The sequence below is a fragment of the Hevea brasiliensis genome, chromosome 5 (assembly GCF_030052815.1).
Source record: "Hevea brasiliensis isolate MT/VB/25A 57/8 chromosome 5, ASM3005281v1, whole genome shotgun sequence".
NCBI classification, from domain to species: Eukaryota; Viridiplantae; Streptophyta; class Magnoliopsida; order Malpighiales; family Euphorbiaceae; genus Hevea; species Hevea brasiliensis.
Genome location: NC_079497.1, coordinates 3,352,747 through 3,628,987, shown reverse-complemented (window position 1 = coordinate 3,628,987; position 276,241 = coordinate 3,352,747). Strand labels below are relative to the sequence as shown.

The following is a 276,241-nucleotide window of genomic DNA, read 5'->3' as shown; positions in this document are numbered from 1 at the left end:
GAGACTGGAAATCGGGCCCCATGATTTCTGTGTTTTTTCACCTAGAATTGGGAGTTTTAACTGTTACAAAAAGTGAGTTCGGCTGTGAAAGTAAAAGCAGTGGGCAGTGGCCAAACTGAAAAGCGATAAACAAACAAAAAAAGATTGAAATTTGCTTAACAATGGCTCTGCCCTGCAAAGTGGCAAATAGGCAATGGTCCGTTAAAAAAAAAAAAAACAATTTTTACTCCTAGCCATCTTCACTGGATCATTCAATAATTCCACCAACCTTATCCGTGAGTCAATTTATTTACCAAACCTTGACTTTCTTTTCCTTTTGTGTTAATAAAAATATTGGGAGACTTATAATATATTATACCAAGTCAGATTAAGCTTCCTTCCCTTTCCTTACTCCAGGAAAACATTTAAAAAAAAAAAATCATAATTTCTCATTCTAATACATAAGGAATTTTAATTTAATTTTTTTATTAATTTAATATTTTATGTTTTTTTAATAATAAATATAAATTAATTTATTAATTATCATTAAATAATATTAACATGACAAATATATGATGTTAATATGATGATAAGTTAATGATACGCATACATCGTATAAATATTATATTTACCATGTGTCATTATATATTTTTATATTAATATTATTTAATAATAATTAAGAATTTGAATCACAATTATAATAAAAAATATTAAATTAATAAAAATTAAATCACATGCTCTCATTTATTAAAAGGCAAAAAGGAAAAAATATAAGGCAAAGACTTTGAAGTAGAAAGTTGAAGCCCTGAATAGAGACGTTAGTCATGAGTAGTAATAATATTCTTATAGAAATTAAATTGATGTTTTAATTAAAACATTAAGTGAAATTTCTCAGAATAAAAGTTCTATGAGTCAATGCATACAATGAATATCTTCTTATCGCATTTAATGCTTGTTCTAATACAATATTTTTATGAATTTAAATCGATTAAAAGGAATTAAATTTAGAAAAAAAGGAAAGAGAAAATTGGTGAAGATCATGTTTTCCAAGTCAAAGAAGCTATGATTTGAGAAGTGTAGAAGCTAGAAACGAGCTGCACGCTTGGTGGAGGAATGACAATTGCCACACGCAATGGAAACAAAGGTTTTGACCAATCAATTTCACACTAATGGACGGTTACACATGTGCATAGAAACGGCCACCGCCTGTTCAGGCCCTGAATTTGGACCGAGATCAGTTCAAGTTAGACTCAACCTGTGAGCCGCCCACCGCCTATGTCAAATATAAAATTCAATCTTCACAGCTCGTCATTATAATAAATCAAATCACAGAAACATTCTGATGCTGCATGTGTGAGACATAAGTGAGCACTTCTACGGCATTTTGGTTGGAGAATGCTTTCCAAATATTATTATGAGGAGCGTAGTGTACGCCTTGGATTCCCTTTCCCCATGGCCATGGGTTAAATGTGAACAAGTAAGGAAAGCTTCATTTAGTAAGAACGTACATTACACTGAGCAGTAGATCTAGCAGCAGACAGCAGGAAGATACATTAGAATTGTTCCAATGTATAAAGAAAACCTGAGAAAAAGACTTCCCAGAAGCAGAAAGCAAAAGGTCCTACCAATGAATTCCCATTTGGATTCTAGGGTTTTGCCTCGTAGAGTGATGTGTGCCGATCCATTTTTTGACTTGTAGTGCCAACTTCTTTTGGGGTGTGTGCAAATGCTTTGAGAGCTCGCCATCCCTGAAGCTTGAAATAAACAATAAGCAAGAAAACAAAGTGAGACTTTGACAACAGGAGCAAAGGAAGTCAAGAGTGCTGCTGTGGCTGTGACTTATCTCTGCTGCATTGCAAACATGGCAGTGCCGACCATATCAGAGAAGGTGGATTAATCCTTTTATATAAATATTAAATATTAATATAGCAAGGAGACGATTTCTTCACGTCATCATCATGTTCCCACAATCCCAAACTTGAAAGTGGAAACGAAAATACTATATAATAATAATAATAATAATTTGACAGTTGGACTAAGAACTTTGAAGTCTTAATTCGCAATAATTTAATGCTTACTAGTAAAAATTTCAACCCAATGAATATAAAAATAATAACTATTTTCAATTTTTGGTTTTAGAAATTAAAAAAAAAAGAAGAAGTCATGTTTTCATTTTTCTTTTTTACCATTTAATGCTTTTTTTCCCCTCATTAATTCACCCACTTATAGACAATGTTGTTTTCACCAAACAATATTTTCTCTTACCTCTGATGCATCTCCATCTTCACATATTACAGAAGATTGTAGTTTGAGAGTGAGAGGACGTGAATTGAAATCATATATTAAAGGGCATCATAAATTATTAATAGCAAATAAAATTGAAATTCTAAGAAGAAAATACCAAAAAGAAATTAAAAAAAAATGAGAAAGAAATTGAAATTGAAAGATAGTGAAGGATGCCAACAAATTTTTTTAATATTCTCTTTTGAGCAGATAAGCGGTAGAGGTTGAAGATGGCGGCTGAAAGAGCTTGAGGCCCATCAAGGTAAGAGTTAGGCCTAGAGGTTATTTTCCCCATTTGGGCTTTCATTATGAATACCTCAATCTCACTTCCCGACTTGGTTTTTCGGCTTTAGTTGTGGCTTTGCTGCTGATAGTGACAGTCCACATCAAAGCGTCCAAGGAGTTGTATTTTTTTTTTTTTTTTAATGGGTTGTATGGGTTAGAAACTGAAAGAAAGTTTATTTTTGCCTGAATTTTTGTAGAATAATTAACTCATATTTTTTATTAATTAATATTAAAAAATATTTAAAAAATAATTTTGAAGACATGAAAGGATTAATGTAATACAAGTCTCAATTCTTTTCGGGCTTTGAATTCAGTAACTTCAAGGAATTCAATTCCCTTTCCCAGACCCTCAAATCCACTCTCTAATTGCTTCCTTTCCGTAATACATCACTCTTCCAAACCTTCTCGTTTCCTTCCTATTTGCATCTCATATCCCACCAAACAATCCAATTCCATCTACCAACTATCCTTACTTTCCACCACGGAATTGGGTGGGAATTCAAACGGAAGTGTTGGTGAAGATGAATTAGAGAGGATGGCTGTGCAAGCTGGAAATCCCATTGTTCCCTCGTTTACTCAGCCGTCTATCAAGCTCAGTTTTAATGACCAAGCTTTTTCTCTTGTCATTTATGGCTTGCACGGTATAAACTTTTCCTATTTTCTCTTTTGGGTTTAAGATACAAATGGTGCTGTTGGTATGAGGCATTTCGTTTCAAGTTAAGGAAAGTTCTTTGATCAAGCTCTTATTATCATTTTTTAATCTTCCTGTGAGCAATGAATGCTATGGGTCTGGTTGTAACTAGTAGCTGAAAAGCTTTGAATTCTTTCTATTACAGTATGGTTTCGTGGATTCTTTTTAGGATTAGACTATTAATGTTCTTGAATTTTTTGTGTGCATCATTTACTTGGTCTTGTAATCATCAGAAAATAAGCTGCTTCTTAGATATGCTGATTTGGGTTATAAGTAAATTTGAAGTTTATGTTTGTAGTATGGATTGCCTTGAATTAGCAGTCGGATTAGGCTTTTGGCCATTGTAAGCAGCAGTTTCTCTTGGCACTAAGCGAATGCATAGTTTTTTTTTGGTCTTACTGTAGAGATGCATTTTATCCGAACACAATCCGATCCATCTTGATCCAAATCTTCCCACAGCCCTAAAAGTTTAAGTTCAATTAGTTCGAGCTGAACAATATTATCCATGGCAGCAACTCTACACTACCAAATCATTTATCGCCTTCAAGATCATGTTGTTATTTGTCGTCCCGACCAAGAGTCTCTTCATATGCTCTGTATATCCTTGCAACTATATTGATGACATCCTATTATTCTCAAAAGATGTCTCAACCCATAAGAAACTTTTGGCTCAGTTCTAAGCTTTAGTCCAGAAGTATGGGATCATGTTATCTCAAAAAAAGAGTCAATTGGCTCGGACTAATATTGAATTTCTAGGAATGCAATTTGAAAGTGAAAAATACCATCCTGGACTCCACGCTTAGGAGTTATTAAAGTTTCCAGATAAGAATTTGACTACAAAACAAATCTAACAGTTTCTTGGAATTATCTTTATTTCACATGTGTCCAGATAAACTTCCCTCCTGTCAAAAATACTGAAAAAATAAGCCCCTCTTTGGAGCACTGCACAAATGACAGTTGTCCAAAAATTGAATACCATCGCATAGGATTTACCCCTCTTAAAGATCCCTAGCACAGTAAAAAGGATCTTACAGACTGATGCTAGTGATAAATATTGGGGAGCTATTCTTCTCGAAGAAATAGAAGGAAAACGATATATATGTGGTCATGCAAGCGGATATTTCAAAGACTCTGAAAAACACTACCATACAATCTACAAAAAAATACTAACAATAAAAAATGGAATGAAAAAATTTGAATTTTATCTCATAGGGCGCTGCTGCCTGATCATCATGGACAAATCATCATTTCCCAAGGTAGTAGACTTTAAAAATAAGAGTATTCCTGAATCACGTCTTTTGAGATTAAAAAATTGGTTTTCAAATATGAGTTTACTGTCCAGTATATAAAAGAAGACCTCAACTTGATTCCTGATCTCTTTACTAAACCACCTTGTATTCAACTTTTTATTTCTCTTCACTCAATTCCTCTTATCTTCATGGCCAACTCTTTCAAGCCATTCGACTCTAAAACTCCTTCATTCTTAATTCCTGCATTAGAAAGTTTTCCACCAGGATGTAATGCATCAATGACACTCAGCCAGATCACTGAATTTGTAAAGAACTATTTCTTCCATTTTCAAAATCTTGTCAATGTTCTCAGAAAAAAGTAAGAAGCGCACTCTATGTTCTGTTAAGATGTTCCATTTCTGACTACATTTTGTCTTAACCTTCAAGAAGATTTGCTCTATGAGAAAATTTGGTTTTTATGGTGTATGGTCACTCTGTATTTCTTCAGAGACATAAAAAATCAATGGAGCCTAATATGACACTTCCTTGAATGGTTTGCCCCTGCTTCATTGTAGCGTAAAAACTTAAGGACAACTAGTAAAAACCATAATCTTCGCCTCAAGCGTCCATCAAAAGCCAAAGTTGCCTGCTCTCTGTTCATTCTACACAAGGCCTTTTTCAGAAATTCAAAGAGACTATTATGGACTCAAAACCAATTCTATAAATGGAAGACCTATTCTAAAACTGTCAAGACAGGACAAAGGCTTGCATTGCGAAAAGAAATTACTGCTCATCTCTGTGAAATTAACAACTACAAATCCAAGGCCCAGATAGTGACTTCCACCTTAATCGGTCCAAAGGTCTAATTAGAAAAAGTTTTAAATCTTCTTCTTGATTATACTAATCCAATCTGGTAAGATTTTCAAGACCCCACCGAGGCAGAAAAAGAAGAAGCTGTCAAAAGTGCATCTGTTCCTGAATAGGAAAACAGTCCATGTCCCTGGTACAAGAGTCTATATAACAAGAAATATTATTCTGATGGCTCGGACTATTATAATTATAATATGAGTTTAAGTCAGAACTCCTTGTGAATTGGCAGCAGACTGTTCCCTTGAAGCTGAAAAAAATATACATTTGTATAATTAATTTTTGTCAGATAAGTTATTTGTCTTCATGTATGACTTAATTAGGTATGAGTCATGTGCCTTCTTAACTATTTCTTATTTTATTATATGTACTTACCTAACTATTAGGTAAGACATATGTCTATATAAAAAAGTGGTTGTAATAGTTTCAGCTCTCTTTCCATATAAAGTGAGCTTCGGTATTATTTGTAACAAAACTTACCAAGAAATAACATTCCAGCTTCTTTATCCTATGACTTTCTAAATTTCTCTTCCTCTCTTGAAAATAACAAATTCTATCTTATTCATATAATTCTCTATGAAGGCATGAGTATGCTCTATATTTGCCACTCTTAGTGGATTCTGTGTATTAGAAAGTGTTAGTTCATTGATCCATTACCATGGTTCTCCGGTGCTCAAGTGGAATAATCTATTCTTCTCCTTTTAAGCCTTTATAATATATATAGAAGATCTGGTTCCCTTACTAGAAATATCCGCTCTCTTATCTTTTCAAGAAGATATGTTACTAAAGAATATGTACAGATTTCTCGCCTTGACTATTTTGCTCTCAGATCCACTACTGCTGAATAATTTGTCATTCTGGAGATTTCTTCTCTGTCCCTCAGTGAAAAAGACAAGGTTACTAGTATCTTCAAGACCCACCTTCTCTGATGACCATCCAAATACCACAATCTGAGACATAAGAATCTTCTGAATCATCAAAGGAAGAATATTCTGATTTTTACCTTGAAGCAAACCTAACAGACATTACCAATCTTCTCATGGTTATTTCCACTGGGTCTAATGCAAATGAAATCCTTGAAGAAACTATGGAGGAAGAAATACATCCTGGCCAAACTTCACGGGCAGGATCTTATACTCGTCCAACTAGTGGACTCTGGTTCACACTTGATAATGTTCCTCTATCAAAATGAAGAGAAAGGATGCTTGAATTTGGAGCCTGAATTGATCTACAGATGACCAAGCCTGATGCCCATTTATCGACTATTATTTGAGAATTTATTGCTAGAATGACTGGATCACTTTAAGATTGGTTCTTTTTCTTAGGACATTACAGGCAGCTTCAATTTTACCAAATGCCAGACACTTGAATTTTCCTAAGAACTGTCCATTCAGAGTTCTTTGGTAACATAGACCTGGCAAAACAATAAAAGAGGCAAGACTTTTTTGAAATGAAGTGTTGCTCATTGAAAAGGAAAGATCTTGAGTTCTACTATCAGCGCATGTCCCGGCTCTTTTATAGGCTTGGTGGATTGTATGATGTTAATCTCAAAAGTACATATATTGCCTCTCTCCTTGAGCAGATACAACATGATTTGTGTAGAATAATTCAAGCAACTGGCAGGGATCTAACACGAATCTCTATTGGAGAAATTCACCAGATAATTCGGTCCACTCTTGACAAACTATGTGAGTATAGAAAGTTGTTTAAAGAAGTCATAAACAAGAACAAGTCTTTACAGAAAGCCTGTAACAAGTCCTATTTTCAGATCAAATGTAAGGAGAAAGCTTGTGTATGTAAAAAAATAAGAAATTTCATCAGAAGAAGTATGTGCACAAGTCAGAGAAAGGCCAACATCGTGCAAGGAGAAATTAAAGGAAGTGCAGGAGGTAGAGCAATTTCTTGCTTATTATCTTTTTCTCTTTCTTTTTTCAAAATTTTCAAAGCCATTTCATAAATTGGCAAAGGATTATGCCATTCTGTTTCTTTGCTGATGCCAGTTCATGGGCCAGAATATGAAGAAGAATCTCTTCATGGTTGGTAGGTTTTGTATAGAACAATTCAAGCAGCTAGCAGGGATCTAACACGAATTTCTATTGGAGAAATTCACCAGATGACCTTGTCCACTCTTGACAAACTATGTAAGCATAAAAGTTGCCCAAATCTTAGTTAAACATAATAATGCTCGAGCGATGCCGAGATACAACAAGCTACCATCACCAAACAAATCTTAAGACTTTGCCCTTTTGTATTATAATATAGAACTAGATTAGGAGGACCGTGGTAATGGATTAATGAATTAACTCTTTTTGATACACAGGATCCAGTAAGAGCGACAAGCGTAGAGCATACTCTTGTCTTAGTAGAGGATTATATGAATAAAATAGAATTTTTTATTTTCAAGAGAGGGAGAAATTTAGAAAATCATAAGATAAAGAAGTTGGAATGTTATTTCTCGATAAGTCTTATTACAAATAACACCAAAGCTCCCTTTATATGGGAAGAGAGCTAGAACTATTACAATCACTTTTTCATACAGACACATTTTTACCTAATAGTTAGGTAAGTATATCTAACAAGATAAGAACTAGTTAGGTAGGCACATGATTTATACCTAATTAAGTCATACATGAAGACAAATAATTTATTTTATTAAAATTGATTATACAAATATATATTTTTTCCAGTTTCAAGTGGACAGCCTGCAATCAATTCACAAGGAGTTCTGACTTGGTCTCAGATTATAATTATAACAATCTGAGTCATCAGAATCATGTTTCTTATCATACAGACTCTTGTACTAGGGACATGGACTGTTTTTCTGTTCAGAAACAGATGTACTCTTGATGGTTTCCTTTGTTTTTGTCTCGGTGGGGTCTTGAGAATCTCGCCAGATTGGATTAGTATAATTAGGAAGAAGATTTGAAACTTTTTCTGGTTAGGCCTTTGAACCGATTGAGGTAGAACTCACTGTCTGAGCCTTGGGCTTGTAGTTGTTAATTTCACAGAAATTAGTAATAATTTCTTTTTGCAATGCAAGGCTTTATCTTGTCTTGACAGTTTTAGATTTGGTCTTCCATTCATAGATTGATTTTGAGTCCATAATAGTCCCTCCGAATTTCTGAAAAAGGGCCTATGTAGAATGAACAGAGAGCAGGCTACTTTGGCTTTTAATGAAGGCTTGAGGCAAAAATTATGGTTTTCACTGGCTGTTATTAAGTTTTTACGCCACATTGAAGTAGGGGCAAACCATTCAAGGAAGCATTATATTAGGCTCTGTTGATTTTTTATGTTTCCGAGGAAATCGTAGAGCCTTAAAGTAAGAACTTCAAAGGCGATGGCATACAGAGTGATCATGCACTGTAAAAATCAACTTTTCTCATAGAGCAAATCTTCTTGGAGGTCTAGACAAAAGGTAGTAAGAAATGGAGCATCTAGATAGAACATAGAGTGTGCTTCTTGCTTTTGTTTGAGAACATTGGTAAGGTTTTGAAAATGAAAGAGATGGTTCTTTGCAAATTCAGTGATCTGGCTGAGTGTCATTGATGCATTGCATTCTAGTAGAAAACTTTTTAGTGCAGAAATTAAAAATGAAGGAGTTTTAGAGTCAGAGGGCTTGAAAGAGCTGGCCTTAAAGATGAGAAGAATTTAGTAAAGAAAAGTAAGAAGTTGGATACAAGGTAGTATGTTAAGGAAATCAGGAATCAAGTTGAGGTCTCTTTTTATATGTTAGATGGTAAACTCATATTTGAAAAACTAATTTTTTAATCTTAAAAGATGTGGTTCAGGAAGACTCTTATTTTTAAAACCAACTTTTTGTGCTCACGTAGTTTTTCAAGAGTGGATAGGGTCATCTGGTGAATTTATCCAATAAAGATTCGTGTTAGATCCCTGCCAATTGCTTGAATTATTCCATACAAATCAAACTGTATCTGCTCAGTGAGAGAGGTAATATATGTACTTTTGAGATTAACATCATCCAATCCACCAAGTCTATAAAAGAGCTGGGACATGTGCTAATAGTGGAACTTAAGATTTTTTCTTTTTCAGGAACAACACTTCATTTCAAAATAGTCTTGCCTCTTTTGTTGTTCTGCCAGGTTTATGTTACTAAGAAACTTTGAATGGATAGTTCTTAGGAAAATTCGAGTATTTGACCTTTGAAAATTGAAGCTGCCTGTAATGTCCCAAGAAAGAGAACCAATCTTGGAGTGATCCAGTCATTTTAGCAACAAATTCTCGAAGAATTGTCGATAAATGGGCATCAGGCCTGGTCATCTGTAGATTAATTCAGGCTCCAAATTCAAGCATCCTTTCTCTCTATTTTGATGGAGGAACATCATCAAGTGTGAACCAGGGTCCACCAGTTGGATGAGTATAAGATCCCGCCTGTGAGTTTGGCTAGGATATATTTCTTATTTCATAGTTTCTTCAGGGATTTCATTTGTATTAGACCCAGTGGAAATAGACTTGAAAAGATTGGTTATGTCTGTCAGATTTGTTTCATGGTCAGAATTAGAATATTCTTTCTTTGAAGATTATTCTGTCTCATATTGTGGTATTTAGATGGTCATCTAAGGAGGTAAGTCTTGAGGATACATAGGCTTTTTATTTTTATGGTCTTTTGGAAAAGACTTTTCTTCCTCTATTGATTCAGAAAAAGAATTGTTTTTTGATGGTCAGGATTGTGACTGAAAAGGATGAAAAGATGAATGTTTAGGTATAGAAGTTTTCTGGAACAGTTTAAGAGATGTATTAAAAATAGAAGATCCAAAAGACACGGATGGTTTAGGCTAATAAGAAAATAGTTTGTAAGATGAAAACAGATTATGAATAGGTATATGGGTTTGTTTGTAGTAGAATAAGTCTATTTCTACTTGAGCAATCTGAGATTTTAGTCTTTTGATTTCTAACTCCTTTTGCATGAAGTCTTGTCCGAATCTTTTTTAATGAATCATAGCTTTGAGTTCTTTGTCAAGCTGACTGATCTGGGATTGAAGGTTCGCATATAATTGATGAATCTGGGTTGACAGAGTATCAACCTTGGTTTCTATCAATTGAGTTTGATTAACCACCAAGTTAATCTTTAAATCAATCTTCTTAAGGAAATTATTTTGGGCCTTGACATTTAAAGTCTGCCAATTCAGCACTTCTTCTACTTGGGATAAAGGCTTTGACTGGCCTTCCGGATTAATAGTGGATAACTGGACAAAAGGACGAGAAGCCAACTTCTGGATGGGATCAATGTTGTAGCGTAAAGGAGAAAAATTTTCTTCAAAGTCTTCTTGAGAGAACATCATGCAAGGAGAAACTAAGGAAGTGCAGGAGGTAGAGCATTTTCCTGCTCATTCTCCATTTTTCTTTCTTTTCTCAAAATTTCCAAAGTCATTTAATAAATTGGCAAAGGATTACGCCATTGGCTTTCTTTGCTAATGCCGATCCAGGAGGCAGAATTTGGAGAATAATCTCTTCGTGATTTATAGGTTTTGCATGAAGAGAATTTTTTTGGCACTATTCATCTTTTTGTGGCGGCACTCATTATATTCTTCAATTTCATGGATGCAATTGTAATCTTCATCACACATTCTCGATCCAAGGACATCCTAAATGAAATGGGCATTGATTTTATCAGTATAAACAGGTATTCCATTTTTCATGAATGCATGCACAAGAATCTTGTCTCTCTTTTTTTGTGATAAAAGAGATCATCATAGTGTGGAAGACTGCTGATGAAGACTTAGAAGAGCTTCTTGGAGGTTTGAACACCGTTTTAATAGTTCCATTAGATTTTCTATGGAATGAAGGTTCTATGGAATGAAGGTTCTATGGCTTGTATAGGATGGGAATTGTTATGGAGTATCTCATAGTTAGTCAACCATTTCGTGGAGATTAGCTTTACCAACTCATCTCTGGATAACTGTCGCAGAATTTGAACAATTGTGAGAGTGGACTCTGTATCTAAAAGGATATATAGAGCATTTGAAGAGACTTTTAGTTGGGACAAATTAACATCATGATCTTGGAGGCGATAAATGATTTGGTGGTGCAGAGTTACTGCCATAGAGGATATCGTCTGTTCAGCTCCAACTAGTTGAACTTGAACTTTTGGTGCTATGGGAAGATTTGGATCTTGCAGAGACATGTTGTAATTGGGAAAAAGGTAAGTACCGCACTCCCATCATGAATAGTGGATGCAAGTACTAATCACAGCATGTTCATACTTCAGGAATTTGGTATTCAGTAAAGAAAGTCCGGCAATAACTGGTAGTTCTATTCGTCCATGTAGGGTAAAGACTATTCTGGCTGCTCCAAAGTGAAGATGAGAGTACTATTGTCTTTTCCACTGAGGGATAAAAGGAGAAGGAATCTCCAAAGTGACATACAGTTCAATAGTAGTGGATCTAAGAGCACAATGGTCAAGGCGAGAAGTCTGTACATATTCTTTGGTAATCGATCTTCTTGAGGAGGTAAGAGAGCGGATATTTCTGGTAAAGGAACCAAATCTTTTGTATACATTATAAGGGCTTAAAAGGGGTAGAAGAGATTCTCTCACTTGAGCACCTTCAGGGATGTGAGAGATATCAATAAGATTATTCATTTTGGAGAACAAAGTTCTTCTACAAGAAAGGGATAAAGAAAGAGAAGAAGTAAAATTAACTAAGCTAGCAGAAGGTGAAGGCTTAGATACTAAAGTTGAAGCTAGTTGAGTTGTGACAGAAGATTCTCCCTATTAATCTCAAATTAAACCTTATTCATAGGGTACACAGAGCATTTGAAGAGACTCTGGTTGGGACGAATCAATGATCAAGCCATTCTCTAACAAATGTCCTCAAAATCGGAAGAAAGCAGCAAAAATGATTCAACAAATCTATCAGAGCACTCATTTAGATCTGGAAGACAGAGACATTGAATCTTTATTCTCAGAACAAGATAAAGCCGACAAAGAGACTATCTTTGCTCTTGAAATTGCCGAACCAAAATCCACATCATCCAATGATACTGATAAGAATGTCTCTGATATAGAATTTCTAAATATTCATACTGCTTCTTTATGCTCTTCAGCTCAGCCAGCTATTCCAATTCCTTTAGTCCAGATTCATGTTCTTTCATCAAAATATGAGCGACCTATTGCTGTCATTGGATTCATTAATACTGGCCCTCATAAAAGCATGATGAACCCTACAGTTCTTCCTGAAGAAGTCTGGGTTCCTCATTCTGAATATTTTCGTGCAGTAGATGCGAAGGTATTCAGGACTGATCTTATTACAAAAAAATCAATTAGGATACAGTTTTTCCCTGACTGTATTACCTGGACAAAGGTAATCGGCACAGATTTCCTTGACAAAGACTTGCTGATTGGTTTTGATGAATATCAACAAGCTTAAAAGTTTCAAATTCTACCCACTAGGATAAAATATAAAAGGTTTTTTAAACTTTTTACTATAATTCAGAAGAGGTTCTCACTCTCTGAAACTCATCCAGACTTTCAAAAATATAGGGATCTTCTAATGCTTTCTTGTGCGGACTCTCATACAAATTTTTTTCATCCTACACCATTGTAGAAAAATAAAAAGTTCTTTATTAAGCTTCCCTTTAAATTTAATGAAGACATTATTTTTTACTAAAAAATAATTCATTTATATATATTTATGTATTTAAATATTATAATTTTAATAAAAATATTAGTATATTGTTAAGATTATGTTTAAAATTAATATTTTTAACTCATAATTTATTTTTTAATAAATAAATTTATATTATATAATAATAAAAAAATTAAAAAGAAAAAGAAATATTTCCTGGCAAATTGCCCCGCCCCACGCTTCGCAGTAAAGTTCTGCCCTGACCCTGATCTCCTATGAGGTGGGAATGAAGGGAGCGATCTTGCCCCTGACCTGCTCCGGTGCTTTTTTAACTTTTTTTTTTTTTGGACAGCCCTATCTTACTGTAACTTAGTGCCTAGAAGCTGTGAATTACATGGTGGCATTGTGAACTAACTTGAAAATTTTCCAATCAAAATCGACTCATATGTCATAGCATTATATTTGTCTTTCAGCTGGACTAATGATATACTTGTGATTCTTTTGTAGAAAAATCATAACTTTTTCTTTACCCTATGGCTTACGAATTTGTTGACAGTGAGATTTATAAAGTCGGACCATTGCTGATAAAAATGAGTTACTTTGACTGCATGCAGACTTCTATAGCTTTTATAAGCCTTGTCGTCGCAGCTGTCCCAACACTCTGTGCGAATCATATATATGACATTACAAACTCCATTGAAGATATCTGATATTTTTAACATCCAGTCTAGCATTATTTCATAGATTTCACTCTAGTTCTTTGTAATTGCTTGTTCTATCATGGGCCATGGCTTGTATGCAATATAATTGCTAAAGGCAACTAGGTTCTATAGAATTGTGTAGAATCCATTTATTTTTGGTAGTATGACTGCCATCTCATGGTTATATCAATTTGTGTTTTATTTCTTACTGCCATACTTGTAGAAAACGTGGCATCTATGGCATCAAAAAATGCTATCAGTTTGATGTTTAGATCATAGATTTTGATCATTATCTGTTTGGCTATGTCTCTTATCATCCAATTATCTTTATCATCTTTAAGTTGGGGAACCACCATACACAAGCTTAGAGCATAGTCAAGTACTTCCAAACTTGGAAATTCCTGATCACAGTTTCTTCTTCTATCCAATGAGATTTCTCCTCTTTTCTTATGAATGCTTTCTGCTTTGATCATTTGACTGTCCATTTGTGTGGTTAACTTCTATTCATTGATGTCTAGTTTTGCCCCTAACACCTGTCATTCACTCTTTTTTTGGCAGAAGGAGAAGGTTCACCATTTTTACTGCACAAAATAGAAATTATTACTTTGTATACTTTTTTTTTTTCTAATTGTGATTTCTCATTCAAATTTCTTCTAACCCAATCAGCCGTTTTACTATTTCTTTTTTGCAATAAGTTTCCTATGTATTATATCCTTTAGGTGTTGCAGTTGTGGATATTCCTATTTTTGGAAGAAATATTACATAAATCATCTTGTACATTGAATGATGAGGAATGCATTTCTCTTTTGTAAATGTGGATTCTTGTTTATATATTGTTAGGCAATGGGGAGAGCTGCAACGTCTCTTTCAAAGATAGCAGATATAGCTCGTGAGGAACTCCCTAGTACAATGGCTGCAATTAGGCTTTCAGGCATGGAGATCAGTGATCTGACATTGGAATTAAGCGATTACAATAATATCTGTATTATTCACTTTGCTTGATATTAATTTATTACCTCTCTACTTCTCCCTTATGGCTTCCTTTTTCCTCTCTCTGTTATCTCATATGATAAAACTTGTGTCTTGCAAGAAAAGATGGTTTTCCTTGATCCAATAAAAGGACGCCACTCTGAGATTGTCACATATCAAACAGGAGAGGGAGGGGGAAAGTTGGAAAGGTTATTCAAATTAGGCAAGATTAATTTTCTATTTGTCTATTATGCACTAAAAATTGATGAGTTCCATTTTTGTTGCCGCTGAAAGGGAAGAAAGAAAAAAAGAAAAGAAATAAAAGATAATATTACCTTATTGCACCACTAGCTGTTGTGATTGATGCATTATGGCAACTATTATTTATTTCCAGAGAAATCACATCTAATTGCACAGCTTTAAGGATCCAAGTGCATTAATCTTTCAATATTTATTGCATACAATAGTATTGTTTATCTAAGTTGACACTCAGCCATGAGATAGCTGATGGGGTCAACAAATCAGCTCAAGCTGTTCAAGCAGCAGAATCTGGGATTCGACAGATTGGTATACTTGCTCATCAGCATACTATCTGTAAGTTGTGCTTTCTATTGACGTTCCTACTGTCCATTTGTAGCTCTTTACCAAGACTAGTTTTTATGGCTGTTTTATTTCACGTAGCAATGATTCAAGAGAAGGACAGCCTGCCTATCAGCTCACTGCAACCTGTTGTTGCTGGGGCTGCAAAGAAGACTTCCCATGCAGTTGGCCAAACCACCAAGACCTTCATGAATATTATCTCACGAGGTGAGTTCAGCTCAGAAAATGAGGAAAATGATGAAATTGAAAGGGTGGATATTTAAGAGTTATACTACTTCTGATTTAAATGATTACTTGTGCACATATTTTGGGTAGCTTCCATGATAGCTACTGTATACGGATATTGTAAATGCCTTTTCTTTTATATACGATTGATTTTTCTTTTTTTTCTTTTCATTTGCTCAACCCATGCAGGTAGCCAATAAACATTTTCTGTTGACGAAGTGTGAGATTTATTAACTTGGCTCATTGGGTCATATGATTTGTAGGATTCATATGGAATTTCTCTTATACTCTTTCCATTGTTCCATCAATAATTAATACTGTTAATCATGTTTGGTATTATCGATGAAAAAAGAATAATAGTTAAGTTTGTATAGTAATTTGTTTATATGCATATATCTACATATTAACAAAATTATTCAACAAGGCAAGAGTAACACTCTTTAAGGAACTTCACATTACAAGCCATTACCTTACTCTATAAGTTAACAAACTTATGGGTAAGCGGGGTAAATGGTTAACGGAGTTAAATGTTAATTTTGGCATAATAAATAAGGTTAATGAAGAATAATACAGAGTAACTTTTGTTACCCTCAAAATAAATGCATCAATAAGTTAGTCAAACTAATTTTTAGTCAAATTTAAGTTATTAGATTAATATAAATAAATCACCTTTAAATCAAATTTAGGGCCTGTTTGGATTAACTGTTGAATACAACTGATAGCTGTTAGCTGATAGCTGTTACTGTTAGTTGATAGCTGATAACTGATAGCTGATGATAGCTGTTTTATATTAAGTGTTTGATAAAATTATATTTAATTGTTGCTGTTAATATATAAAATGACTAATAAGGGTATATATCATGTAATTTATTTTATTATTTAAATAAATATAAAATTATAAATTTATTACATTATATTATTTATTTTATTATTAAATTAAATATATAATTATTAAATTAATATATTATATTATTTAAATAAATATATAATTATTAATCTTTTATATTATATCATTTATTTTATTATTAAACTAAGAAAATAATTATTTTTTTAAGATAATTAAATAATTTTAAAAATATAGATAAGATAATAAAATAATTATTATTGTTAATAGAAAAATTTATAATTAATTTTAAGTTTTTGAATATAAATAAATATTTTATATTTTATGTTATTAATAAAAAATATTTTAACAATGTTGAAATACATTAATTAAAATATTAAAATTATAAATAAAAAAATAAAAATATTAATAATATTAATTTTTAAGTTAAATAAAAAAGGATAATATGGTCAAAATAAAAAATAAAATCAGATCAGTTATCACCGATGATGAAGCATTTCTAAAAATAGAAATGATACAACCGCAATGATGGTATCATATCAGTTGCCCATCAGCTATCGGCTCTATTTTTTTAAGCTTGTTAAACACCACAATTTACCTGTTTAGATGTCTATCAATTATCAGCTGAATTCAACAAGTAAATCAAATACCCCCTTAATCTTTTGAACGGCTGACAATGTAATTTTTAGTTAGATGATGAAATTCAAAAACTATTAAGATTAAAAAATTATCATATTTTAATAAATTTTACGTGTACGTGGCAAGAGATGCCGCTTGAGGTATAAATTAACCATGTGGCACTCATATTTAAGGAAATATTATATTTATACCCGTAATTTTATGCAAAATAGCCTATAATTTATATGGAATAGCAAATATTTATTGTTTATTGACTTATTATTTCTCGTGAACTTTTTACATAAAATAACAAATTCGGTCGACTTATATGGCTTGTTTTGTATTTACTGTTAGAGCTAACATTGAAAAAATTTTATTCTAAAATTATTAATTAAAAAATTAAAAATTACTGAAAAATTAAATTGATATATTTTAATTATAAAAAAATACAAAATAATTTTGGTTAATAGTATTTAAAGTAACAATTTAAAAAAAAAATTGTTAACACTGTTTTTTTCTCGTGAGATTGATTTTATTTTATTTACACATGTTAAAAATACGTATAGCCTTTTCTCATTTATGAATTGGATGCAGGTACGTCAGGAATGATCCTAATGTTGCTTGATATTATAAATGAAAATGGTTTTGGATTTGGTCTAAAACTCATCTATTTTTTGAAAAATTAAAAATTTAAAATAATTACTTTTATGTTATTATTTTAAATCCATCTCACTGTAATATAATGTATCAGCTCTATACCACATTACAATTTTTAAACACTTTCATAAAAATTATTTTTATTAGCAAAATAAAAAATTTTTAAATTTATGATTTTTAAATTTTAAATTTTATAAATAAACATTTGAAATTTAATCGAGATTAAATTAAGATTTAACCAGTATATTATTAAATAAATATTATAAAATTAATAATAATACTTTATTATAATTAATATTTTTATTTTTAAATTATAATTAATACTTTTATATACTTTATAAATAACTATTAAAATACATTTATATAAATTTTAATATGTAAATATTATTTAAAAATAATGAAAAACTTTAAAAAATAATATTTAATTATTTTTAACAAATAAATACTTAAATTTAAAATTTTATAGTAATAAATTTATTTTTATCATTGAAAATAAATGCTAATATATTAAAGTCACATAACATAATAAGTAAAAAATTTTATTAAAATAATTAAATAGAAAATAATTTAATAATTTAAATTAATAAAATAAATTATAGACATTATTAATTATTAAATTGCAAGTAAGTAAGTGAGTAAAGTTAAAAATTTTTAATAATGATAGGTTTAATGGTAGTTAATTATTTTATATTAGTATAATATAATTTGAGTTAATAAAGAAGAATAATTTTATATATAAATTTAGCTTATATATATATATATATATATATATATATATATATATATATATATATATATATAAAATTAATGATTTTGATTTAGTGATCCGAATTGCAATTGAAACTAAATTAAAAAATAAAAAAGTGCTGCATGTATTGTATTCAAATGATCAAAGACATTCCAAGAATTTTACGAATTTTTGAAGAAATATAATTGATAATACCCTACCTGCATATTAAACTTTCTAATGTGCATAATGATTATATAAAATGAGAGATTTTCATAAAATTATCATAATTTTACTAAAATGACATCTTATCCATATATTCTATTTTCATAATAATAATAATAATAATAGGTTGAAAGTCAAAATGGGCTTTGGCAATAATTTTGCCGGTGCACTTAATAAAGTGATTATTTTATATACAAATAAATAATATTTATATAAGTATATAAACATAATTATATTTTTTTTAAATTAAATATTATAGAGTGGTTATAAATTTATGAGAATATATGTATATATATTGATTGGTATCCATTCATGTCATTGTCATTTCGTTCAAAACATCTTGCGTGGCTTTATTATATAACCCTCCTTGCTCAAATGATGGAAGCAACAAAAATCTATTGAGCAACACTTCTCATAGCAATCTTCTTCCCGCGCATCTTTCTAAAATGGGTAGTCACTCTACAAACACCTTCTCCCCTTTAGACTCTAATACCTTCACAGACGAGTCAAAAATTGTGATTGATTTCATTGCTGACTATTACAAGAACATAGAAAAATACCCAGTTCGAAGCCAAGTTCAGCCTGGATACCTCTCAGCGGAATTGCCTCAATCAGCACCATATTTTCCTGAGTCATTGAAAGATATCCTAAAAGACGTTTCTAATAGCATTATGCCAGGCCTCACTCACTGGCAAAGTCCCAACTTCTTTGCATACTTCCAAGCAAATGCAAGCAATGCTGGCTTTCTTGGAGAGATGCTTTGTTCAGGCCTGAATATTGTTGGCTTCAACTGGATTTCATCTCCAGCCGCAACTGAGCTAGAATCCCTTGTCATAGATTGGATGGGAAAACTGTTGAAGCTTCCGCCCTCATTTCTCTTCTCTGGTAATGGAGGCGGTGTCTTGCATGGCAGCACATGTGAGGCTGTAGTGTGCACTTTGGCTGCAGCAAGAGATAAGGCCTTGAAAAGGATGGGATGGGATAAAATTACAAAGTTGGTGGTTTATGCCTCTGATCAAACTCATGCCACTCTCTTCAAGGGTACCAAATTAGTTGGTATCCCATCTTCTAATATCCGTTCCCTCCCTACTTCATTTTTATCTGGGTTTTCCCTGCCACCTCAAACACTTCAAGAAGCAATCGAAAATGATATAAAATCTGGGTTTTATCCATTGTTTCTTTGTGCCACTGTGGGAACAACTGCCTGCGGAGCAGTTGATCCTATACGAGAAGTAGGGGAAATTGCTACGAAATGCAACTTATGGTTCCACATTGACGCAGCTTATGCTGGGAGTGCCTGCATATGCCCCGAGTTCAGGCATTATTTAGATGGTGTAGAACTTGCAGATTCAATTAGTATGAACCCACATAAATGGTTACTCACCAACATGGACTGTTGTTGTTTGTGGGTTAAGCAACCCCATTCATTAATCAATTCATTAGCCAGTGATGCAGAATACTTAAGGAATTCCGCTAGTGAATCAAACAATGTAGTGGACTATAAAGATTGGCAAATTGCATTGAGCAGGCGATTCAAGGCCTTAAAGCTTTGGGTTGTTCTACGTAGACATGGATTAAGCAATATTATGTGCCACATCCGCAGCGATGTGAATTTGGCAAAGAGGTTTGAGTCGCTGGTGGGTACTGACAAGAGGTTCGAGATAGTAGTGCCAAGGAGATTCGCCTTGGTTTGCTTCAGGCTTAAACCCTATAATGGAATCAATGGCCCCGAATTGAACAGGCGACTACTGTCTGCTGTGAACGAAAGCGGACGTGCCTTCATGACTCATGGGGTGGCAGGGGGAGAGTATTTATCCGCTGTGCGATTGGATCCACATTGACTGAAGAAAGGCATGTGAATGAGTTGTGGAAGCTGATTCAAGATAAGGCTCAAACAATTCTTGCTAATGCAGCAACGTAATTCCCATTCAAAAATGCCCATATCACGTTCAAAAGTTCTCAACCTAGGTAAGGTTTCTTTATATACTAAAAAAATATCTTGTACTACAATAATGCCCGCTTTGCCTATTATTTTCATCTTGGTGTTGTGTTCGTCGTGTCATCAAAATTCCAAGAACATTGTATTTTTCAAATGAAAATTCATTGCAACTTGGTTTGATATTAATTGTATTTGTTATGATGATTCCTGTGACATTGTGTCTTTGGATTTGGCATATTGCGTCTTTCTATTGCCAATTTGTTGTAGGTTGGCTTGGTATTATTTTAATAATATATAGTCACCTGTGAAGCATAAATATACAGAGACTCCAGTTTGACAAGTAGAACACATTAGGTTAGATGATAGAAAGAAAAGAAGGGTAGGCCTAAACTGACTTGAAGAAAGTAATACAAAATGACCTAAAAGTATTACATATTTCCGAGGATTTAACCAAAATCGTTTAGAGCGGAGAAAGAGAATCCATATAGTCAACCCCAAATTTTTGAAATAAAAATTTAGTTGAGTTGAGTTAAGTTGTATAGCAAAAATTTTAAATTGTGTGTTTATAATCCATTCTTAATTAGTTGTTACAATTATAATCAAATAAATTAAATTAAATTTAAAAGGTAACTGTAAATTATAATATAATTTCTAAAATTTTATTTAATTGATTAAATTAAAAGGGAAAGACCGAAATAAATATTGGGAAAATGAAATGAGTTGAATAAACAATTCTCTCATCTTTATTCAATAATTAAACAAACAATATAGAAAAAAAAAAAAAAAAAACTTCAATAGACATTTGATTTAAAAAAAAAATCCGTATATTCAAAGTCCAGTTCTTTCGTACAATAAATAAATATGCGATATTGAATAGTGTATAAGTCAAGGAAAATACTACAATACAACACATGATGGAGAGCCACAGTGACTGAGAAGGGTGCCATGCCCCCTAGCTTTGAAAAAAAAAAAAAAAAAAACATATATTTTATGAATAAAAATATTATTATAAGTTAATATATATGAAGTGTTGTTTATGCTCTTGAAAATAAATGCTGACTTCTTAATTGGGAAACCAGCATCATAAAAACTATATGATGCATAAGCATTAGTTTAATAAGTATTTAAATAGTATCTTTTTAAGTCTATGATTTTACCTTAGCAAGAAAAAGACTGTATGATTTTATGTGAATTGAGGGATTTGGTCCAATAAATTAATTATGTTGTTTGGTATATATTGTTTGATATTATAAATGAAAATGGATTTAGATCTCATGTATTCTCAATAAATTTAAAAAATTTAAAATTTAAAATAATTACTTTTATTTATTATTTTAAATCCATCTCACTATAATCTAATGTATAAGCTCTATATGACATTATAATTTCTAAACACTTTCATAAAAAAATTATTTTTATTAATGAAATAAATAATTTTAAAATTTATGAGTTTTAAATTTTAAATTTTAAAATCAAACATTTGAAATTTAATAGAGATTAAATTAAGATATAATCAGTGTATTATTAAATAAATATTATAAAATTAATAATAATACTTTATTATATTTAATATTTCATTTATAAATTATAATTAATACTTTTATATACTTTATAAATAACTATTAAAATACATTTATATAAATTTTAATATGTAACTATTATTTAAAAATAATGAAAAACTTCGAAAAAATAATATTTAATTATTTTTAACAAATAAATACTTAAATTTAAAATTTTATAATAATAAATTTATTTACATCATCGAAAATAAATGCTAATATATTAAAGTCACTTAACATAATAAATAAAAAAATTATTAAAATAATTAAATAATTTAAATTGATAAATTTATAAAATAAATTATGGACATTATTAATTATTAAAATGCAAGTAAGTAAGTGAGTAAAGTTAAAATTTTTTAATAATGCTCCATTAATAGTAGTTAATTATTTTGTATTAGTATAATATAATTTGAGTTAATAAAGAAGAATAATTTTATATATAAATTTAGCTCTTATATATATATATATATATATATATAGTAATTTCTGTACTAAATTAATTAGAGATGTCGGAATGTGGCTTTGTTCCAGCAAGTCGCAGGGGACCAATTTGTGCAGCTCCTTACTGAAATTATACAATGAACCCATGATACCAACTAAAAATCCCAGTTGGCATTGGAGGTTACTAAAATATTTAAAATGTGAAAGTTGGGTGCCAGTTGGCACTGGAGGTTACTAAAATATTTAAAATGTGAAAGTTGGGTGCCAGTTGGCATTGGAGGTTGCTAAAATATTTAAAATGTGAAAGTTGGGTGAATTTCACTGGTAATATATGAATTTTGATATTGATAACAGTACAGTATATAAATTTTAAATTTTAATTTAAAACCTCTTAAATTACAATAAAAGTAATTTTGAATCTCATATAATCTTAAAATAATTATGTCTTAAATTCAAATAGTATTAAAAATTTTCCTTCTCTCTTTTTATTAGAGATGACAACGGTTTGAGTTTTTGCGGGTACTTAATCCGACTGAACCCTAATAGGACAGGTTTGAGTATTATATAATCATATTTGAGACGAGTTCGGGTTTAAAAAATAATACCCATGACTAGTTCGAGTTGGGTTCAGATTTTATATGTTGGTTATCCGTTACCCGAACTCATTTACATAAAATTTTCTCAGTAATAATAATCAGGTTTGGGACGGATTTGGATAGTTAAGAATAAATTTTAAACGGGTTTAGGACGAGTTTGGGTTTTGATAATATTAATCGAGTTCAAGTTCAGATATGATGATTTTCGCAGATACCCTACCCGTTGCCATCCCTACTCTTTATTTCCTCCATGTGTATTCCCCTCACTCTCTCATTTTTATTTACTTCTTAACGCAGAACCTGCTAATCCAATTTTTCTCTCTATTCCCAATTAAAAAAAGGGTGAAATCCTTGTGCTGATTGGAAACCATTGAAGTAAGCTTGGAGTTTTCTAAGTACAATTTGCAAGAACAGATGGCCTCACCTACATCTATCATCAAGATCATCACCAATAACTCTAAAATAATCATTTCTTTGTTTCAAATCTCTAAACACGAAAAATTCAATATTGAAAACCTCTTTCGTTTATCCAATTCCACCAACAATCACACATTCCAATTCATAAATTCACATTGTCCTGTTTGCCTAATAAAGAGGCTATATTTCATAACTCACAAAAAACTAAGCAAGTTACACAGCTACACCAACAGTAAAACCCATCTTCCAGCTAGTTTCATAGTGATGTTATCTCTACAAGTATGCAGACCATATCAAGTAATAAAATGATAAGTATCGTTCCCATTAGAAATTGTATTTAAGTACTTTTTAAGTATTTAGAATAATGACAATTTATAAATTTATAAGAGAATTATATTAACAAAATGCAACAATTTAAATAAAAAATAAAGAAAATAGGCAATGAATAATGTGAATAAAGTCTTAATCTAAGCAAAAATTAATTAAATAAATAATGGGTATACAACAACAAAGACTAATTAATAGTAAAAATAATTTTAGAGTTGGAATTTATGAATTATATCTATTAGGATTTATGTTGATTCATCCAATTTTAAGAGAAAATAGAATTTGAAGGTGATTGATACATTATGGCAACTATTATTTATTTGGACAGAAAATCACATCTAATTGCACAGCTTTAAGGATCCAAGTGCATTAATCTTTCAATATTTATTGCATACAATAATATTGTTTATCTAAATTGACACTCAGCCATGAGATAGCTGATGGGGTCAACAAATCAGCTCAAGCTGTTCAAGCAGAAGATTCCGGGATTCGACAGATTGGTACACTTGCTCGTCAGGATACTATCCGTAAGTGGTGCTTTCTATTAACGTTCCCACTGTCCATTAGTAGCTCTTTACCAAGACTAGTTTTTATGGCTGTTTTATTTAATGTAGCAATGATTCAAGAGAAGGCCAGCCTGCCTATCATCTCACTGCAACCTGTTGTTGCTGGGGCTGCAAAGCAGGCTGCCCATGCAGTTGGCCAAGCCACCAAGACCTTCATGAATATTATCTCACGGGGTGAGTTCAGCTCAGAAAATGAGGAAAATAATGAAATTGAAAGGGTGGATATTTAAGAGTTATACTTCTTCTGATTTAAATGATTACTTGTGTACATATTTTAGAGAGGTTCCATGGTATCTACTGGTATACTGATATTGTAAATGCCTTTTCTATTATCTGCGATTGATTTTTTTTTTTTTCATTTGCTCAACCCATAAAGGTAGGCAATAAACATTTTCTCTTATACTCGTTCCATCAATAATTAATACTGTTAATTATGTTTGGTATTAACCATGAAAAAAAACAATAATTAATTTGTATAGTTAAATTTGTTTATATGCATATATGAGTGAACTGAAGGATATAAATTAAATTTGTAATATTGAATGATGATAAAAATATTATTTATTATAATATATAATTATTTATAATAATAATATTAAAAAATATTTTTAATATTAACAACAATATTTTTTTATTATATATCTACGTATTAACAAAATTATTCTTTATTATAATATAATAATATGTTTATTAAAATAATAATATTTATTTATAATAATTACAAGGCAAGGATAACACTCTTTAAGGAACTTCACATTACAAGATATTACCTTACCCCATAGGTTAATAAACTTATGTGTAAGTGGGGTAAATGGTTAATGGAGTTAAACTGTTAATTTTGGCATACTAAGTAAGGTTATTGAAGAATAATACATAGGAGTAACTTTTAACTCTTTTTACCCCCAAAACAAATGCATCTATAAGTTAATCAATTTTTGAGTCAAATTTAGGTTATTAGATTAATACAAATAAATTACCTTTGAGTCAAATTTAACCTTTTGAATGGCTGACATTGTCAACAAATATTTTAACTATAAAAAAATTAAAAATTACTGAAAAATTAAATTGATATATTTTAACTATTAAAAAACTAAAATTACAAAATAATTTTGGCCAATAGTATTTAAAGTAACCATTTAAAAAAAATTGCTAACGTTGTTTTTTTCTCTGAGATTAATTTTATTTAATTTACACGCATCAAAAATATGTATGATATTTTCTCATGTGTGAACTGGATTGTGAGCGTGTCAGGACGCGTATGATCTTAATGTGAAATAAATATGCACAGGTCTGATTTTTAAACAGGACAATTGATGAAAAAGAAAGGACCTAATCTTCTCTAGGGTTCTCTAACTCCACTAAGATGCGTTTCATTAGGATTTCTACTCATTCAGTTTTTATGAATTTAAAAAAAGACTTGATCTGTCACGACCCAACCTATGGGCCGGACCGGCACTAGGACCTGGGCCAGCTTAAAGCCCCCGAGGCCCGTAGTAAGCCTAACTATTCCTCAAATCCATAACCAGGCCCACAATTTAAGCCCAATATGCACATAAAATAATTTAAATTACATTGTTAAAATTTTATTTCGGGCCAACTTAACCCAGAAATTATCAGAAACAAAAATTAGGGGAGCCCAGCTCAACCCTGTTACCTCATTTATAACCATTTAAAACTCATAAAATTTTTTCTTTTCATTTATTAATACAAAAACTTGAATTCATACAGTCCCTGACAGGCTTAATGCTACTACTAGCACATGCGGAGTCCTAAATTATAAATTTAGAGAATAATAATACAATTAAATAATCGACGTTAAACCTGCGAGGAAGAAAGCAGGTTGCTCTGTAAAATAACTCCTCCTGTGGCCTGGAAAAATATTGAACAGGAGTGAGCGTTCGACTCAGAGAGTAAAATATCAATTTTAACCATAATCTCTATACCTATCTAAAGCTAATGCACCCTGTAGAGTGAAATGCAACATCAACAACAATTGCACATCATAACATCAAAAGGTAATTTGGAGCACTCACGCACCCTGTAGCATCAATCATAACATATGGGAGCTGATCCCCTATACAGCTCTCTTAAATCCAACTCGTGCCGTGAAGAACTCAAGCCGGACTTTCGCTTAATAAACCAAATCGAGGGTCCCAGCGAAGAACTCAAGCCGTGACTACCCCTCGAAGGATCGGGTCCCAGCGAAGAACTCAAGCCGTGACTACCCGTCCTATCCATAGTCCACACCACATCACACGCACGCCAACGCACGCACACTGCTCCAAATTACCACAACAACATCATGGCACTTTAACAGTTATCAATGCATCATAAATCGTGCCTAGAGTTTAACTACATAAATATATGCATATAAGTGATGCTATATGCATGGGCATGCTGAACATATAATAATATCGAAATTACAATTAAAATTAATATTTTACTCACAGACTTGACGATGGTCACTGAGGCGGCTGGGCGGAGGAAGAAGGCTGTCCCGGCTCACCTGACAATTATATTACAATTATTTAATACAATCTGACTCAATACAAACAAAGAAAAAGACCAATTACGTCCTAAGTCGTGCCGAAAATTCGGCAGAGTCTCCCCTATACCTAGGACCTACCCAACCTGCAAAGAGGCTCAAATAACACTTCTAAATTCTCAATTTCCACAATCACATCTCATTAATATCACATGGCCCCTCCTGGGCCCTCCAAATCAGACTATACTCAAAATCTTAAAAATTACGTTTTAGTCCCTATAATTGACATTTTTCAAAAATCCACTCAAACAAGCTCCAAAAATTCTAAAATTTTATCCCGCGGTCCTTAATAATATTATAAGGCTATTGCAAAATGAATTGTAATTTTCTAATCACCCATGAATATTTTATTCAAGAATTTTACTCGATTCCATAATTTTCCAACAGCTAACATATTCTTAATTCAACCCAATTAAATATTCACATATTTAAACCTCCATCCTCAAGCTTCAACCAATTATATAAAATTTAATTATCTTAATTTCAATTAATCTTATATGCCCACATGTTAAAAATATAACTAAAATCCATCCATATTTCTCAAAAATATTCTACGATCACCCAAAAATTCAACTAACACCATAGAATATCTCCAAATAATTTTACTTTCATCATATATTTTTCTTAGAATTTTTCTCCAATTTTTCTTGTTTAAGAAACACTGTATTTATGCTCCACAGACAGAGAAATAATGAAAATTGTCTTACCCGAAGTTTATCTGTCTCAAAAATTTCAAAAATTTATGAGGAAGCCTCTGGAAGTTGAACCATCTCCATAGCTCACCGGAGCCACCGCACCATCACAAGGCTTGTGCCGTCGCCGGCGACATTTGCCGGTCTGATCATACCGCCATGTTCCTCTCCTCTTCCTCACCCATATGTGGTCTCGGATCGCCGATCCAACGGTCGGATCGTCGTAGATCCGAAAAAGCTTGAAAAACCCGAAACTTCTCTCCTCCATAAGTCACTCATCCGACCTCCATTTGCTTCAAAATTGGTGTCAAAAGAAAGCACTCGGAACAAGCTTTCCAACGCCACCGCAATCGCCTCGATCGGACGTCGGACGGCCGAATCGCGTAAAGCCGCCCATCGCGCGCGCGTTTTCTCTCTACTCTTCCTCTCTTGCCGCCGATAATGCTGGTCCTGGACGTCGCCGGAGGGTCGCCGGCCGGTGGGGAGCTGCTTGGGACGTCGCCGGCCGGTCACCGGAGAAAGGAAGAAGAAGAAGAAAGGGAAGGAGAGGGAAAGAAGAGAAATGGGGGGGGGGGGGGTTTCCTCCTCCCGTTTTTGAAATTTTTTTTTTTTTTTATATATATAAAAGGCTGCTGTGACAGTGGGAAACCCACTGTCACACGCCAATCCCATTTTTCAAAATATATATTTTTTTTTTTTGGTTGTTACATTCTTCCCCCCTTAAGAAAAATTCGTCCTCGAATTTTCGAATAAACAAGAGATATGGAAAAGAATATTATCGAAATAAGTGCAATCATTACTCCTCCAGTTATGCAGATATTGGTAAACATTTATTCTTCGAACTCTTCGTATATTATATATGACATTCTACTGTTCTCTGATTCTACTATAATGTCCTATTTGTCATCATCTCTTTCTAGAGATGCTCTTATCTCTTGGCTATTCATTGACCATTCTTCTGACACTTCAGGTATTCATTATAACTCTATTACTCTCGACTTGATATCTGATAACTTTAATTAACCTTAGCGCTTACCTCACTTTTATTACGCCCTAACGTGTCTCTTGGTGACTTCAGTCATCATTCCTTTGTTTTAATAATCTCTGTTTTCCCCAATGACATAACTTATGTTCCTTATTCCATGGTATCCTATGAGTAGCTTTCCTATAGCTCCTAATCTAGGCATCTTGTTCGAGATCTTCACTCTGCTTATGACCTCAGTGGTCAATACTTATAAATCTTCTCCTCCCATGATACTTCAAATTTTTAATCTCTTTTGTGTCATTACTAAGGTACTTAGACCAACCTCTATCGATCTTATATAACTAGTCAGGTAGAGTCTCCTCCAAGGGCCAAGTGTATCATTTATCAATATTGAAAAGTAAACTGGGTCTCTCCTTCTAGGTAACAAAAGTGTTTATATTCTCTGACAACTCAACCCATGCGACTTATCAATTCTCACTCCTTCTCTGGAATATAAATATCTAGACTTCTTCCTATAGCTTCTTAGTATGTGGCCTACTTCTGACACATTAGCACTCAGATCGAGGCTCTACTACTCCTTTAATCTATCATCTCATAATAACTTGTTTTAAACGTCTCTTAGTGTGTTCCTAGCATACCTATTCCTCCTTATCCTCATCATTATAACTGGCTCTATCGAGCTCTTTTTCTGTCCTTTGCATCTTATCCACTTCCCTTTTCCTATTTTTTTGGTATTGTTGATATCTTTTCAACCTGCTGTACTTATTCCTTAATTTTAGTCCTATTTCACCCTTACACCTTTTTCCTTCAAGGATGTGCATCCCATCATCAACTTTAACTTTCATTTTATTTCTTAGTCTTATCTTGATTACTAGTTCTATTACTTCGAGAATTCTAACCTTACAATTTACTCCTACCGGCACATTCTTCACCCTTTGTAACACTTATAATTAACCATAGAAAATTCTTTTTGTATCCCCTTTCCCAACTTAACTATCAGAACATTATCATTCCCCACCAGCCTCAGTAGGAAATTGCTCATCCTGGATGGATAGGAGCCCTTGAAACTATAAGTTCCATCTGAACTACACGGCTGTGGGAAATGTGTGCCATGCCTTAATTCTAAACAAGATACTTTACAAGTTCATTCTCCTTAATATAATCACATATACTGCCCATAGCTTTCCAAACTTCCATAGCTTTCCAAACTTCAGCCTCAACTTCTCCTATTAGCAACAATCTCATTCGCTGTAACTCATTCACTATTAGTATTCTCTCCAGCTCATAGTTTAAAACAGTTGCAAGCCTTAGTAGCTAACTCAATTTAACTCCTGTCATTACTCTGATCATCCTTTCATACTTAACACTAGGTATGTACTTACTGTCATTCTCATATCAAGAAATTGTGTATAAATTGGTGCCTACCAAACTCTCAAATAACTCGGTCTCCTTGACTCAGTCTCCGTTCCTTATATAACCCTCTTATATTCAACTACGCTCGATTGTCCATATAATAATGTTTAACCTATGTTTCTTGGTTTTTCTCTCCAAATTTCATTATCTCCTTGCACAATTGTGCTCTACCTATAAGATATCATCTGCATGAACACTTTACCGTACCATTGTCCTTCCTGACATAAATTTTTTTTTTTTGTTATTAACTTTACTTATACTCGACCTATGATTCATATCTATCATCGTTTTTATTATGCCCTTAACTTTTGTTGATTCCTGAAAGATTTCTCTTACTAATAGATTCTTCCAACACTAATTCCACCCTTATCTTTGGTCATTAATTTGATCCTTGAACTTTCTAGTGATTTATTACCATCCATACTTGTCACTTTTCGTTCTACCCCTACTATTGTCCTGTCGTTATTGCTTCACTACAAAGTGATTCTGTTGATCACACTAAAAATGTTTGCCTGACATTCATAACGAACCTCTAACTACCTTCTCACTATCTCAAAAGTCTAACCTAAAACCTGTGTCATTATCTATCATTCTTTTCCTCTCATCATACCTATTTGATCCCTTAGACTGACTTTTATTCAACTTACTGCTTACTAACTTCTCTTTCTCTACCTATTTAGGTAGTCCGCAATACCATCGCACACCTTCTAACATTTACTCATTATTATTGTATTCCATACCTCCATCACTTTTCTCACTAATGTGGTCCCATTTTGGGTTTTCCATCCTTGTCATTCTCCTTGCTAAGAATAACACTTAGCCTATCCTATATCTTAACTTTGTTCCTTTTATTATGCGCTCTTTAGGTTGTCCTTTCATTTATTTCCTTTGTCTTACCCAAAATAGAACTTGACTATTCTATCCCTGGTTCCATTCTTCTTCCTAACATAATAGCTGTACTTGCTAACTATATCTTTCAGAGTCTCTATCGCGTTATCATATGTCTGTGCTACTCAGATTTGGTCCTTTGACCACTCTAGCTAGTACTTCCACTAGCATTTAGATTATATTGCATCTGCAATCAATTGCCCAAACTTTCATTCTGCACTTTCTTTATCCATTGGCCTTCTATGATTTATCTTCGCTAATTTATTACTCTTAATACTATTATAATTAGATTATATTATTGTTTTGAAAAATATGAAGTTAGAAAGGAACTCAGGAAATTACAGTCATACTTTTATTGTATGATCTCTATTCTTATCCTTTAGCTTACATAATACCCTTACTACCTCGAGAACTAATTCTGCAGTAATTTTATTTATTATTATTTTTATTATTATTATTATTATTATTATTCATGTTTACTCAATTTGCCAAAACTTAAGATTCCGGGCACCCAAACCCGTCATCCAATTCAAAGGATTTACATCCATCGTGATCTGATTATATATGATTCCTATAATGAAACTTGTATCCTCTGCGGGATACCCGAGCCAACTACTCTCTACCACACTCTACAGTCCCATCTGGGGCACTATTTGGTTGGTCACCATTATTAGTAATAACTTTCGATCCCTTCTGAAAAGATAGGACTACACCCTAACTTGCTGCAACAAAGGTACTACATTTACCACCTTGCCCAAACCATGTCAAATTAATGACTCTCCTATCATATCATATCTCTGTGAATCATCAATTCATAGTTTTGACCTTCCCTAGGTAGTAGGGTTGCACTTTACACCTTGCTAATACACACAACGTATCCTATTCTCACTAAGTTCTAAGCAAAACGTCTGTCATTCTGCAAAAATCATCCAAAATTCCATACCGAAGACTAGATGGTCTCACTCTATAGGTGTCACTTTTACTTTGCAACTAGTCCGAAACCTCTGGTCTGATGGCAACTCTTAATGCAACTCTAGCTCATGCTAGGGTAACCGAGTCATTGACTCTAGTTACCACCTAACTGTAACCTTTCGATATTCTAGCTCTAGACTCTTAACCAGGAGTTCCCAACTCCTCTGCAGATATAGAACTGCATTCGTATTCTGTACCAAAGCAGAGGCCATCAAGAAACACCCTCATTATGGAGAACCACGGGGATGCAAGAAGCTCTACAAAATAATGTCATGTCTGCATCAGTCTGCGACTACAGAGCAGACATTGAGAACATTGTATAGTTACTACGATACGTCCTGACAGACTAGGTCTCCTAATCTCTTATCTCTCTTGAATATTCTATTATCACAAACTTATTCTAACTGGGTCATCCACTGATGACTGCCAGCAGTGGTATCCTCATTCTTATCTAGGGCAATTGTACTTTCAAGACTCACTTTTATGTACTCGTGCCTTGCACGAAATGGGCACACCATTTAAACCCATACTGACAAAAATATAGTATTTATTGGAGTACGTATCCTCATGATGGACCTCACATGTCTACTAACTCTATTTCACCTTTCTATGCACTCCACGAAAATCAAGACACTAACTGAGGCACTTTTATAGTTCCTGAGGTATAACGCAGAATCTAGAAACAAGGAATTACAGAAAAAGACGAAACAGAATCCTATACTCCGCATGTAACATCCTAACAAGACTCCTTTTACACTCCCAATTATATTATTTCCCATCAATCTAGAGCCTAAGCTCTGATACCACATTTGTCACGACCCAACCTATGGGCCGGACCCAAGACTAGGACACAGGCGACTTAAAGCCCCCGAGGCCCGTAGTAAGCCTAACTATTCCTCAAATCCATAACCAGGCCCACAATTTAAGCCCAATATGCACATAAAATAATTTAAATTACATTGTTAAAATTTTATTTCGGGCCAACTTAACCCAGAAATTATCAGAAACAAAAATTAGGGGAGCCCAGCTCAACCCTGTTACCTCATTTATAACCATTTAAAACTCATAAAATTTTTTCTTTTCATTTATTAATACAAAAACTTGAATTCATACAGTCCCTGACAGGCTTAATGCTACTACTAGCACATGCGGAGTCCTAAATTACAAATTTAGAGAATAATAATACAATTAAATAATCACGTTAAACCTGCGAGGAAGAAAGCAGGTTGCTCTGTAAAATAACTCCTCCTGTGGCCTGGAAAAATATTGAACAGGAGTGAGCGTTCGACTCAGAGAGTAAAATATCAATTTTAACCATAATCTCTATACCTATCTAAAGCTAATGCACCATGTAGAGTGAAATGCAATATCAACAACAATTGCACATCATAACATCAAAAGGTAATTTGGAGCACTCACGCACCCTGTAGCATCAATCATAACATATGGGAGCTGATCCCCTATACAGCTCTCTTAAATCCAACCTGGTGCCAGCGAAGAACTCAAGCCGGACTTTCGCTTAATAAACCAAATCGAGAGTCCCAGCGAAGAACTCAAGCCGTGACTACCCCTCGAAGGATCGGGTCCCAGCGAAGAACTCAAGCCGTGACTACCCGTCCTATCCATAGTCCACACCACATCACATGCACGCCAACGCACGCACACTGCTCCAAATTACCACAACAACATCATGGCACTTTAACAGTTATCAATGCATCATAAATCGTGCCTAGAGTTTAACTACATAAATATATGCATATAAGTGATGCTATATGCATGGGCATGCTGAACATATAATAATATCGAAATTACAATTAAAATTAATATTTTACTCACAGACTTGACGATGGTCACTGAGGCGGCTGGGCGGAGGAAGAAGGCTGTCCCGGCTCACCTGACAATTATATTACAATTATTTAATACAATATGACTCAATACAAACAAAGAAAAAGACCAATTACGTCCTAAGTCGTGCCGAAAATCCGGCAGAGTCTCCCCTATACCTAGGACCTACCCAACCTGCAAAGAGGCTCAAATAACACTTCTAAATTCTCAATTTCCACAATCACATCTCATTAATATCACATGGCCCCTCCCGGCCCTCCAAATCGAACTATATTCAAAATCTTAAAAATTACGTTTTAGTCCCTATAATTGACATTTTTCAAAAATCCACTCAAACAAGCTCCAAAAATTCTAAAATTTTATCCATGGTCCTTAATAATATTATAAGGCTATTGCAAAATGAATTGTAATTTTCTAATCACCCATGAATATTTTATTCAAGAATTTTACTCGATTCCATAATTTTCCAACAGCTAACATATTCTTAATTCAACCCAATTAAATATTCACATATTTAAACCTCCATCCTCAAGCTTCAACCAATTATATAAAATTTAATTATCTTAATTTCAATTAATCTTATATGCCCACATGTTAAAAATATAACTAAAATCCATCCATATTTCTCAAAAATATTCTACGATCACCCAAAAATTCAACTAACACCATAGAATATCTCCAAATAATTTTACTTTCATCATATATTTTTCTTAGAATTTTTCTCCAATTTTTCTTGTTTAAGAAACACTGTATTTATGCTCCACAGACAGAGAAATAATGAAAATTGTCTTACCCGAAGTTTATCTGTCTCAAAAATTTCAAAAATTTATGAGGAAGCCTCTGGAAGTTGAACCATCTCCATAGCTCACCGGAGCCACCGCCGGCACCACCGCGCACGGTGGCCGGCTGCCGGTCGCCGGCGACATTTGCCGGGTCTGATCATACCACCATGTTCCTCTCCTCTTCCTCAGTCCATATGTGGTCTCGGATCGTCGATCCAACGGTCGGATCGTCGTAGATCTGACGAAAAAGCTTGAAAAACCCGAAACTTCTCTCCTCCATATCTCACTCATCCGACCTCCATTTGCTTCAAAATTGGTGTCAAAAGAAAGATCTCGGAACAAGCTTTCCAACGCCACCGGAATCGCCTCGATCGGACGTCGGACGAAGCCGGAATCGTGCCAGAAAGCCGCTGCCCACTGTGCGCGCGTTTTCTCTCTCCTCTTCCTCTGTTGCCGCCGTTTCTGGTGGTCCTGGACGTCGCCGGAGGGTCGCCGGCCGGTGGGGAGCTGCTTGGGACGTCGCCGGCCGGTCACCGGAGAAAGGAAGAAGAAGAAGAAAGGGAAGGAGAGGGAAAGAAGAGAAATGGGGGGGGGGGGGTTTTCCTCCTCCCGTTTTTGAAATTTTTTTTTTTTTTTTATATAAAAGGCTGCTGTGACAGTGGGAAACCCACTGTCACACGCCAATCCCATTTTTCAAAATATTTTTTTTTTTTTTTTTTTGGGTTGTTACATGATCGCTTGAAAAAGCTTGAATGAGAGCTTGTGCATTGAAAAGTAAAATTGTGCTTGAAAAGTAAATTAGTCATTGTAGAAAAAGTAATGATTATATTGGAAAAGTAAATTTAGCACTTAACTGAAAATTAAATTTGTGAGCTTGAAAAGTAAATTGATCACTTTGCAAGAAAAGTAAATTTGTGCATTGAACACATAAATCGATTGTTTTGCGAAAAAGTAAATTGATTGCTTGGAAAAGCAAATTTGTGCATTTAAAAAAGTAAATGATCACTTGACACAAAATTAAATCATTGCTTGAAAATCAAATTTGACATTGAAAATTAAATGAGCTGATCGCTTGAAAGGAAATATAAACATGAAAACAGTAATTTACATTGAAAATTGAAAACATCGCTTACAGGAATTGAAATATATATAGAAAAAATATAAATTGATTGCTCAAATTGAAAATAAAAAACTGATTATTTAGCTAGAAAAATAAAAGATTGCTTGAAAAAATAAAGATTACTGAACTAGAAATAATTTGAGCCAAGACATTGTGTCTGTCAGGTGTTGATTGATTGTGTGTCCTTTTGTTTTTGCCCAGTACGCCTATTAATAATAAAAATAAATTGCTTAGTGACCAAGTGAGGTGGTTACCATCTTTGCCACTAGTCACCTTTCTTTCCCCACTCGTTTACTTCTCGTAACTTTTATAATTACGAAGTAACTCCCATAACCACTCATTACAACACTTATCCGCTTGCCCACTACTTCACTATCTTCAATAGATATTTTTAGACACTAAGTAAATAATATTTACTTATATAAGTAATTATTTAATCGGTCGAACTCTATGTAATTAATGCCACTAATTATTAATTTTCTATCAACTTGAGTTTTAGTAAAAACAAAAGGATATAAATAATCACACATTTATTTTAACAATATATAATATACTATATAATATAATATAATATAACGAAATAATAATAATATATTTATTTTAATAATAAAATAAATTATATAATATATATCTTTATTTATCACAACAATTAAATAAAACTTTAGTAATTATTTTACATAAATCAATTAATAAAAATAATTATTCATTATTCATTATATTTATCAATTAAATCACACAAGCCTTTAAATATTAATCTCTCAGTTGAAATGCAATTTAAATTTAAATTTAAATTTTATTAAAATTCTTAATGTTAAAACTGAAATTCATTGATTAATAGTTATAATTTAATATTATTAAAACATATATTCTCAATTTTACACTTCAATTAAAACGTTATGGAAAAAAAAAAGGAAAACCTTCTATTATCTTGCGGTTTGGGCGGCTTAGACTTTCTATTACTTTTGCCGCCAGAGGCGTCTACGTGGCAACCTGTTAGCCATTGGTCTCCGATCTCCGTATGTTACATGTGAATCATGCCAGCATGACATTTGTGACACTAACAAACATGCATGCAGTACATCCATGAAAATAATTTTATTTAAATTTAAATTTAATTAATATTTTTAAAATTTAAATTTAATTTAAATTTGATTAAAATTTATTATTAATTATTTAAATTAATCTCAAATTAATTATTATTATTAAAAAATACTAAAATTTATTTAATTTTATATTTTTTAATTAATAATCTATATAAAAATTATTTTTTATTAATAATTAAAATTTTAATAATTTTATAAAATATTTAAATTTTATTTTATTTAAAATAAAATATATAAAAAATTTATAATTATGTAAATGAATTTAAATAAAGAATACCCAATATATAAAATTTAAACTCGATCTATCATAAATATTATTTTTTAAATTTAAATTTATTTCAATTTCAATTATTTACTATTAAAATTTATTCTATTAAAATTCAATTAAATCACGTGTCCATAAAAATCTGAAATTGGTATAGTACAACTAGTAAATGGTACATTATCAACTATGCTCAATTATTGGAGTCCACAAATTATTAAAAAAAATTATTTCTTAAAATAAGGTCATGTTTATATGCATATAATGAAATAAAAAAAAAATAAGATTTTATTTGATAAAATGTAATCAACATTTTTATATATGAAAAGAATAGTCTTACTAAATTAATAACATTGAACTTAGCAATATTAAAGTCAATATATATAGTAATAATGTGATCCGAATTGCAATTGAAACTAAATTGAAAATAAAAAATGCTGCATGTATAGTATTTTAATAGTGATTCAATCCATTTCTAACTCGTGTGTGCACATTTTTTCTTTGACAAAAAAAAAATCTTGGATCGCTTCATTATATAATTTCTAGTAATAGCCCTCCTTGCTCAAATGCTGAAGCAACAAAAATCTATTGAGCAACACTTCTCATAGCAATTTTCTTCTTCCCGCTGATAATGGGCAGTCTCCCCACAGACACCTTCTCCCCTTTAGACTCTAACACTTTCATAGATGAGTCAAAAATGGTGATCGATTTCATTTCTGACTATTACAAGAATATAGAAAAATACCCAGTTCGAAGCCAAGTTCAGCCTGGATACCTTTCAGGCGAATTGCCTCAGTCAGCACCATATAGTCCTGAGTCGTTGGAAGATATCCTAAAAGACGTTTCTCATAAAATTATGCCAGGCCTCACTCACTGGCAAAGTCCCAACTTCTTTGCATACTTCCAAGCAAATGCCAGCAATGCTGGCTTTCTTGGAGAGATGCTTTGTTCAGGCCTGAATATCGTTGGCTTCAATTGGATTTCATCTCCAGCCGCAACCGAACTAGAATCCCTTGTCATAGATTGGCTGGGAAAATTGTTGAACCTTCCGCCTTCATTTCTCTTCTCTGGTAATGGAGGCGGTGTCTTGCACGGCAGCACATGTGAGGCTGTAGTATGCACTTTGGCTGCAGCAAGAGATAAGACCTTGAAAAGGATGGGATGGGATAAAATTACAAAGTTGGTGGTTTATGCCTCTGATCAAACTCATGCCACTCTCTTCAAGGGTACCAAATTAGTTGGTATCCCATCCTCTAATATCCGTTCTCTCCCTACTTCATTTTTATCTGGGTTTTCCTTGCCACCTCAAACACTTCAAGAAGCAATCGAAAATGATATAAAATCTAGGTTTTATCCATTGTTTCTTTGTGCCACTGTGGGAACAACTGCCTGCGGAGCAGTTGATCCTATACGAGATCTGGGGGAAATTGCTACGAAATACAACTTATGGTTCCACATTGACGCAGCTTATGCTGGGAGTGCCTGCATATGTCCCGAGTTCAGGCATTATTTGGATGGTGTAGAACTTGCAGATTCAATTAGTATGAACCCACATAAATGGTTACTCACTAACATGGACAGTTGTTGTTTGTGGGTTAAGCAACCCCATTCATTAATCAACTCATTAGCCAGTGATGCAGAATTCTTGAGGAATTCCGCGAGTGAATCAAACAATGTAGTGGACTACAAAGATTGGCAAATTGCATTGAGCAGGCGATTCAAGGCCTTAAAGCTTTGGGTTGTTCTACGTAGACATGGATTGAGCAATATTATGTACCACATACGCAGCGATGTGAATTTGGCAAAGTGGTTTGAGTCCCTGGTGAGTACGGACAAGAGGTTCGAGATAGTAGTGCCCAGGAGGTTCGCCTTGGTTTGCTTCAGGCTCAAACCCAATAATGGAGTCAATGGTTCCGAATTGAACAGGCGACTACTGTCTTCTGTGAACGAAAGCGGACGTGCCTTCATGACTCATGGGGTGGCAGGAGGAGAGTATTTTATCCGCTGTGCGATTGGATCCACATTGACTGAAGAAAGACATGTAAGTGAGTTGTGGAAGCTGATTCAAGATAAGGCTCAAACAATTCTTGCTAATGCAGCAAGGTAATTCCCAATCAAAAATACCCATATCAGATTCAACACTACAATAAAAGTCATTTCTCAACCTAGGTGGGGTTTCTTTATATACTAAAAAAATCTCTTATACTATAACAATTGCAACTTTGCCTATTATTTTCATCTTGGGATTGTGTTCGTCGTGTCATCAAAATTCCAAGAGCATTGTATTTTTCTAATAAAAATTCACTGCAACTTGGTTTGATATTGTATTTGTTATGATAATTCGTGGCATTGAGTCTTTGGATTTGGAATATTGTGTCTTTCTATTGACAATTTATTGTAGCTAGGCTTGGTATTATTTTCGTAATATATAGTAAAAAATTTAAATTGTGTGTATTATAATCAATTCTTAGCTAGTGGTCATAATTATAATCAAAAGAATTAAATTAAATTTTGAAAATTAATAGTAAATTATAAAATAATCCTTAAAATTTTATTTGGTTCACTAAATTAGAAGAAAAGGAACTCTAAAAATATTGGGAAAATGAAATAAGTTAAAGAAACAATTATCTCTCGTTTTTTTTCAATAATTAAACAAACAATATAGAAAGGGAAAAAAAGTACCTTCATAGTATTTGATTTAATATATAAGTTAATTATACTAATATTTAATTTAATTTATAAACTAAAAAAATTACTTAAAAAAATTTGACTTATAAATAATTATTTATTATCTTATAATTAATTTATTGTTTTATATAAGTAATTTTATATGAAATTACCATTTTATAATATAATTTTTATTAGTTTTGCAGTACAAAATTTTCATACTTCTTTTCACGGTTTTTAAATTTGCATCGGTCATTAAATCAGTGAAAATAGAGAATTTAAGTTTTGAAATTTAATTGGAGTTGAATCAAGGTTATTAAATAAATATTATAAAATTAGTAATAATATTTTATTATAATTAATGCTTTTATTTATAAATTATATTTAATACTTTTATATACTTTATAAATAACTATGAAAATATATTAATATAAATTTATTATTTAAAAATAATTAAAAACTTTAAAAAAGTTTTAAATAATAATATTTAATTATTTTTAACAAATAAATACTTAAATTTAAATGTTTATAATAACAAATTTATTTATATCATCGAAAATAAATATTAATATTTTAAAGTCAATAACATAATAAATAAAAAATTATAAAAATAATTAAATAAAAAATAATTTAATAATTTAAATTAATATATTAACAAAATAAATTATAGACATTATTAATTATTAAATTACAAATATGTAATTTTGTACCTCCACTTGATAATGCTTGAAGAGAAATTCTCTAACATTTATAGTTTATATAATTCGGGCAAGTTGATTTAGTTTGAGTTTAATAATTATTTTTTTTTATATTTCTGTACTAAATTAATGTGAAAACCCATATATAATTGTTATTTATTATTATTTTATTTTAATTAGCTAACAATAATTTAATATATTTATAAAAAATATATATATTTTATTAGATGGTCTGCTTATTTATTTTTAGATATGTATATATATATATATATTATTTTTGTAATTAAATATATATCTGCAATCTGAACAACCCAGTTCAATAATAACTCTTATCCCATTCTACACCTAATAGAACTCTTGAAATATATATATACCCTAATCATCTCTTCTGCTAAACTTTGCTCTCAAAACTTGTTTGTCACCTCTTTTTTCTATCAAATACTCTCAACAGAGAATCCCTAAATTTTTACTTCTTATTCATCACATTCGATTCTGTTTTCAAGGTAAAAATTCTCATTCTTTATTCAATAATGGGTGAATTTGATTTTATTTTCTTTTATTGATTTGTTACAACTACCCTAGAAATTTATTTCCTTGATCATTAGTATTGAATTGAATTGATGATAATTGATGTTGGATAATAATTGATTATTATTATTATTATTATTATTATTATTATATAGCCTCTCGTCCCACGACGTCCCGTTCACCTCGTCCCGTTCACGTTTATTTATATATATATATATATATATATATATATATATATATATATATATATATATATATATATAAGTTATTATATTTTATTATTATTTGATATTTTCTTTAATATTTTGGGTGTGTAGGAGATTTGAATATTCAATCAGTCAGTTGAAATTGTCTCTCTTCTATTAAAATAACTATTGTCTTGGATATTCCAGGTAAGTGGTAATTATAGTACATGGCACCGTTTTTGTCCCTTTTAAAATTTCTTAGCATTAAGTTTGTTATTAAATGAAATTTTAAATTAATATTTTAACAATGATTTTATATGTGATTTTCTAGAGTTTTATTTTATTATTGAATTTTATCTCGATTTTGATTAAATAATTGATTTTGCCAACTATCTCTGCATTAAACCCATTAGGATTCCGGGAACAGGCCTTTAATGTATTTATATTGATTGATATTTGACTATAAAATTTACCGATGTGTTACTGAATTGATTTGAGATTGATTTGATTTTATTGAATTGATTTGAGATTGATTTGATTTTATTGACTCTCTGAAACTATTGAAATACACTATTGGAATTGCACTATCAGTTATTATTGGCTATCTGAAATTTTTTATTAATTTTGATTGATTTGTACAAATTGATTTTCTATTTTGAATTGGTACCTGTGCCCAGTATCTGTTTCTGTTATCTAGCCCCGCCGTGTGGACTATCACGGTATTAGGTTGCATTGTCGAGTCATGCATCATTGCAGTTTATGGTTTGCATTAGTATCATATGCATTGATATCTGTGAAGGAGGAGGAAGGTATCTGATATCTGGTAGCGCACTTACCATCTGGCCTTTGGTGATGTGGGGTATCATCACCCTGGTGCACTATACCATAAAATTTTTATTGAATGAATTTATTTTATATATATGTTTTATGAAATTATTTTATTAATGATTTTGACAGCATGAGCATAATTTTGTTGAATAGAAAATTTATTGTGAAATTAATCAAGCGTCTGCCTGTTCCTATTCCATTGTGTGCTATAATTATCATTCACTGAGCATCTAGCTCAAACCATATTTTCTCTGCATATCTGCTTTGATCGGTAGAATTTCGGTGATTTAAATATTCAGTCCATTTTCTGGAGAGGGACAACTTTGATTCGTTCTCATGGTATGCCCGAATTCATGTTTTCTCGGGCTAATAATTAGTTTAGTTTATTGAACAGTTTAAATTTTTATTTGAAATTTGTAGAGACTCCGCAGTTTACTTATGGGATATTTATGATGTTTATTCAGCATTTTGTCTATTTGGATTTTGTCTATTTTTTTGGATTAGTAAGTGACGATATATTCATTCAAGATACTCTGATAAGGCTTGCATGATTTAAGAATACTTAAATTATGTGCCGGTCACGGTTCAAAATTTTGAGTCGTGACAATTAATCAGAGATGTTGGCACATGGTTTTATACAATGACCAATTTGTACAACTCTTTGCCAAATTTATACAATGACCCCATGATACCAACTAGGAATCTCAGTTAGCAGGAGAGGTTACTAAAACATTTAAAATGTCAACGTTGAATTTCACTCATAATGTATGGACTTTGAGATTGATAATAGTACTATATATAAATTTTAAATTTTAAATTTTAACTTAAAATCTCTCAAATTATAATAAAAATAACTTTAAATTCCAAGAACAATCAATTTAACGGTAAAATGATTATGTGTTAAATCTAAAATAGCATCAAAAATTTTCTTTCCCTCTCTCCATTTTCTCAGAACTTGCTAATCTAATTTTGTGCTGATTGGAAACCATTGGAGTAAGCTTGGAGTTTTCTAAGTACCATTTGCAAGAACAGATGGCCTCACCTACATATCTACCATCAAGATCATCACCAGTGACTCTAAACATAATCATTTCTTTTGTTTCAAACCACTAAAAATGAAAAATTCAATATTAAAAACCTCTTTTGTTTATCCAATTCCACCAACAACCACGCATTCCGGTTCATGATTCACAATGTCCTATTTGCCTAATAAAAGAGGCTATATTTCATAACTCACAAAAATCTAAGCAAGTAACACAGCTACACCAACCGTAAAACCCATTTTCTAGTTTCATAGCTTGTAATAATAATAATAATAAATAACTCATCTCATCCTGAACTTTGGATGAGCCAAAAAAAAATAAATAAATAAATAAATAGATAGCACTCCCCTTTTGCCTGTTAACTAATCTTTAGGCCTGGATGCAGAAAGGATCGAAAATTGAAGAAAGTTAAAGAATCGAAGAAGCCATCATTTCAAATCCATAGTATTTTCGACCAATCTTGAATCTTCTACTACAAATCTTAATCCTCATTGAGATAACACTAGGAAAGCGTTTGGTACAGGGTTAATTAATAAGAGGGTAATTGTTACCCTTATAACTCATAACCCCTCATTATTATTGTTTAGATACTTAAAAAAACTAGATTAACTTTTCACTTTATTAATATTTATATCTTTTAAGTTAATAATGACCTCCTTTAAATATTAAAACTTACAACAATAATATTTAACCATTAATTTTTTAATCCTTTACCAAACATATCCTAAATGCACACAAATTAGCACATCCCAACAACTTCACAACTTCGTTTGAAGGAGGTTTTTAATCTAACTTCACCTACAAATGCAAAGAAAAAATTGATCCAAAAGAAAGAACAAGGGATTTCACCCTTCTTCTTCTACCAATAAGAGAGAGAAACGATAGGGGTTGGGTTTGCATTAGAAAGTAAATGGAGACGAGGAAGCGTGAAGAGGATGGGGAGTACACATGAGTGGAAATGAAGAGAACGAAAAATTTTTAATTCTTTTGCTACATTACTATTTTACTTTTGAACCAGCCGTTATGGATTATATGAGATTTAAAGTTACTTTTATTAAAATTTAGAAAATTTTAAGTTAAAATTTAAAATTTATATACAATATTATTATCAACACTAAAATTTATGTATTATAGGTGAAATTTACTATGCAAAAGTTAGTGAGCAACATCTATGGAGAGAAATAAAAAAAAAAGTAAAAAGAAAAAAAAAACAATGTAAACACGTTATTTTTTTTTTAAATAAATTAACATATTGCTATTTAATTGATTTGTCATACCAACTAATACATCCTCCTTAATATAGCCAAACTGTAGAAAATGCCTTACAAAAAATAAGTTACTTTGCTTTTTCAAAAATTGTCATGTGGCATATTAAAAGAATTAAATTAATATATTTAAAAAATAATAAAAACAATTTATTAATCAAATTATTTCAAATTTTAAAATTAAATGATATAAATCCTTATATCATTTGTTAAATACAAAATTATATCAGTTTTTATTAAAAATATAAAATATTATATAATTATATTTTTATAAAAATTAATTAATAATCATTTAAAAATAAAATTTTAATTTAATTTTATTAAGCATATAGTTATTCAAAGTTTTAATATAAATTTAAATTACATTTAAAAAAAATTAATTAAAAATTTTGTGTACATGTGTGTGTATGAAAGTTGAACTTTCCAAAATGGCCCATAAAAATAAGACACTTTGCTTCTTCAAAAGCACCAACTAGCATATTAGAAGATTTAACTTAATATAATTTAAAAAATCATAAAAATAATTAATTAAATTATTTCAAAATTTAAAATTAATGATATATATCCTTATATTATTTATCAAATATAAAATAATATTATATCCATTCGAACCAGAGAGGAGCAGGATGCACCTGATGTCATAGTTGGTACATTTTCTCTTTTTGACTTCGTAGTGCATGCATTGATAGACCTAGGTTCAACTCATTCTTACATGTGCACTGCCATCCCAGTAGAGAGGGGTTTAAGGGTTGAAACCATTGAGCAGGATATCCTAGTTACTAACCCTTTAGGCCATAGTGTGATAGTGAATAAGGTATATAGGGGTTGTCCCTTGAGGATTCAAGAGTACGAGTTTTTGGCAGACCTTATTGAGCTACCTTTTCACGAGTTTGATATGATCTTGGGAATGGATTGGCTATCACATTACCAAGCTATAGTAAGAGAATCACATTGAGGACTCCTTATAATGAGGAGATCACTGTTGTGGGTGAAAGGACAGATTATCTATCTAATGTTATATCAGCCACTACTGCAAGGAGGTTGATAAGAAAGGGTTGTGAAGCTTACTTGGCACATGTGTTTGATACTAGGAAGGCTAAGCCTGACCTTCATGACATATCCATTGTATGTGATTTTTTAGATGTTTTCCCTAAGGAGTTATCTGGTTTGCCACCAAAGAGGGAAGTGGAATTTGCTATAGAGGTTATGCCTGGTACAACACCAATGTCCATTGCTCCTTATAGGATGGCACCCACAGAATTGAAGGAGTTAAAAATTCAATTGCAGGAGTGTTTATATGCCCTAGTGTGTCGACCTAGAGAGTACCGATATTATTTGTAAAGAAGAAGGATGGGACACTTAGACTGTGTGTGGATTATAGACAGCTGAATAAGGTGACTGTGAAGAATAGATATCCTTTACCTAGGATTGGTGACTTGTTTGATCAGTTGAAGGAAGCAGGTGTTTTCTCCAAGATTAACCTTAGATCGGGGTATCATCAGCTGAGGGTAAAGGAGTCTGATGTGCATAAAAAGGCATTCAAAACCCGGTATGGACATTATGAGTTTTTGGTTATGCCATTTGGGCTAACCAATGCACCAGCAGCATTCATAGACCTGATAAACCGTATCTTTCATCTTTATTTAGATCGGTTCGTGGTAGTCTTTATTAACGATATACTGGTATATTCTAGAGACCGGGAAGAGCATGCAAAGCATTTAAGGATTGTACTGCTGACCTTGAGGGAGAAGCAACTATATGCTAAGTTGTCTAAATGTGAATTTTGACTGCATGAAATTTCTTTTCTGGGTCACATTGTGTTAGTTGATGGGATTAGGGTAGATCTCAAAAAGATACAAGCTATTGTAAATTGGAAACCACCGAAGAATGTGATAGAAATTAGAAGATTCTTGGGGTTGGTTGGCAATTACAGGAGATTTGTGAAGAGATTTGTTTGCTGGTTTTACAACTACAGCAAGTGCACGGATCGCTAACAAGTAATAAAGTGATAAGTATAGTATCGTTCCCACGAGGACTGTATTGAGTACCAAACTATAGTGATTTTAATTATATAGACGATCGAATTGTAGAGAAATAATAAGTAGATCTAAATTAAAAGAAATAAAATGTAAATAATTAACCAAACTAAGATACCAATGGACAAAGGCATTCTAGAGCTAGGAGTTCACACTTCAATCAATTATAGAATTAATCTAATTCATTCAATAAATGGGAGATTATTATTTTAATGGAAATTAATCCTAAGGTATCCTAAATCCTCTCTCAAGGTATCTAAGGTGTATTTCAATTAGAGCCAAACCCTACTTTCGTTAGTGATTAGTCCTAATCAAAATCATTTAAGATCTATGATTAATTTTGGAACTCCACAGAGGATATCAGCCTATCTCTAAGTCAAATTTTCTAGGTTCAAAATCCCGATTTTCTAATATTAATCTTCACCTTTCAGTCCTTCAATTATATATGTAATCAATACTAAGTGGGTACCAACACATAGCATGCATTAAGATCATAAGAGATTGAATCAAAGAATAAAATATCTAATGTATTAAATAAAATCAAACCAAATCCATAATGAAATTAAGTGCTACACCCTAACCCTAGGATAAAGAACCTACTTCCACATGGTGAGTTTTACAATCAAGTTTATAAAAAGATAAAGAGAAGACATGAGAAGAAAATAGAGTGAAAGAACCTAGAAAGAGAGTTGCAGCCTTGGATTTTTGGAACTTCAGCTGAAAATCCCTTGTAGCAATCTTGCATATCTTGTTTCTCCCATGCCTCCATTGAGGTTGATATGCATCATTGAATGTAAATTGGCTCTTGAATGTAAAATTCTCCCCCTGGATGTAAATTCTCCTCCCTTTCAATTATTGACTTGTTATATTTATATCTGGTGTAAAAACCCTAATTTCAGAGTCCTAGAAGCATATGGAGTCCATTCGGGTCGAGTTGGAAGCAAAAAAAGTAGCATCAAAATTGCTGTCAGGGGACTTTACACAAGCTGTGTAGTGATACACGCCCCATGTAAATTTCTGCCACTTTTGTTTTTCAAGTTTTCTTTGTCCAGAAGGTTACACGAGGTCCAAGAAGTTATACAAAGTGGGTTACACGGCCCGTGTATTGCTTTTGGCCCTTTATTCTTCACGTTTTGACCTTTAAATCTCTTTCAAACTCATCTTTGATTCTAAAACCACATAAAAACACCTGCTAAAATATAAAAATCAATGAATTGAGTTGGATTAATATATTTTCTAAAATAATAATGGAAACACATAAAAATAAATATCAAATGAGACTGAATGCTAACAAAATGCAATGAATGTTAACCTTAAATGTCTATATAATTTGATGTAATTAGGATTCTCTCGCATAGCATTGCCATTGACTAAATTATTACACAAGAATGTTAAGTTTGAGTGGGATGATAGATGTCAAGCAAGCTTTGAAAAGTTGAAAGGGATGCTTACAGAGGCACATATTCTTATACAACCATTTTTGGGGAAAAACTTTGTAATTTATAGTGATGTGGATTATGGTGCGTATTGATGCAGGAAAGGAAGGTAGTTGCTTATGCTTCTAGGCAACTTAAACCACATTAGAAGAACTACTCCACACATGATTTTTGCATTGAAGATATGGAGGCGTTACAAAGTTACTTGGCTTTTTCAAAAATTGTCATATGGCATATTAAAAGAATTAAATTAATATAATTTAAAAAATAATAACAAAATTTATTAATCAAATTATTTCAAAATTTAAAATTAAATGATATATATCCTTATATAATTTGTCAAATACAAAATTATATTAATTTTTATTAAACATATAAAAATATTATATAATTATATTTTTATAAAAAATAATTAATAATCATTTAAAAAATAAAATTTTAATTTAATTTTAATAAGCGTATAATTATTCAAAGTTTTAATATAAATTTAAATTACATTTAACAAAATTAATTAAAAATTTTGTGTACATCTGTGTGTATGAAGGCTGAACTTTTGAAAATGGCCCATAAAAATAAGCCACTTTGCTTCTTCAAAAGCGCCAACTAGCATATTAGAAGATTTAACTTAATATAATTTAAAAACTAATAAAAATAATTAATTAAATTATTTCAAAATTTAAAATTAAATTATAAATATCCTTATATTATTTATCAAATATAAGATATTATATTGTTACATTTTTATAAATAAATTTTAGAGGAAAATAATTAGTAATTAATTAAGAAATCAAATTTTTATTTAATTTTGTTAAGCATATAATTTTAAAAAAATAATAAAAATATTCTATTAATTTCAAATTTAAAATTAAATGGGACATATATCATTATAGTCTTTATTAAATACAAAGTTATAATAATTACTACAAAAAATACAATATATTATATTATTATTTTTTAAAACAAATAACTAATAGTAATTTAAAAAATAAAATTTTAATTTATTTTAATCAGTACATAATTGTTTAAAACTTAATATAAATTTAAATTGCATTTAATATAATTAATTAATTTTTTAACATTAATAACAGTTTAATATGATATTAAAATGTAAAACAAATATTAAATTATATTATTAAAATAAATAAAAAATTAATTTACACAATACGCGGATAAAACAATTTAGTGATTATGGAATGTTAATCTCAAGAATGTGTTGTACATTAAAAAATATAATTTAAAAAAAAAAACTGTCAAGAAAGTATTCCATTTATGAGTTTGACCAAATTAGTAATTAATTAGAATCGGCCAGGCCAACTTTTAAAGTGATTATCTCAATAATTTTAACATAGAGGATTTAATATATTGGCGTACTTTATGAAAATAGTAATTTTTATTTGACCAAATTATTTTAAATGGTTTTTTTAAATTAAATATTTCCATAAATATTATATACTGATATTAGTTTGATATATTGAATGACTTTAAATATTTAACTCTCTGTCATCATCAATTTAATAATCAAGCTTAGAGATGACAATGAGTCAAATATTTTCGATTAGCTGACTCTACCCTATTGAGACCTGTTCGGATAAAATATATTCAGGTTTAAGACGACTTTGATTAAAAAAAAATACTAACATAAATTTGGGTTAGATTCAAATTTTATATATTGAATACTCATTATACAAACTCGTTTATATAAATAATTAATTAAATATAAATATATATTTTATTATAATATTTATAAATATTTTTATATATTATATTTTAAATAAATAGAATTTAAATATTTTATAAAATTATTAAATTTTAAAATACAAATAATAAGTAAAAATGTATATTTTATATAAATTATTAATTAAAATATATAAAATTAAACAATTTAGCACTATTTGACTATTAATAATTAATTTTAAAATGAATTTAAGTAATTTATAATAAATTTTGATCGAATTTAAAATGAATTTAAATAATTAAAATAATAATTGAATTTGAAATCTTTTACCATGCATCACTAACCCGTCAAATTTGAAGAAAAAAAATTTTTTTTCACTCGACCAATAACTGCCTGTGAAACAGTTGATCCTACACAAGAACCAGGGAAAATTGTCAAGAAATACAACTTAGAACACATTAAAATTTTATGCAACTTATGGTTCAATATGGTTTTGTAATTTGGTCCAGAACCTAAAGAAATTCTTAATTAGTTGATTTTTTTTTTTTTTAATTAGACGATGTCGTTTTCCTTACAGCTTAAAGTGGGCAAGTAACTTGAACAACTTTTCCATACATTTAATGTTAAGAAAGTTTGTAGGTGTGAATCATGAGTACGCCATTTATGGGTTTAACTTTAACCTAACTAGTCATCCTTCCACCCCAATGTAAGCAATGCTATAGAAAATATTTTTTATTTGATTTTAATTATCATTTAAAAAAATTAAGAAAATATTAATTTTATTTTTATATGTGTAAAGTAAGTATAATTCATATATTTATGTCTTAATTCTATAATTAATCGAGTCTACATAAGTTTTTTTTTCTTTGAATTGCTTCATTAAAATTTTAAAATAGTGTTTTTTTATTTGATAAATTATTTTATATGGTCCAATAATTTAGTGAACAAGTTTTTTTTTCAAAAAGCTAAACGCGTATATATGTATATAAATTTTAATCAAAATTAAATTTTAAAAAAATGTATTTAAAAATTATTATTTAAATCTAATTTATCATAAATTCAATATATAAATATATAAAATTTATATATCTAATAAGTACATTTCACTTTATATATTGTATTTTAAATTTATGATGAATGGATTTAAGCGAGAAAAAACACCTATTCAATTAATGAAAGACATTTCAAAGGATTTTTACCACATGCATGAAACATTGACGAATTTTTTGGGAAAATATAATTGTACTCTGCTTGTATGAAATCGTCGAACTTTCTAATTTAGTCCTTAGTTTATGCATGAAACATACGTGCAATCATAACAATTTAAAAACCGAAAAGAAAATCAGCGGAAAGTTGAAAGTACAAAATTGAGTTTTGACAATGATTTTTCCTGTGCATTTCATTTGGTATAAAGAGAAATTCTCTTGGACCTGATCCATTGTGTATACAAGACACAAATATATAGAACTCACCTATTTAATAGGAAATCCCACTATAGATTCATGATGAATGAAACAAGAAAAATCCTGATATAAATAGTCCTCCTTATTCAAAAGTTGGAAGCAACAAAAAGCCCTTGACCAACACTTTTCATAGCAATCTTCTTCTTCCCGCTGATAATGGTAAACACCTTTTCCCCTTTAGACTTCAATACCTTCATAAATGAGTCAGAAATGGTGATTGATTTCATTTCTGACTATTACAAGAACATAGAAAAATACCCCATTCGATGCCAGGTTCAGCCTGGATACCTCTCAGCCAAATTACCTCAATCAGCACCGTATTGTCCTGATTCATTGGAAGATATCCTAAATGACATTTCTGATTGCATTATGCCAGGCCTCACTCACTGGCAAAGTCCTAACTTCTTTGCGTACTTACAAGCAAATGCCAGCAACGCTGGCTTTCTCGGTGAGATGCTTTGTTCAGGCTTGAATATTGTTGGCTTCAACTGGATTTCATTTCCAGCCGCAACCGAGCTAGAATCCCTTGTCATAGACTGGATGGGAAAATTACTGAAGCTTCCATCCTCATTTCTCTTCTCTGGTAATGGAGGCGGTGTCTTGCATGGCAGCTCATGTGAGGCTGTAGTGTGTACTTTGATTGCAGCAAGAGATAAGGCCTTGAAAAGGATGGGATAAAATTACAAAGTTGGCGGTTTATGTCTGATCAAACTCGTACAACTCTCCATAAGGGTGCCAAATTAGTTGGTATCCCACCTCCAATATCCGCTCCCTTCCTACTTCATTTTTATCCGAGTTTTCCCTGTCACCTCAAACACTCGAGGAAGCAATGCAAAATGATATAAAATCCGGCTATTTTCCATTGTTTGTTTGTGCCACTGTGGGAACAACTGCTTGTGGAGCAGTTGAACCTATACGGGAACTGGGTGAAATTGCCAAGAAATACAGCTTATGTTTCCACATTGACTCAGCTTATGCTGGGAGTGCCTGCATATGCCCCGAGTTCCGGCATTATTTGGATGGTGTAGAACTTGCAGGTTCAATTAGTATGAACCCACATAAATGTTTACTCACTAACATGGACTGTTGTTGTTTGTGGGTTAAGCAACCCCATTCATTAATCAATTCATTAGCCAGTGATGCAGAATTCTTGAGGAATTGCGCTAGTGAATCAAACAACGTGGAGGACTACAACGATTGGCAAATTGCACTGAGCAGGCGATTCAGGGCCTTAAAGCTTTGGGTTGTGCTTCGTAGACATGGACTGAGCAATATTATATACCACATACGCAGCGATGTGAATTTGGCAAAGAGGTTCGAGTCGCTGGTGCTTACTGACAAGAGGTTCGAGAAAGTAGTACAAAGGAGGTTCGCCTTATTAGTTTACTTCAGGCTTAAGCCCAAGAATGGAAGTAATGGTTCCGAATTGAACATGCTGCTACTGTCCGCTGTGAACGAAAGCGGACGTGCCTTCATGACTCATGGTATGGCAGGAGGAGTGTATTTTATCCGCTGTGCAATTGGATCCACATTGACCGAAGAAAGGCATGTAGATGAGTTATGGAAGCTGATTCAAGATAAGGCTCAAACAGTTCTTGTTAACGCAACAACCAACAGCTTCAATATTGAGAAAATGACTAGCTAGACCTTTGCCGTGTCTTATCCTTGGCGATTGAATTACTTACTACCTGCATTGTGATATACTATCTTATCCATGGCCATTGTCTAGCAGAAAATCTTTTTATTTATTAATTCTATAAGTTTATCAAAAGTAGCAATATGCTAGTGCTAAATATTTTCAATCATGGAGTCCTTTTGCTTCATCTCTAAAGTTTGAGTATGCATGCACTTCCAGAAAGAAGAGAGAATAAATAGTGGCCAATTTGTAGATTTGTGAGTACAGTTGAATCCTTGGAGTGGCCTACCAAGAACAGGTACATAATAAGGAGGAAAAATTCAAACCCCAAAATGTAAATAACTACAGCACATCAAATTCAAAGGAATACTGTACATAACATGGGTCTCCCAAGAACAGGAAACTTCTGGTACACTAAGCAACAAAATGAACTCTTTTTAGTCTCAAATCCTGATCAAGTACTGAACCTTTATTTTTTCTCTCATGCCAATGAAAGGACATTCATGCATGTGCTTGATCAATGAAGTGGAGCAGAAAAGGTCTTAATGGTATAAATATGGGATTCTTAGGGGCTTTGCTTAATGGCTGCAAATAGTACAATGAAACAGGGCTTGTTGGTTATATCTTTATTTCCAAATCAACACCACTCTCAATTCAATCATAAACTCAACCTGATCCCTTAGACTGGAATCGCCTCCATGGACCTGGACATGGACATGGATATGCTCGTTTCCTGCCTTGCACTCTGTGCATATCAGTGAGGGAAAAGAAAAGGAAGTTCAATGTTAGCATAACTTGAACACCCATTAATTTGTATACCTGAAAATAGGTAAAATAGAGTGCCAAACCATGTAAATGACTGTATTTTTCCAAGCTTTTTCCATCTCTTCAAAGAGAACATCAATGGTCGGACGCCCTTTGCTTGATTTTGCAACACACAAGACTGCAATCTGCAAGAGAGCCTCAAAATCTGCCCTGTTGACCTTCCCATCTAACCTTGGATCTTCAAAATCTGTTACTGGACGCTTTCCCAAACTGACATCCCTTGCCTGCCAAAAAATAGAAGTAAATGACTTCTCTTTTGCTTTCTCACATGGTGTGGACTTACAAGTTCACACACATACAAGAATACCTTTCTGGTGAGTTGGTCTCTGGCATCAAGATCCAATTCAATGACTTTTTGCCCTGACAAGAGTTGAAGAATGACTATGCCAAAACTATAGATGTCACTGGCACAGGTTAGCTTGGCATTGCTCATGTATTCAGGGTCCATATAACCTATGGTTCCTCTAACATCAGTAAATACCTTGCTCTCTTCCATTCCCAACATCTTCGCCAGCCCAAAATCAGAGAGTTTCGGGTCTAAACTCTCTGTCAAAAGAATGTTTGTAAGCTGTGATACAAGCATGAAGCCTCATTAGATGTCTAAACAAGAACTAATTTTATGATAAAATATCTCGACTAGATTCCTCATACACAGATCAGACAGGCAAGACATGTTTGTTACCTTGATATCTCTATGAACAATACAGCCATCTATATAATGATGGAGGTATCTCAGCCCAAGTGCACAGCCTCTAAGGATCTTAATTCTTGTTTCCCATGTTAAAACAGTGTCCTTTCCTGAATATAGAAAGACACAGGCACATAATTAGCATCCCTGTGGATTTTGGAAAATAACCAAAAAGCTAGATCATTAATCAAGATGCAATGATCAGAGAAAATTACTCAGGAGATGTTGAGCTAAATTCCCAGCTGAACAATATTCATAGACCAGATATCGGTCACCTCCTTCAATGCAGCAACCAAAAAGACAAACAAGATTTGGATGCCTAACTCTGGAAAGACCTTCAACTTCGCGTTGGAAAGAATCGGATGTGCTGCTTTGATGTATGTGCTTGATGGCCACAACTTGTCCACTAGGCAAAACACCCTTGTAAACTTGGCCAGCACTTCCTCTTCCCAGGCTTTTTTTCTCATTCCCGTAGTTTATGGCATTCTCAATCTCAGCCTTGGAGAATCTGTAGAGACCGGACCATGCCTTCATCTCTTTAGATTGAGCATAAGGTTTACGACACTTACTCTTTCTCCTGCTCTTGGTCACATACAATGTAAGAAGAACCACCAGCGTCAATGCCCCAATCGCCATAAAGATTGCAAATATTGCCTTCACCGTACCATCTGATAAGCTAAAGGTTTTCTGTCAGTGTTCAACTCAGGGCATTAAAAGAACAAAAAAAGAAGAAAAAATCTATGATAAAAAGGAGTAGTTCAACTTACGCTTGATTTTGTGATAACCCACATCTGTTCAGAGAAATAAAAATTTGTGAGGAAAGAAAAATGGAAAGCTGAAGGAAATTCCAGATTGGGGTCATGGATTCCATTTGCAGACCCTTTTCCAGGTGGACAAGGATAAAGAATTAATGAGAATAGAAGAACAAGAGCAAGGGTTATGGCTCCTACCGTATGCATCTAAGGCCGGTAAACACCTGTAGAAATCATCAATGAAAGATGATTGATTAATGTTTGCAGCAGCAATATAAATCACAGTTGCCACCACACATACTGCCCCTTCATCGTTGTCTGCAGTTAATTTTCCCATTAGACCTCCCGTTGCAGCCAGTATTTCTGCGGTGCAATTAAAGCAGACATCATCAAAAGAAGAGCTAAAATCGGAGCACTTTGCCACGGCTTTCTTGTAATATGATTCCTCCTTAATCGATGACAAGGAAAAACTTGAGCATTTGCTACTTCCATTGTAGAGATTATCAAAGCCACATAAAGATGGCGAAACCGAATGTTGTTTATTAAAGGGTCCACTGCAGTTCATCCATTCATCCTGTGGAATGAAAACAAAATCACTGTTGTTGGTGACTACATGCGATGCTAAAGTTTTGGTCAGGACATTGAGCACGTTTCTACAGCAAAGTGTCGTGCCGACGCTACCCAAAACCTGAACCTTCTCCTGATATCCCAGGCACTCGCCGGTAGGCTGGTAGGGGAATTTCTTGAAGTCTAACGAGCAGGAACCTACAAACATTGAAGCATGTTAGAGCTAACTTATCGAAATCTGGAGTTTGAATTCCTGGTAGAGCCAAATCAACCAAAACACATAAATAAAACCCTCTATGTACCGAGAAAAGAAAATATATATGAAGAAAGGAACCTGAATCATCATGTGAAGAATAACCAACCGACAAGCAATGAATCAATGAGGTTGCAAAGAGGAAGAAGGCAAGCTTCAGCGAAGGGTATCCTGCCTTGATGATCATGTCCCTTGCTGCCTTGGAACTTTCAGTCCATATATATGTAAGCTATATAAATTTTTATGCCTGAGACAGCTATGCGACTGATGAAAGTTTTCTCTGGCCATAATTCAAACCATCTACTTATAGATCTATTTCTCCCTTGCAACCATCGCTGGTTCAAGAAGATGATATTTTTCTTGGTGATTACAGCTAGCATTCCTGCTCTTGTAGACACCGTAGAATATGCTTAAGCTTCTGTCTCTAATGGAAATCAAGATCAAACCTTATCTTGTTAAGCTTTGAAGATTTAACGCCACAAAGCATTATTAGTTAATTCCACTTTGATTGTATCAACAAAATTTTGCAATGTTTTAGTTATATTAATTAAATAATTAATCAGTATCATGTTATGCATATCTTTAATCACGTGGCGGCATCCATGGATATGTCTTCCTGACAGGAAGACAAGAACATTTCAGCAACAAGGGGGTGAATCACCTCAAATACGAGAATGTATAATTTATTGTGAGTTTTTTCACAAATATAATAAATTTCATAGAATGTATTCAATAATTTTTTCCTTTTTCTAATATCTTTCAATCAATTATTTTTTTTTACATTTAATATAAACTCAAACTCATATGAAAATAAATTTAATGATTATTAAATTAGATATTTCTATCAAAATATGCGTAAAATTAATTAAAATATATATAAAATATATGAATTTATATGTAAAAATTTAATATAACGGCTCATTCTCATATAAACACGAGCACTCCATAACTACATTCATTTTCTTTTAAAAAAAATATTGATGTAGAAAATAATAATGCATGAAAATTCTAATATGTTTAGATAAATTCGGTTAAAAAATAAATAATAAATGACTTATATGTAGATGTCTTATTTAAGGATGTATATAATTTACTTTAAAATTAAATGCGTAATTTGATGGAATAAATTTCATACACAAATTAAAAAAATTAAACTCTCAAAAGTATCTAAAAAAAACTCTTAAAGTATTATTGTCCCCTAAATAGATTAGAGTTGGTCCTGTCCAAGCCCAATACAAAATTAAGATGAAACCTTGAAAATCAGGATGGTGGCCATGGGCCTAGAAACCTTAACCTTCCCTAATGGAGATTTTACTTGAATGTACGTTACAGTTCTAGATTCCACAGGATCTTTTTTCGTTTTTTTTTGGGTTCAATGATCGTTATCCAAGTTCAGTCCCTTCAAAACCCGGCGCTCTTTTCGCTCTCTAGCTTTGTTTGCTTCTTGTCTGTGCATCAACTACTTTACCTGTCATGAAAACCACCATCTCCTCCTTTAGGTCAGGACTCTCTCTCTCTCTCTCTCTTTCTCTCTCTGTGTCAGTTTTATGACATTTTAGAACCTTTTATGGTTGTTGTAACTTTACTGATAATACTTCTATTCTTCTTCTAATTATTTGTTTCTTACTAATTTTACTGCGAGCTTCTCTTTCTTGGAAATGGGTTTTAGTTTGCAATCAATTATTTCTTGATAGTGCTCTTTAAATAGACTCAAACCTTGGTGAACAGCAAAAGATGTTAAATGAAAAGTTTATTGCTTTTCTGAAAAATGTTCACACTTTCAATGTCAAGAACAATTAAGATTGCCCAATTTAGGTTATGTTGGTATAGTATTTAATATTTTATGCATGTATCTACTTATATAATCGTAATTCTAGTTATAATTTGCATGATTTGTAGAACAATCATGAATTTTCTTGTGGGTCATATATTAAATTCCGATTGGAGGAAATAAGGAAATGCTATTGCTACTTTTAATTGGGTGGGTTGGTTGGTTTAGAGGACTACACAAGAATGGAAACCAACTAATTTGATCATTCTTAGATTGTAATTGGAAGTTTAAGGAAGAAGTATGGCGTTGGCCGCAAACTCAGTCTGTTTATCTCATGAAGAAAGTTTCAGTAATTCATCATACATCGGATTAGGAATTGCAAGTGATGAAAGATTTCACGGGATAAAGGGACTTCATTTTCACAGTATAGTTGTGTTGAAATTTTGACCCAATAGCAGAAAATCAAGATATGTTCAATTGGTAAGAACTCCTAGGAATTATCATGGACTTGAAGTTTGATGCTCACATCGATTCCTAGGCTGGACAAAGAAGTTCTCCTCATTGTGTGCCACTGGTGCAAGTTTAACTAAGGTAGCTCCTGAATAATAATACTTTTTTGTTTAGTTTTGAGATCATTGTTGCCCTACTCCTTTTTTACTGATTTTTTTTCTTCTATTTTTTTTTTAAAAATTCTTTTTTAAGGCAAAAGAAGTGCCTATTTTTCTAATGGTGAGTGTAGCCAACGACCTAAGAGAAAGAAGCTACTTTCAGTTCTTGAAAGTTGCCAGCATACTAGCATGCGCATTATTGGTCATTCCATCAGCTGATGCTGTTGATGCCCTGAAAACGTATACCTGCTTATTGAAGGAGTGCAGGTAACTCAAATTTCTTTACAGCGTAAATTAAGAATCAATCCTCTCTCTCTCCTTCTGTATATTTTTTATGGACTAAATTTTACCCTGTTTAATGCTATTTATATCTGTTATGATGAAAGTGAACCTTAATGCAACTTTAGGTTTGCTTAATTGTGACCTACAGGTCACAAGTTAGGCTTAACCCTTTAAATTAAGTCCATTACAATATGGCTATCACAAGTCAAAACTTTATCATTTATTCTGTCTCAGAGCTTTTTATTGTTAGGTTAGAATTGGCTAAGTGCATTGCAAACCCAGCATGTGCCGCCAATATCGCTTGCCTTCAGACATGCAATAACTGGCCTGATGAGACTGAATGCCAGGTCAGTTCTGTTCTTTCAAGACATTTGCAGATATACATGTGAAAGAATTGTTGGTGCACCAAAGATATATAAATGAATGTATCACTTTCTGCTTGCTTAAGCTTGTAGACTACAAATGGCCTACACATGGGGTCCATATGTAAAAGGAAATTGTCATTCTCTCTCAGCTTCAGCTTTCAGTAAATTTGTCAGCTTAACAGCTTGCTTGCCTCTTGTTATGAATGGAAACAAATTATGGTTATCATAATAAGTAACTTCTTGCAGATCGAATGTGGGGACCTGTTCGAAAATAGTGTTGTTGACGAACTCAATGAGTGTGCAGTCTCAAGAAAGAAGTGCGTACCTCGGAAATCTGATGTCGGGGAATTTCCTGTCCCTGATCCAGCTGTTCTGGTCAAGAGCTTTAATATCGCAGTCGCAGATTTTAATGGGAAGTGGTATATTACCAGTGGCTTAAATCCTACCTTTGATACTTTTGACTGCCAATTGCATGAATTCCATACAGAATCTAATAAACTTGTGGGGAATTTATCATGGAGAATACGGACTCCAGATAGTGGCTTCTTCACTTGATCAACTGTGCAGAGGTTTGTTCAAGATCCCATGCAGCCTGGAATACTCTACAATCACGATAATGAGTACCTTCACTATCAAGACAATTGGTATATGCGTTCTTCCTCTTCTGCCACTGTTTTGATATCTCTTTAATTTCACTGTAGCTGCTAACTAAACTAGTTCTAAGTTCTGCCTGTACAAAGAACTTCCAAATAAATCCAAATAGAGTGGGTCTAATGGGACAAAAGATGTGTTCTGAAGCAAACATTTGTGATGACAGATAAAATCTTTTTGCTCTTTTCTTTGACATGCTGATGCTCTTTATTATTAGTTGATTGTACTCATCATAAGTTGCTCTCAGCATCAAGAGCCTTGGGGCCGGTTAATTCTCTTAGCTAGTTGGACAGAAGAAAATTGTCTCCTGTAGTTCTCTTTTAATTCTATGTGAATGGTGAAAATTTTTCAAATAAGTTATCTTTTTCCCCCCTTTTTGTCGTAAATCATTACTAGATTGGAGCCCGTAAGCTCCCCCCCCCCCCCCAACATCCACTTGCCAGTCTCACCACTGAGGCAAGGACAATAGTTGCCAAGCACTGATGTACTGGGGCATTATATTCACATGCATTTGCACTACTTACACATTGTAGCTTAGTCCTAATTTTTCAAAAATCAAAAACTGCATTGATACAGGTATGACATCTGATAAAATGCACGGACCTTCATGACTCATGACATGCAACCCCAGCAACACCTTGTCAACAAAGAATAACGAAGCTACTTGACTATCTTAATCCAGGCAGCCTTGTCGATAGTCTTTAACTAGTTATAAAATAATCAACCGAGTGATTTTTCTCCTGCAGCTTTGAGTACCATGATTGTTCAATTTGCTGAACTAGGCCGGAACAATTAACCAGTATCATATATGGATCCAGGTATATTCTTTCATCCAATGTAGAAAATAAGAACAATGATTACATATTTGTCTACTACCAGGACAGGAATGATGCTTGGGAGGTACCTGAACTGGAAAGAGCAGCTAAAAGCATAGGACGAGATTTCAACAAGTTTATTAGAACAGATAATACTTGTGGGCCTGAACCTCCACTTGTTGAGAGACTGGAGAAGACAATAGAGGAAGGAGGGGAAGGTAGAGAAGGTGGGGAAGACTGAAATGACATTGTTTCAGAGATTAGCCGAAGGGTTTAAAGTGCTCCAGCAAGATGAGGAAATTTTCCTGAGAGGTTTAAGTAGAGAAGAGGTGGAATATTAAAGGGTCTAAAAATGAAAACTAGTGAGGTGGAAGAACTCTTTGGACGAGCACTGCCATTAAGGGAATTAAGATAGAATTCATCTTTGGAAATTATTTTGCATTTTTGCTTTTCAGTCTCCCATAAAAAGAAATCCATAATTCAGTTGTTTTTTTCACTCCAACTCTATTTGCTGGTTGTTTTTAGTTTCCTTTCTCCATTTTATGCTTCCTTCAGTCTCTCCCCATAAAACTATCTCAAGTCAAGTTCAGATTATTGATACTATTATGATACAACTTGAGGTTTATCATAAACAACTGTTTAATAATAAATAATTTTTCTTATTAAGGAAGAGAGCAAAGAGCAAGCAACACTGGCTGAGGAAAGCAATGTGCATACATCACAACATTTCTTAAAAGAATAAACCAATAACAATGTGCAGAACCCTCAACGCTTAACCAGTCCCAGAACAAGGACTTGGATCTTACAACTCCATGGTAAAAAGCAAGAAAACCAGAAGGAATAACAGGGCATTAAATCCTCCATGAGAACCTCCAATTTAAGAGTGACTGAAGCTAGTGGCAATAGGAATGACAATCACAAGAATAATCAACAACAAAAGTATAACACCAATGCACATCCACTTCCTGCTGCTTCTCTGATAGTCTTTAGCACTCTTAAGCTCTTTGGCACCATCCTTCACATAGTGGTTAGCATTCAACACATGGTGCTCAATATCATCCAACTGCTCCCCTTGCGCCTCCACCATTACTGCCATGTCCAAGAACACCTGGTGCAGCTCCAACAAGCTCTTCTCAATCTCTTTCGCTGAATCATGCCTATCCTGTATCTCCACTACTGTCTCCAATACCTTCCCTTTCCCATGCTCCTGTATTGCACGTTTCAAAAACTCCTCACCTCCATTGTCATCAGATATAATCTTTTCAATGATCTCCTCATCTGGGTACTCCCCAGTCACTGTAAAATATCTCCTCTCAACAATTTCTTTGTACTCGGTCATCATTTTCTGCCTTAACCCTTGAAAATCCATCATAAGCTCCTTCAACTTCTTGCGCAAACCATTGGTGACTGCAAGTCTAGTTCTATAAATTGGGGTTCCTTCTTTATACCCAGAGAGGCGCCTGTTAGTTGCATTGGCACGGTCCATTTCTTCGAGCTGAGATCTGATGGCTCCAGCCTTTTTGAGGACAGTAACAATGTCTGTATTGATCTTGTTGCGCAGCGATTTTAAGGCCTCAGGTTTGTGTAAGGATTTGCTTTCTTCGTTGGATTCTTGGAGACGGACTAGAATCTCACGGATTGATCCCATTTCTTTCTTGGCATTCTCAGCTTCTTCAAGGAATAGGCCAAGGTTACGATCCATGGTGTTTGATGCGTTTGCCATCTCTATATCAGGACCAGCTTCCAGGTCTTTCATGGCCTCTTTCTTCAGGTCCACATAGCTGGTGAAGGATTTGGTCATTAGATCGTTCATCTTTACTTATCAGACCTGAAAATAATACCCAGAAAAATTGAATTAGACATGAAATCAACGGCTAAATTGTCCTGAATTTGGTGCTAATTGAACAGTGAACACTGATAGAACAAAATTCAAAATGATAACCAAGCATATGCTCTATTGTGCCACTTGGATTATTTTTCTTCAATTTCATTGGGAAGTGTAACATATAAACCTCAAAACTAAAAATAAAGAAATGGGTATTGGACAATATTTGTTTCAAATTCAGAGACAAACTCACCTTTTTCAACTAGTGAATAACAGCAGCAGTTGCTTAGATATGGAAATGGAAAGTGGGTTTATGAACAGAGATTTGAAGATGGAAAACAAGGAGATGATCTTGGATTTTGATTTTCTGATATGGAAACACAAGCTCAGCTTGTGAACTAGAATTTTTCTGAATTTGAAATGAGTTAAAAGCGATACTTAAAAAGGAACCAAAAATAAAAGCACCGGTAGGATCTGAAAAAAAAAAAAAAAAAAGTAGCCGTTGGAAGCTCCCAACGGCTACATTTATCATTCCCATTGTTTTACTTATGCTTTTGGGCCTCTATATTCGAAGTTGCGGCCCATTCAGTTCCACCGGATGAATTACAGGAACTTAGCTGCTATAGTTTCCTTTAATGTGAGTTCCATGTTATTTTTTTTTTATTGACTTTCATATAATATAATATTATTATAAAATTAATATCAATAGCCAATTAATTGTTTATTATTGTGATAATTTAAATTATTATAATTCTAATTAAAGTTGAATAAAAAGTTGTAGAGAAATAAAATTAATAAGATATATTATTTTAGTTTTATAAATAAAATATTCTAAATATGATATTAGAATATAAATATTTTAATTTTATAAATTAAAATTTATTATTTAATAAAAAAATTGTTAAAATAACTTAATTTTTTATTTTTTTAACAAAAGTTATAATAGATTTAAAAAATATATGTTTTATTGCTTAGTGTTATCCAAACGCAATAAAAATTTTAAAATTAATAATTTTTTATTTTTATTTACTTAAAATATAATAATTTTTAATAACCAATTAAATATAATTATTCATTATTGTAATACAAAATAACCATATCTTTTTTCTTCATTCTATTATTTTTGCTTTCCACTTTTTTATATATTAGTTTAATGCTTGTGGGCTGCACAATTTATTTTTAATTTTTATAATATAATTTTGATTTTTAAATAATTTTATAATATATTAAGTATAAATTTTTGTAATAAAATAAATATTAGAATATAGTAAAATTAATAGAAAACTTAGAGAAATTTAAAAAATAAAATAAAACTTAATAAAATATCAAATATTTTCATTAAAAAAATTAAATTTTAAATAATAAATAATTAAATATGATGTCAACATTTTGACAACTCCGATTTAAATAATATTTACTTGAAAAAATGCTAATTAAAAAAGTATTTTTAAATTTTAAAAAGTAAATACAAAATCACTAGTTAAAGAAGCACTTTCAATTATAATTCATTGATATGTCCTGTAAGAGTGTAAGTAAATGTCAACGCGTCAGTATGTGTCGGTGCTTAAAAAACCGTCAGTCAAACTTAATAGCATAATACTAAAATCAAAATATTTCACATCATATAAATAGATTAATTTAATTTTTAACTAAATTTATGATAAGATTTGACATGCATGATTAAAAAATTATCAAAATTAAAATGTTAAATAAACATATTACAACATTAATCAAAATAAATAATTTATATTAAAATTTAAAATTGACCTTAATTATAATATTTTTACTTCTTAATGTCAAAATTCATATAGCAATTCAACTTGCAATTTCTGTATATAATATGAGGAAAACAAAAATCAGGTTGCATACAAAGAAAAAAAAAATATACATGTTAAATACAAAGGTGACAAAATAAAAAAAAAAATTGAGAAAAAAAGGGAAAGAAGACAGAACCTTATTAAAGCGAAGGAAACTCTTTAACTTTCAAGAGAGTTGTTTAGTGTATTTTTTTCCAGTGTTGCGTTGCGGCTTTATATGTTGCTCTATAAGCTGCCAATTCAAATGGCGTTGTTATATTATATTTATTAATTATTTATTTTAAAATTATTCTTTAAAATGAAAATTAATGAATAGTTTTAAATAAATTAAAACTACTGTAACTATTTTTTATTTACATTTTATTATGAGTGTAATTTTTTTTTGTAATTTTAATTGTGCTTTAAATTAATTTATAATATTATCACTCTAATTTCATTAAATATAACAATTTTATCTAAATTCTTACTCCACTTTAAATTAATAGGAATTCTCACTTACTAAAAAAATCCATCTATCTTACTATGATTTCTTTTTCAATACATTATAATAATTTGCTCTTGAAACCACCAAATGAAATGACAGTTTTAGTATCAAAAATTAAAAGTTTTAGTTGATGTGATAATATATAAAATTGTCAATTTAATTGACAGTTTTGTAAGCAATATTACTCTGCTACATTGACATAAAAGACACAAAAACTACATTTTAATTGGCAATTTCTTATTTAAGTGCCTAAATATGAAATCACTTATTCAATTGGTAATTTTTATGACGCTATATTATTTTAGTAAATAGTTTAAATTTTACATTATTCTGATCAAATATTTTTAAAATAATATTATTTAAATAATTAATCCCAATATATACAACATTAAACTTTAATCAAATCCTTTCTCATTAGACTTTAAATCACATGTTCTCTAAATTATTGAGATGAAATTTATAACGCCCTCACTTTAGGTAGCCCGTACATTTTACTGCTCCGACGACTAATGTCTGTCCAGACAGTCAGGATGACTGGAACTATACTCCAACTAGAGTGAGGAGGCATAAATTGATTGAATAAAGACTAAGTAAAATTAAGAAAAAATAAAAGAAGTGAATTGCAAATGAGTTAAATGAGCCGGTGCCCCGGTGATGGGTGACCTAACGAGAAGTTGCTGTAAAGACAGCTAGTAGCCCTAAACTCAAGGAAAATTTCGTGAAATAATTTTTGGGACTCCAGAGAAGAGTTATTGAGATTTTGATGGCAGTAGAATGCCAAGAAAATGCTTAGAAAATTTTATCAATCAGTACAGGCAATTTTAGTTTATTAAGCTAAACGAATGGCATTTTGGTCATTTCGCCTTCAGAGACGATTTTTGACCAATTTGTCCATTTAAGTGAATAAGTTATATGACATAAAATATGAATTAATATTGGTGAGAAAATAATTAAAAATGAGTAAAAGAAAAGGAGAAAAGAAATGAAATTAAATTAGATTATTTACCTAAGCATGATATCATAAATGATATCTTAAAAATTGCCAACAAATTATAATTCCAACCAATGGGAAATTACCAAATATTTTAAAGGGATAAAAATGAAAGTTAATGGGATAAAAACAATATGACAACAACCATCTTCTTTCTCAAATTCTGCTAGTCGAACCAGCTTTCCCTTCAGTCTTCCATTTTTTTTTTTTTCTTTTCTTTGCTTTCAAGCTCATATCTCCTTGATCCTTGCCCAAAACCTTAAGGCCCCAATACTAAAAATACTCCTTAGCTCCTCTTTAAGAGTGTGGCAGCCAAAAATTAAAAGAATCCTTCAAGTTTCACAAGAGTAAGTTGGGTTCCAATTGAGGTTAGTGCACTAATTCATCACTCTCTCTTCATTAAACATGAAAAGCATGTTTAGCTAAGTATAAATTTCATGAAATTAAAAAAAAAAAAAAAACTTTGAGAAAAGAAACCCTTGAATTTTGGCAGCCCTAGATGAAGTATGAAATTGATGTTGTTGAGACTATTGTTGCCTAATTGAAGTGCTATGAATGATAAATTGTTGTATGGGAGTAAGGAGGAATGAATATTGGGAGTGTTTCTCTTATGAAAGAAATTCGGACTTATAAGTCCAGTGTGTTGTTTGAGTTATAACTGAAGTTGTGTGACTCCAATTGGTGTGAGGCTAATTGGAGGTGAAACTAAACTCAAAATACCCATTTTTTATGAAGAAATCCTGCCCAAATTCTATCAAAATCTTGGTCAATTTACTGTCCCAATCCGGATATCCAAACACTGAACCCAGAAAAATGACCAAATAAACTGTTCATTTGGCCATAACTCCCTCTAGATAGGTCCAAATGACCTGAATTTTATACTATTAGAAAGATTAGACATAGGACTACAACTTTCGTTGAGAACACCAAGCCCAAAAATGCCTCTAACCAAAAGAAATTACTGACCCAAGTTAGGTCATCAAACTGACCATAATCAATTCTGCCCAGAATTTCCTGAACATAGACCAACCGATCAGTTTTGGCAAAATGGCCATAACTTGGCCTATAAAAATCCAAATGCAATGAAACCAATGGCAAAATTTTTATAAGACATAGGTCTACAATGTTGGTCTTTTGACCAAAACCCAGAACCTAAAGGAATTAGGTCAAATGATTAGAAAAATTTAGCACACCAAAACCTGGAGTTTGACCAAATTACACTTGACCCCAGAACATATTTTAAGTCATATCTCCTACTAGGAAACTCTAATTGGGATGAGCAATACTGATCTGGAACCCTAAGAAACAGGGCTCCAACTTTGTTTTAGACATGGTCTTCAAATTATGAACATAAGAATCCTAAAATGGAGGTCAAATTTACTGACCTGAACTTGGACCCTGAGGACACATGGTACCTGAGTCCAAGCCAGTGATTTAGCCATAACTAATTCTATAAAATTTGAAAAATTGTAATTAAAATTTTTGAGGGACCATAAGACATAGGGTAATAACTTTTATGAAGAATATAAGACCTAAAAATGATTGTAATATATCCAATTAATTAAACAAAGCTAAACTCCAAAATCTGCCTAATTCTAAACCCAGAAAGAGATAGTGAGCCAATTATGATTTTAACCATAACTTGAGTTCTAAAACTCTAATTAATATGATTCAAAAAGGAAAATAAATACAAGACATAGAGCAAAAACAAATACAAGGCATAGAGGAACAAATTCTATGAATGGAGTGTGGCCAAAAAGTGGCCACATCCTGGTCAATTTGCCATGTAAAGACAGTGCATCAAATCTAGACCTAAAGAAAGTCCATAAAATAACTAGGTATATGAGATGAAATAAATTAGAATAAATTGTTAAGCATAAAAATAACATGAATTAATGAAATTATAAATATTTAATAATACTATTCTGCCCAAAGTATACCTAGACTCATTTATATAGCGTGGATCGATTGGTGTACCAATTAGGTACTACATATTGCAGTACTGTCTACAGGGATAGTCATTGACAGACAACATATGTCTATGTAGACCCTTATTTTGTGATGAGTATGTGCATTGAAGCCGTGGAAAACCCGATGATGAAAAATTGTATGACTGTAAGATATAATTGAAGGCATGAAACTGAATTATTAATTTCATTGCATGATCTTAAAAAATAAAATAATAATATGCTTTTTGGGAAATTAATTCACTTTAAATAAAATTTTGTTTTATTTAAATTTAATATGGGTAATTCTTAAATGGATCTAATTGAGTTTAATCGGGCGCCATGGGCCTAAGAAAGCCTAGTTATGAATTTTAAATAGAACCCATTTAATTTTTTTTTTGAAAATTAAAATAAGAAAATATTTTTTTCTCTCTCTCCCCCATTGGCCCCACTCTCTTCCTCACTCCCTATTGGTGTCACCCCCTTTCCCTCTCTTCCTATTGGTTGGAACACCTCACCCATATCCCAGTCTCACCCAAATTCCTCAATCCTAATTGTTTAAGTTATCTGAATCTTATCACACTAGGACTTTAAACCTTACCGCACCTCTTCCTCACTTTCTATTGGTGCCTTCCCCTTCCCCTCTCTTTCTATTGGTTGAAACACCTCATCCATATCTCAGTCTCACCAAAATTCTGCAATTCTAGTTGTCTAAGTTATTTGAACTTTATCACCTTAGGACTCCAAACTCTATTACACCTCTCTCCTAAAACCCTATAAATACCCCATTGATAAAAAATAAAAAAAAAATAGAGGGAGGAAAAAGAAAAAAAAAAGGAGGTGGAGGAGAAGAAAAAAAAAAGAAAAAAAATTAAAGAAAGGAATAGCCAAAATTTTTTTAGTTCATCTTTCTTTCTAGCGATATTTCTTAAAAGTTAGTTCTTTTTTTTTTCTTATCAAGATCTATGCCATGTAATGTTTAATTCTATGTTCCTTGTTTTCCATTTATCTTGTATGTTCATATAGATCATGTAATCATGTTTAATTTGAGGGGATAAACAACTCTGCACATATTCAGTTTTTAGTCTCTTATGTTTTTATTATTTTTTGTTATTTTGTTAATATGTAAAAATTTTAGGAAAATTATATTCCTATTTTTCACGAAATTTTATTAATTTTAGACTCAAGAATCACTGAAAAAGTTTTTGTATTTTGTAAGTTATGGCTATTTGAAATTAGGGTTCCTGTAAAATCCGATTTGTAGGATACCCGACTTTTGGAGCCCATATCTACCTTATTTCTTAATATTTTTGTGTAAATCTAAAGTCTAAAATTAATTTCAGAATCTTATGAATCTTTTTCAATTTGTTTTGCATTCATATCTGTTGTGGTTAATGAGTTATGAATTTTACAAAAAAGTAGTATGATTCTGTCACTTAGAAAAATTAAGATTTATGTAAACTATTCAGCTAGGGTTTTGTTTGATTTATAAATTTTATGATCTTGTATGGTATGTAGGCTGTCTTTTGTAATTTTTTTTATGATTTTTAGGCATGTCTAACTATTTTTAAAAAATCAGATTTCTTGCTACCATCAATCTGCCAGAATTTAAAAATTATATATTTATGCATATTCTTGTATTTTCTTAGGTTTTAATTGATATTTGATCTATTTTTCTATGTTCTTTTAATTCAATAATTGTTATGAAGTGTTTGGATCATGTTAGAAGACTTAGACTATTAGATAGTTATAACTAATTAGGAATCTTAACCCTTTAGGAGACTAGAGTTAAAGTCCAATGTAAATTGTTATTAATATTTTATTTATTTATTTTCTTTTCTTTTTTTTTTATTACAAACAAAATTGATAAGTAGCCCTGAAGTAAGTGCCAAAGAGGGCATTTGCGTGGAGCTTACATGGAGCTAAACGGGAGTAAGCCAGAGATATCATTGCCATACTAGAAGAGAATACCCTTTTTTAAGGGTAGCTTGCCCCAATGGCAACTGCATTTACTAACAGGTAAGTAGCTCTAAACTCCTCGAATAGTAATTGGCATGAAATTGTAGTAATAATAGAATTTTTATTTGATAAATTAAAATTAACTTTTTTTTAATTTAACTGACTTTTGCATGTAATTAATTTAAATAAATACTTTGTAAATTAAAATTAATCTTTTTTGTAAATTAAACTAACATTGGCATGTAAAATAAATTTAATTTAATACTTGATAATTGTAAAATAAATTTGCATGTTAGAAATCTTTATTAGGCTGTAATTGTTTGGGTCTTATGTGATATTAGAATAAATTACACATGTACATAATTAACTTAGTTCAATTATCCTTAGGGTAACTTGGTGAAAATTAATTAATTAGGTTAAACAGAAACGTATGGTTATTTGAAATTGAATTTTTTTGTAAATTAAATTCTCAATAATAAATTAATTTTAGTCATTTGGTAAATATCATTTAAATAATTAGCAACCTCATAGATATAAATTACTTATGCATAAAAATTGTGTATAAATAACAACCCTTTTGTGAATTACTTGCGTGTGTAGGATTAGAATTGCATTTTTTAGGATAAAATTTAATAAAGGAATAATAAATAAGACTTCTAGAAACATTAATAGAGGACTGGCACTCGAATCAACGAGGTTAGACCAGGAGTAAGGGGTGCCTAATACCTTCCCCTTATGCACCCACTATCCCGAACCTAAACATTGGGCTATGGTAATGACGGTTGTGGAAACTCTGCAAGGAGTAAGTTGCCATCCATGACCCTTGGAAGAAACATTGAATATGTCCCGGTTATTATCCGGGTGGTGACTCCTGTCTATCTATGCCTTCGTGGCATAAATCCTTAGTACCGTGGTAGTGTTATAGAAAAATGGTACTTACCAGTGGTTTGATTCTATTAGAATTGTATGAAGTGCATGTCTAGGAAATACTGTCTAAGGAAATGGCACTTAAGTGAGACCATTGCGACTCCACCATCTTTTCTAGGCATTACCTGATGTATTTTATATAATTCTAATGAATGATATTTCGCCTTACGCCCCCCCTTCCACAGTCTAAGATAATTATTCTACTGGCTTTATGCCTGTTCGATGGCCATAGTGTCAATTTTCATTATTACTGGCTTATGCCTGCCTGCTAGCCTTGTGCCTGATATGATCGTTGGGTACAGATAAAAGCAATAAGCCTTAAATATAAATAAATATATGAGAAAATCATTAATATGAATTTTATAAGACTGAATATAAGGTATATACATAGAAAAGATTTCTATTAGCTTATTTACTTCCAAAGTTCTAGAAAACATGCAAAAGATTTTAAATACATGAAAATTGATATTTATTTATAAGGTTATACGTGAAATAATTATTTTAAATTGTTTAGTTATTTTTCTTTATTTATGCACCACTAAGCGTTATACTTAGCACGTTGGTTCTTACCACGCGTACGTACTGGAAAGCAGCAGCAGCAGCAGGGCCTAGACCGGACTTGGACTAGATCTGCTACAGTGTGGATTGTCACCTCATCGGTCATTTTGGTAGGGCTCATATACATATTAGATTTTGCATTTTGGTATTGTATGTAATTAAATGATGGAAATAATTTTGAATTGCATATAAATTGTAAATTATTGTATATGTAAACTTTATATGAATGAAATATAATTTATTTTCTTGAAATTGATATGAGCATGAGAAGTGATAAAATGAATGAATAAATAAAATGAATATAAATTGTTTTAACAGGTAACATGAAACCCACCATACACTAATAGAACAGAGGGGACTATGTCTAGGTTTCCATAAAAAAAGAAATAGGAAAAAAAATAAAAATAAAAATTTCTACAATTGAGATAATAAAATTAAATGGATATTAAATTAATATTGTAAATGATAAGACAGGATAGGGTGTTCTGACACCGAATGTAGCACACTTTACTCGGCTACACTATAAATGGGCGAAGAGTGTTACAAAATTTACATATGGAAGGAATTGTAGGGTGTGCTAAACTATTAATTAGAATTTAGAGTTTGAAAGTATTATTACTTGCTTAAAATGAAGTATTGAACACCAAATAGAAGTGTGGAATAATCATTAAAGAATGTAAATTAATATAATAATACTACTAATAATCTTTACTCGAAAAAAATTACATTTTAATAAGAAATAATTATTAATTAACTGTCAATTTTTTCATGAAAAGTCATGTGGCAACACTTTTAATAAAAGATAATTATTAATTAACAAGTTAATTTCTCTTTAAAAATGTCACTACTACCACCAAAGGAAGACATGATTGTTATATATATATATATATATATATATATATATACACATTGGCAAAGCCCTGTGCTTTGCACATGTTTATTATTAATGCTTTGTATTATATTTAATTTTTTATTTACATTTTTTATATTTTATATATTTTTTAATATTTATACTTAAATATATTTTAGAATTAATTTTCTCATATCAATTAAATTTATTCTATAAATAATTTTAAAGAATAAAATTTAAATTTTTGTATTGAATAAAACTAACAATAATAAAACGGTATTCGTAAATTATAAAATTAAAAAATATTTGAGAATTTTATTTTCTCAAATTATATTTTTTTAATAGATTTAAATTTTTATGCTTTGTATGATAATTAATAATTTATTTTATATATTTAATTTTTAATTATTCTATTATTTAAATATATATTAACATATCTAATAAATATTATTTTATTTTTAATTAATTACTCCACATCTTATTTTTATGACCTATTTTATTTATATTAAAAATATATTAATTAAAAATAGTATGCTCTAAATTTATAAAAAAAGAAAAAAAAATAAATGATAAGTGAAATGTAAAAAAGATAATAAAATATGATTAATTTTTAATTTTTTTTAGAAGAAATGGTTAAATTTTAAATTAATTTCGAGTTAATTATGACATATGATAATCCTTATTCACAAGGAAATCGATTTTTTCTATTAATACAGATAAAAAATAATTAAAAATTAAATAAGATATTTTTTTATATAATACATCTACATATAAAAATAATTAATGAAAATACTTTCTAGAGTGAAAAATAATTTATTAATTAAGGAAAGAAATGAAATATGCTAAGAATAGTTGAGGAGTTTTCTATTAAAATTGGTAGAAATTAATTAAACAATTAAGAAAGAAAAGGAAATCCGTTAAGAATGGATGAAGAATTTCCTATTAAAATTGATGAAATTTAATTTAAAAATTAAAAAAGAAAGGAAACTAAGAATTTCCTATTAAAACAGGTAAAAATCAATTTATTAATTGAGAAACAAAAATCCGAAATCAATTAAAAAGTATTTGATTAATTTTCTGCAAATGTGGGTTGAGATTTTTCATTAATTATTGAGTAAAATATAACAAAAATGAAATTTTTTTTATTTTAATAAATTAATTTTTTTTATAACTTGACTTTTATATATATATATATATATATATATATATATATATATATATATATATATATATATGAGAATGTTTAATCGATAAGTTAGACAAACAATGAGTAGAGTATCCATGAAAATTATTATATTTGAATTCGAGTAATATACTCAAAACTCGAATTCATTTCAACCTGATTCAACTACTTAAATAAGTCATAAATTCGATTGTTATTATTTAAAAAAATACTCTAACTCTTTTAATTTTAAATATTTTAATTAATAATTTAAATAAAGTTTATTAATAATTTATATTTTAAAAATTTAATAATTTTATAAAATATTTAAATTATATTTAATTTAAAATAAAATATATAAAAATTTATAAATATTATTATAAAAATTATATATTTTTTAATTAAATATTTATATAAATAAATTTAAATAACGCATACTTAACATATAAAATCTAAACTTGATTCAAATCAACTATAGATTCTGAACTTGACTCAAACCTATCAAAAATATTATTTATCAAATTCAAATGATTATATACTTTCTAAACTCATTCTATTGTTAACGTTTGATCGAATTGAGTACTTGTGAAAATTCAATTCATTAGGATCCCTATGGACAATGTTTTTTTTTTCTTTGTCTAAGCCCTATGGACAAGTTTACAGTTACTAAGAGAAATCCTGCAAGGATACAATTGTCATTTGATTGTATGCTCCTTTCTATCCCACTTCTGAAATCTACTGCTCAACCAGAACCAGTCAAACCAAATCACATCTCTGAAAAAAAAAATAAATGTCTTTTAGCCCAAAAAATGTATAATTTTTCAAGGACAATAGTTTTATATTACACTGAAATAATAATCAAAACCCATTTATCATATGATCAGTAGCATGTTCCATAAAAGCAAGAAATTAAATATTTAAATATTAATAGTCCTTAATAATTTAAAATAATCAAAATCCTAATAGTCTTAGTAATTCAAAGTTTTCAAAATATGAAAAAAAAAAATCTCAATCCATTCAATATGGAAAATCTAAAATCTTTATTTTAGAATATTTATTATAAATAAAATTATTTTCTGAAATTGGTTTATTTATAAATAAATCAAGACAGTTATGTTGATTTTTTAATTATTATAATAAGACATTAGAATTTAAATATCTTATATTACAATATAAGATTTGGTTTGTTTCACAAAAAATATTTTTTTAGAAAATATTTTCTATATTTTTAGTATTTAGAGTACTTAGAAAAATTAATTAACGAAAAATATATTTTTTTATAAAAAAAATTAAGTTATTTTTAAGAAAATAATTTATATTTTCAAAAGAGGAAGTTATTTTTTATTTTTTAAATTTTGATAATTTTATTAAATTTTAAATATACTTTTATATACATGAAATAAATATATTATTAATTTAATATTATAATTAAACAATATTTATATACACATTATTTTTCGTAAAATAAATGGAGCCTAAATAAAAAATTACTTTTTTGTTTGTTATTTATATAAAGAAAGGGAGATATGTTTTGACGTTGTTTGATTCAAATGCCCTGCTTTATAAGAAATTCACTTTTCATTAATTAGCTTAACTAGATTAAATAAGTAAATTATTTCTTATAAAATGAATAAATTAAGAATTTTAACTTTTTAAAAAGTCAAAAATAATAACTAATTAAATAAATTAAATTTTAATACTTTCCTGAAAATTAAAAATTTCTAAATTGAGTTATCCCAACTAAATCTATAAATAGGAAATTATTAAATTACTAAGCCTATGGAGGTATCCTTATATTTTAAATAATGGATATTATTCTATTTATTTATTTTTTAATTAAAACCAAAGAGAGAAACAGGGTCCAAATAGAAGACAAACTCCACAGGAAATTTGGAAACAGAAGAAGCTTATCCCTTCTCTGATTGGGTAAATCACAAACACTACATTTCCATCTTTCCCTGTAATTTTTTAGAGCTTTAATCCAAACAAAATTCAAAAGGAAAAGACGTCCACTTTCCCAGTTACTGCCAAAACTCGCGCAAAATTCCAGGCCAACTAAACGCCACCATTCTCTCTTCACTAGATACCCAGCTGTAGCTTCATTTACTTGAACATACCTTGCATCGCTATCAAACCCAAAGAGGAAAACTTTAGGAATTTGCGATGGGGGCTATAAAGGCGGCTATTGGTGATGCAGTGCTGACTTTTATGTGGGTCTTCTGCTCGTCAATGTTTGGTTTGTTTACCAGCCTCATAGCCACCGCTCTCGGCGTTCAGCACCTGTTCTGGGCATCTATGTTTATCACTACCGTTCTATTTTTTATCTTTTTTTTCTTGTTTGGTTTGATCGCTGAGTTCTTTGGTGGAGCTAGTTTTAATCCCACTGGTACTGCTTCTTTCTATGCTGCTGGCTTTGGTGGGGATAATCTCTTTTCCATGGCTCTCAGATTCCCTGCTCAGGTAATATATATGCGTCTCTGTGTTTGAGAATCCATTTTTTTATCTGTCTGCATGCATGTTTAGTAGATACAGGAACAAAAGAATTGAATTACCCCCCGGTTATTGTTTATTGCATGGATTTATTGATCGTTTCATTCGTTTGTTGCCAATTCAGTGGTATTTTGTTCGTTCTGTATATTTATGGATTTAGGTTTTTATCATTTGTGTTATTTCTGAAAGAGAGAAGAAAAATCGACTGGATTACTTTCTTTTAGTCTTTTTTTTTTGGTTTTCAGCTTTAGCATTTTTGTGGACTTTTTGAATTCTTCCTAGAAATATCTTGTAATTATTGTCTATGAACCTTTATTTTCTAGAGAAAATGAATCTAGAAATAGAATAATGCCCATATGCCAAAAAAGGAGTAATATAGTTTTGATAGAAAGAAAGTAGCTTTATAATGAGCCATCTTCCAGAAAAGAGAAAAATGGATTCCAAAAGAATAATTCATACGTGCAATAACCTGTATCTGGAAATCTCTGGAAAAAAGAGAAGAATTTTAAAGGGACAACAAAGATTTATAATGTTACATTAATGCATTTACCTTACTTCTTCAGAAATAGTATTCATTAACATGCTTAAGCTGTTAGTGAATAATATTAAGCGTGGAATGTGATTGGCTTCTTGGTAGGCAGCAGGTGCCGTGGGTGGTGCATTGGCGATTTTGGAGGTGATGCCACCACAGTATAAGCACATGCTTGGAGGCCCTACTTTGAAAGTTGACTTGCATACAGGAGCCATTGCCGAGGGGTTGTTGACATTTTTAATTAGCTTTGCTGTTCTTATAATTTTCCTTAGGGGCCCTTGTAACTCGATAGTGCAAAATTGGTTGCTTGCTGTTGTGACTGTAACATTGGTTGTTACAGGTTCCAAATACACTGGGCCTTCCATGAATCCTGCTAATGTGAGTAGCCCAGCTTCTTTACATTTTCAGAGTAATTTATTGCTTTTATTTTTTGTCTTAATAATGTGGAGTGCTTTTGAATCTTTCTAAATTATTAGCGATATCTAAATGACGCAATGACCATTGATTTTTTGCACTTATCGCTTGTATTACTAAGTAGAAACTACTTTAAATTGCATGGTTGTCAAATGATTTTAATTGTGCAACTATGCCTAAAGGTACTATTTTATTTCGTGTCGCATCTTATTTTATTTTGTGTTTAGTGTTGCTCCCACTTGCTCCAATCTTTTCTTGATCATTTTTTGTCATTATTCTATTTGAAATTTAGCCAACTCAAGTTTTGAACATTTTAAATGCATATTGTAGTTACTTGCTTGAAGATGTGCCATACAATGCTATAAAATTTATATGAAACTATGTGTTTACAGAATACAAACTGGTAGTGTGTTTTGCCTTGTCTTATTTCATGTGTTTAATGTTACTTCTGCCTGCTTCAATCTTCTTGCGATTGCTTTTGGTTTTCATTCTATCCAAGATTTTGGCTTACATGAGTTTTACACATTTAGATTTTCATTATTTGTTTGAAGATGTGTCATACATTGCTTTAACATTTATATGAAACTATATGTTAAATAGAAAATAAATGTGGTTTTTGCATTGCATCTTGTTTTATTTTGTGTTTATGGTATTGGTACTTCCAATCGCCTGAATCTTCTTGCAATCACTTTTTTGTCATTATTCTATCTGAAAGTATTTTGCCATCACTTGTTCGAAGATGTGCCATTCATTGCTATAGTATTTATATAACACTAAAATTTAACAGAACACAACTGTGGAATATTAACCTGTGCTATCTCTTCAATTTGATTTCCTTTTGTGCTCATACCTATCCCCCATTTTACTTGAGCATTTTATTTTAAGATTGTTTTGGATATATGATTGGCACTGCCTTGCTGATTAAACTGTGTTGGAGACATTTTAGCACAAGGTTGGAACTTACTCGGTTAGTCTATTCTTTTTCCAATTTTATGGGCATGTAGCCAGGTTGCTTTCTTCATACTATGTCAATATTTTACTGACTTGCCTATTTTAAATTCATTGAAATCCAAAAAAGATAAAAAGATAAATCAAGAAATATATTGGGTATAAGAAGGAAAAAGGCAAGTTATCTGGGAGCTTAATTTCAAGAAGAGGCAAATTTGTGGTATTTATGAGATCTCTATCTTACCGGACAGAGGGGTATGACTTTGGTTTTTATGCTTTATATTATAATAGCTATATTTTTAACTAAGAATTGCCACTATTTTTTTGTATACCTTATTGAATGACAAGCTCAAATTCTCCCTTCCTTGCACACCTAGGATTATAATAATATAGATACGAAATGACAGAAGAATAACTTTATGTGATAAAGAATGTGGTCAAGGAACCTTTTGTGAAATTGAGATGGACTTCTATATTTTTTTGCTAGAACTGGAAGTAGTGGAAGAAGAGATAGACAAAAAGATGATATTTAAGTGGGAAGGGAGGCCAGATCCTGCTAATACTCTAGTTTTCTACCATACTTTAGAGTATTCTGATAAACTTATGTCCTTTTTCCTTCTTCTGCCTTGTTTAGTATAAATTAATTCAGTTACACTGAAAATTTTTAATGGGTCTAGGGAAATATTCTGACTTATCCTTCCCTCTTGAATTACCTAGGCTAAATCATTCATTCCCTCATTTAAAGGATGAACTGGATCAATAAATAAATGATGAGGAGGAAAGGAAAGGAATGATCATTTAATCTTCTTTTCCTTACAGTCTAGGCATTCTATGTCTGTCATATTTACTCAGTTTGCCAAGAGTGGGAAGAAATGTAGAGCAATTGTGGACATTTTTTGTCCTAATTAAGATCTGTTTGATATATATGCAAAGCAGATATGATGGTTTAGGACGTTTGGTTCTGTTGTCATAATGGTGGTGCTAATGAGTATAATGGTGAGCCCTGGTGTTGATCTTGGTGGCTGCCCATGCTGGTATGTCATGTTTTTTGAAAGTTTTGAGGCTAGTATTCTTCCCCTGAGATGTTTGGTTGTGTGGTCATAATGGTGGTGCTAATGAGTATAATGGTGAGACCTGCTGTTGATCTTGGTGGTTGCCCATGCTGGTATGTCATGTTTTTTGAAAGTTTTGAGGCTAGTACTCTTCCCCTGAGATGACAATTCTGGATCATGGCAAACATGTTTCTGTATGAAGATAAGTGCAGAAAAGAAATGAAAGCACAGGGATTTAGTTTACAAAGTTGCCTTTGACAAATCTTTGAAGGGTAAACTGGTAACTATATGTTTTCATCTCCAACAGCTTTTTTTGGTTGATTTCAAAGGTTTTTGTGACTTGTTCTTTGATGGTATAATATAGGATCTGTTGCTGCCATTTTGCTCCAGAATTTCTTCTGTGGAATAGAAAAGAATTGTGCACATGGAAACTGAGTTTTGCAAATTGATCTTGCATCCATCATTTTGCAATTTGTAGAACTTTCTACTTCTCTCTCATATTGACATTATCTATTCTAATATTAGGCTAACTTATGTTTAGGCCGATTGTGCAGCTCAGGCTCTGAACTCTGATGTACTAAAGAAATTATGAGGTGTCTCGTAGTATGGATTTCATGTTTACACTATGGTTGACAATGTTGGTTGTCCTGTTTCTGTCTATCCATCATGTGGCGATAGAGTAATGAATCAAAATGCGTCTTTTCACATTATCTTGAGGCACAATCCTTGTTCGGGTGCAAGTTGAGTCATAGGCAATAAAAGTTAGATTCTTCTCTTGTACAGGGATATTATTGGTCTTTCCAGGAAACATTGCCTACATTAGGAAAAGTAATAGCCTTTACAGAACTAATTGCTGTTAAGATTGTTGTTAGCAGGCCTTTTACATAATATATTCTTTGCATGATTCCTGTTTTGGGTCTTAGTTATAGGAATTTAAATATGCCAGTAAATATTGCAACGTAAATATACATGTAGATGTATATGTGTGTCAGTATGTGTGTTCAAGTTATTTGTTCCTTCCTTTAATTTGCATTTTTTGTTCCTTCAGAGGATCATTACCTTTGGTTGCAAATTAGCACATTTAGAAGACTACTATAACAATCATATATAAGTCTAACTAAATGTATATGAGTTATTGTTTCTACAGGCTTTTGGGTGGGCATATGTAAACAAATGGCATGATACATGGGAACAATTCTACGTTTATTGGATTTGCCCCTTCATAGGAGCAATATTGGCTGCTTGGGTCTTTCGCCTGGTCTTCCCCCCACCAGCACCAAAACAGAAGGAAGCCTGAAAATGTACGGTTAGCTCATTTTAATTACATAATAGAGAAGTTAGGTGTCAAGTGTAATGAAATATTTTACTCTTCCCTTTGACTCTTAATGTTTGGATCATCTTCAGTTAAGTTGCTTGTACTGATGGCAATTGGCAAATCTTTCCCATCTTTCTCCCCTCTCATCAGTGCTTTCTTTCATGCCATTATTATTTTCAATATGACATGCTTCTCAAGGAAATAGGCAACTGATTGACTCACGCTTATCATGACACAAGTGAATTGTTGGATTGGATTGTCAGAAAAATCATAAGATTCCTCGCTGGAATGTTATTCATTGCATTATTGGAGAGTAAACACAAGGCAACCATTTTTACACTTGCCAAAACTCGTGCGGTTTGCGTATTTCCTGGTTCGTGTGGCAGAGATTTACTTATGAAGTCGCACCAACTTTGCTTGCATGCTAGAGGGAAAGGCGTTGCATTACGGCCTATTAAACATAATCTTAGTTGAGAATGTGGATTATTCATGAGACAAGGAGAACGAATGGCATATAATTATTCATAGATATATAAAAAATATTTTTCGTTAAATAAATAGAATTTAAATCTACTTAAATTTCTTGAGATTTATTTAATTCAATTTGTAAAATAAAGTTCTCTATTTGTTTAGTATAATATAATTATCTTATTGATTAAAATGTAAGATAATTGAAATTAGGGTCACTTTGCTTAAACTTCACACTAATTTATTTAAAAAAGAATACAATGTAGCCCCGCCCATAACTTCCCCCTTCCATTGTACAAGAAGAAAGAAATAACCGACAATAACCCATGCAAAATTGAAATTCCAACTGCCACTTCACCGCCCAATACGACATTGTCGTTTCAATTCCTTCTTTGTCTCTCTCCCACACACCATCATCAGCGTTTCCTTTAACGTATGTAGCTATAGATCTTTCCCTTGCTTTTCTTCTCATTTGCCAAATTCTTCTCTGAAAATCAATTTAGTAAATAAATAATAATATTAATAAACAAGGAGAGCTGGATCCATCACAGGAGCCAGCGCAGTCCTTGAAGGCAACCGCCGCAGCCAACGGCCAGATCCGTTATCGCACCCCTTCCTCCGCCGAACTACTCGAGACCGGTGCTTCCTCTGGCATCATCACTACTGCCTCTTCCACTTCTCCCACCCATTCTGACCACCTCCACCAATTACCGTCCGAGAAGATGAAGCGCCCGGTGCCGCGGCATGAGTCTTTTTCCGATAAGATCCAAAGGTACCGAGGTGTTCTCTTTGTCATTTCGATCCCGCTCCTCTTGATCGCATTCGTCTTGTTTGTGATGCCAAGTCTTTCCCCGGCGGACGTCTTGGATGAGTACGAGCTTAATAGCCGTAAGATGTCGCCGAATTTGAAGGATGCCAAAAGATATGCGGTTATTTTTGATGCGGGAAGCTCAGGGAGTAGAGTGCATGTCTATTGTTTTGATCGAAATATGGATCTTGTTCCCATTGGGAAGGATCTCGAGCTTTTTGTCCAGGTCACGAACTGTTCTCTTTCATTATAATTGCTTGATTGCTCTTGTAATAGAGAAAATTAAAATAGATATTACATTAATTTTTTTTTATCTTTCTTTTTCCATCTTTAAAATTGGAATTAGTTAATTATGAGCCAAGAATTTTCGCTACACAGAGTATTCTAATTTTCTTATGGTAGCGCTGCAGGCAGTCAGTTTGAGTATGTTTTCTTTATAGTAAACGAACTCAAATATTTTCTCGGGTGGTGTTTAATTATGATATTTTGATGTTCCTCTTATAGATTAAACCAGGTTTGAGTGCATATGCAAGTGACCCACAGGCTGCAGCAAATTCTCTCCATTCCTTGCTTGATAAAGCAGAAAGTGTAGTGCCCAAAGAGCTGCGATCGAAAACACCTGTCAGGGTTGGGGTGAGTTAATTCAAATAGGTTCTTGTGTTATCATTCATCCTTGTATACGTTACTTAATTCGTGGAATTGGCCTTTCCTTGTATACGTTACTTAATTCGTGGAATTGGCCTTTCCTGTCCATGTAGGCTACTGCAGGCTTGAGGGCGTTGGGACGTGAGGCATCTGATAGAATTTTGGATGCGGTAAGCCTTTACATCATGTTAAACTTGTGTTCCCATTCTTAATCATGATCTTGTAACTATAGCCATTTGAATTTCCCGTTTAAAGGTTAGGGATCTTATGAAAGACAGGAGTACCCTGAAATCTGAGGCAGATGGAGTAACTGTTCTGGATGGTTCTCAAGAAGGTTCTTATGAATGGGTATGCTACATTGACTGCTAAACATTTTTCCTTTGGGCCTTTAGTTCTTATGTCAATAGTTGTACTAATACAAATTATTCCCAAGTATTTCTATGAATTTTTGGGTATCTAACAATGGATATATGTAAAAATAATAATAATAATGGTAATAAGTAGGGGGCCTGGCTATCTGAGGTACACCATCACGTTGTGTTCCCATATTGAATTGAGCATTGACAACTTAACTCTAGACTCACTACTGTGGCACTAAAGTGGTCAATAGATTCTCTTATATGATCTGTCTGGCTTTCTCTTTCTTTTGTTGGGTGTGCCTGAGACAACTGGTTCATATTCATTCAAAGTCTCTAGCATATATATCCCTCAAGTTGCCTGAAAGGGTCATTCCCTCACTGGCATCATGGCGGTTTTTGGGCTTCTACCGAGATTGGCATCATTTTAGTAATTCTGGTTAACATCTTACTACGTAGAAAATTGTTACACATTTCGCACCCAATTTTAGTCAACTTCCCAAGTGGCCAGGTCAAAACTTATTTTAGTATTTAAGTTCTCTCTACTAAATAACCACTGTAAGCTTAGCCCTATCATTTATTTGCCTTCACTATGAACAAGCATTGCTTGTCCAAATTATATAATTATCACATTCATGAAACTAAATACCAATGTACAAGTTTGGTGCATATGAATGGTCTTGGCATAACAATAAACTTGATGAATGGAAGTTAAAGCTCTTTGTAATTCTTTCCTACACTCCTTGTTATTTGTAGGTCCTTTGCTCACTTATCTCTTGTTCAGGTGACAATAAATTACCTTTTAGGAAAATTGAGTGGACCGTATTCTGATACAGTTGGAGTGGTTGATCTTGGTGGTGGATCTGTTCAAATGGCATATGCTGTCTCGAAGATGGATGCTGAAAAGGCTCCAAGGGTATCAGATGGAGAGGATTCATATATAAAAGAAATGCGTCTGATGGGTACTGACTACTACCTCTATGTTCACAGGTTCCTCTCTTTCTTTTCAATAAATTGGTTTTACAATTATGTAACTGGAAGTTTCTTGGTTTATCACTTCATGGGGTCTTCTTTAAATGTGGGCCTCATATGTTGTTGGGCTATGTTTTGAAATTTTTTCTTAAACTTGTTTTATGTTCTAAAAGAACTTTGTTCAGCTACTCACAATGCTGTTAAGCTTTAAGAGAATTATTTATGATTTTGTTTAATCTGGTTTTGACATTTTCATATGCAGTTACCTTCACTATGGTTTATTAGCAGCTCGAGCAGAGATTTTGAAGTTTTCTGAAGACTCTGATAATGCATGTATCTTGGCTGGTTATGATGGTAAGCTCAAAAATTTCACTTTCGTGTTCCCTAATCTTCTGCCATCAAGGGAAATAATTTTTTAACTTTTCTTCTGTCACTTAACATGCTTTTGAAGAAGATTGATGTACCTTTTAAAGACAGTTGTTTAGATGAAACTCATTGCCAACCCTTCAGCATCATTGAAATAAGAATTTTGACCATTGTGCAATTTTATTTTGACATGACACAATGACATGCTACATGCTTATTGCTTCCTGATTTCATGCTTTCTTATAGCACTTATCGTTGTACCATTCTGCATTTTTCACATATATTCTGGAAAAGTGGGAGGATAGTTGTAAAATCTTGGGGTGGTAGGATACCGATGTCTGTCCGAACTTAATTTTGTATAGAAATCATTATACCATTTACAGCTACATGCTTTAAATTTACATTTTTGAAACTGTTGTTAATCAAAAGAGCCTGGGATAATGGGGGTCTTTTTTGTGATATAATTTCACTGGTGATAGTTTTATAAATCTCTTTGCATAGCCACATGTAATTGGCTGTTTAAAGTAATCATGAAAAATTCAATGTTTTGCAGTGTTGTTCATGAATCATTAACATATTATCTCTCCTTTGTCTCCGTTTCACACACACACAGGCTAGGAATGACACAGATGCAAAAATGTGGAATTTAATTTGGGAAAATTAAAAACTAATTATGATTTTTCCCGTCCTTAATTTAAAGGGGTTTACAAATATGGAGGAGTGGAGTATAAAACATCAGCTGCTTCTTCTGGTTCAAGCTTTGAAGGATGCAGGAGTCTTGCTTTGAAGGCTCTAAAAGTTAATGAATCAGCATGCACGCACATGAAATGCACATTTGGTGGAGTATGGAATGGTGGAGGTGGGGATGGACAAAAAAATTTGTTTGTTGCTTCATTTTTTTTCGACAGGGCTGCTGAGGTACTACTAATTTGTTAGTTTTGGTTGCTCAAGTGATTATTAAAAATGTAACTCTATTGGACTTTGTATGCTAACCAAACTGTTCATATTTATAGGCTGGTTTTATTGATCCTGCTCTACCTGTTGCCAAAGTTCATCCTGTGGATTTTGAGGACGCAGCTAAGCGTACTTGTGAAACTAAACTTGAGGATGCCAATTCTTTATATCAACGTGTTGAGGAGGGTAACCTGCCGTTCTTATGCATGGATCTTGTCTACCAGTATACATTGCTTGTAGATGGATTTGGTAAGCAATCAGCGTTGAGTTAGTTGTCAAAGCTCACAATCACATCTATTCCTGAAAATCATGCTTAGGATTCTGATCTTTTATTCTGATCTTTGATAGCTCTTGAACCTTGGCAAGAAATTACATTGGTGAAGAAGGTCAAGTACAGGGAATCCCTTGTTGAAGCTGCATGGCCACTGGGCAGTGCTATAGAGGCTCTGTCATAATCACCATGGCTCTAAATTATTACATCTGCTTAATCGGCAAATGGAAATTCGTGGGATTGGCACTTGGGTGCAGTTTGTGGCAGATCTGCAGAGTTTGTTCGATAAGTCGCTGGCACGTGAAATGGAAATTGGATTTTGGCCTATATCACAGAAATAATGAGAAAGGAGTAGCTCCATTTATCATCATTTGTAATTACGTTACAAAATGTTCTGATTTATGATTTTTGAGATAATGATTCAATTCAATTAGTTCATTTTATTTGCCTTGCCAAACAAACAAAAATAACCAGATCTATGCACACGCTAGTATAAGCTATAGCTGCAGGGTCAAAACTAAAAGTAGTGGAGTTAATGCTATGCATTTAAAAAACACTAATAGCTCTAAGTAATTTCTAATTTTCTATAATAATTCTTGAGTGAAGTTAAAACAAATTTCATGGGTAATTATTTATATCAATAAAGATATGACTGGTTTTTAACTCTTATAGTTTGGTTTTGTTTCTTCCCCACTGCTTGATTCTTTTGCACATTGATTCTTTTTCCTTCTTCCTCAGTATTATTAACTCAAATTTTTTGCTTCATTATATTTAAAAATATATATGATTTAAAATTGTAAAAAAATATTAAATAACGTTATTTTCAAAAAATAATAATAATAATAATAACAATGCTAAACAATACTAAAAAACAACAGTCCTAATATTAATTTTATAAATAAGTAACAAAATGTTTGTGTTGTGCATGATTTATTATTAATTTTATAATTTTGTATGTAATTTTAATTTACATTATAGATGATTAAAATAGTATGAATATAAAATTATATAAATAATATAAAAAATAACTATAAACATAATATTATAATAAAAATTTTCATTTGTTGTTTTTGTTTTTATCTTCAATGAGCATAATTTTCGTGCCATATTTTTTTATTATTTAATATTAAATTAGTATTATTAATTATAATATATATTAGAGGGATTTTTTTTAATATATTCTAAAATATTTTCTCTTTTTTATTATATTTTATTATACTCACACATAAACTACTTATTTTTATATTAATTGTTATTCATTTTCTTTATCAATTATCATTGTGAGTTGTGACTGCCTGCGGTGGTGAAGCAATTGATTGAAGATGTGAGAAGTGTTCTGGCTCTTCATGTGGGCAACGACTGGCCTTTTATTGCAGAGTGTTTGTAGATCAACATAACAATCGACATTGTTTAGTTCAAACAAAGGGCTTGGATTGAATCAGTTCATTCTCAATCAAGCCCATTTTGGACTTCCCTTATAACACCTCAAGCCTCCCGCCCGCCCGCAAGCCAGTAACAAACGCAAACAGAAACAGAGACCGGCGAGCAAGTCTTGCAAGCATTAACTGCCTGAGTCTAACAAATGGAGGTATAATTTCTTATTAATTCAATTCTCTGTTTAATAAATAGTTTATTTTCTTCATTCAGTCATTTTTACAAACATTTTGTGCTCCATGCAGTGATCATATATTTATGCTCCGTTTATGTGCTTTAAAAGTTCAACCAAGCATAGAATGCGATCAACCAGAATTATAACTTCAAACTTCAGGAAATTTTCATTTCTGGCTCCTACCCGTTTCAATAAATCACACAAAAGCCAAAGTCACTTCAACCGTTGAAACCACTGTGAAAATGCCTTTTCATTCCAAGTTTTCCGTTGGTTTCTCTTCTTTCTCGTCCTCAGATCTCGAAATTCCATTTGCTGGAAAATCTCTCTGTAACGAAGGAGAATGTTCTAGTGATGGTGATTATGATGATGGTAGCATTACAAAATTAGATTTAAGAGATGATAGTTTTGTTGAAGACGTAACGACCATTGTGAATATATTGAATCAATTGGGTGACAATCGTTCGGAAATGAGAAACAAGATTGAGCAATGTGGCGTCAAGGTTTCACGGGAGTTGGTCATGGAGGTAATGTATAGAGTAAGAAATGAGTGGGAGGCGGCATTTACTTTCTTTCTGTGGGCTAGGTTATGCCCATTCTGTGCGTGAATATCATGCTATGATTTCTATTCTTGGTAAAATGAGAAAGTTTGATACAGCCTGCGCATTGATCGATGAGATGAGAACGGGTACACCGCTGTTTCTCTTGCTGTACTGTAGACTTTGCTCATCATGATTAGGAGATATTGTGCAGTGCATGATGTTGGCCAGGTTATAAATACTTTTTATGCGTATAAGCGGTTTAAATTTGATGTGGGGATTGACGAGTTTCAAAGTCTTCTGCCCTGAGCCACTACCAGAATGTGCAAGATCCTGAGCACTTGATGTTTTCCCAGAAAGATGTCTTCCCATTTAACACAGATGTTTAATAAATTGTGCTTAATGGGTGTTGTAATCGGATTCGTTGTCCTTGTCAGGCTAAAGCAATGTTTGCGAATCCTTCACATATTTATGCTTGTGGGAAGTATAATTATGACAGCAATGCTCATATTAATAATATTTCTGTGATACTGTTTCTCTTTTGGTTTATCTCATCCTTGAGCTGTGCTATCACTTAACAACCACTTGAAAGATATGATTATTTTGAAAACCAAACTAGTGCCAAGGAACTCCTTTTTGGTAAAAGAAAGTTGTGGTTAACTTGTGGAAGAACTCAGATATTTGATGTTTGCTTGGGCTAATTTGCGTTGCAGTTAAAGTGGTAGGCCAATTTGCGTTTTCCTTGTTTATTAATCTTGGAATTCATTTTTCATATGTTAAGATGTTTAAGAATTATTAGCAAACGGTGTTTTACAATTGACCAAAGGTAAGCGCTGTATTTTCCAGTGATACATAGATGGGTGATAGACTAGATGATTCAACTAGCAGTTGTGCCTAGCTTTATGTAACTTCCCAAAAACACAGTTTAGAGTCATGTGCGTACTCTTTTGGATGATGTTTATTTAAAGGCTTTTTCATATTATGGTTTACCTTCAACATGCCCCATGTTGATGTTTTAGGTTAAACATTTCTAATCACATTAGTTGCATGTAATTTTATGAGAAAATGAACAAATGTTTTTTCAGTTTGATAGGGAAACATTGGTAAAATGGAAGTTTCCAACACAGTATGTCAAGCCAAATGAACAAAACTGAGATGTCTTTACCTGGCTTTGAGAATGAATCCTCTGATGGGAATAACAGTATGAGTAATGTTAAGATCCACGCCTGAATTTTGTGAAAAGCATCACTTGAGTCTGTCTCGGGGGAATTCCCAGATTGATAGATCACAGTTTTTCTTCAGCGCTTCAACTAGTTATTGTCATGAACTATGGATCTATTTACCTCATTATTGTTCATGACATCTCCCTCGGACATAGTAGGGTACTGAAATGGTGAAAAATTTAGATTTCCTTTGATGAAATACCCCATACTTGTTAGGGAGGAAGGGAAAATTAGTATATTGGACGTTTATCTTTCATTTTATTCCTTCCTTCTAGTGAAGGGAGACTATACTCAGGCTTCTATGAGAACCAAGTTTATAGGTGACAGCCACTACTTGGTTCATGTTTATGTTACGTTATGAGACTTTCTGAAGTCTAAAAAGGGATAGGTTGATACTGCGGGCGTTGGTGCACCTCTAGATGGAGAGTATTCAGGCATTTGCATGCGGAACTAAGATGTGGCACAATTTACTTGAGGTTGAGTTGATAATTTTGTATGCTTCCGTGAGCTCATTTGGCCTTTTGAATTGTGCTAGACAAACTGAAACATGTGTTGACAGAGTGCTTATGGGTTGATGAAAAATGAAGTCATGTAGCTGCCCTGCCCATAACATTTTTCTTCCTTTTGATAAATGCACAATTTTCAACACAAACAGTGTATTTTTCTACCATGTTTTACTTTTGTTATAATACTCTTGTATGTTAATAATGCAGGCAGGGACCAGCAAAAGAGTCAAATTAATGAAAGTTTAGATCTGGATTCTCATTTTAAAGGTTTTCACATAGAGAACTCCTCACTTCATGGTTATCAAAAAAAAAAAAAAAAGAACTCTTTCATGCTTAGCCCCAAGGTGTCATTTTTAACTTTAGCTTAGTGTTGTGTGTCTAAAAGAGAGTAATCCATAAACTGTAGACTCTAGAGTTCCATGTTAGGCCTAACTCACTATGTAGTGTCTGGCATGAGAAATCTAGTGCATTGCCTTTTGACATGAGAGGCTACCTACTTATTAGATTAGGTGAGCTACACGTGGAAAACAACAGGTGATCACAATCAAGACATTTTCATTGTTGAAAATCTGCCAGCTGTTGCATGTCCATACATGCTTACCATACCTCTTGACTAGTCTAACTCATTTATATTTCTTTCATGATCATGTATTCAGTCAAACCCTTCTAACAGCCTGATGTAACATTAATGGGGTAATCACATGCTTGGTCAGGGTATGAGTCCAAGCTGCAGCGCACTAGGTTTGGATGAAAAGAAGGCAGAATCAAATTCCATGCAATATTATTTGATTAATATTACAGTGTGTGACCTAGACAGAACTAAGCCATAGAAAAGGAAATATTAACGAGGATAAGGATCATGTAAATGGCCGAGCTGGTTACTGATGGAGCTTCATTTTCATATCTACCTTTGTAGGTGGTCATTAATTCATTTTCTGCAGGTAGATTGAAAGTCAAGGGTATCACAACTGAGTGGAGAGATGCTTTTGACCATTGAGGTAATGAATTTACTTATATTGGCTTTAGCAAGTTTCCATTTTTCTTTGTTCTCCTATCCAAAAGTTGAGAAACTGGTTACTTGGACAAAAATTATAGGCTACTTTGTCAAGATCCAGCATAAATTTATTGATTTTTATATGTCATGACGGACAATTTATTGATTATTATATAGCAGATTTAGCATGTGGGTACTTGAATTTCAGCCAAACAAGTTACCTAGTACATGGGAAAGGAGAGAAGAACCTATGGAAATCCCAGGTACTTATGATTTGCATCACACATGACATAATATTCAAAGCATTAAAAAAAAAAATCGTATTCCTTGCATGATAAAAAAAATATGTATATAAAGTGCAGCCTACCAGCCAAACAAAAGCATCTCTAAAGGATAAATACCAAGTCTAAGGACTTGTGGATAATCATAAAACTTTTTGTTTATAGTGTTAGCATATCATATGCTTCCAAAATTTATCTGATACCTCTACACCGTGTTTGTCTTATTATCCATTTGTCCAATTTTTGCACCTCTTTTCTGTTCAACAACGTCCATGGCTTTATTATATGGTGCAAGTCTTCCCATATTTTGGAACTCCAGCTTTCTTTAATTAGTCAGTTTTTCTGACGATTGCCGTGCTCTGTTTGATTGCCAAGAAGTTTCACATCATAGAGGAGAAGTTAAAAGTGACAATCCCATTGTTGTTTGGCAATCCATTTAGCTTTCTGTAAACATTTAATGCACTATTCCACGAATTATACTTTTGAACCATAAATGAAATGCGATAAACAGATTTAAAAAATAAGGATTTTGGGTCACTTTGTGTGTTTTGTATTTTATGCACTTTTAGTTGCTAGAAGCGAAAAGGATTTATATGATTAACCTCAACTAATTTAAAATTAAGATTTAGCAGTTATCATTGTTTGAGATTGCTTAGCCAAATCTGTTGTCATGCTTAGAAAATGTAAGTAGCACACTTGTTCGGGGTGAAGGAGTCATTAAGTAGGCTAGTTTTGCGGTTATGACTTTGAATTTTATGGCTTTGGGAGAGGGAGATTCTTCATTCTTGTTTGGTAATCAATTTACTATGACTAGATCAATTAAAACTCACACCACGTCATCAATTTGCATCACACGTGTGTTTCAAATCTGTTCGAGGATTGACTATTTAAAGCTTTTTTTTTCTAATTATTAGTAATATTCTTCTAATTTCCTTGGCCATTGTCAAATTCAAATTTCTTAATCGTTAATCAACTCTAATGTGAATGCTGATCTTATGAAATTGAAATAACATCATGAGAAATAAAAATTTCTTTGCAATAATATATAGTATATAAAAAGGTAGGCGGGAGCTTATGTCATTGCGTGTATCTCTCTCTTCTTTTTTTTTTTTTTTTTTTTTTATAATTTATGCCACGAGTGGGGCATTGTGTATAAAATTAATTAGGTTGTTTATGCTAAATCACATAGTTAAGGGTGATTAGATTGCGGCTGATGTGGGGATTAGTATTTTTATTTTTAATTATTGTTTTGAATTATTTAATAAATTTTAAGAAATTATTACATAATTAGTACAGTAATGGCAACGGGTTTGCAGGGGTGGGTGCATTGCTCGAATTTTTTTTATTTTAATTTATTATCCTATAATATAAAAATATTTATTAAAAATTAAATTATAATTTGAAAATATAAATTTTAAATATAATCATATATATATTTAAAAAAAAAACTAATATATATATAAATTATCTTTAATAAAAATGATATCAAAAAAGAATGGTGGAATTGATCAGATTGAATTCAAGAACAATTATCATTCTTAAACAAATATGTTATTTAAGTGAAAAAAAAAATTCTATTTTTGTAATAATTCTTTTAAAAATGATTTTTATTCATATATATGGGGGTTGAAGTAAATTTTGAATTATTATTATTATTATTAGTCTTGGATGGTCCATATCTAAAAAACGATAAAAGCTATTACACTTTGAAAGATCGGCATATTGATTTGTCAATTAAAGGTGATGTCATTTGAAGAACCAGTAATTGTGTATTTAGCAAATATTAGACTTTTGAAATTTCAATTTAAAGATTTCAAATTATAGTTTTTCAGGGATTTTGAGGAAAAAAACAAATTTATCTCAATTATATAGAAATGTTAGATATTTTTATAATCAAGGCTTGATGACAAAAGAAATTATAAACTTTTTGACTCTTTATATAATTATATCTAGGTTTTCTAATTTTACCAATTCAAATTATAGATAATAGTAACACTATGATTTATAAGCTCATATGATATTTAATTAAAATTGAAATAGAAAAATATATTTTATAAAAAAATAAAAATAATAATATCTTTCCCCCTTCTCTCTGCCTGTCAGTTCTTATCTACCAACCCTAAACAAACACTCGGAAATTCCTAACGCGACCCACCAAAACCACCTACGTCACTCTCTGCCACTGCTACAGCCCTCTTCTTGCGACTTTAGAGTGATATTTGTAATTGTGACCCTGGTCACTTCACTCAATTCAAGAAATTTCGTATAAATAATCAAAATTAAAAGTATTAAATTAAGGTTTTTTTTTAATTTTATAAAAAATAAATTATATATAGTTAAAATATTTTTTTATTATTTAATTATAATATTAAATTAATAATAAGTACTTATGTAATATATACATAATTATTTTCATATTTTAAGTAAATTGTGAAAATTTAGAAAAATAATTTTTTATTTTGAAAATAAAATATTATTTTTTAAAAAAATTACTTAATTTTCTCTTTAATTAGAAAAATATTTTTAATTGATATTTTTTAGTCCCTCAAATGCTAAAAAATAAAAAAAATTATAAAAAAAATATTTTTTACAAAATAAACGGAGCTTAAAATTTAATTTTATAAAAATATATTTTTTTTATAATTAAGCCTATTGAGAATAAATTGACATAACATGAATTTTATCTATTAGAACATGTATAACTATCAAATTAAATAAATCATGATTAGAATGAATTTTTAGTATTGAATCATGTATGCTTTAATAAATGGAATGCATATCTAATTGATTCATTTAAATAGATATTTCATATTTCTTCTAGTTGGATGTTTAATGAATTGATTTAGTAGTAAGGGATTAAAAATCATTGACAAATAACAAGAATATAAATGTTAATTATATATCCTAATATAAGATATGTAGTATTAAGTGATTTCATATAATGATATATTTAAATTGCAACTAAATATATAGAGTGAATGCACTAAATGGTTCTTTGGGATCTTATATCAGTTGTAAAGTATGTGTGAGTGTAGGTTATATGAAAATAAAAACTTCGTTAAAATTGCTATGGATTTAACGATAGTCTATTTTCATTATTAACTCGTTTGTGCGTGAGTTCTATTTTGACAAAAAGAAGGTAAAAAGCTGAGAGGAGAGCCAGTGTATGTGAGTCTATGGCGAAAAACCAAGGCAGGCTCCAGTGAGCTGGTCCTTCGAGATTCCACATCGATTATAGAGTGTGTGTGAGTGTGAGTTATATAGGAACAAAGACTCCGTTAAAAATTATCATGATTTTAACGGTGATCCATTTTCGTCACTAATCCGTGTGTGCGTGTATTCTATCTTTGTCTAAAAATAAATGCACCAAACAATAAAAATGAAATTATACAATCGACCAATGAGTTTTTTTTTTTTTTTTTGAAGATAGGGAAATTTCATTAAATAGAGGTTAGTACAAGATTAGGGCATTTTAATCCAATCCAAACAAAATAAGCCCAATAGATCACTAGAATGCAAATAAAAAAGGATGCTCAAAGAAAATTAATTCTACATTACAAACAATAGCCCCACAATCACAAATCTTAGGCTCTGTTCGGCAATATTAACAGTTTTAATAGCTGTTAGCTGTTTTTGGTAGCTGTCAGTTGTTTTACTAGCTATTAGATATTTAGCTACTTATATAGTTGTTAGCTTCTCGAGTCCGAAGTATGGAAGCTGTATGTAGAGGCCAATGATATGTGGATACAGATGGCATCAAAGATTAGAGAAGTAGCTAGAAAAATACTTGGAGAGTCTAAAGGACATGGACCACCCTCAAAAGAGAGATGGTGGTAGAATGAGGAAGTACAAAAGGCATTGAAGAGAAAGAGGGAATGGTGCAAGAAATTACCTAAGTGTGATAATAATGAGGCATATGAACAATACAAGATAGCAAAGAAAAAGGTAAAAAAGGCAGTTAGTCAAGCAAAAGCGTAGGCCTTTGAAAAGTTATATGAGAAATTTAGAACTAAAGAAGGGGAGAAAGATATTTATAAATTAGCAAAGAGGAGAAAAAAGAAATGTCAATATCTCAATCAAGTTAGGTGCATTAAGGATAAAAAAGAAAAAGTGTTGGTGAAAGATGAGGACATTAAAGAAAAATGGAAAAATTATTTTGATAATCTCTTTAACAATAGTCAAAGTGGTAATAGCGTGAATATAGACTACAAAGCAATAGAAAAGAATGTGAATTATACTAGAAGAATTAGATCTTTAGAAGTAAAGGAAGTACTTAAGAGAATGAAAGTGGGTAAAGCCCGTGGACTCGATGGAATACCAATTGAAGTGTGGAAGTGTTTGGGAGATATGGGAGTGGCATGGTTAACTAAATTGTTTAATAGGATTTTAAACTAAAAGAAAATGCCTAATGAATAGAAGATGAGTATTTTAGTACCTATTTTTAAAAATAAGGGAGACATACAGAGTTGCTCAAACTATAGGAGAATTAAACTCATGAGTCATACTATGAAGTTATGGGAGAGAGTTGTGGAATATCGACTACGTCATGACACTTTTATCTCTCCCAATCAATTTGGCTTCATACCTAGTCGTTCAACTATAAAAGCAATCTTTCTCATTAGAAGTTTGATGGAGAAATATAGAGATGTGAAGAAAGATCTACACATGGTTTTTATCGATTTGGATAAAGTTTATAATAGTGTTCCAAGAGATGTCTTATGGAGAGTGTTAAAACAAAAGAGGGTATCTATTAGGTACATACAAGTGTTAAAAGATATGTATGAATGAGCAACTACTATTGTGCGCACAGTAGAAGGGGACACAAGAGATTTTCCTATCTCAATTGGATTACACCAAAATTCAGCTGTAAGTCCTTACCTTTTTACATTAATTTTAGATGAATTGACGAAACATATACAAGAAAGTATCCCTTGGTGCATGATGTTTGCAGATGATATAGTTCTGATAGATGAGACGTGAGAGAGAGTCAATAGAAAGTTGGAGCTTTGGATAAGTACTCTAGAGTCAAAGGGTTTTAAGTTAAGTAGAACGAAAACAAAATAATGCATTGCAAATTCAGTGAAAGCCGAACTGGTGATAGGGAAGGAGTTAATTTGGATGGAGTGGTACTACCCCAAAGTTATCACTTTAAATATCTCGGCTCAATCTTTCAAGTAGATGGAAGATGTAAGGAGGATGTTAGTCATAGGATTAAAGCCGGATGGTTGAAGTGGAGAAGTGCCATGGTAGTTTTATGTGATCGCAAAATTCCTAATAAGTTGAAAGGAAAATTTTACCGTACAGCCATATAATCGGCCATGTTATATGGTAGTGAGTATTGGGTACTGAAAGAGTCGTATGTGTCTAAGATAAGAGTTACGGAGATGAGAATGTTAAGGTGGATGAGTAGTCATACTAGACTAGATAAAGTCCTTAATGAGAGTATTAGAGAAAAGGTAGAAGTAGTGACAATTGAGGATAAGTTGAGAGAAGAAAGATTGAGGTGGTTTAGTCATGTGAAGCGTAGACATACGGAGGCTCCAGTTAGACAAGTAGAGCACATTAGGTTAGAGGATAGAAAGAAAAGAAGGGGTAGACCTAAACTGACTTGGAGAAGAGTAGTATAACATGACCTAGAAATATTATACATTTCCGAAGATTTAACCCAAAATTATTTAGAATGGAGAAAGAGAATCCATATAGCCAACCCCGAATTCTTGGGATAAAGGCTTAGTTGAGTTAAATTGAGTATATAATTATTAAAGTAGAAGTGTCTAGTAAAAATAGTAGTTAGATTAGCTGTTAAATATAAAAATAGTAATAAAATCTTGTTAACCTTAGTCAAAATGCTCCCTCAACCTCTAAAAGTTAGGGGGAATAACTTTTTATGAATCATTCTCTCAACCTTTAAAAGTTAGTATAAATACTATGTCACCGAACAGTATCAACAAGAGAAGTAGTATTTTGACTTTGGTCAAAACACTAAATATTATCTTAAAAGCTGTTACCAAAAAGGGCCTTAAAGCTAACAGACAAAGACGAGACAATCAAACCACTGTGCCGCTAGCCTTCCATCATCAACCGGAAGGGAACCATAAGATTCTCAAATGAAAACAACAAATTGACAAAGCTTAAACCCAAGAAGCCACCTTCTAGAAAAAAACAAAGCAAGGCCTTTAGAGAAGAAATCAACTAGATTCGACGATCTACAAGAAGAGTCAATGGGTAGAGCTTATGCTATTTCTACGAATGAAAGGCTATGGGACTCTTGAGATACCCATTCTCATAGCACAAGAGCACCCTCCCCCAGGCTAAGCTAGAAGCATACACTAGGACAATGCATGGTTTCTTTGGACAAACGACAACCTCATCACAGTCTCCATGCAACACTCCTCATGCAAGAAACATAAAAGAAACACCACCAAAACTATATACATGCCTCACTCGAAAGTGAGAAAAGAAAAATCTTGTTTGGGCAGGGGAAGGAGAGCCATCCTTGACAGGGGAAGGAGAGTCATCCTCTACTCGAAGGGATAAAATTTTTTTCTCTCTACAACTAGAGAAAAGTTTCTCTACAAAATTTCAGTCAATGAATAACTTAATAATATTCAAATCATCTCTAAAATTATAAAATTTTAAATTCAAAACTTAATCAAACTAATTATATATATATATATAATCCTCAAAAACTCGACAACTAAATCCTACTAGTTTATCCCTTTGCTTTCACATTCATATTGTCATTGGAGTGTGAGCTGCCCTAATCCCCAAAAAGAAAATAGCACATGCCCAAGCATTCTTATTAAAATGAAAGAGGCGGTGACCAATGATGCAGTTCCCATGACCAATCGTCTCCCTCTCCTATCCTATGAATTTGGCTATATCAGGGGGTACTGGCCCAACTAGTTAGGTCACAATGTTAAACCCTTGAACCCGTATCCTTAACTATTTGTGTTCTTTAAAACCTTTTTTTCCTTCTCATTTCCTGTGTATTTTATCCTTTGGTGTCTGCGTTCACTGCTCGAGGGCCCATCACATTACATGCCAAAGCTTGTGGATGACACACATACATACACACACATTCTTTTTTTTTTATTTATCTTTAATAAATTCTTAAATTCTTTCTTTTTATATATCTTTAATAAATGCTTAAATTGTGAGAGATAAGTGTAAGAGAGGAACAATTTTACGCCAAGAATGATTGGGACCAGCACAACACTTGGGATTATTTGTTTTTAGGTTAGGACAAAAGAAGAGAGTATGGAGAAGAGGAGAGGGAGAAGCACGTGTCAAGTGTTTATCCAAAGAAAAATAATAAAACACACATGATGTCATGAGCTCAAATACATCCTTTGATCAGCCGCCATCTTTCTAATACGTTCATATCAAAGACAAAGTAAGAGATGCTCTTAAAAAAAAAAAGAGAGAGAGAGCTGGCATGCCAATTCGCATCCTTTCCCTTTAGGTGGGTCCAACTCTGCAACTGTTATCTAATCTCTTCTCTTTGGCCTAATCCCATTTTTCCACATGAGGACAAATTCCCTCAACCATAAATTGCCTTCCCATCCTGTCTTCCGAAAAATTTCAATTCTTGTCTCTCTCTCTTTCTCTCTCTCTCTCGCTTGCTTTTCATCTCATAAAGCTGTTAAGAGCCTATTGAACAGTTTCAATAAGCGTTTCACTAATCTTCATTAGGTGGGTTCAGAGTGTCATTTAGATATGGGCATGAAGAACCCACAATCAAGCTTGCCGCCAGGTTTTAGGTTCCACCCAACAGATGAGGAGCTCATCCTCCATTACCTAAAGAAAAAGATTGCATCCACACCCTTCCCTGTTTCCATCATTGCAGATGTTGATATCTACAAGTTTGATCCATGGGACTTACCAGGTTGCTTTGCTTTACACAGATAATAGATATATATGTGTGTGTTTCTCTTTTTAATTTGCTTGTATGTATGAAGAGCACAAACTGATCTTGTTTGTCGTGCGTTTATCAGCTATGGCTGCCTTTGGAGAGAAAGAATGGTACTTTTTCAGTCCTAGAGATCGTAAGTATCCCAATGGAGCTAGGCCTAACAGAGCAGCAGCTTCAGGGTATTGGAAGGCAACTGGCACAGACAAGGTCATAGTGGCATCATCAGCAATACGTGCAGGTGCTGGTGTAGGAGTGCAAGAGAACATTGGTGTTAAGAAGGCTCTTGTCTTCTACAGGGGAAGGCCTCCCAAGGGAATCAAGACTAATTGGATTATGCATGAATATCGCCTAGCTGATGCCCCTGCCCACAACGTCAAGCCAATCAAGCCTAAAGATTCATCCTCCACTGCAATGAGGGTAATAACCCATTTTTCCAAGTCAAAAGTTCTTTGTCATGGTAGCGTATGTGGTTCTGAAGAGGCATCACATAAGAAGAAAGTGCCAGCTAGCTAGCTATCATTACAATGAACAGTGCTTTGCATTTTGATCCAATCTTTAAATGGATCCCACTTCGCAATAATTAACTTATTAACCTTTGCTCGTGTTTAAAGGTTGACTATTTTGGAGCTAATAAAGAAAGTTCCAAATTTTGTTTTGCAGCTTGATGATTGGGTTCTTTGCCGGATCTACAAGAAAACCCATGCTTCAACTCCATCAGCAGCAGCAGCAGCAGCTAGTGATCATGATCAAGAAGAAGAAGAAGAAGAACAGTTTGTTCAAGAAACCCTTTTACCAAGCTTAAAGAACCCACTAAGCAACAAATCTCTCATGCCCCAGAAATCTTCTTCTTTCTCCAACCTGCTGGACGCCACGGACTACTCTATACTGAGGAGTTTCTTATCAGATAACCAGTTCAATCCAACTGGGTATGATTCAACCCCATCATTAGTACTCAATGGTGCAATACCTGACCAAACTTTCGTCAACAACTGCAACCCTATTACCAATAGCAGCAGTAGTAGCAGTTACTTCATTCAAAAATTACCTCAGTTGAGTACTCCAATACCTAACATGGAAAACAAGCTCAAGCGCCCACTTCCTAGCATTGATGAGGATATGCATCCTCACCCATCAAAGAAATTCATCAATTCTTGCAGTTTCAGTAACAGCACCAGCCAAACTGATGTTGCTTATCAATACAATTTCCTAAAGCAGCCATTGTTGAACCAGCAATTACTTTTGAGCCCTCATCTTCAGTTCCAAGGTTAAAATTAACCAATAAAAGGTTCTAAAAAATTCCAGGACCCAAAAAAAAAAAAAAAGATTAGGGAAAGCAAAAGAAGAACCCATTTCTTGTGTATACGAGGGATGCATGTATGTGATTTTTGTGCTGCAAGATGACAAAATTGAACTGCTTGGATTTGGATATATGGTATTGAAAAGAAGATACCATTTTTATAGTCAAAAGATGTTGGAAAAATTGAAAAAGACAAAAAAAAAAGGTTTGATATTTATGGGATTATGTACATGATTTTTGCAGAGAATATGTGCAATACACAATAATTCAATTGGCATATCAAATTTACAGTTTGCGGAATTGATTTGTGGTTTCAATATATTAGATGATGCCATTCTTTTCTTATAATAATAATAATAATAATAATAATTTGGCCTTTCATACGGAATTATATTTGTTCGCATTATTATTCTGTCTCTCAAAATTATTGAATAAAAGATGATACCATTAATTTGTTATCACTGGATGAATTAACAACAATAGCTTACTTGGTTAATAATTAAAGATATATTATTCACTTAATAGGTGTTAAATTTAAATTTATCACAATTTCTTATAAAAAAAAATAAATTCACAATAAATTAGGGTTAATTATAGATAAATTTTATTTAATGGAAGTTTAGTTAATGGATTGAATAATAGTTAGTCAAATATGTAGTCCTCTATCTTTATAGTCAAATATGTAGTCCTCTATCTTTGTCATTATAAAAATGATTGGTTTTATAATAAATTAATGTAAATATTCAAATTTGATACTTGTAAATTTTTTATATTTTAAACATGAAAAAATTTGTTAGACTTTTTTTTTTTGGTCAGGTAGGACTTGGCATCTTGATAAAATCATAGTAATTTTATCAAAACTCACTATACACCTTATATGGGATCCCGAATGATCTCAATCATGGCGTCGCACGTCGATGACTCAATTGCTACTCAATTGCACACAGTGTTCAGGGATAGAACTTGACTTTTTAATAAAATTATGGTAATTTTACTAGGATCTCTTATCCCATATAAAAATTACGCACACACACTGCATACCCGATGTGGGATCTAAAGAATCAAGCAAGACTCTAAAAGAATACAAAATTAGTACTCATGATTTTTTTTTTTAAATGGGACTATCAGAAAAAAAATTATCTTATTATTTTAAAAAAATTAAAAATTATATAAGAAAGATAATAGAGTTTGAAGTTTTTTTTTTAATTTTATTTAATTGATGAGAATGAAATTTAATTATAAAAAACATAAATAAAATAAATTTTTTATATATTAATACATTAATAATTAATTTAAAAGAAAAAAAGAAAGTAATCATAATCTCATAACTAGTCAAAACTTTTAATATAAAAAAATAAATATTAATTACTCTTACAAAAAGTATTCTTGATAAGAAACTACAATCACTTAATCTTATGAAACTAACTCTGAAATATCTAAAATTATTAATAAATAAATAAATAAAAACTTGGTCAATCCAAGTTTAATTAACTCCAACATAATTGCTCATGATTAAATAGTAAAAAATAAATGATCTAGCAACTGCTTGAATTTATTCAGAAACACTACAGCACTGGTTGTAATCAGAATTTTAAATTAATAAAAAATATATAATATTATTGAATAATTTTGATAATGAGAACATTAATGCTATAATTTTAAAATTACATTATAATTATAATTATTAACTATATGAGTGAATAATTATATTATAATAATTAGTTATATTGTAAATATCGCTGACTATTTATTATTATTATTACTTATACAATTTAAATATATAAAATTTTTATTATTGAAAGTGAAATATTTAATTATAAAAAATTTCAGGGTTATATTAATTATGTTAGGTATAATTAATTTTTTTTCAATTTTTTTCTATTATTAGATAGATAAGTGTTAAAAATTTAAGTCCCACGTCATTAATAAATAAAAATTAAATCGTAAATATAAATGATTGAATTCAATTATAACACCAACTTGATTAATCATTTTGAAGTGTAAAATAACTTAATTATTTATATAATTTCATATTAAAATGAATTAATGTATAATTTACTTAGTATTCTCTCTGAGTTTAACAATAGAGAGGTGTTTGAGTAATACCATAAGAAAAGTACTAAAAATAAATATGAAAGATAGAAATATGATATAGTACATGTGTTCACATATTGGCTTAAGGTTTTAAAGCAATGAAAGAAGAAGACAAGAAGAAGAACACATGTGTAGGGGGGCGAGGCATGAGGCGAAATATAATCTATTAGAATTATATAAAATACACCAGGTAATGTCCAGGAAAGATGGTGGAGTCATAATGGTCTCACTTAAGTACCAACTCTTTAGACAGTATTTCCTAGACATGCACTTCATAGAATCCTAATAGAATCAAATCACTAGTAATTACCGTCTTCCCATAACACTACCACGTTACTAAGGATTTATGCCACGAAGGCATAAATAGACAGGAGTTGCCACCCGGGTAATAACCGGGACATATTCAGTGTTTCTTTCGAGGGTCATGGATGGCAACTTACTCCTTGCAGAGTTTCCACAACCGTCATTACCATAGCCCAATGTCTAGGTTTGGGATAGTGGGTACATAAGGGGAAGGGATTAGGCACCCCTTATACCTGGTTTAACCTCGTTAATTTGAGTGTCAGTCATCTACTAATGTTTCTAAAAGTCTTGTTTATTATTTCTTTATTAAACTTCATCATAAAAAATGCAATTCTAATCCTATACACGTAAGTAATTCACAAAATGATTATTGTTTACACACAATTTTCATGCACAAATAGTTCCTATCTATTGGGTTGCTAATTATTTAAATGATATTTACCAGATCACTAAAATTAATTTATTATTGAGAATTTAATTTATAAACAAATTCAATTTTAAATAATCCTACGTTTCTATTTAGCCTAATTAATTAATTTTCACCGAGTTACCCTAAGGATAATTGAACTAAGTTAATTATGTACATGTATAATTTATTATAATATCACATAAGGCCCAAACAATCACAACCTAATAAAAATTTCTAACATGCAAATTTATTTAACAATTATCAAGTGTTAAATTAAATTTATTTTACATGCCAATGTTAGTTTAATTTACAAATAAGATTAATTTTAATTTACAAAGTATTTATTTAAATTAATTACATACAAAAGTTAGTTAAATTAAAAACAAAGTTAATTTTAATTTACCAAATAAAAATTATATTATTACTATAATTTCATGTCAATGGTTATTCGAGGAGTTTAGAGCTGCTTATCTATTGGTAAATGCAGTTGTTATTGGGGCAAGCTACCCTTAAAAAAAGGTCTTCTCTTCTAGTATGGCAATGATATCCCTGGGTTACTCCCGTTTAGCTCCACATAAGCTCCACACAAATGCCCTCTTTGGTATTTACCTTAGGGCTACTTACCAATTTTGTTTGTAATAAAAAAATAAAGAAACTAAAGAAAATAAAAGAAATAAAGAAAATATTAAAAACAATTTACATTAGATTCTAACTCTAGTCTCATAAAGGGTTAAGATTTCTAATTAGTTATAACTACTTAATGGTTTAAGTCTTTTAACATGATCCAAACACTTCATAACACTTCTTGAATTAAAAGAACACAGAAAAATAGATCAAATATCAATTAAAATCCAAGAAAATACAAGAACATACATAAATATACAATTTCTAAATTATGGCAGATTAACGGTAGCAAGAAATCTAATTTTTTAAAAATAATTAGACATGCCTAAAAATCATAAAAAAAATTACAGAAGACAACCTACATATCATACAAAATCATAAAATTTATAAATCAAACAAAACCCTAGCCGAATGATCTACATAAATTGTAACTTTTCTAAGTGATAGAATTACATTACTTTTTTGTAAAATTCATAACTCATTAACCACAACAGATATGAATGCAAAACCAACTGGAAAATATTCATAAGATTCTAAAATTAATTTTAGACACTAGATTTACACAAAAATATTAAGAAACAAGGGAGATATGGGCTCCAAAAATCGGATATCCTGCAAATCGAATTTTACAGGAACCCTAACTTCAAACAGCCATAACTTACAAAATATTAAAGCTTTTTTAGTGATTCTTGAGCCTAAAATTAATAGAATTTCGTGTAAAATATGAATATAATTTTTACAAATTTTTTACAAATTCAGAAAATAATAAAAAATAATAAAAATATAAGAGACATAAACTAAATTTGTGCAGAGTTATGTATCCCCTCAAATTAAACATGATTACATGATCTATATGAATATATAAAATAAATTAAAAACAAGAAACATAGAATTAAACATTACATGGCATAGATCTTGAAAAGAAAATAAAAAACTAACCTTTAAGAAATATCGCTAGAAAGAAAAAAGAACTAAATGAATTTTGGCTATTCCTCTCTTTAATTTTTTTTCTTTTTTTATTTTTTTATTTTTTGTCTTCTCCTCCCCTCTTTTTTTTTTTTTTGTCAGTGGGGTATTTATAGGAGTTTGGGAAAGAGTTTTGATAAGATTTGGAGTCCTAGGTGATAAAGTTCAGATAACTTAAACAACTAGGATTGCAGAATTTGGGTGAGACTGAGATATGAATGAGGTGTTTCAACCAATAGGAAGAGAGGGGAAGGGGAAGACACCAATAGGGAGTGAGGAAGAGGTGTGGTAGGATTCGAAGTCCTAGTGTGATAAGGTTCAGATATCTTAAACAACTGGAATTGAGGAATTTGGGTGAGACTGGGATATGGGTGAGGTGTTCCAACCAATAAGAAGAGAGGGAAAGAGGGTGACACCAATAGGGAGTGAGAAAGAGAGTGGCACCAATAGGGAGTGAGAAAGAGAGTGGGGCCAAAGGGGAAGAGAGAGTTTGTATAAGAGAGGGATAGAGAAAAAAATATTTTCTTATTTTAATTTTCAAAAAAATAAATTAAATGGGTGCTATTTAAAATTACTAACTAGACTTTTTTAGGACCATAATGCTCAATTAAATTCAATTAGATACATTTAAAAACTACTCATATTAAATTTAAACAAAATAAAATTTTATTTAAATTAAATTAATTTCCTAAAAAACATTTTTTTTTCAAGATTATACCACGTAATTAATAATTTAGTTCTATGCCTTCAATTATATCTTACAGTCATACAATTTTTCATCATCGGGTTTCTCACGGCCTCAATGCACATACTCATCACAAAATAAGGGTCTATAGTATGCATCAATTGGTCCATACATAATCCTAATCTTAAAGAATTTTTTTAAAAAAAAAAAAAGAAAAAAACAAGCAACCTAATGCATTGCACCACATATATCTAAGCTTGATGGTGATGCACAATTACATATTCCATAGAAAGTAATACACCTTTCATTCACACACAATTTCTTTTAATTTTTTTTTATTACAATTTAAATGTTTTCAAGATTTTAAAGGAAATAAAAGCCATAGGAGTTTTGAATTTCTTATTTTTTTAATGTTAAATATTTATTTTTTATATTGTAAGACAAATATTTAAATATTAAATTATTAGCTAAATAATATATATACCACTAATTTTAAATTAAAAAAAAATTAAAAAATAATATATTCATGATGATGGTTAGATTCAATCGAGGATTAGTTTGAAATTGAATTGATTTAATTTAAAATAAAAATTAAACCGAAATTTATCAAAATAAAATTATTAAAATTATCATCTTTAAATTAAACTAAAGTCAATCGATTCAGTTACGAATTAAATTAGCATTCAATTTCAATCCCTAGAATCTTAAACTTCAACCCCTAGTTTCAATTGGAATGGACCCTTTAGCCAAGTCTATGATAAGTTGATTAGATTTGGTGAATTGTTTTATGAAAGGAATGGGAAAAGAAAATGTTTCACCCAAAAGAGAAAAATAGAAGGAAAATTTGGAAAGGACAACTTAGAAACATATATTTACCAAGAGTCTATTATATTTTCCATTTAGTTAGCAGTATATTAAGATTATTTATTCTAATATTTACATAACCACGACTCATTGTTCTTTTTTTCTTTTTTTTTTTTTTAAGAGGCATTGTCTTCTTCTAATCATATATTTACCTAATATTTCAGTGATTTGTTATAACAAATTAATTAGGTCTTGAGTTTTTTTTTTAATGTTATAAATTATTAGAATTGGAGAATTTATTTTTCACTTTATTTATATGTGATGCTTTTATCTTTGATATTTTTATAATGAAAGTCTTTTTTTTTAGTTCAAAAAATTAAGGATGATTATTTCTTACTAATTATAATAATTTATTTTAATATAAAAATTAATATTAGATTATGAATTTGAAATCATATTTTAACTTAAAACTCAAAGAAAAGCCTATAAAAACGACACCGTTTTACCCTGTGAGAAACAGTAGGGTGAAAGGGGCCCAACTGCTCTGTTCGCACTACACAAACACCAAGTGCCGGATTCAGTGACCGATCAAAACACCGTTATCTACTCCCTCCCACTATTCCACACCACCGGTTAATCGCCATGGAATTCCCGTTCGGCCACCACCACCACGACCACGGGAGAAATGATGATGAGGAAGAGAGAAGGGAGCACTACCCACCACCTGACACTGCCCCCCCACCGCCATATCTTGGAGGAAATGAATCGGTACCACCACCGCCACACCCACCCTCCTATTATCAAGGAAGTGAATTTCCACCGCCACACCGAAGACCTTATTTTCAAGAAAATGAGTTTGCACCTCCACCACCAGTGCAAGAAAGTCATGTTTACCACTCATCTCACAACCAAGAAGTGTACTCCTCTCTTGATTATCCACCACCGACGCAAGTGATCCATGTTTCTCATGAGAAAACTGAGAGCGAGTCCTCTCATTCTTTTAGGCCCCATTTGCCATCTTTCATTCACCACCACACTCACCAGTCTGGCTCTGGTTCTGGGTTTGACCTATCTAATAAGCCTTCCTATAAGGTTTATTGCAAGGCTGAGCCTAATTTTTTTCTCACGATCAGGGACGGGAAAGTGATTCTAGCACCATCGGATCCATCTGATGAGTTCCAAGTAGGAAATTTTCAATAGTGACCTCAGCTTGACCTTTCTGTTATCTTTTTGTTAGCTTGTGTTGTTGATTTTATTTTCCCTTTTGGGCTTTAGCAACTTATGTTGGTTTATACTATTGGATTTTTTCCCCCGTTATGTTGTTTTCTCATGATTATCTGATCAGATCCCAGCTTTCTGTAATTCAAAGATTTTGTAGTTATATGATCTTTTTTTTTTCCTAATCATTTCTGACTAATTGATTTGATCTGCTTGTTGTATTCTTTTTTTTTCCCCGAGTTTATTGTTTCTTTCTTGTATTTGTAGTTGATTTGGTGTTGGCTGTTTTTGTAGAACTGGTACAAGGATGAGAAGTATAGCACAAGAGTAAAGGACGAGGACGGCTGTCCTTGCTTTGCTTTGGTTAACAAAGCCACTGGTGAGGCCATGAAGCATTCCATTGGAGCCACACAACCTGTAAGATATCTCTGAGATCATTGGCTTGTTGGAATATTAATCTTCTAACATTGCCATTTCATGTCACACTCTATTTTACCCTTTTTTTGTGGATTTTTTTGTAGACTTGTAAATGTGTTTGACTATTAGCATTACTTTTCCCCCCTCATTAGAAGCCCATTCTTCATCATGCTGTTTATTAGTTTGTTAGAATTGGGAGATATGTTACAATATGAATGGGTTGATGTTGAATCCTAAAATAGTGAGTACATTTGGGGGGAAAAAGGATCCCTGTCATACCTTTATTTAAGTGGATTTCCCTGTTGATCAGGAAAGTTTGACACTATAATACAGTAGATGGCAAGAAATGAATGCCAGGGATTTGATGATTTTGTTTGCTTGTGGATGTTCTGAGTATGAATGCTTTGAAAACATGTCCATAGGGAGATTTGAAATCATAAGCTTTCTTTATATTGCTGATCATTGAAGTACATGTATAACGTGAAGATCAGCACAACCTTTAACAAGAGAAGAGAACTCTCTTCACTGGAGTTGCTTCTAGAATTCTCTGCACTACTCTAGAATCTCTGTGATCTTATACCAGATCATCATCATCATTTTAGAGTTCTCCGTGAAAGATAAGGTTGATCCCAACTCTTTGGTGCTGTCATATTACTAGCTTCATGTTTGTTCTAATTTCTAAGCTTAAGTTCATAACCTTTTAGGTACATGTGTGAAGAAAAAAAGATGTGAGACTCTGCATGGAGTAGGTCCCTAGGAGTGGAAGAGGATTTTTATAAGGGTTCATTGAGGAGGTATCTAGGTGTGATAAATGTCTTTGTAGGGTCTGTTGCTTTTTCTACTGCTGCTTTTGTTTTAGAAAGTGTTCCATGCTTCTAGTGTACCATTTGTGTGCCCCTTTTTATTCAACAATCAAAGCAAGTTGTTGAGGCACTGTGTTCTTTGTTGAGTAAAAATTGCAGAACATGTGGTGGACTAACTAGTGATAACTCTCTTCGATATTTGGATGCTAAGGGTGGTATTACTGTTGGATGGAGCTAATGTTGAGAAAAACACGTTAAATATATTAGCTAAAGGACATTAAAAATTGATTTAAAGCTAAATTTAATATGTTTTAGTGATAAGAACTCCAAAATAACTAAACTGTTCTTTTTTTTTTTTTTTCTCAACATACTGCTGCAAAATTTCATGTAACAAGTACAGGTTCACCCCAGATATGATAAAAAGCTAAGCATATCTACCACATGAAGGTCATACCTCTCTTATTTAGTGTCTCATAGGCTTAAAATCCCACGTTTTTTCTTGCCTGGGGCTATCTCTCATCTCTTGGATGGACCAAAACAGATGACTTAAGTTGTATTCATTAGCATAATTGTTGCTGCTAGCAGGCAACCTCTTATCCTACTGCACTTTTATTTCCTTCTGTGCATTATTGCACAGACGGTCTCAGATGTAACACTGAATTTCTTTATCAATGCTTATTCCACTTCTGAATTATTGCAATTTCAAAATTTACTTTTCATTGCACATTCTATAGATTCTGCATGGCAATACAGTTCGCCCGCTGACTTTTGGAACACAAGTTGAAAAATAAAGGGGGGAGCTATTTTTACTACTAGAAGGGAGCTCCCATGATATGCTTTTCCTTATCTTTTTCTGTACAACTTGCTAAGATGTTGACCAATTTAACTTATCCCACATAAATGTGTCTGCAGGTGCAGCTGATACCTTATAATCCAGATGTTCTTGATGAGTCTATTCTGTGGACTGAGAGCAAGGATTTAGGTGATGGTTACAGAACTGTGAGGATGGTTAACAACATTCACCTGAATGTAGATGCTTTCCATGGTGATAAGAAATCTGGTGGTGTCCATAATGGTACCACTATTGTGCTCTGGAAGTGGAACAAAGGAGATAACCAGAGATGGAGGATCACCCCACACTGTAAGTTTCTGAACTGACAAACATTGAATTTTTACATATTTATCTTGGTGCTTTCTGGAGTCGATATAACAACAAAGTTGCGGACACGTGTAATTTAAGAGAGTTAGTCCAACAATTAACTAATTGTTGGTGAAATCCACACTTGAGTGATTGTCAACAATTTTTTTTTTTTTTTTTTAAATTAAAGACTTGAGAGCTGCAGTTCATAGAGCTCAAGCTTCTATAGACTTACCCTTTTGCTAATAACTTTATTTTCTTCAATGGCAATTAATGCAGGAATATACCTGCTAGTGTTGCAATTTATAGCAGCTATATGCCTACATAGCATTTGCTGAAGTATTGCTTGGGAGGAATCAGGAATGCTGTTAATATCTTTTGAGTTTTGAGAGTGGTGTGTGCTCCTGTTCCTTGATATAAAATATGTACTTGTGGCGAAGATGTTACTACTACTATTTCTGCTATATAGATTGTGGATGTGTATGATCTGCTATTATATCTCGTGTGTAAGCTATTGCTATTGAAAACATATGCTACAGAGTTCTTTGAACTTAATATATACCTATTTATCATGTGGTATCACTGGTGCTCTATTTTTCCCTTTGAGTTCCCTCTTCAGCCATTTCCTCATTCTACTCACTCTCAGATACATGACACATATATATATATATATAAAACTGCATAGCTCCCTTGAACTTTTATCATGCACTTCATTTAATATCTTCGGTTAGAAATTAGAGAAGACTTTTATGGGACCCTATCTCCCGGTCCTGGACCTCCTTGTACATGATGTCACTGAGCTTTTGTGGGGGCTAGTGATACACCAACCAGTTCTTTTTGCACCTTTGGAGGGTTCAAGCCCCCCGTTGAGGGACCATGACCAATGAATGTTAGATTTTGAGCCTTGATGCTTGTATCACCCACTAGATCAACTATATTGGCCATGCTACATGTTTTCATTGATTTGAGTTGAAATTATTTCATAAATCAGAGCTATGCGCCCTTTGAAAACTAAAATCACAGAACCTTTAAAGTGATTTCTGTTTTGTGCTAAATTGCAAGGTATGCAACTCGGATCCCATATTGGAATGATGAGATTCTGATGGGTTTATATGGATTTGGACTTCTATTTCAGCGATTAGCTTTTGAGGTGTGATTTTCCTTTCTCTATTGATAAAGTAAACCTTTTTTGAAAAGGAGATTTTTTTTAAGGTATTTAAAAATTTTATGGAGAACACGTTCTAAACTCACAAATTTGATGAATTTAAAAGTAGACGTTTTTAAATATTTAAAAAAAAAAAATTTAAATCTTATTTTAAAACATCAAGAATTCTCTCAAAGCATAAATTCAAGATTTTGAAAACACAGTCAGGCACGACTCTTCTTCCCCACAATCTCATTTCTGCATTCACAAATTATAAAGTACTGGTTTTGAAAAATTAGTTGGATAGTGAAAAATCTCTGACGATTCGATTAATTAATTAATTAAAATAACAAAAAAGTTAACTTATTATTCTAATAAGTCAAGAATCACCATAATCCGTTTTACGCTATCAACTTAAAAACAGACCTAAATAACCAATTTAGTCAAAAAGTAAATTAATTCATAAATGATTTTGGATATAGCTAATGACAATGGAAAACCTTTTAGGAGTTTCTTGATTGGATATCTTTTGAGTATCAAAAGGGTACTTAATCTTTTAATTATCAAATATTATAATCACAATTAGAAGTAATTAAAGGCTTAATTTCTTGTTCCGTGAGCAACAGTCAGAAAGTGATACTTGTGTCACATAAGCCAAATTGGGTGTTGCTTTCTTCTATCTTAGTCCGTTAATGAGATGATAATGGCACTTATGTGTAGCCCTTTCAATGGATATTCTCATTTTCTTTTTTTTAATTAGAAGTTAATTAGGGCAGACTGGGCAAAACACTACCAACCCATAAAGGAAAAGTCAATAGTATCGACTTTTTCATCATTAATATAAAGCTAAAACCCTTTCTTAATCACTAATTAATTAATTTAGGATTGTATTATCTTTAATCCTTGCATGGCATGTGAAAGCCACGCGGCTCTCTTCTTTTTCTCTGTCTCAACCCATGAAACAGTACTCATAAGCTTCTCTTTTTTGTTTTAGAAGAAAAATTATATTTTTATTTTTGTTAACTCTCATTATAAATTAATTAATGGAAAACTTATTATGTTATTTTTATTAATTTTACTTTAATTAAAATTTAAATTTAATTGAAAGTTCAAACTTCACAATTTAAAAAAAAAAGTTGAATATTGTTAAATTAAAATTATTAATAATTTTTCACAATTCTTTTTTTAAAAAATATTTTTTAAATTTTAATAATTTTATTAAAATATCAAAATATTTATACATATATAATATAAATACATATAATTAATTTAATACTATAATCAAATAATAAAAATATTTTTTATATATAAAATTTTTTCAATGAAACAATCAGAGCATGTTTCTATTTGCTAAGTGATTCCTTCCTAACTCAATGAATATTATTATTAAATTACATTGAAAATTAAGATTTGAGATTGGCAATGATGTGATAATATCCAAGTTGTTTATTTTATTATTATTACTATTATTATTTATTCATATTGTTAATAGAATAATGACTTGTTTGATTGGTTAGATGACATCATGGTCACCATTTCCAATGGCTCAGATTAAGTTGAATATACTATTATGGGACCACTTGATAACACCAAATAAACTATTTGTTGGATAAAACTTCAAGTTAAGTCTTTTGGATAAAAAATAATTTATTAGATTTTGCTCTTCAAGAAAATGAACACAGTGATGCTGGATGGAAAGTGGGAAGATGAAAAAGATATATAGCATCAATGATTGAGGATCATATTAATCTTTTATAATTAAAATCATATCACAATATTAATTTATTTAAAGTGCTAAAAAAATATTATATCGAATCAATAAGTTTTAGTTTAGTAACATTAAAGTCATTTTTTAGAATGATGAATCTCTAATTTAAGGAGTTATTAAGGGTCTACGATTTTTATTCGGTTCGAGATTTATATAGGAATCGAAACCAAATTAAAATTTCTGTATGGTTTTGATTCAGTTCGTTATTATTTCGATTTCGATTCAATATGTTTTTTGTTCCAATCCGATATGGTTCTCGATTTTTTTGTTTCAATTCAATTTAATTTCAAGACAATTTCTATTATTAGTTAAGAATCAGAATTGAACTAAAATATCAAAATAATTTTAGTTCGAAATGATTCTTCGATTTGATTTATAAATTTCGAGAATTATGCATAGCCGTCGGAGTTATAGTCATCATTAATTATATAAAAAAAGATTTTGGTGTTCAAAATAAAGTTTTTTTAATATATTTTTATTTAATAAATTATAATTTAATAATATTAAAATAATCATTAAAATTATAAGTTATCATGTTAAAATCATAATCAAAGTTAAATAATTAAAATTTTAAAAATTTAAACTTTATTTTGGAGATTTTTTTAAATATCGAATTTAAATTTTAATCAAAACCAAACAAATATAATAACTTTTTTTTTGCAAAATAAAAAAAATGTAAAAATATAATATAATTACAAAATAAATACACTGAAGAAAAACTATTTCGATCATAACAAAATCATTGTTATCAAAAACTTTCATCGCTTTTTTCCTAACTATTTTAAATTATTAGTTTTTAACACATTTTTTTTTTAATTTTTTAAAGTTAAAAAATATATATATTATTAAATTTTTATTGAATAATATAGAAATTTTTCTATAGTAGATAAAGATAAAACTTTTATTAAATGAAAATAAAATATAATTATAAAATATAAAATTTCATACTATTATAATTTTATATAAAAAATTTAAGATAAATCACTTATTCAAAACAATAGCAATTATTTTTATTTGAATGGTCTCGTTGTGTTGATGGAGTAGTATTTAATTTGTCAATTCGGTAAAAAGAACACTTTCACTCGATGTATTCAACCATTGTTCGACCTATGATTTTTCTATAAGTTTGATATAAAAACCATAGAATTTTGATGTCCCATAAAGAGAAAATCTGTATTTTCTATGAATAAATTTATGTCCAAATAATAAAGTAAAACACCTAATTATATGATAAAAAAAAAACCTTACAGAAGATGAGACACTAAATCCTTTCAAAATAAATAATAAATCTAAAATCTATAAATAAGAATATGCTGGAGACAAATAAAAATTTATTCAAAAAAAATAGAGATTTGAAATTTATTGAGAAAAAAAAGGAAAAAGGGATTGGATAATCACCTATGAAAATATTCATAAGTGGCAACTGCAAAAACTTATAAAAAGAAAAAGGAGAGAGAGGAGAGAAATAGTTTAGAGAAGGAGACAATATTGAAATATTTTTAATCATACGATTATTAGATTTAGAGAATTTATAATATAGTCCTGGTGTATTACCAAAAAGTACATTTTATATTTATAAAATTTTAATTATTTTCTTAAATTAAAAAATTTTCCATATATATATATATAATAAATTTAGGTTATAATCATTCAACTTTCTTGATTGTTTCATTTTAATCATCATACTTTAATTTATTTTAATAAAATCACTTATTTTTTTTATATTTTTAACTAATAGTCATTCAAATTAGAGTATGATAGAATTTACATTAAAACTTTTATATAATGTGTTTTACGTGATTTTAAATCATAAAAAAATTATATTTTTATCAAAATGGTTTGAAATTTTTTTTTAATTTTTTTATTTAAAAATAGATATTAATAAATATAATAAGTAATTTTTTATTTTTTAATTTAATTTAGTAAAAAGATTAATTTTTTATGACATATTATATAACAATTTCATTGAAAATTCTTGTAATGACCCGAACTCGCGGGCCGGACTAGCACTAAGACTTAGGTCAGCATAAGGCTCCTGAATCTCGTAGTAAGCCCAATTATCTTTCAACCCAAACATAAACTCATATTTGGCCCAATTTCAAGAAAACAACCCGACAGAGTCCAACCATAATATGAACCATTAAATGGGGAGTTTTTTGTTCACCTGACCTGTAATGTAACACCTCAAAAATTTTAAATTTTATTATTTTATGAGTAATATTGATATTTTAATTATTTAAATTTTAAGAAAATTATTTGAGATTTTTCGGATTTTAAAAATCGGGTTCGATTTTCCAAAAATATAAACTTTGATGATTTTTAAAAATTAATTTAAAGATCACGTGGAAAAACTAAAAATATATTTGGAGTCTACGAATTTTTCTGAGTTTTTGAAATTTTTTCGAAATTTTTGGACCTCGTTTTCGGTCCCGAGGCCGAGTAAAAATTCAAAATTTTGTATTCCGAATCGAACCGGATTGATCGAATCGAACCGGACCGGATCGGACCGGTCGAATCGGACCGGCCTTCTTCTTCCTTTTTCTTCCTCTACCACGCGCGTTTCTCCTCCTCCCTTTCTCTCTCGTTTTCTCTCTCCTCCCTCCTCCCCTTGCCGCGCCGCCGCCTCCCCTGCCACCCCAGCTCGCCGGCGCCCATCCCCAGCCGTCCCAGTACACCGGTCGCCACCTAGAATGCAAGAAAACGGCGCCCGAAGCGACACGACGCGCAAGCACGCCGCTTCATCTTCCCGGCAGAAATCCGGCCACCAATCGGATCGGGTCTTGTGTCTAAACTCATCTACTCGTCGAGAGCTTTTCATAGACACCAAAAACACTGAAATCCATCGAGCGGTTTGTCCAATTTTTGCCCGGGAAATTTTAGCCCATTTTGACTTTTGGGCTAGATTTCTCACAAACCGTAAACCCCACGAGAAAACCGAGAGTACCAGAGCGCTCCACTCGTCGAGAGCTTCGCGGGGATATAAATTTCAAAATTTTCCGACACCATTTTTCGGTGGGTCCCACGGAACTTCGCAGTGTTTTTCCGAGCATTACATGAGCTTAGAAAATTCCGTAAAAATTTTATACTAACCCCCGTGTTGTGGGCTTCGTGTAGGTATCTTCAATTCACGGAAATTCGACAGTTGTCCGGTTCAGGAATTTCCGCATGCATCGCCATCAAAAAAAGTCTCCGAATTGAATCGAGGTTTTGGCTACCCCACCATTGTCAGACGTCCCGAGCGCGTCCCCGAAGTCGGAATCAGCAAAGGTAAACCCGAACCTTGCTTTTTCGTAATTTTCTAGTGCTTAAATAAGATTAAAAATTCATAAAATATTCGTGGTAGCTCAGAAAATTATGATTCTTTTTGCAATAGCCTAGTAATATTGCTAAGGACGGCGGGGAAAAGTTTTAGAATTTTTAGAGCTTATTTGTGCAGTTTTTGCAAAAATGATCAATTATAAGGACTAAATTGAAATTTTATATATTGTGATGGATGATTGATTTGATGGGCCCAGGAGGGGCTGTGTGATGTGATTGAGTTGTGGATATATGGATTGTGAATATAGAAGTATGTTTTGAGCCATTTTGCAGGTTGGGTAGGTCCTAGGTATAGGGGAGACTCTGCCGGATTTTCGGCACGACTTAGGATGTATTTGGTCTTTTCTTGATTTGTATTGAGTCAAATTTATTAAATAATTATAATGTGATTGTCAGGTGAGCCGGGACAGCCTTCTTCCTTCGTCCAGCCGCCACAGTGACCGTTGTTAAGTCTGTGAGTAAAATATTAATTTTAATTGTAATTTCGATATTATTATATGTTCAAGCATGCCCATGTATCACTTATATGTATATAATTATGTAGTTAAACTCTAGGCACGTTTTATGTTGCATTCACAACTGTTAAAGTGCCATGGATGTTGTTGTGGTAATTTGGAGTAATGTGCGTGCGTTGGCATGCGTGTGATGTGGTGTGGACTATGGATAGGACGGGTAGACACGGCTTGAGATCTTCGCTGGGACCCGGTCCTTCGGGGTAGACACGGCTTGAGTTCTTCGCTCGGACCTCGATTTGGTTATTAAGTGGAAGCCCGAGCTGAGTTCTTCGCTGGTACCAGGTTGGATTTAAGAGAGCTGTATAGGGGATCAGCTCCTATATATTATGATTGATATTACTGGGTGTGTGAGTGCTCCAAATTACCTTTTTGCTGCTATGATGTGACATTATTGCTGTTGTTGCATTTCACTCTACAGGGTGCATTAGTTTTAGATAGTTATAGAGATTATGGTTAAAATTGATATTTTACTCTCTGAGTCGAACGCTCACTCCTGTTCAATATTTTTCCAGGCCACATGAGGATATTTTTGAGGTTAACCTACTTTCTCCCTCGCAGGTCGATTATTAATGTTTGTATAAACTTGTTAAATTTTAGAATTTTCGCATGTGTTAGAAATATTTATTTGATTTGGGTCTGTAAACTAAATTGTTATTTTGGACCTGTAAACTTAATATTCTATGCATGTTTGATGGATTGGATGAGGGAGCTGAGCTCCCATTTATTTTTATGCTGATATGAGTATGTGGAGGGTGAGCTGAGCTCCGCAATTGAGTATTTATTGTGTTTACAGGTCGGGTGAGTCAAAAACTCCCCGTTGAAAGGTCCACTTTATGGCCGGACTCTGTCCGGTTGATTTCTTGAAATTGGGCCCAAATGGGCCTTAGAGTTGAATTAATGAATAGTTAGGTTTACTATGGGCCTCGGGGGCTTTAGGCTGGCTTAGGTCCTAGTGCCAGTCCGGCCCATAGGTTGGGTCGTGACATGTAAACACAAAAATCCAATCCATTGGGGAGCTTAGCTCACCCTCACAATCATCCACAAATCATAATACGATCGAATGGGAGCTTAGCTTCCTCAAACCAAGCCATATACCCAGTCCATTCAACATCCCATGCATCATAAGAAGTTTACAAATTTTCAAAAGAAAAGAGACATAATCTTTTATAGCCCAAATCAAATTAAATAACCCTTACACATGCGAAGTTCTAAAACTTCCCTTGATTATATAAATTATACAAAATGAACATAAGTGGACCTGTGAGGAAGGGAACAAATCATTTACAATAAGGCTCTCCTGTATCCTAGAAAAATAGTGAACATGAATGAGCGTTTGACTCAGAGAGTAAATATTTATTTTACCTACAATTTCTATAACTATCTAATTATAATGCATCCTTAGAAATAAAATACATTATCTTCATACAAGTCATACAAACAAGTCATGTTACATCAAAGATAATCTGGAATTCATACTCACGCATACATATATGAGGAGCTGATCTCCCTACCCAGCTCTCTTAATCCAAGGCCTGCGCTAGCGAGATCAACTTGAGCTTGACTTTCCCTTAATAATCCATATGCGGGGGCCAGCGAGATCAACTCAAAGCCGTGCCTACCCTGACTTATCCATAATAAGAATCGAGTCCCAGCGAATTAAGCTCCAGCTGCGTCTACCCGTCTTACCCATATCCATATACTCCACATACACACCAACTCACACACACAGCTATAGATTATCAAAACATACCAACCAAAATAATATCATCAAGTATAAATGCAAAGTAGGACATGCCTAATATTTAACTACCTAAATATAAGTAATAGTAATGCATGAGTATGCCTGAAATATAATAATATTGAAATTGTAAATAAAATAAATATTTACTCGCAGATTAGTTGACTGGACTGCAGCTAGTTCGGCTAAAAAGAGAAGACGGCCGGTACCGATCACCTAAATATACACATTGACTTCTATCAAAAGGCTGACAAAACTAAATAATTGATTTAAACCATAAAATCAAAATAGTTTATAAGATCTTATCAAAATTTTGACAGAATTTTAACTACAATTAGGACCTACTCAACCTGCATAATGGTTTAAATAACACTTCTAGAATCACACATTTCAACCCATATCTCATCAATATCATATGGCCTCTCCTGGGTCCTCCAAACCAGGCAATAGTCACAAATTTGAAAAAGTACATTTTAGCCCTTTAAATGGATATTTTGCAAAAATCACTCAAATAAGTTCTAAAAATTCTAAAATTTTACCCCGCGGTCCTCAATAATATTATAAAGCTATTGTAAAGAGAATTATAATTTTCTAATTATGGATTTTTATTCTAAACCTAATACTAAATAACTGAAGAAACTTTGGGTTCGGGTTTAACTATGTCAATTCTAACACTTGAAAACGAGTCTGGGGCATCTGTAAATAGTGGAGTAGCCTATAACTTTGATCCGATTCCGAAATGGTTCCAGCAGCTTATCTGCTTGGCTCGAAATTGCATATCTGGACGACGAATCGAATTTTCACGAAACGAAAGTATCTTTGCAAATTCTACAGTACCTATGTTAGAATAAAATATTTACATATAAAATAATTATTTAAAAAATAGAGATGTTATAATTTTATCAAATTTTGATTTAATTTGAGTGGCTATTAATTAAAAAAATAAATTATTTAACTAAAATAAATTAAAATATAATAATTGAAAAAAATAATTAATAAAATTTAGCGGTAAGTGAAAAAATTTATCATTTATATATATATAAAAAAAGGAGACATGAGACATGAGGGGGGGGGGGGGGGGGGGGTTTACAATAATGTACATTGCACACGCCTAGTGATACAATATGTGGACCAACAATATCTGGCCAAGAAAGAGATGGATCTGAGGCATGCTAAAACGTCACCAATCGTAAGCCAATATCGTGGCTTCTTTGCTTTGCAGTTTCGTTTCGGCCTAAAAGTCAACAGTTTCAAGTCACATGGGATTAAGATTAGCACCTTCTCCAGCCTTCCGTCCTATTCTGTTGTAGGGTCCACGCGTTTTTTTTCTTTATCAATTTTAAAAACCTTTTCTTTTTTATTTTTTATTTATTCGAATAAATTTTCAAATCTGATAATTACAAACCAACCATTTTAATCCCATTAAAATAAAACTTATTAATTAAGCACGAAATTAAATTAAATAAGAAAATTAATTTAAAATTTAAGAGGATTTAGGTTAATTTTGATTTTATTTTTATCCATTTTAATTAAATTCATGACAATTTTTATTTGAAATATATATTTTAAAAATAAAATTTTAATTTTGATATGAATTAAATCAATTGATTTTAAATAAATTTAATTTGATTTAAAATTAATTTTAATCGATATAATTTTTATTAATTTTAACTTTAATTTAAATTGATGATTTTTTAATAATATTTATTTATCATTATTTTTTGAAATTAAACTGAAATTGATCTACTTTAATTTGAATTATAGCTCCACTTGTTTGAATTAAAGTTAAATTATTTTATCTTTCTTGAAAATGAATTTGAAATTTAATAAATTTAAATTGATAATTTTTAAAAACCAAATAAAATTCAGAATTATTTAATTATTAACTTAGAATTTGAATTTGTTGCATAAATAGTAATTTTTTTTAAAGTGTTGCATAAATAATAAAATTAAAATTGATAAGTTAATAAGTTAATTTAAATAATTTTTTTATTATAGTAATTTTTATTAAATTAAAATAAAATTTAATGAATTTTATAAAAAATTTAATAATTTTTATGAAAAGTGGAAACTGCGGGTAATATTCACCGGTGAACAGAATGACGAAAAACAAAATGGGTGATGAGATGGCAAAATGTGAACGCAAAGCAAATGACATAACCAGATAGAGAGTGAAAAGTAAGATCCAGCTCAGCTCAAGAATGTCAACACGTGCAATGGATTTGGTTGGCCCCCACACCTAATCATAACTATAATCCTTTTTAACTTTCGCATAAACCCCACTTGATTAATACAATAAATCACTAATCAGACTGATTAATGAATTCAATTATAAGATTTTAAATTTTAAATGAAAATCTAATAACAATTTCAATACGAATAATACACACATCAAACTACATAAAAAATAATAAATTAGCATTTTTTCTCTGAAATAATATTTTTTAATATTTATTATTAATTTTTTTATTTTTTTATTGACTAAGGATATACATAGACTAAGGTATAATAATTTTATTAGAACATGTTATGTCGTATATTTTATACACATCCTCTCTTTATAAAATAATATGACGATAAACTCAATTTAACTATATGAATTCACTTTCTCAAGTCTAAATGATTTTAGGTTAAATTTTCAAAAATATGTAATGTTTTTAAGTCATATTGTATTATTCTCATTCAAGTCAATTTAGATCTATGACGATAATTAAAAAAAAAAAAAAGAGAGAGAAGAAGTAGTATACAATTTTTGTATGAAAATTGAAAAACTGGAGTTAGTTGGTGTCGGTAGAGTATTTTGCATAGAATAAAACCTGATTTTCTCCTCGTCCGCGCCGAAATTTTTAGTTCAACTTTGCTGTTGATTCGGATTTTGGAAGCATATGAAGTCGACCACGGTCTGATTTGAATTCAAAATCAGCTCAATTTAATTTAAAATTAAAATCAAATCGAAATTGTACAAAGTCCAAGTGAAAATGTTTTCACCCTCTTAAATCAAATTAGAATTGAATAATTAAATCGGCATTTTTTTTAAATTGTTGAATTAATTAAAATCAAATTAAATTAATGGAATCAAATCTTATAATTCTTTAATTTTACAACTTAAAATATAACTAATAACAGATTAAATATTTTTAAATAATTAATTAATGTGACAGAATTTTATTAAAACTGATTTAAATAATAATGTACACTTTGCGGTTCGATTGCTGAGTCATTGGCTGCAAATTTTTAGTCAATAATTGCTGCTATTAAAATTATTTTAATACAATATTGTAATTTAGATTTCAAAGATATGGGGTAAGCATGTACGCACAGGAACATTCCTGTGTCCTGTTAATTCTTAATCAAGAACCTCTGACTTGTGGAAATGGTCTAATTAATTAGGGATTTATAATTAATGTAGAGTAGTTTAGAATTAACATATATAATCAAGAACAAATTAGCTTAGATATTTATGATTATGATTAGCTTAGATATATCCATACTTGATGGGTTGGATTCTTAATCTGGTTGGTTTTAATGTGAAAATTTGTTGTTTTCATATAAGCTTCAATTGACTATTTTGTTTATTAATGGTGGAGGGGCCAAGCCATTTCCATAATCATAATTTTTTTTAATATTAAAATATCCTCTATGATCGTTTTACAATTCATATAAAATTAATTCATTTAAAATTTATGATTACCTTTCTCAATTATATTTTCTCTAAAAATTAAATTTAAATTCTCCTTTTAAAATTACAGTAGATTTTATTATACTTATTGATATTTGATTACCCATAATATATATATATATATATATATATATATATATATATATATATATATATATATATATATATATATATATATATAATTTCACATAATAAATTTCTTTGAAGTTAATTTGCAAGATATTTTCCTAAAAAGACAAAAGATGATTAATCCATTATTAAATTTTAGTAGAGAATATTCAAAAGGGAACAAAAAATAATATATTTTCCAAAAATAATATATCAAATAACACATGAAAAATACAAGAATAATTTATCATGATTTTATTTCTCTTTGTTTCATAGAAATATTTTTTTTTTAATTTTTTTTATTTTCTAAATAATTAAAAAATTACTAAAAAATACTTTTTTTATTAATAGAAAATAAATTATTTTTAAAGAAAATAACTTTTTATTTTATAAATTTTGATAATTTTATTAAAATATAAAAATACTTATAAATACATGATATAAATATATATTATTAATTTAATATTATAATCAAATAATAAAAAATATTTTTCATAAAAAATATCATGTAAAATATTTTTTTTATATATAAGTTATTTTTCATAAAATAAATAAAGTCTTTAATTTTTATGCAACATCAATCTTATAAAAAAATAATAAATTTGGAAATGACAAATACATATCACATAAATATGAATTTTTTTATTAAACAAATTAAAAGTAATTGCAAAATTCATTATAAATAGGCAATAAAATAATAATTAATGATAATAAATCTATTCATAGCTAAAACAAGACTTTTAGCCAACTAAAATTTGCAAGAATATTAGTACTTAAGCCAGCTGGCATCTCAGAAACTTCATTATTATTATTAATTTTTTCCCCTTCTATTCATCTCTTGACTTTTGATTTTTAATAGCTCCCTGGATTCCATTCATTTGGAGTCCTTAGCTTAGGGTTTCTGCAGAGAAAAGTTATTCTCTCTGTTTCAATCAATTGGAAGCTGCATATCTGTCGGTCTAAAATTCTTATTTAAATTCAATTTAACATAAATTTTAATGTATAATGAGATTTATTTATTTTATATTTTATATTTATGATTGATAAAATTTAAGTAAAAAAAAAATTTGTCAGTCATGTAAATATGACATGGTTAATTTTTTTAAAATTTTTTTATTCATAATCCCCTTATTTGGATATAGAATTTTATAAGAATTTATTTTAATTGATTTTTTTTATTAATTCTCATATTTAGAATAAAAGAATTTATTTATTTTTTTAATTTAAAAAATATTTCATCTTAGAAAAAATAAAAATTAGATATAATTTCGTGATTGAATTCTCTTCTTACACATAATTTATTTTAAAAAAGCCAATAAAACAGATAATTTATTCCAAAAGAAGCAAATAAAACAGGTGTAAAGAAGAAAAATTCTTTTTATAACTCTTAGTATAAAATTGAGAAAGTGATGCAGAGGAAACTTTTATTTGGGAGCTAATTAAGCTGAGATGATAATTAAGCCATGCCAAATAACAAGAAAAATTGAAAAATTTAGGCAGATACAGTAGTAAAGTTAATAAGATGGCAGCTTTTTGAAACTGTTGAAGAGCATAGTTTGAACTAAGACTTGGTTAAAGAAAGCTAGCTACATATAACTAATGGATTAGAAACGTAGAATACAAATATGGTATACTATTCATAAAAGGTTAGGTATTTTTAAGCAGATAAAAGAGACTTTATAAATTTTATAATATATATATATATATGTGTGTGTGAGAGAGAGAGAGAGAGAGGCTGAAAACATGAACATGGGATCCTGCAGCTATGCCTCATACCAGCATATAGAAAACCATACTTTTACCATTTCTTTTTTCACATTCATTTTCAAACAGGTAGATATGGCTGAGAAAACAACACCCTCTCAAAGACCCACAAATCAAAATCAAATACACACAACATATAATTAATAATAAAGAAATTAAAACCAGAAACAACAACTATTGAACTCCCTCTATAAGAGCCTTCCTTTATACTGCAACAAAAGAGTTCCTTGTTGTCCACGGATCTTTCCTCAGCAAACTCCTCTATTTAAGCTCTATATTCTGCCTTTGCTCTACTTTCTTAACTGTTCTCTCTTTTCATTCTCCTCCTCATAGCTGCTTGCTATTTTTCTTTTCTTTCTTTCTTGAATTTGCTTCTTTTGTGCTTATATTTTTAGGTTCTTGTAGAGGATTTTAAGTTTGGTGTTGTGATATTAATGGAAGTTGCTGTTGTGGTCAACAAAGGAGAAGATCTTATCGATCTGCCTCCTGGTTTTCGGTTCCATCCCACAGATGAAGAGATCATAACTCATTATCTCACAGAGAAGGTGATTAATAGCGGTTTCAGTGCATGTGCTATTGGTGAAGTTGATCTCAATAAGTGCGAACCATGGGATTTGCCCAGTAAGTTCGTTTCTGTGTGTAGTATAGATTTTTTTTTTCATTTATTTGATTTCTTGATCTTTGTTCATGATTGAATTCTGCTGTAACTTGTGTATCTAATAAAAATGGATGGACTTGTTCTTGTTTTTGACAGAGAAAGCAAAGATGGGAGAAAAGGAATGGTACTTCTTTTGCCAGAGAGATAGGAAGTACCCAACTGGTATGAGAACAAACCGAGCCACGGAGGCCGGCTATTGGAAGGCCACCGGAAAAGATAGGGAGATATACAAGGGGAAAAATTGCCTTGTTGGGATGAAGAAGACCCTTGTTTTCTACAGAGGGAGAGCACCTAAAGGGGAGAAAACCAATTGGGTCATGCATGAATATAGACTTGAAGGCAAATTCTCTTACTACAACCTTCCTAAAGCTTCAAAGGTATGTATCGCATATGCACAAAAGCAAGTCAATTCCCTTTCTTGTTTTTCCTTGTTCATTTGTTGTTTCTAAAAGGAAATATCAGTCTCATTACCTGTTTATCTATCATATCTTTTATTAAATAATTAGCTTTTCTTTTGGCAGAGAGTTTCTTTCATGGGTATCCCTTTTCTTTTGCTTTTTGTGTACATGAAGAATCTAGCTAGACTAAATTTATGGCTTTTTGTACAGGATGAATGGGTTGTCTGCAGGGTTTTCCACAAGAGCACAGGGATAAAGAGAACTTCAATTCAGGACCTCTTAAGGGTGAACTCCTTTGGGGATGATTTCTTGGATTATTCATCACTCCCACCTCTCATGGATCCTCCTCAATCTAGCAGGCCTGGCTCCAGCACCTTCAACGATGAAGACGATGAATTCAAAGCAATGACATCAAGATCATTAGATGGAAATTACTTGCCCCACTTGTCCACATCCATGGTTAACAATAATCAAAACTATCTTCATCACCAGCTTCAAAATTCCAGCTACCAAACACCAAATTCCATTTTCTACCCTCAAATTCCAGCCTCAAATCCTCTTTTCAATTTCCAAACAACCCCAAATATGTCTGGATACTTCCCAAACTATAGCTTTGGTACTAATGACCAGACCCTTTTAAGAGCAGTGACTGCCAATATTGAAACATCTGGGCAGGAGAAACACTGCAAGGTTGAACAATTTTCATCTAATCAATCTGTGGCCACCGTCTCACAGGACACTGGACTGAGCACTGACATGAACACCACCACCGAGATATCATCAGTGGTGTCGAAGCAAGACTTCGGAAACAACAAGGTGTACGATGATCTTGAAGGTCCATCATCAGTTGGGCCCATTGCATACTTCGATGGCATGTGGGATTAATAAAGATGGATGGAATATATACTGAGTACTGCCTGTTCTATAAAATTCTTAGGGAATATATGTGATGATTTGAAACAATCTTCTTCTCTCCACTAGGTAATTTGATGATAGTTTTAAAAGTTCTTGGCTTCATAAATGAATATTCTTGTATAGAATATAGGTTAAATTCATGATGTTCAAACCTTTTCAGTTTTCAATTTTAGTGACAAATACAGAAGGAAGGATACCATGAATATATATAATTCATGTACGTTTATTCTTTTATATTAGTGCATTTTATTCTTTTGGGGGTTTTAATTAACTTTGTTATTTTGCTTCTACTCATTCTTGAATTTACAGTTTTAAACCCAATTCATTCAATATTCTTGTCATGTTTAACCTTCCCCATTAGAACACCCAAAAAAGCAAAAAATAAAAAAATAAAAAAAAGCTCACCATATATATCCATTAGTGCAACTGTGCATAATTAAATTTGCATACCAACAGTGTCTTCAAGGCCTTAAATTCTTGGAAAAAGTTGATATATAGCTCTTCCTTTTTTTTTTTTTTTTTAATTATCTGCCTACATATCTATCCAGTTTTTGTTGCTTATACATAAAAATGTGAAATAATATTTCTTTTGCTTCTTTATTATTTTTCTCAAAGGGAGGCCAAATGGCCTTAAGTGGAGCTACACAAGTAGTAACCTTTCCCTTTTTCTCACAATAAAGGCAATAATGGATAGAGGCTCAAACTTAAAATCGGTAACAATAATGAAAGTTAATTATAGATGGAGAAGGGGGATATACGCTGGAATCAGTAACCTCCCAAATTGAGATTAAGAATACTATGAATCACGTGAATCATTCCCTGAATCCACGCAGAAGATGCCATTAACAATTAATCTTAGCTTTCTTCAACAATAACGTTTATCTTCTGTCGAACGCAACTAAATAATTATCTAGTATAACATGTACACACGGCTTGCTTTACATAATTTGTGGTTGTGCACAAAAATTAATTAAACATGTTTAAATTCATTTCCGAGCAAACTGAGCTCTACCCAGATTCCCCTTTTCAGATTCTGAAAGTGGGTAAGATCCCTTAAAGCTCATCCTCTTTTGATGAGTACTGAATTATTTGATCATCTGATCTGAGAGAGAGATAACAGAAAACAGAAAGAAAGAAAAGAGAAAAAAAAAATGAAGTGTTGATGAGAAAGAGTTAAAGGTAAGAGTGGAATCGGTTATTGTAAGAGAAGAAAGGTATTGGTAGATAGCTAGCAATAGTCTCATATGGAAAATGCTAAAGTGTAACGATTATCTTACTTTCTATTCAAAGCAAAGTCTTTTGGGGTTTGGCCACAGAATTGCAGGGAAGTTAACCGCCCTTTTTGGTTACTTGATCCATGTGTTTTTCTAGTAAATAGCAAGTTTTTTATTCTAAGTAATTAGTATGGAAGCAATAAACAGTAAGGATAGAGAGAGACAGATAGAAAGAATATTCTTTCAATCAAGAAAAAGAAAAAGAGAAAAAACCCTTATTTGTTGCATGAAAACATGGAGGCACCAACCAATCAAGATTCTACACCGCCTTCTTTTACATCGCTGTCGACTGCTAAAATCACCATATGCTGCTTCTTCTAGCTAGCTAGCTAAGCTTCCTTCCCCTTCAGCTTAGCTCATCTCAATGTCATCTCTTTTCGCATCCATGTAACTGCGAACCAACTCTACTGTTTATATGCACATATATTTTCTTTTCTTCAATCATTCTTGATTTTTTTTTTTTCAATGATTGTAATTTTATTATAAAATACTTATGATCATAATTTTTTAGTCGTAGAAAAGTTATTTGTAGTAATAATTATTACTATTATATTTTTTTTTATTTATTATTAATAATAATTTTTATATTGCTTTGGTATGTTAACTTCATAACAACAAAATTAGTATCGTTATATTTTTTATTGCTAATTATAACATTTATTATAGTGCCAGAGAAAAAAGTGAATTGATTTTATAAAATTATCATCTATTTAAGAATTGATTTTTTTTTTTTTGTGAGGGCACATTACAGACATGGACAATCCTCCTTTTGAGATAAAATCATGTTCAATCTATTTTATCAACATGGCATCAAAGTCAATCCCACTCTTAATGTTGAGGTAATGTGTGAAAATCCATGGTAGCTTTTATATGTTAAAACAATCCTCTCTTTATTAGGTGCATTTTGAATAAGTTAGGTTCAATTTATTTTATTTATAAAGGAAAATTTTTACCTAAATATGAATATGATCTCACCATATATTTTGTATTTTAAATTCATAATAAAACGTGTCTAATTAATAAAAATATATCAATACATCCACACTCAATTGATACAATTAGAAATTAATTCCTTTTTTTATAGGATAAGAAATTACTAATCCTTGGATGCTAAATTTATAAGAATTGAATCTAATTATTAATAAGGTGGGAAGAAAACTCAATTGCCAACTGAATTAACTTTAAAATTAATGTTTCAAAATGTAAAATGTCAATATTTTTAACTTTAATTTTGCTTTTTAAATATTTCAGAAGAAAAAAAAGTGAACATGGGAAGTATATAAATAGCATTATCAAGTATAGTCAGAATTTCCATTCGTGCATAGAGACCACAATAATCATGTTGTGAAAATTATATATTAAAAAAAAATATAAATATTATTATCAGCTGAATACATAAAATAATGAATGATGCAAATGGAGAATCAAGAGAATTCTTGAGGCAGGTGTGTTTTGGATGATATAAACATATTCATATTCATGGTGAAAATAACTTTGTTGAATCATATAGTGTGAACATAGATATATATAACTTGTCATGTTGTGGATATTATTATCTAGAAGGAGCCATCTAAGGAAATCATGGGAAATTACATATGAGGTTGACTTCTTTTTTTTTTTCTTTTTTTAATTTGATCAATCTTTTAACCTAATCTCCTATCACCTGCCTTGACAAAGAAATTCTAGCATGCAACTATGCAAGGTTAAGTATAGTTTAGGTAAATTTCACATGTCTTTGAAAGCATATATATACTATTGCATTATAATTAATTCCCGTATATTTTTAAAAATTCTTATTTAAACCTAAGTCATGTTTAGTAATATTAAATATTTTAGTAACTGTCAGCTGTATTACTAACTGTTGATTGTTAGATATTAGATATTGGTGGTTAGTTGTTTTTATAATGATTTAAAACAGAAATATTCGGTAAAAGTAACCGTTAGATTAGCTGTTAAATATGAAAATAGTAATATCATTTTATTGACTTTGATCAAAACACTCTCTTAACTTCTAAAAGTTATGAGAGATAACTTTTTATAAACCACTTTTTTAACATCTAAATACTATTATAAATACTATGTTACTAAACAATACAAATAAAAGATGTAAACACTATCTTAAATGCTGTTGCCGAACAGGGCCCTGGTCCATAAGGGCTTAAGACAAAATTATATGTGACCTATACATTTAATAGGTGGATCTCACTATATATCTTGTATTTTGGATATACAGTGAACTGATTTTAGGCAAAAAAAAAAATCATATATTTCTTCTAGATTCTGATCAAAATCCTATGAGCATTACAGTTTAAACAATGTAGTTTAATTTAATTATTAAATAGTTAATTAAGAAATAATTTGGTTGATATATCTTTCTTTATCTTTAAAGATAAAAGGGGGATTATCTGTTGCTTATTCAATGTATATTAAGCTTGAATAATTAGAAAATTAAACCAAATAAATCAAAGATTTTCTTTTTTGTTAAGTCTTAAAGAAGAAAAAAAGGAAAACAGGGGGAAAGAGGAAAAAGAAACATGAAAATTTTCCCTGGTTGGCATGGCATCACAAGGAAATTAATACAAAGTTGAAAAATTAAAGTTTCATGTGAGGTATTGATATGTTTGAACATATGAAACTTGTTAATTAATTAGTATAAAGTGAGCATGCATGTGCTACTCTATATATATATATATCTCTTGTCTTCCTTACATTGACATGACCTAATCACATGGATGATGGACATGGTTTTTACCAAGTCTTATCACTCCCTTGTCTCCTGCCACCAATTGTTCTACAATCATGTTTATCTATATATCATTTTTGTCATATAAATAATTAAAACTAATGAAAAGCTAAAATAATTGGGATGATCATATATAGACCAGCCTTGGGCAGATTTGATAATGGTTAAGATTATATTTGGATTACATAAATTCAGCTCCAGATCATTCATCAATCCATAGTTTTGTTTTGATTTGAAATTGCAGCTCTCCCTTTCCCAAATCTAGAATTAGTCCATAATTGACAATTTAATCTAGTTTTACCTACTAATTTGTTTTTATATAGTCATTGATTGTCTCAATTTAGAAGAAATCAAAATCGAATTAAAACTAAAATCATCAAAATTTTCTTCAAAACAAAATCGAAACCGACTTGAAATCTAAAACCTTTCATATATATGATCTGATTCAAAATCTATGGATCACGGTTTCATGGGCATATATTTATCCAACTTTATTTGTCTTTTCAAAAAAAAAATTAAGGATGTATTAATTATTTATTTAAATTTTTTTCTATTTTAATTAAATAAAAAAATATTTTAATCAATTTTTTTTATATAAAAATGAGGTTATTGAATTATTTCTTTAATTCTCATAAAAAATATTAAAAAAAGCACTGAAAATAGGAATATGAAAAAGAATTTAATAAAAAAAATTAATAAAGAAACTATAAAAATTAAATGGAATAAATTTATTTTTGTGTGTTTGAAATCCTTGGAATTTTAGGTGTAAAAAGATTTTCCTAGTTGTTCATACATAAGCTGGCGTCAACTTTGATGGTTGAAAATGCCACGCGGAAACCAGATCATCCTCGGTGACGGTGACGTTTTAATGCCTGTTTTGGCAATTGTAATTTAAAGTTAAAAATTACATTTTTTTAAAAAAAATATCTATTAAAAATATAATTTTAAAAATTATTTTATTATTAAAATAATTAAAATTTATCAATTGTAAATTTTAAATTATTTTTTAATATTTTCTCACAAATATCAAAATAACTCAAGTGTGATTTCATTCTCATCGTCTCCTTCTTCTTCCTATTCCATAAATAGACATTTTCCTAATACAAATTCTGAAAAGGAATTCTTTTTTGTTTGAACCCTAATTTTCAAGGTTGTAATTAGTGCATTTCTTATGATTGCATCACTCATTTTCTATCACCAAATTAACAATAAAATAAAAAATAAAACTACTGATATATTACATCTTCATGTGAAAAAATGATAATTTAATTTACATGCAGGAAATAATGAATTATATAATTAATTGTTTACTTAATTATTATTTTAATTATTTGACTTCAATTATAAATTTAAAATTTTATAATTTTAAAAGTGATTTTATTATTATATAAAATAAAATTTATTAATATTAATTATTAAATTCATATTACATTTCTTAAATAAAATTTGCATTGTATATATTATGAATATTTGGTGATGAATATAAGATATATGAGACTTATTTATTAAATATACGAACCTCATATATTTATATTTTATATCTATAATAAATCAAGTCTATGCAATAATTTTCTTGCATATAAATTATAAGCATCATTGATGGGAAACTCCATTTTTCCAACTATAAATGGAGCTTTTTGAATGGGTTGGTTACATTTTCTAAGTATTCATTAATTAGGGATTTCAGAGAAAAGGATGTTGAGCCTAAAAATAAACATAACAACTAATCATAACTTACATCTCGCAGGATAAGTTCCTTTCAATTTGGAAATAAAGTAAACATGGAAATAAATTAAAATGCCCTATTTTAAAAAATTAAAATTGAATATAATAGTATTATGAATTAAATTATTCGTATATAAATAAAATTTATAATTATTATATGAATTACTTTCATTTTTTAATTTTTAATACAAATCAAATTTGGAATTAGTATTGCATATATATTACGTCATGGAAATTAAATAGTATAAGGCTCTAAAAAATTATTTATATATAAAAAATATTTTATATTTTTCATAAAAATATTTTTTATTATTTGATTATAATATTAAATTAATAGTGCCATTTATTTGATAAAAAATAAAAAAGATAATTAAAAATTTGAGTAGCTAAGTTGAAGCAGCTATTTTTAAAAGTAACAAAAAGAAAAGCAATGATTTGAGTAGGAGAGTTAGAGTCGAAAAGAGGATTCTGTGCTTCTTTCTCTCATTCAAAGTCGCGTCGTATATGTTTATATCATGCTTTCACATTTTAATAAATTTGTCAAAATTTAGAAAATGATTTAAAAAAAAAAAAAAACAAGTGATTTTCCTTAAAAATAACTTAATATTCTCTTTGATTAATAAAATATTTTCTGTTAACTTATTTTTTAAGTATCCTAAACGCTTAAAAATATAAATATTTTTTATAAAATAAATTAAGTGTAATTTTTTTTTTAAAAAGTCCCTTTTAAAATAATTTTAAAATAAAAAAAATATTACCCTTATCATCTATTAACATATAGGTTAAATCCTATAAATTTAAATGTTAATATTATGTATTTTTTTGCAAAAGTATGATATTAAATGATAATATTGAAACGTCATTATCTCATTTGTGCTAAAAGATAACATATATAATCGATTGCCTTGATTAATGATTGAAAGACGTGCAGAGCGAGCCACCATAGGCTATGATTAAACATGAAGAAGAAAGTGAGCATGAGAACTACTTTTAAAGGCACTTGAAAGTCATTCTTCAAGACTCAATCACCAATTTTATTTCTATACAACGCTCCATTCAAATCAATATCAAGAATTTGTAAATTAAACCTCATCTTCTTTTCTTGACAAGGATTGATGGCCTAATTTTATTTCCTTCAACGATTCCATTCAATGGATATATTTAACTGATTATTAACTCAATCATAAATAATAGAGTTAGGATGGGAGATTAGGAGAGTAGAGTCTCGAATCTGAGTCTTTCAGTCTATATTGAATCGAATTAAGGTAGGTATAAAATAACAGAATTAATTTTATCAATGAAGATTTAAGTCTTACCCTTATTAGTTAGGGCTCGATTTTATTTTAAAAATACTTTAAAATTATTTATTTTCAATGCACACGATCGATATGAAAAAGTGTACCTTTAAAATTATTTAAAGCAAAAAAATATCAGCATATAAAAAATTAACTTCAAAATATTTTTAGCCATAAATATAAAAAAATAAAGCTATATGGAAAAGTTGCTGCTATTTAATCTTATCATTGATATATATCATAAAAAATAAAAATAGCATATAAAATAAAAAAAATCCAATTTAATCCACTTGCACTCTACAAAATCCAAATGAATTTAAGTTTCATATTAAAATAAAACTTTATTATTATTATTAGGAAAAATTATTATTTAAATTTTCTATTTTAATAAAATTAATTATTTTATTATTTTATTTTAAAAAATATATTAGTTAGTGTCTATATTTATTCTTTTTAGTTTCTTTATTCAATTTAAATTAAATTTTCTGTTAATGAATATAATTGAAGGAGAGAGAAATTAAAGGTATATAAATTAATTAGTTTAAGATTTAAAACATAGAGTGATTATATAATTATATTTTTTAAATTATAAGAACTAAATAAAATTCAAATTAATACCTAAGATGGACTAAAGAGTAATTGAAATAAAAATATATGAATTAACTAATATAATTTTTAAAATAAAGGATTAAACAGTTAATTTTGTTAAAATAAATAGATTAAATAGTAATTTATTATTATTATTATTATTATTATTATTATTATTGTCTTTATTACTATTATTATTATTTCCTTGCATCTTTGATTTGGGCTAGCAAGATTGGGCCGAGTTGGATCCTTAAAATGGGTAAGCTACGTATGGCCGTATGGGATCCAAAATTGGACTGGAAAGACAAGGCCGGTTCATAAACCCACATCCCAAACCCAAATCACCGCCGGTCTCCAAGAAATTGTTCCGCGCCGGAATTAAGCATCAGGGTCTCCGAGACTTTCTGCGTCATTCCTGCAGTTCACAGATACATACGTAATTTTATTGAAGTGGGTGCATTGTTTTATGAAATAGCTTTATGGAGGTGAAAACTGAAGGCGGAGAAGCAGAAGCAAGGGTGGTCACCCTTTTGATACGACACCTTCCTGAGGCTATACCCCATGAAACCCTCTCCCGACTCTTCTCCCACTATAGCGCTAGCTCGTTCCGTCCTTGCGCCGGTGGAAGGTCATTCAGTTGTTAATCTTTGTTTCCCATTTACCGTTCTTAGATTCTTTTTTACTTTTGTTGTTATTGTCGGTTTCTATTTGTTATTTTTGGCCATTGCAAGTTGTTGATTCATGAATTTAGCTTTGTAGTAAGACTTCTTTATTCTTTCATTGTTAGTCTTGTAAACTAAAAAGAGGGTTTTTTTTTTTTGATGCAACTGGGAAGGGGAAATCTCCGGTAGGCTGCAATGATTTTTTTTAGCTTAAGCTTGCCCATTTTTGTGGTTTGATATGAATCATACACACTTCTTACCCCAGATATATTTCGAATGTGCCGGAGATGCTCTAACTTGTGCTGCTTTCTAATCTAGCAATATCGTCTTTTATATTGTTTCTTGGAGTTCTTTTTGACTGCAATGGGATCTTATTTTACGTATACAGGCTGAATGATTTCAATGTTTCATTTGCAGACTGAGAAACTGTGCGTTTGTGGATTTCAAAAATGAAACATCGGCTTATCAAGCACAACGGCAGTTAAATGGGTAAATTTCAATCTGATCCTGCAGAATTTTGGTTCCTTGACAAATTGCTTGGTCAAATATTCTTCAACTTAGTTTTGTTTCCCGGAGCACTTTATCACTCTTTTTAATCGCCCTTTGTTTATATGCCTTCAGCAAACATGCATGCAAGCCTATTTCAAGTAAATAAGCTCTAAACTGTTATCTTATTATGGTTCATTAGGTTGAGGTTTCTTGGTAAAGTCTTAGCAGTGGAGAGAGCTAATAAGCCAAATGAGGATAATAAACATAAACAAAGTGAAGCTCAATTGGGGAAGGATTATACAGCACTAACTTCTGTGGAAAAGAAGGCCTCTATGACAGGTGATCTTGGCAATGGTTCTAAGTCCATACCTGCTAGTGAGCCTATTGCTTCAAGGCTTGGTGTAGATTATCCATTTCCTCCCCACCTGGAGTATGTTTCTCCTTTTTGTTCGTTTTAAAGTTTATTTGTTTGTTTGTTTTTCTTTCTTTGCACTTATTGCAAAATGCATAGCAGTGTCACTAATAGCATACCTTTGCAAAAATGTTGGAAACCTTTTTGTGATTATGTTCATTAATGGCTTAGATGATGTATGAATCTTTTTAGTTTATGGGAGCCTACATGCTCAATGGCAAACTCTAGATCCACATTCCAAATCATTTTGTTCATATGAATGAATAGAAGGGAAAATGGTGGGAATTTGTCAGGGAACAAAAATGTTGTACCATTCTTTGCCTATCATGGGGGGAATGTTGGAAGATTTAATGCCTGCTTGATTATGGTATCCAGATTATTGCTCATAGAAGATAGAATTTCTTGTTGGAAAGTTGCAGAGGAGTCAGCCATTAATAGGCAATTGCTCTCCAGTCTAGTTTGTGTGATACTTTTTTGCAACTTCGTCAACTAAATGTTGAATACTTGGAGCAACAAAATTGTCCTGCTTACCTTTTAGACTTTTAGTCTGCTACTAGAACCATATAGATTGGATTAAACATAGTTTTATTCTGCCACAGGTATGCTTATCCTCCTCCAGATGGAAACATTCTGACCAACATTGTAAATGCTCTCATTGCTGTTCCTCGCTTTTATACACAGGTTATATTGAATTTCCTATAAATCCATGTAACAATTTTCTTCTTTCAGCTCCACAAATTTTGTTATTTGTTTTAGTGTAGTCAGCTGCAAGTATCTTGGAGTCATAATTAACCTTTCAATTGTAGGTGTTGCATTTGATGAACAAAATGAACATTCCAGCTCCATTTCGGATGGCCCTCCCCACTCCACCACTACCACCTTCAGTGCCTCCACCCAAATCCCCACCCCCACCTCCCCCTACTGCAACCGCAAATCCTCATTTGGCAGATCTATCCAGTAGTGAGTCGGAAATGGAGTCAGATGAGGTATGTTTATTCTGCTAAAATATCTTCATATGCTAAGTTACAGATCACATATGTTTGCATACATAAAATATGTACTAAATCCATACATGCTTAACTTAACTCAACTCAACTAAACCTTTATCCCAAAAATTTATTGGGGTCGGCTATATGGATTCTCTTTCTCCACTCTAAACGATTTTGGGTTAAATCCTCGGAAATTTGTAAATCGAAGATAAATGCTTAATGGATGGAAATCATGGGCGACCTTATCTGGAAGCATTTGGAATCATTGTTAGCCTCTATTTGATAACTAATAGGTACATGTTTTTATTTATTTATTTTTGCCTTTTGTGTCTCAGAATGTTGGCTTCTTTTTTGGGTGTAGAAGTTTATAGCTTCATAATCTTTACATTCACTGTAATTTAGAAATGAAAGTCCTCATGGTTTTTGACTGTTACGCTTTAGTGATTCCAATAGAATGTGATTGGTTGCTACTAAATGCTTTCAGGAGGTTGATGACAAAGCCTCTCCTGTTGAAACTCCAGGAGCAGTTAAATCTAGACGAAAGCGTGCTAGAAAAGAAGCAATTGTAGGCCCTGCAGTGGATAAAGATGTAGCTCATGAGGCTGTTGGAGTGAAACCTTCTTCCCTTGTCCCAAAAGAAATTCCTGTTATAAAAAAGAAGAACCCTGTGTTACAGGTTTCATATTCTTTCTAATAGAACTTAGATTATCTAATAAATTTTAGAATTACTCATGCTTAGGTTATCTAATGAATTTTAGAATTATTCATGTACTGTTGTTTTGTCACAGATCAAAATTGCCCCCAAAGTAACTCCGAATGAACAAAAAGATGATAGCATTATGAAAGAATCTGAAGAGCCAGAAAATGATGGTTTAGATCATAAACCTTATGCAACTCCAGAAGAAATAGAGAGTAACAAGCTGGCTCCAGAGGAAATTCTGTCACTTCCAAAGTTTAAGGTACAAAAGTTAGAAAGTTTGAGTGAAACCTATGGTCAAATGACTGCATGCAATTTACTAATCTATTGATGATCAAACTGATTTCGACTTATTTTCTAATAAAGTTATATGTTTACACAAAAGGCTTGAGAGAACATGGCTATGAAAACAGTTGTGCAGATGTGTTTGTGTCACATACCAGAGAAGAAGGTGTAAGAAAGGCTTGCATAGGATCAAGAAGAGTTAGGATTGTATGTGGAAAGGGATAGAATAGCTTGTGTGAGGCTGAGAGACAGTTAATAGTTTGTCAGCAGGCTGTTAAGAAGTTAGAGTGAGCTGTTGAATCTGTTAGAATTAGTTTGAAGATGGTGGGAACAGTTATTGGAATTGATCTAAGATGTATCAAGGACTAGCTATTGTACTAGAATCTCATTCTGGAAAAAATAATTTAGTTCTTTCTCTTTCTCTCTGCTCTTTCTTCCTAAATCCTGTTTCTTTTCTATCCTATCTTTCTCTTCTGCTATCTTTCTATCTTCTTTATACTGTTTCATGCTTGTTAGGGTTCCAAAACCTAACAGTTTGGTAACCCTTACATTTGATACGGTTTCAATTTATTTAATATGTATGATTCATTTGAAATTTTTTTATATTTTGTTTTGTTATTAGCATTGAACTAGAAATGCTCCTTTGAATGCTTTTATGTGAATTCTTTTCACTTTTTGATAATGTTTCTGGTTGTGACAAGAGAATAACATAGAGTGGCAATTCATGATTGATGAAATTATAGAACAAGAAATGATAATTTCCTTGCAGCTGCCGGCTAGTTTAGATTATAATAAATTACACATAGACTTTGGTTAATGTCTGAATCTGATTATATGTCAGTTGGAAAACATAATTAATATTTGGGAAAATGTGGTTACAATAATAATGAAAAATAACAAATAAATTGGATTTCATGGTACCTGAATGAAATCTGTAACTGACTAATTGCAGATGCAGTTTAGTACTTCATGGCAATTTATTTTTTATTTTCTATATTTTCCAAGGACGTTTCTTTTTTTTTTTTTATTTTAATTTACAATGTTAGTTGTTCTTATCGCATTATGCAGTTAATACTGTTTATGGATTTGTGTGAATTTGTTAAGGGTTTAAGCTTACCTGTATCATGCAGAATTATACAGTTGGGAATCCTACATCTGTGTTGTACATAAAGAACTTGAGCAAGGATATGGTTCCCGATGACTTCTTCTACATATTTGGTGAGCCAAAAATAAGTTTATCTGTTCTCAATCTCATATCATGTAGATATGGCTGGCGGTCTGGGCTAGGCTGGTTCAAGGGTTAGGGTTAACTGGGACCAACCAAAGGTTTTGGCCCGGTACCAACAGGTTCCTGTCGAGTTCAATGGTGGTTTTTGATCAATCTGGATTTTACCAGTCCAGTTCTAATTCTGGTTCCGAACTGGACCGTGGCCATGAGTAATATCATGTTTCTAGCAACTATGAAATGTTACTAGATGTTCATATTTTAAGAAATGGTTATTTTTCAAGCTCATTGTTGTGCTAGATCCTTAATGCTAATGTTTGCCACTTTTGCTCTTTTTGTATCCAAGTTTACTCAAACACCTATTCTTTTTCTATTACAAAGAAAGTTTTTTTTTACTGTATCTTGCTTCAAATTATGATGTAGGATCATTGTTTGGAAGCAATGATGCAGCTAAAATTGGCCTTAATGTGAAGTTAATGCAGGTAAGGTTACTTCTTATTCTATTTACTTTGGTCAAATCTCCTACTGGACATTAGATAGATTTCTTTATGCTTTGGGTGGAGATGATTTGTTCTCTAAAATGAAAAAAAAAATGATTACATTAATGTTCATGATGAGTGAGAGGGCTGGTCGGTGGAAGATGGGCAATAAAATTCACATAATATAAATTTTCTTGTCCATTCCAGCTTCTAGGAAGGATGGGCCAAACAAGTGTGAGGAAAGAGAGAGAATTTTGGCCTTGAGGATATCTAAAGCAACAGTGTTAGAGTGGAGGCTTGGATGGCTGCCCTGTTATGAAAATGTAGATTTGAGGTTTTGTACAACAGTTGCAAGGGATGCTTTTAAGTTTCAAGGTTTGGGAGATGATTTCCCTTGCAGAGTTTTAGGCAGAATTGTGGATTTGAATATTTATAATCTTAGTTCTCCATTAAACTGAAAAGTAGTGTTAATACTTGAAATGATCCTACATTCTTAAAGCATTTATACATCCAATTGTGAAAGTGGAACATTGTTGTTGAGGAATCTCTTTTGATGAAATCATCCTTGTTGGTATGACATTTTGTGAGTAATTTTGATCTCCTAGGCCTAACCAATCCAAATCTGCATCAAAATGAAAGCGCTATAGTTCCCTGCTTTTTACCCTGGAGCTTTAAATTTTCAGGAGGGAAGAATGAGGGGCCAAGCTTTTGTGACATTTCCATCAGTTGAACTTGCCCACCAAGCTTTGGTATGTATCTTATGGAATCCTTTTTTTTTCTGCACGTGTAAACTTTTGCATGTACTTGGTTTTTGTAATGGTTGTTTGGACCCTTTTTATGTGTTTTTCCCTGAATGTTTTCTTAAGCAAGTACTGTACCCTAGGTACAATTATAAAACTACTGGATTGATTATCTTAACCCTATTTTCCAATCTGGAGTTGCATGAAGATTTACATAACAATTAGATCCATTGCATCTCTCCATTCTTACATGTCTTAATTCTTTTTGTACTGAGGTGGTGATAATGCAGTGATTTTTCTTAATGCAATTGTGGTTCATTGTTGCAGAATCTAGTGAATGGATACGTGTTCAAAGGTAAGCCAATGATCATACAGTTTGGTCGGAATCCTTCTGCTGGCAAGGCGAATTAGGTAAGAGTTGCCTTGATTGGAGGGAGATGCTTATCCCACTTCTTGTGGTTTGTTCCTTAATGGTTTGTTCTGTATTGCATTCTCAAGGAAGCTGAAGAAATTTGACAAAACCAAATCTTTGTTATCTTTTTCTTTTTTTTTTTCTTTTTTTGGTATAGGTACTCAACCATGTGGCAATAGTATTTCTGTTCACGAGGAATACCATGCGGCAATAGTATTTCTGTTCACGAGGAATACACACAACATTAATCTGCTGGCAAAGACGTAAAGATTTGTACCCATGTTCACTTGATGAGGCATGCTACCCGAAAGCATAACATTTCGTTGTTTGTCGCAAATAAGGCGTGAACTGGGAGGTGGAATGATGGAATGTTGTGTTCTAGAAACAGAGAAATATGTTAAAGAAATCTGCTAGGTACAAAATTCATTTCGAATATTGAGAGATTGGATTATAGGTATTCTTGTGCATTTTGGCAGACTTTGGTTGAAGTTCTCAGCTAATGTCATTCACCTAGAGGCTAAAATAGAGCTTGATCTGACGAGTAATATGAGATTGGGCAGTTTCTGTCGTATAAAGGAACGGAATTCTTCTTGTTATCTTTCTCAAAAATTATTGCAATGCATTACCTAGTCCTGGTAAAAGAACTGATAATGCAACAACATTGCCTGGTGAAAGTGAAACATGTTTCCAAGAATTGGGTTTTTATCAAACAAAAATGGCTGGTAATAATACATGAGTTGTAGGAATACTATTAATGAGACTATGTTGAGATTGAGAGGACCTGGCTTTTCTCCACTTGACATCCTCAGCTAACGAAACGTGTGCGCAAAGCGTGTTTAAATCATTCATGAAAACGTGTTTTGTTGCATGGAATGGAATGCTTAAACATCATTCATTTAAGCATTCCATGTTACAAAACGTGTTTTAGCATTTCATAGGTTGAGAGGTCCAATGGCTTAAACACGATTTCAATCTATGTAATTGATGTTCAACTCAAATCATTTATTTTTAAATCATTCTATGTAACAGCACCCCCAGAAGTCTTTTTGAGCTCCCTTCTTGGGTATCTTGAATTTCATCGTTTCTTTTTGTCTAACGTAGGTTTGCAATGGCCCATTGTTGGCCTACTAATGTATACTATTATATTTTATTTATGAATTCTTATCGTCTAAACTCATATTATTATATATGATGAGATTTATTTATTAAATTTATGGATTTCAAAATATTTGTGCCTTGAATTTATACTGATTAGTATTTATTTTTTTTCATTTGGTAAATTTATAATGCTTATTTGGTGTTCAATTTTTATTATATTTATTTATAGTGTCAATGATGTTTTAATAATAGGTTTTTTACAATTAATAACATTACAAATTTCTCAAAAAGAGTAATTCTCTGTCAGAATTTTAACAATGGTTATTTTAATTCTGCTAGATGGATATGCTTACCAAATCAAGAGCCTTTATATTTAGTACTCCTCATAGCATAGCAAAATTCTCTTATTTTTGTTCTTTTTCTTTAATTTTATTCTCTACCCAAAAAATAAAAAATAAAAAAAGAGCAACCACGATCTTCAAATTCTGATTTTGGTTTCTTTCTTTCTGTTTTAATTTCTTGCTCTTATTGCTTTGGCAAGTGCTCTTTGTTTCATCGCAGATGTTAGTAAGTTACCATCAAATGTATTCTACTTTGAAGTTCTTGAGTTTGGTATTTCTAAATTTATACAATTGTTAAAAAGTTGAAACAATTATCAATTTCATTCTTGCGGGTTGGTGGTCTGGTTTAATCCTCAAAGATCATGCATGCCCAACAGATTATTTGCATGCTTTTTCTCAATTTTTTTATTTAATTTTAATTAAATTTTATATTTGATGTCGCACCTTCTTTGTCATCTTTAACATCGAGCTTTAAAGGTTGACTATTTTTTTCTAAGCGTGGGTATTCAATTTAAAAATTAAAATTAAATTAAAATCAATTAAAATTAGATTATCATAATTGATTGATCAATTTAATTCTATTTTATATTAATTTTTTATTTTAATTAATAATTTTAATTAAAATTAAAATTAAATTAAAAAATTTTATATTTTAATTTTAATTGTCTAAACTTTAAATTAAAATTAATTTGAATAGATTAATATACCTTTATTTTTTTAATATAATTAATTATAATTAAAATTCATAATCAGGCTTCATTATTTTAAAAATTATTTAAATATTATTGAATAATTATTTTTATTTTTAAATTTTATTTTATAAATAAATTATAAATTACTTAGAAATAGATATATTATAGAAATAACAACTTAAAAAAAAAAAACACTTTTGAGTTGAGTCGGTAAATACCACAAAAAATTTTCATAAATTAAAAAAAAAAATTTCTTTTTATCCGAAGCTTATCCAATTTCTAACGATCAAGGCAATAATGGTGCCACGTTTCCATATCTCTGACTCACATGCCCCATGTGAACCGAAAAAACCGGCCAACGAGAAAAATAATCTTAAAACGACACAAAAACCTTATCCTCTATTTCCACGCAATTGTCATACAACAAAATACTAACCGTTAGATGAAAACCATTAGTTACCGGTCATTAAATCGAACGGTTCAGGATCTATTGAGCTGTCTATTAGTAACAGTTAACGAGCCCAGACAGAGGAAGACCTGGTATTGTTTTTGTTTTGGTGTTTTGGGCTTACTTATTGCTTTTGCTTTTAAAAATCCCTTTGAGAAAGTTGTTTTCTTTCATTTCTTCTTCTTCAACCAGCAGACGCTAGAGAGAGAGAGAGAGAGAGAGAGAGAAACTCACTTTTTTCAAAGGGAAAAGCAAAAGCAATTCAAAGCCTCAACCTTTAACAAAAACAAACGCCTACTTCTCATCTTTTTCTCATTTCCAAAGCTTTTTTTTTTTTCTCTAAGGTTTTTGCTTCTTCTTCTCCTTTTTCTTGTGGGAAATTATGGCTGATGTTTTGAGCCAGGCTAATCTGTTTTCTTCTTCTTCCTCTTCATCTTTTAATGTTTACAAAAACCATCGGAAAAATAGCTCTTGCAGGCTAAAAGGGTTCCCCGGGAAAGTGAATCATCAGGCTTTGAGATTACAAACGACATCGCTTGGCAGTGATTTTCATGGAAAGAGGGTTGTTCTTCAAGAAAATATAGGGAAACCCAAAAGAGGGATTTATCTTCAAAGGTCAATTAGGGCTCAGGTTGGTCAAGATCTGATTTGGATTTCTTCATATCTTTTTTGAAAGTTCCTTTTTTCCCCAAATTGAACGAAATTTTATTACTTTTTGTTTATTTTATTTTATTTTATTTGGGGTTCGAATTTGTAATTTCCCCCTTATTTATTTATAAGGGATATTGCTAAGAAATCTCAAGATTTAGTTTTAGCAGAAATTTTTTTGTGGTTTCTTTTTCAATTTTTATTTATTTGCAGTGTGGTAGTTTTCTATAGAATTTATGGATTTTTGTTCATAAGGAAAGAATTATTTTCTGATAATTTTTCCCCTTTGATGGTATTAGCTTACTGGCCTTAGACTCAAGAATGCTCCAACATGGTGGGCGAAGGGATTGCAACCCAACATGAGGGAGGTGACCTCTGCTCAAGACCTTGTGGACTCCCTCTTGGACGCTGGCGATAAACTTGTCATTGTTGATTTCTTCTCCCCTGGTTGTGGTGGCTGCAAGGCTCTCCATCCCAAGGTATAATACTCATGCACAGAAACATATATGAATGGATACAAATATTAATGAGGGCATATGCTAATTACATATTATATATGAAACCTAAATGGTTATAGTTCAGTTTTTTTCTGATTGAATGTGGATGGGGTGGTTGTGTTTTGACAGATATGTCAATTGGCAGAGATGAGCCCAGATGTGCAGTTTCTTCAGGTGAATTATGAGGATCACAAATCCATGTGTTATAGCCTCAATGTCCATGTGCTTCCCTTCTTCAGGTTTTACCGAGGGGCTGAAGGCCGGGTATGCAGCTTTAGCTGCACTAATGCCACGGTTAGTTTTGCCTTTCCTTTTTAGTTCTTGCACAGATTCAGTTATTGCTATTACTATATACTGATTGAAATTCCTAGTTTTGTTGCTTGCTTTTGTTGATTGGCAGCTTCTATGATTGTACGACTTTCTTGATTGATTTTCGATTCCCTCAATATGCAGCCTTTTAGACTCTTTCTCTATCAATGTTTCTCTCTTCAGAGTGTTTGCTTTTGTTTGTTTCCAAGATCCAAGAATTATGACCCACCTTAATACCATTGTATTCAATCTTAGCATTCAATAGCATATTAGTCAGAATTGATCTAGTTTGTTGCTTAGAATCTAAAATGTTGCTTATATGTAGTTGCTGCATTAATTTCGTGTATGGATCTGTTATCCCCATATTTTTTTTAGATTGGTTGTTCGTTTCTATAATATTTGACGGTTTATTTCAACTAAATGCTGTTTCTATTCCAGATCAAGAAATTTAAAGATGCACTGGCCAAGCACTCCCCAGACCGATGCAGCCTCGGGCCAACAAAAGGGCTGGAGGAAAAAGAGCTTGTTGCTTTGGCTTCCAACAAAGATCTCAACTTCACACGTACACCGAAACCAGACCAGCCAACAACGCCAGCTCCTGTTGAGGAAGAGATGGTACCAGCACTTCCCCAATCTCATTTGAATCCAACCCTACCTCTACCCCTACCTCTACCTCTTCCACTTGCCGCAACAAGTCTGAAATCTGGTCAAGACTCGGAGGAGAAAACCTTGGTCGGATCCGGGAGATGATGGTTCAGCGTTCACCGACTCCTCTCTACACACCTTGTACAGTTCTTGTTTGTGTCATGTAACATCCATGTTACGAAGTATTCAAAGTAGTAAAGTCTATATGTGTGTTCATACAGAATTGCAGGCGTTTGGATTTAGTTTTTTTGGATCCCAGCCTGCCTGCCTTGCTTGTACGAGGAGTCTATAGGATGTAAAAACCACAACATGAGTTGTTTGTATCGGATCTGTAGCATTAAAATATTATTTGCTACATTAGTAGTATTATGTTTCTCTTTCTTCTTTTCATTGTGATGGCATTTTGCACTCGTATGTGATATTATGCTGTGAGCACTCAAGTAGTAGATATCTTAAATCTAATGCAGTTAATTGTGGAAACTACTCTATTTTCTGATTTAGTGTTGAAAATGAAATTACAATGCCTGCAAGGGTTTTTCTTGAGTGGTGGCTCTATCTGTGGTCACACAAAACCGTTGGCTTTTATCAGAACAAAAGATCTTGCAGAAGAAAGTAGGGTTTCAATGTCCCTTCCTAATGCGCTGGACCACATGACAAGATGCCTGAAAGATTAGATAGAAAGAATCTGTTAAAGAGAAAAGAACGTCACGGATAAGGTTGGGTGCGTTTGAAGATGAATGAACGTGGCCTTGCTTTCTTTACACACTGTGGGGTAATCCATTAACAAAAATTGACACATTCGAAGCCATATTTTTGTTTTTTCTTCCAACAAGTAGCTAAGAAAGATTTCAAAACCTTTGCTCTTTCTTGTCTATCAACATCTGTCTTTCAGTATTTGGAGCACTAATAATGGAGTTCTCTTTGCGTGTCACTGATTGACACAAGTAGGCATACAAAAATCACAAGCTCCTCTCTTCTGTTCCCATGTGTCCATAGCTTTTATGTTCCAGCGGGCAAGATTGACGCCAATTTACGGATTTCAGAATCATAAATCCCCTTTTATCTCTTCCCACGTGTCCTCCTCCATCAAGAATATCCATCTTCTCCTTGTTTGGCTGCCTTGCTACCACGTCCTTATCTTGTCACAAAAGAAATAGTTTGTGGACAGTTGCATACTTATCTTATATATGATAATTATTTTTCAAAGATAATATTTTTGAAAAAGTTATTTGATTGAAGTGCTGAAATTATTTGAAGTATGAAAAAAAAAATATTAATTTTCTTAGCATTTGAATTATAAAATCTTTATTTTTATTTTATTATTAAATATGTTTCACTGAATAATCTAATAAATATGTATTTATAATACATATTTATAATTTTTTTTTATATTTTAACAAATTTATTAAAATTTAAAAAATAAATTTCTTTTAATTAATAGCATATAGTCATATCCATATGGTTATTCTAAATTTTTATCCTAATTTAGATATATTTTAAGATAAAAGTAATGAGATTTGTCTATTTTTCTGTATTAAATAAAAATTAACTCAGTAATAATAATAATAATGTGACATTTTTCATAACATATTTTAGATTTCTTAATTTATTTTTGATAAAGTAATTAAGTTTAAAAAGAATAAAGCAATACCTATCTGTAACTCCAGGCCTATTTAATATTAGTATTAAAATTATCATTCAGGAAGTTATTTTTTTAAATATATTAATTAAAAAAATTTAAAAATTAAAATTAAATTTAATAAATTTAAATTATAAAAATATTAAAATAATTTTTTAAAATTTTTAATAATATTTAAAATTTTATTTTTATTTAAAAAAATAAATTTAATCTTCTAATTCAATACTAAATAGATGCTTTATAGATAAATAATAATAATAATAATAATAATAATAATAATAACAGTCAAGAGCTTTTTTTTAAAAAAAAGAAAAATAAAAAATTTTAATTTTAAATAAAACAATATAAAAAGTAGAGAATCTGAAAATAGGCCAATAATATTTAACAAAATAAGGGCTTAACATGTCAATTTGAAGAAAGGCTTTCACCCAACACAGCTCCAAACTCCAATGATAATGGCAGTCACTGAAAGAGATAAGGCCTTCAACTTAAGCAGAGCATAACCCAATTTCCCTTTATATTTGTCTCATTGAAGAATCAAAAAGGTCATTTCCGCTGCCGGGAGTCGAACCCGGTATTTGAAATTCCAATTTCCATTTGATATTGTGCTACAGCGGATCTCATTTATTGTTGTCTTTTAACATAAAAATATATATAAAACTATCATCTCCCCCTTCCGCGTATTAATACCTAATATATAAAATTTAAATTTTATTTAAATTTAATATAAATATTATTTTTTAAATTTAAATTTATTTTAAATTTTAATTATATAATATTTAAATTTATTTTATTAACATTTAATTAAATTAAATATTTATAAAAATCCAATTTATTACCATCCCATACTTAGTGGTCAGCTCGATCCCGATCCAATTTAAAATGATTTTAATTAAATTCTCAACTGATCCAATTTGGCTTCATCTAAATTCGGACCGCACTCTTGTCCGGTGGACCTGCAAATATTGGAATGAGACGGTTGATTTTTAAGGGAAGCAGGTGAAAACTAGGACAAGGAGGCATCTTTAAGCTGAGCAGAAGATCTCAGAATTATGTAATTTATGGTAAACCTTATCAATCATTACATTTACATCTTCTGAAATCCAAAACTGTAATAACTAACACAGCATGTTGCATGTATGGCTGTATTTTTGTTTTTTAATCTAATTATTTTTATTTATACTTAATCCATATTCCAAAACTTTTATCATGCCCATCCCTTTCAAGCTCCTCCCTTTCGCCTTCCCTTTCTCTTTCTTTTGTCTCATCTTCTCCATAAAAGTGAAAAAGGAATTAGGAATATATATATATACATATATATTTACATATCATTGTTCTATACATCACTTTTCATTCTCAGAGTTCAAAACCTAGGGTATGCTCTCTTCCTTTCTTCCCTTTCCTCTCTTAAACCTTCATTTAATTCTATCCATTTCTATGTTTTGCCATTTCAAGCTACTTCCTCTTTTGAACCATGTCTAGTTCTATATTTATTTGATTGTGTGTTATTATTTTTATTTTCCTTAATTTGCTGCTTGTTGATTCCTGTGTGTGTAATTTTGTTAATTGGGTGTTCAATTTGATGCTTACTTTATTGCTGGTATTTTTCCAATTCAGTATCATTTTTTAGGGTTTAGTAGCTGCTTATTGGTTTCTTAAGGGAGATTTATGTGTTTAGAAGGATTTGATTTTCTGGATCGTTTTTCGTTTTTCATTTCTGTGTTGCAGTGTGTATGCAGAAGATTTGGTTAATTTAGCGGTTTTCTGATGCTAACTCTCTTTGAGGAATTTATTTCATGGTTGTGACAAGAAAGTAATGATTTTGGCTCCGTTTGGTAGTGTATTGATGATGTACTTAGTTTAGTGTCTCTTTTAGGTACAGGGCTATAAAACATAATCTGAGTCTCTAACTTTTGGAACATAATTTTACGTATCTGTTTAGAATTTTCTACACTTTTAAAGGGGCCCTTTTATTATTGTGAAATTTTGGTTTACTATTTATTATGATTTGTTTCTTAACATTTTAGGAGAAGTTTATTGTTCATGAACTTTTCTTATCATCAGTTATCTGTCTGCATTATCTTGAAACATGTGGTTGCTTGGTAATTTTGGTTCTGGCAGAACTCCTATCTCAGTCTCAGTTGTGTTGTTAAATTGGTTTGGTCAGATAAATGCACTGGAGAAGGTCAAACTTCAGATAGATGCAAGCAGGAGCTTGGTTTCAGAAAGCATCTTACTTGGTTGGCAACCATTTAGGCATATTGATATTTGAAGTAGCTTTTGTATAGATATGTTAAATCATTGTGGGATGGGAGCGTAGTAGCCTCCTATATCAGATCCAAAACTTACCTTTAATGCTTTCTTGCTTCATTGTTCATGATGATGCTGAGCTGCAGATCTTGAAACTACTAGTGCCAGTACATCCAGTTGTGTCTAAATTTGCACATGTGGAGCTTCATTTGCTCATAAATATACCTGATTGGACTAGGAGACAACCTTTCTGTTGCCAGAAGAAAATAGCTAACACGGGTGCTCTTTGTTGTGTGGCCACTGGGCCACAGAGAGTGAAGTCACCTACAGGTGGTAGGGACTCTTCAAACAATCATAATGAACCTCATTGGCGCACAAACTCTAGTTTCTCGCCCCCTCCATTGAGGATGTGGGATTGCAGATTACGCTCAGATGTTTTACCCCATGGATCTCATGGAGTTCATGGTTCCTCACTATCCTCAAACAGCAGAGGAAGCAGAAATTGGGTTGGCAGTGACCCATTAACTAATCATCATCATTCTGTTTCTGATGGGGTGCTCTTTTATTCTGATAGCCTGCCTGATAATGTTAAGGAACCTCGGTGGACATCACCAGTTCAAAAGTTTAATTTAGGCGAGGTTGCTGTCTCAAATGTGGGAGGTAAACTTAGTTTAATTATTCTCCAATTAGTTGCTGATTAATTTATGCATGTTCACAGTTTCTGTTTGTTGTTGGACTCGTGCAATATAAAATTTTTGTTCTATTTCCTCTTTGTACATTGGATGTTGTCAGGCTTTTTGGTGCATTTTGACCTTTTCCCCTGTTTTAATGGACTGTTAAAATCATCTTGGTGCTGTCTGGTTTAACTTATTGAGGAATTTAAATGCTTTGCTGCATTAATCAGCTAAAAAGAATCATTTCAATTATAGTATTTTATTAATATTTTTGGTTAATTATATACTAAGTAAATTGATCTAAGAATTTTTTTTTTTAATGATTTCTACATGTCGCTGAGAATACACATAATGTTTAGGGAGAAAGAAAAAGGGGAAGGGGAAGAAGGGGAAAAGAGAGGGGTTGGGGGTGTTGTGGGGTGTGGTGTGTTGGTTGGTTTCAGCCTCTTTAGCTTTGTTCGCCCGTCCCTTTCTTTGAGGTTTCCATTTTCTGATTTGTTTTTGAATTTCTGATTTCCATTCTCAGCTTGCCATGTGTTACCATTTGCGATTTGCTGCATGATGACAAACAGAATATTGTACTTGGTATATAGAAACAAGCAATGCTAAATTGATGGCCTTGTTTTGGGTGCTAGACCAGTAAGCTTCGCATCAGGAGTTGCACTGTACTTGGTGTAAGGGTATTGTGGTTCAGGTAACTTAAGAATGGAGTTGTTGCTTTTAGGTGGCCAGAAGTATTTTCAAGATAGCCTGGTGGTCAGTGGTCATAGAATCACCTGTGACCAAAGATACTTATCAGGCAGCTATCTTTCTATATTATATTCTGCACTGTTGAGAACTTAAATGAGAGTTGGATGTCAGGAATTGCATAAAATGAGATCTTAACATCTTGGGCATGTTGCTGAAAATATTGCATGATTGTTTGAATCTTGGAGTGGCATCTGGCAAGACAACTGCATGATAAAACATTGGCAATATCTTGGGATCTGCCAAAGCAACAGATTCTATTTTTTACAGCTTATCTTCAAGCTAGTTATCAAATAATAATTATATATAATTTTTTACTTGGTACCCTTTCACTATAGTTCATGAAGAAAAAATTGTAGTTATTGGCCATTCAGAAAATCTTACTATTACAAAATATGTCTAACTGCTTTTTTAATCCTTGTCCCTTGTCATGTCATATTTGAAGTGAAACTTCCCTCTGAGAGACAGTGTACGTTGAATATTGTTATACTGGTTTTTAATATGGTCATCATGGTTAGCCAGTTAGCTTTGTCTTATGTTTCACTTTGCTTTGTAAAGATAATAAATATTAGGAAAGTCAGAACATTCTAATTATTGTTGATGATCAGGAACTCAGATTACTCTGCATATGTGCTGGTGCTTTTGTTCGTCTGTATACATTCATGAAAATTTGCAGTACTCTGTTGGTAGACATTACCGAAATCCTGTTATGTTTATGCCTTCCTGGTTTTATGCCAAGTTTCTGATGAACTTATCATTTACATTTTTATGTGTTCTATTATTAACATGTTCTCAATTACCAGGATCAAGATTCCAGACCTCTTGGTTTCCTTCCACTGAGGTAATTTCAGTTTCAATTGCACTGTCAAAAATAATCTTAATGAATAATCAAATCTTATACTCAACATTTTTCTGCTGTGTTTCATGTTTCAGAGGCCATTTCCTGTTAGAGCTAATGCAGCATCCCCGAGTTTTGGGTCCCCATCCTCACAGTCCGAGTCCAGCCATTGGGAATCAACTAGCAAACGGCCTTTTGCTTTCTCCAATTGCAACTTTCCAAGCCGACACTCTTACATGTCAAAAACCGTTTACCCTCTAGTATTCCGTAACCCTGTGTCAGAGTGTGAAACCTTTAGTGATGCTGATATCAGCAGTATTGGTAGGTTGATACCAGGTGAGGATCTGACATCACCATCTTGTTGTCCTGATAACAGTTCTGGTGTTGAGTATAAGTTCTACAAAACCCTGACTGAACTTCAAAAATTGGAGACATCACCAGACCCCAGTGCGAGTTCTAGAAGAGAGGGATTTAGATGGAGTAGTGCCAGTAGCTATGATTTGGGGCTTGATGGTGACAGGTTTGACGTAGCAGAAGATACGGATATAGAGAATCTGAGGTCACCTAACAGTGCTGTGCCAGATCAAAAGTGTGGAATTTGTAAAAAGTTTTTGTGGCAGAAGTCTCCCTGGAGCTCACATCGAATCATGAGAGGTGGTGACATGCCTATTACTGGGGTGCTATCCTGCAGTCATGTGTTTCATGCAGAATGCTTAGAACAAGCGACTCCAAAGGCCCAGATTCGTGACCCTTCTTGCCCCTTGTGCTTGAAGACCATTGGAGCAGTCGAAGAATCCCGATCAATTTCAGAGCCCTTGCAGTTGCAGGTGGCCCTAAGATCCATACGGAGAAACAGAGGGGTAGTGATTTCTGAAGCCCTAGGGAGTCACAACAATAGTGAAGCCTATACTCACATTAAGGGAAGGTTGAGGAAAAACTGGCTTCGAGCAGTGCCAAGGTGGAATTATAATGGTTCTTCATTAACAAACCGCCTTAAAAGGCATTTTACAATTAGGGGGAAGGTTTGTAAAGATATTTCCAGTACTAAGGTATCTCGCAAGATGGGTTCGTCTTCTAGCCGGGAACCAGTTCAACGCCAAATGTCTATGCAGTAGTCTCATGTATGTATCCTTGTGCAATTAGATTCGAAGATTGGATCTTTGGTGGACCATTTCTCTTCAAGATATTTTCTCAACTTACTTGGGTTCACTTTTCCGAGATATCATTGAGAACCCTTGTGTATCCACTTTTTCCATTGTATAAGCTGTGGCACATCTTCATTCTGGCCTATACCTGACGTGCTATGAGAAAAGCTATGGGTGTCTCTTCTATTGCATGTTTTGATTATTATTGTTAAGTGGCACTGCAGGCAGTTTTAGAGAGTTGAAAGTTGAAATGCCTTATGTTCATATGTCCTATTCTTGGAACTCCCAAAGTCTCATAGATTACAGTGTCCACTGATTTGGCCAGTTCAAATTTGCTAATGTCACAGTTTATTTGCCGTTCTTTAGATTTTTTTTTTTAAACCCCGTGCGCTTCCATTTCTACGAATTATTTTATGTCCAGTGCACGTCCATTTTCAATGCATGCAAGTACCATTTTGCAATTTGCATGATACTTCCACATGCCGTTTCCCCTTATAAGCATGCTGCGTTCAACACCTAGAGGCTGATACAACAACTCTATCGGAAAGCCCCAGTGGGTTTTCCATAATTTCAACTAGTGGGTTTCACACGTGTGTTTGGAAAGTACCTTTAATTTATAGCTTTATGTGGCTTAAAGTTGGCATTGGGTGGACAAGTTGGCATTGGGTGGACAATCTTTGTATATCATGAGAAACCCTCTTTTGGTATAATCTGATGGAGCAAATTATGGGGGTCTCAACTACCAAGGCATCTTTAGGTAGACGCACAGGATGATACTACAGCTTGAACGAGTGGCCATGTGATCCCATGTGCACTTTGGAATATAAATACCAACTAGACTCAGCTCTATTTTTATTTTGTTAACATGCTTTGCTATGATATGATTGTTGCCAAAAGACCTGTCATCTCTTGTGGGGTTAGTCATTAGATGTATAAAACCATTCTTATAGCTTTCGCTCCTATTTACCAACTTAAAAGTTTAAACAACTTAAAAATTTAAATTTGTAGATGAGAGCTTTGATATTAGATCAAGAAAAACACTTACAAACTCAAATTTATAAGTGAGGGTCTCAAAAATAATTTTATTATCTCTAATAGATTTCTCTTAGAATCTTGCAAGCCTTCGGATTATAAGTAATGCTTAAATTTGGTTTTATCCCACGTAGACTATGTATTACAATTTTCTTGGACAGTGAGGATGCTGCCAAATAGAAGGGAATATGAATTAGGTGAAAGAAGCAAATAAAATTGTTCGCCTTGACTTGCATTTCTAACTGATGTTTTGTCCTGATTTTAAATGGATAGTTCATGAGATGAGCCGGTTTGTTCTTTACTAGAGCATCATATATTTACTCGTCATATGATGTCCCTTGCATTTGGCTCTGTCCCCTCAAAATGTACAAAAATAAATAAATAAATAATAAGTACAGGAAGCAGTAGGTTGCTTATGAAAACAACAGTTTGTTCTATGCATTTCAAGTTTGAGAACTTCACTTCCCATCATACGTGCTTCTGCTGGATTCTGTTCATTCTTGAAAGTGAACTGCCAAAGATATTCTAATGGCACAATATTTGTTAATTATGGTTTTATTTTTTAGTTTAATTAGTTTTGATTAGGGCTCGAACCTAAAACCTCACGATTTTGAAGATAATTATAATATCATGGGGCTAAAACTCATCACTGGTTTGTTAGTTTATAGTCACTGAATGAGAAATTGCAGAATCCAGATTGATCTCTACAGGGTATCTGCTGTTATGATGGGATGATCTCTATACCCTTGTCTATAATCTTTAAAAATTATTATTTCAAACTTAAATAATATTTCTTTATTTGTTTAAGTACAATTGAGCTGTAAAGATCCATAGTTCTTGATGGAATTGCAGCATGAAACTATGAAGTATGATCAGGTGGACACAGCTAAGATTGCTAGGAAGAGGAAGAAAAAACTAATTAATAGCATGATGAGAAAGATATGGCAGACAAAAACCTATTTTCCACAATGTTTAGTCTGCTATATGCAAAGCAATTTGATTGCTTTCTGCTTGCAATTCTGATTATTTCTGAACATTACCCGATTGCAAGATTTGAATATCACATAAAATCCATTTATCATACGGTGTGTTTGGATAGAGTAAAGGATGATTTTATAAGGTAAGGTAATGCGAGGTACGGTAGTAACCTTCCCAACTCACAAATTTGGTAGGTAAAGTGAGGGTTTTGGATATTTCGAAACCTCCGAAAACCTTACCTCCTTTAAAAAATCTTCCTCTCAAACAAGTATTATACTTTGAAAATCCATCCCTTTGCCTCCAAAAACTTCCTCCCAAACAAGTTGTAAAAAGACATTCAAATATTATAATACAAATTCACCTAATCTGAACACAGCATGATATAATTCATTTTAAATGAAAACTAATCAATAATTTTTTTAATGAAATTAAACATTTTATTGACATAACACAACATCTAATGCAAATTGTGACCAACACCAACAAGCTGTGTGATTTTATCTAATAATTTGGCTTAGGCATTGGCTTCTAGGATAGCATGTTCTGAAGAGGAATTGTAAAGTGTTCTATAGCGAGTAACAAGGGTAAGAGGTTGAACTTTGTGCCCCTCAGATGTGTTAGAAGAATAGCATACCAGAAATTCAAATGGCATCATATGCTTTAACTTCTAATTGTCTTTAGGGGGATTTTTTTCTCTTTTGTTTCTGCAACATCACAGCATTATCTCTTCTTATCCATACAAGTTTACAGATTCAAAGAACTAAGTCGGTGCAATCCCTTTTTTTTCCCTTATCTTTCTAACTTTCACAGACATCCAATCATTTTTATTTGAAATATTTTTTCCTAGTTATCTGAAACTTTCCCACCACATGCAAACTCCATTAGAGATTCCCTGTTGGCATCTTGAACCTGTTGAGAGGGAAATACAGAATTAACAATGCAAAAATAAGACGAGAGTTTTTTTTAATTCCTTCTTCTACTAGCTCCTTGTATCTGATTCTTTTATCTCTTCTGGCTGACGCAGTTCTCCTCAAACTAAAACTGAAACTGATTGGTTCAAATCGGATCATTTGCAAGAATTAGGAAAAGCAGGCTAATAAGAGCACAAACATGAAATTTAATTTTAATAAGACACAGCACATAATGACAAGCAATGGAGCTAAGGCTTTATGTCGTCCGAAAACAGTCATTTTTGCTAATCGAATGCTTTCCCAAGCAGACATGTTCCTTCTTTTTTTAAAAAAAAAAAAAAATCAAGATATTCTTTTCCAGTTTTCTTTCTCAAGCATGCGGCAAAAGTGACAACTCCATAAAATGCTAGGCATAGAAGAGGTGACAACTATGCTTCTCTTTTGTTTTTTTTTTTTTAATTTTTAATTTTTTTATTTTTTAATTCCATAATTTAATCCTGCATACATGGGCTATTAGCTTGGCAGCGTTACTGCTTAATTTCCTCTTTGCACATCTATAAATACAGCTTCTTCCTCCCATACATCCCTTACCTTTCCCTATCCATTGACTCCTGCCATCCAATCTGATTTCTCTAAGTTCTAACTACTTCTGTACGCACAAACCCTTCATTATTTCTCTTCTATGCTGTCATATCATCACAAAAATATAGGGTTACTAAATTCTGAACCTTTTTTTTTCTTTACTCATTCTGCAGGAAATGGATTTTCTTGGAATTTATCTGATAACTCTCCTAGCCATTACCAAAAGAATTCATGGGTATGCAGGTGGATGGTCTAACGCCCATGCTACCTTCTATGGAGGTGGTGATGCTTCTGGTACAATGGGTAAGAACAAAGAAGCCAACACAATCAAAACCTGTGAATAAGCATTTCCTTACTATGTAGTTCTTGGCTCAAGCAATTCTTGGTTTGCTGTAGGTGGAGCTTGTGGTTATGGAAACCTTTACAGCCAAGGCTATGGGACAAACACAGCTGCTTTGAGCACTGCTCTATTCAACAATGGACTAACTTGTGGAGCATGTTTTGAAATCAGGTGTGTAAATGATGCCAGGTGGTGCCTAACAGGTTCCATAATTGTCACAGCAACAAATTTTTGCCCACCCAACAATGCTCTCCCAAGCAATGCAGGAGGCTGGTGCAATCCTCCTTTGCAACACTTTGATCTTTCTCAGCCTGTTTTTCAACACATAGCTCATTTCAAAGCAGGGATAGTCCCTGTTCAATACAGAAGGTAAAACATTAAATTTTCTACAGTTGTTTAAGCTTTCAGTGTAATTGAACGTTTAAGATGGTAGCAGAGCATCTTTCTCCAATAGCAGAGCATCTTTCTCCAATCAATCTACTATAAATTGATTAACTATATAAGCATTAAAAGCAACTGCACTCTCTCTACTTTGGCTGCAGGGTTGCTTGTAGGAAAATTGGAGGAATAAGGTTCACTATAAATGGTCATTCATACTTCAACCTTGTGCTTATAACCAATGTTGGTGGTGCTGGTGATGTTGTATCTGTTTCCATCAAAGGATCTAGAACTGGTTGGCAACCAATGTCTCGCAACTGGGGCCAAAATTGGCAAAGCAACTCTTACCTTAATGGTCAAGCACTCTCTTTCAAGGTCGCAACAAGTGATGGACGCTCTATCATCTCCAGCAATGTTGCTCCTCCCAACTGGGCATTTGGCCAAACCTTCACTGGCAGACAGTTTTAGCTTTTATAACCTGGGCCTAAAACTAACCAAAATCACTTAGAAGAGAAATTTAAACCCTTTACAGCCCCTAATGGTGATTAGTACTGATTAATTATAAAAGATTTGTATAATTTTAAATGTGATATTATTTGTAATATAATGACAATGGTGGTCATAGCAATGGGCCCCTAAATGCTTTTGTTGCTGTTCTTCATACCCTATGAAAAGGTTGGTTTGTATTGGTGTGAAATATGAAAAGGGTCTCTCTCTCTCTCTCTCCCTATACAATTTTCAGGGTTGGGATTAATCCCATAAATCATTTGTGGTATTATAGAGAAGAGGAGGTTATTAGATATTTCTAGTTAATTTCCTTCTCAGGATGTTGATGGTGTGAGAGCTTCTAGTTCAGTGTGTTTTAGGCTTTTAGCTTGGAAGTGTCACCGTGAGATGTCACTTTGTATCATATAGATTCTATCAGTGAGATGAAAGATTGAATACACTCTGTGAACCCATTTAAATATTCCTTCCAATTTCTTCATTGAAGCCTTATAATCAAACGACATGTAGTTCAAGTGTTTTTTTTTTATCATTTTTTATTGTTGAACGAACAATCTTCAATCAAGTAACCACAATTATATTATGTTAAACAGCTATTTTGAAGTTCTTCAACAACAATACCAAAAACAACACTTGTAAGAGCACCAATCTATCATTTGATTTCCTAAGTGCAAGATTGTTATATGCGTCTACGACCTGTCGTTTGAAACTAAACCATTTACAGAGCTCTTGTAGTTGGGTTGCGGCCTGCCTTGTTTGTCATCGCCAAGCCCAAATCTGTCTTTTCTCCATCTAGAAATCGGATTCACGTTCACTGGTCGAATATTGGATCTTGAACAGGGGAGCAGAACGCAGAGCGGGTGTTCTTTCTCTCTGGAAGCTTTCTTCATCATTACTGACCAAAATTAAAGAAAAAAAAAGGGAAAAATCCAGTGTGTGAGCAAGTCAATCAATCCAACAAACAAATAAATCAAACACAATAAAAGGTTTCTTTTTTTGGATTAGCCCGCGAGGCCATCACAGCCCAATCGGTAGAACGAAGTTGGGCTCTGACCGCAGGCAGTCTTCATCGCAGGATTGGACCTCTAATTGGGAGAAAAGCTAACACCTTTATCTTTTCTCAGTGTAGCCGCCAGCGGCCATAGAATATGGGAGGGTGGCTCAACTGAGAGTCGAAAAAGAGATGCTATCCTCAAAGAGAGAGTCCTTTCCTTGCTCAGATAAGATCAAGTAATGAGTTCTTCTGTGTTAGGGTTTTTTCTTCAAATAGTTGCTCTGCTGCCTCATTACATTGTGATTCCTGATATGCCCTCAAGATTGTTCCATATTACTAAATTTTCGTTTCTGTTATAAGGGTATTTATGGGAAGTAGTATTGGCCATAAAAAAAAAAAAAAGAACAAATTTTCCCCATATTTTTGCATGATTCTATGTTTCTTTCTCTTTTTGAAAATGTTTCACATTCTGGAAAATGATAATTGGTGCAAAATGCAAATGGGTGTTGATCGAATAGTAGAGAAATCTTTGGTTTTATAATTGCAACAATATGAGCTCTTGCTCCTCACAAGCCAAAGATATATATCTAATGCAGTATGAATCATGCTTCTGTTATTTGCGCCTGTGCAACATTCACTGAAGACAGGCAAGAACCTGTGTTTTTGTGATGATGATGAGATTGTGATGGTTATAGATAGTAAATCCACAGTAGCATGCTACTAACTCAAATTGAGTGTTTGGATTCTTTTCCCCCTTCATTTAACATCTAGGGCCTAGCTAAATCTGTTTTTGCTAGTTCCTTCCATGGACATTTTGTTAATCTACCACAAGGTGAAGTCATAGTCGGGTTGAGTTGTATTGAAGGCAAAGACAAATTCTTTCTTATCTGGAATGGATTGACTTGGAAAAGATCAATTCCCACGGCCCACTGTCGCAATTCAAACTTCAAATAATAATTGTTTTGTTCTTCCTTCACAAGGTGAAGTCAAAGTTGGGTTGAGTTGTATTCAAGGCAAAGACAAAGTCTTTCTTGCGTGGAATGGATTGGTTTGGAAAGGATCAATTGCTGCTGTTGCAGTTCAAACTTCAAAGAGTAATTATTTTCATCTACCAAAAGCAGCAATCTTGTGTTCTGTGAGCTTCTGTTAAATAATTTCTGGAAATGGCAGATATAGTTCTAACTGCTTGTGTGCAGGTTTTGGTTGATGAGTAAACTTCTCCAAAGCTTGATGAGTATGAGTTGTGGTTGGGTGCTAAGGACTGAGAAGGAGCTAGGAAAGCTGGAGATTACTGTTGAGTAAAATTGCAGCAGTGCTTGAAGATGCAGAGGAGCAGCAAGTTAAGGAGCACTGCAGAACTGGTTAATGAAAACTTAAAAGATGCAGTGGATGATGCTAATGCTATTGGATGAGCTTGCAAGTAAGGTTTTGCAGAGAAAGTTGAAATCTCAAAATCACACAAATCCTTGGGTGTCTATCTTTCTTCTGGTTCCCAACTCTGTTGCTCTTCATGTTAAAAATGGGATCTATGATGAAGGGGATCAAACTAGAAGAGGTATACAAATTGGTCCAATTTTAATCCCATCCAACAATTTTCATTTTCTTTGTTAAAAAAAAATAATAATCTTTATAAGAATTAAACCAAACGAATAAATTTCAATCCGATTTTAAAAGAGAAAGAAAAGGATCAAATTCATATTAATTTCGATATAATTTTAATTTTAAATTGGCCTAAAAGTCAAATTCTCAGATATAAATTAGAGGTGCTGAGCTCTTCTCAACGAGAAAAGGAACACTACCATCCAATGGGGCACACTGGTGCATGAAAAGCCACAAAAAAAAAAAAAAAAAAAACTTCGATGAAAAAAGAACAAGTTGGTACTAATTTAGTCGCAATCAAATCAATTACAACTGTGCAAATGATTGGTAATAAAATCATTAATCTATATTAAAAAGTTGACAAGTTTAGAGAGAAAAAGGAGAGGACACCATCTCTTCTCTTTCTCTACCAACCAACCTCATTATTTACAAGAAAAAGCAGACCCGATAAGATTAACATCAAATCAAACCACATCCTCTATCCATAAGGTGCAAAGATAATGTTCTTTCTTTTATGAATTTTATTTCATAAACTCTTTTTTTTTTTGCTTTTTTTTTTCTGTCTAGTCAAGAGGAACAGAAGATCCTTCTGTTTTTCTGACATGACAGAATTGTAAATTGCTTCATTTCCTATGTATTCTGGAAAGTAGATTTACTCTTGGAAGAGGGTATAAATCATCTTTATTTTTTGATACCTCTGTTATTTTGGGTAATAGAAGTAGAAGATGATCATGATCCTAAGTATATACTTTCTTAAAGAATCATAAAACCAGTGGATCATGGTTAGAATTTTGGATGTTGCTTGCTTCTTGGACATTCAAACAATCTGCTTTTAGTTGGTCTTTCTCTTTCTGTATATATGTGTCTTGGTTTCTTGCTTTTGTTTCTGTTGATTAATTTTTTTTTTTTACAACTGGATCAGGTTGGCTCATAGAGAAAGGGGGATGGGGGATGCAATGGTTGATCGATACTGGTGTCACATGTGCTCCAGGATGGTGACTCCGGTTATGGAAGCTGAGATTAAGTGCCCAGTGTGTGAAAGCGGGTTCGTGGAAGAAGTGGACAGCACAAGAGACCTCAATAACGATGGCATTGATTTTGGATCAGAACGTGCATTCTCTCTGTGGGCTCCGATCTTGCTTGGTTTGATGGGTGGTTTAGGTCCTTCTCGTGCACGAGCTCAAGAACATAATAGCAGCAATGCACAAGAAGAAAATGGTGAACTCGAGAGTGAGTTTCGATCCTTGTTTAGGAGGACGAGGAGGAGGAGAAGCCCGGCTTCAATCCTTGGTATGCTTCAAGATCTTCGTTCGGGTTCAGAGAATTCTGAAAATAATGGGCAGAGTAATAGTAGCAATAACAGTAGTAACAGTGTGATTTTGGTTAATCCTTTCAATGAAGAGGCCTTAGTTCTTCAAGGTCCTTTTGAAATGAACCAATCCGAAAACCCAATTCGCAATATGGCAAGTTCTTTTGGGGACTACCTTATAGGGCCTGGTTTGGATTTATTGCTGCAGCATTTGTCAGAAAATGATCCTAACCGCTATGGGACTCCTCCTGCACAAAAGGAAGCAGTTCAAGCAATGCCAACTGTTGCTGTTGAGCAGAGTTTGCAGTGTTCAATTTGCCTGGAGGAGTTTGATATTGGAGATGAAGCAAAAGAGATGCCATGTAAACATAAATTCCATAGTGGGTGTATTCTTCCCTGGCTGGAGATTCACAGTTCTTGCCCAGTTTGCAGGTTCCAAATGCCCTCTGATGATTCCAAGATTCAAGCAAATAGCTCAAGAAGCAGTGAAGGGAGAATGGAGAACAATGACGCTATGACCGGAGTGGGAGGGGAAGGAATAGGCAGCGGGAGAAGGTATCGGATCCCTGTTCCATGGCCTTTTGAAGGATTGTTTTCTTTGTCAGCATCCCAAAGTGGTGAGAGTTCTACTTCAGCATCTTCCACAGAAGCCATGCCAGGAAATCCATCTCATACAGATGAAACTTGAAGATACTTGTATGCATAAACATGCTGCTTTTAGATATGATTTTTTTGTTTAGCTCTTCATGTGAGGAATTTGCCTACTATGTATACACATATGTCCTGTGAGGAATTCGGTGTTGTTCAAAGAATTAATGCAATTTTGCTGGCTTTCTTTAATTGGTTCCTCTGCTTCACTTAGAAAACTACTATTACAGTTTGAATTGTGTTAGCTAAGAGGATATAATCATCTCTTCTATTTATTGATCACAGGAGTTCTATACCATGAAAAACCAAACCCAGAAATACTATTTTCTCTATTCAGTTGGGAATCTTTTCCAGGAAAATTTTGGCAAATTACTTATCTTGGTTTCCATCTGGGATAAATCTTGACTAATATGAAAAAGAAGACAGATCTCGCTATACAGAAAGACTGAAATTAATGATATTATAAAGATGATGCATTTAAAATTTTTATAACTAGAACGCTTATCACAAATTATTTGCAGTATCATCAATGTATAAGCAGGATTTTGATCACAGAAGCAATAAAAATCTCGTGCAATACGTACAACTGAATCTCCTGGCTTGCAAAGTCCCTTCTTCTTAGCATACTGAAAGGCATGTTAAATTGTTTCTTCTGTTGACTCACTATGAGAAGCTCTCATAGAGCCTGAACCTAAAACAGGCACCAGAGGATGGTAAATAAGGCAGCTGGAATTTCTTCACTGCATGACCACTCAAAGGAATGCATTTCTGTGTCTCCCAGGATGGTAAATGCGAGCCCTTCTTCAGTTCCGCGTTCTCATGGTTGGTTTCACAGGAATTGCCTTCCTGCTGGTTGCTTGAACTTAACACTGATGGGGCTTTAATGGAACTTGGTGGCATTGCACTTGGTGATGGCATGATTAGGGATTAATAAGATGGTTTGGGGGCTTTTGTACTTGAAACTTCTGGTTCGTTTAGTACCCCATTATTACTTAAAAACTTCATTTGATCCCATTGTTGCTGGGAAACGTTTTCTTGGAAGCCAAACAAAGAAACGATAATTACATTGGATTTTTACAATACAATAAAATTTAAGGGTGTAGATTTTATTATCAAGAATCAAAATTAGGATTTTACTGGGCCATAATCTTAAGAATGAATGATCACAACAAAACACTAGTATAAAGTCTTAAATATGGTATAAGCATAGCCAATTGTCAAGAATACCAGTAGGAAAAAGGGGCTGTGAATGCCTCAATGCTTGTAAATCAAGCAGAACAAAAGTTTCAACACCTCAGCCCCATTTGGTGGCATTCACCATGAATCTTAAATATAATTATAGGCCCTCAATAAGAAATTATTTGATTATATGCAAGTATGAAATTTAAACATGATATTGACCAACTTAAAAAAGCCTAGATATCATTAGCTGATAGGAAGTTATTACACTCCCAAAACTGCTACAACTGATTCCATGTCTCTTATTCAAAATCACTCTATAATAACTAATGGTATTAAGTTATGAAAAAGGATTGCAAATGCACTACAAATATATTATACCTCAGTGAAAATTCCCAAACTAGTTTCCCAGCTGCCTATAAGAACAAGTTGAAGTAGGAGACTTGATGAGGGCCTCCTGATAATCAACAAAAGAATATAGGGTAGAAGATTTTTGTGCGGCCTGCTGCAAGACTTTGATAAGTCTTCAAGAAAAAACAATGCAGTTGTATCATGAAATAAACTAAAGAGTACTTCATAGGCCACTTCAGAAAAACATCATGACAGATGGTCAAAAGCACTTGAGCATTTGCATATGGGCAGCCTACAACTCATCATGGCCATCTCGTTGTTGTTCGTATAAACTTTCTAGTTTATGTTCGAGTTCCTGTCACACCCAATATTTTCCATTTCAGTGAGATAATAAAATACTAAAGAACAAGATGTTGCCTGCTGATTAAGTATAACATCTACCTTAAGCTTCCCTTCCAGACAAAGGATAGGTGTTGTCATCAAAGCCACATATCTGCGATGAACAAGAAAGAAGTGAGACAAAATTTTATGCATGTATACATGTGCACAGACTGATGCAAGGGAGAAAGAGTAATACTCGCAGCGGCTTGGTTCATCCACATCAGTCAGCTCTGTTTTCAGTCCACACCTAAGCTTGACCTGTTAAAATTAATGGATTTATTGAAAAATATTTTAAAATCATCAAAAGGGTTCTTTCAAATGGTTCATGTCCCATTGATGACGAGCCATTCTGTCAATCAATGTCAAACAGTAGATGGCTAGATGCCAAAGACATGACCATCAACATCAGATTCCAAAGAGAAACCAACGAAATTTTTTATTAAAGAGGATCTAGACTGCTAAAATAAACCATAAACTTGAAAAAGTTTCAAGCATCCTCTACATCCATTATAGCTTCATTTACATCAAACTGATCAGAGTTTAGGAAAATCTTAAGATCGCCAGTACGGTACCTTTAAACTTCTATTAGGTCCATTCCAGCATCCCTGACCATTAGAAAACAGCATGATGTGGTATGAGTTTTCAAATTTCTCCCACTCCCTACAAATGTAGATCAGAAAAAAGGGGGAAAAATTACATATTTCAGACAAAGACATTAACATAAGCAGAATTTTGGAATTGAACCATCAATTTAAGCCTGAAACTAATCGAGCACACTTTTGCACCAATGTTGCATGCATGCACGCATGCATGTGTTAAGAGTTCTCAGAAAGAGGGTCAAGTTCAGGAGCCTGAAGCTTATTAGCTTACCCTACAGCATGGTGCTGCTATCATCTTACATGGTCCCACACATAGTTACTTGGAATGTTGTACTCCTTGGTACATGGTATGGTTATGAAGACGTGACATGCCACTTAATTAAATATAGGGTACATAAGGGGGTAGACTTGATACACCAATTTGATCACGGCATGCAAATTATAGTTTTTTTTTGGCACATTTCATTTTTTTTAATTTTATTTAGCATAATATATTTATAAAAAATAAAAATATTGGTTTAAAATGAGTAATTAACCAATGTGATAAATTTTTTGACATAACAAACACATTATTCAAATTTTGAAGTCCTATTATTATTATTATTATTGTTATCATTATTATTATTGTTGTTGTTGTTGTTTTTAATGTTGTTATGGAAAGTTAATCACTATATTATTTCTCTGTATATTCTGTATTCTGTATTCCTATTTAGGATTTCTTATTTAGGATTTCTTCCTAATTAGTAGAACACAATTATAGGAATCAATTGTTTATATATACCCATGTACAGATTAATTGAAATTAAGGAGAATTATCTCTTTCTATATGGTATCAGAGCAGGTCATCTATCTAGGGTGACTATTTATTCTCACCACCCAGCTCAGGAGAGACCTTGGCCACCGACTGGCCTTTTCGACTCCGATCAACATTGCCGGCGTCGCCTCAACCCCCTCATTCCACCACTGTGTGCTGTTGCTTGATCCAGTACACCATTAAAGGACTTTTGAGGTTTGACTCTTAGATCCTATTTCGGTATTTGCTTGATTTGTGGTTTTGGGTTATTTTGCTACTGTAAGCACTTTGGATTAGCGTTTTGGTCAGTTTTCTGTGTCTCAATAAATGGCAGACAATAAGAATGTTATTTCCGATGTGATTCCGGTGATGACTAAGATCACGGAACACAAACTTAATAGTTCGAATTACCTGGAGTGGAGTAAGAGTGTTAGGGTCCATTTGCGTAACATTGATAAGGATGATCACCGCACTAAAGATCCACCTATGGATGTTACACGACAAACTTGGCTAAGGGATGATGCTCGGTTGTTTTTGCAGCTTCGGAACTCGATTCACAGTGAGGTAATTAGTTTGATTAATCACTGTGAATTTGTTAAGAAATTGATGGATTACTTAGATTTTTTGTATTCTGGTAAAGAGAATATCTCATGTATTTATGATATTTGTAAGGCATTCTACCGTGCTGAGAAAGAGGATAAGTCACTCACGGCTTATTAATATAGATTTTAAACGGGTATATAAAGAACTTAATGTATTGTTGCCTTTTAGTCCTGATGTGAAAGTTCAGCAGTCCCAACGAGAGCAACCGGCTTTTATGAGTTTTCTTGCAGGCCTTCCTTCAGAGTATGAGACTGCTAAATCATAGATTCTCTCCAGTTCTGAGATTTTCTCTTTGCATGAAACGTTCACACGGGTCCTTCATACAGAGAGTACCCAATTTTCACAGCCTGCCAGTAGTGCTCTTATTAGCTATAATCCAAATGGACAACAGGGTAATAGAAGAGGAAGTAGAGGAGGAATTACAGGCAACAGAAGTAATCAGCATAATGGAGAGGCTAATTCTAATCAGGTGGTCTCTACATTTTAGAAAATCATGTACCGCAGTCGCTTATTTGCTCTAGTACCTTAACACCTCTTGAAGCTCATTGTAGATTGGGCCATCCTTCTTTGTCTACCACGAAGAAGCTGTGTCCTCAGTTTTAGCCTTTATCAGTACTAGAATGTGAGTCGTGTTAGTTTGCAAAACATCATCGTTTGCCTTCTGTGTCTAGAGTCAATAAACGAGCTTCATCCTCTTTTGAGTTAGTTCATTCTGATGTTTGGAGTCCTTGTTCTGTTACTTCTAAAACTGAATTTCGTTATTTTGTTACTTTTGTTGATGATTACTCTCGTGTTACCTGGTTATATTTAATGAAGAATCGTTCTCAGTTGTTTTCTATATTTTGTGCCTTTTGTAATGAAATCAAAACTCAATTTAATATTTCTGTGTGCATATTAAGAAGTGACAATGCCAAAGAATACTTTTCAGCACAATTTCAGTCTTATATGACACAAAATGGTATTCTTCATCAGTCTTCCTGTGTGGATACCCCATCCCAAAATGGCATGGCCGAAAGAAAAAATCGGCATCTTCTTGAGGTAACTTGTGCTTTTCTTTTTCAGATGAAAGTTCCTAAACACTTTTGGGCCGATGCAGTTTCTACGGCATATTTTTTTATCAATCGTATACCATCTTCCGTCCTTAATGGGGATATTCCTTATACTGTTTTGTTTCCTATAAAATCTTTGTTCTCTGTTGAACCCCGTATTTTTAGTTGTACCTGTTTTGTGTGTGATGTTTGTTCACAGGTTACTAAATTGGATCCAAAGTCTTTCAAATGTGTCTTCCTTGGGTACTCCCGACTGCAAAAAGGGTACCGCTGTTTCTCTCCTACTCTTAATCGTTATCTTGTTTTTGCAGATGTCACATTTTTTGAGTCCACTCTATTTTTTCCTCAATCATCTGTGTATGAGAGTCAGGGGGAGGAGGATGATCTCTTAATATATACTGTCCAACCAATGTCTAGTCATCTCTCACAGCCTGTTCCTTTTGTCTCTAGACCTACTCGACCTCCCGTTGTTTATGTTTATTCCAAGAGATTGGAGATTCCTCACTCAGATCCTCCACCAGCTACTTCGTTGGGAGATCCTGTACCTCATATTGATCATGATTCTGATTTAGACTTACTCATTGCTCTTCGTAAAGGTAAACATTCATGCACTTACCCTATCTCTTCTTTTGTTTCTTATAATCAAATGTCTTCTTGTTCTCGGTGTTTTGTTACTTTTTTAGACTCTGTTCCTATCCCTAATACTGTTGGTGAGGCATTGTCTCATCCTGGCTGGTGTGCTACTATGAAAGAGGAAATGGAGGCTTTAAATGCTAATGGTACATGGGAACTGTTACCTTTACCCACTGGTAAGAAAGCTATTGGTTGCAAATGGGTATTTACAATAAAGGTAAATCTTGATGGTTTTGTGGCTAGATTAAAAGCACGCCTTGTAGCAAAAGGATATGCTCAGACATATGGAGTTGATTACTCTGACACTTTTTCTCCTGTAGCTAAACTTACTTCTGTTCGCTTGTTTATCTCTTTAGTAGCTACATATGATTGGCCCCTGCACCAATTGGATATCAAGAATGCTTTCCTTCATGGTGATCTTCAGGAGAAGGTGTATATAGAGCAACCACCTGGGTTTGTTGCTCAAAGGGAGTTAGGTAAAGTTTGAAGGCTTCGGACGTCTCTTTACGGCTTGAAACAAAGTCCTAGGGCCTGGTTTGGGAGATTCAGTGAAGCAGTACAAGAATTTGGTATGCAAAAGAGTAAGTGTAATCACTCAGTATTTTATAAGTAATCTAAGGCTAGTCTAATTCTCCTGGTAGTCTATGTGGATGACATTGTCATCACTGGGAGTGACTCTGCAGGTATTTCATCTCTTAAAACCTTCCTCCAAACCCAGTTTCAGACCAAAGACTTGGGATTGTTAAAGTATTTCTTAGGTATTGAAATTATGAGAAGTAAGAAGGGTATTTTCTTGTCCCAAAGAAAATATGTCCTCGATTTATTGACAGAGACAGGAAAATTAGGTGTTAAGCCTTGTAGTGTACTAATGACTCCAAATTTACAACTGTTAGCAGAGGATAGTGAATTGTTTGAAGATCCAGAGAGATACAGGAGATTGGTAGGAAAATTGAACTACCTTACAGTCACTCGTCCTGACATTGCTTATGCCGTTAGTGTGATAAGTCAGTTTATGTCTTTCCTAACTGTTGCTCATTGGGAAGCCTTGGGACAAATCTTGTGTTATCTGAAGGGCGTTCCAGGAAGAGATTTGTTATGTGGTAATCATGGGCATTTGAATGTTAAATGTTTTTCAGATGCCGACTGGGCTGGATCTAAAGTTGACAGGAGCTCAACTACTGGATATTGCGTTTTTGTTGGAGGAAATTTGACGTCTTGGAGAAGTAAGAAGCGGAGTGTAATTTCTCGATCTAGTGCTGAATCCGAATACAAAGCCATGGCACAATCAGCATGTGAGGTAATGTGAATACTTCAATTACTAGATGAGACAGGTTTTAAAACCTCCCTACCTGCGAAATTGTGGTGTGATAATCAAACTGCTCTCCATATTGCTTCTAATCCGGTGTTTCATGAGCGGACCAAACATATTGAGATTGATTGTTACTTTGTTCGTAAAAAGATTCAATAATAGATCATCTCAACAGGACACATCAAAACTGGAGAGCAGTTAGAAGATATTTTCACAAAAGCTCTGAATGGAGCTAGGATTGACTACATTTGTAACAAGTTGAGCATGATTAACATCTATGCTCCAACTTGAGGGGAAGTGTCATGGAAAGTCAATCACTATATTATTTCTCTGTATATTCTGTATTCTGTATTCCTATTTAGGATTTCTTATTAAGGATTTCTTCCTAATTAATAGAACACAATAATAGAAATCAATTGTATATATATACCCATGTACAGATTAATTGAAATCAAGGAGAATCATCTCTTTCTACAATTAAAAATAACATTAATTGAAGAATATAATTAATAATTATAAGTGTTTGTATTTCCTATAACCTCTCATCCAAGTAGTCAATTAGTGAAATATTACTCTCACGTAACCCCAACAACGATGAAAAAAAGTCCCATTTTATCTTTCTCCTCCTTCGCAGCATTTCTTATTCTTCTTCCTCCTCCTCCTACGCATTGCTGCTGCTGCTTCTTCTCGTTCACTGTTTGTCTTTCATTTTTCCTTCTGCTTCTTTCTTTTTCCTGTTCTTTCTCGAAACCCTATTTTAGTAAATGGGAACGCATACCACAGCATTCTAGAACGCCGAAGTACCATGCTTTGGTACACATGTACGCAGAAAGGTAAGCGAATTAGGTAACCATGGTCCCACTCCAACATCTAGGGAGGCATCTTCCTAGAATAGTCACCAAATAAATAAGCCAGATGCCGTTAATTTGTCCAAAAATAAGTTTATCGCTTAGCTTTTATGTTAAAATTCAACAGTCTTTTCATTTTATTTCCTTATTTGATGTCAAATTAACATTTTTATGAATTGACTAAGTAATAGGAATAGTGTTATGCTTGCATGGGCTTGCCCCTAACATAAAGCTAACCCCATGTAATATTATATCTTCACGTTTATTGAATTGTTTCAAAGTTTCATTCTCTTTTGACATTGTCATTCAATCTTTTTTTTGTTTTTCCTTTTTTCACTGTTTTTTAAAAAATTACACCAACATCTTGTTGATTATCAATGATTTTAAAGTCTCTATATGAATGTTAATGCTGATTTTTTTTTTTTTAAGTTTAAAACTATCAATGAGTCAAACCATGTTAGCTCCTATGTCCAGAAGTTCTCCTACTCAAAATCATTGCCAACAATGAGCAGCTGGGATTTGAAAAGAGGGAAAACAGAGGGGGAAAAAGGATAAAACAGAACTTCTACACACATATATCATAAAGGACCATAAAAATTGCATGAACAAATACCCAAGTTCGGTTTTATGGTAGCCCTCCTCCTGAGTTGCTTCTTTGAATGGGCAAACTTTATACACATACCTGAAATGAAGAACAACCAAGCCAATAGTAAAACACTGAGAATGATAAAATAGTAGCCATCTAAACCAAGGAAAATAAATGGAGGGAGGAAGGAGGTGGGAAGGAAGCATTATTACTTGTCCTGCTTGGTTTCAAAGCACTGATCATACAACAAATAGAATTCCTTGTGTGTACCTGGAATTCAACAAATAGATACGAGCAAACGAAGAAAAGTATCAATTGCATGCTGCTAAAAAATTAACAGTTTAACTCGAAGTCATTGCTGTTGTAAATTACCAAAGTCATGTTTTAACTTTTCTGTCAAACTTGTTATTCTTGCCTCTATATCAGACAACCTTGAAGTGGTGTCATCATGATCCTTCCGAACACGATCTGCATCTGCACAAACAACAAAGTGAGAAAAATGCATTTTCATACACTTATCATAGTTAAGAGCTAGTATAAATAGGAACCAACTCTTACCTAGTTTATCTACAAGAGGTGGAGAAAGATTAACCAATTGAAATATATTCCGTATGGTATCCTTTATCTTTTCCAACCATGATGAACTCCTCAAAGTGTTTATCCCTGAAAACATCATGAAATAGAACAAAACTAAGAAAGGGGAAAAAAGAGCCAAAACTGCGGAGGAGAATGACAACTAATACATAAGATCAAACAATTGCCAACCATATAAATCTTTTGGCTCTTCTAAGCCAGACTTGCACATGGAACAGGGACCATCAAAATCATTTCCTACAGACAATTTCTTGTCATTATTGTTATAAAAAATTTCATTATTAGTGCTCTCTGAAGTCTCACTGCTGCCTCCATCGTTACTTTTAGCAGGAACAATTTCATTTTCCTGGTGTCCAGTTTTTCCTCCTGTCCAGCGTGAAGCAACAAGACGACCCAGCTCTTCTTTTGATAACCTCTCTGTGCTTTCAGATCCATCTTTCAGCAACCCCTCCGTATTTTCATATTCATCTTTGTCACGCTAAAAGCAACAAATACTATTAAGAGTTAAAGTCAAAGTTCCCCACTAGTAACAATACGTAAAGTCATAAGATAAATAAATAAATGAATGAATGAAACAAAATACAACTACATGGAACAGAATTTTAACTCTTCTCAATCCTTGTGTCCTGCACAGAATTCAGCCTGAATCAGAAAATGGCTTGCACAAATGCTGTTCCTTCTCGTGCACAATTTGAAGCCACTATCTTATGGAATCCAATGGAAGCACAAGCCAGGAGAGGATTGTTTAAGAGCTGGTCAAGAAGCATCTGGAAAGAAAAAAGATGTCTGGAAAGAAAAAAGATGCACTTTGTCTAGAGATTCATCTTTAACAATTCTCTAGTCTTTTTGGGAAACAAGAACATATCTGAAGGCATTGTGGTAGTAAACAATTTCATCAACACCATGATTTGTTTCTGGTGATTCTGCTATACTTTCTTTAAAGATATGCACAACTTATATTTCAATCTTGAATTATTGGCTCCTTCTGGAATATGACATCTTTTCTCAATTCCAATAATCCATTTGTTATATGTGCCATAATAGGATGGTTCTGTTTTTCTCCCCTGCATCTCCATTTTCAACTCTTTTTTCTCCTTTTGATAAGGAATCTGAAGTTCATTCAAAATAAAGGAGGGTTTCAAAATCAGCAGGACTAGGGATGCAAATGGACCATCCATTCATAAAAAGCTTCAAAATTGGCTTGGAAAAGGCTTGGTTTTGTTCATTTGTCTATGTTGACTAACGAGTTTGTGCTCAACTTTGAAGCTCCTTTAGTAATGAGCAAGCTTGAATGTGGTTGATTGAGATCATCTTGTGTAAAATCTTTAAGAAGCAGGCATCCCAGCCTCATGAACACCTTCATTTTGAACTCATTGATTGAGATCATTAATTTAAGTTTAAAAATGCAAATTTTGGGCACATCAAGAATGATAATTGTTTAAAATAGACTTGGAATCCTCCACATCAACAAAGAGGGACAAAAGTCTATAAAATGAAGTGCTCTTGTAAGTCATGAGAATTGTGAAGGTGGCTATTCTCTTCTTATTAACAGTCAAAATACAGGCATCATATTAACTAACCTTATTTAGTGAAGATTCATCTGACAGACCAATGTTGCCATCACCTGAGCTTGAGCTTTCCTTTTGGTCACCATCAGATTTATCACCAGACTTGGCTTGATCCTCAGCAAGTTTTTCCATCTTTTCTTCTTTTTCTTTGCTCTCCGTTTCTTCCGCCTTCTCAATTTGCTCCTTGTGTACTATGCGAAAGGTAAAATAAATGAAATAAGATAAGAAAATTCTATCCCTTGCCTATTCAAAAGATCATTTTTCCAGATTTGAATGCAGTTTCAGTTAACAAAAGAGATCAAGAAGGAAAAAAATTTTCGCTTCTTTAACAGAATAATTATGGACTCGTACACAAATAGTGGAATGTTGTGCTTTCCAAACACTCCAAAACATAAAATATATGAAGATATTCAACAAGGAATTTGTTTTGCTTAAGATGATTGCTCATGTTGACACAGAGTATTGTTATATGAGATCCTGTCAATAATATGTAATTCCACCTTTAACCTTAACAATTTTCTTTCTTTCCAAGCCTCCTAATATGATTAAAACAAATCTAAAGTAAGCATCAGTAACTAGTTAATATGCCTTCTGATTATGGTTAAAATTTTCTTTGTCTACACACAAAGATACATGACTGTACCTCTTTTGCACTTTGAAATATATCTTGTATTTATATGTACATAAATATCCATATATGTGATTTTCCAATATCATACCAAAATTTCATTAGATGAAGAGTGTGCATGGTTGGGTTAAGCAACCAACACATAAATACCTTTTAACCGATTTTATCGGTTTTTCAGTTTTTATTGGTCAGATATAAACTTTGTTTCAATTTGGCTAATTATCGATTTTGTTAAATGAAAACCACAACTCAATCAATTGATTTGATAAATGAATTTTTTATTTTTTTTATCAATTTTATATCAATGTTATTTTATTGGTTTTTAGTTTTTACTGTTCATATATATGAAATTTGTTTCAACTTGGTTAGCTATCTATTTTGTAAAATGAAAACCACAACTCAATCAATTGATCTGGATAACTTTTTTTATTTGTATATTGATTTTGTATCTATTTTTTCAGTTTTCTTTTCCCACCCATTTAGTAATGGATTGAAGATATGGGAACAAAGAATATGGAAAAGGCTACTACACTAGGGTGATAGTTACAATAATTGTAAATGATTTGTTATCACCAAGAGGATTCAATCTTGAATGTAAGAAAAGAACTAGGATGTCAAAGCATTACCTTTGAGCTGTTTAACAAGTCCTTCAAGAATATTCTTTTCATTTTTCAGTTTCGACAGTTCCTCTCTTTCATTGGCTAGCACTTGTTTTGCTTGTTCAATTTCCTTTTTCCGTAAGGTGACACCTTCTTTAAACATGTCAATCTTTCTCTGCAACTTATCCCTGGCCACTTTGCCAGCCTCCCAGCATGTATTTGGACAGTTCATTTTACCATCATACTCATCGCTCCCATCACAACAATCTGCTTTTACATTACAGAATGATCATAAAAGTAACTAAAATAGATATGCAGAATTTATCAAAATGAGAAAATAACCAAAAGATGCTTAACCATAAATTCCACAAAGAAAGTTACATATAATGACTCAGAATGAAATACTCACACAGCAATAATGACTATGAATTACATTTATTAGATTTTTAGTATGCAAACAGCATGGCAAAAGACAAGATAGGATTATATTACATTCTTAAGAAAAATGACAGTTAAATAGGAGTCTTTATTAAAATAAAGATATAAAAACAGGGAACAGAAGAAGAGGGACATGCTTCCAATTATGTGAAGGCATTAGCTAAAATTGCTAACTTCAATATTAGTAAAATCTTCCCACGCTTTATTGGTAACTTCTTTCTTAAAAATAATGAAAGAGGGAGAGAGAGAACCAGTGAGAATTTATAAATAGAAATGCATTCAAAGGTATCGATGAAGAGCACAAAAGAGATCAATATCTCGCCAGAAAACATGGTCAATTAATAATTACAGATGCTAATTATGGAAAAGAGATTCAATTGTGTAAACATGAAATCAGATGCTGACCTTGAACTTTGAAGCAAACCACCTATATCTTCAGCTGTCATATCTTTTTTTTTTCTTTTTTCTTTATGAACTGCAGCTTCTTATCTATCTACCATGCCAATGACACCTTAAAGATCTTTTATGAAAAAAAAAAAAAGCCTATCTGTATAATTGAAATCACTTATGATTTATGAAAATCATCGATCATGCATTGGCCTTCTCTAAGATAGTTCACTAATAAGTTAGTTCTTGGCGATCACATTCTCCACTGTATTAAGCTGCATTTTCCTAAATTAAGTTGAAAAAAATCACTTATCCCTGCAGTTATATTCTTAGTTTTCATGTCAGGATGCTTTTAGCAACATGACCAAGTTTAATCACAGAATGAGACAAATGTAGAAAGAAGAGCATAGTTGAGAGAATCAACTGGAGCAACTCAACAAAGTTTAATCACAAAATGAGAACAGATTCACAATTATACGACCAATCATACCACAGATGCCATCATTCACCCTTGAGGAAGGTAATGAAACAGGAAGATGCCCAGCATTCCGACAATAGAACTTTCCCTGCGGACATGCTGATGTTCCTGCACCAAAATTGCAATTATAAACATTAAAAAAGACTGATACACTGCAAAATTCTTCTGATCCACTGAATAGCAACATTGACCATGTAACGGTAAGCAAGCATTATATCATTTCTCCTTTAAATAGCTAACTTGTCTTCCCCATGTTCATAAAATAATATAAACAAATAAATAAAATTCAACTAAACAGATGTATTCAAACGTCTACATTTAAACTCAAAAAACTTACTATTCTAAGTAGTTTCTATATTAATAAATCAAACCAGAAATCATAGCAAGACTGTATAGAAACAAACAAACAAAGCCATTATTATCAACCATCAAGGGAAGGAGAAGACAGACCAGGTTCGTCAGTCCCATCAGGACAATCACAGAAGTCATCATTGAGTTGAGCTCTAGTGAACTTCTTGGATCCGTTCTTGCACTTTAGAGTATCCGTTTTGAAGTAATCCTCATCTGGGTTTTGTTCACCAATCCCAATTCCATTATTATCGACTCAAGACAAAATTTTCAGAAAACAAAAATATTACTTAATACTGACATGCACATGAAGGTACATACAAAACGTACCTTGAGGAGGGATTCCGAGGAGAGAAACAGAAGGAGAAGAAGATGATTGGGTAAGGGAAATCAGAGAGAAAATGCCAATCAGAAGAGAGAAACAAAGGATATTGATTTTCATTTCGGGTAGTGCATATATCTATCTAAGAACATAAACGATTCTGCAAAAGAATTGTTGAAGCAACCAATATCGATTTTTACGATTTTAGAGCATCTTATACTCCAGGAAGGGAAAAGATTTCTGGGTTCCATGGAGACGTGAAAACGACACCGTTGACAGAGGCCAATAATTTATTTCATCTTATTTCACAGTTTGTCATTATTAAAAATTTTCATTTTGTAAAAAATATTTTTCACACTTTTCTTTAAATTTGTAAAAAATTTAATAATTTATTTATCTAATTTATAAATTAATTTGAAACTTAATCAGTTTATAAACTTTAAAAATAAATTTACTTATTTACTTATAACATTTTTTTATTTCACAGCTTATAAGTTAACAAATAAATTGATGAAGGTTAACTTTTAAATTTAGTCCTTATAAATTAATTTAATTAAATAATTTATTATATTTTTTCATTTAAATTTTAAAATTTTACTAAATATCTTATTTAATAATTTTTTAATATTTTAATAATAAATAAATATTTTTATAAATTATTTATTATTAAATATATTAATTACTGATTAGTCATTTATAAATAATTTGACTAAATAATACTGTTTAAAATTATCTTAATATTTATAAATTAATTTTCATAAATTAAATTAAACACCCTTTAAAAAAATTGTATATTTATAAATTAATTTTTATAAATTAAGCGACAACTTTCAAACTCAAAAAAACGCCAATTTTAATATGCAACATTTTTATCAAGGAAGTTCTTTATTAACCAGAATTTAACTCCGTTTTATTTTAAACGAATGAGGTCAAATATTCTGTTTTCATTCTTGTAAGAGATTAATTATTTTTTTTTTAAGTTTACTATAAACCCTTTTATTAGTAGAATGATGAATTTGGCCATTTTTGAGTTGTTTAATAAACTTTTGAGATTATATACTCTTTTGTGGAACTGGTTTTATACGAAAATCTACTTTTTAAGTGGAGGATAAATCATAATATATATTCTCGTTAAAAACCAATTTTTAAAAGTCAATTATCAACTGGGTATTCAAATCCATGTTGGCATAGATAACTTTTGCAATCAAAGATGGAATACACCGAGCATTCCTTAACTAGCATGTTATATTTTCAAATAATCCCAAAGGCCACAACTACCTGTGAGACTTCCCAGCAAATCAACAGAAGAAGAAAAGAAGATCCGTGTAGAGAGTTAAAGCAGTGCAAGCCGATTGCAATTTACATGGATCAAAACTTGGAAATGCAAATTTCATCACATTACAAACTGCAGATAATATAAATAAGTAGATATCAACAGCAAAGAATTACATAATGAACTGATACTAATTTGCCTATAGCCTATAGCATGTCATCAAAGCTTATAAAGCCTCTTGTGCACGGTGAGCACAGTAGCAAGCATATCCATAAGTAGATCTCTGTATCCACACCTCTGCATGTATACGTGTTGTGTGTCTCTCACAAAGTAGAGGAATTTCTGGAGCCATGCATCTTTTGATCCTGTGAATGAGGAGGTAGAGATGGAGATGACACTGCTGCATGGTAAGAAGATGAAGCAAGTTGGGCTAGCGCTGGAACAGCACCACCTGTAGATTTCCAAGAGATGCTACTGTTAGTAGTTTCAAACTAGTTCAAGCGAACATGATTCCATCCAAACAAAATAAAGGTTTTCACAAGGTCCATATAATGACCTAGGTTTTGATCAAAGACTGAATGATATACTGAATTGAAAGCAGAACAACCAACCTACTTACAAAATTCCTACCCACAGCATGGACCATGCGGTAAAACCATATAGGTTTGCATGTGTTTATTCAACCAATGCACCAATGCAGGCTGATAAATCGAATAGTCATCCTTGCTTCTTTTTTTTTTTATCAAGACAGCAACTTTTAAGACTACCTATAGTATGAATTCCACAGGGATCACACAAGATAATGGGATCCTAGGGCCTTCATTATCTCCCCTCGTCTCCCCTCCTCCCCCTCCCCCACCAAACCCACCTAAAAAAAAAAAAAAAAAAAATCCTTTCTTCCATGCAACACATTAGCACTTGTATCCGCTTTATCAAAGTATATGAAAAAGAAGCAAAAGATAGATTTTATGTAGCACATGATAATGGGAAAGGCAGGTTCATGTTTGGCTGCTATTCTAAAGATAGAAGAGATTACCAAGGAAAGTTCAGCCTGCAACCAATATGCAAAGCTCCAGACAAGTGGGTTCCATTTAGGCTGAATCAAACCCCAACAAATGGGTCACCCCGACAAATAGCAAGTAGCACATATTGCTATAGCTCTCTAGTGAGTAGCTAACTAGACTCATTAGTAATCGTCCACACTCACATAATCACCCTTGTTCCCTCACTCACCTCACTTGCCCACCTATTGAGCAATAGAAAATTTTATAGACAATATTACTGAGTACTGACCTGCTAAACCAGCACAGGCTGAAGAGAACACTATTACAGGTGGTGCCTGCATATGCACAAAGAACTTTAGTGATAAAGAATTTCACCAAAAGAAAGATATAGGACAAATTATCCTTACCCTTATGTGGTCGATTAGCATATAAAGCCCCATGAAAGTCAGAACGAATGGATGGAGATAACTGGATGAGTAAGCATACAAGATCACTCAGAGGAGATCTAAAGTTCAAACTTCAAACCACTATAGAGAAGAATAGTTATTTATGCAATAGGAGATGGCCACCTCCCATTGTACAGCCAAATATTTTACTTTTAACAGAAATAATTAAAATTAAAGCACTAACACAACCAAGGACACAATAGTTTATTGTTCATGATGGCTAGCAACCAATGCCAGGTTCATAGCTTAACCTAGAAGAAAGGGTCTGGACAATGGAGATAATGCCAAGGCTTCAGTAAGTCAGCACCATTGCAAGAAACACAAAAATTCAAGGTCAGTTACTACAAATAATATGAGGTCCAAGAGAAACACGTATTCATCCCAATTTGTAGCCCAAACTATACACCTAGCTTTTACAACATATAAAGCTGCTCATGAATGGATCATAAATACCAACTGCAAGACAGTCACCACAACAACTTTTTTTTGCTGAAAGGTTGCATGCTTATCCACGACTTTGGTGAAAAGCTTATTTTTTTTCAACATAAAGCATAGAAGTAACAAACAATCATAATAAGGAACAAGATGGAGGATAAGAACTTGAAAACCTATAAATATATTTGGAAACTTACACCGATAAGGAAATGCATCCACATAGGTCCTTTTACCCACTTTCGAACAATTGGCATCACTGCATCAACCAGCAAATACATCAGCTAAGGAAAAAAGCTCCCATGACACATTCACTACCAAAATTCAAGAATCAGAAGAATAGCCTTAAACTTGACTGAAAAATGCAGCAATAATATATAATGTCACAAATGCTACAAGCCTCACTTTAACAATTGCAGATGAAAGAAAGGAAGGATATACCAAAAGGACTCAAAAGTTCTCTTGAGGTTTATGACATTCATGTTTATGTGAAGGAAGATAGTCCAAATCCAATAAAATCTACTTAAATAAATCAGCACCAGACAAGAAAGAAAGAAAAAGGAAAAAAAAAAAAAAAAGGAATACCATGGTTGAATCCATAGAATGCGCTTGTGGTACCACCAACAGCAGAACCAATTTAAACCACAATAAAAAACAGAGAAAATAAGCCCCAACACCAAGATCATCAAAAAATAAATAAATAAACAAAAACTTCATTACGCAAATACATCTCACCAAAAGCTCAAAAATCAAAACTTCACAAATATTCATAGTTCAAATAAGGCATAATAAAAATTAGAATATTTTATGAAACGATTAGCATGTCAATATGACCAACCCATCAACATAAGTTAGCCATATCTCCAAAACCCACAAGCATAAACTATTGCAAGTCAATCAAGGATTCAAAATACGAATTCACAATCGAAAATTCACACCTCCTTCCCCATCTCTCAACACGCGCGCACGCGCACACACATAAAGCCCATAACTAGCTCTCAACATTCTTGATACAAATTCCCGATTGAGAATTTACACGACCAAAATAATACGCAAAGACTAAAGAGGAATACCATAGAAAAGCTATCTTTGATTAGAGGTGGAATAGTCTGCAAACAAAATCACAAAAATCTCAAATTTCACAGCACGAATGAGTTGATTGAGTGATCAATAGCTAAATTAACATCCAAAGGAGGGTATAGTTGGTGGATGGAAGGAGTACCATCTCCTTGGAGAGAGGGCCTGCACAGTGATGACATCGCAATCTGCTTGGAATGTTCGATTTCGAATGCCATCCCTGCCTGAGCAGCTTCACAAAACAACTGTCCGCTGCGACACCCTGTGGTGAGTTAGGCAAGGGTAAATAATGATGAGCCTTATTCTCCTTTATTTATTAAATTATAACTTTTTTTTTATCTTAATTTAAATTGTAAGAAGAGGTAAGAAGAAATAGACAATAATTATAAATATTTTTATTTATATATTTTTAAATTTATTATTTTTATTTATTTTTAAATATAAATAATATATTATTTTTTTATCTTCTTATTAATTTATTTATTTTTAAATAAGAAGTATTTTTTTTATTATAATTCTCCTTTTCATTCTTCTTCTTTATCATTTCTTACTCCTTCATTATTCATCTTTCTTCATTCCATTCAAAATAGGAGGGTTGTGCACGGTTGGATACTTAACTAATAAGAATGAAATCGAATTAAATCGGAGTAAATATATTTTAGAATTTAAGATTTAGATTTTTAGAACTTAGAGTTCAGATTTTTAAAATTTAAGTTTAGAAATTTAAGATTAGGATTTAAAATTTTTTGGTTTAAAATATTAAGGTTTAAAATTTTAAAGTTTAAAATTTAAATTTTTAAAATTAATTTAGATTTTTAAGGTATAGCCGGGTCACATAGTATTACTCCATTAAAAATCAAATGATAATATGTTGAAATCAAACTAAAAATCAATTTTATACATAAGTTTTTTAAATTTTTAAGTATATTATATATTTTCAACATAATTATTATATATAAACAATAAAGATTGTAATATATATATATATATATATAAAGAGAGAGAAGGGTTGTATATACAAATCTAATATTATTATTTATTTATATTTTTAATAATTTTAATTTTAAATACATTAAAATACATTATAATTCTTAATTATAAAATAATATTATGTTATGTATATTCTTAAATTCATAATTATTTATCTATCTTATAATTACGTAATTTAAAAATATCTAAAAAGTATATTTTGGTATATACATGTATTACTATATTATATATAATAACAATTAATATTTAATATTTAATATTTAATATTATATAATATAATTAATTCTAAATTTAATATAAATTTTATAATTAAAAATTATATAATTTAAAAATAATTAAGAGACACATTGTAAAATATATTTGTCACGACCCAACCTATGGGCCGGACCGGCACTAGGACCTGGGCCAGCCTAAAGCCCCCGAGGCCCGTAGTAAGCCTAATTATTCATTAACCCAACTCTAAGGCCCATTTGGGCCCAATATCAAGAAAACAAACGGACAGAGTCCGGCCATAAAATGGACTTTCCAACGGGGAGTTTTCGACTCACCCGACCTGTAAACATAATAAATACTCAATTGGGGAGCTCAGCTCACCCTCCACATACTCATATCCTCATAAAAATAAATGGGAGCTCAGCTCCCTCATCCAATCCATCAAACATGCATATCATTATACGTTTACAGGTCCAACATGATAATAATATTACAGACCATAATCAAATAAATACTTCTAACACATGCGAAAATTCTAGGAGTAAATAAAATTACACAAATATTGATAAAACAACCTGCGAAGGAGAAAAGCAGGTTAACTACAATAAAATCCTCCTGTAGCCTGAAAAAAAATATTGAACAGGAGTGAGTGTTCGACTCAGAGAGTAAAATATCAATTTTTAACCATAATCTCTATAACTATCTAAAACTAATGCACCCTGTAGAGTGAAATGCAACATCAACATCATTTTCACATCATAACATCAAAAAGGTAATTTGGAGCACTCACGCACCCTGTAGCATCAATCATAACATATGGGAGCTGATTCCCTATACAGCTCTCTTAAATCCAACCTGGTGCCAGCGAAGAACTCAAGCCGGACTTTCGCTTAATAAACCAAATCGAGGGTCCCAGCGAAGAACTCAAGCCATGACTACCCCTCGAAGGATCGGGTCCCAGCGAAGAACTCAAGCCGTGACTACCCGTCCTATCCATAATCCACACCACATCACACGCACGCCAACGCACGCACACTGCTCCAAATTACCACAACAACATCATGGCACTCTATCAGTTATCAATGCATCATAAATCGTGCCTAGAGTTTAACTACATAAATATATGCATATAAGTGATGCATGGGCATGCTGAACATATAATAATATCGAAATTACAATTAAAATTAATATTTTACTCACAGACTGGATAACGGTCACTGTGGCGGTTGGGCGGAGGAAGAAAGCTGTCCCGGCTCACCTGACAATTTTATTACAATCATTTAATAAATCTGACTCAATACAAACAAAGAAAAAGACTAATACGTCCTAAGTCGTGCCGAAAATCCGGCAGAGTCTCTACTATACATAGGACCTACCCAACCTGCAAAAGGGCTCAAAACACACTTCTATATTCACAATCCATATGTCCACAACTCAATCACATCACACAGCCCCTCCTGGGCCCATCAAATCAATCATTCATCACAATATGTAAAATTTCAATTTAGTCCTTATAATTGACCATTTTTGCAAAAACTGCCCAAATCAGCTCTAAAAATTCTAAAACTTTGCCCCGCAGTCCTTAGCAATATTACTAAGCGATTGCAAAAAGAATCATAATTTTCTAAGCTACCACGAATATTTTATGGATTTTTAATCCTATTTAAGCACTAGAAAATTACGTAAAAACAAGGTTCGGGTTTACCTTTGCCGATTCCGACTTCGGGGACGCGCTCGGGTCGTCTGACAATGGGGGGGTAGCCAAAACCTCGGTGCAATTCGGAGACTTTTCCAGAATGTCCGTTCGGAATTTCGCAGATTGGCATCAGCCGAATTTCCTCGAATCGAGGATACCTACACGAAGCCCATAACACGGGGGTTAGTACATAAATTTTTTAGAATTTTCTAAGCTCATTAAATGCTCGGAAAAACACTGCGAAGTTCCGTGGGACCCACTGAAAAACAGTGTCGGAAAAATTCGAAATTTATGTCACCACGAAGCTCTCGACGAGTGGAGCGTGCTGGTACCCTCGGTTTTCTTGTGGGATTCACGGTTTTCGAGAAATCTAGCCCAAAAATCGAAATGGGCTAAAAACTTCCCGAGCAAAAATTGGACAAACCGCTCGATGGATTTCGGCGTTCTTGGTGTCTATGGAAAGCTCTCGCCGAGTAGATGATTTTAGACACAAGACCCGGTCCAATTGGTGGCCGGATCGACCGGATTTTGGCCGGAGAAGCTGAAACGCCGCGCGCGCAAGGGAGGGAATTCGCGCGCGGTTTCCGGCCGTTCTGGGCGGCGGCCGGCTGGCTGGGGTGGCAGGGTGACGGCGCCGGTCGGCTGGGGTGGCAGGGGGAGGTGGCTGGCCGGCAACAGGGGAGGGAGGAGAGAGAAAAGAGAGAGAAAAGAGGAGAAGGTCGACGCGCGCGGGAGGGAGAAGAAAAAGAGAAGAAGACCGGTCCGATTCGATCGGTCCGATCCGGTTCGGTTCGATTCGGCCGATTCGATTCAGAATATAAAATTTTGAATTTTTACTTTGCCTCGGGACCGAAAACGAGGTCCAAAAATTCTGAAAAAATTTTAGAAAACTCAAAAAAATACGTAGACTCCAAATATATTTTTAGTTTTGCCACGTGGTATTTAAATAAATTTTTAAAAATCATCAAAGTTTATATTTTTGAAAAATCGAACTCGATTTTTAAAATCCGAAAAATCTCAAAAAAATTCCTAAAATTTAAATAAAATTAAAATACCAAAAATGCTCATAGAATTTAAAATTTTGGGGTGTTACAATATTATGCATTAATAAAAATTTTAAAAGTTAAATAATAATTCAAGCAAGACTTTATATGAAGAAAATTGCATAATTTTTTTTTAACTTAAAATTAAATTGAAATTGTATCCAATTGGATTAATAAAAATTTTGGTTTGATTCTAATTTGTAAGTAAACCCAAAACAAACCGAAATCCAAAACCCAAGTCAAAAACAATGTGCGTCGACGGCGGTTTTAGAACCCTAAGGGTTGCTGAGCAATAAAAGCAAATTAAAAAAAACGCGGCGGCTCGGCTTTTCTTATCCTATTTAGCAGGACCATGCCGATCCAATTAGCCTAGCAGACGTACAATCACGACCCAACTCTCTCTCTCTTTCTTTCTCGCTATTGGATCGCTGCCATTGGATTCGTTTTTCTTGTTTTGATTTTGTAGAGGAAGATTGACTTCGTTTTGATTTTGAAGAAGTTGAAACTGTAAGGAAGAAAATAATGGGGATCCCATCAGAAATGAGAGATTACTTGGCACAGACAATCAGAAACAACAAGAAGTATAACGCTTCCTTTGTGATTCCTTCTCCAGCTGAGGAAAAGAGGATTTTGGAATCTAAACGTTGCACTGAAGGTTCCATTTCCATTTAGATTTTGTGTTCTTATAATTGATGGATCTGGTGTCCTAAAAAAATACCCATTTCCCCTTTTTGGCTAAATTAGCATCTAATTGACACAATTAACCAAATTCTGCTTCTTCTTGTTCTAATGTAATTTTGCAGAAGGTGCTCGTGCCGGAGCTAAGGCAGCTGCTATCACTTGTGTTGTCACTGCTGTCCCTACTGTATGTTTTATTTTTCAAACTATTTGCTTTTTCATATTTTGTCGCCTGGGTTTGACTATAACTTAGAAGGAGATCAAATAACAGTTAAAGAGAGAATTTTTCTAGGAGTAGATGCACCTTTTGCGTCTTATAAGTTGATAACAAGTTTAGGATTCTTTGGTTTTAATAAGTCCCATTATCTTGTCAGTTTATTCCTTTTCTAACTAGAAGTAATGATAACTTGTCCAAATTGGTAAATAGAACTATTCAGTTTAATTGGTGATCCTGCTTCTATTATCTTATTTACCTTGAGTCTCCCATCATCATTATCTCTGTAATCTGGTCATCCTAGACAGTGTTTAAAAGTCGTATATTTGAGCAATAAATAGTTGGTTATGTGTTGTTATATTAAAGGGAAAGAAAAAAGTATGAATCTTTAGTTTCAAAGAGATACTGTATTCTTTGTGCTCCTTGACACTTTGTTTGGAGCAAGTTTTTAGAGGTAGGTTAAGGGTTTTTAATCTAAGTAAGATATATGGTTTGGGAGGGAGTTTTTATGGGGAAGGTAAGGATTTTGAGGGTTTTTTGTGGTTTTTAAAACCTTCAAAACCATCAGTTTCTCAATCGGTGTTGGGAAGTTTTTTTTATAAATATATTAGTTATTACCAATCCTTGTCTTCCTATACCTTTGATCCATACAGCATAAAGTTAATAAACTACCATTTATCTTATCTTCATCCCACACAATGTAACATTAAAAAACCTTGCCTTACTTTTCATTATTTTACTTTAACTTACTGAAAATTTCAAAGGCTGGCTTATTCCTTTTAATTTGGTTTTTTATTTGGCTTCTTCCTTTTCTGTATTTTCAGTTGACTGCTGTTCGCGTGATTCCTTGGGCAAAGGCGAATCTCAATTACGTTGCTCAATCACTCATTATCTCTGGTGGTATGATTTGAGTTTAATTGTGTTTAGAAGTAAAAGTTTCATATCTTTGAATTATTGTTCTTTTTTTTAGACAACTCAACTCAACTCAACTAAGCTTTTATCCTAAAAATTTTCTCCACTCTAAACCTAAACGATTTTAGGTTAAATCCTCATAAATGTTTATAGGTCATGTTGTACACTACTGTCCTCCATTTTAAAGGATTGTTTTTCTTTTTAGACATGGCAAATTATTTAGCATATGTAAAAGCCACATGAATCAAATGATAGGATATGAAAATTTTTAGATGGTAGGATATGAAAATTTTTAGATGGTAGGATTTTATCCTTAAGTTTGATCCTTCAAGTGGAATGGGTTCAAATACTCATGAGTTTAAACTATACAAAAACTTAAGCTGAACATGAACTTCATGAAATAGGTAAAGGTACCAACTACCAACTATCAGTTCTTGGGAAATTTGATACATTTCCTTCTTTTTTTTTTCTTACAGCATCAATTGCTGCTTATTTCATCACTGCTGACAAAACTATCTTGGAGTGCGCAAGAAGAAATGCTCGATATGACAAATGAACTTGAGATGCTAAATTTTATTCCCCCAATGATGTGTTGTTCAATTCCGGGAATTTGTTGTTGAATTAGAGGTGTTGTATTTTTACAAGGAACCCATTGTAACTGTGGTGAGATAAAACTTCTTTTGCTCTCTCACCAAGATGTCTGTTACTGAGCCGGCTGTAATGCTTACTTATTGCGCTCAGCAGTTTACTATTTTTATGCATTTGTGTGAGAAATAAGATTTTCCATTGAAGTCTTTTAATAGAATTGGTCCTGGAGACAGACAAAATCAGGGAGAATAGATTAATTTTACTTCACTTAATGATTGTGCGAGTGCTGAGGAGCCACTCCTCAAATTGCCATTCTTATTCAATGCATGTGTTAGTCTGCTACTGTTAGAGTTGTTTGAATCGCTTTCAATGCATGTGTTAGTCTGCTACTGTTAGAGTTGTTTGAATATCTGTTAATGCCGTTTCAATGTTGGCACGTCAAACCAACAAAGAATTACTACAATTTCCCTAGCAATTGTTTTCATAAGGATGCTTATATCTTAAAAGTTATTTGTTCTGATAATACTCCATTGCACAGTACTCATCTATATGCTGGGTTTTTGTAGGAAAGCACCATTCTTAAGATATCCTAGCCTTTCAGAACAGATAAATTTTAAGATAAAATAATTAAAAAAAAATCAATTAGGAATATCTAGGGGGAAAATTACTCCAATCTTATCTAGTTGCAGCAGAGGATTCGAGGGCTATTCAAATGAAATAATTCCGAACAAGATAATGAGTAAAATGAACAAGTCAATTATCACAAGAATATCAGCTAATTCCTATTATTGAAGTGAACCACTATAATTTAAGCCACAATTATTTTCAAAAATGACATTACGAATTAATATGTTATCCAATTTCACAATTACCAAAAAGATTGTTCTTTGCTTTCCCCTTTTGGTTGGTTTTTCCCTAAATTTTAGGCCTTCTCCTGCCGGATTTGGGCTAGGGGAAGGCTTCCTTTTCCCATTCTGAAGAGTGAGTCTCTCCCTCTCCATCTCTGCGCGGGGCTGTAATTACTTTTAATTGCTTATTTTGTAGGCGGATATTCACTGAGAGGGATGCATGTACTTGGTTCTGCTCCTACCTTACATCCTTTCTTTGGCCAAAGGGTGAAAATGTTGTGGTGGGTGTTCTAATTGTCTGGGTTCTTACAATCTAGTCTTCGGGTTTGGGTTTGATATCTTCAGGAGACGCTACCGATATACATTTGATACATCAAGTCCCTTAAAAGTTGAGAGGACCTACGGAGCTCTACCAAACGCCCGACTGATCTGCTGGTTTTGGCCCTATCTTGACTTGAGGTGATCTGTTTTGTGATAGAGGAATTCTTAGTTTTGTGCTTCAATAGTTGTTTTTTCTTGTTTGAAAAAAGCCTCCTAGTTTGTGCTGGTTTGCGACCTGTGTTGCTCTTCACCTTAGGCAGCCACTGGTTTGCCAATGCTTGATGCTCGCCATGCGGGCTGTTTTGCAAGAGTCAGGTCCCCGAGTCTTAGGGTTCCCTTGTATTTAGTTTGGGTTTAATCTTTATTGGACCGGGTGGTTTGATTTTAATAGGGCCTTCATTTATTAACTCAATTGTATTATGCTGTATATCTTGGATTTCAAAGCTTTCTTTTAATGAAATCGCCTATCTTAGGTTAAAAATTATAGGAATATGTGTGTGCTTATGAAGAGGAATACTGATTTTATCCAAAATATCCTTCATTATTTATTATATTTATAATTATATTTTTTATCATTTTATTTAATTTTAGAATTTATATAAATTTAAAAATTTTAGGACTTATAAATTTAATTTTAATCATAACTAATATACACATACCCATAGCATTTTTAGTGTTATGAGAATGAAAGATCAAAATTAATTAGATATATAATTTAAAATTAATTATAATAATAAAAAATTAAATTTAACTGACTATTAAAAATTATATTTAATTTTAAAATAGGCAGGATTGTTTTATATTACTTATAATATGAAAAAAATAAAAATAATTAAGCTACCAATTCGTTTAGATTTAATTAATTGATATTTCAAATTGAATATTTTATTACTAAATTTAGTTAGTAAAAAACTAAAAATCGATTGATAAAATTATTAAACTAATTATCAAGAATTAATGGTTCAGTTAAAAGTATGCTAATAATTAACTCAATTAAACAACTATAAATTTCTTTTAATATTTATTAATATTATTATTTTAAAATAATATTAATATTTATTAAATTTCTTTTATATATATATATATTAATATATATATATATATATATATATATATATATATATATATATATATATATATAATTTTGGCAAGTAATCCTTATTTATTTATAATCCTTATTTATTTATAATCTATAATATATACAATTAATAAAAATAATGAGAGAGAAATAATAAAATTGTAATTGGAAAAAAAATAATAGAATTGTAAAAAATATCTATGATAATTTAGTATTATAATAATAAAGGATTGAATTTAATTAATTACTAAAATTAATTTATTTTAAATTTTAATTAATTAAATTAATTTTATAATTATTTTACTAAAATTTATTGGTGAATCCGAAATCAGACCTCTATTTTGTTATGTAAAAATAATATAAAATTATATATAAAAGAGTTAAATCATGAATATAAACAATGTGCAACACATGTTATTAAAAAAAATTAATTATAAAAAATACTAAATAATTAAAATAAGACCAATATTACATGTATTTTTTTAAATAATATAAAATGTATTGCAAAATTATTTTAAATTAACTTTTTTGTAAAATTTTAAATAATTGTGTTTAGTTAAAATAATTAATTACATTGCATATACTCTTCATAACAATTAATTTTTTCATTAAATTAATAAATTTCTTATAATTAATTATTTTAAAAAAATATTTTTAATTCAAAAGAAGAATAGTAAATTTATATTAAATCATATTATTTTTAATAAAAAAATAAATTTACTTCATATGTAATTTTGTAACCATGAATGACACTATAAATTTAATATGATACAAATATAAAATAATGTCATTAATTTTTAAGATTGTGTGCTCAATATTAATTAATACCACTTACAGAAATAATTATATTATTAACAATTTAAAAAATAAAATTTAATACTTTTTTATTAAAAAATTTAATACTTAAATTATTATAGGTTTTATATGTCTGAAATTTTGATAGGAGCTTCTAAATATTGTCAGCTGCTGATGTAATCACATCTAGGACCCACAAATAGGCTAAGTCACCCATAACGTCATAATCCACGTGTCAAAAACACAAGACAATCAAAGGATATGACTGCCATTTTGCACCGACCCCGCAGCAGGACAAAACTGTAAATTCAAAAAAATCCGTAAACTTCCAGCTTTACCCTCGAAACCGGCAACACCCGGTGAAATCTCAATCAGAACCGGATGTGGACGCCCTTACCCAGTCGCCTCTATATATAGGCATAGCTAGGGTACAAAAGGTACCTCGCGTTTCACCAACCGCTCCTCTCCCTCTCTCTCTTATAATCAGAGACCGAAGGAACCAAACCAATTAGCGCAAACGAGGCCTTCAAATCTCTCCCTCTCCTCTCATACCCCCATATATCTTTCGCTCAAATCAAAACCTATAAAAGAAATCTGTTTTCGAAATCTTCCCTCTAATTTCTCCCCTGCTTGTCAATTTGCAATAATTTTCTACTTCGATCGGGCTAAATCAACCTAAATTGTATCAGTGGTCAAAGACTGAATTTTTTTTTTTGCATAGATCTGAGTTTTGATTCATCTTTGTAGTTTAAAGAAAACCCAAATCGTTGTTATTTTAAAAGATAATAGTTCGGTTGAATTAGGTGAGATCGAGGTATTTAGCTGTGAGAATTATTGAAAAAAGGGTTGGGGAGGGGGATTTTTAGGGGTTTTTGGGCTGTTAAGGAACAAAAGAGGAGAAAATGGCAGAGCAAGGAGGCTTGGAAGGTAGCCAGCCTGTGGATCTTTCCAAGCACCCTTCTGGCATTGTTCCTACTCTTCAGTAAGTCCCTCGTCTTTCATTCCCCATAATCCTTCTTTGTTTTCATGTATGTTTGTGTACCTATTTGAATTGATCTAGTGAGATCTGGTGATGAGGGATTTTGGGGGCCTCGGGTTTCGATTAATTGGGGGTGGGTCTTTTTTATTTTGTTTAAAAGGGGGCTTCTGGGGTTGTGGTGATGTAGATTAAGTGGGAAAAAAATGAATTGCGTCTTTGTTGATTCATGTTTCTGATAAAAGCTTTTTTTTCAGCCTGTTGCCTGTTTTGTCATGTCAGATGAACGGTTTCAAGGTTAAATTCTACAAAGTCTGTTGGGTCTCTTGATTTTTGTTTTTTTTTTTCTTTTTTTTTTTTTTTGAGGCAAGAGTCGGTGAGGATGGTGGTAGTATCGTGAAAAAGAAGAGGGGGGGGGGGGGGGGGTGTGGCGGGAATTTGTAATGCATTGAACTTGTTCCCGAAGGTTGTAAAATGTCAAATTTTGTTTAAATTTGTTTTGTATGCTGAAGGCAAGTAATTGTGTTGAAATTAATAGGATGTCTTAGGAATCAAACAGGTTTCAATTGGCACAATGTCTTGTATTTTTGTTCAATGAAGTGCGAGTAAACTTTCCGCATAATAATTCTTCTTAGGAAACAACGATATACAAATTGTGGTTACATGCCATATTTTTTAAAACTTTTTAATAAACAAGTTTAAGTAGACGTTCATTTCTCAATGTCCAAATATTTTTTTTTAAGAAATTGTTGTCTTACCAACTGCAATAAAAAAATCAAGGCAATATGACTTGAGTTATGCATATCAAAGTAGACGTGCTTTATGGTTTGCTGGGCCAGAGTTCCAGGCACTTAATTGTTTGCCGTTAACAAGAAGAACTTTAGTTATGATGTCTGCTTCATTAGATTTCTTATGTTAGAAAACTTCTTGTGGACTAAAATGCTTTTTGGCCTTTGGGTATCCTTTAGAGGCAAATTTCAGTGGAAGACTGATCTTGATTTCTTCTTTGCTAAAAATTATCGAGTCATGATTGATAAAATGGATGCTATGGGTTTGATGCCTTGTTGAATGTGCATGGTTTTATGCTGACAAATAAGATGATTATCATTCTCATGATCTTTTCTTAGTCATCAAAAAAGAGGATGTGTAAGTTGGTTTGCAGTATGTGTCGTTGGCTTCGGCATGGTTACTCTTGGAGTAGATAAATGTTTAGAATGGTTATATGTCTTGACTGTATTTAAATTTGGTGTTCAATTGCTAATTTTTACCACGACTTTTTATTCTTTTTGTCATTTGTTATCTTCATCAGCGTTGTTGTTATTGTAATTATTTTATATCCTGCTTTTCTGTTGTTAAAATATAAGGTATTTCAATATTGAAGCTTCTTTGCTAAATTGTGAAATCTAACCACCCTTTTCTATTTTGTGCATTGTGCCTCTAGGAACATTGTATCAACAGTGAACTTAGATTGTAAGCTGGATCTTAAGCAAATTGCATTGCAAGCACGTAATGCAGAATATAACCCAAAGGTATGTGGCAGTTTTATTATAACTGCCCAGTACAAGTATGTTATTTTGTGCCTTGTTGGGAATTGATTATTAAGCTTTCCTAATGTCCATGCAGCGTTTTGCTGCTGTCATTATGAGAATTAGGGAACCAAAAACTACTGCATTGATTTTTGCCTCTGGGAAGATGGTAAGTTCTAGCTCGCCCACCAAAAATGATTATGTTGATTATTTCATGTTGCTTTCAAAGTTCTGTCTGTGGAGTGAATTGATTCTTTTATTATTGATAATATTTTTTGCTGTATATTATTTGCTGAATTTTCAGAAGGCATGAGGACATTTTCAACCATTAATTTTTTTACTTTGACTACTCAAGTTTCAAGAGTAAAGACAAATTTGAGTTGGAAAGCTTAACCAATGCCCCCAACCCCTTCTTTCCAAAAAAAAAAAAAAAGAAAGGATAGAGATGAGGTTGGCTTATCTGACTTTGGGGCCAAGAAAGATTTGGTAGCAATTGGATGGACCTTTGTAGCTTTTAAACAACTAGATTAGGATTAAGCTTCTTTGTTTTTTAGGTCAGTTAAATTTATTATGTGATCCATTAAGCTATGTGGAGTTTGAAATCATGTCTTTGGATTTGCTTTTGTTAAGAATAGTATTGTTGTAAGCGCACATTTCCATGCATGGCAGTCATTAGTTTATGGAGTAACATTGCTGTGATCGCATGTCTCTTATGAAATAGTTTGTTCTTGTTTCAGGTGTGTACGGGTGCAAAAAGTGAACAGCAGTCAAAATTGGCAGCAAGGAAGGTATATATTGCTCCTTGAACTGTGTTTTTTGGGTGGACATAATTTTGTAATTATTCAATCTGAGTCTCTGACATTAGATTTTTTTCTCTTTTAGTATGCTCGAATTATCCAAAAGCTTGGGTTTCCTGCCAAGTTCAAGGTATTAATGTTCTTTGCTTTTCCTTTTCTCTTCTATCTTTCTAAATGCATAAATGCAAGTGACATGAGGGCATAAACAAACACGTACTTTCATACTGTTCTGTCTTGACCTGTTATTGCCTTTGTAAATTCTTTTTGTTCTCATATTCTCATTGCAATTGCCAGGATTTCAAGATTCAGAATATTGTTGGCTCCTGTGACGTGAAGTTCCCTATCAGACTTGAAGGTCTGGCATACTCTCATGGTGCTTTCTCAAGTGTAAGTAACAACTGTTACATGTTAAGCTTAATATGCTAGCTAGACTATGAGGTTACTTGGTTGAAAGTCTTCCATTACTTACTACCAATATTACTATTTGTGCAGTATGAACCTGAGCTCTTTCCAGGCCTAATTTATCGCATGAAACAGCCGAAGATTGTGCTGCTTATTTTTGTCTCAGGGAAAATTGTGATTACAGGAGCGAAGGTGAATTCAGCAGCTCTTGTCCATCTGTAACATGCATGCTGCTCACGGTTCCAGTTTTGGTAAATGACATTTTTTTTCATTGTTTGACATATTTAGGTAAGGGATGAGACATACACAGCCTTTGAGAATATATACCCTGTCCTTACTGAGTTCAGGAAGGTCCAACAATGGTATTTGCCCCTCACCATCTCCGCTTCATGATTATGTATTTTGGGTAGAATTTATATGCCCAATTTTTACTGTTACTTTTTCCCTGTTCTATTGCAGATGCACATTTCGTTGGGGAATTGAGTGTTGCTGTTGATGGCTATGGTTGAGGTGGGAAAAGTGTGCATATGTGGAGTGGTTTTGGCAGCCATGGCTTATAGGCTGTGGATCTGTTCCTGTGGTCTTTTTACCCTGTGGTATGAATTGGGGGTCTATTTCCCTCCCCAAATGACAGGGTTAATAAACTCTGTAATTTGTAACTAGTGAATTCGATCTGGAGTTGTTAGGGGAGGAGAAGATGAAGATGCTCAAGAACATGTTTTGTTTTAATCTTTAACAAAGTTAATATCACAGACGTAATTTCAATTTTGGCTGGAAACATGTATTTTGTGCCTTTATTTGTGGACCCTTTGTCTATTTAAGCTCCGGTATTACATGTATTTGAGGGTGGGAAAAAGAACAAAAAAAGGAGCAAGGATGTACATGTTAAAGAGTAACTTGCCTGCACGGCCGCACCTGAAGATAAATCGAGTTAAAATCCCATTTGATTTTTTTATTTTCTTCAAAGAAAGTTATCTGGATATATAATTATATATATTTATGGACAGATGATCCATAAAACGTTGATTTATCCTTGGTATCTGGAATTTGGAAAATCTAATGAGATTCAAAGGAAAAAAAAAAAAAGGTAAATAAAATTGATAAGGTAATTACCAATTTCTTCGTCTGCAATTCTCTTCTTTTTATCGATCAAAATATCCAATCGGAAGGGTATAAAAGGATGGCAAGTTTGTCATTTGACAGCAATAGAAGAAGATATTCCAAGTTGGACAACAGCATATTGGGACAACATGTGGCGACCGTTTTTTCTCTGATTTTCTTTCACTTCCAAGAAAGAAACAATCAATAATTTCTTTCTTCTAAAATGAACCAACACTGGCAATCAACTGAAACTTGCATATACCCAAATCAAGTCAAGAAAAGAAATAAAAAAAGCTTCTCTATTCTTGCAATAGTTTATGGCTCAATTCACAGCACAAGGGCGCTTGAAATTGCTATTTAACAGTGACGGGGTTCACTTTAAGCTTCTTGGCAATGGTTTTGTTGGTGGGTTGAGATCATTTCAACTCCAGAAGGGAAAACTGCGGTATATGGGTTCACGTTCAAGGCTTTATGCTTCTTCTTTCCGCAAGAAGTCCGGGCATTTCATTGCGGAGGCAAGTATCAGTGCAACGGAAGATAGTGATAGTGATGAGAGTGAAGATTATGACAGTGAGTTTGAGACAGATGATTTGGCTTGCTTCAGAGGTCTGGTCTTGGATATCTCTTATAGGTGATTTCTCTCGATAACCATCCTTCCTTTTTTTCTCCATACATATGTAATTTTGCTTCAATGCATATGTGTCTGCGCTTGTATAATCTATCAACTGTTTATTTGACTAATCTCTTTATTTAGATAATGGGTTTTTGCTATTCTTCATAGATGTGGTTAGTTTAGCTTCTGCAACTCTGACTAGTCTATCTTTGTTTATTGACTGAGAGTCTTAACATATGGTATTCTGCCGAGAAGTTGACTATTTCCACGTGATGGATCAGAGTTTCCTTATTTAGATTATGGCTTAGTTTAAATCATTTTTTGGAAATTCATGTGTTGAGTATGGTATGTATTGTTGATTTACTTTAGGTATTGAGGGGAATGCTTTTCTTCAACTTGTTTCTTAAAGAGCTGAAGCTGAGTGAAGTGCTAAAGGTTTATGGCAATTTTTCAAATTGCAGGGTGTGCCATGTTATAGCAGAGAAATGATGGCCACACTGTTAGATCATATTTTGGTAGCTATTTTGTATAACCCATGATTAGTTCACATGGTGTCATTAGTAGGACTTCTTTGGCTATGATCTGCCAAGAACTAATAACTTACAAAGTGCGTATCGTCAAGCCGGTAGGAAAAGATCAAAGTTGTGTTCTGGAAAGTGCATCTTAACGTCTTATCTATATATGCATGAAATTTGTTCTATCTAATATTACAATTTTGAGCATATGTTTCAACATTTACATTTTTTTTTTCTCCTATTTATTCAAGCATGTGACTTGACAGGTGATCTGAGTAGATTATACAGTGAAATAAGATTTTTTAATTAAATGTTTAGTTTGATGATATAACTGTACAAGTTATTCAAATGAACATTTAAAGATTTGATTGAAGTGCTTCATTTGCACTTTAGTTGGCAAATGAATTCTAGAGTTGGCAAGATGATTCAAGGCTGGGTATTAATGCAATTCTGCTTCTAAGTGGAAGTGCAGTTCATATTACTATACTGCAAAGTTGATATCAACAGATTAGGTCATAAGAATGCTTGTGTTTTCCCTATGTACGGGCTCAAGTTCTTACAACATTTTGTTATGGATGATATTGACATAATATTTCTTCCATTGCCCTGTGCATCTGAATTGTGTAGTCTATATAGGCATAGTTAATATATAAAACCCCTAGTCTTACATGGTTGAGAAGTTGGGTTAATATATATACCTACAGTCCCACATCAAAAAGTTACAGGGAGGGTCACAACCTGCTCTTTGCGAGCTACATCAGCATTGAACAACTACTAATCAGAAATATCTGCTAATGCTGATAGTTTATTATTTTCCATTTACCTGATTTCACTTAACTGCAATTCACCTACTTTTTCACTTCTGTTTTCATCATTAGTAGATAAAAAAATGATACATAGGAGGTTATCATCTTTTTTTGGTTTCATATTGTTGACAATCCACAAGCACTTTTTCTTTAGTGCTATGGTGCTTGATTCAAATCTTGTTTTCCGTTTTCATTTCTACCAATTTAGAAAGACTCTAATAGATGTTTGTATATGGATCTGATGTTGTTGTCCTGCACCAGGCCTGTCAATGTTGTCTGCTGGAAGAGAGCTATATGTTTGGAATTCATGGAGAAGGTTGGACTGATGTGGCTTGCTAATCCATTTTAGATGTTTGAACAGTAGTAACGTGTAGTTTCTAGGCTTATGCAGTTATTTACTTTCTCATGGCAATTTTGTTTCACCATGAGAAATCTAGACAACACAGCAAAGTACATATTTAGTGTATTGAAGAATGGTACTATAGCTTATGGAAAAAACTAACTAATAAATAATTTACAGCTTTGCTGATCATAATTGGTTATTGGAACATAGCCATTTTGCTTGGACCTGTTTTTCCGCATCTACATGCATGTTTGCTTTTATTTTTTTAGTTAAAAAATCAAAACACCCACCCATCTACACCACCAATACCCTGTGCAATCCTTTCTTCACACTGCTTTAGCTGAGTTCTTGTCATTCTCTATGTTCAGGCTGATGTACTAGAATATTATGATCAGACTGTAAATTCCCCAAGTGGGTCCTTCTACATACCAGCTGTATTAAGGGTATGCAATTGAGTAGCACTTATGATGTATTATTTTTCTTTATGATGATCATATACAGCTTTTTTTATTAATTTTTTATCTTATTAAAGCTTAAACTACATTTCAAGCTGAAAACTTCTTACCTTTACTCATATCCCAGGGAACTTGAGTTTAATGTACCCTTGTTTGCATTCAGGTTCGTCATCTGCTGCAGGTTGTTAAGAGAAGAAGAATCAGAAGTAACCTTAGTCGTAAGAACATATTATTTCGGGATAACTACACTTGTCAGTAAGTAGTATGCTGACTTCCAGTTCATGTTTAGTCCATTGGTTTGAAACGTCAACACTTATGTGCTTTATCAGATGACATTTACAATTTTTATCTGCTTACTTTGATGACAATTTGATCTCCTTAAGTTATGTAATGTTTGAATTACAAGAAGCAAAGTCATCTTAGGTTTTTGAATTGCGCATGAGAAAGATATATAATTGACTTGCATTTGCATATTATATAGGAGAGCCAATTTCAAGTTATTGGGCATTGACAATTGTATTTTGCGATTACTAACTCATAGCTTTGAATTCTGAAATTCAATTCTCGAAAGAAATCCCAATGACATGAAACAGTGATAGCTTTTTGTCTTCTCAAGATTATTAAGCATCTATTCAAGGTTATTTCTTTCAAGATAACATGTGTTGATCCTAATGGTTTACCTCTTGTTTTTTCTTGATGCTTTTCGTAGACATTTTGTTGAAGATAAAGTTCTCTTTAAAAACTGAACATCCTTAGATAGAGATACTGGTCAACTTGCTTGGCTGTTATGGACATTGTGGGACCCCTTGGCAAAGTTGGTTGAATTTTCGGCATTAACTTCCTATTATTATTAGATATTAATTCTTGTTTAGTGTTTGGCATAAATAAATTCCACAAAATTTTGTAGAATTCATTTGTAAATATAAAATTTTAGTATTTTGTTTAAATGAAAATTCATTTGCAATTCTTAATAATAAATTTCATGGCATTTATTATAACTAAACCAAATTCCATCAAAATTGATAAAATTTGCAAATGAATTCCAAACCTAAAATTATATATATTTCAATGACAAAATTATTCTTTTATTATATATCATTTTATTTTATTTCGTTTCAAATATAAAATTCATTTCATTTGAAATGAATTCCACAATTAATGTAAATGAATTCTGTCATGGAATTCATTTGCAAATGAAATGAATTTTACTATAAAATTGAACCAAATAAGGTCTAAGAGTTATTTTCTTTTTAGAATTGTAATTCCTCTTCTACAGGGATTGCTATTATTATTAGGGTTTCTAATTCTAGTAGAATTCTAATAAATCTTATGTAAACCGCTTTTATGAAAGGGGTTACTTGAATTAATAAAATTAATCATAATTATTTTTAATTAAATTGAGACTTAGACTCTCTCTTCTCCAACGAGTCTAAGTTAGAGCTCCTTTTTAATGAGCTCACATTTTCAACAGCAATAAGTCAAGGAAAGAATCAAGGAAAAGCAAAAGCTTTAGCTTTTGAATTAAATTTCACTATTAATAGACCCATGACTAAATCCTGGGCAAGAGACTATGACATCAGCTCATCTGTCTTCATATCTTGACATACTTCCAACATTTTTTTGCCTCTTGGGCATTTGCTTGTGTTTAGCAGCTCTTCTTCTCTCTCTCATGCATAGCAAGAGATAAACACAACTTTTGGGCTCATATATTGTATCATTATTGACCCCAATAGTTTATACAAACAGAGAGGTTCCTATCCATGCAACCTCCTTCTGGATCATCTAGCCACAGACTATAATAAATTGGAAACATGGAGTGGGAACAAAAACAGCAGTTTCATGATCCATTCCACATGGTGGAGACCTCTTTCCGATTTTCATTTGGTTCCCACCATATAATGTGTCATTTCACCCGTTTTGTGTCATATCACCCGTTTCCCAGTAATGCTTTATTTGTAAGTATGATGGGTTTGCATATTTATTGTTTTATGTGCTAATATCATGTTTTCTTTGTTAAGGTATTGCTCTTCACGTGAGAACTTGACCATTGACCATGTTCTACCAACTGTACGAGGAGGAGAGTGGACATGGGAAAATCTGGTAAGATTAATTATTATTATTATTATTATTATTATTATTTAAACTTATTGGGACTTTGTTGAGTTGAGTGATTTGTATTTGTTATGATCATTCTACTAATCCTCATTTCTTTCAGTAGACATGATCCTGCATCTTAGATACTGTTAGTGTTGATGCATTTGAACGATCCATCCACTTTCATATTGGTGGCATAGAGGCAAGAGAAGACGGCCTTGGAATGTATGGGGAAGGAATCATTTGGGGAGGAGGGTTGCGGTAGGTGACAACCAGCGTAAAAATTTCGTCACACCCTATGATATGGATTCAAATGATATAAACGTTGGGGCGTCCTCTACTAACGACGCGCTACATCGGAGCCCGGGTATAGTGATAAATATGCAAGGGTGTAGGGCGTTCACCGAAAGCGACGCGCCATGCCGGCGCCCGGGTGTGGTGTTAAGTGAGCAAGGGTTCTCACATCATGGACGGGTGTGGGTAAAGAAGTTAGTCCATAGGACAGATAGTAGAACAAATAGTGGAACAGAACACAAGATAGATATAGAAAACAATAGAAGATATCATAGAAGGAGACCAATTAGGAAGGAGCAGGATAGGAGGAGGATCAGGGTTGGTACTTGGAATGTTGGATCACTTACAGGAAAATTGATGGAGCTTGTGGATACCTTGGAAAGGAGAAGGGTGAATATTGCTTGCATTCAGGAGACTAAATGGGTAGGAGAGAAAAGTAAGGAAGTGGGTAATTCAGTGGTACAAACCGTGGTTTACCTGGAAAGGAGAGAAATAAGAACGGAGTGGGTATAATCATAGACAGAACATTGAAAGACGCAGTAGTAGCTGTGAAAAGAGTAGGAGATAGAATTATACTAGTAAAGCTAGTACTAGAAGGAGAAACAATAAATATAGTTAGTGCTTATGCTCCACAAATAGGACTAGACAGTGAGAGTAAACAAAGGTTTTGGGAAGATATGGATGATTTAATGCAAAGCATACCGAATGAAGAGAATGTTTTCATTGGTGGAGATTTAAATGGACATGTAGGAAGTGATAGGCAAGGTTATGAGAATGTTCATGGAGGTTTTGGTTTTGGCAGTCGAAATGAGGAGGGAAAAAGCATCCTGGATTTTGCTATGGCATACGACCTAATACTAGCAAATACCTACTTTATAAAAAGAGAGTCACATTTAGTGACTTTCAAAAGTGGGCAACATAGAAGCCAAATCGACTTCTCTTAACCAGGAAGACAAATAGAGCTCTATGCAAGGATTGCAAGGTCATTCCAGGAGAGGCTTTAACAAGTCAACATAGGTTGGTGGTCTTGGATGTCAAGTTTAGGAATAATTCAAGTAAGGTTAGAAGAAATAGTGTAGCTCGAACAAAGTGGTGGGAGTTTAAAGGAGTAAAGCAAGTGAAGTTCAAAAATGAGCTTCTCGAGTCCGAAGTATGGAAGCTAGATATGGAGGCCAATGATATGTGGATACAGATGGCATCAAAGATTAGAGAAGTAGCTAGAAAAGTACTTGGAGAGTCTAAAGGACATGGACCACCCTCAAAAGAGAGATGGTGGTGGAATGAGGAAGTACAAAAGGTCGTGAAGAGAAAAAGGGAATGGTATAAGAAATTGCCTAAATGTGATAATAATGAGGCATATGAACAATACAAGATAACAAAGAAAGAAGCAAAAAGGCGATTAGTCAAGCAAGAGCACAGCCTTTGAAAAGTTATATAAGACACTTGGAACTAAAGAAGGGGAGAAAGATATTTATAGATTAGCAAGGAGTAGAGAAAGGAAATGTCAAGATCTCAATCAAGTTAGGTGCATTAAGGATAAAGAAGGAAAAGTGTTGGTAAAAGATGAGGACATTAAAGAAAGATGGAGAAATTATTTTAATGATCTCTTTAATAATAGTCAAAATGGTAATAGCGTGAATATAGATTATAGAACAATAGAAAAGAATGTAAATTATACTAGAAGGATTCGATCTTTAGAAGTAAAGGAAGCACTTAAGAGAATGAAAGTGGGTAAAGCCTGTGGACCCGATGAAATACCAATTGAAGTGTGGAAGTATTTGGGAGATATGGGAGTGGCATGGTTAACTAAATTATTTAATAAGATTCTAAATTCAAAGAAAATGCCTGATGAATGGAGGAAGAGTATTTTAGTACCTATTTTTAAAAATAAGGGAGACATACAGAGTTGCTCAAACTATAGGGGAATTAAACTCATGAGCCATACTATGAAGTTGTGGGAGAGAGTTGTGGAGCATCGACTACGTCATGATACTTCTATCTCTCTCAATCAATTTGGTTTCATGCCCGGTCGTTCAACTATGGAAGCGATCTTTCTCATTAGAAGCTTGATGGAGAAATATAGAGATGTGAAGAAAGATCTACACATGGTTTTTATTGATTTGGAGAAGGCTTATGATAGTGTTCCAAGAGAGGTTTTATGGAATGTGTTAGAACAAAAGAGGGTATCTATTAGGTACATACAAGTATTGAAAGATATGTATGAAGGAGCAACTACTGTTGTGCACACAGTGGGAGGGGACACAAGTGATTTTCCGATCTCAATTGGATTACACCAAGGATCAGCCATAAGCCCTTACCTTTTTACATTAGTTTTAGATGAACTGACGAAACATATACAAGAGAGTATTCCTTGGTGCATGATGTTTGCGGATGATATTGTTCTGATAGATGAGACACGAGAAGGAGTCAATAGGAAGCTAGAACTTTGGAGAAGTACTCTAGAGTCAAAGGGTTTTAAGTTAAGTAGAACGAAGACAGAATACATGCATTGCAAGTTCAGTGAAGGCCAAACTGGTGATAGGGAAGGAGTTAGTTTGAATGGAGTGGTACTGTCCCAAAGTAATCACTTTAAATATCTAGGCTCAGTCCTTCAAGTAGATGGGGGATGTGAGGAGGATGTTAGTCATAGGATTAAAGCCGAATGGTTGAAGTGGAGACGTGCCACGGGAGTTTTATGTGATCGTAAGATTCCCAATAAATTAAAAGGAAAATTTTACTGTACAGCCATACGACCGGCTATGTTATATGGTAGTGAGTGTTGGGCACTGAAAGAGTCGTATGCATCTAAGATAAGAGTTGCAGAGATGAGAATGTTAAAGTGGATGAGTGGCCATACTAGACTAGATAAAGTCCGTAATGAGAGTATTAGAGAAAAGGTAGGAGTGGTGCCAATTGAAAATAAGTTGAGAGAAGGGAGATTGAGGTGGTTTGGTCATGTGAAGCGTAGACATACGGAGGCTCCAGTTAGACAAGTAGAGCACATTAGGTTAGAGGATAGAAAGAAAAAAAGGGGTAGACCTAAATTAACTTGGAGGAGAGTAGTACAACATGACTTAGAAGCATTAAACATTTCTGAGGATTTAACCCAAAATCGTTCAGAGTGGAAAAAGTGAATCCATATAGCCGACCCCAAATTTTTGGGATAAAGGCTTAGTTGAGTTGAGTTGAGTATAGAAGCTGTAACAGATCATTTCGTAACTACAACACCTCTGCACTGAAAGAAGAATTAGAAGTTGTCTTGACATGGTTGAGCTTGAGTACAGAAATTACTGTCTAACCCAATTAACTACAGGTTCAAGACGAGTGATATTAAAAATGTATGATGGAACCCTGAAATTCCACTTCACACCATTTCAATCGCATCAATTCTGAAATATTTATGTCAAGAAAGTATTACAGGTTATCAATGAGGAAATGACCCTAAAGGCCAAACCTCTCTGGAATTATGTTTAAATAATTTAGTGTAGACAATGTATGATGAGCCCTCACTACTACTTTGCTATGCAATAAAATTAATTTTTAGGAAGGCAGTTCAAGAAATAGGACATGGGAAGCTAGGTCACTCCGAACCTGATCTTGAGCACATCCATTTCTAAATCTTCAGTTTCTTTGGTTTGGTGCTTCTCATAACAGGTTACTGCTTGTGCCAAATGCAACTCAAAGAAAGGTCAAAAAACTGTAGAAGAAGCAAAAATGAAGCTGACTAAGGTTCCCAAGGTATGATTTAGTTCTGATCTTGCCCTTCTAAAAAAAAGTGATGGCTGTAACTCAAAAATCATTTCTTTAAAAAAAGAGATAATGCTTGTTCAGTTACAAGCAGCAATAAATGCTATTCTCTTTTTCAATGTATGAATGAAGAACCGGATGACTTATGAAGATGTTTATCAGTGTTAAAAGTAGTCAACACATAAAGTTTCACCGACTGAAACATGGCAAACTTAGAGCTCTTATACTTTTTCTTGCAGGCCCCCAAAGATTTCGACATACTAGCCATACCACTGACAAGTGCAGCAATAAGGATGCTGAGGATGAGAAAAGGGACGCCAGATGAGTGGCTTCAATATTTGGCAAAGCCATCCTCAGAGCCATGACATCCATCCTTTGTAAAAGCTGTACATTCTTGTGCTTCATGCATACAATTTATATCTCCTGGTACCCAGTTCTTCTAAAAACCCATTAAAATGTATGCATTCAAGATGCAATTGCACTGTGACTTGTAGATTTTCTTTCTTTTGCTTATGAATTAGATTAGCTAATGGATTTCATTCATGACTGAAGTAAACTTTACTCAATTTCTGTTTGTACATGGGTCCTCCTTTTATTATATTCCGGCTCCTCCATTTGTTTGTGTTTTGCATATTGAATCCCAAATTGATGAAGTTGAGCATATGGAAATGGAATCTTTTTTCTACGCTGTATGTTTCAAGTAATGAGGCTAAGATATGGAGTGGGAAGGTGCTGTCATGCTTGTGGACTTTTTAGCATATGGACAGAATCATATCCTGGGCACATTTTTTTTCCCTTTTTTTCTCTGGCTTATTATTTTTAGTATTATTCATATTCTTGTCACTTCTCATCTTTACATAATTGCTTGCCGTGTCCTACCCTAACACTGCGACTAGGCAGTTGGTGATGAGCCTGTCCCAGTGCATAATTCTTAGAGGAGCCCAGGCCAGTGCAGGAAGGAGAAGAAAGCTCAAAACTATTTACTCGAGACTTCACAGCCCTGCTGACTACTCTAGTACCATTGAGCTAACTATTTACTCCTTTTATTTCTTCTTAGGGTCTTAAATTTATAGTTCAAAAGACACTTTCATTTAGTAGCTTAATTTAGAAGGCCTACATCCAAAAAAATCAGATATGCAAAAGGTTCACAGAATCCATGAGTAGGCTGATGCCCCCATTTTTAACATGCTGCAAGATTAGAAAGATCACACCCCTCTTTGCTATTTTGCTTATTCTGAGTTCTGTTCATCATTGTCTCAACTGTGCATATTCTTGTTGACATCTTGTTTACAAGATTGCCCTTGGATCAAACCTGATTAGTGACTTTTCTTTTGGCCTATTAGTTAATTATTGAGATATTCCTACCCCTGGACTTGATTTTCTTTTGTTTATTTAATTTTGACTTAATTAGGATATTCTATAATTCTAGAGATGACTGTAAAAAATATTTTTGCATTTACCAGTGTTTATGGCACTTGAAGATATGTTAATGAAAAATATTTTCTTAGTAAAAAAAAAATTAAGAAAGTATTTGGTTTGACTTATTAATTGATAAAACTTATACGTAGAAATTTATAAATAGATTAACATTTGATTTGACTTATAAATAAAAAAAAATTTAAAAATAGGTTAGAAATTATAAGTAAGCTTTTGACTTTTCTACTTGTTATAAAATTACTCTTTGATCAAGTAAAAAATTATATTATTCTAATAATTTTTTAAAATATTAATATTATTCTCATTTTAATAATTATAACACTTAATTACATATTTTTTTAATAATTTTAATAAATTAAATTAATTTTAAATACCTTTTAACTAAATACTTACACTATTTAAAAGTTATTTTTAAGTTATTTTATAAATAATTAACTACTTATTTTTAATTTAACTTATAAGTTAAAAAATTAAAATTAAGTTGTTATATTAAATATTCTCTAAGTCAATGACTTTCTTTTTTTTAAAAGAAAAAAAATATTTTTTTAATTTTAAAAATCTTATTAAAATATACAAATATTTATAAATATATAATATAAACACATATTATTAATTTAATAACAAAATTAAATAATAAAAAATATTTTTACAGAACACTTTAAAATAATTTTAATAATTTTGCTTATTTTAAAAATATAATTTATATATAAAAAATATTTTTCAAGTTTGATAAACGAATTTGAAAAAGAAAATGATATGAGTAGCATGATGGATGAACAGATTACATGTGGGTTATGATGGGGACAAATTCCAAATTCCAAGCCATGGAAAAATATGAACCATGCATGTGGAAGCCATATTCATCTATGGTCATGATAGATGATGTTGTGTGTAGTTATCACAGTTGTTTTAAGATGGCCTCCTCGAGGAATGAGGATCAACCAATTTCAAAAACTTGGCTCTCTTTTGTTGCTAAGTTTTAAATTTTTGAACTGCAAATAAATGCTCATCTAACAGATGTCCCACCCATCAATTTCAGTAATTATATGCTCTCTGATGTCGGTATGCTGTATGCATCTTACCTTCATATTTAATAGGATCTATTTTATCTTTCTCTATGTATTGAATTTCATATTACTAAAATAAAATTTTATTTCAAAAAATAAAAGTTAAAAAAATGATAAAAAAGGAGGGAGTGGTAAAGAGAGAGAGAGAGAGAGAGGGGGACGTGAGCTTTTGTTTTCGTGATTGAGTATTAATATTAACTTTGATTGTTTCTTTAGCTTTGTCTGCCGACAGAAACACCGGACATAAGGGGTCCAGTGAGACAGCTTAGCAGCACTGCATATTTTCTTTCGGTTTCTTTTCTTTTCCCCTACTTTCTCTTGCTTTTTCTCTCATAATTTCCTTCGCTGGCTTGTGGGTTTTCTTTGCTTTCCTTCAGGTCATGGATTTTCACCGGAATGTGACAGTTTCCGGTGAGTATCACCAGCAGGAGCAAGTCCTTCCATCCCCTTCTTCCTGCTCTAAGCTTGGTGCTGCTATAACACTCACTAGCTCTCTTGATGACCTTTTCTCTGCTCAGAATACGGTTGGTGTTTTTCCCTTCATTTCAAGTTATGTTTGCACTGTTTTTTTTTCCCCTTTTTTGTACTTATTCTCTCCAAGGTTTAGCAGAGTTTGAAGTTGGTTCTGCAAGAAATTTCCTTTTATTTTGTTTGATAGTGCTATTGTGTTCTACCACAAGAAGGAAGGACTCTTTCTTCTTGTTCTTTTCTTGCTTGCTTATGCTTCCTCTCTCTACCCCCCTTTTTTTTCCCTCTTCTGCTAGAATTTGGCTACGTGTATCAGCATCTTTTCTAGTTTAGATGCCCAAAAAATTTTAAAAGGAGCAATCTTTACTCGGTTTTGTCTATTTCTAGACGTGGTATTTGGTTTCAATTTTTCATACCCATTTACTATATGACCAATATGTATCTTATCTCCTAATGGGTTTTGCTAATCTTTCTCTTGGGTGGGTTGTAAGCGCAGGAAGTAGATGTTAGCTTAGAATGGCTGTCAGTATTTGTAGAGGACTGCCTATCCAGCACAGGAAATTACCTACCAGCGCCCACAAGTAGCGTTCAAAACATAAATACAACACCAAACCCTCCAAAACCCTTGCAACAGAAGCCCCAACAAAACCCCCAATCTTCCTTGGAGAAATTTGTAATCCCAGGCAAGGCAAGAAGCAAGAGAAAAAGAGTCACCAGTTTCAAGACCAGAAACCCATTATCCAGCTGGTCCTATGGCCACCAAACCCTTCATTTTCCCAGTTCAGACCCTCCTTTGCTCCAACAAGCATATTGGTTAGCTGACAGTGAACTCATTATGCCTAAAAAAGAAAGCACCACCACCACCTGCAATAACAGGACAAGAGATAATGAAGTTCAAGAAGAAGAAACGAGAGAGGAAGTGGATATTGATGAGGAGCAAGAACAGGTTGCTGTGAATTACAATGGCAAGGGGAGTTTAGCCACTTTGGAAACTAACAGTGGGCAGCAGCCTAGGAGGTGCACCCATTGCCTAGCACAGAGGACCCCACAATGGAGGGCTGGACCATTGGGTCCAAAGACACTGTGCAATGCATGTGGAGTGAGGTACAAGTCGGGCAGATTGTTGCCAGAGTATAGACCAGCCAAGAGTCCTACCTTTGTGAGCTACCTGCACTCCAATTCTCACAAGAAAGTTATGGAAATGAGAATGGCTGGCTCTGCTGACTTCAATTCCTAGTGAGCGGTGAAATTTCGTTGTCCAATGTACATCAAAAACAAATCTTTAGTTCTGCTTTCTAATAGAAATTAAAATATGGGAGAAATTCTAATCCTTATTTCTTGAGACTTAATCCATTAGCTTTATATATAATATAAATTTTCTACCCTCTTCTGTCAAACTATCAATTGCAAAATAGTTTTGCCTTATGGATAATTGAAATGTATATTCCTTGCTTGGAATCCAGGCAAAGAAAACAGATATGTACAGTATCATTTAATATATATTTTCCCTCTTAAAGAATTTAAGCAAAGTTTAAAATATGAAATTATCTAGTCTTCTTTACCATTGGCAAAGACCAGTCTCAGAAATTTATTCAATTTGGTAGGTACAACCATTAGTTCATTACATCTCTATGCTGTAAACTTTTTGTCATTGAATTTTCAAAGCGCAAGAAGACCTGTCTTGTTTGTTTTTGAGCCTAACAAAAATTACCCATTTCTTCAAGTGATTCATATTTAGGGTTATTATAATAATTATATATTTTTTTTTCATTTCATAAAAATAATATAATTTGGGCACTAGCTCACTTGAATGTTTCAAAAACCAGTTGATTCTCAAGAAAATGAGAAACATTTTGAAGAGATTCTTGTCCTTTGTTTCTTCTTTAAGAGCTCCTTTTCCGTCTCTCTTCATACGCAACCCACTAGCTTCTTCAAATTTTTCCCTCCCAAACCTCGTCTGATGAAATCGAATTTGGGCACTAAATCACACAATACTCCCTTGAATTTTTCAATGCTTGCTTTCAAATTTTCCTACGTTCGTAAAGAAAAATTGAGTTGACATGAAGTCGGTAGTTTTAGTTGGAGGTTGTTGCATGTTACGCCACTAGAGGGACCCTCCTTGTAATCTCATTTTACGTAACACTAGTGATTAGAAGATTAGAAAAATTAATTTAAAATTATTTTTTCGAAATATTTTTTAAGATATTATTCAAAAATATTTTAAGCTTTTACAATTAAAATATATTAAATTAGTATTAAAAAAGTTTCAAAATTTTTGGAAAATGTTTTTTAGATAATATTTTTTAAAAGTAATTCAAACACTAATGATAAATAAGTTTTAAATTTATGACAACTAATTTATAATCAATTAATTAATAGGTATTCCATTCCAAGTTTTGCATGCATGCAAAAATAAAAAGTATTTTAATTAATTATTAAATGCAAATGATGATTTAATGAAAATATTGTGAATAATATTTTTTTTTTAAAAAAAGGATAATGATATAAAGTGTGAACCAAAATGTCATAAAATCTCAATAATTTAAGTCTCTTTCCTATTAAGAAAAACATTTTTTTTATAAAATATATTAATTAAAGTATTAAAAAATAATTTAAAATTAAATAAAGCTTTACTCATAAGTTAAATTTAAGATATCACAATTTTAAAGACTTAAAATCTCACAATTTTAAAGATTATTATAATATTATTAAATTAAAATTTATTGATAATTGATTGTATTTTTATTGAGAAAGGAAAATTGATAAGGATTATTAATTTTATTTCATGGGGATAAATCACATCAATAAGATAAGAGAAAGGAATAAGTGGGTTAGTTGTGGTGGCAGGTGTTTGATGGATACATAGTTGAGGGAGGGAAGATGAATATCAAATTATTTTGAACTTTATTGAATTGGAGTTGAGGACCCATTCAATTTTGAGTTAAAAAATAAATAAATAAGTCACATGATTTGCCTATTTGGAATTGACATGTTTGGTGGTTGCTTATCATCCTATTTTGCACCCATGAGTTCTTGCCAAATGACTTTCTTCCCTTCTTTCACCGTGAGCTAAGAAACTTACCTTTTTATCTTTATTTTTTCAAATTTACATTTTTTTTTTCTTTTTCAAAATTTACATCACTTTATGGTAATATATTGAAAAATGAAATATTAGAAATGAGAATGGAGTTTTTTCTTTTATCCATTTTAAAATAATTATTTATTTCACTTCTACATTGGAAATCAAAGTTGCAAACAAGAAAATTTTATTTATTTTAAAATTTTCATTTTATTATATTTTTCACAAGACGTAAAATATGACCTTAAATTTTTTGAATTATATAAATTTTTTTGAAGATGAAATTATTAAATGCAATTTTTTTTTTCTCAGGGATAAATATTCCCATTTTATGGAGAATGAAAGGGCATGATATGTCATTGCAGAAAACATAAATGTTATATAAAATATAAATTAAATAAATTAAAAATTAAAAAAAATTATATTTAATATAAATTTGAGCTTAATAATCATAGATTAAATATTTGTATGAAGATTTGAATAAAATTCTCTGAAATTTTATTCAAAGAATAGATAAAGAAACCCATAAAGCAAAAAAAGAGAAATTTATAAAAATATTGTATGTAAATAGTACACAAAAGGTATCTTAAAAAAAAATAGAACCTAAAGCAGTAAAAATGTTAATACTATCACAAATGCAAAACCCAACAATGAGTGGACAAGAGAGGAAGCTGAAGCAATCTGAATGATAAAATTACATGTCCCTTGTGAAATATTCTGTGAAGTAACCATGGCCAAACCTTGAAAATTACAGGCCATGGGGTCCTGATTCTGTACCTGGAAGTACATATTGAATGCATATGAAGAATTCCCATTAGCATCCAAGCCATTACAAGAGGAGCCATATCCGAGTGCTGTGCAATCTGAAAAAGTGCAAGCATAATTTATGTTATCTGCAAGCTTGCTAAGGTCATTGGCATTTGGATTAAACATACACCATTTTGATGGTTGATACTGCACATTCTGCGCACCCACAGGCAACTTGTTTTGACCCTGACCAGTAAAATCTAATCCAAATTTAGGTTGGCCATCATACCGAAAGATTCCCCAATGGCGTTCAAAGTTTCCAGGAGCTATGCTCTTTGCATCCTCGTCAAGAAGACCAAACAAGTAGACTTCTATGAATCCAGGCCGGAGTGGGGTGCCTCTATTGCTAGCGAGTCGCGGTAACAGCCCATTATAAAATCTGTAAGCATAAGCTATAGTGGCACTCTTGTCCCCATCAGTAGGCCAACCCACCTCCCCAACTATAATGGTCATCTCTCCAAATCCTACTGCTTTGAGGGCTGAGACCAGGGTGTCGAAGTTGGCATCAAAAACATTGGTATACTGAATCCCAGTACCTTTGTCTACAATGGGTTGTGATGCTCCATCAAAGAAAGCATAGTTGATAGGGAAGTTATCATTTCCGTAGAGACTTAGGAAAGGGTAGATGTTCACTGTGAAAGGTGCATTGCTCTTATTTAGAAATTGAACAATCGACGTCATGAGGTCACTAATATCACTACGGAATCTTCCAGTAGATGGATAAGGTTGGTCATCGGGTGAATTGTAGACATCGGCATTCAAGGGTACAGTGGCCTTTATAGAGTCTCCCACCCCAGCTTCATTGAGGGCATTTTGAATGTTCTGAAGCGCTGGAAAGGTCACGTTTAAGAATGACCCATTATAGGTTGTGAGGAAAGGCTCATTCCCAACTGCAACATACCTGCACAGATATAGTATATGTATTGAATAAATGCAGAGCATAATTATGAGGCTTTATTCTCAACAACGCCAAGATTGGAATGAACGTAAATCTAAACATTCATTATCTATAAGCAATGAATGTAAATGCTCCATCAGTTTTCAATGCATTGCATACATTCCTTTCTCCTGAATTCTACTAATTTGAAGCAGGAATAGAAGCAGCCATATAACTCAACTCAACTCAACTCAACTAAGCCTTTATCCCAAAAATTTGGGGTCGGCAATATGAATTCGCTTTCTCGACTCTAAACGATTTTGGGTTGAATCCTAAAAAATGCATAATGCTTTTAGGTCATATTGTACTACTCTTTTCCAAATCAATTTAGATCTACCCCTTTTTTTCTTTCTATCATCTAACCTAATGTGCTCTACTTGTCTAAATGGAACCTCTGTATGTCTACGCTTCACATGACCAAACCACCTCAATCTCCCTTCTCTCAACTTATCTTCAATTGGCACCATTCCTACCTTTTCTCTAATACTCTCATTACGGGCTTTATCTAGTCTAGTATAGCCACTCATCCACCTTAACATTCTCATCTCTACAACTCTTTATCTTAAACGCATACGATTCCTTCAGTGCCTAACACTCACTAACATATAACATAACCGGTCATATGGCTGTACGGTAAAATTTTCATTTCAACTTATTGCCGACCCCAAATTTTTGGGATAAAGGCTTAGTTGAGTTGAGTTGAGTTGGGAATCTTGTGATCACATAAAACTCCCGTGGCGCGTCTCTACTTCAACTATCCGGCTTTAATCCTATTACTAACATCTTCCTCACATCCCTCATCTACTTGAAGGACTGAGCCGAGATATTTAAAGTGATTACTTTGGAACAGTACCACTCCATCCAAATTAATTCCTTCCCTATAACTAGTTTAGCCTTTACTAAACTTGCAATGCGTGTGTTATGTCTTCGTTCTACTTAACTTAAAACCCTTTAACTCTAGAATACTTCTCCAAAACTCTAGCTTTCTATTGACACCTTGCGTCTCATCTATCAGAATAATATCATCCGCAAACATCATGTATCAAGGAATACTCTCTTGTATATGTTTTGTCAATTCATTTAAAACTAATGCAAAAAGGTAAGAGCTTATAGCTGATCCTTGATGTAATCCAATTGAGATCGAAAAATCTCTTGTGTCCCTCCCACTGTGCACACAATAGTAGTTGCTCCTTCATACATATCTTTCAACACTTGTATGTAGATACCCTCTTTTGTTATAACACACTCCATAAGACATCTCTTGGAACACTATCATAAGCCTTCTCCAAATCAATAAAAACCATGTGTAGATCTTTCTTCACATCTCTATATTTCTCCATCAAGCTTCTAATGAGAAAGATCGCTTCCACAGTTGAACGATCGAGCATGAAGCCAAATTGATTGAGAGAGATAGAAGTATCATGACCTAGTCGATGCTCCATAACTCTCTCCCACAACTTCATAGTATAGCTCATGAGTTTAATTCCCCTATAGTTCGAGCAACTCTGTATATCTCCCTTATTTTTAAAAATAGGTACTAAAATACTCCTCCTCTATTCATCAGGCATTTTCTTTGAGTTTAGAATCTTATTAAATAATTTAGTTAACCATGCCACTTCCATATCTCCCAAACACTTCCACACTTCAATTGGTATTCCATCGGGTCCACAGGCTTTACCCACTTTCATTCTCTTAAGTGCTTCATTTACTTCTAAAGATCTAATTCTTCTAGTATAATTCACATTCTTTTGTATTGTTCTATAGTCTATATTCACGCTATTACCATTTTGACTATTATAAAAGAGATCATTAAAATAATTTCTCCATCCTTAATGCACCTAATTTGATTGAGATCTTGATATTTTCTTTCCCTTTCTCTCCTCCTTCCTAATCTATAAATATCTTTATTCCCTTCTTTAGTTCCAAGTTTCTAATATAACTTTTCAAAGGCCTATGCTCTTACTTGACTAACTGTCTTTTCTGCCTCTTTCTTTGCTATTTTATACTATTCATATGCCTCATTATTATCACATTTAGGTAATTTCTTATATCATTCCCTTTTTCTCTTCATTGCCTTTTGTACTTCCTCATTCCACCACCATCTCTCTTTTTGAGGATGGTCTATGTCTTTTAGACTCTCCAAATACTTTTCTAGCTACTTCTCTAATCTTTGATGTCATCTGTATCCACATATCATTGGCCTCCATATCCAGCTTCCATGCTTCGGACTCGAGAAGCTCATTTTTGAACTTCACTTGCTTTACTCCTTTGAACTCCTACCACTTTGTTCGAGCTACACTATTTCTTCTGATCTTACTTGAATTGTTCCTAAACTTGACATCCAAGACCACTAACCGATGTTGACTTGTTAAAGCCTCTCCTGCAATGACCTTGCAATCCTTGCATAGAGCTCTATTTGTCTTCCTGGTTAAGAGGAAGTCGATTTGGCTTCTATATTGCCCACTTTTGAAAGTCACTAAATGTGACTCTCTTTTTATAAAGTAGGTATTTGCTAGTATTAGGTTGTATGCAATAGCAAAATCCAGGATGTTTTTTCCCTCTTCATTTCGACTGCCATAACCAAAACCTCCATGAACATTCTCATAAACTTGCCTATCACTTCCCACATGTCCATTTAAATCTATACTAATGAAAACATTCTCTTCATTCGGTATGCTTTGCATTAAATCATCCATATCTTTCCAAAACATTTGTTTACTCTCACTATCTAGTCCTATTTGTGGGGCATAAGCACTAACTACATTTATTATTTCTCCTTCTAGTACTAGCTTTACTAGTATAATTCTATCTCCTACTCTTTTCATAACTATTACAGCATCTTTCAATATCCTGTCTATGATTATGCCCACTCCGTTCTTATTTCTCTCATTTCCGGTAAACCACAGTTTGTACCCTGAATTACCTAATTCTTTGCTTTTCTCTCCTACCCATTTAGTCTCCTGAATGCAATCAATATTCACCATTCTCCTTTCCAAGGTATCCACAAGCTCCATTGACCACATTTTAGTCCCTTGACTAACGGTTAAATTGACAAAAATAGACAAAGGGACTAAATAGTTAAAGAAAAATAATGTGATGGACCAAATCATGTATTTTTGAAAATAAATAAACTACAGAAAAGATCTAATACTGTGACTGATTGCTGCGACTATAAGAAAAGGGACTTAAAGTTCTTCAGGTAAAGTTGACGTCCCTGGTAAGATTCTAAAGTACCTTTTTCTTTTTTTGAGAACTTACCAGCATGTGCCATGAGAATATAGCACAGATACAAAATAAAGAAGTAGATTAGAAAAAGATTAACTTTAAATGGACCAAAGATTTGACATTAAAACTCGCATGCATGGCATTAATGCACATCAAATTGCTAGAATCAATAATTAATCTTTCTAATTAACAAATTCCAACTGCAATCTTGTGGCAGATTCAACAACCAAGTCAACCATTTAACACCTTTACTTGCTTCCTAAAATAAATATGAGTTGAAAATCTCCTCTCTTAATATATCAAGAATAACAGAAGTGGGTGTATTTCTCAATAAGAATATGGATCATTAACTAATACAACGAAGTTTTCTGACAAATGAAATTAAGAAATAGAATTATTAGATTTTCCAGAACAAACAAAATCTAGCAAAAACTTCTGCAATTTGCATGATCAGAGTCATACTCGTACCTATTTCCAGTATGTTATCCATCAAAAACCAGACAAACACATAATTGATACCTGTGAACCATTAACCACATCATTGGAACAAAGAAATCAACTTGAAATCAGCCTCTCCAGAACATCAAATTTCTCAAATGCCTTCATGATATATCAGCAAGTTAACAAAATTCAGGTTTACCAAGGAAAAGGCGCGCACACCAGTTTTGGCAATAACAAATAAAACCACAATCACATAATCAAAATTGAGACTAAAGAAATTAACATAGTATATATCAGCTTCCCCAAAACAAAAATTTCAGAAATTCAATAAAAAAAAAAAAATCAATTTCTTCTATACGTACAATATATACAACTATCATATCAACATCTTATGCAACTCCGATAAAACAAAGGAAAGACCAACACAAAAAATAACAATAACAATCAAAACCATGTAAACCCCGCATTTTAACGTTATTCAAACTCACAAGTCAGACAAAAGAAACTTGAATCGGTGTCGGTTTCATCCACACAGCAAACTCAACAGAGAACCACAAAAACTTGTACAAAAAGCTTTAACTTACTTGATGTTAACCCCTCCATTGAAGTTGTAGATTGAGACATTCCTCTGGACCCAATCCTTGGCACGATTATAATCATTCATGGCAGCGAGTTGGTCATTGGGTATCGCCACCATGACTTCGATGCCAGTTCCAGCAAGTGCACTCATAGTGTTTCGGTCTGCGTCAAAAAGCTTCACTTTTTGGATCCCATTGTCCTTCAACATTTGCACCACTGCCTTTGGTGGTAATTTGTGAGTAGCCTGGGTTCCCCAATTAACCCCTAGACCATAAACACAAGTTCCCAATAGGCCTAAAAGCAAAACCCATTTGAGAAACCAAGAATTACCCATTGTAGTGGAGACCTCTAGGAATTGAGGGAAAATGGGATTGGGCAAAAGCGATGATAAAGTAGTCAAATGGATTATTTATTGATAAAACTTTTATTGCCTCTTTTCTGTATAAGGGGTGAGACTTGAGGGTTGTGGCAGAGAGGTTTATGAGAAAGGGAGGGAAAGCAACGACTTTTGGTAGGTGGGTACGCGGAGACAGCGAAAAATACGCGATGTAATCCCAAGGAATTTAGATTTTTTAGATCAAGATGTGTGTTTTTGTGAGTGAGACTGTGAGAGAAAGCACAATAATCTCAATGGACATCCAAAAAAGGAAAAATTATATTTTAAAAAAAAAAAAAGCCAAAGAGAGAGTTGTATGGAGAACCTACAAGGGCCACAACCAAGAAACAGCTTTGCGAGAGAGAGAAAGTAATCAAGGAAAAATCATTAATAGAGAAACAGCAGCAGAACAGAACCGATCGAGGTAAAAACGAAAAACCGATAGAAACTAAACAATTTTTTTTTTAATTGAATGCTAAAAACGGTGGAAGCAATCGATTTTGTAAGATGGGTTTTGAATTAAACTTGAACAATCAGAAAAAGATATGAATTTGAAATAACAGGGGATTTATGTACAGCCGGACAAGGAAAAGAACAGAGTAGTGGTCATCACAAGCCCACAAAAGAAGACCAAAACTGCGTGTTTTCTATGTGGTTTTAATTAAAAGAGAAAAGAAAAATTTTTCAAAATCAAGTGACGATTGAAACAAATACAAATGGACAACAAAGACAGAATTTTTGACAGTGAAAAAGGCAAAAACAGGCAGAGAGAGCGTGAGGCAATGAGGTAACGACAACAAAATCACCAAGAAAATTGATGCAAGAAAGAGAAAAGAATCAAAATTGTAAGATGGGTTTCTGTGTCAATCAAAGATTTTTGGAGAACTCTTAACGGCTAGAATTTGAGAAACTTATATCTCAAAAGGGAATAGCTTTGAAAATGATTTAAGTATGCTTCTAATGTATGAGCTTCTAAAGTATGAGAATGAATTTTATTATTATTAAATTAAATATTTAAATTTAATTTCATAAAAAAAATAATTAAAGTACTTATAATAAAAGTATAAATCTAAATATAATTTTTTTTTTTATAAATATTACTAATCATCAGAAATGAAAGAAACAAAAGAGAAATCTTAGATAAGGAAACAATCTATAAATGGAAATACGAAATTACAAAGAAAAGGAGGAGGAAGAGGCTTTGAAAAGGTTCTTTTCTTTTTATATTTAGGTTCAAGATTTTCAGCCCTGTTTTCTAATCTCTCTCTCTGATTTGGAAAGTCATTTTTTAAAGAGAAGCAGAGGACTCTGCTTCTCTTCTTATTTGTCTTTAAAACTACATTTTTTTAAAGGGTATGTAACTACAAATTTTTCATTATAAAAATAATAATTTTTTTTTTTTTCTATATAATTTTTTAACTAGTGCAACATCGTATTTATCAAGGTTCATTAGATATATTTATTTATTATTAATCTTATATTGATAAAAAAAAATATATTTTTATGTGGTATTATATTTTATTAGAGTGTATTTAATATAAATTTAATCTCATATAAAAATAAACTTAATAATTATTAAGTTCTTACCATTAATGATTATTAAGTTTATACTCTTATAAACTTTGAATTTTCTATAGCTATTTTTTGATATAATATTTAAAAGATTTAATAGATCACAACTAATATAAATTTAAATTTATATGATAATAATTTTAATAATTATTAAATTTAATATTTATATCGAGATATTTATATGAGTTTTAATTTTTTATAGTTATACTTTTTAATATAAAATTAATGAAAAAATAAATATATTTAATGGATGTTAATAAATGTAATATTGCATTAACTGGGAAATTGTTAATAAAATTAACAAAGATGAATACTCGGAGTTTCTGGAAGTGAAATCCTTACGTGGTGATGACGTGGCCCCCACTACATATAATTTTGACAGTTCACTTTAGTGCTTCAGCAATAAGCATTAACGGCCTGTTTGATTTAAGCTGTGAATCTGATGATACCGTTATCGATGTCATTCTTCATAAATGATAGTGATAATCGATAATGATAATAGCTGTTTTATGTTAAGTGTTTGATAAAATTATATTTAGCTGTTACTGTTGAAATGTGAAATGACTAATAAAGGTATATATCATATAATTTATTTTATTATTTAAATGAATATAAAATTATAAATTTATTACGTTATATTATTTATTTTATTATTAAATTAAATATATAATTATTAAATTAATATATTATATTATTTAAATAAATATATAATTATTAATTTTTTATATTATATTATTTATTTTATTATTGAAATAAGAAAATAATTATTTTTTAAGATAATTAAATAATTTTAAAAATATAAATAAAATAATAAAATAATTATTATTATTAATAGAAAAATTTATAATTAATTTTAAGTTTTTAGATATAAATAAATATTTTATATTTTATGTTATTAATAAAAAATATTTTATCAAAATTGAAATACGTTAATTAATGTTAAAATTTAAAATGAAAAAATAAAAATATTAATAATATTAATTTTCAAGTTAAATAAAAAAGGATAATATGGTCAAAATAAAAAATAAAATCAAATCAGCTATCAGCTGATGAGAAACATCAGCTATCAGCTCTATTTTTTTGAGCTTGTCAAATATTATAATTTACCTATTTGGGTGTCTATCAGCTATCAACTGCACCCAACAGGTAAACCAAACACCTCCTAAGAGTGACCAATGACCAACCCGTGCGAGTTGCGACCCCGCCACTAAGGTTATTATTGTCATTTAAATATTTACCATTTTATTTATTTATTTATTTATTTATTTCAAAACCCTAGAGAAAGAGATGATTAAATGTGAAAAGGACAAGCAAATAATTTGCAGATGTTTGACACGTTTTGTTTCTCTTATTATATTGATTTTGAAACAACTTTAGCTCTACGATTTCGTCTTTGGGTTGGGATTTTTCCATAATTTTGAATTAGTTTGTGTTCCAGAAAAAATTAGAAGTGGCTGCTTCAAAAAATAATTAAAAAAAATTTGTTATTTTAATATTTAATTTATTTATTATAATATTAATAATAAAAGGGAAATTACAATGACTATAATAATTAATGACAGTGTGGTAGTAACAATAAATTTGATTATGATCTAATTTTATTCGAAATTAGACTGAATTTATTTTAAATTTGAGAACAGAATTAAATCGAATCTTTACTAGTTTGAATCAAAATCACATCATTTCTCTTTTCCCTTAAATTGAATTGATCCGGTTTAAACCATAATCTTTCATTTAAAAACAGGAAAATTAAAAAAAAAAAAATGGATCATTAGATTGCTTCAAACTAGAATTGGGGACTCTGTGATATAGCCTTTAGCCTTTATTTGACGAACTAAAACTGACCTATAACCCAGTGTAGGTGGAGTAGCGGTTATTAGGTGATGACAATGGTAGTGGTTGTCGAATTGTGACGGTGGTAGCGAGCCCTTACACTAGAACCACTCAATGGCTAAGGGTCCAAACCAAACAACAAACGAAAATACCAAGATCGAGATTGATTTTGCTCCCACATGACTATGAATCGGACCAGACAGGAATTAGCTGCTCAACCAGACGTTCTAGCTTGAATTGAATTGGAAAAAATGAAAAAAAAAAAAAATCAACACTTGGATTTTATCAATCCAAATTGAATCAGGCCAAAACAAAATTAAACTAGGATCAAACTCGCTCTTTTCGATTTGTTTAAATCCATTTCATTTATAAGTCGAAACTGTTAATTCTAATTTAGAATGAATTAGTTGTGACAGCGATATGGTAACAATAAAAGAAACACCAAAAATTTTCTTTTATAATTTTTTTTTATAGATTAAAAAAAATATAACTTCACACTGCTAATATTTAAATTTATAGCTTTCTACAATATACTAATACTAGCACTCAATTATAGAAACCTATTTATTTAATGAAACATTGAATATTAAATATTAAGCTGAGATATTGTACCCAAATATGTATATTTTAAGCTGAGAGGAGAGCTTTTCATCTTTATGTATCATCTGGTGAAGGCACTGAATATGTCCATACAACTCATTTTTCTTTGACAATTCAATTTGGATTGGGAAAATAATAATAATAATAATAATAATAAATCTGCTTCAGCTTTCATTTTTAAGCAACTTCTGTTTATTAATATATAAATTAATCTTTTGGTGGAACCAACTTAACTAATTCAATCCAACATAACTTCACATGAGGCTTAAGAGTTCATTTAGATTCGTTCATAAAATTATTCTGGTTTTTTTTTTTTTTTAAAAAAAAATAACCTTCAAATATGTTTACATTTGAAAACTATTATACAAATTCAATTCAATTCTCATGTTTACAATAAAAAAAAAAAATTAACTTCTTAACTATTTAAAAAAAAAAAATCAAACTTGATTAATTAAGAATTCAATTGAATCCTTTTTTCTTTTTAATTATTTATTCCAAAGAAAGCCTTACCAAATAATCAAGAGATTTCACACTGATCAAAGTTGATTGCAATTTATAAATAACTCGAGGGGAACCGTCTTTCAAAGAAGCTTAGGAGGTTCTTTACACATAATTGTAAAAATACTCCCGAGTATATATTCCACCAGCGCAGACAAGAATAAATCACAATTTACACAAATAGTGCAAGCATATCCAATTAAAAACTTACTTTGAAAAATCAGCAAACTCAATTCTCGAGGCATGATTGTTATAATTCATCTTCAAGATAGTTGTACTCGAAAGTGAACTCAGTCTTGATTCTTTGACACCTGAACAGAGCAAAATATATCATAAGAACCACACGGTTTTCAAAAAATATCATTTTTCTATATATATATATATATATATATGTGTGTGTGTGTGTGTGTGTGTGTGTGTGTGTGTGTGTGTGTGTGAAGAGGAGCCGCAATGCTCAAAATATTATGTAAAATTAAAAATAAGATTTACGCAATTAAAAATTCAAATTGCTAAAACTACTATTAGACGCTTCATACTAATCCATATGTACAGAAATGTGTGTACTCCTAGATATTATCCCTGGTTCAATAAAGCAAGCAAACCTCAACAACTGAACAACTATATGATGAAGCAACTCTTTCATCCTCAACAGATAATGCAATTTTACTTGCAATTTAGCATCTGGAGACGTTTTCACTAATTAAAATAAGAATCAGGCAGCATACCATCCATGTTGGAGGTCATCATTGGCAATATGGAAATCAAAGTAAACATAAGTCCCTTGTTCATATTCATCAGTTGCCACTTTGGGTTCCTCATGCCGCTGAAACCAGGTGTTGTATTTTCTGTGATATCTCCAGGATTGTTTCTTTAGTTCTTTTGCAGCCAAATATTGCTGATAGGTATTCTGAAGACGACAAACTAACTTGAGAACAAGTTCACAGTGATTAAACAATATCACATAATCTATTAATATTGTATGCTGCATCACCTGTTGATAATAAAATGCAAAGAACAAGGTATCAGTGCCATAACTATCAATGGTTAGCCGTTCCCAGAATCCAGGATTATTTACAATGGGCGCCTGAACTTGAGGATAGCTGGGAGGTGTGGCTGCAGGGTGCCTCTGAAATGGACAAAACAGGTACAAATAGTTTTCTTATAAGCTATAATTGGCCACAATTTAATAAGTCAAAAAATGACAAAAGATAACTGGGATCCACACCGGAGTATAGCTCCTAGCACGTTCTGAATCTTTAGGCTGAGGAAGTTTGTGATATGCAGCCTCAAGCATCTGCAAATTGTACAACTGATCGTGCATGGCCCCAGAATTCACAGCAGACCCACTAATATTATCTCCAATGGCACCAAGGTCAGAGACACTTCTCCTACCAATAACACCAAGGTCAGTAGAAGGTTGACTAGATTGTATTGGTTGTCCAGGAGAGAGATCAATATCTCTTGGCACTTGGACTGGCTCTGCCAAAGAAGCAGATGCTCCTGTCTGCAGGAAGAAAAGAAAAAAGAGAGAGAGAGGAGAAATTTAGATAACATCTTCCAGAACATTAAACTGAAGTTTAATACATCACTACCACACTACAAACCCGTGCCATTTTTTGAACAAACAACTATTAGCAAAGAACTAAAAAAATGCAATTCAGTGTCTTTGAATAATGTTTTGCCCAGGACTATACAACTACCATGGAATATCTGGTTTTAGCTTATAGTATGTAATAAAAATTCACAAATTGAGTACCTGGGATGAGCACTAAAAGAATCAAAACATATTCTAAATGTATTAACTCTACCACAAACTAGCAGCAGTCCATTAAACTCCAAATATATGCCACTCCCAAAATTAAATAATAGACTAAGAACATCTTTAACACTTTCTTTATCACAATTTTGCTAACAAGCTATCCGAGGATATTTGAGAACAGTTGATTAATCCCATGAATTTGCAGTCCACAGCATTTCGACTAGTGCAGTATTTCATTTTAATCCTAAACCAATATCATGGGAAGCCACCAAGGGTTTCATTTTTTGGGCTTTTGGGCCTGGTTTTTTGGGAGCTGGGTAATTGGGGTTAGAATTATATTTGGATCTACATCCTCTGTTCTGGCCTTGGGCCTGTAATGCCTTTGCATTAAGGAACATTTATATTTGACAAAAAAAAAAAAAAAAAAAAAAGCCACCAGGTAATTTTTGACACATATGGCCCATAGGTCTGGAGATTCCAACAATCAGAACTAGGAATACGGTTGTTGAAATTGGTTTCATCAGACCCACAAAGTAAATTAAGCAAACCTTTCCTGGAAGGGTGGATCGTTCCCCAAATTGACAAGGAAAATGCCATTGTAAGACTTGTATCATATATCATTCACCATACTTCATAGTACATTAGGCAAGATAATGAATTATTCAACATACAGGAGTATCCATTGCATATGGGGCTTTCAATTCGTCCTCATTCACAAGATTTTTGCTCAGCCCGGATGTAGCAGCAGATTCAGGAGTTGAATCATCAGGTAAATTCAGAGCTTGTTGCTGCTGCTCCTCGGCTTTCAAATGACCAACATCTGCATTATTCATTCATTAAAATAAGCACACTTTATGATGGGGTGCCAATCAAGGCAAGCCAATTTAGTGGTACCTGCATCTTTTGCACTATTTGATATTACAACTTGTTGACTAGACTGTTGATGGAAGGAGTTTGGCTGCTGTAAGGCAGAAGATGTAACAGTATTGAGACCAGGTGCCTGAACGCCAAGTCCCAGACTAGCTTGAGAAGAGACAGATGAGCTTTGAGAATTTAACTGCCAACACAGACAAAAAAGCAAGCCAAAAAGTTGTCAAAACTAATTTTTTTCATCATATGGGTAACCTAAAAAGGCAGAATAAATTGGACCACTAAAAAACAGCGCGTAAAAAAGGACAAAAAAATTCCATAAACACAAAATACCAAACATCGTCATGTGCCACCAAGAGCATGATCAAATAAGATATATTCACTTTCTGTTGTATCATTTGATAAAAAAAACTATGATATGCCCATAATTGTTATATTGAATTTAAATAATTAAATAATTGTGATAGTTATGAACTTTGTTGCAAGAGGTGTATCGGGAAATGACGAGTGAGCTAAGTTTTATGCAAGCACTATGAAACAAAACCCTGAAATAACATATCTTGCCAGAACAAAATTTCTCCATAAATTGTTAGCGCAGAAAAGCAAGGAGAAGGGCATGGAATTGAAATTCCTGCATAATAAGCACCTGCTGCAATAGGGGGTTTTGTTGGGCAGAAAACTGTTTATGATTTCCACCAGCAAGTGGTGGCATACCAAGAAGGGTGCTGTGGCCTTGTTGCTGGACTTGCTGAAGACGTTGCAAAAATTTCTCCCTCTGATCAGGTGCTATTTCAGTTCTTGCACGAAATTGTCCCTGAAATGAGAAGTTGAAAATGGCAGGCGTGAAGTCTAACAATGCTCCTTATTTAAAACTTCATTTCTTTTAAATTAAGTGAACATAATTGTCAGCATGTATTGTCATTCCAACCCTCCCCCCAAACCCCACCCTTTTGGATGAGTAAAAGGTTTTCTCCACTTTTTCAGCTTATTTGCTGCTCATGGGACCATAGATTAAAAAGCCATAAGACCACAAATAAAGCTCCTCTATGTACTAGAGCAAAAAAGCCATAGACCATAGATTAAAAATGAAACAAGCAACATACCAGTTCATTCTGATTTTGAAAGGAACCTCCAGGTCTCCACTGCATGCCAGGGACCAAAGAAGGGGAAAAAACTCTTCCACCTATTGCAGGAGCTTCACCAACATTACTAGAGTCAACCATACCTGTTCCATCATTAGTCTTGCCAGTCGGAGGCAAGATCATTCTATTGCTTAGTGGGGAAGCCAAAGGTTGCACCAGTCCGCTACTCCCAAGTCTATCATCTGTTGATAAAATATTTCTTTTTGTAACGTCCGATGGTGAAGGTAGTGCACCGAGTGATCCATTGCTAGGAACTCCACCAGAACTAAGAGGGATACTAGATGAAGGATGACTAGAGAGGCTACCTCTACCAATGCCCCTAACTAGTCCAGTATCAGCAAGAGCTGGTGACGGTCTATGGCCAGGGAAACCTGCAATTTCTTCCTCCTTCACAGAATTTCCCGTTGTTGCAGGAGATGAAGGAATGGCAGCAGCTGCATTTTCCAGTACACCTTGAACAGAACTTGCACCTGGAAGAATTGAAGAGGCTGATACACTAGATAATGTATGAGCTGGAACACCGACAGAAACAGGAGTTGCATGATTCACAGTTGGTATTGAAGCTGCAGAAGAACCAATCATGCTACTCTTGGCAGGTGGAGTTCTTGCAACAATGTCAGGATTACTATCCTGTGAAGCTGTATCATCAGCTTGCTCCTGAACCAAAGTAGCCTGCTGATGAGTAGACGTGGCAGTTGCCTGGACAGAAAACCATCAAATCCATAATTACGTGCTACAAAAATGTCATTTGAAGGCAACTCTCCGCTTAAGAAAAGGAATTGCAACAATTTTTGTGGTTTCTAAATGGAGACACCACTTGGAACAGGAACTTTTGTGATAAAGACAAATCATAAGAGTATCAAGCATTTACTAGAGCAAAGGTTGCACACCTATGTGCAGCAGGAAGGAGTCACCAAACTGCTGGAGTTGAGCTCCAGAATTCTATACATGGGGATTGACGACAAAGCAGCAGATGCCTTGTCCAGAAGAGAACACGAATCTAATTCTCAGGTACTGGGTATCTCTACTAGAATAGCGCCTAGCTGGCTACAAGAGGTACAGAAGTCTTATAATGGGGATGATGGAGCTCAACAATTAATAACAGCTCTTATGATAAATTTTAGTTCGGTTCCCAACTTTTGTTTATCAAATGGTATGCTGAAATATAAGGGGAAGCTATATATAGATAGTCAAACTACTCTGAGAGAAAAGTTAATCCAAGCCTGCCTTGAATCACCAATTGAAGGACATTCAGGGGTGAGAGGGACTTATTTATTAGAGGGTGAAACTGAATTTTTATTGGCTTGAGATTCAGAAAATGGTCACTTTGGATTCTAAGGTGTGACATGTGCAAGCTCGTCCACAGAATCAGATAATTGTGCTTACCTTGGTCTTCTACAACCAATAGCCATTCCTTCTCAAGCTCGGCAGTTAATTACTATGGACTTTATAGAAAAGCCCCCTAAGTCCAACGGCAAAGATACTATATTGAGTAGACCAATTCACTAAAGTGGGCCATTTTATTCCTTTAGCTCATCCTTTCTCAGCTGCAAAGGTAGCAAGAGAACTCATGGATGGAGACTTAGGGGGCTTTTCTATAAAGTCCATAGTAATTAACTGCCGAGCTTGAGAAGGAATGGCTATTGGTTGAAGAAGACCAATTCACTAAAGTGGGCCATTTTATTCCTTTAGCTCATCCTTTCTCAGCTGCAAAGGTTGCAAGAGAACTCATGGATGGAGTTTTCAAGCTTCATGGAATGTTTTACAGATAGGAGGAGGAACTATAGGAATAAGTGAGTTGATTAATTAGTTGTGAAGGTAGTTGGTTTTGGAGGGAATGTGAAGTTGTTATAGTTTCTGTTAGAGGTTGTTGGAAAAGTTGTAGCAAGTGGTTAGGCAGTTGATCTTGGAGGGAAAGTGACAAAAAATAGGGCTGTGAGCCACGGTAAAAAGATTCATTCTGACTCTTAATGAAGTATTCTCTTCTTCTCTACAATTCTCGACTCTCTCTCTCTCTCTCTCTCTCTCTCTCTCTCTCTCTCTACTCTTTCTTCTATTCTTCTGTTTCTTCTAATTTCAACTCTGAAATAACCACCGTTAGGGTTCCTACCTAACAGAATGCAAGGAGCTATTATCTCTGACCGTGATAAGATATTTATAGGTCAATTTTGGCAGGAATTATTCAGAATGCTAGGGATTAAACTACACAGCAGCACTGCTTACCATCCTTAGACAGATGGGTAAAGCGAAAGGTTAAACATATGTTTGGAATCTTATTTACAGTGCAGGTGCTTCCACACCAAAAATGTCGGCTTGGGGTTAGCAAGAATGGTGGTATAATTCAGCCTTCCATTGGGCCACTAATGTGAACCCATTTCAAGCACTCAACGGTTATCCTCCTATTCTACCAGTTCTGCCCCAGCAATCTACATAAGTAGTGGGTGTTGAAGAATTTTTAAAAGATAGGCAATGGCTGCTAGAGTACCTAAAAGAATAGTCGACTTCATCCCAAAACAAGATGAAGAAAATACCGATAAAAACGGATTTGAGAGGGAATTTTCGGTGGATGATTGGGTGCATTTGATGTTACAGCCTTATAGGCAAACCAGCTTAGCACTAAGGAGGTCTCTGAAGCTCTTAGCTAAGTATTACGGGCCATTTGAAATTCTAGAGAAGGTTGGAACAGTAGCTTATAAACTCAATCTGCCACCAGGAAGTAGAATACACTATCTTTCATGTCTCCTTGTTAAAGAAGAAAATTGGAGACAATATAGTTCGCATGAAAGATCTGCCAACATTTCAGGAAGAAGACTATTTTCATTCAGCCTGAAAAAGTGTTAAAACAAACGCACCATTTCAGGAAGGAGAAACATATATCTCAACTCCTCATCAAACGGCACAACCGGCCTTCCATTGACTCTACTTGGGAAGATGAAATCTTTATTCAAGTACAATTTCATGAATTCTACCATTCTTGGAGACACGAATGGACTAAAGGGGAAGGTATCCTTACGTATAAGAGGCAAAAGAAGAAAGGGAATCAATTCCTAGAGATAAATTGATTAATTGCCAATTCCTTCTTGTCAAGTTTTTTAATTGCTTTCTGTTATTTGTTTTGCTTTATGAGCTGTCAAGATAGTTAGCATGCTAGCTGTCAATCTGCCAAAAGTTGTTAGCTCAGTGGAAGCATATAGAGAAATATTCATGTATTCATCACCAATATCAAAAATTATCTGATTATCTCTCATTCTAATTTTTTCTATTATTACTATTTTTAGTCTCAGAATTAATCTGAAATTGCTACTCAAGAGTCTTAAGAATTAGAAATCAAAAGACAAAAACTTGTCAATTCAACACAAATAACCTACAGGTATTTGAGATGCTGAAGCTGCTAAAGATGTCTTCAAGCTGTGAACTGGTGCAACCTGTGGCCAAAAAAAAAATGAGTGGGAATATAGACATTTAGAGAGCGAAGAGAGAGAGAGAGAGAGAGAGAGAGAGAGAGAGAGAGAGAGAGGGAGAGAATTATGATTATTTATCCATCTCTAATGCAACCAAAAAGAAATAAGGAACCACAATTATTTTCCATCACCAACATGGTAAAAGAGTTGGAAAAATCAACCGCATGTTATTAATGTTTACCTTGACAAGACCAGGAGTACCAATTGTAACAAGATCTTCAAGAGACTCCACCTTGTCCAATGGCAATGAGCTGTAAAGCTCATCAACATCACTAAATTCATCAAAGTCCTCCTATAGGGGGGGGCAAAAGGAGTAACATAGCTAATAAAGGTTAGACAAGCAAGCATATGAAACTATCTCTCATCAAGAAAGTTAAAATTGTTCAAAAACTGGTCAAGCAGGCAAGCAATCCACTAGATATTGTATGCTTCTAAGTTATGCCACTTATCTAAGAATTGAATAAATCAAGTCTTTATTAACTAAACAAAATTGAAAAGTGCAAACCTGATTACGTTCCACATAGTCGTCCAGGAAGTCTTTAACATCATTGACCTGCTCAGGACTCAATTCATCGTTATCCAGTAGCCTCAAGATCCATTCTAACTTCATAATATGAGCCTTGTGCCGCACGATAGATGTCTCTAAATGCGTCTGAAGATCAAATCAAAATAAATACATAAATGAATATAGAAAGAAAATATCAATTTCCAAAATTCATGATTGGTTTCCTGTCATACCAATCTAGGTGGTCTTGTCTTCCCTTTCTTAACAGATAGCCCCTCAATTTCAGATTCAAAGCTATCAATCTGTGATTCCAACTCTCCAACCTAATCGAGCAAAGAATAAGTTACACCACCACAAAAAAATATAGTTCCTATAAGAAGTACAAAAGTGGTTAATTTGATTCAAACTGTAATTATGAGGTCAAAACACCCATAAAGCAGTTGACAATACAAAAGAGTACTTGAATTTAAAAATGAAAAAAAGGGAGGAACAGAGAGAGAGAGCATATATTCTAAAGGAAAACAAATATCATTTAGTTCATTTTCATTTGATAACTTTGTCCCAGTTGCAAACACAGCATGCAGTTAGCATATAGACTGTGCAAGCAAGTTACTACAATACTATCAGATAATGAAAATGTTACACCATCAACTGGACAAAATGAATTTTAAAAACAAAAGGGTTGTGTAAAATTTTACATACCACATTGTTTAACCAATCCCTTGTTTCTGATTTAGCCTTCTCCTTTGGATCCTGTCAAAAGAAGATTGACATTATTAGAATTTTGACTACAAAAGTGAATTTTTCAGTGGGTGCCAGAGTGGAAGAATCAATTTTATGTTATCTCAGACAAAATAGAGAAAAAGAATGAGTAGGATTTCCATGAAAGTCACCCCACATCCAAAAAGGCAATTTTTAACAACAGAAATTAAACTACTCATTTTAAAAAAAAATATATATCAAAAAAGAAGAACAAGGATCCCAGACATTCTTAATTCATTTAAAAACCCAGACCAAAGATAATCACCAATTAAATATCACACAAATTAAAACAAAAACAATTTAATGATTCTCCCAGTTCTAGGATCTCAACTGCGGATGCTGATAGCACAAAACCTTTTAAGTTCTGCTGCTGCTGCTTCCCATCTAAAACTATAGGACAGTGTCAAGAGAGCAAACCAGCAAACCATATTTAAAAAGACGATGAGCCGTAAAAACCAAGAAATTGTTACTCTAGACAAAATACGTCCTGAACTCTTTATTAATATTACATTGGGTTAAGTACTAAGAGTCGAGGTACATTATGTTATAAAAAAGTACTACCTCAAAGAACAATGTTGTAGCAACTCATCACATGAACCAAGACAAGGAAAAAATCTGAGGTTTAGAAAACCTCAAAATTATCACATTTCACCAATTTGATTAACAAAACAATACAAGTGTAAACAGTACAAATATACAATGCTTACAGTTTTCGGTTGTTGGCCCAGCCCTTCTTTAGAAAATGCCTTTGTTTTTGTTTCCTTCTCGCAGATCTTAAATCTCTCCATTTCACGCTCAATTTGCTTACGAGCATCCACTAAAGCCTGCTCGTAAGAGGCACTAACCTACATGAACAGGAATCAAAAGAAAAAGAAATAAAGGGGGAAAAGAAAAAAGATAACCATCAACTTCGTAATCAGTGTAAAACACAGATCAAAAGAACAAAAAGCTGCCATCATATCACACATGCTTCAAACACTATGAACAAGATACTGAAACAATGAGGACTAACCTTCTTATCCTTGATCTCACTAGATTGAATCCATGTTTTGATTTGATCCCTGTACCTCTGCAGCTTTTTTATCTCCTTCTTTAAGTCCGCCTCAAATTTCTCTTTCTGATTTGCGTTGTCTGTATCATAAACCTAAAGCAGCAATACATAATGATAAACAACAATATTTTGAAAGAAATAACCAACAAAGTTTAATTTAAGTCAATGAGGAAACAAGACAGAACTTCAAATAGTCAAAAGTAAAATAGAACTTCAATGACATCAATGATAACAACAGTATCTTAAGCCTAAACATGTTTACATACAAGTACAACCAAATTTCAAAGGGGGAAAAAAATAAATTTAAGTCACTGAAAAAGTAAAATAAGTTGAATCACAAACATGACAACAACAATGCCAGTGACAAAGAAAAATAAGTAATTGTCTATTTAATTTTACTAAAAAAAAGTAAATGGTGCTTGATAACCCAAATTGGGCATTCAACTTCAAATTTTCTGAACTTAATTTGAAAAAGATATGTGATATTATTTATTTTTTAGCGCTTAATTCCAATGTAAAGTGCCATCATCATCACAGCCGCAATTACAATTTTAATAAAGAATTCAGCTACTTAATTTCTCAATCACCACCATAATCACAGTGATGATGATGATATTATTATTATTATTATTATTATTATTATTATTATTATTATTATTATTATCCATCCACACTATCATTGCCACTTCTAGCATTTTGTTATGGACACATTGTGGGCCTCCTGGGCAAAGCTGGTTGAATTTTCGGGATTTACTTCCTATTATTATTAGATATTAATTCTTGTTTTAATTAACAGTTATTTCCTTTTCTAAATTGTAATCTCTCTTATACAGGAATTGCTATTATTATTAGGACTTCTAATTCTAGTAGAATTCTAAGAAATCTTGTGTAAACCTCTATTATAAAAGGGGGTCACTCGAATTAATAAAATTAAGCAAAACTATTTTCAATTAAATTGAGATATAAACTCTCTCTTCTCCAACGAGTCTAAGGTTAGAGCTCCCTTTTAACGAACTCACGTTTTCAGCAACAATAAGCCAAGGAAAGAATCGAGATAAAGCAAAAGTTTTAAAATTTGAATTAGATTTCACTATTAATAGGCCCGAGACTAGATCATGTGATATGAACCTACTTAACTCTACCTTAAAAGCTAGCTCCAAGCTCACAAGGGGAGGTTTTCAAAACCATATATATAACACCCAAGACCTCCCTGCAAAACTGATGTGGGACACATCATTCTCGACCCCTTTAGACTGAACGTCCTCGAGAAGCAACCGAGGTCATGACTCGTTCACCCCGACCTCTCCCGAAGAACGTCAGGGAACATTTGTACATGGCCCACCGACCCATACAAAGTGAGACTCTGATACCAAATGATATAAACCTGCCTAACTCCACCTCAAAAGCTAGCTCACAAAGAGAGGTTTGCAAACCCATATATATAACACCCTAGACCTCCCTGCAGAACCGATGTGGGACGCATCATCATGAGCGAGAGATCATAACAAATTGGCATCAAAGCCAGTTGTCATGGACAATAAAGATACGAGAGAAGAATTAAGGGCGCTATTCCAAGAAGCACAAGCATTGACTGAAGCAAAAGTAGCAGAGGCTAAATCAAGGATGGAATATCAAATCAAACAATCAGAGTTGAAACTGGAATCTCAATGGCAAAACTTGTCCCGTCAATTACAAGAGTTCATTCAAGGAATTTACAAGACCTGAGGCAAGGAAACAGAGGGCGGCTTAGGTAGTAATAACAACTATGAAGGCAGCAACAATGAAATTGATGGAAAAATAGAAGTTAGACTCGGGGCAAGGGTAATACCAAGGTATACAAAGTTGGATTTTCCAACATTTGATGGATAAGAAGATTCGTTGATTTGGTTACACCGACATGAATAATTTTTTTCAAACCAACAGACGCTAGAACAGATAAGGTGAACCTCGCAACATTCCATATGACAAGAGAGGCACAACTCTAGTTCTACAAATTAGAACAAAAAAAATGCCAACTATCATGGAACGCGTTCAAAGAATATTGCAATTTAAAATTCGGGCCTCAACTAAGTAGCAATCCTTTGAGTGATTTGGCTAATCTGAAGCAGACAGGAACGGTGAAAGAATACCAACGCCAGTTCCAAAGCCTTCTAGCTCATGCAACAACAGTTCAAGTAGATCAACAAGTTGATTTGTTTACTGCAGGCCTGACAGATTCAATCCAGATTGATATAAAAATGCAAAATCCCCCAAGCTTGGTGGCAACTATGAACCTGGTAAGAGCCTTTGAAAGAAAACAGTAGCTAGAAGAAAATTGGACAAATTCATGATCCAATACAAAAACACCACCTATTTCATCAATTATGCCTGTAACTAAGGCTACAGCCAGCTAGGCCATTAGCACATCACAAAATTCCAGTTTAGAAAGTGTTTCGTCTCCCTTTATTAAAAGATTGAGCTGTCTAGAGATGGTTGAGTGAAGAGCAAAGGAGCTTTGTTATAATTGTTACGAACCATATTCCTCCAGGCATCAATGTAAGAAGTTATTTTGGTTGGAGATGGATGATTCAGAGGAAGCAATGGAGCAAAGGGACTATAGGTAATTCATAGTCTTATCCTACCGTTGAGCTTAAGGACAGGCTCTTTCTCAAGAGGAAGTGATGTTATGGCCGCATTGTGGGACCATTTGGCAAAGCTAGTTGAATTTTAGGGATTTATTTCGTATTATTATTAGATATTAATTCTTATTTTAATTAAGAGTTATTTCCTTTTCTGAATTGTAATCCCTCTTATACAGGAATTGCTATTATTATTAGAACTTCTAATTCTAGTAGAATTCTAATAAATCTTGTGTAAACCTCTCTCATAAAAGGGATCACTTGAATTAATAAAATTAAGCAGAACTATTTTCAATTAAATTGAGATTTAAACTCTCTCTTTTCCAATGAGTCTAAGGTTAGAGATCCCTCTTAACGAGCTCACGTTTTCAGCAACAATAAGTCAAGGAAATAATCAAGGTAAAATAAAAGTTTAGATTTTGAATTAGATTTCACCATTAATAGGCCTGTGACTAGATCCTGGGTGAGAGATTATAACACATTGCTGGCATCATTCTATTCACTACCACCGGTTAACTACCATTGGAATTATCCATCATCATTTACCACGGTCACCATTTCTACCCTTACTGCCATTGCTATCATTGCTACAACTGTCACCACCAGTGCAGCCTTAATCTGCCTCTGCCACTATTGCAGCAACATAGATACCAATATAAGAATTACCACAATCATGATGACCACCACAGTTGCCATAACCATCATCATCACTATTACCAATACCATCATCATAACAACTTTTTCCAACCAATTCTCTTTTCTTCCCTTTTCTTAGTCAATAATTTAAAATTATTCACCGGTTTAAAATTTCAGAGCTTAATCTTTCCATACTAAAATCATTCAGCTATTAAACTTTCAGTTTTACCAATCACCATGTAAGACTAAGACAGGGAGAAAGCAACTCCAAACTTAAAAAAAAAAAAAAAAGAAACCTAAAATATAGTGAAGTGAGTCTCTATTGATGAAAAATGTGAAGAAATGAAGAAAAATAAGAACTTGCATAACCAGTGACTTCAAAACCATTCAGAAAGGATGCATTATAATAAGATACCTCCTGTTTGGAAACTAGAATAATACAGTTGATTTCTTCTTAGTCATTTCTCATGTTTGAAATGAAAGAATTCAATTTTTTTTTTAACTTACACAAATTTATTTTAAAGGAAATAGAAATCATCTAAGAAATAGAAATAAATAATTGAAATTTTTAAATGATTTATTCCAAAGTAAGCCATTAAAAATGAACACAAATGGCATTAGCAATCCTAATTCGAGTAGCTATAGCTAAAAATGTAACGATAACTAAATTTAGATAAGAAATTGTTCATAGATGTCTGATTTCCAGCATTTTCTAAGCAATCAAACAAAGGACCAAAAGGAATCAAAAAAGAACAAAATATAATTCAAATAAAAGCAAGACAGTGGTTAACAGTCACAACTAATAAGACTTTTAGATTCCAGAATAGATGATTTTCTGGCAAATTCAGCTCAGCCAAACAAAACTTGGAAGAGAGAGAGAGAGAGAGAGAGAGAGAGAGAGAGAAGAGAATGATTACCTTGTTCCAGATGCTGTCAAAGACATCGACGCCTTCTTGGACCTTCTTCAGAACGCGATCAATCTCGCCTTGAAGCTTGCGGCTTGCTCCCATTGTGCAAATAGAGAACCGTGAATAGAATAGCGGGTTTTATCATCCAAAAAGAGAAAGACTCGGATGGTTTTTATTTTTTTTTTTCCGATTAGCGTAATCAGTGCTAGGGTTTTGTTTTTGTTTCTTCTCTTTGGGTGTAGATATTAGGAAGAGACGAAGATAGCAATGGCAATGAAAGTAAAAGCAGTTGACAGTCCAGAAGTGAAGGAAAGGTATGTCCTTAGATCGGCGTGTTTCGTTTGTGACAGTGACAGGGCTCTTTGGGCTTTTCGGAGATTTGGGCTTCAACCTTTGTGGGCTCTACGGACACTCGGATTCTGAATTTTGGACTTGGTTGTTGGTTCCCTGTTATAATTTTCATTTCCAATTTCAATTTTTTTTACTTTTCTCCATTTTCTAAATAATAATAATTATGGTGAAATTGTGACAATAAATAAATAAATATATATATATATATATATATATATATATATATATATATATATATAATTAGAGTGAAGTAGTATTTTTAAGAAAATGTCACATGATATTTATTTAAAAAATTTGTTACACGTGTTATCCCTTGTTAATAACTCTATTTTACATTTTTTTATAATAATAATTATTTAATTTTTTTTATTTTTTTTTAATTATTAATATTAATTATAATTCTATTTTAATATTTATAATTTAAATTATTATTATTTTTTATTTAATTTTTAAAAATTAAAACTTTTATAATTAAATATAATATTTAAAAATTATTTATATTTATTTTTATAAATTTATTTTCACAAAAATATTATTTATTACATATCACTATCCATAATAATAATAATTTAAAATAAAAAATAATTTAACAATAATAATAATAATAATAATAAAAGATTAGTGATAGTCATTAACTTAAAAAAAATTAGCCATCAATTTATAATCTCATAATCAATTACCATATAATTTAATCAATCTTAAATTATTTTATATATTTAATAAATATTTTTATTATATTATTATATTTTTTTATTATTTTTATTATAAAATCCTTGTTAAAAATTTTGAGATATAAAATGTATAATTTACATAAAAAATTATAAAAATAAAATATAAATATTTAACTCATTTATAATTAGTATGTATTAATTTTCATGTTAATAATTTAATATTATTTTTATTTTATTTTTTTATAATTAATTAATATTTATTATTACTATTATTATTATTATTACTATCTTATAGCATTGAATTGAAATAATCAAATAAATAAAAAATATTGTATTATTATAAAAATTAAATTTAAATATTTTTGTTATCATTTTTTAATTTAATTATAAAATTAAATTTTTATTTAAATAATTTTTATTTATTTATTCATATATAATATGTTATATGAGACATTTGACACATATTAATCAATCTACTCTTATCAAATATTTTCATTTCACCTAAGTACTCTGGAATATTTATTTATTTATTTTTTTTAATTATTAATTATTATTTTTAAATCTTATTTATTTAAATATATTTAATTAATATTTATATATTTTTAAAATAATATTATTTTCTCATTAATTTAATATATTTTTTTAATTTATAAAAAATAAATATCAATTCATATAAGTTATGAAATAAAATATAAAAAAATTTTAAATTTTAAATTATTTTGTTAATAAAATAATTTTATTATATTTTAAATAAAATATCATAAAAATTATTATTATTTTATACATATAAATTAAATAAATATTTTAATTAATTACATCATAAATTAATTAATAATTTTTATTATAATAAATAAAAATATATATAAATTAAATTAAATAAAAATTTAATTTAATAAATAATAATTTATTTTATTTAAAATATAATTAAAATAAAAATTATAAATTATACATGACGTTTTGGTAGTTTATAAATATAATTTAACTACTTACCTGAAAAATATTCACCCTCATGTCTTCTTCTTCACAGCCGCGAAGCCTTGTTCTTCCTAAAATAAAGGCTTTGAACAACATAAGGGATGTTGCTCAAGGCTTTGATCAAAATAAGGGATGTTGCTCTCGTTTGCCACAGGTTGTTTCAAAACGCTTTTACCTTTCATCCATTCATCAGATTACTTCCAAAAGGTGCACGTCTTCTATACTTTCAAACTTCAATGTACCAAAGACAAGAATAGATTCTAATCAATTTCTTGTAGATCAATTAATTATTTTTCCCGGATGCTTGCTATTCAATTTATTCTAAATTTAATGCTGGTTTTACTTAGGGGAACAGTGTTATTTCTGTTCTTTGCAAATATTCTGGGTCTCAAAATCTCCATGCAGAGTAAGTTTCAGTTTTTGGGGCGGCACTGCATTGAATGTGGAAATGGATTGTCATTTTGACTGGGGATTTTAGCTGTTTATCCAAGTATTTGGGAGAAAAATGATCAATTATTAACTCATTCATGAAGATGTCTATAAATGGCTTGAATTGCTTTATCTTTGAATTGGTGGTTGATGTCTAGAAATGATTTGAATCTAGAAATGGCTTGAATTGCTTTATCTTTGAATTGGTGGTTAACAATGTTCCCGAGATTAATAAGAAAGAAGAAATTTCAAGCGGTGAATAGGACTTTAAGCTGAACATTTTTCTTATCAATAATGAACTAAGATTACTTAATTTGAATCTGATAATTGGATAAATAAGCATTTGAGCTCTTAGCTGGAATTTTTTTGGGTTGATAATCCGTGAACTCTTAATGATATAGAAGATAGCAAAAGTACATATGTTGGATCCATTACACTACATGGTTCTAAATGCACCCTACTTCTATTGGTCCAACTTATTTCATTGCGATTGAATTGATTGTTTCCTGGCTGATTGGCTTGGACAAGGACGCAGCAGGTTGTCATGTTGACCTTCCTCCTGCTCAGATTTAAATTCAGAATTAGATGCCTCATCTTCTGATATTGTTTCATTTACTGTTTACCTTCCAGTGGACCATCTCAGTTCCAGCTGAGACCATTCAAGTCAATTTGTTTGCAACTTGAAGCGGCATCGATTTCATCATGGGAATTTAGATCTAGTTTTGTTGCAAAGTAAGGCAATCTATATCCTGGTGAAACATTCTCATTCTGTAGTTTAACTGAATCTGTCCTCTGGTTAGTCTGTTCAGGGAAATTGCCATCATCATTCCTTCCCTTATATCTTCCCTCAGTAAAGCTACTACTTGTGTTCCCACTTTCACCTTGGAGTCCAACTCTCATGGATAAATCGCCAGAGCTTCTTTCTGCAGAAAAAATTCTGCTTTCTGTATTGTTTCCCACTGGGGAAAGGAACATTTTATTTTCTTTTAGGTTTACACCCCACTTTAGTTCAGTTGGACGTAGCATGTGATCATCTGCCATTTCTTTTGCCTCCAAGAGAGCGTTTCCAGTATAGGGTCTCAACCCCATTCCAGTGTTGTGTATTTCTTCCTTTTGAGATCCTTCACAGGAGGTCAGGCAGCTGTCCATTGAACAATCGGTGGGTGGAGTTGTTTGTGTTTGCTGGGGGCGGAGACCCTGCAGTTCCTTCAGCTCTGAAAATGCTGAATTCAGGCATTGAGTGGATACTTTGGACACTAGTTCAGAAAGTTGAACTTTGGCCGCTTCAAGTCCCATGGTACCTAAATTCTGCCTTCCAAGAGTCTCCTGTGCTTTCTCTAGCACTGCTTGTAGGTATTTTCCTTGAGCCTCTATGCGAAGCTGTAAATGTCTTTGTACCTGGTTCAGTCCGGAAAAATTATCAGAATGTGGCTAAGTCTTTTGCCATAGCGACACATCAATGACAATGAATTAACCAATGAGAATACATAGAGCAAAACAGGTGATGGAAAAAGTTGTGACTAGAAAATGAAACTTGTGCACTGCTAAATAATCTACAACTGGTTTGTGTTGCATGCTTGACCGTTCAAGATTTCTGATTTATGAATTTAATGGTTCTCTGAAGATTACTATAGAGAGTGGCTTTAATGTAATGGTAAAGTTACTCCATTTGTGATTTGGAGGTCAAAGGTTCGAGCCATGAAAACAGCCTCTCAGCCAAGCAGGGTAAGGTTGCGTACATCAACTCTCCCCGAAGCCCACAAGTGTGGGATGCTTTGTGCACTGGGTCACTCTTTATCTGAGGATTACTATGTAGACATAGTAGCTTCCTTCATTTTAAATGAAAAGGCATATAAGCAGGAAGCTCCATACTTCAACTCAGCTAAGTTTTTGAGAATTATGTTATTGTGTTTTAACATTTGGGAAAGATGGGAAATTATTCGTAATAAATAATTTGCCTTTTTTCACTCATTATGGTTAATGAAGGTTTTTACTAGCACTACTAATTTGTTGAAATGGACAGCCTCTTATTTTATTTTCAGCATTTTAAGCAGTAAGCACTGTACCTCAAGCTGCTCATGTAGCCTTCTCTGCACTTCAATTTGCATTTGCAGTGCTTCACTGATGTGTAAGCTGCTGTATTTAAATAAGCATAATTGTAAAAATGTTTTGCAATGTGAGAAAATAAATGAATGAACATAACTCGGATCGAGTATTCATACTTGCTCGTTTGGGATCCAATGCTTAAATTGTTTATATGAGTACCATTTGCTTCAGACATTCTATCACTTGCCACAGCAGTAGCACCTGTAACAAATGAGTTATATTTTAATGTTAGCCAGTAAATTGTTGAAAACATTTTAAGGTAATTTTTATGACATTGCGCTCTTACTAACCGATTTTGCTGCTTCCACTAATAGCTTGACCATGCAGATTCTTGCTGAGCCTGTACTTCTGTGGATCCAAAGGTGGAGTTAGCATTTCATTCGTGTGAATATAAACTAACAAATCAACACCCAACTACCCTAGCATTATTTAATAAAATTATTAAAAAGAAAGGATATTTTTTACTGCTATTTGCATCTTCGGATCTTTAATTCTCTGGCTCCTTGGTTTCCTACTAATTACTAATGACACTTCAAGGAACAAGATTTAGCTGTCTCTTGTTTAACATTTGTTTGTTCTCTTTTTCGTAACAGTAATAGAAAATGAGACGCCACGCACATTATGAAAATATGGAAACAGTGACATCACCAGGCTGTATTGCTTCCTATCCTATAACAAAAAGGCCTAAATTGCTGTATTTATTTATTTTTGTGTTATTGGCTAGATGACCAAATATGGTAGGACTTGAATCTAGACAAAATCTTTTGAAAGCTCTAGCTGTTGGTGTTGATAATGTTTCCAAGTAGATCATGTAGATGGTATTGATAATTTACCTGTAGATGACTCTTTAGATGATATAAGGTAAGTCCTGGAATCCCCATAAGTTTCATAACTGTTTTTGGAGTAGCTTCTGCAGAGAAAAAGAACAATAGTTGAGTTTGCAGAACTTACTATTATCTACTTTTCTATAGGATTTTTTAGTTTTTTTTAGTATACTCACTGTCTGCTCCTCCAAGCTGATTGACTGCTTCTATGAACCGCTCGTGGAGATCTGGTGTCCATTTTAGTCGAGGCTTTGCATCAGTTGAGAGGACAAGTCCAGAATCTCCAGGGCCATTCCCACCTTGTAGGAACAAATACCTTTCAGGAGGGATTGGCATTCTTGAAGAGGAGTGGACGCTCTTTCCTCGGTTTTGATGATGATGATGATACATCTCTACCTATTAAATTCCCTATTCAAGTTTAGCTTGATATGGAAGCAGTAACAGTGTAATTATTGTAGTCAAGATCAGTGGTGTTTTTTACCTGATGCCTTGTTTTTTTTCACTCTCTTGATCCAATCTGTTACTCCCTAAAATGTTGAACTTGATTATGCAGTGTTCTTCAGGGACAATTTCACGTCCTCATACTTCTAAGCAAAATTTTCTTCGACTGCCCTCGCCTATCTCTTTTCTCCTTTGGTTGATGCTCACAAACCAAAGATCTGCTCGTGCTGGCTTTTTATAAAGCCGACTGGGGTGGGAAAAGCCAGTGAGGCATAGAATCTTGGATAGGGTTGATGGAAGACCTGACCCAATCCAATATTCACAGTGAACCGTGGGGCCTCTCCTCTAATTCCACTTTCTATTATAAGTGCTACCTATTTGAATTCTTTGCACATTAACTCTCCAAAACACATTCACGGCTTGCATTAGATACCAGAATTGATCCACCTGAGTTTTTTAAGTTGTGTGGATTCCTATTTGTTCGTCCAGCAAAAGCAAGAATCTTATTCCAGGATATAAGAGGAATTTTTCTGACTTGGATTAGGGGAATCCACTCTCTCTGTTGTGTTGAGAGCTTCACCCTCTCATTCTCATGGAAGATTCTCAGATTTATTATATCTCTGTTCCTCTCCTTGGTCTCAGAGGTTTTCTTTCAGTTGTCATCGTACGTGGTGAAACTAGTCATATTATATAATCGGATTTTAATTGAATGTTAACTATACCACAGGTAGTAGATGGGGACATGAAATATTGTTTTAACTGGTTGTATTTGGAGAATGTAGAGGAAGATTCTGTTGACTGGAGCACATGAAAGCTTTGGAATTAGATACAAAACAAGAAAAAGAAAAAAAAAATGATGGAAAGATGCTTGTCCTTGGACATTGTTTGAAGGCAAGGAATGGAATAAGGAATACATTCTCTTTTGTTTCCTTCAGTAAGTTTGGTACTTATTCAGCCCACATAGTATAAAATAGAAGAGGGGCCCAATTCTTTTTTCATTATCAATTGGCATAAGATAGCCGGCGCTGCACCAACGAATCCTAATCATCTGGGACCCAATTAAAAGAAAAGAGAAGGATTGTACTTGCTTCCATATTTACATTTGATGAAAGAAAAGACAATTCTTGCCCTGGAGATGACTACCTGCCCTTGACTCCTGCCTCTATTGGCTAGATTCTCTTGTATGAATCTATACACTCATATTTCTCTACTTGATTATTATTTTATGTTCTTTTGATTCAGTATTTTTATTAATATTTTTATCAAGACTTCTTAAGCATTGCTATATTTATAAATTGTCACTGAATGCTTGTATGAACAGATGATATCATTCTTGTTGTTTTCTATAATTTTGCATGAATTTTCTCATAAAATAGGTGGAATATACGCATCATACATGCTAAAAAATTTTCGTGGATTTGTACAGAAGATATCATACACATATTGTAACACACAAATGCGGTCTCACTTTCACTTGTGCATCTGAATGTTTTTGAATGAGTACACATTTGTTTTATGAGCCCATCTTCTTGTATGAATACAATAGATCCCTTCATGATGTTCATTTTACTAAAACTTGTGCTGCTTACATAAAGTATTAGTCCTTTCTTAGCCTCTACGAGATCAGAGATATCTGCAGACCCCATACTTTATCAGACTGGTGTAAAATAATTATTTTTTTTGGATTTGCAGCACCAAAAGCCATGCATGTGTCAACTGCATGTTCTGGATGCTTATGCTGTTGTATTGAATTTCAATGAAGGATCTGTTCTTGAGGTGATCATCAGGAATTATACTCTACCTATTTAAAATACAGAGAATATTATCTATATGATCAACGGCTAATGCAGAATAAATTCTTACATTAAGCCATGGAGAAAAAACCAACTTACATTAAACCCTCACAACACAAATAACATTTGTTGACGAATGAGGACATATTTGATATGCATATACCTGTTTATTGAGTGCTTGAGAAATGTCTGAAAAAACTATTGCCAAAATTCATAGAAATTATAAGAGCTCATTAAACAATTGTGTGAAAAAAATTCCCATTCCTTGAACAAAATCTTAGTTCCAATTGGCCTTTTTAGGAAGATCAATTTGATTCTGATTTGTCAGGATTTTTTATGCAGTTTGGGAGAATCTATGAAAAAGACTTTAGGTAAAGTTTAAAGTGGAATTCCTAAATAGTTTGCTGGCATCTAGATAGGAATAAATTGCAAGAGGCATGATAGGGTACCTTGCAAGTTACAAAATTATATGACTTGCACTAGATGAGCCAAATGTGACCACTTGTGAATTCTGCTGGAATCATGCCAATGTTATAAATTGCTAAGCTAAGATATAGGAAGTGAATGTATATTTTCATAAGCCAAGTAAATTGGTTAACATTAATTTTCCATGACATGAATATAAGTATGAAATATTCAATATCAGTAATTAAAAGCAGCTATTTTCTATCCTAACTCCTGTAAAACTGAAGAATTTAAAATGTAGGAATCCATTAAGATAAACTTTGTTAATTTGGTTGGTACTCTGTTAAAATTCATTACTCGATTTCTATCATATGCATGATTTACTTGATCAGAAACTAATTCAAATTAAATACTTCATGTTTCATCATATTTTGCACTTTATATAATTGCTGATGAATTGTGGTAGACATTCTAAAGTGTGTATGCCTAGCCGTAAATAGAATAAACATGGGTGTTTTAACTTTCATTTCATGTCTCTAAGGACTCGATGCTCTTGGCAATGGTACATGTAAAGTACTCCCCTTTCTTTCGATGTTGCCAAAATGCCCTTGTGTTTCGTTTTGACAAGGGCGCTCTATGTGGGTGTGAGTATGCAACTATGCATGTGCATTTTTTGTTTGTACAATACAAGAGAATGCTTAACGTTTTTACTTTCTGTTATCACCTTCCTCTCTCTGTGGATGATATTCTCTACTTTGGAAGAGAGGACTTGGATTTTTGTTCTTCCTTGTACTTATATTTCCTTTTATGGATTCTCTGTTATTATAATTTACTTTAAGGATGAGAGGAAGCTCTGAAAAGCGAAACACATCATATAGTAGAGAATCATGTTAAGGACTAGTCAATCATAAGCAATGATATGTGTTACATGTTCGTTGGTTGCATTTTTTTGACCACACATGCTGTGGCACTTGATGAAATAGAAAGTGAGAAATGACCACGGAATGTATTCCTTGTGGGGAAAAAAAAAAGAAGATAGCAGAGGAAGAAAGTATTATAGATTCTGAGAATGGGAATGTTAGAATCTATCTCAAAGTAAGGCCAATGAGTCATATTCTCAAGTCAAGAATTTTGTTATTCCTCTCTACCCAAAGCCACCAAAAATGGGTTCCCACCCATCTTTTTTCCCCTTTAGCTTAATATATAGTTAGATGCCCCTCAGACATTCATGATTAGTGTTGTGTCCATATAAGTTGAGAATATTTACCCTGTTTATAGATTGCTTAAGTTTATTTGAGATATAATTTGCATAAGGTTCCATTTTGCAACTCTCTTCTGCTATGACGGGCTGTCAAACTGGAACTAGTATTATTCTGGTTCTTTCTTGTATTACCGTCTATCCCACTTGCAAATTCAAATTCTACAAATTTTGCCCCCTTTTGCATTATTAGACATTAATATTAGCTAATTGACAGGGAGCACTTTAAGATTATTTATCCCAAATGCATTATCTTAATGTGGGGGAATGCATTCGTAAGATTGTTCGAAGAGAACTTAAGCTCGATGCACAACTTAAAAATGTCATTAGCCGTTGATGACGAATAAAGTAATATCATGTCAAGCATTAGATAGTATTGTGGTATCAAAATATTTAAGTGGCAAGATACCATATATTTTAAATGCAAAGTTGGCAAGATTTGTTTCCATGTGTAACAATTTTTATATATAGAAATCATGATTTGCAAAAGAATATGATTCGAAAAAGAAAAGCTAATGGTGGCTAAGCCACCTAATTAGGGTGTGATTACCTTCTCCAGATGCAGCCTCCCATCTCTTCTCCCTGTCCTCTAATAATAAATGTTATTTGTAGGAACTCAGATGAAAGGAATAATCACCTGATACGATATGTTAGTATAGGGAGGATTGTGATAACTGAAGATGAATATGCTGCTTTGTTGCACTACACAATTGCTTTACAAGTAAATGTATTCGAAAATGATCTTGTAGGTGGAGCATTTTGGACTCTGTTTTTAGAATTTCTTCACTCTGTCTTTCAAACATTCTTCGCTTTTACCTCTTTGAAACAATATGTCTAATGTATGGTTCAATTTGATTTGGTTTGACAGGAATAAACTGAAACTAAATTTAACCGAACTCAACTGCTATGGGTGAGGTCCCACCCAGATATTTAACCCAATGCAATCTTTTCTTCTCATTTTTCCCTCTACCTTTTCAAGAATATTTCTTTCAAACCACTAACTTGAGAACATTTTTTTAACCTTTTAGGAATTGTTCCTCTATATTGATGCTTATGATGATGCAACAATGCTGTTTGTACAATGTTGGTGTATTTATGTGTGATGTTTAATCTCATTCTTATACTTATTTGGGAATGTTTAATTTAATTTGTTTTTAATTTTTTGTTTAAATTAATTTAAAATTTTCAATTTAAACTCAATTTAGTCTAAAAATTAAAATTTATTAACTTGATTTCTTGATTTAGACTAAAAATGAAGAAATTTAATTTTTTTAATTTTTGGGTTTCAATCTAATCAAGTTTAATATAATTGAATATCGATAATATTTGAAATACATTATTATAGTTTCCCTCAACTTTAAAGATTTAAATAAATAAAAGTTGAACTTGAGTTGATATTTTATTTTATTTTTTATACTTGAGTAAAAGTGATGGAGGCTACTAGCGATTTAATTCTGACCTCCTACACTATAATCGAATAGCAATTTATACTTTATTCTTATTTATTTAAAATAATATGATAAAATTTTAATTTATTATTCAAACATGATACAGAATATTTAATAGATTAACATTTTATATTAAAAAAAAAGCACAATTAAAGTATTATAATATTCGATTTGAACATGATTTTCATCAAATTGAAATATTTTAAGTTTTATGTTAGTTTGTCTTACGAATTTTTTTTTTTAAATATTTCTTACTTTTTTTTAGTGTTTGGAGTATTTAGAAAAATAAATTAATAAAAAATATTTTTTTAATCAAAGAAAAAATTAAGTTATTTTTGAGGGAAATGACTTTTTTTTTTTAAGAGAAAGTTATTTTCTATCTTTTAGATTTTGATTTTATTAAAATGTGAAAACATTATACATGTATGATATAAACACATAATATTAGTTTAATATTGTGACCAAATAACAGAAACTATTTTTCTTATATATAAGTTATTTTATGCGAAACAAGCGGATCATGAAAAATAATTTATGTATGAAAAATATTTTTTATGAAAAATATTTTTTAAGAAAATGTTTTATATTAATTTTTTATTATTTTGTTACAATATTAAATTGATGGTATATATTTATATAATGTATGAATAAGTGTTTTTATATTTTAATAAGATTATTATAGTTCAGAAAGAGGAATTTAATAGCTTAATTTTTTCTTTTTAATCAAAAAATATTTTAATTTATTTTTTTGAATGCTTCAAATATTAAAAAAATATATATATAAAAAATATTTTTCGAAAAAACCATTTAAACCCTAAATCAACGTATACTTTCTCTCAAATGCACACCTAACGGTTTCATATTCTGCAAGGGCCAGTGTTCTCGGGACAATGTCCCCTCCAGGCTGCATCAAACTAGGGTTCACAATGGGTAGGTCCCATGATCAAGTGTTGATATCTCCAAATATAAGAATAGAATTTCTAGGAACATATAGCACAATTCTTTTATGTGTTTGCCTGCACAATGCTTTTTGGCAGAAAAGCAGATTCCAATTCCATACAACAGACTATTACAACCACTATATTCTTCCCATTAACAAAAACTATAGTTAGGAACTAACTAGCTTGCATTATTAACCATGAGCTTGTTCAACCATATATAGCAGAAAGAATTCATATCCTGCATAAAAATATATAAGCTTCAGAACAGAAGCAGATCCCATGTTAGTTATGTGGTTCACTTTTAATTTGTACCTAGGACAGTAAGGCCTTCCTTTATAAAAGTCACCCTCTTCCCAAACCATCCATTTCATGTTATCATTCCCAATATAGTTCCATTTAGTAAGTACTGATGATAAGGGTACTTAGGTTCTAACATTCTCTCTATCTCTCTCTCTCTCTCTCTCTCTCTCATTTTTACTCCAAAACTTTCTTCAAGAAGGATACTAGTAGAGGTCCATTTCATGCATATATTCTCAGCCATTTTCTTTTGTTGGCAAGTGGGAGGTGTTGACATAACAATGGTAGAACAGTGTACTAAGGCTTTTCCTGGTCCAACTGCATCTTTTTTTATTTTCCACCTTGTGAAATCTGCCCCCTCAATATATCATCCATTCCTTTATGTTAAAAAGAGATGTATAATATAAAGTTTTCATTTCCATTTCAGTTAAAATAAAGAGAAGTGTAATTGGAACCAAAATCATTGGTGTGCTTACCCTTGCCAGGCAAGAACATGAATATCCAGGGACCAAAAGGATGGCCATACTCTGGCTGTCTATAATAGCAGTACTGTTTTTTTTTTTTTTTTTGTGTAATCTTATATATTGAAACTCAGGCATGCATTTAATTAAAATAATTAAAAGCCATTTGAAGGCCATGGCTACATGTATATAATTCTGTGGTATGAAAAGAAACCTGCATTAGTTGCAGTGGCAATGAAGTTGTGAGAATTTACACTCCTGTTTAAGGTAATGAAAATAACTTATTATTTATGTATAGATTTGGAATTGGAATCTAGAAATATCATGGCTTCAAAAGGGCTTTGGTTGGAGGAGCATATCATTTTTTGATGAAAGGATTGGAAGAGATCATGTAGTTTCAAGGCTTGGGACCAAGATAATGGCGACTGGTTTGGCAATGTCAAGTCATGCAAAAGATACAAGATCTCATTTCCATGATTTTGTACTAAAATAGGCAAGGGTAAGCATATATATGCAGATGGGCAGATTAAGTGCGCCCATTGACACATGCTATATCCTCTGTGTTGGCAAAGAGCATATATGCATAGAATAGCTATGGGAAACCTCAATGTCACTAGGAGGATGTGTCCAAATTCTTCACTCTCTAGTTTCCATCCATGTCTAATCATTCATCAGTAAACAAGCCATAATCATCATCCTAACTGCAAATCGAAAACGAAAAAGAACCAGTAGTCCAAACACCTTCTCAGCCTCATCAAAAAGAGACTTTACGTGGGCTGGATCAGAGACATTGGCTTGGACTGCTGTAGCCTGTAGGTCGAGGGGAATCAGGTTGGGTAAAAAATACTACAATTGAAGAAGAAGCATAAGACACTTACAATGAATTCACTCTCACACAACAACTTAGGCCTATAGTTTCATAATCAAGCATCTACAAGTTAGGATGTTAGGTTACAATTTCAGTTCCATTGATTTTAACAAAAATATTAAAATATTTTTAATTTTGTTTTTAATGAGAAAATAATTTAATACTTTAAATTTTATTTTATAGATAATTTAATATTTAAGATTTGGTTAAATATAAAATTTAATCCCTATAGTTTTAACATTAAGCAATTTAGTCCTAAACATTTTAATAAATCTATAAGTTAGTCCTTACTGTTAGAATCACAATTAATTCTCCATTAAATTAAGCAAAAATAAGCAAAATGCTTTTAACTTTATTTTCAATTCGAAAACAATTTAGTTCCTGATTTTTAGTTTATTATCCAAATTCTTTTTTTTTCTTTTTTTTTATACATAACAATATAATATAATATATGAAAATATTATACATTGATAATTTATATATATATATAATTATTTATATATTACTAAAATAATAATGACAAATGGAATTTTACAAAATTATAAGACCTCATTTGTAAATAGTTATAACATTTAAATATCAGTTTGTAAAATATATGGATAATTTTTTAATTAATCAAAATTTTTAAGGACCTTAAAGTAATTATATTATATTATTAATTATTATAATTCAAATTTAAAATTTTTTGATTTAATAGGACTCATATTTTAAAAATACAGAGACTAAATTATTAATACAATAAAATTTAGGTTCTAAATTATTAATAAAATAAAACTTTTAAAGATTAAATTATTTTCAAATTAAAAATAAATTTAAGAACATTTTTATTATTTTTAATAAAATTAATGATAATTTAATGACAAATATTAACTTGTAGATTTAACTAAATTTTAATAACTAAATTATAGTTTGCTTTTTATATATATATATATATATATATATATATATATATATATATATATAATTGAAAAAAAATAATGCTACATAATTTTAGACCCCATTTGATTCATTAAAAATTAACCTGAGAATGAATGGGAATAATTATCTGTGTGTGTTTGAAAACTTGTTTTTTTAATTCTCATTTCCATAAATTAGGAAATCCGATTCACACAGTTAAAAGAATCATTACTACTCTTTTCAATATGAGAATTAAAACACGAAAATTAAAATAATTATCTTGTTAAAAGCTAAATGTTGAATCTTACTCAAATATTTATTGGAATATTTCATATTATTAATTAAAATAATATTTTTATATTTCAAATAATTAATTAAAAATAAAAATTATAATTATAAAAATTATAATAATTAGAATAACTAAAATAATTATAATAATAATAGTTAAAATAATCTTAGTAATTAAAATAAAAAATAAAATAATTAAAATATAAAACTATTAATTTTATATTTTTATATAAATAAATAAATTAAACGCTATAATTATAATTAATTATACCTAATCAGAATAAAATACAGTAAAAATATAATTTTTATATTATCAATTAAAATAAAAATTTTAAATATAATTAACTTTAATTATTTATAGTAAAAGAATAAAATATATTATTTTTATTTTTACTTATAATTAAATAAAATAAAAAAATTATAATTATAATTAATTTAAATTAAAAAAAATAAAAAAAATATTATTTTTATATTCTCTTATAATAATTAAAATTAAAAAGTAAAAATATAAAATATAAAAAAAATTAAATTAATTTTCATTAAGTACAAAATAAATTTGATTCTGATTATATTTAGAGAAAAAATCTAACTTTAATTTCACGGTGAACTAAATATAAATAAAAAATTACCATTCTACGTTTTATTTCGATTCTAGTACTCTTTTGATTTCAACAAGTAAATTAGACGGGTAAATTAAAAAAAAAAAAAGGTACAAATAGTGGCAGAGGTAAACAAATTCAAGAACATATAAAAGGAAAGTACAAGTCTCAGATAAGTAGACACACATAACATTTAGATAACGGATCCCCCATTAACCCTAATGACTTGTCCATTGATCCACTGCCCTGCATCACTAGCCAAGAATCCCACAACTTGACTTACATCCTTAGGCTCACCAAGTCGGCCTAAAGGGCAAGCGTCAGCCATTCTCTTCACTGTTTCCTCAGTTTTACCTGAAAAAAACAGCTCTGTAGCCACAGGTCCTGGAGCAACACTATTAGCAGTTATTCCTGTACCCTTCAGCTCCTTGGCTAGTATCTTTGTCATTGTCTCCACTGCTGCCTTGGAGGCAGCATAAGCTGCATATCCTGGAAGATTTGATCCAACGATAGATGTTGTTATTGTTATGATTCTTCCACCAACTTCCCGAGCCAACCTATTAGCTGCCTCGCGACAACACAGGAATGCACCCTTGGCGTTGACATTGAAAGTCATATCCCAGTCCTCCACTGTTGTTTTGGCCAAAGTGGGGTACTTTGGATCCATAATTCCAGCACAGTTTACGAGGATATGGATTTTTGAGCCAAATTCTTGCTCGGCTCTGTCAAAGAGTTGCTTGACTTGATATGGGTCTGAAACATCAGCTCTGATAGCAACCGCTTGTGGACGAGAAGCTGATGCAGCTGAGGCATTGAGCTCAGATGCAAGGAGATCAGCTTGGGTGGAACTTGAAGCATAATTGATCACAACTCTTGCACCTAGGGAGTGAAGGTGAGTGGAAATGGCACGTCCAATTCCACGCGAACCTCCAGTTACTATAGCTACCCGACCATTGAGTGGAAGGGAAGAAGATGCTACTGCTGCCTCGCTAGTAATTTCACTTGCCATGAAGAAGATTGGGTGAGTTAGCAGAGAAGAGAGAAAGAGTTGTGTTGTTTATAACTGAAGATTGCAAAAGAAAACCTTCAGATTTATAGATTACGAAGATTGAAAGAAACAATTTGAAAAGGTTTAGAGCAAATCCGTCTCCTTGGAAGATGCATCATTGCATAACTCGAGTGTCAGAATTCCACTACTGCCCCATGAATGTCTGCTATAGTCAGTGGCTCAAGAGGGGCAGCTTGGTCACTGCACCACAGGAAAAATAGAAGTCAAAGTTTGAATGAATAAGGCAGCAGTCATCCTTGAGCAAGCTATTTATTTATTGGTTGAATTGCGTCAATGCCTACGCAAAAGGGTTAAAAGATTATATCAATTAAACCAACCAAGCGTCATCAGATTCGTCATACTTTCCTTCCACAAGTTCCAAATCGAAATTGGAACCAAATAAAATTGGATCAAAATCGAATTGATTAAAATTTATATTTAAATAGAATTAAAATTGATTTGCTTAACTTTAGACTAAAATTAATCATTAGATTTAATCAAAACTAAAATTAAATTGAAATCAGAAATTTGCAATCCAGTTCTGATCCTGACCAAGTCTACTCAAACCTTCTAACTCAAAACACATATGCATTAACAAAATTCCCAAAAGATATAGTGATAGAGTAAGGAACAATAGATGAATTGTAAGAGCAGGAATTGTAATTTTGATTGAATTACTGCAATTTCATTTAAAAGGCCAAAGATTTCCCTCAACAATTGATTGTCACTGTTTTCTCAATACAGAAAATGAAATTACAAGAAAAAATAAAAATAAACCAGGAGACACTGCCCTGCAAGAGATTCTTGCTCCAGCTCACAGCCCTTTTTCTTTCTTTGTTCATTCTGTACACCTTCCTCTCCGCTGCTGCCCCATTTTATTCTGGAATTTGAGCGTCCCTTTTTCTGTTAGCATCTTCAGGTGTCACTCCCTCCTTAATTCCCTCTAACAGAAATAACTCCCCTTCAATAACCTTCATATGCAAGCTTCCTGAATCATCTGTTTTCCCTACTTTTTGTCTCCTGAAATAAACCCCCAGTTGCTTTGGGCCTGCAATCACCTTCTCTGGACACCCACCAGATAGAAAATAGAAAATCCTCAATAACCAAGGGCATTAATGACTCATTTTGCATGCTCTAGAGTTGTTATTAGAAAGAGAAAAAGGTAGAATTATTAGACATGTCAAACACAGCGAGAATAGCAAGTAACAAACAAAACTAGAGAGGAAAATTTTATTTTCTTTTAATCTTTTTTTTCCCCTAACAAGGTCCCAGGGCTCTACAACCTTCACATCTTGCATGCTCCAGAGACCAGAGTTGCTCTTCTGGAACCACTAAATATCAAGGAATGGAGATTATTTCATCTTCTCCCAGTAAATCATATTAGGAGATGATAGATAAAAGAGAGGAATGATTGCTAAGCTTACATTGTCAAAGCCCAAGAAATAAGGAGAGTGAACCCCAGCCACGCATTTATGGAATCAACATCAAGAAGTTCACCAAGTACTTCAAGACATTGTTAAATCTCACGAGAACCAATTTCCAGAATGAGATAATCCAAGTTAGAGACAAATTGGCTGCCGAACCTTGTTTTAGACCGGAAACATTGGTCTAAACAAAATAAGTAAATCAAATCAAATCAAAATCATACTTCCAATGATTTCAATACCCTATTTGCAAATTTTCCTTCAAACTAAGGATAATTTGGTGCTGGAGTTCCAGGCTTTTTCCATGGCATATTTTGTCCAAAATCATCCCCAAACTTCGTCTATTCAGCTTCTGCATTGCAATGGCTTTTCAGGGCACCGCAAGAGCTAAGTGACTTGCATTCTTATGTGTGTAATAGGGCCAGAATTCATCATGTAAATGCACCGACTGAAGTTGGCGAAGCCAATTCTGCTCAGCTGCTAGAGCAGAAGAGATTGCTCCTGGAGGATCTATGGCAATGATTATTCCAGGTCATCCTAATGGAACACTTCCTTCACAGTTTTCCCTTGGCCATCTTTTTTGTCTGGTCGAATACTCCCTAATAGATACGGTAAATGAGGTATGTAAAAGCAATATAAATATGGATTTTGTCATTTTGATTGAGAAATTGAAATTAGATGTAGTCGATTCACAAATAATAATAATAATAATAAATCAGAAATTTACTATTTATTTATTTTTTTAAATTGAAGAAATTGATAAATGGATGTTTCACAAATCAATTGAGGTGACTCGTAAATAACGTGGATAAGAAATTACCTGTGATCTCTATGGGAAGAAACACCATATTTGTATTAACAAATGAAAAGGCAGACAGCTTGGAGGGGACTTGGTCTGGCCATGGACAACAAACAAAGAAAAAGAATTATCAGAGAAATCTGCCTTCCCACGAAAGTTTCTGAACGAGATTTTATAAAAAGCCAAGAAATCTTAAAATAAAAAAAAAAAAAAGAGGGATAAAGTTCTTCTTAGCCTACAGTGACTAATAAGTGGCAGGTGATTTTACGAGCTGATGCAGATTCTTCCAAGAACATAACATGCTCTCAGATCCCTTGAAATCCTTGTTTCCAACAATCTTCCTGCAATTTTGCTTACCAATAATCTCTACATGAACAAACTCCACCTTCAAAATGATGAAAGCGGTATGCGTCTCGTACCACAATTGTCCGATTTGAAATCGTTGATACAAACTTAATCCATGTGTGGCAATCAATACAGACACGAAGATTCTTCATTACACGTATGGGAATTGGATCTGACAAACTAAGAAGTCCAAATGCAATAGCCAGTTTCTCACTATGAATATATACAGCTGGATCCTTCTGCTCCTGCTCTACATCATTTAACAGGCTATATCTATCTTGCTTGTAACCAATTTCAGCTGCCCTTTTATTCAGGTCAGCTAAGAATTCATATATTTTATCTGCTAGGGGATGGAGCTTATCACCAACAAAAAATGCATGAACTGAGTTCTTAACCTCAATCCAACTACGACCAGGCTCTTTCTTCACACCTTTGTCTTTCATCATCTGCCTGGTCTGGTCCCTACAATCCCAATTCCCAGCCACTGCATACATATTTGACAGAAGAACATAAGTTGCTGAATCTTCAGGTTCCAATTCCATTAGATGAAGAGCAGCAAACTCTCCGATTGCTGTGTTCTTATGAACTATACAAGCACTTAAAAGGGTTCTCCAAACCATTGCATCTGGTTCAATTGGCATCTCCTCAATAAATTTTTTTGCTTGGCTCAAACGACCAGCACGACTAAGAAGATCCACAACACATGCATAATGTTCAGGCTTAGGCACTAAGCCATGCTCTTTGCTCATGGATTCAAAGTATGCAAGACCCTGATTGACCAACCCCACATGGCTACAAGCTGATAGAACTCCAACAAAAGTGACATGGTTTGGTAGTGCACCTACCTGTTTCATTTCTTCAAAAAGATTTACTGCTTCATTACCACATCCATGTTGAGAATAGCCCGTAATCATAGCATTCCAAGAAACTTCATTTTTCTCAGACATCTCAAAAAACTCTCTTTTGGCATCATCAATGCAACCACACTTTGCATAGAGTGTAATTAAAGCATTAGAAACTTCAATTTCCAAATCAAATCCTGTTTTTATAATCATGCAATGGATCTGCTTCCCTTGCTTTATATTGGCCATATTGGCAGCGGCACTAACTGCAGAGCCAAATGTGAATAAACTAGCTTCTACATTAGCTCTTTTCATCCGAACAAAGATCTTCAGTGCTTCCTCACAGTATCCACTTTGTGCAAATCCAGATATCAATCCATTCCATGATATACTATCTTTGGCATCAATTTTTTCAAATGCCAAGTATGCTTCTTGAATTCTACCACATCGAGCATAAAGGCTAACAAGTGCATTGCCAATTGAAAGATCTTGAGAAAAACCAGAGACATATGATTGGGCATGAATTTGTTGTCCTTGATTCAGTGCTTGAATACCAGCACATGCACTGATTGCACTTGAAAAGCCTATGTTGTCTGATTGGATCCCTCGGTTTAGCATTTCTTCAAACAGTTTAAGAGCTTCAGCAAATAAATCATGTTGTGTGTACCCTGCAATCATAGCTGTCCACGAAACAACATCTTCCTCAGTAAGTCTTCTAAGAAGCCCTCGGGCAATATCTAGTTTTCCATGCTTAGCATACATATCTATAAGCACACTACAGACATACACATTAAACTGAAAGCCAGCCTTCATGACTTGAGAATGGATTTGCTCCCCTAGATCAAGAGCTCCAAATGATGTGCAAGTTCTCAAAATACTCGGGTAGGTAAATTGATTAGGTATAAAGCCTTCAATCTGCATTTGTCTAAATACCTGAACTGACCCGCTTAAATCATTCAGCTGCCCATAAGCCACAAGCATCACATTCCATAAAACCACATTTTCTGTTTGTGTGGTGAGAAAAAATTTATGGGCAGTCTTTATATCGGAACATTTCACATAAAGATCCAGCAGAGAACCTTCAATAATAATGTCTATACACATTCCTGCTTTTATCACATATAAGTGTAGCTGTTCTCCCTTAGAAAGTGCTCCAATAGATGCACAAGCACTAATGAGACTTGCAATTGTAACACAGTCTGGTTTCAGGTGATCAAGTTGCATTTTCTTAAACAATTTCAAAGCCCTATCACTGCATCCCTGCTGAGCAAGCCCTGAGATTAATGAGTTATAAGAAACTTCATCCTTACTCTGTATTTTGCCGAAAACTTGTTCAGCAGACATGAAGTTCCCTATGCGGGAATACAATGTGATGAGAGCATTGCACACATATGTCTCCAAACAAAATCCAAACTTGAAAACTAGGGCATGAAGCTGCTCCCCAGTATCAAACAACTCTCCTTTGGTGCAGGCACTTAAAACACTAGAAAATACATAGGGAGTAGGGAATATTCCTGATATATGCATTTCATAGAATAGACGAATAGCTTCTTCTCCATATCCATTCTGTGAAAAACCAGAGATCATAGCTACCCAAGAAACACTATCCTTGACGCACAACTTATCAAAAACCTTTCTAGCGGAATCTATAAACCCATTTTTGGCATACAAATCAATCAAAGGATTACACGCAATAGGATTATTTACGAACCCGTGACAAATCATCCTAGCATGAATCTGCTCAACATAGCAAAAAGCAGTATTACCACCTCCACAAGCCCTTAAAACACTGGCAAATGTAACTTCACTCGGATTTACATTTTCCTCTAACTTTTGCGAAAAGAGAGACAATACCCTGCTACTCATTTTCTTTGCAACAAGACCAGATAATACCTTATTCCAAGTAATCACACCTCTAGTAAGCATATCATCAAAAACCTGAACTACACTATCCAAATCACCTTCCGCAAGATAAAAATCAATAAGCTTATCGCACAAAACTCTTTCTCTATCAAAACCCGCCTTCAGAATCTTCCCATGAAGCTTTTTGCATTCTATTAAAGACCCAGAATTCAAAGAGAAGTCCAAAAGCCATAGATATGTTTGAGCATTCGCGCGAACTCCATGCTCATCCATCAAATGTAAGAATTCAGTTCCTCTAAAATGCCCTTCATTTCCCTGGTCAGAAACTTCATCGAATGCATCATAAGCTAATCTGGGTCCACTTAAATTCCTACTGAAACACTGTAAAAAAGAAAATAAATGTTCAGTAAACAAAACGATAACTCGTATATGTGAATTCCCATTCTGTTGGATTCTGTAAGTAAATAAACACCACCATGCTGGATTCTATAAAGATTATGTGACTCAGTTTATTATAATTCCAAAGAACTCATTGTACAAAATGAAGTGTAATCAACAAAGAGGAAACAAGGGGTAGATATGATTTTGAAGCTAAGGCTCTGTGCAAAGTAAATGAAATGAATATACGGCGAATTGGGTATTACCTTCAGGGGGATCTGGGCGGGGTTTAGAGTGAATGGTGCCTTGAACTTACGCGGGAAGTGAAAAGGAAAGGATTTTGAGAAGGACCCTCTAAGGGACATTGGGCTGAAGTGGCTAAAGCTCATGCCTTGGTGGGTTTTGAGTTACCTAGCAATAGCATTGATATGCGGAAAAAAAAAATTCAGAGAGCTATGGATCACAAAGCTTTGGTGCTTTGGTGCTTTGGGCTTGTTGATTGAGAAATTAAGCCATTGGCGCCACCATCGCCATAGACATGAAAAGCATGCTTGTTGATTTTATTTTTTTCCCTTTACGGAAGATAACGTTGAAATTTATCATTTATAAAATATTTTTTCTTTTTCCTTTTTCTTCTATTTTTCATTTTTTAAATATAATATTTAATATTCACATTATTTTCGAATATTGCATTTTTCCATTTTTTTTATTACAACATAAAGGTCCGATAGGCAAAGATACATCAAGTCCACTAACAATCAGAACTAAGAAAAACCGAGTCTAGCAAATACAAGAAAAGAACAAACCAAACCCATAAACTAATCAACCCACAAACCAAATCACCAAAACCCTTACAAAATTGCCTATTGTTGCAATCGCCAGAGCTTGAGTAAATTTGGGAGGCCAACACCACGATAGCTTCCTTAGCCGCGTAGGACAATCGACTACTCACTGAAAGTCTCCACTTTTGATATCAACCTAGCCAAACGTTGGACCTCAATAATAACAAACCACCATCAACGACGCCGCAAGAGACGATAGGGCAAAACTGATGGCCTTTCGGGTCTCTTTTAGCCTAAGAGGAGAGGGGCCTACAATTAGCATTTAAGATAAGCTCATCGAACTACGAGTTATCCTTCTCCAAACATGCATGGACTCTCCAAGAAGACAAAGGCCACTAACTTCCATTAGTGATGCTGCTCCATCAAGCCATAAACACTACAAATCTAAGGAAAACTCTCTCATTTGAACTCTAAATCTGTAGAAAAACAATAAACAGAAACCCATTTACTCTCAAACCCAATAATAGAGAGCGCAGGCCACAAGGTTGAGACAAAAAATGTCGACCTTTTCTCCCCAGAAGAATAGGGGAAGCGCATGAAAACCAGAGTAGCTCTTGGCTTGTTCAAGAGAATCAAGCGAAACTAGAGAGAAAATGTCTTCTGTACAACTTAAGAGGGAAAAACCTTACAAAATCAATAAATTGATAGTAAATTGTCTTTTTTCGATAGTGGTCAGCCTTGAATGGTGAATGATCAAATTATTAATAATTAGTCATTAAAATTGAATAATAAAAAATTAATATTTTTAATATTTTATATTTATAATTTTAATTTATTAATACTAAGTTTTAAAAATTATATAATATAAGCGGGTCAAGATGGGAATTCCTCCTTCCCTTCTCACCCCTGGAGAGTTTTGGGGTAGGGGGAGACAAAGTGGATTTCCTTACAAGAATTTTCTGAATATTTTTATTTAATTTTTATTATATAATATAAATAAATTATAAATTAAAAATATAAATTTTAAACATAATTTTAATACTATACTTATATTTTAATTAAAATTATAATATATAAATATGTAGAAATAAATTATTTTTTTAATAAAAAAATTAATATATTACCATATAAGATAGGTCATGAAGATTCGAGATGAGAAGATATTATTTTCATTTTCATTTCATGTAATATTAAGATTAGATAAAAATAAAAAATTAATTAGATGCAAATTGAATAAAATTAAAATCGAAAATAATTGTAATCCCTAATACAATATGTAATTTGCTTAGTTCACAAATTCATCATTTTATTTATACTTTTATATACTTTATAAACAGATGGATGTAAATAAATTAATGGCATTTATATCCCTAATTGCAGGAGGCTGGTGTCAAGTTGAATTTTTTTTTAATTCCTCTTCTGTATATAAAAAAAATGGCATTTAAAAACATATAATAATAATAATAAATCTTGTAATTTTTAAAATTATAAAAACAAAACAGATAAATTACCTAAATAACACCCCGGGGTTGCCAACGGTTAAAAGTTAAAATTGAAAATTTCTTAAATTTTATTTGGTATTAAATTTTAAATTTTAAAATTTAAAATTATTTTTTTAAATAAAAATATCATTTTAAATATTATTAAAAAAATAATTTAAAAAAAATTATTTTATTATTTTAATATTTTTATAATTAAAATTAATTAAATTTAATTTTTAATTATTTTTTAACATCCTATAATTAAAATATTTAAAAAAATAATTTTTTCAACACACTGTTAAATTTCTTGAAACACGGAACAACTATTCTAAACGACACCGTTTTGCTCCTCCTTCTCATCCCGCTAAACGCAGCACACAAGAACGAACTCGCTGCCGCGAAACCCTAGAACCCGAACGAGAAGAAAAGAAACCCAAATATGGCAATCGCCCGAACTGGAGTCTACGTCGACGATTACCTAGAGTGTAAGTTCCTAAATTTTGTCTCATTTTTTCAGAACCCTTTTCCCCCCATTTTTCTGGGTGAAATTAAATATGAGATTAATTTTGTTCCAATTTTGTTGACCTGAATTTGAATTTTAATTTGAATAGATGCAAGCACATTACCGGCTGAGCTTCAAAGACTTCTCAATACTATCAGGGAACTCGACGAACGATCCCATTGTAAGCCCATATACGTATAATTCGTGTTTATTTACATTTTCCGGTGCATGAATGTAGAGGAATTTCGTTTTTTGGATTTTCAGTGATTTTTTCCAATAAAAATTTCTAAAACACATCTTTTATATCTATACGTAGTGGTGCATGTATATTGATTAAGTAGTGTACACTTACATCTATGTATGAATATACATTACATGGATGCTTGTAAATATGTTGTAGAATTAGCATTGTTTGTTTAGTTTTTCTAGTTTCATTACAATTTTTTCCGTGGTTGTAATGTATGTATCAGTATCCTTGGAATTACATGCAGGCAGGTGTGTGTGCATGTGCTTCACATTTGTATATTATAAAAATTTAAATCTTTTTGGATTTGGCAATTTTATTGTCCATTTGATGGTGATACAATTACATATGGATATATATTCATACAAAATTTAATACCTAGTCATCTACATCACATTTCTGTGATTTTATATGTATAAAAAACCATTTTCTTCCCTTTTAAGTGTGCAGATGTCTAATTTATCTGTTTGTGTTGTGTGGGTGGAAGCAATGATAAACCAAACCAGGCAGCAAACAAATTACTGTTTGGGATTGGCATTACAAGGCTCAAAGAGAGGGAATGGTACTTATAATAACGGCAATAATGAAGAGGATGATGCTGTTGAGAGAATGAGAAAGGATATGGAGGCAAATCAGGATAATGCATTGAGTTTATGCACTGAGAAGGTTTTATTGGCACGGCAAGCTTATGACCTTGTAAGTTTTCTCCATACTAAGGCCTTTAATCAGTTGACATTGCAATGTATTCTAGATTTTATGTAAATTGCTTTGGCATTTTGGATTTTTGTGGTATAAAATGGTGCTGGGAAAAATGGACATTTTCCTCATGTAGTTCAAGGTTATGTATTAGTCTCTGTTAATACAATGTTTAGTTATTGACACTATAAATTGTTTTCAAATATGGAGCTTAGGTTTGGAAGGTAAATTAATGTATATTGAGCAGTATCATTAATCATTAAGTGGATGATACAGTATTATATTGTGGTTTTTTGAAGTTGCAGTTGTTGCAACTTGAAAATAGCATTTAATGCCTTTTGATACAATGTTGATTTTCTTTTGGAGCTCTTTTTATGAAAATCTCTGCCATATGATGATATAGTATTATATCTCTCTAATCCCCTACTATTTTCAATTTTATCATGTTACTTTTATTTGGTTCTGAACATGTCCTATGTGGTGCTTTGGTCTTACCAGCCCTTCACACATATAAAGCCAATTAAGTGTTATAACATTACATTAGTGAAAGAACAACTATTTTTGGTTTACTGCAATATAATCTAGAGTCAGTTTTGTTGGTTCTGTTTATTTTACAGCTTAACTAGTTGTTGGTTTTAATAAACCTACTGTGGCTAATCCTTATCTTTTTTATTTCTTGCAGATAGACAGCCATATAAAACGACTGGATGAAGATCTGAACAACTTTGCTGAAGATTTGAAGCACGGTACAACAAATGCGATTTATTTTCATGCCATCTGAACACTCAACCCAGAAGGCCAGAACAGCCCCTATCTAGTGAAGTTAAATTAATGCTTGGCCTTTTACCTCAATGCAAATCCTGCAAACACCCCATCCCCAACCACACGCACCCCCACCCCACCCCCAAGCTCTTTGAATGTTTTAATTATGGGCAATTTTTCATCATGAACCATTTGCTCAATTTCATATAGTTGTTCAAGACTAAGTAAAATGGCTAATTTTCTGGGAACTCAGCGCTTCTGGTAGCTTATTGAACTGCTCATGTTCTTTTGCTCGCAGTCTTTATGTTTTGCTTTTGCCTTTTCCTAATATTGGCAGAGGGAAAAATATCAGCAGATGAGCCAGCAATACTTCCCCCGCAACCTATACTAGTCCCTAAAATTGAAAAACGCAAGTTCTTTTATGGAACACCATCAAAAAGGATTGATTTCAGGGAGAGGGAATGGGATCGAGAACGTGATAGGGATTTTGAGCTCATGCCACCTCCAGGGATTAAGAAGGATTTCAATGTCTCTGTTGATGTTGATCAACCCATTGATCCAAACGAACCTACCTACTGTGTCTGCCACCAGGTTCTGATTTTTTCCTACTTTATTATTATTATTTCAGTTTTAAAGTAAACTCCTCTCCTCGGAGTTGCTTTGCAAGTTATTTGGTTTTGCATAAAAGCTTTGGTATATCTACTAAACTACTATAATGGTTGTGATCATTTTAGGTGTCCTTTGGAGATATGATTGCCTGTGACAATGAAAATGTAAGTGGATTTAGCTTTGCTGTATCCTTCTTTTCTTCTTTTTCTAAAAGTATTTTTTTTTAATCTCTGTGTGTTGTACGTTAGAATAAGATAATATTTATGGGGTTAACATTATAAACTGATATGGTGAAAGTAAAGATCTTAAATTGTGTGCTTAACTAAGTGTACCTCAGTATATGATATGGAGAAATTTTGAGTCTGTTATGATTTCTTTTCTCATTTGTGAACTGAAATAATGTTAATGAGAGCTGGGACAGGTCCTTGAAGTTGTAGGCGTATCCAGCTTAAGGTAAATATAGTGACATGTTCAGGTAGACTTGGTAAAGTAGTAAAATGGGTTAGTTAAATGCTCTCACTCCTACCTTTTTTGGTAGGGGCTAATAAAATATGTGCATGTAGCTTATATTTTCAGCAGAGTACTGGTGCTGTTTAGAATCAAGGAGGAGGGAGAGAGACAGAGAGATCATCTGGAATCGAAAAAAGATCATGGGGTCTTGTTACAAGTGTAGATGCTCATTTTGAGTTCTGGAATAGTTTTTTTGTTTTATCCTTTTATAGGAACAATGGATAGTCGTGACTGTTTCATGCATACATTACTTATTTTGTGATATTTTTATTTTTTTATTTTTTTTTCTGTGTTAACGTACTCAATGTCCCATTACAGTGCGAGGGAGGTGAATGGTTCCACTACGCATGTGTTGGTCTGACACCAGAAACGAGGTTCAGGGGAAAATGGTATTGTCCAACCTGCAGACTGCTACCTCAATGTCAATGATAATATGTACATGAATTTCATTATTTCAGCTGCTTTCTTGATTTATTCCCTCTTGTTGGCAAACACGAGTATTATGATAAGTAATTTAGTCAAATAGAGCCAAGTTCTGTTGCAAGTAACAACTCTCCAATTTCAATCCTTCATAGTCCACTGGTTCAGCTTTATCCGAATTTACAGCAACAGTGTTCTGGCAATGCCTTCAATGCTACTGGTGTGAACTATAGGCATGTATACAATGATAACAAAGCTTGCTTGCCACTAATATTCAGGATCATTTTTTGGTGTTATTGCACTTTTTTTTTTCCCCCTTTCTCTGCTTTTTGGGGTGTGTTTGGAGCAATCTTTAATCCAACTAGACCGGTTCATGGCCTGCATCAGATCTGGACTGGTCCAATTTGGGATCAAAATCAATCGAAACTGGATTGACTAAAATCAATTTTGGACCGGATCTGGCCGTCTAGTCTCCTTAAATCTTTGACTGAAATCAACTCGGTAATGAGTTAATTTTCGGATAAATGGATCTGAAATCGCAGTCGGAGAGTTATCCCTGCAAGTGGCTATTGCAAATTGGACCACTCTTCATCTTTCTTGGCACAACCTTTCATGGTAACAAAATGCTCGAATTCATTTCGTTGAGGATTAGGGTTCAAAAAGAGGCAGTAGCTTGAAAAAAGAATGAATCTTCACTTTATTTTTCATCAGAAAATTACGATTAACCTGCCGAGTTCTTCATAAATACACGTTAGGTTTTAAGACAGGAGTGCCGGGAGAAGGGCTTCACGGTCATTTCGTTTTGTATGATTTGGCATCTTGAATAAGAGTGCGGGAAACATTACGAACTTTTTTCTTTCGAGCGCCAAACTGTGCACACGAAGTTTTTGCATAAATGACGATACTACCCTCAATCATCTGCCTCTACTGCCAAAGAAGAGAAGGGCTAACTTAAGGGCACGCGATCCAATGGAGATTCCATCTGTGCATACTGTAAATTGTTTTTTTTTTAATTAAAGCAAAATTTCATTGATTTTAAATTAATTATATGAATTAATGAGTTTTTAATAAATATTATTAATACCATTTCAAAATCATAGAATGGTAATTATCCATTAAAAAAATTGAAATGATTAATTATTAATTATATAATTATATGTATTTTTATATATAATAATTATCATATTAATTAAAATATAATTATGATTTTATTGTAACTTTAACAATGTGATATTAAATTTTATTATTAATAAATTTTAATTTAGTGCTTGTGTGATTTATATGAGAATAAAAATTTTATTAAAATTATCATAATTTTAACAAGTATTCATTTCTATCACAGAACTTTATGTGTCTATCTATTTGATAAAAAATTTTAATTTAATAATATTAAAATTATTTTTAAAATTATGAAATTTGGATGAAAAAATATAAAAAAAAAATTGTCTGAAAGCAATAATCTAGTGAGAAGATAGAGTTGTCCAACCATACAATTACAAATGTGCGTGGAGGCCACTAAACAAGGGATAGCGGCGGAATTATAGAGAAAGATTTGAATTTCAACGTATTCCTACTGCATAAAAACAAGAAACCCAGAAAAGGAAATGCCCTAGGACAGCCCCAGTTTATATTTATGATTCATATTCCTATCCTTTAGACTAAAGAAAACCCTAAAAACTCAGCTGCCTATACATTACACACACACTATTTTAGTTTACACATCTTCAATAAACACTATTTGATTTGGGTTTGCTTCCAAATTCTTTTCTTTTTCTTGTTTTTTTTTTTTTTTCAATTTCTTGAATTTGGAATCCCCTGTTTCTTGATTTCAGTAAACAAATATTATAGACTATTGAACACTGAGCAGAGCATTTCCCAGAAGAAGAGGCAGCAAGAGAGAGCTATTCAACAGGTATATCTGTAATTGTGTGCTCTAGTTCTTATTTTTCTTTTATTGCTTTGAGAAAAAATACGAGTTACTCATCTGCTGCTTTTGAGTTAATGTACTTTATGTCTTTAATGTCTGTTCCTTTGTTTATTTTTGTGCCTTTTAGATTCATTTGTGTTATTTGCAACTCGGTATTCTATAAACCCATTTGCTAATTTGAAACTTTGATTTTTGAACTTCGTTCACAGAAAGCAATATTCTTTTGTGTTGAATTTCTGTACTCCTGGTTTTCTCTTCGGATTGCGCTTTGTGATCTGTCTTGGATAAAGAGTCTTTTCCTTTGGTTTTTCTTCACATTGAATATTTTTATTCCATCTATTTAGTCCTGAGAAAATGAGAGAAAAATATCAAATCTTGCAGAGTCTTAGATTTTTCACTGAAGGAATTCTCAACTTTTTCTGAATTTGACATATCTGTTGTTAAAGAGGTAATCTTTAGGTGTAGAATTGGACATATTTGACAACACGAGTTTAATCATGAAATAATTCCCACTTTAGTAACCCAAATGTAGATACTACATTTTAATTCAATAACCAATTGGGAAATTTGTTTTCAGTTTAAAAAATGGGTAGGAATCTCAGTCCAATTCTTCGGCAAGAATTGGCAAATCTGGACAAAGATGCTGATAGTCGTAGATCAGCAATGCGAGCACTGAAATCATATGTGAAAGGCTTGGATTCTAAGGCAATTCCAATCTTTCTTGCCCAAGTTTCTGAAACCAAAGAAACCGGTTCTTTATCTGGGGAATACACTATCTCACTCTATGAAGTTCTTGCCCGTGTCCATGGAGTCAACATCGTTCCTCAGATTGATAGCATCATGGCTACCATTATCAAGACCTTAGCTTCAAGTGCAGGGTCTTTTCCTCTTCAACAAGCATGCTCCAAAGTGGTACCAGCAATTGCAAGATATGGCATTGACCCGACAATGGAGGAGGACAAGAAAAGGCATATAATTCACTCTCTTTTTAAGCCTCTTTCACAAGCTCTCTTGGGTTCGCAGGAAAGCCTTACTTCTGGGGCTGCTCTTTGCTTAAAGGCTCTTGTAGACTCAGATAACTGGAGGTTTTCTTCAGATGAGATGGTGAACAGGGTCTGCCAGAATGTAGCTGTTGCTTTGGAGGAGAAATGCACCCAGACTAACTCGCATATGGGCTTAGTCATGGCTTTGGCTAAGCATAATGCTTTAATAGTTGAAGCATATGCAAGATTGTTGATACAATCTGGATTGCGAATTTTGAATGCAGGTGTTCTAGAGAGTAATTCTCAAAAAAGGTTGTCTGCAATTCAAATGGTCAATTTCTTGATGAAGTTTTTAGATCCAAGAAGCATTCTTTCAGAGGTTGACTTGATAATTGAGGAGATGGAGAAGTGTCAGTCCGATCAGATGGCTTATGTGAGTGGGGCTGCTTTTGAAGCTTTGCAAACTGCCAAAAAAATTTCCACAGAGAAAGGATCAAAATTCGAGAAGAGTTCTAGTTCAGTTACTGGCTCAAACTTTGGTAGAAGAGACCACAAAGGAAGGACTGAATTTAGTGCTGGAAATCATTCTCCAGCAACTATATCATTATCACCTGAATCACAGACACTTGATTCCTTTATTGAATCACCTATTTCAACTGCTGAGATTTCTCACAATGTGGAGTTTGACCGCCAGAGTGTGAACCGAAAACTCTGGAGATATGAGAATGGAGTGGTGGATGTATCTCTAAAAGATGGTTTGCTTTCAGATTTGGCTCATGGAAGTCCAATCCATGATGCATCATCTGGTCACTCTGGGAAATATGAACTTACTGAAAATGCAGGAGATCACACAGGAGATTTTTCAGGGTTCTTGCCAAGAACTCCTAGAAATGGACTAAGAAGTACCACTCCCAGCCCTCTGGTAATTGTTCTGATACATGTTTCAAGAGTTGCTTGCTTTGAATAGTTGAATTAGTTTCAAGGTTTTTTGACCTTTCTACTTGCTGGCGTTGCCTTCATTTTCTGGTTTTTCTTATGAAGTGGATATTTCTTGCCTATTGCCCTTGGAAGTAGGATTTTTTATGGATGAAAATGATTGCCATTTTTGAAACAATATTCACATATTAGGGAGCTCATAATTCAGATAATTTTGACTGTTGATATTCCATATACTCATTACTGTTACCATGTTTTGTGCTTACGGCACTAGTTGAAGCATGGAACATATTGAAATTTGCCAAACATTTTTTTTTTCCATTATTTATGCAATTAGTTGTGATTACTAATACAAATCATATTTGCTTCTCTCCATTTTTTTAGAGGTCACGTTCTCATACAAATGTTGACAACATTAACATCTTCACAACTCCAAGAAAGCTCATTCACTTTCTTCAGGACCCGAATGATGTGGATTCAGACTTCTCTGAAAAACTAAGCAAAAAGTTTAGAAGTCCATACTTGAGTAAATTTGATTATAGTCCAAATATGAAGTTGAATAGAAATGGCTTTCAGCATAGTGTGGGATATGAGGTTGAAGATAATAGAAACTCGTGTACTGGTGAGGAGCAATTCCAAGACACTTCTGAGTCAGTGTCATCAACAGATGATGCTCCAGGTGATGCTGATGTGCAAGTGTCCCCTGAAGTGGTTACTACAAATAAAGATGATACTTCACGATTTCACAATAGAAAGAGCCATTGGAAGAATTCTTATAGGTTGGTTGTCAGTCTGTTTTTTGCTCTTCTTGCAGTTTTTACCTCATTAATGTGGGCAGATGATCAGAAAGAAGGTCAATATCTTGTTCCAACTTAATTAATTCGTTCCTGTATCAAAATATTTTAGCACTGCTTTAGGTCACCGTTGAGAATCCTCTGTTTTTTTTTGTACAATGTGTAGTCATTCCAACAATTAGTTGGATGTTTAATGTGCTTTATGTAGAAAATTTGTTTAGCTTGTCTGAACATGATCTCTCCTTTTAGATGTTTGAATGTATTTTGAGATGTTATGTTCAAGTTTAAATTATTGTTATGGAGGGAAAGGGGATAAATGCAGGAGCATCTACACATCCATGAGTTGCTTTGGGATTGGGGGTGGCTGAGAGATGGAAGAAATAGTGCTCTCTTGTCACCAGATGCATTGTGAGCTGCAAAATTTTCATTTCACTCTATAAGATGTTTCTGTATACCAGCCTATACATGATACATTACTTCTCATTAAGAACAAGCAAGTTCGTATTTTCTAGCACTATTGAGTTCTATCATTATTCAGTGCTTAGGGTTATGTAAATGCTGTCTACCTGTCCAAACATCTCCAGGACTCGAAATTACTGGCTTAAGCATTGTTGATTGTTCTACACAAATAAATGAATACATGCCACAGCTTTGGTGGCTTAAGCTGGGACAAAACATGTATAGTTTATTGAACCCATCCCTTGCTATCACAACTGAGTTTCTTCTACTCTGTTTATGAGGAGAGGGAAAGCATTTTTCAGCATAGAAAAGAATGGAAAGCAAGATTCAAGAGTAAACTGAACTCATTAAACGATAACTTCGTTAAGTATATCCAATAAGTTTCATAGACAGGATTGGTTTGGCAAGTCTCACAACCAAGCTAATTTGGATCAACTACAACAAACTCTAAAATATTTTCTGGGGTGAACCAACTATGATACTTAGCTAAGGTGGAAATATCAAATATTTTCGGGAATGGACATTTTACTGGAATGAAGCCTTCAACGAGATCGGAAAAGGTCTGAACCCGAGTAGTTCATGATTTGAATGTTTAGATTCAATCATACATCTGAGGAAAAAAATGGGAAAGGAAAAGAAAAGGGAATTGAATTGAGTGATTAAGAAGAAGACCCTGTCAATGATTGTGAAATCCCGAGGTGCACTGGTGTAAAACCTTTTAATTTGCTCAGTTAAGCCCTTATAGTTGTCAGTCTCTTCACCGTTCATTTCTTCTCCACTCCGTATTTGCCTGCCTCTCCCATTTCTAGCATCCAAGGCAGATCCTCTGAGACCCAGAATATCTCATAGTTCGCCAGAACCATGTCCACTTTCGTGACCAAGGTCAGGAGAAACTATGCTCAAATTTGACAAGAACATGGACCTGTTAAAGAAATTTGATCCCTCTAACCCTTATACAGAAGTCGTTTCTGGTATGCTTACTGTTAGATGGCTTATAAGGGATCCCACCAACTGGACTGATGACGATTTTGAGTTTGAGACTATGAGCTTTTAGCCTAAGGTGTCTTCTTGGAGACTCACAATGTGTCTTACTTAAACCATATCCTCTCTATCTGTTCCTATGAGTGCAACCCGCATTCCAGAAGTTCCCACTTCAGGAATGCGTAAAATTCCAAGCATCCAAATTGAATCTCTTTAATAGCATGAACAGCCCAAAAGTTTCAGCATTACTTCCAAAGTTCAAGGCTAAGAATACCCCTCCTTGTATGACAGGATTACCGTCTTTCCCTTCTGAGACGGATGTTTGCAGCAGCTCAAATGTACCCCCATGCCACATGCGCCTTGTATTATGTGATCAGGCCACTTGGAAGCGTCCAGGTGGCTGTACTCCCATTCCCCTATCTCATCTTGGAAATGCAGCTATCGCTTATATTTTCGTAAGTGACTCCATCCCCACTGAATTCTCCCTCCAAGTAGTCCACATTGATCAGTTGGTATGGGATTGAAGCTACAGATGGGAGTGGTAATTCTCTCTTCTTATTACTGCATTGAACAGAAATAGAAGGAAGGTAAGAAAGAAAATGGATTTGTGCTGGGGGGACTTGTGGAGGGGATAGAAGTAAAGTTCATTGAAAATAGAGAACTGGAAGCCATAATTAAATGAAAGTAGGGAACTGGAAGCCATAGTTAACCCTTCATTTCAATTTTGTATTATTTGGTATCATTATGCAGAAGATAGAATATAACGGCATACCTATTGAATATAATTTAAAGAGAAAAGGATGTTATGGGCCCCACTTATCCATGTCTTGCATACGGTTGGATGACTCAGCTAGTCCTTTTGGTTGGTTCTAATTTAAAACTAGTTAGATATTTTGAAATATATTTTTCCATTATTTGTTGAAGTTCTTGACAATTGCTCCTATCTAATTCCAATGTTGTTAGCCAACCATTCAGCCTTATCCTTTCAGATGATAGAAAGAAATTACCTATGTTATTGTTTTACCTTTTCAGATTTACACATCTTGCTGCCTTTTCTTTCAGTCTCAATGTAACATAGATAACAAATGCACAATTTGATGCTGATCTTGTCTGCATTACCACTTTATTGATTTCTAAATTGGTTTACACTACCAAGATTTTGCAGCAAAACACTTGTTAGATGTCCTGTTGTCCCAAAATAGTCCAAGAGGGGGGTGAATTGGACTTTAACAAATTTTTCGGCCCTTGCTTATAGCCTAATGAAAAATTGTGGCTTTGTTCAACTATGTGATTCTTCTATATAACGAGAAAGTAATATGTGCTTCAACAATGTGTTTCTATGTTGCAATTCAATTCTCAATCAATGTATATGGCAATCTCTAATAAAGCATTTATCAACTAATTTTCTCAAGTCTCTCAATATGTCCACAAATTTATCAACTCAATCTATTTAACCAACATTCACTATCATGTATATGAGAAAAGAAATTTAAATTGCATAAAAGTAAAGAGGTAAAGGTTAGAGAAATCAAACACAAGGATTTTATAGTGGTTCGGCTTAGCTAGCCTACATCCACTCTCTCAAAGAACCCTCTTTGAGTCTTTTCTCCACTATTTGCTCTTTTGAAGGCAAGAGACCAAAAGCCCTTTACAATTTCTCAACACCAAGCTTTTACACCAAGGTAGCTTGAAACCTCCACAAGTGCTATCACAAGCACTTACACTTCCAAGCTTCAATAGGTGCTTGTACAACCTCTCTTGAATGCAATTCAATATTTCAACACTCACTCTTACTCAATACAAATCAAACTATAAAGAAGAGATGAGTTGATTTGCCAATGGTAGCTCAAAATCTTTAAATGCTCTTGAATGAAAGTAATAAATGAAAATTCAATGTTGGAGATCAAATGTAAGCTTTCATTAAATTGTAAATGAAGTAAAGAAGGTGTATTTATAGTCCCAAATTATTTTAGACCGTTTGAAACCCTTTTGGAACGTTACACACACCAAGACAAAATAGCCGTTATTTTGTCCTTTTGTGCGGTTGAGCGATAAATTAGCAAACTAATAAAATTTTAGGAGCAACAAGAATTAGTAAACTAACGATTTTAGCAAACCGCTTAGCAAACTAAGTCAACATCCGCATATCTCAACTTGCAATGTCAAATGATTTAGACCTTAAAAAATATTTCAATGGTAGTATCCAAGGTCATGATGAGAAAAAAATAATCAGAAAATAAAATTTCATTTTTGAGCTCCATATGACTAAATTCTCATTCATTCTTTTTACAAAAGACCTAAGACTCACTCCTTAATACTATGCCTTTTATACCTTTTCTTTGAGTCTTGGCTTCCATAGTCTTGTCCTTTTCTTATTTTGAATTTGTCTTGAAATGCCTTTGAGTATCCTTTCTCCTTAGATGCAACTTCAAGAATTCTTTAGTAATAAGACAAAGAATCTACACATCACTTTTAAAGTTGGGTTAGATAGATTCTCTTTGAGTTTTGTTATCATCAAAATCAATGCTTATTTTGAGCTACACGGGGTCAACAATCTCTCCCTTTTTGATGATGACAAAACTCAACTGAATCAACAGTAAAAAATAAAAGTGTGTGAAAATTTATGTGAGTATGTAAGTCCAAGTATAGTATACCGAAAAAGCTCCCCCTAAATATATGCACACAATATCCAAGAAATCCATTTTCTGTACATAAGCTCCCCCTGAAATTATGCTATCAAACATATTCATACTTCACAAGTATCAATCACAAGTATAAGCATATATCCAGCAACACAAGTATCATCACATATATATATCTCACAAACATCAACACATATTCACATATCATCACACTTCACAAGTATATCAACACATTTCCATATTTCCATATTTCCATCAACACAAGTAAGTATGAACACATATTCACATCAACATATTTCATATTCACATCAACATATTTCCATTCTCCCCCTTTTTGTCATCAATCAAAAAGGAAATAGGAGAAAATAATCCAAAAAGAAGCAGGTCAGCCCAAAGTAGACGCAGTAAGGTAGACAGTAGCAAACTAAAAACCAAAAGTAGCAAACAGACTAGGAAACTAAATATGCAAGAATCAGAACCAATTTTAGCAGAGGAGGAACCACCCTTTTCAAACCTTTTCTTTCTTCCATCAATGTATTTCTCTAAGCACCATCAAATCAGTCCTAGAGCTTTCCTTAGAGACATTCACATTCAGCTCTTTAAACACAGCAGTCAAGAGATGTGCATAAGGCAATTTTCCAAATCCATAAGCTTTGCACATGTTCTTAAAAATCTAATATGCCAAATTCATTTTCACTTTGTTAACAATGTGCCACATGATACACATATCCAAGTGACTCAAATAACCATAGTAAATTGCTCTAAGCACCTTTTTCAAACTTAACCAAATTAAAGCCTGCCATCCTAGCAACATCCTTATGGGTGGAAATTTTATTTCCATCATTGGGCAATTTCAAAGCCGTAGCTATCAGTTCAACAGATACATCATATAAACTGTTATTCAAAATCATTTGTACATTCACAAACAGCCATCCATCCTTGAAACTCAAAAATCTCTTTGAATTGAAAGTTTACGATTGAAGTACTCCCATTTGATAAATTTTCAATCTAATAGTGCTTTATCCATCGAGCCCAAAGATTGGGCAGCCCCATTTTTATGCGTTGGGTATCACTCTTTCACATTTGCCGCTTTTTCTTTTTCGTTCAAGGCATGGGTTCGACACCTTGGATGGGTCTAAGACCCACTTGTTAATTTCGATTCTAAATTTTTCTTCCCTTTCAATTTCTTTCGTAATGCAATGTGGATATCGTCGAGGTCGATGAGGATGAGGAAGCGAATCGAGATTTTCATTTAGCATGAGCCATTGACGAAAAAAAAATGTGAAATTGAGTACTGGTTATTCTGTATGTAAGAGTGGAGAGGAAAGGAGAGACGAGAGGTCCGATGGGTTTGGATATATTTTGCCGAAAGAAAATGGGTTTATTTTGGAGGTTTCGTGAACCGATGCAGAGGAGAGAGGGTGACGGTTTCGTGTGACAGAGGATTTAATTTCTCTTGAGTCCCGCGCTTTTCTGTTCACTGTACTTTCTCTGAACCTGTTTTCTTCCCCTTTTTTTTTTTTTTATTTTAAACAAGTCTATTTATCTTTATATGCACAAATAAATATTTCTACATGTCTGACATAGATCTGAAAATGTAATATCAAATGTGAAAAGGTAAATGCATAATCGACACGCAGAAAATTTCACCATAATCACGCTTTTGGTTTGAGATTTGAATAATACAAGACGATATAGCAAACTAATTTTAGTCACTCAATATTAGCATACAACTTAGTAAACTAATTTCACAAGTACACAAACAAGTTAGCTAATATTCTTTAAAGATTTTTCAGCAAACTAATATCACAGCAGATCAATTACACATTCAATAAAATGTAGATACATGATGTCATTATGATTTAGATTTCAAGCAAGTGATTCACACATACCAATTTCCCTTCTAATTCTACAAAAGGTTTCTTCATTAAGAGGCTTTGTAAAAATGTCAGCAAGTTGATTTTCAGAGGTAACAAACTCAATCTTGATATTTACATTTTGAACATGATCTCTAATAAAGTGATGTCTGATCTCAATATGTTTAGTTCTTGAATGTTGGACTGGATTTTTGACCAAGTTTATGGCACTAGTGTTGTCACACCTAATTGGAACAAGATTATATTTTAGACCAAAATCTTCCAATTGTTGTTTCATCCATAAAATTTGAGCAACACAACTACCATATATTCTCGCCTCACCAGATAAAGCATCAAGTTTGTTTCATCGTACAAGAAACTAGTGCAAGACCAAGAAATTGACAAGTACCAAGTACTTTTTCTATCCAGTCTACTTCCAAAGAAAATCAGAGTCACTATAGCCAACAAGATTAAATGATTCGCACTTTGGATACCATAAACCAATTGATTGTGACCCTATGAGATATCTAAAAATTCTTTTAACTGCACTTAGATGGGATTCTTTTGGACATGATTGAAATCTTGCACACAAGCAAACACTGAAGTGTATATCAGGCCTAGATGCAGTAAGATACAAAAGAGAGCCAATCATACCTCTATAAAGTTTGGTATCTACTTCTTTACCTTTTTCATCACCATTTTAATTGTTGAACTCATAGAGTGCCCATGCTCTTCAAATTTTCCATCTTAAATTTCTTTAGCATATCCTTGATGTACTTTGATTGATTTATGAAGATGCCATCTTTCATTTGTTTAATTTGAAGTCCAAGGAAGAATGTAAGCTCACCCATCATGCTCATTTCAAATTCATTCTGCATAATCTTAGAAAATTTCTTGCAAAGAGATTCGTTAGTAGCACCAAAAATTATATCATCAACATAAATTTGCACAATGAGCATATCATTATGATGCTTCTTAACAAAAAGTGTTGTATCCACTTTGCCTCTTTGAAAATCATTTTGTAAAAGAAATTTACTAAGCCTTTCATACCATGCTCTAGGAGCTTGCTTGAAACCATATAAGGCTTTAGTAAGTTTATAAACATGATTTGGATGTTCATGATTTTCAAAACCTGGAGGTTGTGCAACATACACTTCCTCATCAATATAACCATTTAAAAATGCACTCTTGACATCCATTTGATAAAGCATAAAATCCTTGAAACATGCAAAGGCACACAACATTCTAATAGCTTCAATTCTAGCAACCGGAGCAAAGGTTTCATCAAAATCAATCCCTTCCTCTTGGTTGTAGCCTTGAGCCACTAGTCTAGCTTTGTTTCTAACAACATTGCCTTTTCATCCATTTTGTTTCTAAAAACCCATTTAGTACCAATAATTGAATGATCTTTTGGTCTAGGTACTAAATTCCAAACTTTATTTCTCTCAAATTGATTTAGTTCTTCTTGCATAGCAAGAATCCAACTTTCATCATTTTGAGCATCTTCAAAACATTTAGGTTCAATTTGTGAAACAAAAGCAACATTACCAAAATATCTTCTCAATTGTGCTCTAGTCATCATCCTCTGAGATGGATCATCAATAATGTCTTCTTGAGGATGGTTTCTATGGAATCTCCAATCTTTAGGTAAATCTTCATGTTGGGGCTCATTTACTTGTAAATCTTCCAAATTTGGCATTTCTTCATTAGTTTGATCTTCATTGGCATCATGGACATCTATTGTAGTTTCTCCTTGAGTTTCCTCATCTTTGTCATCAACTTGTTCCAATTCTTCACTTGATATTATATTCTCTTTTCCAAAAACCTGCTCATTTTCATCACAAGCATTTTTTCTTCTAATAGAAGGGTTAGTCTCATCAAACAAAACATGAATAGTTTCCTCAATAACCAAAGTTCTTCTATTGAACACTCTATAGGCTTTACTCTTTGTTGAATACCCAAGAAAGATTCCTTCATCGGATTTAGCATCAAATTTCTTTAGGTTATCCTTCTTGTTATTTAACACATAGCACTTACAACCAAATGCTTTAAAATAAGAGATATTTGGTTTCCTTCCTTTTCATAGCTCATAGGGGGTCTTTTTCAAAATTGATCTAATCAAAACTCTATTCAACACATAACAAGATGTATTAACAGCTTCAGCCCAAAAGTACTTTGGCAAATTATTTTCACTCAACATAGTTCTAGTCATTTCTTGCAAAGTCCTATTTTTCCTTTCTACTACCCCATTTTGTTGTGGTGTTCTAGGAGCTGAAAAATTATGATTGATTCCATATTTATCACAATATTTCTCAAATAAATGATTTTCAAATTCAGTTCCATGGTCACTTCTTATAGATGAGATGCAAAAGCCTTTTTCATTTTGAACCATTTTACCAAAAGAGGTGAATTTTTCAAAAGTTTCATCTTTGTGAGCAAGGAAAAATGTCCATGTATATCTTGAATAGTCATCAACAATAACCAAAGCATATGACTTTCCACCAAGACTAGTAGGAGTTACTGTCCGAATAAATCAAGATGAAGCAATTCTAATGGCCTAGTGGTAGACACAATATTCTTAGATTTAAAAGATGCTCTAGTATGCTTTCCTAGTGCACATGCTCTACATTGAAATTCATTTTCATATTTAATCTTAGGAAGACCATTAACAAGTTCTTTCTTAGACAGTTTGAGAGTGTATGCATGCTTGCATGACCCAGTCTTCTATGCCATAAATAACTAGAGTTATCAAGAGATACTAGACATGTACCATGATTAGTTTCAAAATTATTCATGTCAAGCAAGTAAACATTATTTGATCTATTGGCAATGAACAATGTGTCATTATCTAAACTATTGATTGTACATAGAGACGAAGTAAATTTTACCTCAAAGCCTTTATCACACATGGCTTACACTTAGCAAGTTGTATTTCAAACCTTCAACAAGCGATACATCTTCAATACAAGGTTTGGTGCCAATTGTGCCATTTCCAATTATTTTTCCTTTCCTTTGTCTCCAAATTTTACATATCCTCCATCTTTCATTGCAATTTTTGAAAACTTGTCTTTTCACTACCATGTGCTTTGAACAGCCACTATCTATATACCATTTATCACTTTCCTTCATTCCTTTGCAACAAACCTGAAATTTAATCATTTAGCTTTAGGTACCCAAGCAACTTTGGGTCCTTGGGGGTTAGTGACCTTAGGTAAGGTTCCCTTTGGTACCCATACCTTCTTTGTCTTAAGATGACCTTTCCTAAATGCACAAGAGCTAATCATATGACCTCTTTTATTGCAGTAATAACATGTAACATTAGGCAAGGAAGATGTAGATGCTTTAATGAAATGATTCTTATATTTGTCATAGTTCATGAAACCATCAAAACCAATTCCATATTTTTCACTCTAATTCTTTGGTTTCCAAGAAGTACATCTAGAGTTTCTTTTCCTTTTGTGAATTTTGCTAAATCATTTGTCAAAGACTCTACCTTAGTTTCAAGAACTTTATTTTTCTCAATGAGCATCTCACATGTTTCTTTTGATATTTTCAACTCTAAGTCTAATTCTTTAAACAAAGCAATTTGTCCTTTGTAAAATTCATTTTCTTTATACACATTGGACATGGCAGTGTTTTGTGATCTCAATGATTCAATCTCTAAATTCATTTTAGTGCACTTTCTCTTGTAATTTCTATACTCATCATATACTCTAGCAAATGCAAGTTCAAGTTCTTCTACATTAGGAGATTCATAAGAATTTACCTCATTGTCGCTTTCTTCATCTTTTTGTGAGCTCTCAACTTTCTCCTCACATGCCATCAAACAAAGAAGAGCAGCCTCTTTGTCACTCGATTCATCATTTGAAGACTCTTCACTGTTGCTCCATACTACTTTCATAGCTTTCTTGCTCCTATCTTCTTTTCCTTTCTTCTTTTTGAGCAATGGACATTTGGGCTTGATATGTCCAGGTTTGTGACACTCATAACATACAATTTCTTCTTTTGAATCTTTAAAGTACTTGTCCTTGGGAGTATGCTTTTTCAAGAATTTCTTGTATTTGCTTCCTCCTTTCTTGAAAGCTCTTTTAAATTTTCTTGCAAGCACAGCCATTTCATCTTCATCATCACTTGAAACACTTGAGTTGTCACTTGAGTCAGCTTTGAATGCAACTCCTTTCTTCTTATCTTCATCTTTGTTTGATTTGAGAGCAATGCTTTTCTTCTTCTTGTGCTCATATTCAACTTCATCCTTCTTGTATACCATCTCATGTGCAATGAGAGAACCAATGAGTTCATCATAGGTGAACGTTTTGAAATCTTTGGTATCTTGGATAACTGTTGTTTTTGCTTCCCAAGACTTTGGAAGTGATCTAAGAATTTTCTTCACAAGTTCAGCTTCCTCAAATTTTTTACCAAGTGCTTTGAGAAGATTTACAAGATCGGTAAACCTTGTACTCATATCTGCAATTGATTCTCCTGGCCTCATATCAAACAACTCATAAGCTCGAATCATAAGGTTTGCTCGACTCTTTAACAACATCGGTTCCTTCATAAGTCACTTCAAGCTTATCCCAAATTTGCTTAGCGATTGACATCCCAAACACGATTGTATTCATTAAGGTCAAGTGAGCAATGCAAAATATTAATAGCTTTAGCATTTATAGAGATTTTCTTCCAATCATTGTCATCATATTCATCTTCATGTTTTGGAACTTTTGTAGTTCCAGTACCATTCTTTTGAGGAACATGTGGACCATTTTTAATAATTCTCCATGCATCAATATCTACAGATTGTATGAAATTTCTCATTCTTACTTTCCAAAATGAATAATTAGTGCCATTGAAAAGCGGTGGTCTAGTGATTGAGTAGCCTTCAACTAAAGGTGCAGGTATGCCGGCAGTGTTACTAGATGAACTAGCCATTATGGATCACTCTAAGGTTGTAATACCCTAAGCAAGAGAGTCAAGCTCTGATACCAATTTGTTGTCCCAAAATAGTCCAAGAGGGGGGTGAATTGGACTTTAACAAATTTTTCGGCCCTTGCTTATAGCCTAATGAAAAATTGTGGCTTTGTTCAACTATGTGATTATTCTATTTTAATATAAATTAATATGTGCTTCAACAATGTGTTTCTATGTTGCAATTCAATTCTCAATCAATGTATATGGCAATCTCTAATAAAGCATTTATCAACTAATTTTCTCAAGTCTCTCAATATGTCCACAAATTTATCAACTCAATCTATTTAACCAACATTCACTATCATGTATATGAGAAAAGAAATTTAAATTGCATAAAAGTAAAGAGGTAAAGGTTAGAGAAATCAAACACAAGGATTTTATAGTGGTTCGCTTAGCTAGCCTACATCCACTCTCTCAAAGAACCCTCTTTGAGTCTTTTCTCCACTATTTGCTCTTTTGAAGGCAAGAGACCAAAAGCCCTTTACAATTTCTCAACACCAAGCTTTTACACCAAGGTAGCTTGAAACCTCCACAAGTGCTATCACAAGCACTTACACTTCCAAGTTTCAATAGGTGCTTGTACAACCTCTCTTGAATGCAATTCAATATTTCAACACTCACTCTTACTCAATACAAATCAAACTATAAAGAAGAGATGAGTTGATTTGCCAATGGTAGCTCAAAATCTTTAAATGCTCTTGAATGAAAGCAATAAATGAAAATTCAATGTTGGAGATCAAATGTAAGCTTTCATTAAATTGTAAATGAAGTAAAGAAGGTGTATTTATAGTCCCAAATTATTTTAGACCGTTTGAAACCCTTTTGGAACGTTACACACACTGCCCAAGACAAAATAGCCGTTATTTTGTCCTTTTGTGCGAAGTTGAGCAACAGATAAATTAGCAAACTAATAAAATTTTAGGAGCATCAAGAATCGGTTAGTAAACTAACGATTTTAGCAAACCAGTTAGCAAACTAAGTCAACATCTGCATATCTCAACTTGCAATGTCAAATGATTTAGACCTTAAAAAATATTTCAATGGTAGTATCCAAGGTCATGATGAGAAAAAAATAATCAGAAAATAAAATTTCATTTTTGAGCTCCATATGACTAAATTCTCATTCATTCTTTTTACAAAAGACCTAAGACTCACTCCTTAATACTATGCCTTTTATACATTTTCTTTGAGTCTTGGCTTCCATAGTCTTGTCCTTTTCTTATTTTGAATTTGTCTTGAAATGCCTTTGAGTATCCTTTCTCCTTAGATGCAACTTCAAGAATTCTTTAGTAATAAGACAAAGAATCTACACATCACTTTTAAAGTTGGGCTAGATAGATTCTCTTTGAGTTTTGTTATCATCAAAATCAATGCTCATTTTGAGCTACACGGGGTCAACATGTTCTCAAGGCCTTCTCTTTCCAAGCTGCTAAGGAACTTAAATAAGCTCTTACAAATAGTACAAGCATTCATTCTATTTCACTTCTTTGGGCTTTAAATCAAAATAAGCTTCAGGGACTGATCAACTATAATGACATCTCTTAAGTAAAGATAACTACGTGATTACAAGATTGATTATGAGACAAACCAACCAATCTGACAACCACAGAAACTGAAAAAGAAGAGTAAGATGAATTTTAATTTTTTATATAATTACAAATTATCATGCTCAATAACCTGTGCCCCTCTCCAATCTTCACCTGGTTCCACAATAACAGGCACCAGCATTGCAGCAGGGCCAGTGCAGATAAAATACTCCTGACCATACTTCTCTGATAAGGAACCTGGGCTCCCTATGTATGTGTCTTCGAAACCCATCCGAATCACCCTAAAGAAAAGCTCAAGTCCCTGAAATAGACCGACAAGGTTGCCATAATTTCTCTTTAATATCTCTGATATATGAATTGTAGGATTTTTTTTTTTAAATGAAATTTGCTAAAGCGTATTTATTTTTGAAAAGCAAATAGAAGTGTCAAACTCATACCTGGTCAAGTGTTTCATATTTTGAAGGTGGTGTGTTATAAATAGCTTTTAGTCTTTCTTGTGGTGGAGCAGCATAAACTCTACTGAACTTATTCTTCAAAATTGTGAAGGGTACGTCTTGAACTCTCCATGTGCCTGGTTTGTCCTCAGGCTCAGAACCAAAATCAAAAACTCCTGAAGACTC

At 32.7% G+C, this 276,241-nt stretch overlaps 29 protein-coding genes, 5 long non-coding RNA genes and 4 pseudogenes across 52 annotated transcripts in view; 25 read left to right on the top strand and 13 right to left on the bottom strand.

Moving 5' to 3' along the window:
• Positions 1-2,800: 2,800 nt before the first annotated feature.
• On the top strand, positions 2,801-14,934 carry LOC110651922 (uncharacterized). The gene is made up of 2 exons (XR_002494277.2): positions 2,801-3,188; positions 14,459-14,934. It is a non-coding gene; the product is annotated as an uncharacterized LOC110651922 (long non-coding RNA).
• Positions 14,935-18,827: 3,893 nt separating this feature from the next.
• Positions 18,828-20,635, top strand: LOC131180187 (phenylacetaldehyde synthase-like; annotated as a pseudogene).
• A 16,934-nt stretch (positions 20,636-37,569) lies between these two features.
• Positions 37,570-47,719, top strand: LOC131180036 (tyrosine decarboxylase 1-like). Its single transcript, XM_058147628.1, has 4 exons — positions 37,570-39,041; positions 44,768-44,966; positions 45,128-45,365; positions 47,532-47,719. The coding sequence occupies exons 1-4, from the start codon at positions 37,570-37,572 to the stop codon at positions 47,717-47,719; spliced, it is 2,097 nt and encodes a 698-aa protein (XP_058003611.1).
• Positions 47,720-50,972: 3,253 nt separating this feature from the next.
• LOC110651977 (phenylacetaldehyde synthase-like) lies at positions 50,973-52,407 on the top strand (annotated as a pseudogene).
• Positions 52,408-53,077: 670 nt separating this feature from the next.
• LOC110651967 (probable serine/threonine-protein kinase PBL28) lies at positions 53,078-55,438 on the bottom strand. Its single transcript, XM_058147627.1, has 7 exons — positions 54,862-55,438; positions 54,679-54,702; positions 54,127-54,579; positions 53,906-54,021; positions 53,531-53,791; positions 53,247-53,447; positions 53,078-53,143 (listed from the first exon to the last, which is right to left on the bottom strand). The coding sequence occupies exons 1-7, from the start codon at positions 55,436-55,438 to the stop codon at positions 53,078-53,080; spliced, it is 1,698 nt and encodes a 565-aa protein (XP_058003610.1).
• Positions 55,439-56,794: 1,356 nt separating this feature from the next.
• Positions 56,795-60,471, top strand: LOC110652684 (violaxanthin de-epoxidase, chloroplastic-like). Of its 3 annotated transcripts, none has more exons than XR_009148753.1 (6): positions 56,795-56,982; positions 57,527-57,845; positions 57,957-58,129; positions 58,395-58,491; positions 58,756-59,153; positions 59,907-60,471. XR_009148753.1 is itself a non-coding variant. In XM_058146638.1 (5 exons), the coding sequence occupies exons 3-5, from the start codon at positions 57,981-57,983 to the stop codon at positions 59,062-59,064; spliced, it is 555 nt and encodes a 184-aa protein (XP_058002621.1). In that variant the 5' UTR covers positions 56,795-56,982; positions 57,527-57,845; positions 57,957-57,980; the 3' UTR covers positions 59,065-59,530. The 3 variants fall into 3 exon arrangements, 1 of the variants encoding a protein (XP_058002621.1); XR_009148752.1 differs by having other exon boundaries at positions 56,796-56,982; positions 59,737-60,471; XM_058146638.1 differs by lacking the exon at positions 59,907-60,471 and having other exon boundaries at positions 58,756-59,530.
• Positions 59,938-60,471, top strand: LOC110652703 (violaxanthin de-epoxidase, chloroplastic-like; annotated as a pseudogene).
• Positions 60,472-60,613: 142 nt separating this feature from the next.
• Positions 60,614-62,227, bottom strand: LOC110652694 (syntaxin-related protein KNOLLE). The gene is made up of 2 exons (XM_021808312.2): positions 62,054-62,227; positions 60,614-61,803 (listed from the first exon to the last, which is right to left on the bottom strand). The coding sequence occupies exon 2, from the start codon at positions 61,786-61,788 to the stop codon at positions 60,853-60,855; it is 936 nt and encodes a 311-aa protein (XP_021664004.2). The 5' UTR covers positions 61,789-61,803; positions 62,054-62,227; the 3' UTR covers positions 60,614-60,852.
• A 12,142-nt stretch (positions 62,228-74,369) lies between these two features.
• LOC110652673 (aquaporin SIP1-2) lies at positions 74,370-79,391 on the top strand. The gene is made up of 3 exons (XM_021808295.2): positions 74,370-74,954; positions 75,622-75,894; positions 79,078-79,391. The coding sequence occupies exons 1-3, from the start codon at positions 74,658-74,660 to the stop codon at positions 79,225-79,227; spliced, it is 720 nt and encodes a 239-aa protein (XP_021663987.1). The 5' UTR covers positions 74,370-74,657; the 3' UTR covers positions 79,228-79,391.
• A 610-nt stretch (positions 79,392-80,001) lies between these two features.
• On the top strand, positions 80,002-84,528 carry LOC110652666 (apyrase 2). Its single transcript, XM_021808287.2, has 9 exons — positions 80,002-80,747; positions 81,026-81,154; positions 81,280-81,336; positions 81,422-81,514; positions 82,307-82,512; positions 82,757-82,848; positions 83,561-83,778; positions 83,874-84,063; positions 84,163-84,528. Exons 1-9 carry the CDS (start codon positions 80,436-80,438, stop codon positions 84,267-84,269), a joined length of 1,404 nt encoding a protein of 467 aa, XP_021663979.2. The 5' UTR covers positions 80,002-80,435; the 3' UTR covers positions 84,270-84,528.
• A 747-nt stretch (positions 84,529-85,275) lies between these two features.
• Positions 85,276-90,174, top strand: LOC131179862 (uncharacterized). 5 transcript variants are annotated; one of them, XR_009148750.1, is made up of 4 exons: positions 85,285-85,673; positions 85,765-88,226; positions 88,901-88,957; positions 89,134-90,174. It is a non-coding gene; the product is annotated as an uncharacterized LOC131179862 (long non-coding RNA). The 5 variants fall into 5 exon arrangements; XR_009148751.1 differs by having other exon boundaries at positions 89,131-90,174; XR_009148747.1 differs by having other exon boundaries at positions 85,276-85,673; positions 85,765-88,957.
• A 6,633-nt stretch (positions 90,175-96,807) lies between these two features.
• On the top strand, positions 96,808-98,746 carry LOC110652655 (NAC transcription factor 47). The gene is made up of 3 exons (XM_021808278.2): positions 96,808-97,122; positions 97,232-97,566; positions 97,810-98,746. Exons 1-3 carry the CDS (start codon positions 96,954-96,956, stop codon positions 98,416-98,418), a joined length of 1,113 nt encoding a protein of 370 aa, XP_021663970.1. The 5' UTR covers positions 96,808-96,953; the 3' UTR covers positions 98,419-98,746.
• A 6,026-nt stretch (positions 98,747-104,772) lies between these two features.
• Positions 104,773-108,486, top strand: LOC110652645 (ricin B-like lectin R40G3). The gene is made up of 4 exons (XM_021808269.2): positions 104,773-105,513; positions 105,844-105,966; positions 107,682-107,910; positions 108,187-108,486. Coding segments are annotated over exons 1-4 (894 nt in total). The 5' UTR covers positions 104,773-104,973; the 3' UTR covers positions 108,189-108,486.
• Positions 105,973-106,930, top strand: LOC131179861 (uncharacterized). The gene is made up of 2 exons (XR_009148746.1): positions 105,973-106,588; positions 106,671-106,930. It is a non-coding gene; the product is annotated as an uncharacterized LOC131179861 (long non-coding RNA).
• A 13,439-nt stretch (positions 108,487-121,925) lies between the features above and the next one.
• Positions 121,926-124,146, top strand: LOC110652635 (NAC domain-containing protein 87). The gene is made up of 3 exons (XM_021808257.2): positions 121,926-122,562; positions 122,696-122,976; positions 123,208-124,146. Exons 1-3 carry the CDS (start codon positions 122,376-122,378, stop codon positions 123,880-123,882), a joined length of 1,143 nt encoding a protein of 380 aa, XP_021663949.2. The 5' UTR covers positions 121,926-122,375; the 3' UTR covers positions 123,883-124,146.
• Positions 124,147-131,847: 7,701 nt separating this feature from the next.
• Positions 131,848-138,523, top strand: LOC110652609 (U11/U12 small nuclear ribonucleoprotein 65 kDa protein). Of its 4 annotated transcripts, none has more exons than XR_009148745.1 (13): positions 131,848-132,165; positions 132,617-132,688; positions 132,888-133,118; positions 133,700-133,781; positions 133,907-134,086; positions 134,574-134,765; positions 134,878-135,048; positions 136,202-136,289; positions 136,720-136,778; positions 137,459-137,524; positions 137,843-137,973; positions 138,085-138,128; positions 138,164-138,523. XR_009148745.1 is itself a non-coding variant. In XM_058146637.1 (13 exons), the coding sequence occupies exons 1-11, from the start codon at positions 132,017-132,019 to the stop codon at positions 137,924-137,926; spliced, it is 1,374 nt and encodes a 457-aa protein (XP_058002620.1). In that variant the 5' UTR covers positions 131,867-132,016; the 3' UTR covers positions 138,085-138,128; positions 138,164-138,523. The 4 variants fall into 4 exon arrangements, 3 of the variants coding, with proteins under 3 accessions (XP_021663920.2, XP_058002620.1, XP_021663930.2); XM_058146637.1 differs by having other exon boundaries at positions 131,867-132,165; positions 137,843-137,926; XM_021808228.2 differs by having other exon boundaries at positions 138,085-138,523.
• A 1,885-nt stretch (positions 138,524-140,408) lies between these two features.
• LOC110652593 (thioredoxin-like 1-1, chloroplastic) lies at positions 140,409-142,993 on the top strand. The gene is made up of 4 exons (XM_021808211.2): positions 140,409-141,137; positions 141,454-141,633; positions 141,781-141,945; positions 142,399-142,993. The coding sequence occupies exons 1-4, from the start codon at positions 140,889-140,891 to the stop codon at positions 142,708-142,710; spliced, it is 906 nt and encodes a 301-aa protein (XP_021663903.2). The 5' UTR covers positions 140,409-140,888; the 3' UTR covers positions 142,711-142,993.
• Positions 142,994-145,362: 2,369 nt separating this feature from the next.
• LOC110652561 (uncharacterized) lies at positions 145,363-150,263 on the top strand. 2 transcript variants are annotated; one of them, XM_058146636.1, is made up of 4 exons: positions 145,363-145,381; positions 146,412-147,154; positions 148,719-148,756; positions 148,849-150,263. In XM_058146636.1, the coding sequence occupies exons 2-4, from the start codon at positions 146,599-146,601 to the stop codon at positions 149,866-149,868; spliced, it is 1,614 nt and encodes a 537-aa protein (XP_058002619.1). In that variant the 5' UTR covers positions 145,363-145,381; positions 146,412-146,598; the 3' UTR covers positions 149,869-150,263. The 2 variants fall into 2 exon arrangements, with proteins under 2 accessions (XP_058002619.1, XP_058002618.1); XM_058146635.1 differs by lacking the exon at positions 145,363-145,381 and adding an exon at positions 145,394-145,619.
• Positions 150,264-153,327: 3,064 nt separating this feature from the next.
• Positions 153,328-155,084, top strand: LOC110652546 (expansin-A1). Its single transcript, XM_058146634.1, has 4 exons — positions 153,328-153,470; positions 153,575-153,704; positions 153,798-154,110; positions 154,284-155,084. The coding sequence occupies exons 2-4, from the start codon at positions 153,578-153,580 to the stop codon at positions 154,585-154,587; spliced, it is 744 nt and encodes a 247-aa protein (XP_058002617.1). The 5' UTR covers positions 153,328-153,470; positions 153,575-153,577; the 3' UTR covers positions 154,588-155,084.
• Positions 155,085-155,179: 95 nt separating this feature from the next.
• Positions 155,180-157,434, bottom strand: LOC110652555 (uncharacterized). Its single transcript, XR_002494444.2, has 2 exons — positions 155,732-157,434; positions 155,180-155,518 (listed from the first exon to the last, which is right to left on the bottom strand). It is a non-coding gene; the product is annotated as an uncharacterized LOC110652555 (long non-coding RNA).
• Positions 157,435-157,573: 139 nt separating this feature from the next.
• LOC110652508 (E3 ubiquitin-protein ligase SIRP1) lies at positions 157,574-159,365 on the top strand. Of its 5 annotated transcripts, none has more exons than XM_021808139.2 (2): positions 157,574-157,705; positions 158,139-159,365. In XM_021808139.2, exon 2 carries the CDS (start codon positions 158,161-158,163, stop codon positions 159,211-159,213), a length of 1,053 nt encoding a protein of 350 aa, XP_021663831.2. In that variant the 5' UTR covers positions 157,574-157,705; positions 158,139-158,160; the 3' UTR covers positions 159,214-159,365. The 5 variants fall into 5 exon arrangements, with proteins under 5 accessions (XP_021663831.2, XP_021663819.2, XP_021663837.2 ...); XM_021808127.2 differs by lacking the exon at positions 157,574-157,705 and adding an exon at positions 157,737-157,884; XM_021808145.2 differs by lacking the exon at positions 157,574-157,705 and adding an exon at positions 157,904-157,957.
• A 1,215-nt stretch (positions 159,366-160,580) lies between these two features.
• On the bottom strand, positions 160,581-173,089 carry LOC110652498 (glucosidase 2 subunit beta). The gene is made up of 14 exons (XM_021808111.2): positions 172,875-173,089; positions 172,647-172,760; positions 172,209-172,304; positions 170,921-171,160; positions 169,679-169,857; positions 168,270-168,576; positions 168,063-168,167; positions 167,877-167,978; positions 167,717-167,774; positions 167,532-167,600; positions 161,657-161,744; positions 161,281-161,342; positions 161,145-161,196; positions 160,581-161,058 (listed from the first exon to the last, which is right to left on the bottom strand). Exons 1-14 carry the CDS (start codon positions 172,984-172,986, stop codon positions 160,996-160,998), a joined length of 1,647 nt encoding a protein of 548 aa, XP_021663803.2. The 5' UTR covers positions 172,987-173,089; the 3' UTR covers positions 160,581-160,995.
• A 1,103-nt stretch (positions 173,090-174,192) lies between these two features.
• LOC110651959 (uncharacterized) lies at positions 174,193-177,126 on the bottom strand. Its single transcript, XM_058146633.1, has 5 exons — positions 177,095-177,126; positions 176,607-176,629; positions 176,222-176,280; positions 175,433-175,478; positions 174,193-174,590 (listed from the first exon to the last, which is right to left on the bottom strand). Exons 1-5 carry the CDS (start codon positions 177,095-177,097, stop codon positions 174,359-174,361), a joined length of 363 nt encoding a protein of 120 aa, XP_058002616.1. The 5' UTR covers positions 177,098-177,126; the 3' UTR covers positions 174,193-174,358.
• Positions 177,127-181,330: 4,204 nt separating this feature from the next.
• Positions 181,331-183,704, top strand: LOC110652483 (early nodulin-93). Of its 2 annotated transcripts, none has more exons than XM_021808102.2 (4): positions 181,331-181,695; positions 181,844-181,905; positions 182,757-182,861; positions 183,321-183,704. In XM_021808102.2, exons 1-3 carry the CDS (start codon positions 181,563-181,565, stop codon positions 182,841-182,843), a joined length of 282 nt encoding a protein of 93 aa, XP_021663794.1. In that variant the 5' UTR covers positions 181,331-181,562; the 3' UTR covers positions 182,844-182,861; positions 183,321-183,704. The 2 variants fall into 2 exon arrangements, with proteins under 2 accessions (XP_021663794.1, XP_021663786.1); XM_021808094.2 differs by having other exon boundaries at positions 181,336-181,695; positions 182,757-182,832.
• A 3,202-nt stretch (positions 183,705-186,906) lies between these two features.
• On the top strand, positions 186,907-190,953 carry LOC110652474 (TATA-box-binding protein 2). Its single transcript, XM_058146632.1, has 8 exons — positions 186,907-187,456; positions 188,892-188,979; positions 189,074-189,145; positions 189,714-189,764; positions 189,859-189,903; positions 190,068-190,160; positions 190,266-190,367; positions 190,464-190,953. The coding sequence occupies exons 1-8, from the start codon at positions 187,377-187,379 to the stop codon at positions 190,566-190,568; spliced, it is 636 nt and encodes a 211-aa protein (XP_058002615.1). The 5' UTR covers positions 186,907-187,376; the 3' UTR covers positions 190,569-190,953.
• Positions 190,954-191,272: 319 nt separating this feature from the next.
• Positions 191,273-200,774, top strand: LOC110652464 (uncharacterized). The gene is made up of 7 exons (XM_021808074.2): positions 191,273-191,907; positions 193,472-193,526; positions 193,922-193,996; positions 194,172-194,263; positions 196,027-196,108; positions 200,051-200,134; positions 200,383-200,774. The coding sequence occupies exons 1-7, from the start codon at positions 191,594-191,596 to the stop codon at positions 200,506-200,508; spliced, it is 828 nt and encodes a 275-aa protein (XP_021663766.2). The 5' UTR covers positions 191,273-191,593; the 3' UTR covers positions 200,509-200,774.
• A 2,007-nt stretch (positions 200,775-202,781) lies between these two features.
• LOC110652459 (GATA transcription factor 5) lies at positions 202,782-204,512 on the top strand. Its single transcript, XM_021808061.2, has 2 exons — positions 202,782-203,171; positions 203,612-204,512. The coding sequence occupies exons 1-2, from the start codon at positions 203,028-203,030 to the stop codon at positions 204,350-204,352; spliced, it is 885 nt and encodes a 294-aa protein (XP_021663753.2). The 5' UTR covers positions 202,782-203,027; the 3' UTR covers positions 204,353-204,512.
• Positions 204,513-206,722: 2,210 nt separating this feature from the next.
• Positions 206,723-213,476, bottom strand: LOC110652452 (glucan endo-1,3-beta-glucosidase 8). Its single transcript, XM_021808048.2, has 2 exons — positions 212,189-213,476; positions 206,723-207,902 (listed from the first exon to the last, which is right to left on the bottom strand). The coding sequence occupies exons 1-2, from the start codon at positions 212,515-212,517 to the stop codon at positions 206,798-206,800; spliced, it is 1,434 nt and encodes a 477-aa protein (XP_021663740.2). The 5' UTR covers positions 212,518-213,476; the 3' UTR covers positions 206,723-206,797.
• Positions 213,477-217,097: 3,621 nt separating this feature from the next.
• Positions 217,098-231,078, bottom strand: LOC110652442 (general negative regulator of transcription subunit 3). Its single transcript, XM_021808041.2, has 16 exons — positions 230,784-231,078; positions 226,574-226,705; positions 226,269-226,406; positions 225,502-225,552; positions 225,033-225,122; positions 224,800-224,946; positions 224,476-224,586; positions 224,202-224,258; positions 220,795-221,532; positions 220,338-220,505; positions 219,716-219,878; positions 219,493-219,641; positions 218,288-218,566; positions 218,054-218,188; positions 217,788-217,969; positions 217,098-217,373 (listed from the first exon to the last, which is right to left on the bottom strand). Exons 1-16 carry the CDS (start codon positions 230,874-230,876, stop codon positions 217,313-217,315), a joined length of 2,694 nt encoding a protein of 897 aa, XP_021663733.2. The 5' UTR covers positions 230,877-231,078; the 3' UTR covers positions 217,098-217,312.
• A 2,449-nt stretch (positions 231,079-233,527) lies between these two features.
• LOC110652425 (myb-related protein 2) lies at positions 233,528-236,776 on the bottom strand. 2 transcript variants are annotated; one of them, XM_021808016.2, is made up of 7 exons: positions 236,612-236,776; positions 236,307-236,526; positions 236,140-236,216; positions 235,597-235,654; positions 235,423-235,507; positions 235,267-235,336; positions 233,528-234,598 (listed from the first exon to the last, which is right to left on the bottom strand). In XM_021808016.2, the coding sequence occupies exons 2-7, from the start codon at positions 236,518-236,520 to the stop codon at positions 233,840-233,842; spliced, it is 1,263 nt and encodes a 420-aa protein (XP_021663708.1). In that variant the 5' UTR covers positions 236,521-236,526; positions 236,612-236,776; the 3' UTR covers positions 233,528-233,839. The 2 variants fall into 2 exon arrangements, with proteins under 2 accessions (XP_021663708.1, XP_021663715.1); XM_021808023.2 differs by having other exon boundaries at positions 235,267-235,333.
• A 111-nt stretch (positions 236,777-236,887) lies between these two features.
• LOC110652439 (uncharacterized) lies at positions 236,888-241,104 on the top strand. Its single transcript, XR_002494428.2, has 3 exons — positions 236,888-237,752; positions 238,264-238,347; positions 240,896-241,104. It is a non-coding gene; the product is annotated as an uncharacterized LOC110652439 (long non-coding RNA).
• Positions 241,105-245,841: 4,737 nt separating this feature from the next.
• Positions 245,842-247,309, bottom strand: LOC110652392 (NADPH-dependent aldehyde reductase-like protein, chloroplastic). The gene has a single exon (XM_021807977.2). The coding sequence runs from the start codon at positions 246,833-246,835 to the stop codon at positions 246,020-246,022; it is 816 nt and encodes a 271-aa protein (XP_021663669.2). The 5' UTR covers positions 246,836-247,309; the 3' UTR covers positions 245,842-246,019.
• A 228-nt stretch (positions 247,310-247,537) lies between these two features.
• LOC110652408 (pentatricopeptide repeat-containing protein At4g13650) lies at positions 247,538-254,037 on the bottom strand. Of its 3 annotated transcripts, XM_058146630.1 has the most exons (5): positions 252,792-254,037; positions 249,337-252,528; positions 249,119-249,193; positions 248,299-248,897; positions 247,538-247,937 (listed from the first exon to the last, which is right to left on the bottom strand). In XM_058146630.1, exons 1-2 carry the CDS (start codon positions 252,912-252,914, stop codon positions 249,451-249,453), a joined length of 3,201 nt encoding a protein of 1,066 aa, XP_058002613.1. In that variant the 5' UTR covers positions 252,915-254,037; the 3' UTR covers positions 247,538-247,937; positions 248,299-248,897; positions 249,119-249,193; positions 249,337-249,450. The 3 variants fall into 3 exon arrangements, with proteins under 3 accessions (XP_058002613.1, XP_058002612.1, XP_058002614.1); XM_058146629.1 differs by having other exon boundaries at positions 247,538-248,897; XM_058146631.1 differs by lacking the exon at positions 248,299-248,897.
• A 1,072-nt stretch (positions 254,038-255,109) lies between these two features.
• On the top strand, positions 255,110-258,827 carry LOC110652401 (PHD finger protein ING2). The gene is made up of 7 exons (XM_021807989.2): positions 255,110-255,273; positions 255,400-255,471; positions 256,022-256,230; positions 256,913-256,976; positions 257,330-257,583; positions 257,727-257,765; positions 258,430-258,827. The coding sequence occupies exons 1-7, from the start codon at positions 255,228-255,230 to the stop codon at positions 258,538-258,540; spliced, it is 795 nt and encodes a 264-aa protein (XP_021663681.2). The 5' UTR covers positions 255,110-255,227; the 3' UTR covers positions 258,541-258,827.
• Positions 258,828-260,135: 1,308 nt separating this feature from the next.
• On the top strand, positions 260,136-263,460 carry LOC110652382 (protein SINE1). The gene is made up of 3 exons (XM_058146628.1): positions 260,136-260,443; positions 261,036-262,381; positions 262,762-263,460. Exons 2-3 carry the CDS (start codon positions 261,044-261,046, stop codon positions 263,251-263,253), a joined length of 1,830 nt encoding a protein of 609 aa, XP_058002611.1. The 5' UTR covers positions 260,136-260,443; positions 261,036-261,043; the 3' UTR covers positions 263,254-263,460.
• A 91-nt stretch (positions 263,461-263,551) lies between these two features.
• On the bottom strand, positions 263,552-264,822 carry LOC110652418 (protein NDH-DEPENDENT CYCLIC ELECTRON FLOW 5-like; annotated as a pseudogene).
• Positions 264,823-268,014: 3,192 nt separating this feature from the next.
• LOC131180034 (uncharacterized) lies at positions 268,015-273,652 on the bottom strand. Its single transcript, XM_058147626.1, has 3 exons — positions 272,876-273,652; positions 272,188-272,253; positions 268,015-268,209 (listed from the first exon to the last, which is right to left on the bottom strand). The coding sequence occupies exons 1-3, from the start codon at positions 273,650-273,652 to the stop codon at positions 268,015-268,017; spliced, it is 1,038 nt and encodes a 345-aa protein (XP_058003609.1).
• Positions 273,653-275,531: 1,879 nt separating this feature from the next.
• The window catches only part of LOC110652375 (photosynthetic NDH subunit of subcomplex B 2, chloroplastic), a 2,573-nt gene continuing 1,863 nt past the window's right edge, over positions 275,532-276,241 (bottom strand). Inside the window, exons 2-3 of the mRNA XM_021807954.2 lie at positions 276,059-276,241; positions 275,532-275,922 (exon numbers count right to left, since the gene is read on the bottom strand). The exon at positions 276,059-276,241 is cut by the window's right edge and continues 258 nt beyond it. Coding sequence (XP_021663646.2) covers positions 275,728-275,922; positions 276,059-276,241 — 378 coding nt within the window. The 3' untranslated portion in view covers positions 275,532-275,727. The remainder of the gene's footprint in view (positions 275,923-276,058) is intronic.

Bases quoted from the DNA above. Each gene is read 5' to 3' on its own strand.
- LOC131180036 (XM_058147628.1), top strand. From the start codon at position 37,570: ATGGGCAGTCTCCCCACAGACACCTTCTCCCCTTTAGACTCTAACACT. The intron at 44,967-45,127 runs GTATATAGGGGT...TATAATGAGGAG, and splicing joins ATAGTGTGATAGTGAATAAG to ATCACTGTTGTGGGTGAAAG. The intron at 45,366-47,531 runs GTACAACACCAA...TGATGTAATTAG, and splicing joins TGCTATAGAGGTTATGCCTG to GATTCTCTCGCATAGCATTG.
- LOC110651967 (XM_058147627.1), bottom strand. From the start codon at position 55,438: ATGTTTGTAGGTTCCTGCTCGTTAGACTTCAAGAAATTCCCCTACCAG. The intron at 54,580-54,678 runs GTAAGTTGAACT...TTAGCTTATCAG, and splicing joins GGGTTATCACAAAATCAAGC to ATGGTACGGTGAAGGCAATA. The intron at 53,448-53,530 runs GTATTCTTGTAT...ATTTTTTGGCAG, and splicing joins GAGACCAACTCACCAGAAAG to GCAAGGGATGTCAGTTTGGG.
- LOC110652684 (XM_058146638.1), top strand. From the start codon at position 57,981: ATGGTGAGTGTAGCCAACGACCTAAGAGAAAGAAGCTACTTTCAGTTC. The intron at 58,130-58,394 runs GTAACTCAAATT...TTTTATTGTTAG, and splicing joins TGCTTATTGAAGGAGTGCAG to GTTAGAATTGGCTAAGTGCA. The intron at 58,492-58,755 runs GTCAGTTCTGTT...AACTTCTTGCAG, and splicing joins CTGATGAGACTGAATGCCAG to ATCGAATGTGGGGACCTGTT.
- LOC110652694 (XM_021808312.2), bottom strand. From the start codon at position 61,788: ATGAACGATCTAATGACCAAATCCTTCACCAGCTATGTGGACCTGAAG.
- LOC110652673 (XM_021808295.2), top strand. From the start codon at position 74,658: ATGGGGGCTATAAAGGCGGCTATTGGTGATGCAGTGCTGACTTTTATG. The intron at 74,955-75,621 runs GTAATATATATG...GCTTCTTGGTAG, and splicing joins CTCTCAGATTCCCTGCTCAG to GCAGCAGGTGCCGTGGGTGG. The intron at 75,895-79,077 runs GTGAGTAGCCCA...TTGTTTCTACAG, and splicing joins CTTCCATGAATCCTGCTAAT to GCTTTTGGGTGGGCATATGT.
- LOC110652666 (XM_021808287.2), top strand. From the start codon at position 80,436: ATGAAGCGCCCGGTGCCGCGGCATGAGTCTTTTTCCGATAAGATCCAA. The intron at 81,155-81,279 runs GTGAGTTAATTC...CTGTCCATGTAG, and splicing joins AAACACCTGTCAGGGTTGGG to GCTACTGCAGGCTTGAGGGC. The intron at 81,337-81,421 runs GTAAGCCTTTAC...TCCCGTTTAAAG, and splicing joins CTGATAGAATTTTGGATGCG to GTTAGGGATCTTATGAAAGA.
- LOC110652655 (XM_021808278.2), top strand. From the start codon at position 96,954: ATGGGCATGAAGAACCCACAATCAAGCTTGCCGCCAGGTTTTAGGTTC. The intron at 97,123-97,231 runs GTTGCTTTGCTT...TGCGTTTATCAG, and splicing joins TGATCCATGGGACTTACCAG to CTATGGCTGCCTTTGGAGAG. The intron at 97,567-97,809 runs GTAATAACCCAT...TTTGTTTTGCAG, and splicing joins CATCCTCCACTGCAATGAGG to CTTGATGATTGGGTTCTTTG.
- LOC110652645 (XM_021808269.2), top strand. From the start codon at position 104,974: ATGGAATTCCCGTTCGGCCACCACCACCACGACCACGGGAGAAATGAT. The intron at 105,514-105,843 runs GTAGGAAATTTT...CTGTTTTTGTAG, and splicing joins ATCCATCTGATGAGTTCCAA to AACTGGTACAAGGATGAGAA. The intron at 105,967-107,681 runs GTAAGATATCTC...ATGTGTCTGCAG, and splicing joins CCATTGGAGCCACACAACCT to GTGCAGCTGATACCTTATAA.
- LOC110652635 (XM_021808257.2), top strand. From the start codon at position 122,376: ATGGAAGTTGCTGTTGTGGTCAACAAAGGAGAAGATCTTATCGATCTG. The intron at 122,563-122,695 runs GTAAGTTCGTTT...TGTTTTTGACAG, and splicing joins CGAACCATGGGATTTGCCCA to AGAAAGCAAAGATGGGAGAA. The intron at 122,977-123,207 runs GTATGTATCGCA...CTTTTTGTACAG, and splicing joins ACCTTCCTAAAGCTTCAAAG to GATGAATGGGTTGTCTGCAG.
- LOC110652609 (XM_021808228.2), top strand. From the start codon at position 132,017: ATGGAGGTGAAAACTGAAGGCGGAGAAGCAGAAGCAAGGGTGGTCACC. The intron at 132,166-132,616 runs GTCATTCAGTTG...TTTCATTTGCAG, and splicing joins CGTCCTTGCGCCGGTGGAAG to ACTGAGAAACTGTGCGTTTG. The intron at 136,779-137,458 runs GTAAGGTTACTT...TTAAATTTTCAG, and splicing joins TTAATGTGAAGTTAATGCAG to GAGGGAAGAATGAGGGGCCA.
- LOC110652593 (XM_021808211.2), top strand. From the start codon at position 140,889: ATGGCTGATGTTTTGAGCCAGGCTAATCTGTTTTCTTCTTCTTCCTCT. The intron at 141,138-141,453 runs GTTGGTCAAGAT...TGATGGTATTAG, and splicing joins AAAGGTCAATTAGGGCTCAG to CTTACTGGCCTTAGACTCAA. The intron at 141,634-141,780 runs GTATAATACTCA...GTGTTTTGACAG, and splicing joins GCAAGGCTCTCCATCCCAAG to ATATGTCAATTGGCAGAGAT.
- LOC110652561 (XM_058146636.1), top strand. From the start codon at position 146,599: ATGCTTTCTTGCTTCATTGTTCATGATGATGCTGAGCTGCAGATCTTG. The intron at 147,155-148,718 runs GTAAACTTAGTT...CTCAATTACCAG, and splicing joins TGCTGTCTCAAATGTGGGAG to GATCAAGATTCCAGACCTCT. The intron at 148,757-148,848 runs GTAATTTCAGTT...TTCATGTTTCAG, and splicing joins CTTGGTTTCCTTCCACTGAG to AGGCCATTTCCTGTTAGAGC.
- LOC110652546 (XM_058146634.1), top strand. From the start codon at position 153,578: ATGGATTTTCTTGGAATTTATCTGATAACTCTCCTAGCCATTACCAAA. The intron at 153,705-153,797 runs GTAAGAACAAAG...GGTTTGCTGTAG, and splicing joins TGATGCTTCTGGTACAATGG to GTGGAGCTTGTGGTTATGGA. The intron at 154,111-154,283 runs GTAAAACATTAA...CTTTGGCTGCAG, and splicing joins GTCCCTGTTCAATACAGAAG to GGTTGCTTGTAGGAAAATTG.
- LOC110652508 (XM_021808120.2), top strand. From the start codon at position 158,012: ATGTTGCTTGCTTCTTGGACATTCAAACAATCTGCTTTTAGTTG. The intron at 158,056-158,138 runs GTCTTTCTCTTT...CAACTGGATCAG, and splicing joins AAACAATCTGCTTTTAGTTG to GTTGGCTCATAGAGAAAGGG.
- LOC110652498 (XM_021808111.2), bottom strand. From the start codon at position 172,986: ATGAAAATCAATATCCTTTGTTTCTCTCTTCTGATTGGCATTTTCTCT. The intron at 161,745-167,531 runs GTATTTGTTCAT...CTACATTTGTAG, and splicing joins TACCATAAAACCGAACTTGG to GGAGTGGGAGAAATTTGAAA. The intron at 161,343-161,656 runs GTACCGTACTGG...TAATTTTAACAG, and splicing joins GACCTAATAGAAGTTTAAAG to GTCAAGCTTAGGTGTGGACT.
- LOC110651959 (XM_058146633.1), bottom strand. The intron at 176,281-176,606 runs GTATTCCTTTTT...TGGTTGATGCAG, and splicing joins ATTCTATGGATTCAACCATG to TGATGCCAATTGTTCGAAAG. The intron at 174,591-175,432 runs GTCAGTACTCAG...GGAAATCTACAG, and splicing joins AGCCTGTGCTGGTTTAGCAG to GTGGTGCTGTTCCAGCGCTA.
- LOC110652483 (XM_021808094.2), top strand. From the start codon at position 181,563: ATGGGGATCCCATCAGAAATGAGAGATTACTTGGCACAGACAATCAGA. The intron at 181,696-181,843 runs GTTCCATTTCCA...GTAATTTTGCAG, and splicing joins ATCTAAACGTTGCACTGAAG to AAGGTGCTCGTGCCGGAGCT. The intron at 181,906-182,756 runs GTATGTTTTATT...CTGTATTTTCAG, and splicing joins TTGTCACTGCTGTCCCTACT to TTGACTGCTGTTCGCGTGAT.
- LOC110652474 (XM_058146632.1), top strand. From the start codon at position 187,377: ATGGCAGAGCAAGGAGGCTTGGAAGGTAGCCAGCCTGTGGATCTTTCC. The intron at 187,457-188,891 runs GTAAGTCCCTCG...TTGTGCCTCTAG, and splicing joins GGCATTGTTCCTACTCTTCA to GAACATTGTATCAACAGTGA. The intron at 189,904-190,067 runs GTATTAATGTTC...TGCAATTGCCAG, and splicing joins GGTTTCCTGCCAAGTTCAAG to GATTTCAAGATTCAGAATAT.
- LOC110652464 (XM_021808074.2), top strand. From the start codon at position 191,594: ATGGCTCAATTCACAGCACAAGGGCGCTTGAAATTGCTATTTAACAGT. The intron at 193,997-194,171 runs GTATGCAATTGA...GTTTGCATTCAG, and splicing joins ACATACCAGCTGTATTAAGG to GTTCGTCATCTGCTGCAGGT. The intron at 200,135-200,382 runs GTATGATTTAGT...TTTTTCTTGCAG, and splicing joins AGCTGACTAAGGTTCCCAAG to GCCCCCAAAGATTTCGACAT.
- LOC110652459 (XM_021808061.2), top strand. From the start codon at position 203,028: ATGGATTTTCACCGGAATGTGACAGTTTCCGGTGAGTATCACCAGCAG. The intron at 203,172-203,611 runs GTTGGTGTTTTT...TTGTAAGCGCAG, and splicing joins TTTTCTCTGCTCAGAATACG to GAAGTAGATGTTAGCTTAGA.
- LOC110652452 (XM_021808048.2), bottom strand. From the start codon at position 212,517: ATGGGTAATTCTTGGTTTCTCAAATGGGTTTTGCTTTTAGGCCTATTG. The intron at 207,903-212,188 runs GTAAGTTAAAGC...ATATCTGTGCAG, and splicing joins AATGGAGGGGTTAACATCAA to GTATGTTGCAGTTGGGAATG.
- LOC110652442 (XM_021808041.2), bottom strand. From the start codon at position 230,876: ATGGGAGCAAGCCGCAAGCTTCAAGGCGAGATTGATCGCGTTCTGAAG. The intron at 224,587-224,799 runs GTTTGCACTTTT...CCCCCCCTATAG, and splicing joins ACTATGTGGAACGTAATCAG to GAGGACTTTGATGAATTTAG. The intron at 221,533-224,201 runs GTAGGTTATTTG...TTTTCTGTCCAG, and splicing joins CTTCAGCATCTCAAATACCT to GCAACTGCCACGTCTACTCA.
- LOC110652425 (XM_021808016.2), bottom strand. From the start codon at position 236,520: ATGTATCATCATCATCATCAAAACCGAGGAAAGAGCGTCCACTCCTCT. The intron at 236,217-236,306 runs GTGAGTATACTA...TTTTCTCTGCAG, and splicing joins TCAGCTTGGAGGAGCAGACA to AAGCTACTCCAAAAACAGTT. The intron at 234,599-235,266 runs GTACAGTGCTTA...GGACTGAACCAG, and splicing joins GGCTACATGAGCAGCTTGAG to GTACAAAGACATTTACAGCT.
- LOC110652392 (XM_021807977.2), bottom strand. From the start codon at position 246,835: ATGGCAAGTGAAATTACTAGCGAGGCAGCAGTAGCATCTTCTTCCCTT.
- LOC110652408 (XM_058146629.1), bottom strand. From the start codon at position 252,914: ATGAGCTTTAGCCACTTCAGCCCAATGTCCCTTAGAGGGTCCTTCTCA. The intron at 252,529-252,791 runs GTAATACCCAAT...TCTTTTTTACAG, and splicing joins CCGCCCAGATCCCCCTGAAG to TGTTTCAGTAGGAATTTAAG.
- LOC110652401 (XM_021807989.2), top strand. From the start codon at position 255,228: ATGGCAATCGCCCGAACTGGAGTCTACGTCGACGATTACCTAGAGT. The intron at 255,274-255,399 runs GTAAGTTCCTAA...TAATTTGAATAG, and splicing joins CGTCGACGATTACCTAGAGT to ATGCAAGCACATTACCGGCT. The intron at 255,472-256,021 runs GTAAGCCCATAT...TGTGGGTGGAAG, and splicing joins ACTCGACGAACGATCCCATT to CAATGATAAACCAAACCAGG.
- LOC110652382 (XM_058146628.1), top strand. From the start codon at position 261,044: ATGGGTAGGAATCTCAGTCCAATTCTTCGGCAAGAATTGGCAAATCTG. The intron at 262,382-262,761 runs GTTTCAAGAGTT...CCATTTTTTTAG, and splicing joins TGGTAATTGTTCTGATACAT to AGGTCACGTTCTCATACAAA.
- LOC131180034 (XM_058147626.1), bottom strand. From the start codon at position 273,652: ATGTTGTTAAAGAGTCGAGCAAACCTTATGATTCGAGCTTATGAGTTG. The intron at 272,254-272,875 runs GTAAATTCTTAT...ATTAAATTTCAG, and splicing joins ATGAAGAAAGCGACAATGAG to GTTTGTTGCAAAGGAATGAA. The intron at 268,210-272,187 runs GTAGTGAAAAGA...TTCAATTCAAAG, and splicing joins GTGGCTGTTCAAAGCACATG to AGATTTTTGAGTTTCAAGGA.